A 251,763-nucleotide genomic window follows, 5' to 3' on the forward strand; every position below is an offset into this window, starting at 1 on the left:
TACCGGTCCGCGGACTGGTGGTTGGGGACCCCTGGTGTAAAGTTCTAGGCACATCTGAACCTCATGATTGTATAACCCTTGCCTGAGAGGAGAATAAAAGACTTCAGGGAATATGAACAAATTGCAAGCAGTGGAAGACTACAGGTGTTTTACATCAGGCAAAAATTAACTCACTCATTTTGGAAGTAGAAAGATTTAGCTGGTATTATAAGATATTTTACTTAAGAAAAAGATTTGTTGTATTAAGAAAAAAAGAGAATGTTTATCTTAGAGCCAACGGAAGAAGTACCTGAAGTGCAGTTCATTTTCTTGTTTGAAAAAAATATTACATTTTTGGAATGACAGATTTTCATAGTACTATGAATACATGTGTGTTTAATACATTATCAGTACTTTTGTATTCATCCAATTATGTTTCAATATGAGGTTGTGTTATTTGATGCCATACTTGCAAGAGAAGATGTGATCAAGTAGAACATCTAAGTCAGAGTTTTTCAAATGTGGCAACTTTTAAGGTGTATAGACTCCAGCTCCCAGAATTCCTTAGCTGAATGAATGAAAAAATCTTCCCTTTTCCACATTTTCCTAGATTTTTCCACTGTTGGCATTTTGTCTTATTATCCTTTGTACCCAAGGAATATGGCACATGGTTTGGAGAGATTAAAATAGTGGTATGGATGCCAATTATTGATGTTTCTATTGGTGATTTAGAAATGCATTTTGAGATTCACACCATTCATTGGGGGCAAAGATTTTGGTGCTTAAGGGAAGGGTGAGAAGAATATTCAAACAGCATTAAAAGCAAAAGTATTTCCAATGTGATTCTCTTTAATGATGTCACATTAATTATTTAGTGATATCTTTCCTGATTATTGTTGTTATAGATAGTCCTCAACTTAAGATCACAACTGAGCCCAAAATTTGCTGCTAATGGAAATGAATTTTGTTTGTTAACTGTTAAGTAAATTTTGCCCCATTTTATGATCTTTCTTGCCAAAGTTGTTAAGCGAATCACTGCAGTTGTTAAGTTAGTAACATGATTGTTAAATGAATCTCACTTCCCCATTGACTTTGCTTGTCAGAAGTTGCAAAAGTTAGTTAGATAAGCTACTCAGTACAAGAGCAGTGAATTTAACCATATCGCCTGGCTTAGCTAGCAGTGTTCTATGAAACTTAAAATCTAGTCCACTAAGGGCTAGGAGTCATTTCCTAGCTAATCAATACTTTGAAGAAACAAGAAAAAAGTGTGCAGTGTTGAAAACAGAAGAAACTTATGAAAACACACACCATCCAAATATCACCTGTCAAGCACAAGATATCTGGAAGCAATTCAAATGAACACAGATCTATTGCATGCTAACGCTATCTACAAGAATCTGAACCACTAATGCTCAAAGCATATTTGTTATGAACTAACAAAAAACCATTTAATAAAACTTATTAACATTATGTTAAGCAGGCTTGAAATCCTGCACTTTGGATTGGCCCACGAATAGCGAACTGGGATTGGTCATCACGGAGCAACCTGATTGGCTATTAGTTAACATCTTTTCATTGGGCAAAAGTTAAGCATGTGGACACAGGTCATTGGTTAACAGGTCAGTAGCTAGCTCTATAAAAGGGCTACTGCTGTCCAAGAGTTTGCTCTCTCTTGTTCTGATTCTTAATAAAGAGTTGAAGTTCACTAAGTCACTGACTCGTCTCAATTATTGCACCCATGCCCAGAATATAACACTGGCGACGATGATGGGATGCAAGAGACGATAGAGCTGATTGAACACTAAAGAGCGCCAAGCAGAGCACATGGCTGAACACGCACCAACGAAGGCAACATGGCCAGCGGTGCTATACCACCCGCTCCATTCGACCCGGCAAACGAAGACTGGGACTCATATATGGATTGGTTCCAAATGTTTTTGGAGACCAATAACTTAAAGGACACGACAACCAGCAAGAAACGAGCAATATTCCTGACCCATTGCGGGCCGGCCGTGTTTAAAATGGCAAAATCACTCGCAAAAACGGCTGAAGTAAAATCAATGGACTGGGACACCCCTCGCTCCCCTCCTAAAGGCCCACTATGCACCCGCGGTGCCCACACTTGTTCGAAGACATGAATTTTACCAGAGGAACCAACGGAAAAGCGAAAGTCTCGCAGACTACATCGCTGATCTCCGGAATTTGGGAGGCCTCTGTGGGTTTTCCAACCTCGAAGAAAGCTTTGCGAGACCGCATAGTTCTGGGATTAGATGACCAGACGGTGCAAAGCAAGATCATGGCCAAAGGGGACATCGATCTTGCCGATGCCATTGCAGACGCCTACTGCAGCAGAAGCAACCAGGAAGTCGGCTGCTCGGATGCGCCGCAACAACGCACCGCTCCGCCAACCGCAAATGACACTCGCCGCCCGAGAGGCACTCAACAACGGCGCATCATGAAGACCTGGAATCCCCATCAGAAAGTGATGAGGAAGAGGTCAACCGACTCCGGTCCGAACGAGACCAACAAACCCGACGATTCCCGTGACAATGCGCGGGTTGGGCAAACCACCCACGATCCGAGTGCAAATTCCTCGACGCACTCTGCCGTTCCTGTGGAAAAAGAGGCCACATTGCAAAGGTCTGCAGAAGCAAGCGAGGGTCCAGTCCCAAGCGCAGGGAGAATAATTGCAGCCAGTCTTCAGGATTCGAAACCGCGAATCGGAACCACCCGAACCACCAATGGAACAACCACTCCTACAGAAATAAAGCACCTGTCTCTTCCTCAAGACGGAAGAAGCACACCAAACCATTACCATCGGCCACGCTACATCCTTAGACACAAGGAAGATCCGAGTGAAGGTCGCCATCGAGAACCAACCTTGCGTGATGGAAGTCGACTGGGTCGTCCCTCTCAATGGTTTCCTGGAAAACTTTCAAGCAACTAATCCCGGCCATCCGTCGACAGGACCTCAGCCCCCAGAGGATCATACTCAAGGACTACCAGGGCAACAGAATCCCGGTCGTCGGTTCCAGCCAAGTCCAAGTCTCATTCAAGAACCGTATCGCATCACTACCACTGACTGTCGTTGATCGTGATCGACCTAGCTTATTGGGCCTACAATGGTTCACCCCGCTGGGGATCATGGTAGCCGGCATCCATCGAGCTGAGAGCAACGACTGGGAGGAGTCGTCAGTCCAAGAATTCCAGGACGTTTTCTCAGACGGACTAGGCAAGTACAAGGGGACCCCAATATCGCTTAACCTCAACCCTGAAGTAGCTCCCATTCGCTTAAGCCTCGTCGGGTGCCTTTGCACTAAAAACCAAAGATCGACGAGCAACTCGATAAACTAATAGCCCAGGGCGTTTTTAGAACCAACCGACCACGCCGTTGGGAAACCCCAATTGTAACCCCCATCAAACCAGATGGATCGTTAAGAATTTGTGGGGATTATTGGGCCACTTTGAACCACGCACTTCAGCAAAGTGCTTACCCGGTACCGGTGGTTCAACACCTCTCCACTCCCTGGGTGGTGGGAAGATATTCGCTAAATGGATTTGGCATAAGCGTACCAACAGTTGCCCGTTGATGCGGAAACTGCGGAAGCACAAACTATAGTTACGCATAGAGGCGCTTTTAAATGCAATAGACTCCAATTTGGAGTGAGTGTAGCTCCGGGAATTTTTCAAAGTTTAATGGAGAGACTCTTACAAGGCATAAAAGGGTCGTACCATATTTTGATGATGTATTAATCGCCGCCCCAAATAGAGACATCTTAGAAAAGCGTCTCAGAATGGTTCTAAAGAAATTTAAAGACGCCGGCCTGAAGGTTAAAAAAATAAATGTCAATTGTGCACCAAGAGGGTAGAGTTCCTGGGATACCTTCTCGATAGTCAAGGAATCCATCCCACTGATAACAAGCTAAAAGCGATTAAAAATGTCCCAACGCCCAAGAATAGAACAGACCTCCAAGCCTTTCTGGGGCTCATTAACTTCTACAACATTTTCTTGCCCCAGAAGGCGACTGTTGCAGAGCCCTTGCACAGACTTCTTGATAAAAGAGCTACCTGGGTCTGGGGACGTCGAGAGGAACGCGCTTCCAACAAGTGAAAGACTTGCTAACCTCCGACGCTGTTTTGATGCAGTACAACGAGACTTTACCTTTAACTATTACTATGACGCTTCACCGTTTGGAGTGGGAGCAATTTTAAGCCATGTACTCCCAAACGGAACGAGGCACCCATTATGCTTTTTTCTCACGAACATTATCGAAGGCCAAAAGGAACTATAGCCAACTCGATAAGGAGGCCCTTTGCTGTTGTGTCTGCTGTGAAACGTTTTCACGAGTACGTGTATGGACGAGCATTTACGATAGTTACAGATCACAAACCATTGCTTGGTATTATAGCGGGAGACAAGCCAACCCCTATATATTATCACCAAGAATGACTCGATGGTCTGAGTTCCTAGCTGCCTACAATTACGTGTTGCAACATCGCCCGGGGAAAGCCATTCCCCACGCTGATGCATTGAGTCGTTCTCCACTTCTGGAAGCCGTCGACAACCCAGCTCCGACCCTCACGACACTACAAATCGAGATGCTGCACTCGCCACCACTAACAGCGAGAGACATCGCGATCGAGACAAAACGGGATCCTGTCCTAGCACGAGTCCTCAGCTGGGTCGAACGAGGATGGCCAGCCGACCAAATCCACGACGATTTCGCACCATTTAAGAATCAGCAGACAGAGCTTTTCTCCCAGAGAGGTTGCGTTCTCTGGGGGGGTTGAGTAGTCGTCCCAGAGAGGCTACAACAGACTGTTTTGAAAGTATTACACGAGGGACATCCGGGCATCGTGCGCATGAAGGCACTCGCATGAAGCTATGGGCATTGATAAACAGATTGCAGCCTGGGTAACCATGTGCCAGAAGTGCCAGGACGTTAGCAACGCCCCACCTAAAGCGACACCAACCGAATGGGAAACCCCTCGAGGTCCGTGGTCCCGTATCCACGTTGATTTTGCGGGACCCACCAAAGGACACACATTTTTATTAACAGTTGACGCCTATTCAATCTGGCTGGAAATCCAAAAGATGAAGACAACCACTACAGACTCAGTCATTAATAAACTGAATAAATTATTCGCAACGCATGGGTTACCAGATGTTTTAGTTTCTGATAACGGGCCCCAGTTCACGGCCCTAGCTTTCGAACAGTATCTAGCGGACCGGGGCATCCGCCACGCGCTCACCACCGCCAGCGCACCCTGCGGCTAATGGAAGGGCGGAGCGAATGGTACAGTTCGTCAAGAAAACCCTACATAAAATGGACTATGGGGACATCGACGACAAGCTCAACCGAATACTCCTGCTCCAACACATCATCCCACACAGCATCACGAATAAAACGCCTGCCGAACTGCTAATGGAGCGGAGACTTCGCTCTCACCTCGACCGCCTCCATCCCTCTTATTCACCAGAAAAACCCTGTGGATCTAGCAGGAAGTGCCGCGAATTCAAGGTAGGCGACTTGGTGTTTGCTAAAAACTTTTCCGGCGACCCGTTATGGGTCCCTGCAACTATTACCCAACCCACCGGCCCCAGAACCTACCGCCTACAGACTAATGACGGGAGATTTTGGAAACGCCACATAGATCAACTCCGATCCAGAATGGCACCCACCTCCCGTGACTTCCATAATTCACAAACTAAGGGGGGAGGAGGCCGAAAACGGACTAGATGACGACATAATCATGGGGACCAAGCAACCTAACAAACGTAACGCGCAACCTGAAGAAGAATCAGGGAATGGGGTGTTGTCTCCGCCTAGAGATACCACGAGGGAGGCAAGCCCACGGGACCCGGGGGCGAGCCTAGGAGACTGGGATAACAACAACGAGAGCCGCGCGAGTCCCCCTGCAGAAACAGAACTAGCCGCACCAGAAATCCCTTAATAGCGTTCCACCGGAATCGGACTGCAGACAAAAACCGGTGGAACTGCGAAAATCAAACAGGCAGGTGAAACGACCTGCATATCTACACGAATATGTTACCGCACCCCTCAAACGGAACCTAGGGGGGAGGGGTGTTATGAACTAACAAAAAACCATTTAATAAAACTTATTAACATTATGTTAAGCAGGCTTGAAATCCTGCACTTTGGATTGGCCCACGAATAGCGAACTGGGATTGGTCATCACGGAGCAACCTGATTGGCTATTAGTTAACATCTTTTCATTGGGCAAAAGTTAAGCATGTGGACACAGGTCATTGGTTAACAGGTCAGTAGCTAGCTCTATAAAAGGGCTACTGCTGTCCAAGAGTTTGCTCTCTCTTGTTCTGATTCTTAATAAAGAGTTGAAGTTCACTAAGTCACTGACTCGTCTCAATTATTGCACCTATGCCCAGAATATAACAAAATTGGTGGTAGATAAGAGTCAACGGAATTCAAGGTGGACATGAGAACTGATAAAGTGCTTGACCCCTCTCTCGGACTCATTCTGGTGATCTCCTAAACCAGCAGTCCCCAATCTTTTTGGAGCAGGTGGGGTGGGGAGGAGAAGCATACAACCTAGAGCCCTCACAATTGCAGCTTACAATAGGGTTCTGCTCCTATGAGAATCTAATGCCTGATGAACTGAGGTGGAGCCAGGGGTGGGATTCTACCAGTTCACACCTATTTGCTAGAACCAGTTGTTAACTTTCTAAACAGTTCAGAGAATCAGTTGTTAAAATAGATTTCCTTTCCCTCCCCCATTTTACAGGCCCAATCCTGTAGGGAAGGCATTCCTTACATTCTGGTGTTGTAACTCCCTCTCCGTTAACCCTTATTACATTCTTGGCAGGACTAGACTTCCTGCATCCGGAGCTTCTCTGGAGTTTTTTCCCCCCCTTTGCTGGTACTTTGCTTGTGTGGAGCACAAAATGGACACATGTGTAGCCATTTCACTTGGAAATCTGACCGCTTGAGTTTCTTAAAGGGGAAGGGTTGTTTTAAGCTTTTTACATTGCTGTTGGGAGGAAATATTGCCCTGTTGGAGTTGGCACTTTGAAGAAATAATTGAATAATGAAGCAGAGCTTCCGGAAAGAAGCTTTTAATGACAAGGAACCAAGATGAGTGACATTCAGCAAGGGTTTCTTGGCTAGCTAGAAGATTGACATTCAAACGTGAGTTTACATACTCTTCTGAATTTTGGTCTAAAACTGGTTTTTGATGAAGTTTAATTCTGTGCTTGGTGAAGTTTACTCCTGTGTTTATTGATGGGATTATTTTCCCTATTCAGCTTTGTTTGGAAAGAAAAAGGTTAATCTCTGTTCCTGAAAAGAAACTGGGTTGAGAAATCTGGCTAATTCCTGTGTCTATTTGTTCTGATAACTGGTTTAACAAGTAACAGCTATTGTGATTTAATCATTTGTACTGTGTTTGAATTTTTTTCTCTGCCTCATGGTTTCTTTTTCTATCTGAGGAGGGGGTTCTTTCTTCACTGCTTTCGTGGTATCTAGCACTGTCCTTTTGGGGTGTACTTCCAAGAGGCAGGATGAAAGCTTGGCACTGATTTTTTTACTGCCTTTCTGGGGGCATGTGAACTTTCCTTAAATCTGGATGATTTCCTTAGGGTATCTTGTGAGGTGAGACCATCTGGTGTCTTTAAGTGGTGCAAATGGATCTAAGGATTGCTTCTCCTGGGTGCGCTCTTTCTGGAGAGCTTAAATGACCTCTCTGCTAAAAGGTTTCACTTTATGAGCAAGAGTTGGCTGCTGTTAGTTATCATTGCATTTTAACTATTTTAATTCCTCAAGGTGCTTTGGCACCCTGCCTGATTTGTAACTCCGGCTTGCAGGTATTTTTAATCTAATGATTGGTATTTAGGGCAGCTTTTTGCAAGCAAAGAAGATTTTTGTATTTTTGTGCAGGTAATCCTTGACTTACAACAGTTCATTTAGTGGCCATTCAAAGTTACAATGGCATTGAAAAAGTGACTTATGACTGTTTTTCACACTTACAACCATTTCAGCATCGCCACAGTCACGAGAGGCCAGGCGAGGAGAAGCGACCCTTGATGTGAGTGATATTGAGTTGGCCACGCCTAACCAGTTACATGACCACCAAGCCATGCCCACCAACTAAGCCATGCCCACAGAACCGATTGTTAAAAAATTTGAATCCCACCCCTGGGTGGAGCTGAACTCTGGGGAAAGGCTGCAAATACAGATGAAACTTCAATCGCTCACCTGCTGCTCACCTCCAGCTATGTGGCCCAGAGTTGGGGATTCCTGTCCCATACCACCCATGTATTGTCTCTACATAGGCCATAGGTTCTGTTGCCTGCTTGTCAATGGTAAGAGATCCATTAATAAACTGCAGGAGTTCACGAGACACAGGTAAGATTGGAGGAAGCAATATTGGCTTTCTCAAAATGGCTGTCCTTGATCTGGTTAGAATGTGTGTTGCCAGATTCAATAGTAGAACTACAAGGAATCATTTAACAACCATAACTAGGACCAGCACTTGGTTGGTCACTTGGTGGAAAAGTATATGATCATGATTTTACACATAGGTTTACTTCAGCTTTCCTTTCCCTCCACTCCCTCCTTTTAGGAATACTCACCATGGCATTGGAATAATTTAGCAAGAAAGAGATTAATATTTATATTTACATTCATTGTAAAGGATGGGAATACAACAAAATAATCAGGCACACAATAGGGAAAATACATAGAAAGAAATGACCAGCACTGGCTGTTTGCCTAGCATGCTTGCAGCTCCGAGCCCTGAGTTGCTTGAAAGGAGAACAATAGTGGAAGGTCCTAAAGTAATTAAAAGTCTTATCAATCACAAGCAGAGCCAGCTAGTTAAGATCACAGACATGAGCTTGCCCTTAGCATCTTTTGTGGGAGGTCTATGGGGAAAAAAAGCAGCTCAGGAAGAGATTACTTCTTTAAGCAATCTCTGCTGTGCCAAGATGGGGAAAAAGCAAAGCAAAGCAGGCACAGGACAACACATATTACTGCAACTGACCAATGTGAACACATGACTGAAAGATATGCAAAAATTGTGCATGGGCGTTGGTGGCCAAGTTATTTTTTCATTGTAATTTCAAATGGTACTGTTTAAGAGAATTGCTAAGTGAGGTCTACCTATATAACTGAATTAGTGGTTGATTGGATTAATTATAATATTTAATGACTGTTTTACTTTGCCTACATTTTGACCTATTAACTGAGAATGTTAAAGGCACTACTGAAGGTCTTTGTGATCTAGCTGATAACTATACTATTTTACGCCACCCAGAATCACTTCTCACGAAATGGGCAGCTTTATAAATTTGATAACTAAATACATAATAAACTGAGGGAGAACCTCTGCTGGCTTTCTGAATTGGTGAACACATTTTCAAATTTCTCACTAGGGCTCCATTGCTTTGGGCAACTGGATGGAAGTTCTTTTTTTTTTTTTTTTTACTGACCTATTTTCTGCTACTGTATTGCCTTCAGACTTGGAAAAAACCTGAGTCAATTTACAAATATACTGTATAATAATAACAATAGTAACATTCTTTACTTATATATTAGGATTAGAAATTAGTTTCTAATTTCTACCTTTGTTATCTAACCATTGGTAAAACAAATCCCAAGTTAAAAAGTATTCTGTGTCTTCTTTGTCCTTTATCTTTAACGTTAGCCTATCCATTTCCACACAATCTAGTATTTTTCTAATTATATTTTCTTCTGCAGAGTTTACTCATTTTTCCAATGTGATGCAAATATAATTTTTGCTGCTGTCAGAACATGTAATATTAAATATACATTTCCTTGATCTTGATGTTTCCAAAATAGACCAAAACCCAATGGAGGGGATTTCAGGTGACTTCAAAGACCAAATGGTGAGGGTTCACCAAATCTTTGTGTCCTCTGGATTTTATAGCAGAATCAGTGGGTTCTTATACTGAATCAATAGCACCCGGTTTATTTCCACAGGTGGTTGACTAGATTTCCCTCCTTTATCAAAGCTGATATTTTTGTTCTTAGATGATCTGATATTTCTGTAGTAACAATCTGCAAAAGGAGGGTCATCATCAGAGATTGGGGTCAGTTCTTCAACTATCAGGTTACTTATCTTTCTGGGACTTTTTTTTCTAGTCTGCACCAAAAAAATATTAGGTCCACCAAGGATGTTTATTAGAATTCATAACTCTTGTCATTCTTGTCCTTTGGTTGGATAAATAAATGCCACACAAGACTTCCAATGCTTGTCAATAAGGCTCTCTGCAGTAGCAGTGCAATTTCCCCCTTCAACATGTTTTCACTTAGAATTTCTGGTGGACCTCCTGGGAGATGCTCATGCACAGGTTACTCTCATTCAATGGACATTTGTTTTTAGAAGTGCTGCAGCAATTGGATATAATGACGTTGGTAATTAAATTTATCTCATGTGAATGGTAAGATGGCCCATGGCATAATTAAGTTTAACTTTAGAATTGAAGGAGGAAAGGGAAATGAAGAGTTGCTGACAGCTACAGAATCTTAAATTCTCAAAGTGACATTGATCAGAAGAGATGAATAGAAGTTAAACAACAAAGATAAAGTGCCAAGCATTTGACACATGGATCCCATGCCCGGGGGTGGGTTTCTACCGGTTCTGTCCACCTCTGTAGAACCGGTAGCTCTGAAGAACAGCAGACATAGAACCGGTTCTATGTCTGCTGATGTTTTTGCCCATCCGCCCACCCGGGTTCTTACCTGATCTTTATTTTCTGATTTTTCAACCTCAGCTGCCATGGGAGGCACAGCTGCAGTTAAAAAAAACAAGAAAAGAGGGCTGTTTCAAAGGCTGCTTTTTGGCACGCAGCATGCTAATGACGATTAACAGGCGCGCAGCTCACAGCGGGCAGGAAAGCTTGTAAATCCCGAACCGGTAGTTAACCCTGTCGTATCCCATCCCTGCCCATTCCTCTAAACTGCCATTACCCCCCAAAAGTGTGCCCAGCCCCATTTGGTCAATCACTGAACACTGAGATTACACTATCATTTTTATGTTAACCAAATCGATTTGAACTTTCTGAACAGTTTTATGCTTTGGGATTCTGAGGGTGAGTCTACCTTTTGGGGATCTCAAGGAATGTCCACTTTAGATTATATATGAGTATCAAATGGCTACATTTCTTTGCAAAGTTTTTAGAATAGCTTTTCATTCAGAGAGTGACCACCTACCATTATTTTCTTTCTAAACTCTGAAGAAATTGAGCAGAACCAACAGCAACGTTTTAATAAATTTCTTTTTATCGTGTGTATCTGTCAGCCTTACCAGGTAGACCATACAGAAAACCAAACCATATAAATGAATTATACTTTATTGTAAAGTTATATTAACAAAATATTGCAAGTACAATGCTTCCATTATTTTTTTTAAATAAATTTTATTGGTTTTTAAAAACAAACATAAACAAACAAAATATAAAAACATCAAGCTATCTTCCATAGGTGTACATGCAGTGTGCCGGTTGGTTTACAAATTGTTTTCTGCTTCCATTTCATAGTCTTCAATTACAATTACATTGCATATGATCTCATATTGTCAATCAAAAATTAAATACCTTAGTATCATTATTAATCAATCATTTGACTATACTTTTATTCATTCATGTTTTACAGGATAGTCATAATTTACTTAGTTTATTTTATAACAGTTCATATTATCATCCCAAATCTATCCTAAAATCATTTTGTAGATATAATAAGAAAAAAGTACATCTTTATATATTTATTATTTTCTAAAAGTCTACGTATTTCATTACTATATTTTATTGTCTAACCATTGATAGAAAAGATCCCAAATTTTATAAAATTGTTTATCCTCTTTTTCTCTAATTTCAAATGTCAATCTACTCATTTCAGCACATTCCAATATTTTCTTAATGATTTCCTCCTGTGATGGTATTTTCTCATTTTTCCAGTTTTTAGCAAATACAATCCTAGCCACTGTTAATACATTTACAATCAGGTATTTCAAGTCTTTACTATATATTTCAGGTAAAATTCCCAATAAAGATATCTCTGGTTTCAAGTCTATATGTTTTTTTGTCATTTTTTCTAACCACATGTGGATTTTAGTCCAGTATTTTTTAGCATCCGCACAAGTCCACCACATATGGTAATATGAGGCAGGTGTCTGATGACATTTCCAACATTTTTCGGATTTATTCTTGAACATTCTTGCTATTCTTGTCAGGGGAAAATGCCACCTGTAAAATTTCGCATTTCGCCAAATCTAACACTATCTGCTGTTTAAGTTTGATATAATTATTCTCTTTTAATGTACTACATCTTGCTGTCAAATATATCCCCAAGTACTTAATCTTATTCGTGACCTGAATTTTCAATAGGTCTGCCAGTTCTTCCTTTTGTCTTAATAGCATATTCTTTGTCAAGATCTTTGTCTTATCTTTATTTATTTTCAAATCAGCCACCTTTCCATATGTCTCTATCTTTTCTATCAATTTTGATGCTGTTTCTAAAGGGTCTTCTAAGATGAAAACCAGATCATCTGCAAATGCTTTCAGCTTAAATTCTTCCTTTTTGATTTTCATTCCTTTTATATTCTTTTCATCTCTAATATTTCTGTTTAGCACTTCCAAAGTTAACACAAACAACAAAGGTGATAGTGGGCACCCTTGTCTTGTTCCTTTTCTTATATTGATAGAGTCTGTCAGTTCTCCCTCTATCATTACCTTTGCCGTTTGCTTATAGTATATAGCTTCTATTGCTTGAATAAATTTTCAAGCAAAACCCATCTGTTCCAACAGTAATAACATGAATCGCCAATTCACATTATCAAATGCCTTCTGTGCATCTAGAAATATCAGAGCCATTTGTTTTTCAGGATGTGCCTCGTAGTATTCCAAGGTGTCCAAGATTACCTCATATTGTCTTTAATTTGTCTCTTTGGCAGAAATCCATTTTGATCAGGATGGATAAAATTATTTAAATATTTTTTAAGTCTTTCTGCCAATATTGAAGGAAAGATTTTATAATCTGCATTTAGTAGAGAAATGGGTCTATAGTTCTTAATTTGTAATGGGTCAGCCTCCTCTTTTGGAATAAGTGTAATATAGGCTTCTGACCATGATTTAGGTATCTTCTTTTTTAACATAACTTCATTCATAACTTCTAGCAATGGAAGATTCAACGATTCTTGTAATGTTTTATAAAATTCTGCCGGAAGTCCATCTGGGCCTGGTGCCTTTCCATTAGTTTGCTTCTTGAGTGCTTCAGTTAACTCTATCATCGTTATATTGCTTTCTAACATTTTTTCAGTCTCTTTAGGTATCTGAGGTAAATTAGCATTCTGTAAGTACTGTTTAACTCTTTCCTCATCAATATTCTCTTGCATATATAATTTCCCAGAGAAGTCTCGAATGATTTCCTTCTTCTCTTTGCTACCATGGCAAACTTGGCCTTGGTCATCTATTAATTGCAATATTTTCCTTGATTCTTTCTCCTTTCTCAGTTTGTATGCTAACCATCTACCTGGTTTGTTTGCGTCTTCAAAGTAGTTCTGTTTAGCACCTCTAATTTTCTGTGCTAATTCTTCTTTTTCTATTTGACCCATTTTGTGTTTAATTATATCCATTTTTAACTTGATGTCCTTTTTCTGTGGCATTTTCTGTAGCTCTTTTTCAAGTCTTTTATGCTCATCCTCTAGGGCAGGGGTGGGCAAACTACAGCCCGCGGGACACATCCGGCCCGTTGGTCATTTTAATACGGCCCGCCTCTGAAAAAAAATATTCCTCTCTGAAAAAAATTGGGGCCGGCCAAAGAGACCCGCGCCGCGCCAAAAAATTGCACACAACACGGAGCTGGGCAGCCGCTTCCCTGGTAGCGGGGCCAAGGCCACCGCCTGGGAACGCCCACTGCTTTCCTCGCCAGGGCTGGGCGGTGGCGTGTTGCCCTGCGCTGCATGGCCCCCGCCTGGCAGCGTGCTTCTCAGCTGGTCTCCTCCTCCTCGGCCATACAGAACAAACAGGCAGAGAAGGAGGAGACCAGCCGCTGGTTGGGGAAGCTTTCTGCGCCGAAAGAGGCAGCTACTAATCTCCGGCTTTGCTCCGCTTCTCCAATGGTCCGGCACCACCCTGTTCTTCTTGTGCTGCAAAGAGGCGAGGTATGATCTTCGGCTCCGCTCTGCTTCTCCAACATCCGGCGCCGCCCCTGTTCTGTGTCAGGCCCAGCAAGTCCGAGCAGCCGGGCGACAGAACAGGGCGGTGCCGGATGTTGGAGAAGCAGAGCGGAGCCGGAGAAGAAGCCTCCCCAACTGGCAGCACAAGAATCCTCCCCAACTGGCCAGGTGCTCTCCTCCTTCTCTGCCTCCTTCTCTGCCTCTCCCCTCTTGCTCCTCACAGTTGCCCTGAGCTGGTGCGGTTCTTTACTTGGCAGCCAGACGCCCGCAGCAGCTCGCAGCAGCAACAGGCAGTTCTGCCGGGCTCTGCTCAGGTGTCCAGCTGGGCTGTCAGGAGTTGTTACACACGGCGCAGCTCGCGCAGCTCCAGTCCCACGTTGCCTTGGGAAGGAAAGGCAAAACCAGGAGCCACTGAGCCTGAACCTCTGGTGCGCTTGCTGCCGTTGCAAAGCACCGCCGCGGCTCTTCCTTTTTGCCTTTCCCTTCCCGAGGCAACGTGGGACTGAGCCGCGTGGAGCCGTGCCGGCAGTAGCAACTCCTGACTCAGGGGCCTCCGAGGGGAGGGGAAGGAGGAGAAGAAGGGGGAAGGGGGCGATTCCCAAAAAATCATGTGCTGATCCGGCCCATCTGTCAAATTTTAAAGTGAATGCGGCCCCGAGCCAAAAAGTTTGCCCACCCCTGCTCTAGGGCCTTAGAGGCTAGTCTTTTCATAGTGTTCCTTTTCCTTGTATAGTCTATTATCAAGCCTCTAACATGTGCCTTCATTGTATCCCATACATTCTGAATTGATGTATCTTCTTTTTTGTTTTCTCTAAAGAAAAAAAGCCAATTCTTTCTCCATCCACTGTGTGTAGTCTTTTTCCTTTAAAATAGTATTATTTAACATCCATCTAGATCTTCTTTTTTGTCCTTTCCATTTAATTGTCATTGGATTGTGATCTGCCCAAGTACTTGTTTCAATATTTATTTCTTGAATGTTAGTTATTAATTCTGTTGACATCCATATCATATCTATTCTGGACCTTAATGGCTGAGTTGTCCATTTATATTAATTGTAATCAATTTTTTCTCTTCCATGGTTATATTTTATAGCTGGGTTTAGCAGCTCTTGTAGATCTTAGTTCATATTGTTCTTTGACTTCCACCTTTCCACCTACTGCACCTTCTTCTTTTTCAGTCGCCATTTGGCAGTCCTCTTGGAATGCAATTAGTGAGATCTCTTTTTCTGCCTCTTCCTTTTTCCCTCCAAAAAATTCTGTATAAAATAATTCCGCTTTCTCAATTGAGTCAATTCTATGTCTCTGTTCTTGCCATGTGAACATTAAACCTTCTGGAATCTGCCATCTATAATTCACCTCTTTTAAAGTAGCATTTTAGTCAGGAATCGGTATTCTCTTCTCATCTCTCTCACTCTTCTGGGTATTTGTTTCAAGACCACAATCTCCTTGTTTTTGTATTTCAATGTTTCTCTTTTGCCACTTGCAATATTTGCGCTTTAATGGCATTCTTTGTAAATCTAATGTGAACTTCTCTTGGTAAGCTATTTTTCATCGCATATCTTGTGAAAACTCGATAAACCTCATCTATTCCATCCATCATCTTCTCTTGAGTTATTTCCAAAGCTTCAGCCAGTATTTGTATCATTATCTCAGCTAAGTTTTGTCCTTTTTCTTCCTCTACGCTTTTGGAATCTAAGATAGAATTCTGATCTATCCATCTCCCATCTCAACATACCACTTTTATCTTGTTCAACCACCGTTAATCTATTATCAATATCTCCAATCTTCTTGTCTCTTTGTTTATCTTCTTCAATTTTTTGGAATCTCTCATCATACTTCAACATCATTTGTTGGATGTTCTCCACTTTTTCATCGGTTTTCCCTGTTCTTTGTTCAATGTTCTCTGTTCTTTGTTCAATGTTCTTTGTTCTTTGTTTGATGTTCTCTATTCTCTTTTCAATATTGTCTGATCTTGCTTGAATATTTTGAATTCCTTGCATAATCATCTGCAGAGTCACTTTTTCTTGTTCTTTTTCTTGCTTTAACATTGTCTGTATTGAACGTTGTCCTCCAGATGGTGGAGAGGAAGAAGTAGAAGTTGAAGAACCAGGAGCTGTAAATTTCCTACTCATTTTAAGCCATTCAAAATCTTCAGGTTCTTCTAAACCTTAATCCAATTGTAAAGTAACCAATTATAGTTCAAAATAAAAATAGTAGAAAAAAGAAATCCAATAATAATAATAAAGGAAAAGGAAAAAAAGGGAGGACAAAATTTCTTCAAGTTCTTGTGTACCTTAATCCAATCAATAGTTAGATGAAAAAAAGGCTTAAGAAAAAAAAAGGGGGGAAAAAAGGAAAAGGAAAAATTCTTCAGGTTCTTCAACACCTTAATCCAATAGAAAAGAGTGCATAAGAATAAACCAGAAAGGTAGATGAAAAAACAAAAATACAACAAAAGGGAAAAAAAGGCTTTTAAGGCTTTCCCTTTAAAATAAAAAGCAAACATAGAGATTGGACTTGCAAAGAAAAAAAGAAAAACAAAACAAGCTCCAACAAAGCCAAAAACCTATATAGTTATTACAAATATATATATAAAAAGAAATACAATAAAGCTGGTGAGGAGGGATAGCACAACTTAGAAAAAGTAAAAAAGGCACACTGCACTTTGTTTAATTATCCAAGGCTCTTATTATAGCTCTCTTCTCCAAAGACGTATCACCTTTCCCCCCCAAGTTTCAACACCAGACTCCAGCTGTTGATAGAAACCCAGAAGAGCACCTGCAATAATACTCTCCCATGCTCTTCCCTCTATCTTATCAAATAGCAATGTCCTTGAAAAAGAGTCTCACTTCTTTCTTTCTCAGCTTTGTCTGGTCACAGGGAAATAGAATATTTTCAAGCCTCTAGTTGGCAGTGTTACAAAGTTTTTTTGCTCTCACTTTCCCCCTCCTTTTCCGAGCAGGATATAATAAGAATTAATAAAAAAAAGAAAAAGATATTTTTTAAAAATGAAATAACTAAAGAGAGCCTCTAGCCTAAAATATCACAAAATCAAAAAGGAGAAGAAAAAAATAGATATAAACGAAAAAACCAGCCCAGTTTCAAAATACAAGATCATATATAGAAAATCCAGCAATGAGGAAAAAAAAACAAAAAACATTACTTTGACATTCTTGTTTAAAATCGCCGCTTAATCACTTCTGTCAAAACTTTTACAGATTCTTTCTTTTCCTTTGGGTGTCCTTTCAGATATTAGAATAAAAAAAAAAGTTCTCACCAAACCGGCACACTCTCTCTTTCTGTTCTCTTCCGTTTTGGAGCTGTTCCAACTTCAGCAGCTTTAATGGCTGACTCTTTGCCGCTGGCAAGAAGAGCTTCTCCTGGATCTACCAGGGACTTTGCAGTATCCCTGGGATCGACAGGATGCGCTCTTCACTTTCACGTCTCTTCAGGACGGTTTAGATCCGATAGGACCGTCCAGGAGCAAAGATATCGGCAGCAATCTCAGACCTCCAAGATCGCATGCTGTATCGTCGCAATGCCAGCTCCGCCCTCTCAATGCTTCCATTATTTCTTTTATAGCCCTGGAAACTAGATAGTGTCCTTTTTGAATCTCTTGCCCTGCCCACTATCTAGCTGGGGGCCTTGCTCTCTCTTATCTGATTCTATCTTAGATAGAATCTCATTGCTCTGTCTCACAAAGCATTGCATGATCTTGGACCAATATGGTCAGGTAGGCTGTCTACAATGGTTCTGCCCCACAAACTGTCCATTTAAAGCAGTCTCCACTTGCTGTAAATGACATTCTTAGTTTTGAAGTCAGAAAAGTCCAGAAGTGCAGCTCCCAGCCATACTTGTCCTAGATTGCTGTTGGGATAGAACTTCCTTCTTGTCAAATGCTGCATTTTCTTTATTTGGTGGATGAAATCAGCACCCAAAGAAAATGACTACCTACTTTGGCACTCCTCATTTCTTCCTTTCTCTTCAATCAAATAGAAGACAGATGCTTTGTCCAGAACCCTAAATGGATCATTTGCAAAGAATTTTGGGCACCAGGCCAACAAGAGACAGTGGTTGACTAACCTCACCCCATCCTAAAGTGAATGGGTCTATGAATTACTGGCAAGGAAGAAACCGGAATCTGTAATATCAGATGGAACATGGAAGGTATCCAGAAAGTGAATGTTTCATAATTCATTTCTGTCTGAGGTGCTGCACAAGGATAGAATGAGACATGGAATCACTTGCCATTTTTCCTAAGTACTATGATTTATCATCTACCTGTCAGAAAATAATAATTTGCAAGGCTGTTTAGATATCTTGTGGGATGGACTCATGAACACACACACACACACACACACACACACACACACACACACACACGGTTATGTTCTCAGTTCTGATTTATTATGAAATTCTACTGTCAAGGCAAGGCTGTGGTAGTGGCTTTTAAAATTCATTTTATATGCTTATATTTTAAAAGGCCCATAATTGTCATAATGGAGTGGAGCTACTTTAAATTCCTTCTTGCATAAAGCTTTGCTTGACTGAGTCCACATAAATTATCTCTGTGTCTGTCTGTCTGTCTATCTGTCATCTATCATCAATATCTTCAGGAAGGTACTTTACATGCCAACATCTGGAAAGAGAGTATCAGGTTCTAATTCACATATTGTGTTAAATTATAGCTTGTTTAACCATGATTTTAGTAATGAAATCACAAGTATCTGTGTTAACTTGACATACTATGACACATAATTTACACAACTACAGTGAGAAGGTCCATCAGTGCATTAAGCCAGAATCAAAGAAGCCATTTTTATGATGAATCAAGGCCAAAAAGAACAGTGTAGTATTCATGGAAAATGTATATAAGGATAGTAATATTTGTATAGACCAATTAAAATGCACACACAGATTGTATGCTGCTGGAAAATGCTCTTTCTTGGTTCTTGTTGACATTTTGGGATGAATTACTATAGTAATCGTCTAATTAAAGTTCCCTCTGGAAGACATGAGGGTCTAATCATGTATGCTTTCTCTTAGGTTATGTAAGATACCTTCTCTTCTGAGTTGAAAACAAACTTATTGATGTTCTTTTGGACAGCATCTATCTCCAAAACAGCTTATGTAGTTTTCACTACAGGAGAAAGAGAAGCTATACCTGAAATAACTTAGAAATCTGCAAATTGGCATTTCTCAAACTTTGGTGTTCAGGTGTTGCTAGCTGCAATTACTATTCAAAAGCCTCTAGTTTGAGAAGTCTACCTTTGTCTTCCTGAAACTTTCAGCCAACAAAGATAAAGTTGATGAATTTATAATCCAGAACCATATGGACCCATCATTTTAGGGTAGACTAAAGGAACTGATGGATGTAACTCATAGATATGATTCAAAAGGAGAAAATAGGCAAATTCATAGTAACTAAATAAAATTCATAATCAATTCATGGGTACAATATATGTTAAAAATCAACATTCAAATTACTAAGGATCCAGGAGGATTATATATTACTAAAACTGACTAGCACAACCACACCATGATTTTGGTGTATGCAATGATTTGCAGAAAGAGAAAGGTAAGGAAGTTCATTAGTCATTGCTGACCCACTAGGGGTTGGTGCTCATCTCTGTTTCAAGACTATTGAGCCAGTACTGTCCAAAGACATTTCTGCACTCATGTGGCCAGCATGACCTCATAAAGTGGTGTTACTTTCCACTGAGGTGGTACCTTTTTGTAGATAGATAAGGGGGTAAATAATTAACACTTATCTAAGCCTCTCCAAGGTTTGCCTGGGCAGCTGTCAATTTTATATAACAAACATAAATTTAAAAAGAGGCTTTAACATGAAAGAAGTTGGTTGTGATGGAAGATCAGCTTCCATTTGGGCCAAAAAAATCAAGACAGTGGTCATAGTCCAACTGAGGTTCTACTATTTTTCTTACATTTATCACGTGTGATTTTTGGAAGAGAAGGTTTTGAGACCCCACCTTTCATCTTACAGCTTCAACCCAACTGCTGTAGGCATGACCTCACCAACTAGGAGAAAAAATAACATGTTGTTCCCTCTAGATAGCAAGAGCCTTTATGACATGCTCCTGTTTAACCATTCTCTGATCTGGAGTACTGTATTTAGTTCCTTCCTTTCCCTCTGACTGCCCCAGTTTTTCGTCTTCTCCAGCAATTAGGAGAAACAATCTTACTAGGTTTGAGGGTCCTGCCAAAACTTTCTTGTACTTCTTTAGTGTTGCTGATACTGACCTCTCATGTGTAAGTGGTACCTTTGGGGTTAAAATAGCAATAGCAGCCACAGCTGAAAAATAAGAGTGATGTGTGGAATTTGGCAAGATGGCAGGATAAAAGGGTGATATGCACATGCATTGGTCTGGAGTGGAAATAACAAACTTTGACAACCAGAAGTTATAGTCAGAATGGAGAGTCATACCGGTCCACTTCCATTATCATAGAATTTAGAGAAGGCCAGGGCTGTCTTCAGTAGAATGGGCATCAGTAGACTGTCACTTTACAACCTAATACAGACTCCACTTGCAGCGTCTGGATGACGCAAAGTTAAGAAATAACCATTCTGTTACCCTATCCATTGCCTCATATTGTGCGGGACAGGTTGATGCAGGCAGATTTCTGGATCAGAGCCAAGGTGTGCTTACAACCAAGTAGCACTTTGCCAATTGAACCCGTGCGTGCAGAGAATTCAGTTTGAAGAAGATTCTGCAGCTGTCTCATATGCTAGAGTGGCTGTGGTCAATATTGCTTTATTTTCCTCTTTTTATTGTACTTGGCAGCAGCAGGAGCCTTTGAAAGAGAGGAAAGCAAACAGATGGTAAGCCCCAAAGATAGAAGGCTCTGAGTCACTGCTCCGCTAATGCTTCCGTTTATAACTTTCTCAATTACCCTCTTTTTTTTCAAGCTGTTTCAAAACAGCTGTAATGATTTCTATCCTTTTATCCTAAATGATGAAAATTAAGGTTGTGCACTCGCTTTAATAATATTGCTTTAATCTAGGTCCAGTTCCAAACCTGCACTTCTAGCCCCCTCCCAAAAAAATAACCACTCCAAACAACAGATTTACTTATTTAACTCCCAGCTGCACCAGCTGTTCACCAAGCTTTTTTGTTTTGTTATTCCTATATCAATTCCAAAAGCTCAAAGCAGTTTGTTGTAAGGAGAGCAAGAAAATCCCTTTAAACCAGAAAAGGGGAATGACATTTACGCCTTTCATGAAGTTTAAAGTAATGTCATATAATACTCTTAATTTTACTGTCATAAAGTAGGATAATGGGCTTATGGTTCTTTCTCCCTCTGGTGCCAAAATAACTCAGCTGGGATTGGGGTCCTGACCATGAAACAGAAGGATAAGCATTGTTTTTTTTTACTGCTCTGCAAAATGATTCATAACCCAAGTGTTGTACTTTGGTCCACAGAACTCTGCAGCAATTGGCATTCAATATACAATCATTTCCAGTATTTGGACTTACTTGTTGACTTGGTCAGTGATTACACTATGAGTAGGGTTGAGACATTGGCTGGCTTTACACAATGCATGAACCATAAAGAGGCCAACCACATTGTAATTTAATGCATTACATCCCATGCAGTTAGTTTGTGCTTCAATTTATTTAACGAATCCCCAAATTGAGTTGAGTAAGCCATTTTTAAAGCGAGAGTGGTTAGTGTGCTGTACAATTGTGTCTACATTACAGTTGACTTCTTGTGGAGATTACCACTAAAAAAATAAAGATGGAATATAAGATGACAATGATGACAGGGAGACAATAAATCTGTTAGGGTCAATGCTGTAGGGCCTAGCCTGGGAGGAGCAAAACCATACATGTAGCCTGCAAAAGGCTACAGATCTCGGTCAAATATTCTACCAATATTAGGCACCTATTGAAAAAGACATCTGGAGAGGAAGGTTATCCATTCAAGAAACACAACTGTTTTTAAAGAAGGGGGAAAATCTCTTATCTGTTTTCATAAAGTATAAGGTAATAAAAGAGCTAACCACAAATGAGGATTTTCAGGAGGGTGTTACAATAAAATATTATTATTTTTGTGTTTATCATTAAGAGCGCATGACTCACTAATGCTGGTAATTAGGCACTAACATGATAGCAGGGACAGATGGAAGAAATCATTTTTGTCTTCATGACTTTTGCTGAAAGATGGCATAACAGATGCAACTAGATCTTATGAGCTTTCAAACCAATAACGAAAGCTGGAGATAGACTTTAGAGAAACACAACAATCACATTTTACACTTTTATTTGGGTTCTGAATGACACTACAGATAAAGTACTTTAATCAAATACAGGAAGAACAGGTTGCTGTGGACTTCCCCCAGATAAAACAGACAGAGTTAATTTGAAAAAGAAAATCCTTGTTAGAATTGTTCATATGAAAACACCATTTGTAGATCTTGGACTTGAACACCAAAATTCTATCTAGACTAAATATAATTGGAGGCAATCCAAGCTAAAAGTCACCATCTCCACTTCCCCTATTCTGTCTCCCTTTGATTTTAACAGAAACTTTTGTGGTGACTTGGAATCTAGCTATTGAACTGCTCCATTATCTCAAAGTGCTCCTGCCAATGGTCAGCTCACTCCAGTAAAATGTATATGATTACCATCTGAAGAGAGATTGCATTAACAACAATGTTTGATAGGTATTCAAATGTCCTGATCTGTAAAGATGATCTGACTTCCATCTTCCAATACAACATAGAGTTGATTGGGAGGAAGCTCTTACGCATGGAGGCTCTGCATTGTTCATTGGTATCTGCATAGAGACCCACGTGGGAAAGCTGGTCTAGATCACATAGAAGAGCATTTAAACTCTTCAGCACATAAGCTCCAATGTCTAGAATTAAACACTATTTGTACGAATCAGCCAGAATGGAATCATGGTCTAAAGCAAATAAGCAATAGAGAAACTAGAAAGGATGAAATACTTACAATATCTAGATTCAATACTGCTACCAAACATGTATAAGAACAATTCATAATATATTGTACAAGCGTATACAGCAATATATGTCAATTAGCAACACTGTACAATATGAAATCTAAAGTGCGCAACCCTCAGCTTGAGGTGGAAAAAAACCCAGCAAGATCATTCAAAAGGCAGCACAACTACAGACACAGTTTTATCTCTTTTTCCCCCTATTTTGCAAGTTTACAATGAGTCACTAGTACGCAAAGTTATATATGTTCAATCAAATCATATTACATTGCATTTGTATCTTCAAGTATTTTGAGAGTGTAAAACAATATTGCTTTACAAACTCAGGTGGCCATGTTGCTTTTTAGCTAAAGCTAAAACCCAATGTTTAAACAGGGTTGTAACTGGAAATTGTTCCATGATATGAAACTGAGGAATGATAGATTTCATTTCCTCCAAGATAGCCTTCCCTGATACAATAGCCTCAAGATGTTCTCTCATGCAGCAGCATCCATCATCTCAAACCACTGGCCATAATGGCTAAGATTGATGGGGTTTGCAGTCCCAAACGTTTGGAGGGCAACACACCAAGGAAATCTGCTTGAAATATGGCTGATCTTGCATCCATAAAAACTAGATGGACCTTCATTTTGTTTCCTTGAAAGAGGTATATGAACTGTGGACAGAATATTGATTATCATAATCACATATTTATATTAAAATAGCACTCTGTTATATTTTGAAATTCCATAACACTATATAAGATAAGCTGATAGTAGTATTCCCATACAATTGTTAGGGACTAAGCCTAAAACCCAGTAGCATGGTTGAATCCATTTATAAATTTCATTAGAAATAATTCAGAGCAGATATTTTCTGCTTTATATTTAGTTGTTATGCTAGGCCAATTCTAGTTGTTAGGAACTGTCTAAGAGCTTAGGTGTGGAAAACCAGTTTCAAATAAATGGATTCAGTGTTTTGGACGCATTGTTCATAAGATCACATAGATCTTCCGGGACATTAGCAGCCAATCTCTGAAAGGAAATGTGGTCAGAGCAGCAGTTACAAATATCACATGGCAAGTAAAAGTTATTTCCAACTCTTATGCTGCCTTCAGAGATCAACAGCACCAGATGTCTTCTCAAGAAGTCCAACTGCCAATCCTTAGAATCTGCTGTGGGTCTTTGTTGTTGAACGTCTTACCAGTGGGACTGGCCTTTTTAAAACCTAAAATATTCATATTTTCTTCAGTAGCTCTGAGTACTGTAATATAATTAATTATTCTGAAGTGCACCCTTTTTTTTTTTTTTTTGAGAAGGCTCCAAATGCAACCCTAATTTTATACCTAGACAGCAGTCTGGAAAGATTAGCTAGGTCATATGGGAAAAATCACTAGAATAGCAGCATATTGTGATTTCACTATTTTCGGTTTGTTTTCTTATACGCAGACATCTCTTGAGGTTCTGCAGTACTAGACTCTGGAGATATACAAGATAAAAGGACATGTAAAACAAACATTTCTTTTTAAGAATTTATGTGGGTTTATGTCCCAAAAGAAGCATTGTTAAACATTTGATGCATTTCATCTAAGGAAAAATAAAATATTTCATTCTTATATTTATTATTTGTCCCTGCAGTTTTTAGAACCCATATAAAATAAAAAATCTATATTTTACAAAATAGGATCTTTTTTAATATATATATTTATATATTTATATATTTCTTTTGTAAAATTAGATGTATTTAAGTACATCTGAATGTTGCATGTAAATTAGAAATTCTGTTCTAACAGAGTAAAAAAAAGATAAAAGTTACTCAGTTTTAATTTGCATTTTTGCATTTTGTTTTTATGCTGCCCTACAATCTGTGGCCATTTGGGAACCATTGTTCTATTGGCTATTTTTAACAAAAGGAATTATTTTTTAATAATCACACTGATCTTTAGAGATGAGATTGTGAATATATATATGTATGCTTGATATGCAAAAATGCAGCCTCTTGTATACTATCTTCCTGGAAAAGAAGTTTTTGCAAACTCAGAGGGGAGAAGACAACTTTTTAAAAGGAGCAATGTTCTTGATTTTAAATTGTACTCTACTTTGACGCCACAATATAGAAAGAGAATCACTTTGGAACAAACTACAAATACATTCACCACAGTTTGTGACAACTTAATTGTCTACCTAGAGGTACTTCAGAAGGATATGGCAGATTATAAGATTATAAATCTTGCCCAAGGCGTTCTATTTCTTCAATCAGAAAATCAATGTCTTGGTGAGCTGCTGCTGGATTGGAGATAACCATGCGGAAAAAATTGACCTTGTCTCCCAGGGGCTGATAGCTGACCATCGTGGTTCCATACTCCATCATCCGAGCTTTAATTACTGGTGCCACCTTCAAAGATAAAACATGGAAAGCAAATCAATGCTGCACAGTCGCTTCCATCTGACTCTTCTAGGGATGCATTCTGGGAAGGTCTTTGGGGTGAATGTACAACACTATTCAACAGAATGAGAGCTCTTCAAATTCATTAAATCAGCTTTTTGAAGTGAATAAATTAATAGATGTTACCATATCATGGCAACCTACTTCTGGAAATTTACCAAGTCCAAAAGACCTCCTCCTGCAATAGTCTAAAATTTTAGTACAAAGGTTGGCACTCTTGTATAAACCTGGATATCACAATTCCATCACATGTTAATGGTCTCAAGATTTCCAACATTTCTGTGAGATTTCAGAAAATTTGGGTAAAATTTCACATCATGTGAAAAAACTTTCATGAAGTTTCAGCATTTTCATGTGAGATGTCGAAGTATTTTAACATACTTTCCAAGATTCACCAAGATCTCTGATCATCAAGTTACTAATCTCACCAAAACATGTGATTTTGCTTCAGTAATATCTACCGTGTTTCTCACAAAATAAGGCCGGGCCTTATTTTTTTTTGACCCCCGAAAAAACGGCTAAGCCGTCTTTTCGGGGATGACTTAATTTTCTCCCCCACCTAGAGCACCCCATGCGCACGTACCTCTCCACGAGGCCATTTCCATCAGCCAACAAAAGCTTCCCAAAGGCAGAGTCACCAACCGCTCAGGGCGAGCCATGGCTGCCCGTATCCCCTCACCATGAGGCAATGTCTTTCGGGTGATGGAAGCGCCCCAAGGGCAATCACCAGCCACTTCAATTGGCCAGTAGAAGCAGCCTCGAGGCGAGGGTTGTGTGCATGGGCACTCGCTCCAAGGCCGCTTCTACCGGCCAATTGAAGTGGCTGGTGACTGCCCTTGGGGAGCTTCCATCACCTGAAAGACACTGGCTTATGGTGAGGGGACATGGGTAGCCACGCCTCGCCCCAAAGCGGCTGGTGACTCTGCCTTCGGGGAGCTATCATCAGCCGATAGAAATGGCCTCGCGGCGAGGGGAGTGTGCGTGGGTGCTTGCCCCAAGGCCACTTCTACCAGCCAATCGAAGTGGCTCATGACTACCCTTGGGGAGCTTCCATCACTTGAAAGATACTGCCTCATGGCGAGGGGACACAGGCAGCCATGCCTCGCCCTGAAGTGGCTGGTGACTCTGCCTTTGGGGAGCTTTCGTTGGCCAATAGAAATGGCCTCATGGCAAGTTGTGTGTGCATGGGCCCCAAGGCTGCTTCTACCGGCCAATCAAAGCAGCTGATGACTCTGCCTTCAGGGAGCTTCTATCGGCTGATGTTCTATCGGTAGTAGATCGGAGTATTCTAGCCTAGGCTACCTGCAGGGCACTCCTAAAGGCAAGTTTTCTCCCCACCCCCCGCCCTTCCCCCCCATTTCTCTTCACCTCATGTAGTTCTAACAAACGATGTCAGAAATGGCGGGCAAATGTATGGTATAAATAGGCCTTAATTTGGGGGGCAGGGCTTAATTTCACCTCATGCCTAGAAATCAGGCTGGGCCTTCCTATTGGTGGAGGCCGTATTGTTGGAGAAACATGGTACATAAAGATAGGAAATCTTGTGCCTTCTAAAGAGGTTTAAGTCCCATTATCTCAGTTTGATTGAGGTTAGGTTAGGATTGAGGAATTTTAGGCCAAACTTCTGTACAATAAGTACCAGAATGCTAATCCTTTCAAGATGAATGTAACACTAATCTTCATTGTGAAGTTATAAATCTCTGTCTTCATTCTCCACTGCCTTTAATGGGCTGGGGAGTAATGGAAATATGATTTGTTTCATTTCATAATCAGGCCTACACTATCTTCCATAAACTATGCAAGTTAGTTAACTGGTAAGGGTTCCTTTTCTATTTAGAAGAGATTTGATAATTGTGAGAGATCACCCAGATACAGATGGATGTCCTAAGAAATTGCATAGCAGAAATAGACTTCATTCTGTTCTGTTCTGTTCTGTTCTGTACTCTCTTTTACCTTTGAAAGACGGTTCATTCTTTCTTCATTATCTTCTGTATTCCGTAAACTGGGAGGCACGTACCAGAAGCAAACATTTGTGTGTTGAGGCTAATGGAAGAACAATAATGGCAGTAAGCACTGTGTTTTCACTTTTTCCCAGGATTGCCTTCCCTATGATTGTGATCAGCTGAAGTGTTTTTCTTGTTTATTGATTTTGGTGCAGCACAGTAAGAATAACTAGCATTGTAATCAATGCACCTACTAATATTTTTTGCATCTTATGCTGGCAAATCATGTTTCATTCCAAATATCTGTTTTCTTAAGAAGGTGACATCCACACTCAAAACAATCTGGGTCATACTAATGGTTAATTTTATTATACATTAGAATTATCTGATTTGTTTTTACCTAAATGTTTGTAGTTCACTGCCCATTACATCAGATGCATATATTCCATTTCATAAAATTCTCTGTTGTGATCTTGTAGAAGACTTATTATGGCTATCCCCTTTGAAACAAAAGGACAGAGCTAGAGTACAAAAGTATTTATTTATACATGTTGTAATGATGGGCATGAAAGAAAGATTAAAATAATTAACTTTTTGATGGCATTTGATTTTTTGAAATGTAGTCTCTTTCTTTGAATTTCCACTGCCCTCCCTAGCCTACTGTGTACTGAGAAGTAATCATACATAGGGCCTGATTATCTTAGGGATCACCCATCTTCAATCACCCAGCATATTCTTTTCATGTATAAGTGTAGACATATGTAATGCAACCATGAACTTTAGCACTGATTCCTTGTAGCATGAAGATTGAGAAACATTCTCACAGTTGCCAAATACTTCTATAGTACCATATCTCCCATCTGATCCCATTTATATAATTTGTGCAGGATACAATTTCTTGTGAATAAGTTTTGAGATCTGTCAATAACTAAAAAGTAGTTAGAGTGCTAGACAAGAAATTGGAGAATTTTTAATTCATGCCACCACTAGGTCAAAGCTTTGAGATTGTCACACAGATGTCTTGCCTATATCTTGGAGTTATGAGGGTAAAACTGAAGGATGGAATACGATGTAAACTGTCTTGGATTTCTGAAGGCGTATTAATATGTCAATTAATAATAAACAAATATTAATATAGTGATGAAAAATCTGTAACAGCACAATTTTTGCACGATAATTTGGAAGATAATCCATTGGTACATTCTCAAAGATCATTGTACTTATATACTGTACAACACAGTACAATGGACAGCTAAAACTGTACTTGCTATTCAAAAGTACAATTGAAAACATACCTTTCCATCAAACACCATTTCATAGCCTTCTCTGTTCTTAATTTTGTTATATAGATACTCTGCAAGATCCAAGCATTTGTCAATATGTGCTTCAAATCCTATAGTGCCCTGCAGAAAAAAAGGAAAGAAAAAATAGCATGAGTGAGTAGAATAGCATGTTTGAAAATGGAGCAAGCAATTAAAAGTAAAGGGTGAGTAAGTTTGTACTTTCAGATCTGTAAGTTTGATGTAAATCTTTCTGGGTAAACTAGACAGGAAACATGACAAGATAAACTAAATCTACTTTATTATAAGGGTACATTAATAGAATCTTGTAAGTCTCAAAGTACAAAGGTGCTTTTCAGGAGGCAACTGGACTTTCTTGATTTTTCTTTGAAGACGTTTCACTTCTCATCCAAGAAGCTTCTTCAACTCTGACAGGATAGTGGGCAATGGAAGGATTTATATTCCTTGTGGACAGCTGGTTGTTTGCATCCTTTTAGAGGGCTGTTGAAGCACTTGATGGTTTATCTGTGTCCTCAGGGTCACTCCTGATTCCTGTAGTCTACATTTTTCCCTCTGGAAATCCATTCCTACTTCCACACCATTCAAAGGGTGTCCATCCCAAATTGTATAGCTAAAAGTCTGTAGTTGCCTCCTGAAAAAGCACCTTTGGGACAACCAGGACCTGGATGACTGAGAATCTCTACAGACTTCTGAAAGTACAAATTTCCCATGCTCCACTTTAACTGCTTGCTACATTGGAAGGGGGGGAGGCTTCCTTACTCTCTTTAAGAGACTGCAAAACACTTGTTTGAGTGTTCCCTAGGCAGCATCTCTTCTCCTCTTTCCTCAAGATCACCCATGCATTCCATTACAGGAGGTCACAAATGACAACTATGTGAGGTCCTTGCTTAACAACCCACAGTGACAGTAGCCTCACTTAACAACAGCTAGAAGTGCTAAAATTTCTGCATCTACATAGTGGGTCATTTGATATTGTGCTTTAGCATTATGCCATTTAAATGAGAACCACCATTACCTGTGTATGCAAAACCTACTTTGGACTAAGTGGACCAAAGACTACATTCTATTTGTATAAAAAAGTAAAGAGAAAATCACTGTGTCATTGGAAAGCAACAAGAATAATGCTCCATTAAAGCATTAATTTTTGTGATGCCCTAAAATTATTACATTATGGGGGAAATTAATTATACATATTAATACATGGTTTATTCTTTTGAGCTTAGTACTTATGACATGGGAATTGACAACTCAAAAACATAAATGAATATTGCTTCTCTTTCCTATTATTAAAAAAACTTGTCCTTCAACCTTTGAAAATACATTTATGGCCCCGTTACTCAGTAAATTGAAGATCAGAAATTACTTGTGACATATGGATGAATTGTATACAAATGTGGATTATGATTATACAAAATACAAGAATTAACCATTGCATAAAAATTTATATTGTACATATATTTATGAGAAGTCCTCATATACGTAATTTTTGTAGTGCTGTCCTCCCTCCCTGTTTATTGATGTCTTTTGGTTCTATTTCTCTTTTTTAATTAAGTTAATAAAAACAACATAAATAATAAATAAAGATGAAGTTCCCCAACAGGTAGTAACACCGGTTGAATCCCACCCCTGAATGGGATGCACAAGTGATTAATAGGTAAAATAAATAATATAGGAAAGTAAAGGAGTATATTTCACTTCACTGAGTGCTGGAAGGAGTGAACTCAGTGATTGGTAAGGTTACTTCTAGAACAAGGGTGTCAAACTCACGTTGTCATGGCAGTGTCACATGACGTCTCGGGACTTTCCCCCTCCTTTGTTAAACCATGCGTGAGCGTGGCCAGCACATGATGCATCCAGCCCGCAGGCCAGGAGTTTGACAGTCCTATTCTGCAACTATGAACACTGATTGACTTGTCATAGCTGAATTCAGTAACTGACCACCTCAGGCCAAACGAAAGGCTGGAGATACTTTTATCAGCACATTGATAACACCATGCAGATAGTGGATAGCAGGTTATGGTGGGTTTAATTTGTGTTGGGAATGATTTACGGATGCTAGAATTGACAGTGATGGAACTCTATCTATCTATCTATCTATCTATCTATCTATCTATCTATCTATCTATCTATCTATCTATCTATCTTTCTATTTATTGCTGTTTACAATAATGAACAATTTTTAGACAAATCATGCCAGAAAAATTTGTATCGTTATGCAGGAAGTATTTATTTGGCAACACCTTTTCAAATGGCCAAAGAGGTGGCCCTTTGAGGTTTCTTACAAATATGCCCCAGAAAAGAACAGGTTTTTAATTTGTTTCTCCACATCAATAATGTGCCCATTCTTAATTTCTGCCTGAAGTGGAAGCAGGTGTTTTCATCACAGTTTGTCACATCTAGTTTTAAGAATTTCTAAAACAAAATCCTTTCTGTTTCCCAAAAGCTTTTAGCTTGATTACATTAAAGCGTCATAATCACGGTATGCTGCCAGCTAGCAAGAACTGGATGACAAGCCATAATTGCATGACATCAAATGTTCTAAGCTTGAAAGTGACACCCACTTTCTGGGTGACTTCCTGGAGAAATGTAAACATATTTGTATCATTGTTTGTTGGTTACTTCCAGCTTTCTTCTCTTATCTGCTTCTTATAGAAACAGAGGTCTTATGTAAGAGATTGTTCAAGTTTACCTCCAAGCTGCAGTGCAGAAGGACTAAGAAGGGTTGCCTAGCAACCAACATGCAATTTCGACTTGTCCAAAGCACAATGGAGAGGGAAGCAAAATATTCCTTGCCCATTTTTTTTAAATCATGTGTTGATAGGATAAAGGGAGGAACCGGCAGAAGGGGAATGTCAGAACATAGGAATGGTTAAAACCTTTGCCAACTTCTTTCTCATTGCATCTATTTTAGAAGGTATACTAGAGTTGTTATGTTTTCTGCTTTAACATCACAGGAAACCATGACTTCCATTTTCTGCAGTTACAATTTGGGACTGCAAAAACAGGGTTGGGACTGCATGAGGACCCTGGGCTCAAAGTGTTCCTCATTACAGAAACACTCCCTTTCAATATCTAGGCAACGTTTCGATGAAGTCTCATTCATCATCTTCAGGCTTGTGTCTTCGGCTCTGTGCTTCACACACAAGCCTGAAGATGATGAATGAGACTTCATCAGCATGCCTAGGCTACTCAATTTTACGTGGGAGAAAACCCGAATAACCAAAGATCCACATACAAATACCCGTGAGAACCTCAGAAAACATAAATAAATATAAATATATATATAATGTTTTCAGCATGTTCCAAAGAAGTAGCATTATCATTGGTGTTTCAAGATTCCTCTATAGACCATTTCAAGGAAATTAGCAAATCTGGTCTTGTCTCTGAAGTTCAACATTTTTCCTTATTGCATTTTGAGATCCCTGATTTGGACTACTCTTATCCCCAGAAACTTCAACTAAATGCTTACCTTTGCTCTCCACATCAGCCATAGTTTGAAGACGTCAACATGGCGTCCACATTGCAATGCCTTGTCTCCAGTATCATAAGAGAGATCATAATGCTTATCTTGTTGGAAGAGGTAAGAAGCATGCATCTGATTGCAGCTTTGCATCAGCCCCTTAAAAAGAAACAATCACTCTGCATAGTTCTGATTTACTGCATCTTAAAGAACTACTTGTATTGGAAAAAGTATCAAAAAGAGCAGGCAAAATGATTGAGGAGCTGAAGAAACTCTCACAAGAAAAATTCTCACAGTGTTTGCAGGTTTACAAATAAGGGACTATGTCAAAAGTATATACAATTATTTTAAGAGATTTAAAAATGGAAATGGATAAGCAGGAAGATACTTTCGAAAGGCAGATAGGGCTTGGGCAGGCACTCTGGAGGCCTGGAAGCATAAGATGGTAGAGATGGGAAAAATAATTAGACCGAATAGTAAAGATGTAAATGAATGTTCAATACCACAGACAATACTGCTACCCTTCAAAAAGATCTTGACTATGTATCAGAATGGTCAAACAAATGGCAACTTCAAATCTCAACAAATAAATGCTCTGTTTTACATATCGGCAAAAAAAAAATCAGAAAATAAAATACAAGCTGAATAGTCAAGACCTTGTTGATGATCCAAGCTCTGTAAAGGACCTTGGAATACTCATCTCTAATGATCTAAGTGCTAGAGCCCACTGTAACTACATAACCAAAAAGGCATTAAGAGTTGTTAACCTAATCTTACATAGCTTTTTCTCTGGTAATATCACACTACTAACTAGAGCATACAAAACATGTGCTAGACCAATACTCGAATACAGCTCATCAGTCTGGAACCCACATTACGTATCTGATATTAGCACAGTTGAGAAAGTCCAGAAATATTTCACAAGAAGAGTTCTCCACCCCTCTACTCGTTGTAGAATACCTTATGCCACCAGACTTGAAATTCTAGACCTAGAAAACCTTGAATTACGCCATCTTCGGTCTGATCTAAATATGGTATATAAAATCATACATTGCAATGACTTACCTGTCAATGAATACTTCAGCTTCAATCATAACAACACAAGAGCAAACAATAGATACAAACTCAAGGTTAACCACACCAAACTTGATTGCAGGAAATACAACTTCAGCAACAGGGTGGTCAATGTCTGGAATACTCTACCTGACTCTGTGGTTTCTTCCTCAAACCCCCAAAACTTTAACCTTAGACTGTCTACTATTGACCTCACCCCTTTCCTAAGAGGTCTCTAGGGGGCTGCATAAGCACGCCAATGTGCCTACTGTCCCTGTCCTATTGTTTCTTTTATTTTTCTTATATGTACCCATTTCATGTATTCATAACTATGTTTTTACTTATACCTATAATCTTGTAAGCAATTGACAAATCAAAATAAATAAAAATAAATAAAAGATAGAGACAAAGATCCAAGAGAGGAGTATGAGAGGCAAGCCAAAAATAATTAAGAATTGAAGTATTAAAGCAGACAAGAGATGATGGATAGAAAGGAAATGCCTTTTAATATAATGGTGGTCTGACTAAAAGCTAGAATGGAGTAGAAATAAGAATATACATTTTATATAATAGAATAAAAGCAATAGCTAGATGGAAAAATTAGAGGTTGAAAAGAGGTATTATTATGTATGATTTAATAATATGGTGATTGGCATTAGAATGGTGCATTGAAACATTGAACAACTAAATAATGAAGGATTATATCTTAATACAAATGTGTATTAACACTAGGACTACATAAGTTTGACTAATGTAACAAATACTATTAACATTGTTATTGTTATTTGTATCAAAAGAGTGGTGCCCAGAGGCCACACTGTTCATGTATTGATGTTGATGTATATTTAAAAATAAAATAAAAAATATAAATAAAAAAGTGTATACTATTATGCAAAATCTGGAAAGAGGGATAATTTCTTAATACCAATACCTGAAACCAAGCATGTATGGCTTCTGGTCTAGGGAATCTAAGAAATCTTATTGCGTTCATAATTTATTTATGAGTTCCCACTGGAATCTATTGTGAAAATAGAATTTTGGATCTTTATCACTTCCATCCAAGTAGTATTCTTGTATTATACATTACATTCCAGTGTTGTCTAATCTAAATGGAGTGTGGATCAAAGTCACCTAATCGTTTTTGACCTAAAAGGATTTAAATTCAAAAAGGATTTAAACAGAAGATTGGGCAACTATTTGTCTGAGATGGAATAACGACTGCTCCCTTGGGAAGTGGGTTAGATTGGAAGACCTCAAAATCTCTTCCAGATCTATAATTCTATATACCTGGAAAGTTGTTATGAAGCTTATTTTAATTCTGGGTCAAAAACAGTGGTAGTATTCAATTTTTTCCCCTACCAGTTTTGTGGGCGTGACTTGGTGGGGGAGGGTCATGTGACTGAGTGGGTGTATCCAACTTGACACCACTAATGCCATGTCCACTCGGTCACATGATCCCCACCAAGCCATGCCCACAGTATCCAGTAGGAAAAAAATATATGAATTTCTACCTATCTATTTTCTGCCCGGACAGGCCTGGCCTAATCTGTCAAAGGCCTGGCCTAATTCTGCATGCCACCCACTCTCCCTTCATCAGTCACATATGTCACCCCATTTCCTCACTTTCAGAGGCCCCAGACCTTAATCTCCCCGTTTCCTCCCCCATGACTTACATTGTCCCATGCCCGTGACTTTACCTTCCTCCTGTGGCTGGCTGCCAGGTAAGGCAAGCCAGGGTTGAGCCATTGTTGTCACTGGGCTCCCTGCAAGTCCACATCTCACCCTTGTCATGAGATGCCTGCAGCCTCCTTTTTTTTTTTTTGGTGCGGTCGGACTCCAGCCGCACTGAAAAAAAGACGTGGCAGCTGTAGGCTTCTTTGCAACAAAAATGACTGAGCTCTGGCTTTGCTCTGCTTCTGCAATGTACCACCCAGAGATGGTATTCAGCAGGTTCTGACCAGTTCTGGAGAACCAGTAGCGGAAATTTTGAGTAGTTTGGAGAACTGGCAAACACCACCTCTGACTGGCGATTTTACAGTATCCTTCCCCTACCACGGCCACCAAGCCATGCCCACAGAACTGGTAGTAAAAAAAATTTGAATCCTACCACTGGTACCACCATGGCCGTGTTCTAGGTGCCAGTCATGTAGATCCACCCCATTGAGCCCGCTTGCCCAAGCTTGCCCCATTGAGAGGGACTTGCCCAAGCAGATCTGAATGGAGCAGTGCAGCGGACTCAATGGGGTGGACCTGCATGGCCAGTGCCTAGAACGTGGCGACAGCACATTGCAGAAATGGAGCAAAGCTGGAGGTTGGTAATTTTCACTGCAAGAAGCCTATAGCCTCCACGTCTTTTTGCCACTTCTTTGCTGACCAGAACTGAGCCGGGACTGGCAGCTGGAAGATTCTCCTGCCAGCAAAGAGGTGGCAGCTGGAGGCTTCTTGGCAGGGGGAAGGGAACACGAAGAGACTTGGTCGGGAGTCAGAAGGTAGCTCCTGCACCCTACCTGTCCCTTTTTGGTCCCTCCCTCCACATCAAAGTACCTTAAAGGAACAGGCTGCTTTCCGAACAACAGTGGAGCGAAGTGAAGGGAGGCAGAAAAATTCACCCAAGTCTTCTCCTCCTTCTCAGCCATACACAGAGTGTGTACAATGCATCTCACAGTGCTACAAGGACTTGCCCAGGCACCGTCTCCTCGCAGAAGATCCCGGCCTCACGTGTTCACATGTGAGGTCCCAGGACCTTCTGTTAGGAGACAGCGCGTGGGCTACCGGCTCAATTCCAGCTGGCAAAGAAGCTATTCTTCACACCAGGGTGCACTGTATTGCCAGCTGCATCAGAGTGGAGGTACTTGCCCAGGCAAGTCCCTCCGGCACAGCAGGTAATGGGATGCATGTGCATGGCCAGTGCAAAGAACAGGGCGGCGAAGGTGGTGGAGTGAAGCACTTTTTTTGGCATATTTGAAAAGTGGAGGCTGGTAGTTTTTGGTGCAAGAAGCTTCCAGTCAATTGGCTCGGTTCAGGCTGAAAAGAGGCATCAGATGGGAGGATTCTCGCATTGAAAAAAAGAGGCAGCGGCTGTAGGCGCCTTGTGAGTGCGGACTGGCGGAGAGCCCAGTGGCTCTCAGCCCTGGGTTTCCTTCCCTGGCAGCCAGCCATGGGAGGAAGGTCACGGACATGATGAAAGAGGCAGTCATAGGGGAGGAAGCGAGGAGATTAAGGGCCAGAGCCTCTGAAGGAGGAGAAAATGGGTGATGCATTGTGCTTAAGGGAGAGTGGGTGGCGAGCGGTGGCAGCTCCAGAGCAAAGGCGGAACTGGGAAATCCCTGATCCAGCCGAGGCAGCAAGCAACTCCAGAACCTCGGGGAATAGTGCATCCCTGGGACCCTGGCCCCTGACCCAAGGCGAAGGGTCAATGGGCAGCATGCATTGCTTACCTTTGGTGAGCTGAGCTGACCGGGCATCAGCAAGGCAACTGGCGAGGCAATTAGCTGGGTCACATGGAAAAGGCAACATGTATAGGGTGGGGATGGGCAAGGCGAGCATTGAGCAGCCAGAAGGGGCAAGCGAGTGGCGACCGGGCGACCGGGTTAGGAGTATGGCCAGCCAGAAGTCGCTACCGGTTTGGCAACCCAGCCCCAAATTGTTGCTACCAGTTCTCTCGAACTGGTGTGAATGGGCTGACTACCACCACTGGCTGAAAAGTGATTGAACTTTTTTTCTTTTTAAATTTCAGATATTATCTTAATTACATGAAGTTGGAAGTTATAACCCAGCCCTCTCCTAGGAAATGAAATACTTTAAGGTATACTAAAAAAAAGCAGAATATTTCTCCTAATAGAGAAGTAGAAACTCAGGCAGAAACTCGGCCACCTCCACACCTTTGTCAATGGGCCTCAATGGCATAACTAAAGATCTACCTCCTCCAGGTAGAGCCATAATAGAAATTGCTCAAAGCCCTTTCATTACATCATCATCCAGCAAGGCTCAACCAAGCCTGGGACTCAGGACAGCCTACAGAGTTGCTCCCGCATGGCCCCATGGGAGTTTGACAACCAATCAGAATACAAGCTCAAATTCAAATCCCAACAGAGGGCATAAAACCCAGGGACTCTCAGCATTTCTCGCCTTTTTTCTTCACCCAAGAGCTCCAAGGCATGTGATCAGGGGTAGGATTCAAATTTTTTAACAACTGGTTCTGTGAGCATGGCTTAGTTGGTGAGTGTGGCTTGGTGGTCATGTGACTGGCTGGGCATGGCCAACTCAACATCACTCACATCGACTCATGCATCTCCTCGCCTGGCCTCTCATGACTGTGGGGATGCTGCAAGTGTGAAAAATGGACATAAGTCACTTTTTTCAGTGCCATTGTAACTTTGAATGGTCACTCCACACAAGCAAAGTACCAGCAAAGGAGGGGAAAAAAAACTCCAGAGGTGTTCCTGAGAAAGGCACTCTACCTGCCAAGAACGTAATAACGGTTAACAGAGAGGCAATTTCTGTAAGCAATACCAGAATGTTTCCTTCCTGCTTTCCTTACAGGATTAGGCCAGTAATTTCTTCTAACAACCAATTCTCTGAACTGCTTAGAATGTTAACAACCGGTTCTAGCGAATAGGTGCGAACTGGTAGAACCCCACCCCTGCATGTGATCCTGACCACCATTAAACCATCTTTCCAAGCAGCCTCCATGTTCCCAGTGTCTTTTCCCCCACTTGGAACTGAACCCAGAATGACATTTCTTTCAACAATGAGTATATCACAATTATGAAGAAACACACATAAAAGGAAAAAAATTTGAAAGCAACAATGCATCGTTCAAAGTTTCAGAGGCTCACCTCTTCGCGTACAAGCAAGGCAGAACACTGCAGAGGAACCCCCATCATTTTGTGTGGATTCCATGTCACAGAATTTGCTCTGGAACAGAAACCAGACTTTAAAAGGAAGTGAAATGATCAAGGACGGCAACCTTAGAAGCTCAAATGGAAAAGCAAATATAAAATATAATAGCATTTTTCTAGGGTCAAAAGCAATAAGACTGAAAATAAACATTTAAAAAAACACCAAGAAAACAAATAGTAGATAACATAATTATGTGATTATGTCACCATCAGACCTCCGTTCAGCTTAATTGGATTTGCAGGCAATCACTTTTTTAGTACTTAACACAAAGATTAGGGATATCAAATATAGCATTGAAAATAAACCTCCCTGTTATCTGAAACCAGAATTTTAATATTTATGTATAGCATTTTAATTTTCCATACTATTTGCCTTTTGATTCATCTTTACACACATTTTGGAAGATAATTTTAATATTAGTTCATGAAACTGAAGTTGATAAAACAAGTACAATATTTCGATTGTAGGTTTCACAGATAAGTGGAGGGTATATTGCAGTTCCACAGCTGGATCATCAGTTTTATTTTTGTTTTGTTTTGATGAGGAAAGCATATCTGATGGCATTTTATATTTATGTTTCACATTAGTTCAGGAAGGTGGATAATATTAAGTCATTAGGATGAATCATAATGAACATATATATTATCTTAGCTTCAGTGAGAAGCTTAAAATGGAGTTAGAAGCTGAAATGCTGCATGGAACGCTATAATACTGATTTATGTGTTGCTTTCCATCATACATTATGGTTTCCTGCTATGTAAATAAATGCAGAGGGTCTCAACCTTGCATTTATCCCCTTTCCTTTAAAAAAAAATAGTTTAGAACTTTCTACTTCTGAGCTCCCCAATGTTTAAACCTGAAAGAAATATTTGGAGTTGTTAAATTATGGTTAACTAACATTACTGAGGATCTGAAAGTCCAGATTTCAAGGGTTTTAGTTTTTAGCTAGCATGACCAAAACCCACAACAAATGGAAATTGTGGGAATTAATGGTTATAAAGTTTGAGAATGCCTACCAGGAAAAAAAATTTTTTCTAGAGAATTATTTCAAACATGATTTAAATTGGCTTTGTTTATCGCCAGGTTGAAGTTTCCTGATATCAGTGCAATGTGTGAGAAGCATATCATCATATTATTATCAACCATACCTTTCAATGCCATTTAATTTCCATTTATGTTTTCTTGACATCAGTAGCCCACCACCCCAAGCTCCCTGGAAAAAGAAGATTACAATGATCAATTCCATTAAATAACCATTCAGATTTCTGAAAACATAAGACCCCCATATTTAAATACGTGAATCACTTATTATCAGCTTTTTACTTATTTGGAGAAAGCAGTTAAAACTTTGGAAATCGCCAAAGGTAGATTTTGATCAGTTTTCCAGTAACACCGCCTGTAATTTGGGAAGTAGCTTAAAGCAGCATTAATAAATCTTTCAGCACAAAGATCTTCCATGTATATATGTATATGTATCATGTTTTCCCCAAAATAAGACCCTATCTTATATATATTTTTTGCCACCAATTTTTTTTGCAAAGGTCTTATTTTTAGGGGGGGATGTTGTCCACTGATTCACCTCACTTGCACGCATCGCCTTCAGCCTCCTTTTCACTGTAAGAGGCCTTCAGGAACTTCTTCTGTGGTTGACAAGGTCAGCAAGGCTTTCCTGAAAACATCTGCAGCCGACAACAGATGTGGTATTCAGCAGGTTCTGACCAGTTCTGGAGACCCAGTAGCAGAAATGTTGAGTAGTTCGGAGAACCGGCAAATGCCACCTCTGACTGGAGATTTTACAGTATCCTTCCCCTGCCAGGCCCACCAAGCCACGCCCACAGAACCGGTAGTAAAAAAAATTGAATCCCACCATTGCTTCGGATTGCTCTGGAGCTCTGTCGTCAGCTGCAAAGCCCTCAAGAAAGCCTTGCCAGCTGCAGAAGAAGTGAGCTGGCCAACAAGGCAGGGATTGGGGGTGCGAGGCCTGGCTGCAACTGTCTGAAGGTAAGTAGTAGGATAGCTCTACCCCCCCATCCCTATCCTAGCTTAATTTTTTCCTGTGTACCATGGAGTAGATGGAGTCTTAATTAGGGCTTATTTTGGGGGGTAAGGCTTATAATGGGCACATGTAAAAAATCAAGCCAGGACTTACTTTTGGGGTAGGTCGTATTTTAGGGGAACATGATAAATGTATTGTATAGGTATTGTACATTATATATATTGTATTGTACATATATATGTATTGTATTGGTATATATACCCATATACAACATGCATATACATACATATACATACATATGCATGTGTGTGTGTGTGTGTGTGTATCTGTAATTAAGTACCATTGTGGATACAGATGGAGTTGTATTTTTTAAAAAGATAACTTTGTGGAGGATTGATTTATCTACCACTGTTAAGCATGAAATCTATATAAAATGCCAGAATACTAAGATAGTATATCTTTGCACATCAAATGGTTCACCATGTTTAGGTCTGCCCTCTTATCTTTGAGAAACAGAAATCCTTTCAATCTTCCAAAGATTCTATTAATAAGTTTATTTTCACGTGAAGCAACATAGCCCAGGCACTGTTAAATCCTCTGCATCTTCATTATCATTCCCGCCAGCAGACCCAGGACTGGATTTACAATCCGATGCTTGAAGATTTCATACTCACATCCACATGCATCCATATCTTATACTTCTTGCAAATATCAGCAATAGTTATAAGCGGATCAAAAGCTCCGTATACGGTAGTTCCTGCGGTAGCACTTACTAGAAAAGGAACAAATCCCTACAGGAATATATAAAAAAAACAACACCTCAGCAGAGATTAATTTCTTCTTCTCTGGCAAGGCATAAAGAGACCACTTTCTTTTATCAGGCAGCCAAGAGATTACACGGTACTTACTATTACAGTTACTTTATTTGCCATGTGATTGCTGTTTCTAACAGTAGGAGGCAGCAAACTGCCAAAACAATAGAAATGATTCAGTATTGTTTACCTAAACAACCTAATGGGGTACATAACAGAGCATCCAAAGTGGAATCTTAAACTCTCAGAGCAGAGAGGACCTAATTAAATGTCTCCAGCTTCCTTACATTTCATTTAAACGCTGTCAGGATTTCCTCTTTGGGGATCTTTATAATAACTCAGCTCTTACTGTGTGGACCTACAATAATTGCTGAAATAGCTGCACGGCATTCTAATTTTATCAGAATAATAGGATGTATCGTTCTGCACGATTGGTGGAAATAATATTTTGAGGATACTGATTTGCTGATAAAATGCTATAGATGAGGCATTGCCTTGGCAAATTTACCAGGGACTGATCAATGCTTGCTTAGTCACATGACTCTTCCTTTTAAAAAGGATAAAAGGAAATTCAATAAAATAGGTTGGATGTGATCAGACAGAAAAACTGCAGACCTTAAAAGGCAGACTAGGGACAAGATATGGCCAGTACTGTGATCAATGAGGAACATTGGGGTGCCAAGAGGGCCCCCTGGTTTGTCATAGAAATTCCAAAAGAGGAAAGAGCCTCTAACCTTTTTCAGGTCTCTCTCTCTCTCTCTCTCTCTCTCTCTCTCTCTGAATGAGTGAAAAATGTCAAAATAAGGCAGCCACAACCATGTGATTAAAATCTCACTCTCTTTTATGTGCATTGTGACACATCAAGTTTTGATTGCATAGTTTTGATTGTGGCTGTGATCTTGACAGTTTTTGACACAAAACACACACACACACACACACACACACACACACATGTGGGTGGATGGATGGACTGACCAGACTTTCCCCCACTTTTCCCTCAGTTACATTCCATTTACTCTAGCTTCATAATTTCCTGAGAATAATTCAAATGTTTGAGCATGATTTGGGGACATTTAGAACTGTCTAATAAAAGTGGTGCCTTCATATGAATTTTTGAAGGTACTTTGCGTTTTATTTGTTTCTAAGTTTTTACCTCACTTGGAAAGATCCAAGTCCAGCACCAAGACCCTACATTAGAGGAAGGAGATTTTAGAAATGAGGATGGGGCTTCGTTCTCCTCACATATCAGCTAGCATTTTCCCCTCTTTTAGATAATTTCTTCTCTTTCTCAAAATTCTACACAGTTGGACTTTTAAGTATCTTAGTTGGCTAAGTATCCATATGCATATAAAAGAGCTATGTTTAATTTATTATTTTTACCTAGCTAGTGACAGAGCCTTTTTTTTCAAGCAAAAGTAATCCAGAGAACCAGATCTATTATCCTTAAATGAGCATGATGAGACTTTTAATCTAGCATATTGGTGAAGACTGAGATATAGCATAAAAATATTATATAGCTGGAATATCTGAATGGCTTTAAATAGAAACCTTAGATAGAATTAACTTGCCTTTTGCTTGGCCTCAACAATTCGCCTTTCAAGATCAGATGGAATCATTTTCCCTCTGGAAATAACGAATATATAAATAAATATGATGGATATGGATATAATCATACTAACCACAAAGTCTTTTCAAATGTCTTATCCAAGATAAGCTGCTATTTATGAAAATTGTCTTTTGCTGCTTGCAAACTGTCAGAAGCATTAGCTTATCTGTCAGTTTGTAAAGCAATACAACTGGCATGTACACAACACAGTAAACCTAATTACAGAATTAAATAATTTCCCAACAATTCATGCAATGTGCTGAGGAATAATCTAAGATGGTTCATTTGCATAACACATGATGCCATACAAAATTAATCCAGGTTAATGCCAAGCAAATTTTGCATATTGTAGAAATGCACATACTGTTTTACCTGACATAATTAAACCTGTTTTGTAATGCATTGTGTTCATTCACTATTTTGTGTTTATTACTGAACTGCAAGTAGCTGATAGCTAGCTTTTAAGAAACATTTGTCTCTCATTCATGCAAGTATAAATTCTTTGTGTGTGGTGGGGTGTCTTTATATCTTACTAGTAGTGTTTGAGTGGAGGATATCAAAAATAGTATAAGGAACTCAGATTTATGAAATGAATTATTTTTTCCACTGTTAACTTGCCTCTTAAATTCTTAAAGTATATGAATCTAAAAGGTACTTGATAAACCCTGGCAATTTAAAAACTGGATTTAAAAAAAAAGTTTAGGCCACAATATATATAGCAGCTGAGATGATACAGTCATGGTTACCATGAAATAGGTTCATATTGACTGCTATAATCAGCTCCATGGGGGCAGGAAGGCAGAAATCAAGATTTTCATTGGAGCTAGACATTAAGATGAAGTATGCTATGCAGCTTCCAAGAACTCTACCACTGAGGGTGCACAAATGGAAATTTCAGCATAATGAACTCTCTGAGAAAACCATCATGGGTATCATGAGTCTTTCTCTACCAGAGGCCTGGGAGTTTGAGATTTATGTGCAGTATCTTAGCTGTATGAGCAATATAGCTTTTCCGAACAGAGAGCTCTGATGTTATTTCCGGGATATGTTGGAGCTTCTCTCCCATCTGAGGAGTTACAGCTCTAAGTGATTCTAACGGTATCCCCACCTTTTTTTTTTTTTTTTTTACAAAAGTCATACTTAAAAGTAACGACAGGTAGTCCTCAAGTTACAACAGTTCATTTAGTGACCGTTCAAAGTTACAATAGCACTGAAAAAAGTGACATGACCACATTTCAAAGTTATGACCTTTGTAGCATCCTCATGGTCATGTGATCAAAATTCAGGTGGTTGGCAACTGGTTCATAGTTGTGACAATTGCAGTGTCCCAAGGTCATGTGATCTCCTTTTGCGACCTTCTGACGAGCAAAGTCAATGAGAAAGTCAGATTCACTTAACAACTGGGCTACTAACTTACCAACTGCAGTGATTCACTTAACAATTATGTCAAGAAAGGTCGTAAATTGGGGCAAAATTCACTTAACTAATGTCTCATTTAACAACAAACCCAATTGTGGTCATAAGTTGAGGACTACCTATATTCAGAAGAGAAGAAGAAAAACACCATTTGGAGTCATTGCTGTTCTTCTTGATATCCATAGATTGATTGTATGCTTTGCTTACTATAATTTTGCAGTCATCCCATAACACAAGTTATCTGGGCATCTTATAAACAACACAATATAAGTAAGAAATACTGCCGAGTCTCAATAGAAATAAATTCATTAAATTGAGACAGTCAGACTAAAAGATTCAAAGATATGGTGTCAGAATCACCTCCTTAGCACCAGGAAATCTCTCTCTCTGGGAATTAAGATGCTATTATCAGGAAAAATACTTCTACATAGTAAGGATAGTTGGTCAGTTTATTTGCCCAGGGCACTGAAAACAATTCCCTGAAGATTTGGTAAGTGCAAAGAGGAGGCAATGGGGTTATTTTGTATTCAGGCTTTAACAATTACAGAAATCCATGAAGCTAAATCATAATCAGAGACTGTTTCATACAGAAACAGAATTAGCAACAATTTCTACCTTGACCACTTTCAATGGCCATAAAAAATGCAACAAGACAGTACATGGGTGTCAAACTTGATTTCATTGAGGGCCACATCAGGTTTGTGTTTGACCTTGGGGGGCTGGGGTGTTCAGGATGGCCAAGACATCACTCATTTTCAGCTGTGACAGCCTCATGCAACTCTCTTCCAGCAAAAACAGAACTCAGGAGGCTGCGTGTGGACCTCCCAAGCTCCATTTTCACTGGTAGAGGCACTGAGGGCTGGTCCTTCACTGTTTCCAGGTGAGCTATGGGCTGCCTCTTGCTCCTGGGCCTTGAGTTTGACACTCCTGCGATAGGAAATTACTTACCATATTACAATGATAAATAAATATGATGAGTGGTTAAATATTTCTAAGCCAACTTTCTGGGAAAATATTCATTCCAACAGAGCTTATTAAAAAAAAATCTGCTGTATTCAAAAACATTTCCTATTAAAATGTATCTATTGCACTCATAAATAAAATTATTAAAGGAAAAAATTTCTTGCCAAAAGGCAAACCATTATGAGGTTTTGGCAATTGCACATATCAATGCTGATATTTTGTGAAATCTTTCTGGATAAATTTGGTTCCTTTGGGTTGAGAATGTAGAGCAGCCTGAAAATGGGTGCTGACCTTTAATGAAATTAAAAGTTCTGCTTACCTTTCATCACATCTGATCAAAACCACACTGTCAGTACCAATTCCTAAAGCTGCTGCTCCTTTCTTCACTGAAAAATGACTCTGAAAAAGTATATTGATTATTTTGTACATGGAAGCAATGCACCAATATATTTCTCCTATGAAATAATGCTCTTGCATTTGTCTTCTTTGCCAACTCGTGAAATGTTTGGAGCAATTCTTTAAGGGTTTGTAAAAAAAATTCAAAATTCAGTCTCCCTTAGAAATTGACAAATGCATTATGAGAGAGGTGTTAGTGGGCTACCGTGTATTTCATCAGCAGCATAAAGTGTTGTCCTGAGTTACAAAGTAAGTCTAATCAAGTAGTGGTATTTTAAATGAATTTGCAGAAGATACGGTAAGTGCAAGTAGTTGTTGATACACAAACCTTTGAGCAGTGGGTAAGTTCAATCCTATTATTTTGTTTTTCTTTTTTTTTGCAATTCTCCCTTGTCCATGTTTATATTTATCTGAAACAACCCTATTGGGAGAAATTGGGGAAACTCATATTTACCTTGAAAAGTTTGTGATATATGCTCAAATTCCTGAAAATTGAGATGCTCACAATTAGAAAGCCTGTCCATCCTCTATTGTCTGATTGGCATGTAATGTTTTCTGAATGCAATTTTTTCTTGAAGACCTATAGCAGTCAAACATCTTAACAATCAATAGCGTTTTTTAAAAAAATAGCCTTGAGCCACATTTAAATTTTCTGGGTCTAAGAGACACTGCACAGTTCATTTTTTCATTTTTTCATTTTTTTAATGAGATTGGAGCTTTCTTCTTCTTTTCATTGTGTATTTCATCAGTATATTTTACAGTTTGTTTCACAGTTTTTATGCGTTTCCCAACCCAAAACCATACAGCCAACATTCATGTACCTGATTAGGAAATGGGGGCTGCAATTGTGGGTTTTAGTGATTGCAAGAATTTTGAAGGCAGATAACAATGTAAGGATGCAGTTCTGAATGCAGAGTGCCAGCCCCTAATCTAAATGGGGAAGAAATTTAAATCCCAAAGCTCAGAGTCACTTCAAGAGTGAGATTGGTAACATATAATTTGAATGAATTTATTTCATTTATGAATAAATCTGAGAGCACCTTGTCTTCATCTGTGAATCTCATAACTTTACTCTGATTTCATTCATACAATGTTCTAATTTGAGTAAAAAATAGAATTGATGTGGTCTGATGTCCAAACAAATAAATTATATAATGCCTTAATGCTGACCAGCAAACTATTCAACTCTAATATTACCATGTTTTCCCCCCAAACCTAGACAAAAACTGGATAGCACTGTTGTTTAGAAAATTACTCACTTGATGTAAAACAAAGAGTTTTGAATTCTAAGTATTTATATCAATTCAACTGTTACAATTGTCTTCATACTGGATTCCATAGAAATTATATTCAATTGACCTAATCAGCATTAGACATCTTGGACCCTTATGAAGTCCCTAAATCACCTTTTTCAAGAGCCTCAGATTATCTCTGGTCACTATTGTTGAAAACTGGTGGCATGGAAAGAGAATCATAGTGAAAACACAATCTAAGTTGTACAATAATTTTCTTTTTTTAAAAAGTTTAAAAATCCTGAAGCTCTCCCATCTGCAGAGTACAAGAAATGGCTCTAGAAAATTCTAGACTGGCCACTTTGCATAACTTCGTCTGTTGTAGGTTCCAGGAACCCAAAAGTGTGAATTTTTTTTAAATTCACACTTTTGCACACAACTATGCTTGATATAAGAACCTTTTTCAAAAGTAGACATTTTTCTCAGGGCTTAATCCAAATACAGGTGTCATAAATTACCACAGCTCCTGATCATCAAAAAATTACCACAGCTCCTGATCATCAAAACTTTGCCAAATGCTCATATAAAGGCAGGATTAATTTCCAATTCACATTCATCCACAAACATTGCTGTATACTGCATTTCAAAAAGAAAGAATAATTGGTATGAGATCCCCTGTGTGGAAAAGAGTAAACATACATCCAAAGGAAGAAAATATATTACAGAAAGAAAGCAATTACATATTAGCCAAAGGTAAGATGAACATAAAGGATTACAGAGGAACACCTACATGTTCTGAGGTGAAGGCAACCAGCCTTGGAATAGCTGCCATTCCTTTCTCTTTAACTTCTGGGAACATCTTGAAACGTGCAATCAACATAGCATACATGTTAGATATGGCACCACCTGGAGACCACAGTAACAAACTGTTACTTTTTTTAAATTCACACTTTTGCATACAAACTACGCTTGATATAAGAACCTTTTTCAAAAGTAGACATTTTTCCCAGGGCTTAATCCAAATACAGGTGTCATAAATTCTCACTCATTCAGTTTATATTCATTTGCTGAATTTTGAAGGCAGATAAACCATGTAAGGAAATAGAAGGAGACAAAAGCGATAAAAATACTGTATAACCACATTTTACTTTTTACTCTTGTTTGAATCCATTTTCTCAATGACCCTTTCACTATTAAAAATTGAACTTCTTAGGAAGAATTTAGAAGATTCAGTGCTATTTTTTAAAAGGTTCCTATCACCTTCCCTTAGTTTCTTATCTTGCTGTTCTAGATTTGAAGGAATAGAGAATTTTACCTAGGACAACTTATAGTACTACTTTTAGAATGTACATTCTTCACTGATCAAATAGGTTTTAAAAAAATATAATCTCAATAGAGGGAAGCTCAAGGTTGACTCATCCTTCCATCCTTCCAATGTGGGTAAAATGAGGACCCAGATTGTTGTGGGTAATAGGCTGACTCTGTAAATTGCTTAGAGAGGGCTGTAAAGAGCTGTGAAGTGCTGCTGCTATTGCTGTTTTGACTCTGGCAAGTAGATTTGGGTTCTGCTTAAAAAAATAGAATGAATTTTGCTTTCCTTACAACATAATTATTTTAAAGAGAGTTCTGTTAATTGAATATCTAATCCAACAGTCTCATTGAAATTAGCTTCATTCACTGAGATAAGTCATTAAATAATGGTTTGTAAATCGTAATTGGCTCACATTACATGTTAAGTAAAAAAAGTCATATCATGGCCTAGTGTAACTGTAATAGCTTTGATAAGTTACTTACATCATTAAAGAAACAAAATAAGGCATGCCTGTTCAAATTTCCTAAACGAGAACAACATGAGCTGCTGTAATATCCATAGAGCACTCCTATCTTCATTTACTAGACCTACAGAAGCCTGACCTCATTGTTAAATACTGTAATTTCTTATTTATTTCATACAAACGAGTGAATATTATGTACTACAGAACTAAGGAGTGGATATTTCATTTGATTGCATGTTCTCTATCATTTGATTCTTTATAAAGTGGCACAATTTGCTTGAAAGAACTTTCTGCAAGAATAGACAGTACAGTTTGTGTTCTCAAAGTCTCTGGATTGAAATAAATGTGCATCTTTTTTATAACCAGGAGAGAATATTAAGAGCAAAGATTGAACATGCTGCTTCTCATATTATGTTGCCTTGAAAGGTATTGTATATCATAAGCATGAAAGCACAAAGAAGCATCACTTACCAGGTGAAAAAATTCCATCACCAGCACCTCCTGGCCAACCAATTATTTCTCTCATTTTTCTTAATGTGACATATTCCAACAGTACAAACACAGGAGCAATTTCATAGGTGAACCTAGAACATAGCAATTTCTGCATCTTATTGATTAAGTAACAGTACTGACAGAATAACTCACTTCATAGAGCATAGAATATAGAATAATAGAGTTGGCATGGACTGGAAATCTTTTAGTTCAATCCCTGCTCAAACAGGAGGCTCTTATAATTTTGTTTGCTTCAGATTTATTGCTTAATTATTTTTTCCAATATTTTTTCCAGGTATTGATGTCAGGCTGATTGGTCTGTAATTTCCTGGATCTGTTCCCCTCTTCAATTTTTTAAAAGTTGGGAACCACATCAGCTCTTTTTCAGTCCTCGGGTAGTTTCCTCGTGCTCAAAGAACTTTGAAAGATATATTTCAATAGTTCTGAAATCATGTCTACCAGTTTTTTCAACATTCTGGGATGTAGTCTGTCAGAACCTGGTGATTTGAATCCATCTAGAGCTGACAGGTGTTCCCTTACTTTATTTTTGCATATTTGCATTCCTAACCTGTCATTTACAGTTCTGTTTTTGGTGGGTGGAGTTGTGTTTTCTTTTTACATGAAGACAGATGCAAAATATGAATTAAGTAGTTCTGCTTTTTCACTGTTGTCCATTATTTCTTAGCCATCTTTGCCCACTAGTGGACCAATTACATTTTTAACTTTTTTCTAGTTTTTTTTATATGTTGAAAGAAACTTTTTAAAATTGTTTTTGATATTTGTTCCAAGTCTTACTTTGTTCAAAACCTTAGCTTTCCTAAGTTCATCTTTGCAGGTTTGGGCTAAATGTTGGTATTCTGCCTTCGTCATATGTCCCTCTTTCCATTTTTTTCTCAGTTGGTCTGAAAGTTCTTTGTGCAACCATGTTGGGATTTTCTTGGTTTCCTTGTTTTTCTTTTTTTAATGGTATTTAACTGGATCATTTTTCAGTTTCCCAAACTTCTTGAGTTGATTTCCCCTTTCAGATTTTCATCCATGGGATCCTTCCAAAGCTCTTTCTGAGTTTGTTAAAAATCAGTTCTTTTAAAGTCTAAGAAATTGGTTTGACTGTTCTGTTGCTTGTGCCTTTTTTATATTGAATTCTAATATGACATGGTCAATCTCTCATAAAATTCCTGCAATTCCAACCCCCTCTATCATTTCTCATCTGTTGGTAAGAATAAGATCCAGTATAGCTGTTCCTCTAAATGGCTCCTCTATCTTTTGGGTGATGATGTTGTTGGTAGGTGGGTCAGGAATCTATTTGATCTCTCATTTGTTGCAGAGTTTGTCTCCCAGTTGATGTCAGAGTAGTTAAAATCCCCCAATGCTACTGTGGTATGTTTCCTATATAAGTTGGTTAAGTGATGCAAAAAGTTCATCTATTTCTGATGCCTTCCAGATATGCCTGAGACTACAGATCCGAAATACTACTGGCAAAACAAAAAAGAAGAAAATTCAACCTATCGCTGTCTGTGGAGCTTCTCAATCATTCAGGTCATGGTTGTCCGAAAGGTGCTTTTCCAAAAAGCAATTGGACTTTCTTGGGTTTTTCCCACCTTGAAAACATTTTCCTTTTCATCTAAGAAGCTACTTCAGAACTGAACTTTTTATTCTATCTTTTCTGGAGAGGTACAAATGGCTGTTTTCCCCATTTGCCTCCCTTAATTTTAACAATTTCATGTTCTTCATGCTTTCACTAACATATTATTTTCTGTTTATCTGTTTAGCTATGCACCTCTCAGTGTTTCTATAGAACCGTTTTTCATGCCATGTGCTACCTTTTTACTCTCTCTTTTTTTCTTTCTTAAAAAGAGGCATGCAAAATATAAATGCTAACCTATCTGCTGACATTGGTAAATATGAGAGTCAAGTCATTTTCTTGTCTCTAAAACTTGTGTACTATAAAATAAATGTATTAATATCCATGAATATGAAATTTTATCTGATTAATTATTATTCATTAATTATGAATGCAAGTATGTTTGTTATATTTTGTTCCTTATAACTGCTTTGTGAGCATTACCCCTGAATTAAAATAATCTTTAGACCAGTTCCTACCTGAATTTCATGCATGCAAAATGGACCAACTCTGGCAACGAGGATTTTTTTAATAGTTGCTAATTTAAAGAAACAAATATTTTGCATAGACAGTAAGATAGTGTACTTTATTTCTGAAAACAATCTAAGCTAATTTCTGAGTTAATGATGCTTAAAAGGATCTTATTAGTCAATTTACATACTTACATATTAGTGTTAGCTGTAGAAGTTAGCCAATCTGCAGCTAATCCAACCATATCCAATCCAGTTGAAAGCTGATTGAAATATCTGGGGTGCCCTGCAAAACATCTGAATAAGCTCCATTGAAAAATATAATTTGTTATTATATTTCTATCACATTCATATTTCCTGCTGTCCATTTTGGCCATAAAATCCCAACCTCATTGCATTTGTATGGAATTTATATGGCAAACAGCTTCAGTGAAAACTCTTTATTTTTAGCTTTTAGCAATGAGGATGAAAGTTCTGTATAAAGAGACTTTTGTTCAGGCATTATCAGCATTACCATTGCTCAAAATGCCTTCTTCTCTTAAAAGGACTAGATGGATCTTTTCCATTTCAGAAAAAGAGACAGATTGAAATTGACAGTTGAATTATATTACAGTATAATTACATGAAGAGCATCTTATATGAATTCAAGGGAACTTCTTTTAAAATTATTTATTTTCTCAAACTAGGTAAGAACAAAAAGATAAAGATAAACAGAGTTAGCATAGTAAAATAACACTAATATTTTTGTCTTCCCTTCCTCGCTTCCAAAATAAGAGAGAAAAGGAAAGGAGGAGAGGAGAGGATATGAAAAGAGAGGACACAGGAGTGAAGAAGAGAGGAAGAAAGGAGAAGGAAGGAGAGGGGAGAGAGGAGAGGAGAGAAGAAAAGAAGGGAAGGGAAGAGAAAAGAAGAGAAGAGAAAAGAGAAGAGAAGAGAAGAGAATGCAGGTAGGGAAACAGGCAGGCACAATGTGCCTGGAAATTTATCTAATAAACAACACAACTTCATAAAATTTGTACAAATTGTCCAAATTGTTCCTCGCTTCTATGTTGATAGACCATATATAGCAGCCATTCATTCCTACAAATCAGCATAAATGTGTTGTCCTTATATCAGAAAATAAAATACAAGCTGAATAGTCAAGATCTTGTTGATGACCCAAGCTCTGTAAAGGACCTTGGAATACTCACCTCTAATGATCTAAGTGCTAGAGCCCACTGCAACTACATAGCCAAAAAGGCATTAAGAGTTGTTAACCTAATCCTACATAGCTTTTTCTCTGGTAATATCACACTACTAACTAGAGCATACAAAACATATGCTAGACCAATACTCGAATACAGTTCATCAGTCTGGAACCCACATTACGTATCTGATATTAGCACAATTGAGAAAGTCCAGAAATATTTCACAAGAAGAGTTCTCCACTCCTCTACTCGTTGTAGAATACCTTATGCCACCAGACTTGAAATTCTAGAACTAGAAAACCTTGAATTACGCCTGTCTTCGGTCTGATTTAAGCATGGTATATAAAATCATACATTGCAATGTCCTACCTGTCAATGAATACTTCAGCTTCAACCATAACAACACAAGAGCACACAATAGATACAAACTCAAAGTTAACCGCACCAAACTTGATTGCAGGAAATACGACTTCAGCAATAGAGTGGTCAATGTCTGGAATACTCTACCCGACTCTGTAGTTTCTTCCCCAAACCCCAAAAACTTTAACCTTAGACTGTCTACTATTGACCTCACCCCTTTCCTAAGAGGGTCTGTAGGGGGCGTGCATAAAGCGCACCAACGTGCCTACCGTCCCTGTCCTATTGTTTCTCTTATTCTTCTTTTATTTTTCTTATATGTACCCATTTCATGTATTCACAACTATGTATACACTTATACTTATTATCTTGTAAACAATTGGCAAATCAAATAAATAAATAAATAAAATAAATAAATAAATATAATCATGACATTTGGCCATCCACATGCACCATTCTTGATAGTCTAATAAATACTGTAGAGAGAGCCATCAAAACATAAATGTTCTTAATGGAAAGTAAATTATCTTATTACAAGCCTAAGCCACAAAACAGGATGAATATATATATATATATATATATATATATATATATATATATATATATATATATATATATATATATATATATATATATATATATATATATATCTGATCAATACATTCAGAAGAAAGAGACTGCCTCCCTCTTGTTCTCCACTCATTCTACCTCTGTCCTCCACAAATAATTTTTCACAATCTTCCACTAGTTTTTGAAGAGGTCAACTCTAACATGTTTCCATTCAGATCATTGGCAGAATTTACAGATATCAGAAATAAATTTTCCACAGGTCGAAGTGTTTTTTTGAAAAAAATAAATCAGCAATACTTGAAATGTGTAAATAAACTCTTGCTGATCTTATTAAGGGAAGAACGGGACTAAATTTGACATCACCATTCTGTGTCTCCTTGCACCTTTTGACCCAGGGTAACTGTGAATTTTAGGAAATATAAGAATGAGTTTCTGCTTATTAGGAAAATAATTTTAAACAATGCACTAACCTTCTAAAAACAAATGGACCTAATTTATATCTAGATTTGGATAACTAATCTCTATTTGACTGGGAACTTTATAATTCACTTATTTTTTCCCCTGCTTAAATTAAAATACTCATGTAAGCCAACTGGTACCAACTTAGTGTCTTCCAGATATGTTGAACTGTTCCAAAATATTCAGCCAGCAACAGTAGGGGGATTCAAATATTTTTGGTTTGGTGGGTGTGGCTTGGTGGGCACTCTTTGCATGCATGCACATACTTTGCGTGCATGCATGCACCAAACACGCACTTTGCACAGGTGCAGAGATGTTCTAGCTCACCTCATGCAAGCCAGATTGCTTCAGCAGCTGCTGCATGGCACTCTGCTGTGCTGCGCAAAGCAGCTGTGCTTCAAATTCAGAGGATAAAGGTGAATATGGGAGCCTGGACAGGCAGGTGGGACCAACAGCAGAGCGGTGGAGAGAATCAGTTTGGTCTCCACTGTTCATCACCGCTGCTGGCTTGGTAGAACCGGGCTGAACCAATAGAATACCACCACTGGCCAGCAAGGTTGAAAGGAATTCTGGGAATGGAAGTCCACCATAGCTGGATGATTTCAGTTATGAAAAGATGCTCAAATTCTCACTGCTAGGAAAGGGTAAATGTCTGAATTATTTCTTTCTAGCCCTTTTCTGTAACAGTTTAACATATTTACATTAGTTCAAGTAGATCTAAAGTATAGAAGATTTGGAATTCTGTCCTGTAGGATTTTTTGCATAGTAGTTAATTCAGATCTGAACAGATAAAAATATTTCAACTGTATTCACAGTTGCAGTTGCAAGCAAATTACAACTAGGCTTAATTTGCTCAGCAAGTAAACAGTTCAGAAATTATAATTGCTAGATCCATACAATACAAAACCTAGTAGCTAGATAGCTTCTAGATATCAACAAAAAAGGAATGCTTTTGTTCCTTTTTTCATTTCTGGGTCAACTGAACTTTGCTGCCCAGATAAAATAGAGTAGCCCTTTTCTAAACCACAAAAAAGACATATTGCATATTAGCATATTCGGGTGACAGGAAGGGCATCCGTGTTAGCTCCATTCAGTTGCCCTGACTGTACCACGCAAGGGATTATGGGGTAATTAGAAGAAGAAGAAGAAGAAGAAGAAGAAGAAGAAGAAGAAGAAGAAGAAGAAGAAGAAGAAGAAGAAGAAGAAGAAGAAGAAGAAGAAGAAGAAGAAGAAGAAGAAGAAGAAGAAGAAGAAGAAGAAGAAGAAGAAGAAGAAGAAGAAGAAGAAGAAGAAGAAGAAGAAGAAGAAGAAGAAGAAGAAGAAGAAGAAGAAGAAGAAGAAGAAGAAGAAGAAGAAGAAGAAGAAGAAGAAGAAGAAGAAGAAGAAGAAGAAGAAGAAGAAGAAGAAGAAGACATATTAGCACATTCCTGAAAAGCAGCCTTTTGCCATCACTGGTTTTTTTAAGTACATCTAAAGCAAAACTGAAATAAATATTATTTTAATTGCCATTCCCCTTTACCTTTAAAATGAATCCAACCACCTTGTAGAAATCTTTATTTCTCCTGTTACCAATTACTGCTATATTTCAGAATTAGAAGGACCAGCCAGAATACTGAATATTCATGATTAATCATAACCCATGTGATAAACAACTAATGATGGTAAGGTAAAAGGAGGAAATGGAATGAAAGAGGTGAAGATATGAATTTCCCAGGCAGCTGAAGACTATATTACTTCTTCCTCGACAGAACGTAATGACAATAAATCATCAAATTTCCTGTTCATTGTGATTTTAAAAAAATCTGATAGAAGTTATCATCACTGGTGTGTTAAAAATGATACACGAGAAAAGAAAGCCCTATAGATTGATTAGTTCATTTATGTGGTTTATTCCACTGGCTTATATATTCTAACCAGTTTTGAGATTTTAGTAAATTTTGGGGTGGTATTCTTTCATACATAAAAGAAAAGTTTCCTGAAGTTGCTAGAATAGTTAAAACACATATACATGTGCTTAATCATGCAATACTTGTGTATTTAATCCTGTCTCAGATTCAGGACCAGGACATGAGAAGATTAACAGCTGCTTCACCAGCATTTGATTTTTGAAATAAGCCCCAGACAGCTCCTCTTTAAGATATATAACATCTCTATCTGCAAGGGAAGCAGGAGGTACATCAGGGCTATTAAAAATGGCATACAGAAACTGAAAAGAAAATTATCTCCCTTGAGCAGTCTTACATCAATCACATGCATATCATAAAGACTTCGGTACCAAAAGGGGTTTTGCTGTCATCTACAGAGTGACACACAAAAGCTGAACAGTGAGGTTGTGTGGGTGAAATTAAAGGAAGAGAAGAAGGTTAAAGCAGGCAGCAAAACCAATTACTCTTTTAGATAGGGAACCAGAGCCTTCTGTTAATTTAGTTTAAAATTATGGCGACTGCTTTGGAAAAGCAAAGTGTACGGTTTGACTTAAATTTGCTTGATTTTTATCCCTGTTTTTTTTAAAACACGTTTAGCCCATGTTTGTTCCAGGATGGTGCTGTGCTACCTGTACAGAATGATTCAATGAATAAAATAAAGCAAGAGGGAACAATTAGGCCAAGGACTTTTACTAGGTTAGTACAGGTAGTCCTTGAATTATGATACTGTTCATTGTTTAATGACTGTTCAGAGTTACAGTGCAACTGAAAAAAAGTGACCTAGGACCAGTTCTCATATTTATGACTGTTGCAGCACCCCTAAAGTCAAACATTCAATTTTCATATGCTTGGCAATTGGTGTGTATTTACAATGGTTTTCAGGATCCTAGGAATCATATGCAACCTACCCAAGGAGCTCAGACAAACAAAAACAGTGGGGGAAGTCAGATCCAAATAATGAGACGATTCACTTAATAATTGTAGTGATTCACTTAACAACTATGCCAAAAACATCATCAAATGGGGTATGACTCACTTAACTGCCTTGGTGAGCAACAGACATTTTAGGTTCAATTGTGGATGTAAGTCGATGATTATCTGTATGGCTCAAGGGGAATGTAAATCTAGGCTTTTCAATGTGCTAATGAAGGCCTAAGGAGGGAATATTTTTCCCCATTCCATTCATTTCATTCTATATTTCCTTGTAGATCACCTTCCAGAATCTGCAAGTGAATAAAATCTAATGTAGACGATGTCTATGCCCAGATACATTTTTGGTTTATACCTTCAATCTTCACATAGCTATTTTTTTTCAAACCTGGCTGCTGCAGAAGGCAGAGCAAAACCAAATTCAAACTAGTTGTGTATGCACATAGATTTCACCTAGAACACAAATTATTAGTTCCAAATTCCTAATATAATCCCATATGGCAGTGTCTCCAGTACCTACATTAGGGTTTGGATTCAATAAATCTGCAGTCCTACAGTCTAATTTTGCTACACTTAGCCATTGCTTGCCTTTATTGATTATTTATTGGTTTATTGGTACAAAATTCAATACAAAACACTGAATTGAGATTCAGTGTGTCCGAAAAGCACCAGCATGGGAAAAGCTAAATTAAAACTGTGCTAAATTACTAGAAGTGAGCCCTATGGCAAAACACATGACATGTGCACCTGCAATCTTAACAAATTACGTTCCTAACATATTTTTATTTGATGTTTAATATTTATATTATACACCCTTCTTTCCACCAAAAATGGTGTTCAGAGTGCACTGATCTTGAAACATTTCCAGCAACCCCATATAGGTGGATTAACTTAATCATGATGTTTTGCTTAAAGAGATCTTCCTCTACATTGAGGAAGAAGAGGAAAATAAATAATATTTTATCAGAGAGATTTGTGAATGAGATTCCATGTAGCCTCTAGATTCATTTCAGTATTTTACAGGGAACAGTATTTTGTCAAATAAAAAATTAAGCACAAGTGAATTATTAAGACTTGATAATATGAAAGCAGAGCTTTTCCCCCCTTAAAATCTCATGTCAATTCTCCACTGCCACACTTAGAACAAACTCACTTCCTTCTAGCACTGATGATGTTACCTAGTTTGTTAATGAAATGAAATGTCTGCAAGAAAACCACAAAGCTCATAGAATACCAAGGACCCACAGTTCATCTCTATTATCAGAACTATTCTGTCACTTAGACCAATTGTGTGGCTCATTCGTAGTGAGTCCTTTGCACTATGAGAGTATATATCCCAACTATGCCATGCTACCTTAATATTGCTCCTAGTGAATCCTCTCCTATCTCCACATCTCCCCAGCCACTGGCAGGAAATTTAAATAAATAAATTTAGTAAAAGGCTGAAGACTGACCTCTAATGAGCATTCTAGAAAATCAAGGTCAAGAAAACTAACCAAGAACAGAAGATACCACCATGTCAAATCCAGATTTCTGCTATAGAAATATGTGATACCTACAACTTGCAACTAATTATAGACTTCTGGTTACACACATTAAATGTATTTATTTATCACAGCAATGTAATATACCTGCCACCTCACAATTGTGATTCTTTGTATATTCCAGATCACAATGTTATATAATGTTATATTAAAAAGAGTAAATATATTATGTTAAGATGGCTGCATGCTGTAGAGCAATTTACCCCATCGTGGTACTGTGAAGTTTTGATGGATATTTTCCATAATTTGACTATTTTTTCTGAGAACTGCATCTCTAATCATAAACTTCTAGATAAGGAGTTAGATTCCCTTAAATGTAATTGGTGATTAGACTGTGGACAATTACAGGATGTAGTAAATTACAAATGTCTTTGGTGTGTTTGAATTAAGTGCTTCAAATTTCCATTGCTCCTTTCCCATCATTTGTCATTTGTAATAGATTTGCAGCCCAACCCAAAGAACAAGTTTATAGTCTGAACTTATAAATAGTTACAAATAATTGAATTATTTGCAAGAGGAAGAAATATAAAAGTGTTTAATATACAAATAAGATAATATTTAATTTTTTAAAAATCAATGTAATGGAATTCCAAAAAGTAGAAGAATTACATGTATGAGTTTATCCATTTTATGATGACTTCTTTTTGGTGGATGAAGACTGGTGCATTTGTCTATTAAATTTCATTCTGTTATTTTCAGCCTAGTTCTCTACTCCATCAGGGTCATTATTGAACTTGATTCTGTCTTTTAAAATTATTAACTGTTTCACCCCATTTTGAGCCATTCACAAAGTTGGTAAGCATTTTATTTATCTCATCATCAAAATCAGCTGTACTTAATCAATATTTATTTGCTCATTGAATTCCTAGGCTATTTCACTCCAGGATATCTCTGGATGGTTTCACAATGAAAAAAAAATAAACATGATGTCATATAAAAAATAATTGTCAAGATCAGGGGTGTCAAACTCACGTCATCATAGTGGCATCACGTGACTTACGTATCGAGACATAGGCATGAGCGTGGCCAGCACGTGATGCATCCGGTGAGTTTGACAGCCCTGGTCAAGATGGTATAAATCTAAATCATCCTATTACCCAAATTAGAGTAGTCCAAGCACATATTGGCTCAAAATCAGGTGAGGATTCAGATTGGTAACAAGGCAGGTAGGGTGTAGACAATCCATTCCATATTCAATTAGCTTGTTAACAGAAAAGTCTAAGGGTACTTTGTCAAATGTCTTGTGGAAGTCAAGAGATATTATGTCCACAGCATTCTTACAATCTACTGGGAAAAATACTGGTTGAAAAAATGAAATGGTTTGACATAGCTATGTGGTTTGACATAGCTTCTTGACAAATCCTTGCTGACATCTAATCATCACTGCATTATTTTCAAGATAATTACAGATGAAGCAATTTATCATTTGTTCTAAAGATAGACAACTAGCTCTAAAAAGGCCTGTAATTCTTTGCATCTTTCTTTTTCTCCTGAAGATAGGAATAATAACTGGGGTGTTCCAGCACTCCAGCCTTTTTATGGTTATGTTTATGCCAAACTTAAGCTAAAATGTACTCCTCCAACTAGCTCAATTTAAATGCCCAGTAAAACACAAAGAAGTCTCAGTCAAAATATAAATGTTAATTCTTGGAATCATTTGGGATAGTTAAGGAGCCATGGTAAATTGTCTATGAGTTCATTACTATAACAGTTTGTTAACAGAGAGTTTTGGAATGTTAATATTATCTTTTATTATTGTTGTTCCTGTTAACTGTTTTGTTATTAATATAATATACAGATGACAGATTAAAAATTTGCAAATAGAAATAGTAGGTTAATAGTTTAAAATTCGTTGGATCTGCCTTGCAAAGGATGGGAAAATAATATTGTTGTAATATAGTAATTAACATTTAATTAGATGAGACAATATGTATATATGTGTTAGTCATTTTTATGTGCTTTTTTTCCTTTTTAATGTCTTGTTTGTTTTGTTTTTTTCTTTCTGTGTGTGTGTTTTTAATTTTTTTTGGTGTTTTGTATTTTAACTTGTTTGAATAAAATTAAAATAAATTAAAAAATTATCCGATTCTTTATGAGGTGGAATATCAGCAGCTCATAACCCAAATAATAAATACAGTGGTCTCATAAATTAAATGTATTTTTATCTATCTATCTATCTATCTATCTATCTATCTATCTATCTATCTATCTATCTATCTATCTATCTATCTATCTACCTACCTACCTCTCTCCCTACCTACCTACCTATATATCATCTAATATTCTTGACATTTTCATAGATATTCACCTGCAGTGGCCACTGTTCCTTTTCCAGCCTTCATCCACAGATTGGATGAAGTAGCTTCTCAATCTATTTCCTAGGTTTTCCAAGTGTGAACTGATTGTAACTATTTTGCTAGGAGCATTTAGATCCACATTGAAGAGCAAGTCTGATGAATCTTGGAAATTCTTCGATGACATCCCTATTCTATGCTTCTAGGAGAAAGTAAACAAAGAAAATTTACAGAAGCCTGGCAGGTATACATTTGCGCCTATGAATATATGTTGATTTCTGACAACTGCCCAAACAAGTCTCTGCAGGTTTTGGGGGCAAGATTTCAGAAGTGGTTGCCATTGTCTGCTTTCTATGGCTAAGAGTGAATGATTGGCCCAAGGTCACCCAGATGCCTTTGTGCTTAAGGTGGGACTAGAACTCATGGTCTTCTGGTTTCCAGCCTGATGCCTTAATCTCTACACCAAACTGGCTAGGTCATTCCTTGTAGATAAGAGTCACCATTACACTTCTCTTTTTTCTTCTTCTTCTTCTCTATTCAGGATTCTTGGTCTTTCCATGGATCCTGTTATTTATGCAAGGTCCTGAAATACCCTTTAGACATAAATATTTATGTCTAAAGGGCATTTCTTTTCAAAAATATAGGCCTATAGGTCCAATAGATTTCCTCGCCGGGTAACTGTATACAATGAATTGCTGCCTAAATGGTCCAAGAGAAATAGTTCTTTCTCCTCTTTTGTATCTCTGTTTTCTGTATTTATTCCCATCCTATTGGTTCAGCAACAGCTGTGGATTTATTCATTGAGTGCAACATAGCAATTCAATCTCCTAAATGCTGGCTTTGATCCCATAGCACTTTAGTCTACAAACACACCACATTTTAGCCAGACAGGTTGTCAAAATCCAGAATTGTGGCTTGTTTGGAGTCATTGTATCCTGTGAACCAAGAAACCAGGGTCCAATTAACAATGTCTGAATAGAGGCACTATTTTTCTCTGAAGGAAATGTTAACTACTGGATTCCAAGGGGCAGCAGCAAAAAATGCATAGCGTCTCTATTATTTCACAAAGACCATTAAAAGCTCCCGTCTAGCTTTTAAGAAAAGCCAATTGCCATGCATGGGAGGTGGGAAGGTGCTAGCATTTAATGGAATCTTAATGTCTCCTACGAATTTTTTTTTAGGTGGAATATGAATTATCATTGTCTTTTGGGGGGAGATTTTAATGACTTCTTAGTCCAGTCTACAGACCTGAGCTTTCCTGCTTGTTCTCTATCCAAATTCTAACCAGGACTGATCCTGTTTTGCTTTTCAGAATCAGCCAAGGTGAACTAAGTATTATATCTTAGGTACAGCTAAATTATTTGGATTTAGACACAATTAGTTCAGGGGTTAGGGTTGCTCTCCAAAGGATTAGGGTGTAGTTTAATACCTTGGACAAGACTAGAATCTGAAGTGGCACACTTCTGCACTGTAGCCCTTTCCCCTGGGATTTTTCTCTTTCATGTTTCCTTCTGCTCAAAAAACATGTAATTTCCTCCCCAGTAAACAAGCAGGTGAAGGCATCCACAGTTCTGTTCTCTTCCTATAAAAGTATCTCAAGTTGAGATACATTTACAATCACCACACTATTGTTCTGAAATAGTAACGTTTGAGGCAGCAAATTCCATTAACAGCTACCATCTCCATGTGTTGCTAACAGTTCTGTGCAAAATATTGTATTTTTATGCCCCACCGTCTCTTTTCCGTTGGCCTTGGAAGCCAAACATTCCCACGTTCATGGCCACGTGACCATCACTGGTTGACACTCCAACACACGGAACGCTACGTTCCCATAGCAAACATGCTAAATCGTGGTTTTTAACCACGGCTCTCTTGATGAAGGACAATTGGTTGTGTAAGCATTGGCGCAATTAACTGAACTTGGATGAAGCACATTTGGTCTTTGGTCTCTAATTGGTAAGAATCATCGGGAGCAGAAAATCCGAACATTATTTCTTTTCCCCAAAAATCTTTCCCTAATTCCTCGACTTTTTCTCCTTCGTCCCCTCCATGTTTCCTTTCTTCAGCAAAATCCAAACTCGCCGCGTTACTATTTCCTTCTCTCGCCGCACCATTATTATTATTATTTTTTGGAAGCGCCGCGCAATAAGGCTGGAGACAACGGAAGAGCGAGCAGGGAAAGGAGAGCGAGCGGGCGGACAGGCAGGCAGGCTGGCTGGCGGAGTGTGAGCTTCCCTGTTGCGGGAGATGCAGCGACCAAAACCGGCCCCATACCCGGTTATTTAAAAAACAGTGCAGGTTTTTGCAGCCAAGTTCTGGTAGCCCCCAGCCCTCCCCCCTTCCGTGATCGGAGGCGACACAAAGCTATTGGTGTTCGAAGCGGTTTTTGCTGGTGACGCGAAACAGTTTCCGCGACAGGACGAGCAAATAAAACCAATCAAAATAAAACGAAAATGCTCAATGAGTGGCTTCGCACGAAACTCTGGCTGTGAACGACAAGGGCCTAAGTCGTATGACTTGCTGCGTCAAACCATGGAAGCCACACGATGGCTGGGATGAAGGTGGCTTCACGCAACGCTTTTTTCCAGAAAAACAAACTGTAAGAGATCCAACAATCATTGATTATTCTGAACCATATTTTAAAATCAGATACCGCAGAAACCCCATAGTTCATTTATGGATTAGTGTGTGAGAAATATCTAAAACACTGGATTAATTGCATAAACATGGTTAATTTAACTACAGGTATATACTGTTGCAATGCAGTTGCATATGTCTAATCTCCGTTTGTTGACTAACTCATATGCTAGCCCAGTTTCATTACTGTGGCAGAATAAAGCTTGGCAATTGGATTAGCAAATTTTATACCTGTGTATTTTTATGTGTCTCTACTAGTATCCGACATGATTTTCTGCTAAGTTTGTATTCTAGCCAAGTAAATGGGAAAAATCCTTGGGTTTCAAAAGATTTAACAAAATAACAGAGTTGGAAGGGACCTTGGAGGTCTTCTAGTCCAACCCCCTGCTCAAACAGGAAACCCTATGCCATTTCAAACAAATAGTCCAATCTCTTTTTAAAAACCTGCAGTATTGGAGCACATTTAAATAACAATGTGCCTTCCATTCCGCCTTTCTTAGTCCATCTCATTTGCCAGCCTGCTGCCCTTCACTTGCCCTGAATTTCAGTTCTCAGGACATGCAGCAGATTATTCTGAAATTTAGTAGTTCTGAAAGGTTGAAGGAAATTTAGCTGATTTTTGGGCACTGCACTCACCTGGAGTTCTCAACAATTGTCATGTTGTTTGGAACTGAAGTCCATCGCTGTGGAATATTCAGGGAGGAAACTGATACCCACCAACAGCAAAAGATCATATGTTACAGCAAACTGTGGGCCTGGATCAGTAACTAATTGTCATTTAAGAATTGTCTCCTAATCATCTAGTTGCATTTTCTTATGTGAGATGGAGTGTGTTAAAGGAAATAATACTGTACATTTTCTTTTCCTAGTAAGGAATAGTGCATAACAGGCTCCTCCTCCTCTGCTGAAAGTTGGATATGTGCATTTGTGTGAAATGCATTAGCTGTGTTATTCACATGAGAAATGAACAGCAACTACAACTCTGGAAAAAGATCTGATTTATGGATATTTTAATGCAGACAGATGGGTGTCAACTTATGTGTGTTTGTGGGTCTTTGCATGCATGGACATGCACACATCTCTCGGTGAAATATCTATTTGAATGAGTGATACTTGGAGACTTGGGTAGACATCCTTCTCAATACCACTTCAGCTCTTTTCTTCTGGTCATGTTCTTGCAAAACCTGTGCTGCAGGGAGGAAGATCTAACTTCAGGTGGCTTTCCTGCCCGTAGTATCCTTCTGGGGACAACTGGGGACATTTTCTTGGACCCTCCTGTGAGCTTGTTCATGGGTTCCAATTCTTATTCAGGCAACTATCCTGCCTTTGATTGGGATTAGCTGCTTTGAATGGGCTTCCCAGTTCCTTCTTCGGCCAGCTTTTTTAAAGTATTTTTTTGGAAAAGAAAGACCATTCCAGCAGATTGGAGGAACACATGGATGTTGATGGACTCATAATCATGGAAACTCTTGATGTGAGTTGCAGAATGTCCAGCTGCAGGAAGTATGGCCCACAATAAATCTATTGTTTATCTCAGCCTTCTTCCAGGGGAAGACTGGAGCGGGGCATGGTAATTCTGGAGTTCAGCACATCTGGAGAACATCAGGAGGCAGAAAGTGAAAAACCTATTTAAACTACAATCTCTCTCTCTCATTCGGTTAAAAATACCTGCCTGGTACATGGATAAATCCTGGTCTACAAACTGAAAAGAACTACCTTCGACTGAATCTTCCATGTGGGAAGCTGGAGACAAACAGAATATCTCTCCTTTCAGATTTTTCTTACCATCGTCTAACAAATCCTACCACGACTGCTAGGTTTTCTTGCAATGGCAGCCTTGGAATGTGACCACGTGAATTCCAATGCAGGTTTCTCCCAAACGACAGTAGATCTTTTAGTGCATTTCATAATCTGTCATTAAACTAAGCTTGATTTTTGTTTGGGTTTAAATCTTGGGGGAAAGCTGCAGGGGTGATTTCCAAGAGAGCGCAGAAGGATGCGGCTGTAGAAAGCTGTCCCCAATCCCCGAGTCTTTTTAAAGGGAAAGCAACGCCATGTTTTCGAGAACTGCCTGTAAGGAAGAATTAGGAAGAGGTCGTGTCCCCAAACAGGAGCATTTGGAAATGAAACGGATTCATTTGCAATCAGGGATGGATGGATGAATCCTAAATCAGTCCGTCGACCGAGTTGCACAACCAACCATGGTTCCCACATTCTGATCTGACAGGGATATCCTTAAAAATAACTGGTGTCTAACATACAGACATCGGGAGGCAAGAAGAGAAAGAAACCTGGCTAGCAACGGAATTCAGGACAGGGAAGCTTCGGCAACAAAGAAAGAGGGCGCCACATCAAGATCCAACCAAACGCCTAAATTTGGCGCCCCTTTTTCTCGATCTTCTTTCCCAAATTTGTGAACTGAGGCAGAAGAACCATGCACGGTAGCAAATAAAGAGAGACTGCTCTGCTCAGAGGCTTGGCTTCCGGAGAGACTTCCTTCCATTGGCATCTCGAGAAGCGGGCCATCAGCCGCGAAGGTGGTGCAAGAGCCGCCCCGCCCCGCCTTGGCTTACTCCCAAGAAAGGCGTCCAGCCGCCTTCATTTCTGGCAGGAAGAAAGCCAAGTGTCCCGAGAAAGCAGAAGAGGGAGAAGGAAGCGAGAAGAATAGTAACCTCTACAAAAATTAGTATCTGGACGAGGCTTCCTGCACCAGTTGGATGCCTCCGAGATGCGCTGGAATACCCTTGCCACTCAACCACACAGCCACAGGAGTTAGTGTGGTTTGGTGGTACTGGCTGGGGTTGAGGGAACTCATTGGGGGAATAAGTTCGCCCACAGAGTGCTATCCAGTATTAGCTATCGTTTGCTATGGAAATCACGGCATAACAAAAATAGAATATTGTACTATCGGGCGCAATCGAGGAACTCTCCCATTCAATTCATACCTCGTTTCTTGCCCTGTTGCTCTGCTCCCCGTTTTCTTTATTCTCCTGCTCGCCTGCGACCGTCCCTTTGTTCCCACCCACCCTCCATCCCAAAAGCAACCGCCTCACGCGTGATTTATAGCATCTTCGAGGGTCAACCAGCCATCGCTGTGGCGCTATAATGTCTGTCTTATTGATATATTGGCACAGCAATGGTCAGATGACACTATAAGACACCATAAATCATTAGAATGGCGTGGCCCTATACTGTTTCAATCCAGCCGTGGAGAAGCGCGCACTCTCTGCCGTACTCGTGCCAATTCCGTTTGGGTCGGATTTATCCAGCTAGAAAATATTTAAATTTCTTTTAAAAAGCGAAAGAAACAGGAACACGGAGCTCCGGTTAGCTGTGCCGGAGGAGGTATAAAGGAAAGAGTGGGTGAGGGTGAGGTTTGCTTTCCAAATGGTGCACTTTTTGAAGGTGAGGATGGGGGGAAGGGAGAGGAAGGTTCTATCCTCGGAATCAAACCTGCCCCCTCCTCTCACAAACGCGGCAAGCAATTGTTGTCCTTCAAGTGTCCGGCCTCCCACTGACCGTCACTGTCCTGAGTCCTATCCACTAGCCGCGACGGAATCGAATTAATTCCGCTCCCCCTCTTCCCTCGCCCTGCCCAGAAATTGCAGCTCTTTCCCTTAAAGGCCCAGCACGAAAAGGCTGCAGCGCCCAAGATGATCAATAGCGAAAATCGGCCCTATGTTGGTCGCGGTTGGCCGAGCCCGGCATACCTGTTTTGATGGCGTATTTCAGCGTCGTCCTGCAGGTCAACAGAATTTCCTCCAAGGTTTGGGGCTGATCCGCCAATTCCCAGTTATATTCCTGAAGCAGCTCGTTTGGGTAGTGGAAATCAATCACTTTAGTGGATCGGTCGAAATTCTTCACCATGTACTGGAGCAAAATGTCCACCACGTCTTGTAGGAAAGCCAAGGTGATCGCTTCCCCCTCCGAAGCAGGTAGAAGATCTGCAGAGAAGGAACAAACAGGATGCGACTCTTTTAGATTTATGCTTAGAATAAAAGCAGCCGAGGCAGACTGTATTTATTTTAAAGCCATTCCTTTATCCTATCATAATTTGCAGGTCCTTAATATATCTAAACGCTTTCTGTTTATATAAACATACAGTTCAAATCACTGACATGGGAGAGACGCACGATTATGAAATACACTTTCAGGTCATTGTCAACACAGAAATCAATATTTAAGAATTAATATTTTAAATATTTGACATGTTATTTAAAAAAAAAATCAAACAGTTCCGTTTGAAAAATGAGACACATACTGCCCATGCCATTACTCCCCCTCTTCCTCAATTTAGATTTATAAATGGCTTAAAATCGGTTTGGTCGCTGTTCTCTTCCAAGTGGTGCTGAATCAACCATCAATTTGACAACAGTTCTTAGAAAACGAACAATATTACGGGATGCCATTGACACTATTCGAACCATATATATATTGACACTATTCGAACCATATATATATATATTGCCATCTGGCAATATACGGTAGATTGTTTTCAAATAGATTTATTGAGCCAGAATGATTCATAAATATTCCCTTAGCAAGCACTTCCAAATTTAAAAGACTGATTCAAAATTTCTACATTTCTTCCTGCCTTCCCCATCCCACCCCACGCACTCCCTCTCCCTCCCTCCCTCCCTCCCTTCCTCCCTCCCTCTCCCCCACTTTCACACACAAACGTTGGCCTATTCTGTGTATTCCTTGGCCCTGGAGAGATGTGGTGGGATTTGAAATTAAACAATTTAGGAATAGCCCATAAAACAAAACAAAACAAAAATCACTGTAGGAATAGTTGTATTTAAATGGCTTGGAATCAACAGGAGCATTTTTGGCAGTATTTCTGGAGTTAATATGAGCGAATCTAGTCCTTGCGTAGGCAGATTTCAACTAGTTTTCCAACTTTGGAATCATTGCGATATGTATGTATACAAGAATGTATATAAAAATGGAGACGCGAAGGGAAAGGCTGGCATCTCTGCAAAATCGAAAAACAGATTTTTTTTTCTTCCTTTTTCTAGCAGCTGAATGAGAATACAGGAGCGTTTCGCGGAGCTGGTACCTGAACTCCTTTTTCAAGACTGGGTGATGCACGCCTCCTCACCTCGAGGAGAAGCGAGTGGCAGAATGCCCTTCGGTGTGGAACTACCCGACTTGTTCTACTCCCCCTTAAAGAGGACTAGAAACCCCCAAAGGCGAGAGTAGGGGGCTTCCAAAACGTCTGACTACTACCCACACTCCTTTTAAGACTCCGCCGCCAAGTCCTGGGCTGGCTGGAGGCCAATTACCTGAGGCGTGCAGGAAAGCATAGCTGAGCTCCCTTTCTGGCAAGCGCAAGGTTTTCCGCTGCAGGTACAAGCCCCCTTTCTGGCGGCCGAACCAGGGTCTGCCTTCGTCGCCCCCGTTTCCGTGGTCTTGTCGCCATCTCCGTAGAGCAGCGCTAACAAAGACACAAAGGGCGAAGCGTCAATGGCACCGCGGGGGCTGGAGCGAAACGCCCCCTCCCCCAATTCCAATGTCTACTCCCCCCTCCACGCCTCGAAGGATCTCCAAATTTCTCGGGAAAGCATCCTTGGGACTTTGGGGAGATTACTTCGAAATTATTATCACATCATTATTATTATTATTTTTAAAAAACGGTTCTTTCGGTGGTTTGGGGAGCCTCTTGGGGATAGATGCTTACCGCAGAGTTTGGTTGAAATGCCTCCGGTAAACTTCTGGGCAGCTTGGCACCAGGCTTTGGCTAAGGGCAGAAGGAGAACAAGATATTGGCATTAGATGGGTGGGTGGATTTCAGCGGATAATCTTACCACACAATAGACCGCGGTTTCATTCTTTATTTCTTTCTGTCAGCCTTATGAGTAGCGGAGTGAGAGTCCATCGGCTGCAACCCTCCCAGAGGCTTTTGCGTCCTAAGCAGCGTGCTTTAGGATAGAGCTGCGCGGGTTGCTTTCCGCCTTTCCTTTCTGAAAAAAAGATTTTAAGCTCAAGAAAGCGAGCCTCGTCCGCTCTTTCCGTGATTTTCCCTTAACATCTATAACTTTCTAAGGGGGCCTTTTGCAACCGGCCACAGCTTCCATCATCCCCAGCCAGTACCCTTGCCCATATCTCGCTAAGTGACCTTATTTGTAGCCAGCGGCTCAAGAAAAGCAGTATCGCGGCGCATCCAGGGTTGCCAGCCTCACCACCTGCACCCACCCAGCCCGCCCTTCTTTCCACTTCACTTTGCGTCGTTAGTGAGCTTTGGCGTGTCTCCTCGTCCCCGCCTGAAAGCCCGGAGCTCGCCCTCATTTCGATGTCCGGGCTGCCCTCCTTCACCGGGGCAAGGTCTCCCTAGCCAGCAGGTAAATGATTCTTCGGACTGAAGTGGGACCGACTGGGTTGTCGCGGTCTGAAGCTCTCTGCCCAGTCAGTTGAGGGAATCTTCTTTTGGGGCGAGAAGGGTCTCGAGGTTGGACGGGGAGATGCCAAAAGTCCTGGAAGACTTCCGCGAAGAGCAACTTCGCGCGGGCAGGTGGCTTCGGGTTGCCATCCGCTCTTCAGGCGATCTGACTATGTGCCCGAGAAAGGCGGGCCGGAGATTCTTACCTGTACCCGGGTTATCTGGATCGCCAGATCCCTCCTCAGTCCCGAAGGACCAAAAGCCAGCTCCCGGAGTTGCCATCTGAGGAGTCGCTGAGAAGCCGCTGAAGTGCCGCCGGAGCGCCTGGGCTGTGTGTGCGGGAGACAGAGACGCCGCCGCGAAAGGCGGGACGAGGCGGCCGGGGGTTGGTGGTGGTGCGGGAGAGACTGGGGGAGGGGAGGAAGGGAGGGCGCGGGAGAAACCGGGGCGAATGCGTTCTGGGAAGGGTTGCAATGAGGACGCGGGCCCGATTGAGCGCGACGTGGACGGCAGAGACACTCTGAGCGCGATTTCCTCTCTCGCAGAAGACCTGGGCGCGCCAGTCGGGCAGAGACACCCGTGCTGAGCGCTTTCCGCTCTACTGACCCGCCGCTGACTCGCCTTCAGAACGAGTGGCTGAGAGGAGGCGCGACGGCGGCGGGAGCTTTGCCTTCCAGCGACAGATAGCGAATCGCCACCTGCTGCTGTGAGCACGAGCAAGTCAGACTGGGGCCGCCTCAGGCTGCAGCAAAAAAAAAAAAAAAAAAGCAGAGGAGCACCAAAACCTGAGAGGCCCTTCAGGCGGTTTGGGGGGACGAGAGGAGAAGGCAGGATTGATAGGGTTGAAGGCAGGATCCGAGGGCTGCCTTGAAAGGGGAGGAGGATGCTTCCGATCACATCTGGATCCAGCCTTCAAGGGCTGTACCTAAGAGAGGGCGCCTCAGGGGGAGGTCAAGAATTCCTCGCACCCACGCAGGGCGGAGAACAGAGGGGACATATCACGCACGTCACCCAGAGCCAGCAGTGCGTGACTTGTCTTCGGAGTGGCAACGTTGATCAGGCTCAAAGCCACCGACAACGGCAACCCATAATGAAAAACAGATTTAGTAGGGACCACGATGGCTCCCTCATCCACCTCTCCCTCCTACCCACACTTCAGCTACTGCAGCACCTGCTTCTTCTTTGGGCACTGAAAACCCTGTCCTGATTCTGTAGACATTTTGTGCTCTTGATCTAAACAGTTGGCCCAACTATTCACTGGACAGAAACACACACAATCAATTTGGCCTAGGGAAAAAGTTAGAAGTTGATGGACACTTGTTGGCCATATCACTCACCAGAGATTTAAACAAGCACTTTTCCTTGTCCTAGCTAGTGATGCTATAGCTAACACTAGAATAGGACAAATCTCTCTCCATTGCCTGGTTTGCTTGTTCCTCTGTGTCAGAAGAAAGCTTCTGGCCAGCTGTTTCCTATTTTAAAACAAACCTTGGAAATTGCATTAAAAAACAGCTTTGTCGTGAAGTGTAAGCAAGGGTTGTGCAAATATTATTTCCTATTATTTGGGGGAATTTTCTTTTGACAACATCTGATAACCACCAGTGAGGAATCCTTGTACAACCTGGATCATAATTTTCATGTGTCATAGGACCAACTCAAGTTCTTAGCCACAGTTCAGACAATTTCTGCTTCCTTTGTTTCTAGCGAAGTAGCAGTGCGAGAAACATACATCCCCAGTTGATGGCAATCGGCTTGAAAAACAAATGCTACATAGCTGCTTTATCTCTCTCCTCTTCTGACACACACACCATTCTTATTTTGCCATCCCATTGATTGTGCCTGCTCCTGAACTCTTCAGCCCAATATATGTCTGGGAGAGGGGATGGGATGGGAAGAGGCCAAATCTTCACTACATGAAAACACTAGTTTTCCATCGTCTTTCTTTCTTTGCTGTGGATGGAATTGGTTGACACTGCTGTCTGTTTTTCTTTTTAAGATAAATTAGATCAAAAGATGCTCAAGATATTGAGCTAGAAGTCTAGGGCAGCTCCCCCCAACCCTGGTATCTTCCAGAACTGTTGAATTTCATCTCCCATTATCCTCTAGCACTGAAAAATGTGGAAACATATTGGAGGAGTGATAAATCTTGCCTGGAGTGTGCTTTATCTCTGGGGTATCTGCAGGCAGATAATAGCTTTCAATTAATTTGTTGATGTACATCAAAGATGCCCTGTTGGTGAACTGATTTCACAGTATTCTTAGAGAGGCAGTGAATACATTGTCTGTCGGATTTAAAATGTAGGGCTCAAGACAAAAATGTGTACTTGAACAGAGAAAATCAACATAAACGCTTCTCATACAGAGAGGGTATAATTTGGTGATACTTCTTGCCTCCACCGTACTGAAGAAATGGGGAATCGTTCCCTGTAGGAAAACTGATCTTGGTAGCTACTGTCTGCCATCTTCTTATTCTGTTCAAGTCCCTAGCTTGTGTCCATGGACCAGTAGCATGAACAAGGACCTCAGCTGTCTGGTTGAAAAACACATTTGTGAGTTAATGAACGGCAGAGACAAATTCATTAGTTCCTCTGTCAAGCTATGCTGCAGGCATTTACCACCAACTCTGGAAAGACTGGAAGTGAGGCATTCTAGACTACCCACCAACCCCACCATTCCTCCCCCCCCCCCACAATCGGGATTAATTGGAGTTAGTTTAATGCCATTTGAGGTCAGTACATTTTCTGCTCCTGTTCCAACTGGGTTTGAGCAATCGCAGTCATGCAAAAGGAGGGTTTTTCTTTCCAGCTGTGATCAGAATGAAAACTGAGACCCTCAGTTTTCAGTGTTAATAGGAGCCCCTCCCTCCCCCCAACTGACACAAACCCCCTCCCTCCCCAACTAACATACTTTTGTATAGGGATTGTTTCTTCTGTAGCTGGGATAAAATTCCCCATTTGAAATGTGATCATCTTCCCCTTTATAGTAAATGAAAAACAAAAGCCAAGCGCTGATTTCAAAGCATCCAATCAGAATAATCTCTCATTTTACTCTTAGTTTTGCATTTTAAGGCCCATCACTTATGGCAGTCTTAGCTGACTTTGGCTTGAAAATAAACTAAGTTAGATGAGATCTGGTTAGTATTTGGATGAGAAATTCTCAGGACATTCCAAGGCATAGGTTCAATGGAGAGAGTGAAAAAAAAGAAGGCAAATCTTTTTACATATTATTGCAAGCAAAATTACATGCTCAGAAATGGAATCCAATTCAAAAGTCTTGTCACTTCTAATTATCACTATTCTAGTAAGGAATTTTTTAAAAGTATGTCCCATATTAAGGATGTGGTCATCTTCAAATCGCCATGTAAAATTGCAGTTACTACAGAAACACTACGAGAAAGATATGTGAGCTTCAATGTCCAGAGTGGATGCTTGGGGCACAGATATGAGTATATTTCACAATGAAGAAAAACTGAGTAAGTCTGATTTGTAAAACTGAGTAAGCCTATCTGATATTAGGATGCCCTTCTTTTTTTCTCTCTGCAATGCTTGTTCCTCTTGGGGAAAGCAGATTTGAAGCTATGGAGCCAGCCTCTCTTCCTTTGTTTGTACATGGAACATGGAGGCCTTTGATGGGCATCTGTAACACAGACACAGCAGTCTTATTTATCTCAGGGCTAGTTCATGTCTCAGTTCATTGAAGCAGGAGTCGCTTGTCTTTTAAATTGGCTAGAGGGGAAAAGCTAGTCTCTCTTCACCAGGGCAGAACTGGCTTAGATTTCTTCCTGTGGATGAGCACGTAACAGCAAAATCACAATGAACTTCAAAGTCGTGCATCATGATATTGGATGTTTTGTTTTCATTGGCCCTGAAGTGTACCCTTCACTAGAATTAAATCCCAAAATAGTTTGGACTGAGGTGTAAGCTTTTTGTTCATTCATTTCAAAAATTCTATAGGTAATAGATGTAGTCTTCATCTCACCTAGTTTTATGCCCTGTAATATTGTAATAATATAGGCCATGAATACATCTTTCCAAAATACAGATTAGGAAGGGGATACACGCACACATCCATACATATAGACACACACTCACATGTGCATATGCACGCACACAGGCACACATACAAATTTCCAGTGCATTTCCTATGGATTTCCCAGTTCATTGTGCCTGTGTCTTCCCTTTTAACAGTCACTGCACTACTGAAAACCAAATCTATTTCTTATATAGATTGTAATTTCAGTTATTACAAAGAACTTGATGACATCATTGTAATTCCACAATTTCTCTTTTTAATAGCATATGTATATTCCATTTATAAAAATGGCATTACGTAAAATGCCTTTGTTACACCATAACCGTTCGAGCTTGCGGCTACAGGATAATCTGGTCAAAATATGAGAGAAAATAATTCTTCCTACTGTGCAGAGACCCTACAAGTCAATTTTGAACTACTCATGCAAAAAGCAAAACAAAAAAACCCAGAACACTATTTCCAAGGAAGCACATGAATTTCTTTTGCTCTAATACAACCAGGGCAAAACAAATGGTCTGTACTGTAATTTGCTATCACAGTAGAGGAAAACTAATTTTTTTTAAAAAAGAAAGGACCCCCTAATCACCAGATTTATAGGAAGAGGATACAAATCCCCCCCATAGTTCTCCCCTCTGAAATTATTGTTTCTCTATCCACAAAAGGACTTAACTGCTACTCTGATGTATAGCATTCTTTGCTTGAATACATTGCCTACCAAAATGATGAATGATGATGGTTAGTTGTCACAGATATATTGCTACATACAGAGATCAAGTTTTATATGTGTATATTATGTCCATATGTCTAAAGCTCATTTGAAAGTTGGTTCACAATAAAGTTGCTTCTTAAATTACCTGCATGGTCTCTACTATAATCCCTGGTCTTTTTAACATTCAAGGCTTATTTCTTTATCCATTTACATTAATTAAATTGACTTTAATTGAACCATAATATGTTAAGGGAAGGTTCAAAGATCCAGGCAGATTATAAACAATCTCACTATGTAGATAAAGCTATGCAAAACATGTAGGAAAACAAAATGAAAAATAATGTACTTCCTCCTACCTCCAAAAAGAACTCCAAAAAGAGTTTGAATATAGTATAAGAGAGCAATATTTTTCACATCTGTTTGCATATTTAAATAAATGTTATAACAAAGCCTCGCATCTCCCTTTAGAAAACAGCTAAGGCAGCATATTCATATCCTCAAATACACAGCTAATATATGCATGTGGGAGGTTTATTCAAAAGAAAAGGATATGGGAATTCCATACGTCCCCCCCAAAACAAAAACAAAAAAACAACAAGAAGAAAACAAGCAGAGATTATGCTGAAGAAGAGAAAACAATAGCAGCAGCTGCTAATATTGGTGGAGGAGGCGCCTGCGTTGAGAAGTCTTCCGGAGTAATTTTTGGTAGTCAAAAGGATAATCTTCATCTTCATTCTCTTTTGGGATCCCTGTGACCTTTGGCCTATGGATTTCATTACAGAAACATTTTAGAAATGGTAAATCAAAATATTTACTTCGGTACACACTGTTAATTGACTGCTTAAGTCTAACCTCAGGGAAAATAAAATTTCCAGCTGTTTCACTCTGACAAAATATTGCCTTTTGCAGCAAGTGGAAATGTGCTATATGTGAGGGAATGTCAAATAAAGATGGTGTTTTATTCAATTGGCATGAAGTAACCAATTAAAAGTGATTACATGGAAGTGTTGGGAAAAAAAATAGGAATGAACTACTTGAAAGCTGCTCTGTTGTCCATTTGTTTTCTTAGCTGAGTGTTGCTATCTTCAGTTTGAGAATTAGATGGCCATTGCTTTTTCATATTACAGATAATCTGTTTTAGGACAAGCAATTGGATCAAATGATCAGTTGAGTCTTTCCAATTCTGTAATGCTAACTCACCATCCGTGCTCACTGGGAAGGAGAGAGACAGACAAAGAAAGAACAGTAGCGTACAATAATGATGGAAAATTACACTTTGAAAAGTGGCTGTTGAATTTGTGAGCCAGGCTCTTGGGAAATGATGGCATTTAAGAATACATGAATGTTCTGGTGCAAAGCTGCTTATACATGTAAATCATTATCTGCTCTCATAATGATAGATAATGAGCATGCATGTATCAAAATCACAGTCAGTTGACCATAAATAAACCTACAGGTTTCTTGATTTTGCAATTCCTTAAGTTCACAGTGAAAAGCAGCATCTCAACATTGAGTCAGGAAATGGCTAGTACACAACTAGCATGTTCAGCAACTTGTATCTATTGGACAAATGTTATATAGGGTAGCTAGCACATATCAAAATGTGCCTATTTAAATCCATGAAGATTCTCAGTTATCCAGGTCATGATTGTCCCAAAGGAGCTTTATCAAGAGGCAACTGGACTTCCAGAAAAGTCCAGTTGCTTCTTGAAAAAGCACTTTTGGATGCTTTTTTGGTGCCTATTTAAATGGTCTGATTTCCTAGTTGTACTCTATGTAGTTGCACTTTGCATCAGTGTTACTCACAAATACCAGAATAAATGCCAGTTTTAATACTGCAAATGATGAAACCCATGACAATAGTGATACTGCTAACAAAGTTTTACATAGTTAATGAAATTCTAAAAGATTATTTGCAACCTGTGAGATTTCAACTAAGAGAAGTCCTGGAAACAAAAAAAAAAAACTAATTAAAAATAAGTGTGTGTGCAGGTATATGTGTATGTGTGTTGTGTGCATGTGAAAATAAAAAGTTTTGGATCTTGGACCTAAATCCCCTTTCATCAGATGAAAGATGAATTATCCACATTTGGTAGATGAGGATATACAGCAATTATAAGGTCCATTAATCTGCAAACTGCCAGCATCAACCATCTGACGAAAACAACCCTTATCCACAAAAACTTCAAAAATTATAAGTATGTAAATGAAAAATAAGTCTATTTCACTTGATGGCAAACACCCTGTCGTATGTATGTATGTATGTATGTATGTATGCAATATGCTGCCCATGTTACATTGGGTGTCTTGCAAAATAATGAAAAATGAAGAAGACAATACAAAATATTTAAATTTAGAAAGGTTAAATAGAAAGTAAAAGCCAAGAGGACAAGTATAGGGATGGGAATCTTCTCTCTATCCCATCAGCCATCCCCAATCTAGAACATCCCTATTCAGGCCCCAGGCCAGCAGGCAGATTTAATTTTAAAATTATATCAATATTTTAATTAAAGGAATAACATTTTGGATAATCCTGTTACATAATAACAAAATTCTTCCTTTATATAACCCTAGAAAACCAGATACTGTATAACTGAACATTTTTTCTTTGATGAGTTCAACTTTCTTATTCAAACAATCATGTAATATTCTGTATCAGCTTCTCTAATTTCTAAGTCAAACAATTTATTGCGAGGAATGTCACATTTTCTTATGAGGCTGCATTTATCTTCTGCCTTTCTGAACTTCAAATAAGAGAAAAAAGGTTTATTGGTTTCAAAGGCCTTTGAAAGGGCTAAAAGAGAGCATTAGAAAAACTGGCTATACATGTCAATATGACTTATGGCCATCCTGACTTGTGATTAAGCACTCTCATCCTTTCCCCATCTACTTGGAAGATGCAGCTTTATTCAAGAATTTCATACTGATTCTGCTGCACAGATGATGGATCTATGCACAATTAAAAACAGGATTCTGGTGAACTCAACAAGAGGGTGATCTAAATTTTGTAAATACAATTTTAGTTCGTCTGGATACGTGTTTTTGAATTATGTCATGGTGAGCTGCTGACCACCTTGGAGAACAGAATGTAAACTACTTAAAAAAATAAATCTATTTGCATTCTTAAATTAAGTTGGTTATAGCTTCTATTTCATCCAGAGATGGTATTCAGCAGGTTCTGATCAGTTCTGGAGAACCGGTAGCAGAAATTTTGAGTAATTCAGAGAACCGTCAAGTACCACCTCTGACTGGAGATTTTACAATATCCTTTCCCTGCCACGCCCACCAAGCCATGCCCACAGAACTGGTAGTAAAAAAAATTGTGAATCCCACCACTGATTTCATGGTGATCTGTATGACCCCAATCTAAGTTACTGGTTGTATTGGAAGATTTCTTAAATAGGAAAAGTTCAACATTCCTCTATTTAACTTGATAAATATTAAGATACTCATTTTTTTAGAAACTGCTCACCCTTCAGGACTCCTTAATGTTGCAGAGATAGGATCTTGCAAGATATTCTTTACTCTTGAGCTAGCATTTCTATCCTTTGAGACGAAATCAGTAGATGAAAATTCTTGGTAGTAGCGATCTTCTATGTTCAGTATCTTCCCCAGACTATCAAAATAAATATTATATATGTATACATATATCTATATATAAAAAAGCAAAATATCACTCACGCATCATCAAAAAATCTCCAGAACTGTAAAGTCTACAAACTTGAAATTTGGCATGTATGTTCCTCTTGGCTTCTAGGTGCTCACTAAGAAAGGATTTTTCGAAATGACCATCAAAGCATTAGTATTTCCTATATTATTATTAACACACTCTGATGCTAAAGAGTTCTACTCCCCCTCCCCACCTCAAAAGGAATCTGTCCCAAATGCAAAGCACAAGCAGAGGAGAGGAGTTTGAACCAGCAACCAGCTTTAGTACAGAACAGTTGAGCTAAGCCATGCCCAGTCTCCTTGCTGTCTCCTTCTTGCTCACATAGCAAATACTGTTTCACTTTCCAAACAGCCCTCAACTCTCTCACATACTGACAGGACGCTAGCCAGATTAATACCAATGAATGCTGGTAGGCAGAGACATAACGCCTCCCCCCCCCATTTTCCTCTTCAAAAACTAAGCCTGACCACATAGTTTCATTGCAAAGCATGGATATAGAGCTAGTATACTATATATATAATAATGTATGTACTACTATATATATTAATGAACTAGGCCAAAATGTATTATGTACCATCTTATCAGATAAAAAGATTGACCCCTATAGAAATGTTACCTCTTTGTTATGTAGTTTATCTGTAAAGTTACAAAACTGCAAAGGGCAAAAGGAAAGCAACTTCTAGTATAAAAGTAGGTAAATTGGTATCCCGGCTCAAATAATTTTAAAGGCAATGCTGATTCCCTTTTATATTTTGCATGTGAAGTATTCAGCTCAATTTTGTGTATATTTAAAATTTTCATCATCTTCCTTATGTTTTTATAAGCCAATATGGATGTTTAAGGCTGCAGTTTTAAAGCACAATCCAAACCACAACTAAAGGACTTTAGACATAATTATTTCTGAACACAGCCAATGGCAGCTAAAGTTTTGAGAAGTGGTTGGTATGAAGTTTACAGTTTTGGACTTTATTAGGGTAGGCAAGAAACCCTTGCAGGCAGTAGGACATATGAAGACTTCAGATGCCCTAAATCTTAGGAGCTCAGCACAAAACCTTTCAAGATCTCACAGATATGTTGAACTCTTGTCATTTACTGTTCTAGAATGCTGAAATTTTGCAGGGTTCCAGTGACAATATGAGAGAGATGTTGGAAGAGATTTCAACTGACTGTGGGAGGGGGGAAAAAACAGGGGAAAGGCATGCAAAATATCACACAAAATTGGCACTTGAGAAGCTGGTAAATGGTAACCCTTGACTGTACACAGAAAGCATTTTGTACCATAGAAGGATAGGCTTCTTATGTCACACCAAGCCTTACTATAAGTAAAAAAAAAAAAGGCCAGAGTTCTAAATTCCCCATTCAATACTGATAGCAAGTATGCACAAGTTAGTATTTCAAAGCTGTTCCATGCTATACGGTTCTACAATTACTGGGCAATTTTCTGAAATGCCATTTCTGCTGATATAATTTGAAGTGTATTAGGCCTGTCTTTATAAGCCCCTATTTAGAAGGATTTATGTATTCAACATCACTATGCACTGACACTGCAGTTTGGCAGGCAAAGCTTCCACTAAGCCTAGGCTGCAAGAGATTTAAATTTAGACTCCAGCATTTTGCCATATCACTAAGAAAGTGACATTATCAAGCTATGTCAGGCTGAGAAATAAATGAATAGCTTATATTGATCAATAAGAGCATATAAATAATCGCTGTGCATATGTTAAACACTTGGTGGAGGGCCATTTATGAAAGAGAGAACTTGATTTCAATAAGCAAGTGCCTGGATTAAGAATACTCCAGTTTATGGATGGTACATACTTAATAAGGGAACCTATTGTTGCAAAATTCAAGTTAAATACACAATTATTTAGATTAAACAAACAATACAATATATACAGCATTATATAATACAGGTAGTCCTTGATTTATGGTTGGTCACTTAGCAATGAATTTCTGACGGGCTAGAGCTCCTTGTGACCCAGAATCAAAGTTCAGACAACCGCTGTGATCATGTTATTGCAATTTGGGCATTTGGCAACTTGTTTACCTTTATGGCCATTTGCAGTGTCATGGAGTCATGTGACCACAATTTACAATGGTATTTTTTCCCGGAAGCCAAGATTTACTTCCTGTTTTCAGCAAAACAACAACAACAATAACAACAACCCCAATCCATTGCAGACAGTGGATTTGCTTAATAAGCAGGGCATTCATTTAATGACAATCACAAAAAAGGTTGCAATATTGGATGCAATCACATAGTGATCTGCTTAATAACTGACACAACTTACAACTGTAATTCCAAGTTTAATTATGATTGTAAGTTGAGGACCTGTAATACTGTTCCAGTTTACAAAGAAGTTCAACTTAAGGACAGATTTTGGGAAGATTATTAAACTGAGGACTAGCTGTAGTACTACTTACCTCTTATTTACAGTCCATGGCACTGGATTCTTTTTATTTGTTATAAGTCTGATAGAGTCTACTCAAAATGCAAAACATATACAGCTATTTGAAATAAACATAATAGGGTTCTTTCAGAGAATAATGAGATCTTCATCAAGAGGTGAATTGAAAGCAAGAGTACTTCTATGTAGCAAGCTGTACTTTGTATTACCTTGCTATTACTTGAATGCAACAACATAATGTAAAAAATGATGTCTAGGGGTATCAGGACCATAGACTAAATGAGTGTCAGAAAAAACAACAACCCCTATTTTCCCCCCAGTGTCATAACACTGATTCAAATTTCACTCTCATGCTCTATTATTTATTTTCAGGAGAAAAACTTGTATGGATGAAATCATAACATGAAAATTTACTTGCAATAAAATGGAAGTAAAATTTACTTGCAATAAATGAAAATTTAACTGCAATAAAATGGAAATGTAAAAACTTTCAGTATTTTGTTTGGATTTAGTGCATTCTCCAATTTATGGACAAGTGACACTAGGAAACTATAATGCATGAATAAACTACAGGTTTCAAAATTCAATAATAAATGTTCACGAATTAACAATGTTAACTTGCAGGTATTATGATTAATGAAATAGAGGAACCTTGATTTACTGGATATCAATACAATGGATACAACTACTATGGACCAAATTCTATAGTGATTTGAATAATTTGCATGATGATATTGCTTGGTGTCATTTGTTTTGCGACTGTTCAAAGTTAATGGGCGCTGAAAAAAGTGTTTTACAATCGGTCCTTGCACTTATAATTATTGCAGCATCCCCATGATCATGTGACCAAAATCCAAATACTTGACAACCAGCATGTATTTATGATGATTGCAACATCCTTTGGTCATGTGATCATCATTTACAACTTTCTCAGCTGACTTCTGACAAGCAAAGTGAAGTGAAACAATATTTACTTAGCAACTGTGTGATTCACTTAACAACTGCAATGATTTACTTAACAATTGTGGCAAAAAGGTAGTAAAATCGGATGCAACTCACTTAATTTTGCTTAGTAAAGGAAATTCTAGAGGATAAATAGAAGATTACCAGTTTTTATTTGAGATTGGTTGTATAACAACACTACTAAATAGATGTCAAGTTGGAACAATATACTACTCTTTTAACAGAAACTCCTACTGTTGAGTCTACACCCCTCAGTTGGTCTATATACCATTTTTTCTTAAATTTCACAAATTCCTGTTGTTACCTCACAATATTGCTTTATCTGCATCTTACTGAGAAGGCAATTACCTGTTATTCCTTGCTTTTTGCCTTTTATCTTGCATAGATGAGAATTTCTGAAAAAAATATTTTAAATGAACATCAATGTGATCAAACATTGTACATATTAAATAGTGTCAATTTACTGATCATTAATATCCATAGATAAGGCCTACTATAAACTTTATCCTTACCAGTTTATGGTTAATACTAATCTGGTTTGGTCTATCTTTGTATCAATCTATAAATTTCTAATAAATTTCTAAAAAGTCAGAGACTTTTTTTTAATTGTAAAGCTTTAGATTCATTTGAGGCTGACTCATTTTAGTCTCATCTAGTCGTGACCCACTCAAGGTGCTCATCTCTCTTAACTGAGGGAGGCTTCCTTGTCTGAGAGACATTTCCATCATGTGGCCAGTATGAAAATACAGAATGCAGTAACTTTCCCACCATAGTGGTACTTATTTATCTGTTCACCTTTGCTTGCTTTAGAATTGGGGTGAGTAATAGGAGCTCATCCTGTTGCACGGTGCTCAGGTCTTGAACCCAGGATGTTTCAAGCTGTCAAATTCAGCATCTTAACCACTGAGCCATCATGTCCCCTCCTCTCCCATTTACCATTTAGCCACTTTTATAAACAACTGTCTTCCACGGCTAATAATGATATTCCATGAGAACACTACAAAGAATTAATTCTGGCACGAAATTTAATTGATGAATTATACAGGCCCTTATCAATTCAAATTCTTTCTACAGTTTCTGGCTCCCAGTTCAATTTAATGCATATACCAAGGCAGCTTTATTTATTAGGCATTCCACCTATCGCTCTTTCATAACTAGAAATGAACAACCAAATTGAGCAAGTTAAAACTTCCAAGTACCTAGGCATGTATTTTCAGTCTTCAACCTCCTGGAATTTCAGTCTTGAAACCATATCAGAGATTTTAAAAGCTTCTATTGCATTAAACAGATAAGCAAGCCATAATGGGAATAATTACATGCACGTAGCATTTAAATTACTTAGAGCCAAAATAATAAGTCTTCTGTTTTAGAGTGCACAATATTGCATGTACCATAATATTGCCACAGTAGAAATAATTCAATTTAAATTTCTATCAGAATTCCTTATTCAATAAAAATGCATTTCTTCAGTTAGAGCTTGGTGTATTTCTGTTGAGGGCTATTTGAAATTCTGCCTGTTTAAGTACTAGCACAAATACACTGAGGTGAATCTTTGGCCCAGTTTGTACTGCTAGACAGACACATTTTCTCACAGAAGAACAAATGATACCTGATTTGTTTCACTGTGTGAAACCGTCACACAGGTGGCTCTCAGAAACATATGAAATGTGTAAAACAGAGAATGTTTTGATGCACCATGATGGAGCACTTTCTGTTGTTTTTTATTTTGAATGAAAGGTTTATTGATATTATCACTTCCAACATTATCTGGATGAATTGGACAATTAAGTAATAGAATTGATACCTCACACTTCTGCTACAATGAACTTACTGATTTGCTTATTATTCCCAAGTAGTTTTATCGTATCTCGCCTTTTTCCACAGAAGGATGGCATACCTAGATGTCCTGACCTTGATAGTGTTCACTGAGAGATTTGATAATATTCCACACTACTTTATATATACTTATGACACTGAAACTGAATCAGTTGCACATGCACTTCTGAATTTTCCAATTTATCATTCATGGAAGTTGGAGGTAACCTTCTCTGGAATCACAAATCATTTCAGCTGATCTGAATAGGCAACTGTGCATTTCCTATTAAATGAACAATATTTACAAATTCTATTTATGTGGTTAATTTTTTTAGTATAAAACTGCTGTCAGAACTTTTTGCATCTGAACTAAAATCAAATTATTTATTTTATTTTTTTATACTGCCTTTATTAATTTTATAAAACTCAAGGCAATGAATACTACTTTCTCCTCATCAAACTGTGAGGTGAGTTGGGCTGAGAGAAAATGGCTAGCCCAAAGTAATCCAGCTAGCACTCATGCCTAAGGCCAGACTAGAACTCACAGCCTCCTGATTTCTATGGAAGCACCTTAACTACTACACTTATGCTTAGTTTTTATTATAAACAGAACTTTTATGTTAGGATGTTTTGTACTTTAACAGTTTTATTTCAGCCTAACATCATACACACAAACAAACAACATAATAATTGCCTTCTCTTTTCTTCTTCTAACAGTTTCCCTCATGCGGACAATGCTGAAATGTATAGCCTTTATTTCTAATCTTGTACGTTTTGTCATTTAAAACTTCTATGAAATATGAAAATGTAGGACCCATATTTCCTCAGCTGAGGTGCTTCCTTCCCCGCAAAATGCTGAAGTCTATATTTCCTGCCCAATTTTAAACACTGTAATTCCAACACATTTCAAGGTTGCTTTATGGCTCATCTGTATTTCAGATTCAGAGAATCTATTTTTGTTTGCAGCTATGGTTTCTGCTATACAAGAAGGAAATGGATGGGATGTAGAATGTAATAGGTGTAGGAGTAGATATGGTAGATATCGTGATTACAGTATGACCCTGTAGAATAAATAGTTCTGATGTAATGCCAGTTAAGACCATTTAAAGCATTGAAAATAGGACTAAAACCTGAAAAATCTTTTAGTGATGACTGACAGTAACCTAAGGTATATAATACAATTTAGATGAAGGGATAGAAAGGTAATTCATGAAATCTGCAGATTCCAAGCTGACAGGAATAGCTAACACTCCAGAAAATAGGCTTAAAAAAGAAGGATCTTGACAGACTTGAACATTGGGCCCTATCTAACAAAATGAAATTCAGTGGTTAAAAAAAGTAAGGTTTTACACTTAGACATGAAAAACCAAATTCATAGGTAAAGAATAGCTAGTATCTGGTTTAATAGTAGGAACTGTGAGAGAGATCTTAAGAATCCTAGGAGACAATCACTTTAATATGAGCTAGCAGTATGCTACAGTCAAGAAAGCTAGTTCTAAGTTGCATCAACAGAGGGTCAAATTAAAAATCACGTTAAGTGTTATTACCACTCTATAGTGCTTTGGTAAGATAGTACATGGAATATTGCATTCAATTTTGGTCACCACAGTGTAAAAAAAAAAAAGTTGAAATTCTAGAGAGTGGACAGAAGATCAACAAAGATGATCAGAGCTGGAGGCTAAGACATAAAGAATGGTTGAAGGAATTGGATATATCTTAATTTAATGAAAAGGGGTGATAGGGCAGCGGTGTTCCAATATCTAAGGACTGCCATAAAGAAGAGGGGATCAACCTATTTTTCAAAGCACCCAAAGGCAGAACAAGATGCCTTCATATCTGTTTTATGGGATACCCTATCAATCAAATTATGGCCTGATGCATCCTTATTGGAAATTCCCTCTTAATGTAGAGCTATTTGGAAAGTTTAGTTTTCCAAACACCACTTAAGAGCAGGTGGAACAAGGCAGGGATCCTTAGAACTTTTGTCACAATTCAACATCTTTTTCTTTCTGGATGCGATTCCGCCTTGCTTCATGACTCAGCAGGGAAGAGAAATGCACTGCATAAATATGTGACATTATGTTGTCATAGATGTCAGAAAAAAAGACGGAGCGAAGAATGTTAAAGCAACAGCTGCTCCACGCCTCTTAGTAAAAATATCTAGAACCACACTCATTTCTGCAACTACTCTGTTATCATTTCGGTTGAATGGTAGCCACTGAGGCAGGCTGACTAAGCAAATGTATTTTGTCACCTGCTGCTAAGTAGGTCAATAGTTTGCATATGCCTCCAGCAAGCAGGCTTAATTGCTTTTAAGAGGGAACTGGGAAAACAGCTTCTTCAATTTCCTTTTGACATACTGGATTGCTATTCCCCAAAGTCCCTTTTTCTATTTTTAACTGCATAAGGTCAGATCTGGAAAGCAGCCATGAAACATGGGAATTAACTAAAAGATTACAATGTCATACATAGATGGGTGAGAAGATCCCTTCCTTTCAACTCTTTACACCACTTCTCTGCACTTGTCTGGGAAAAGATATCAATGTACAACATAGAAATTGCAATGTACAATGCAACATTTTATTCTGGGTTTATTTTATGGTGAATCCAGAAATGATTTCTAATAAAAAGCATTGATATCTTGTACTGATTTTAAGATTTTATTTTATCAAAACTAACCAGAAGACTTTTTAAGATCCTAAATAAAGTCAACCTGAATAAGCAAAGTTTGTTGTGAATTAAGGGCTTCCTGAAAGAAAGACTGAGCAACCTGAGATCATGGTATTATTGGCAGTTCCCAAAACTCTCCAGAATCAATTCAGAGGTTGTGCACCACCAGAAGCTGCCACAGAATTGAAATTTATAATGTAATGGAAGAAGGAAATGGCAAATAATCCTACTAAGTTTTATTTTATGAATTTTAATTATGTTTGAGTGATGACATCATTTTGGTTCCATCATTTGTAGTCTTCACCTGTATTTTTGGGAATGCATCCTTTGGCATGACACCAGCCATGACTAGTAGGACACAGACAGACACAGACAGACACAGACACAGACACAGACACACAGAAGGAAGATGGCACTCACAACCATATTTCACCTTTTAATCTGCAGTTCAGATTTCAATAATACAACTGTGGGCATCATTTTCAATTTTTTTAAATTCTACTTCTCCAACAGGATATTTCTGCTATCAATCAAAGGTCAGAAATATTAAGCATTTCTTTCCTAAAAACAGTGGCTTTTAACCACATCATTCAAATCTACTACTTACATGTAGAAGAGCATAAAAGGTGGAATCTTCAGGATCATCTAAAATCTTGGGTTTTGGAAATCGCCTTGGGCTTCTCTGAAAATGATCGCCATCCTCTCTTTTGAAACCAACTGCAAGAAAAGATCATTATGAGAAAATTGTTTTGAAACAGCAATATGTTTGAGACAAAAAACCATTTTGAGATGTAATAAGTATAGAAGAGTAAGCAGCCAGAAAGAGAAGTTAAACATGTCATCAGTTCAGAATCCTTGCATTTCCACAAGTGCTCCATGTTCAACGCCTCCTGAATTCTGTTGATCTTTACCTGGTGATACTGTAAAGTTGAACTTTAGTTGACCAGACTCTTCTGTATAGTTTTTGATAAATCTTCTATGCTGCAACCTTACAAATGTTCCTCCTGACAGTATAATTTATTAAACATGTTTGTATATTTACCAAACTTATACAGGTAGTCCTTGCTTAGCAACTATTTGTTCATGAATTATTCAAAGTTACCATGGTGCTTAAATGGGACATTTACAACTGGTCCTTGAGCTTGTGGCTGTCCCAGCTTCCATATGGAGTCCCAAGCAAAGTCAATGGAGAAGCTGGCCAGAAATCACACATGTGGTCATATGACATTATACTTAATAACCACTGGTGATTCACTTAACAACCACAAGAACTGACGCTGTAAGTTGGGCACTGTCTATGGAGATTCTCAGTCATCCACTTCATGATTGTTCCAAAGGTGCTTTAAAAAAGCCAACTGCACTTTCTTATTTTTCATGAAGTCTTTCACTTCTCATCAAGAAGTTTCTTCAGTTCCATTCTGGTAGTGAATGGAAACCTCTTTGCAGTCAGCCAGTTCTTAACACTCTTGGGGTTGCTGAAACTATCTGGGGGTTTATCTGTGTCATCAGAGTCACCTGAAGCAGAGTGGCCTGCACTGTGATTCAGGTGCAAAGAGAACAAATCATTTCTATTTCCCATCATATAGTTAGAACTGAAGAAGCTTCTTGGATGAGAAGTGGAATGTCTTCAAGAAACACCAAGGAAGTTCAGATTTTTAAAACACCCTTGGGATAAATTGGACACTCTCACATGATGTTTATTGCCATATTGCTTAGTGATGGAGTTGTTGGTCCTAACTGTGATCAATGAAGACTAATTGTAAATACCATTAAAAAGTACACAAGGTAATAAATTCATTTTGGAGACCGCTAATAGGTACTATATTCAAAAAATTAAAAAAAAAAATCACAAAGTAAGCATTAGGAAATAAATTCCTTTTTTTTGGTAAGCTGCCTAGTGTTTTGAAGCAACTTCAACACCTTTTTTAACCAAGCAAGGCTTATTTAATTTATACTATGCAATGGATGTCACCTAGCACCAAACATATTAAATATGTCTCCAGTATTAACTAGAGTAGTTGCTGATAAGTCTTTGAGACCATTCAAAATGTTGGTGTTGACTTTAAGAGGCTGAAATGGTAGGCTTTTGCAAATAATTTGATGAGGCACTTCGTTTCTAAATGGAAGAATATATACTTGTGCACATAAGCAGTATACACATTAATTGCTTTATTATTTAATTATAACATAGGCAATTATTGCTAGATTGCATTAAGATGAACATACTTTCAACCAGTGATGTTGTATAGACCAAATCTAGCTGTTGACTTTTTCCAGAATGGGGAAAAATAAACCCCATGTCCAGAAAGCATACATCTTGGCACATTTTAATTGTACCACTTGTTTCTGTATCAACTGTCCTCTAGCTTTTTTATTTTCCCAAATCATGTGATGATTTCAGCTCAAATATTAAAATTTATACAAAACACTTGTTTTAGACTCAGGTGCAATTATTTATACAACCAATTACCACATTACCACAGTAAGAGACTATCACGTTTACCGATCAGATCGTGAAATCCATAGAGGAGGTGGTGTTGCTATCTTCTATAAAAAGTCCTTACATCTCAAAACCATCCAAGTTACCCAAGAGCTTGCTCTTCCTGAGACCATTGTCTGTGAACTGTCCTTAAATATCACATTTCGATTCTTACTATGTTACAGATCCCTTGATTATAACATTGAACATGTAAACAAGCTAAATTCACTACTAACATGGGCAACATCCTGTCCACACACTTTTATCTTTCTTGGTGACTTCAATCTACCTCACATTAACTGGACCCTAAACGAATGTAAAACTGAACCCATACATGCAACCTTCTACAATGCTGTAACAAACCTGGGACTGGAACAACCAGTAACCAACAATACTGGACTTAACAACTGCCTCGATCTCATCTTATGCAATAGTTTGAATTCAATTTACGGAATACAAATTAAAGAACCCTTTTCCAACAGTGACCACAGCATGATTGACTTTTGTCTCAAAATACATCCACACAAAATCAACACAACAATGTGATCCCCAATTATAACTTCAAAAAAGGCAATTATGATTTTATAGACAATGATCTCTCATCCCTTGATTGGCAATTTCTATTCACTGGATGCAATACTGTTGAAGACCATTACAACATATTTTTACTTGAAGTCAAAAGAGTCATCAAACTATATGTACCAATAACAACTTCAAAAACCAGAAAAAACAGATTACCCATAACAATAAGGAAACTTCAATCCAAAAAGAGATCACTTTGGCGGAAAAACAAATCTGGTCACGTTGCCAACTTCAAAAGCCAACACAAAAATTTATGCCACCAGATAAAAACGGAATGCACCAATTATCACATTAAACAAGAGAAAAACCTTCTACGCACCAATTCCATCTGCGCTTTCTACAATTTTGTAAACAACAAACTAAAAGACTCAAGGTCCATCCCACCCATGAAAGGACCTAATGGTAAAGACTGCAATGATTACACCATTAAAGCCAATCTCTTTAACACATTCTTTGGCTCAGGATTTGTAAACAGCAATGGATCATGCCCAGTATTTCCTAGTCGAACCACAGACAACTACAATGATCTAATACATATCGATTTTACAGAAGACAATGTTGAAAAAGCACAACGCAATCTAAAACCATCTCTATCTATTGGACCAGATAGAATATGTGCCTACTTCTTAAAAAAGCTATCCACTGCCATAGCCGAACCTCTAAGCATAATCTTTGAAAAATCTTTCAGGACCAGCTCCTTGCCAAAACAATGGTCACAAGCCACGGTCATCCCCATCTTCAAAAAGGGAGACCCCAGCCTAATTGAAAATTACAGACCAATCTCTTTAAGCTGCGTCACCTGTAAAGTCATGGAATCAATTATTAACCAATCCATCATCCTCCACTTAGAAACAAACAACCTACTCTCTAATAAACAATTTGGTTTCAGAAAAAAACTATCCTACAATCTGCAACTCTTGCACTGCAAAAACATATGGACTACACAACTCGATCAGGGCAAAGCAATAGACACAATCTACATAGACTTCTGTAAAGCCTTTGATTCAGTGGTACACGACAAACTATTCCTAAGATTAAAACCTTATGGTATTTCTGGACACCTGCATAACTGGATAGAAGCATTCCTGTCAGACAACAAATGATCAAACTTGGGAGTGTCCTATCAAATTCTGTACCTGTCAACAGTGGTGTCCCCCAAGGCAGTGTTCTAGGACCAACTCTCTTCATACTCTACATAAATGACCTCTGTGATCATATTAAGAGCAACTCCATCCTCTTCGCTGATGTAAAGCTATTCAACACCACAGACAATACTGCTACCCTTCAAAAAGACCTCGACTATGTATCAGAATGATCAAACAAAAGGCAACTTCAAATCTCAACAAACAAATGCTCTGTCTTACAAATTGGCAAAAAAATAATAATCAGAAAATAAAATATAAGCTGAATAGTCAAGACCTTGTTGATGATCCAAACTCTGTCAAGGACCTTGGAGTACTCATCTCTAATGATCTAAGTGCTAGAGCCCACTGTAACTACATAGCCAAAAAGGCATTAAGAGTTGTTAACTTAATCTTACGTAGCTTTTTCTCTGGTAATATTATACTACTAACCAGAGCAGCGATCGCCAACCGGTGGGCCGTAGCTCACTGGTGGGCCGTGAGATAATTTTGGTGGGCTGCAGAGAAATCTCACCCCCAGAGCACCTCTCAAAAGCAATTAATCCAGGCTGCACAGAAAGACAAGGCTGCACCGCCCACATGGCCCGCGGGAACCCTCCCTGCCCACTCACTCCTTACCTGGTAAACTTGCCTGCTAAATTGCTATTTTTCCTTTTTCTGACCATCATCTGTTCTGCTGAGCTGGGAAATTTAGATTAGCTAGGAAGCAGGAAATGGTTGGATTTCTTGCTTTCTAGCTAAGCACAGCTGAACCTCCCTTAGAACTGAAGGTTTGCTTCCAAGCAAATTCAGTGCAGACTCACAGCAAGCAAATTTGATAGACTGAGCTAGCTGATGGCAGATAGATAGATCACTGAATGATTCTGTGAGCAACTCAATCTGCCTGCTTTGCCTGGTTTTGGGTAAAAGTTGCTCTTTTTTATAAAAAAAAAACAATATTTACATGCATGGTGTGCTGTGAGTTAATTTTGTGAGTTTGCTTGCTAGCAAATTTTATGTGACAGACTGAGCTAGCCAATGGCAGATAGATAGATCTCTGAATGAATCTGTGATTCTGTAAGCAACTCAATCTGCCTGTTTTGCCTGATTTTGGGTAAAAGTTGCTCTTTTTTTAAAAAAAATTCAATATTTATATACATATTTATAATATTTACATACAAACCATGCCCAGCCAGTCACATGACCACCAAGCCACACCCACAAATTAGGCCATGCCCAGAGAACTGATTAGTGGTCCCTGGGATCTAAAATTATGAGTTTGGTGGTCCCTGAGGTCCAAAAGGTTGGTGACCCCTGAACTAGAGCATACAAAACATTTGCTAGACCAATATTCGAAAACAGCTCATCAGTCTGGAAACCACATTATGTATCTGATATTAACACAGTTGAGAAAGTCCAGAAATATTTCACAAGAAGAGTTCTCCACTCCTCTACTCGTTGCAGAATACCTTATGCCACCAGATTCGAAATTCTAGACCTAGAAAATCTTGAACTACACCACCTTCAGTCCTATCTAAGTATAGTATATAAAATCAAACATTGCAATGTCCTACCTGTCAATGAATACTTCAGCTTCAACCATAACAATACAAGAGCAAACAATAGATACAAACTCAAGGTTAACCGCACCAAATTTGACTGCAGAAAATACGACTTCAGCAACAGAGTGATCAATGTCTGGAATACTCTACCTGACTTTGTGGTTTCTTCCCCAAACCCCCAAAACTTTGACCTTAGACTTTCTACTATTGACTTCACCCCTTTCCTAAGAGGTCTGTAGGGGCCGTGCATAAGTGCACCAATGTGCCTACCATCCCTGTCCTATTGTTTCTTTCATATTTCTTATATGCATCCATGTATTCATAACTATGTTTTTACTTATACCTATTATCTTTTAAGCAATTGACAAACCAAATAAAATAAATAAATAAATAAATTTCTAATGCTAACTAAACCTTTATGAATTTATAATAAGAAGCTGCAAGTGGTCCATTACTTGGGGTTTTTAAGAAGAGATTGGACAGCTACGTATCTGAAATAATAGTCTCCTGCTTGAGCAGGGAGTTGGACTAGAATAGAGGTCACCAACCTTTTGGACCTCAGGGACCACCAAACTCATAATTTTAAATCCCGTGGACCAGAGACCCTGGGAAAATCCCCCCAAAAGTGTGCAGGAAAATTCCCCACCTTGTTTTCCTACCAATTGATCATTCTTTATTTGGGATCGCAGGATACCATCTCCAGCTCCATTCTTGGAGGGGGAGGATAGAGAGAGACTTTTGGCTTCATGCAAAGAAAGCAGCAGAAACAGCAGAAGTCTTTCTTTCTCTCCCTCAAACTCTGCCAGAAATGAATCTTTGTGAGACTTGTCATGCCGGCGCAGCCTCTTGGAGCAGGATGCCTTGCAGGTTCCCAAAGATTCATTTCTGGTGGAGTTTGGGGGAGAGAAAGAAAGACTTTTGCTGTTTTCCTTGCATGCAGCCAAAAGCAGAAGAAGAAAGAAGCGGAAAGAAGCAGTCCAGTGGCCAGGCAAGGCATGTGGAGCACGTGGGGCAAGTTCCCCCCTCTGTCCTTTCCCCCCTCACCTCACTACCTCATTTTGTTCACAATGCAAGTGACGCAAGCCTTGTGTTTCCATGGGCCATATGAGAGGCGCAGCCTTGTGTTCCCGTACAGCCTGGATTAATTGCTTTGGGGGGGGTGCTTTGGGGTGACATTTCTCTGTGGACCACCAAAATTTTCTCGCAGCCCACCAGTAATCCCCAGTTGGCAACCACTGGACTAGAAGATTTCCAAGATCCCTTCCAACTCTGTTATTTTGTAATTCTATAATTATAAGTCTAAGCAATCATAGTTGAGTTGCTAGGAAGACTACTATATTTTTAAACAGTGAAAAAAATACAGCCCACTTCAATCTGATCCCAAGTTGTGATGAACTGCTGGACACATATATGCCATCTTCTTGGCAACAGAACAGTAAGATTTGCCCTGGATTTTTAAATTTTTTTTTGCAAATTTACATTGCCAAGTGCTGCTACTGTTGAGAAAGACTCTTCACTCTAAAGCAGGGGTGTCAAACTTGTGTCATCACCACATGACATATTGGGACTTTCCCCCCCTTCGCTAAACAGGGTGGGGGTGGGGCCAGCACATGACACATCTGGCCCATTTGACACCCCTGTTCTAAAGCAATGCTGGAACCCACAGACTCCATGCTTCCTCTCTCAAAAGTCCTCCCATTTTGTATGTCTGTTTCTGATGGCTAGTTAGTGATTTGGTGCTTCCTGATATTAACACCTGTCCCTAAGTGGAAACTTCTCATCATTACCACACTCTAAGCTAAATAGGCATGAGCGATCTGTCAGATGCTTTACTAGAAGTTTAAGAGATAAACATGAAAAAAATTGAAATAATTTTGATATGCCACCTTCTGGCTAAGCAGCATGCTGATATCTGCAGCTTCTTCCTTTCTTCCCACTCCACTGGGAAATAAATCAATCTCACAGGAAACAAATAAAATCTAGCTTTATTATTTAAAAAGAAACAAAATGCAAAATATAAACCCTCTCTACCCCCTTTTAACTGCAAGAATTAAAATGCAAATATTTAATGTAGAAATAGAGACTTGTACAACTGCACAGATCATAAGTGACAATCTTGCAAATTAATCCTCCAAAAAGCAAACATCAACAGAAAATACACTATTCCAGACAAACCACAAAGAGGCACTGGTCTGCTATGAATAAAGATTTCTCACTGCAACGTATTACAAAGAAGGTTTTAAAGAACAAAAGAATCTTAATGAACTTAGCCTACAAGATATGCTCTAAACCTAAAATCAAACACTCAGTTCTGTAACTTGTACAAAGAGAAAAAGAAAATGGGATTTGTCACAATACAAAAGAAAGTGGAAAAGGTTTAGTGCAGTTTCCTAGCTTTATGTACTGTATTTACCTATTTCCACAGACATAGGTTTGCTGAAGCACATAGAATAGAATAGAATAGAATAGAATAGAATAGAATAGAATAGAATAGAATACTTTATTGGCCAAGTGTGATTGGACACACAAGGAATTTGTCTTGGTGTAACTACTCTCAGTATACATAAAGAAAAGATACATTCGTTAAGAATCAAGAATCATAAGGTACAACACTTAATGATAGTCATAGGTACAATCAACAATCAAATCATACTAGGAAACAGTCAATATAAATCTTAAGGATACAAGCAACAAAGTTACAGTCCTACAATCACAAGTGGGAGGGGATGGGTGATAAGGAGTGATGAGAAGATTAACAGTAATAATAGTGCAGATTTTGTAAATAGTTGAACAGTGTTGAGGGAATTATTTGTTTAGCAGAGTGATGGCTTTCAGGAAAAAAACTGTCCTTGTGTCTGGTTGTTCTGTGTGCAGTGCTCTATAGCATCATTTTGAGGGAAGGAGTTGAAACAGTTTATGTCTGGGATGTGAGGGGTCTGTAAATATTTTCACAGCCCTCTTTTTGACTCGTGCAGTATACAGGTCCTCAATTGAAGGCAGGAAGGTAGTAATGGTTTTTTTCTGCAGTCCTAATTATCCTCTGAAGTCTGTGTCTGTCCTGTTGGGTTGCAGAACCAAAACATCGTTCTCTGCTTCAATTTTTTGCTCTTCTCCAGTACTAATGGAGTACTAATAGATTCTGCAACAAGAGACAAAGGAAGCCTGCTTCTCACCCAGAAATAATTCTTTTGTATGGATTTCTTTCTTTTAAAAACATGAATCTTTCCTCCATCCAAGACAGAAGGGGCTAGAAAATGTCTACATGAAGCAAACTCTTTCTTGGAGATATAGATTGAAAGTCTCAATTGTGCAGTTTGCTTACAACCTACTAATTTAAAAATGAATTGCTAATTACATGTAGTTCTCAGTTTATGATTATTGATTTAATAATGGTTTGGAATTACAACAGTCTTTAGTGCTTTACAGCCAATAAAGTGCCTCTAGTCACCCCAAAATGTTGCACACAACCTCCGTGGTGATGTCATTGCAATCTAGCTGTTTGGCAACCTATTCACACTTATGACTGATTGCTGAGTGCCCTGCAAATATGTGATCACCATTTTCAATCTTTTCTGCTGGCTTTCACAGAAAGTCAATGGGAAAGTCAATAGAAAATGTTGCAATTGTTAGTGCATGCCAAGAGGGCTCCTGGGGAGCTGAGCAGCTTTGGTGGGTTACAGAAACAAGCTCCATTCCTGCATCCCACAAAAAAAGTTGACAAAATACCCACCGAGGGAGTTTTATTCTGCACATGGAACTGCTTTGACAGGATGCAGAAATGGAACACAAATTCTGAAGATTCAAGCCCTGTTCTGCATTTCACTGAAAAAGTTCCCTTCCATGAGAGGTGGAGTGAGCTGAATTCCTTTAGTAGGCAGCTCCTTTAGTCAGCCCCCAAAAAGGATAGGGAGTCAAAATCCAAGCAGAGAGGCAGTGTGGTAGGGTAAGGAACATGGGATGACTCAAATGGTTAGAGGAGCCCCTGTGAGGCCTGGCACAGGCCAAGAGACAAGTGTTTCTTTATTCAGGGGCTGAAAAACCTAGGATTTCAGCAAGGAGGATTTTCAGCTCCTAAGCAGATCTCCCCCCGCCCCCAGCCTCTGCTCCTTACCTGGGAATTGGTCCACTTAATGGCCCATAAGATCATTTAACAACCACAGTTGGGAATATAGGATTGTAGTTCCGAAACAAAGCGGTCACATATCTTGTTTACCAATTGTGGTTATAAATTGAATATTACCTGCACACGGCATGGAAAAGTCTAGATATATCTTAGTTAAAATTTGTTATTTCTGCATTTGGAGAAATATCTTAATTTTTCTTTACACTCTTGATATTATTTGTGTTCAAGAGATACCTTACCTCTGGAGATTTGTGATAATAATACTTAAATTAATTAATTAAATGAATGACTATGGCCATTTTTGCAATTTTCCTTCTGCCTTTTGAAGAAATAAAGAAATAAGTCTTTCCTTTGGATGACAGTCAAAAAGATATTTGAAGATCACCACTGTCTTTTAATCCTTTAGGTTCAAAAGAATGATTTCTTTCAATGATTTCTCAAAGAATGTAGTTTCCAAATGATCTACCTGCTTGATCCAGCTCAAATATATTTAATCGCTCTACAGGAAGGCTTTGGTTACATGACTGTATGAATAGCCTGCAATTTACAGCTATTTATTGGGTTCTCCTTTGTTTGACCTAAGGAAGGAAATTTTCTCATCTGGGTTAGTTCATCATTCTTGTGTGTAAGGAAAATGCTATTCTACCACATTATGTCAGTTTTAATTAAGAAAACGACACAAACATTTATAATAAAAAATGATCAGCAATACATCAGTGTAACCTCAGCACAATTAGGTGCTAACTTTTTCTTCATTACATGTGATAAATAAAGGCTTGGAAAGGTCACTGATATATTGAAAGGCCAGAAGGAATAATGTTAATTTATAATACAGCTGAGTAATGCTTACATTTATTGTTTTAGTTTCTTATCTGGAATGTAGATGTCTCTAATTTAATGAATTGGCAATTATGTTTCCTTCTCAAGAACAAAGGTTATTTTCTAAACTAAGGTACTGCAGAGAATGACATTTTAATGCAATTAATTCCTTTTATTGTGCCGAAAGCAAATATAACCAAAACCTTCCATTTATTGTTTCTTATATGTGTATATATATATATGTGTGTGTGTGTGTGTGTGTGTGTGTGTGTGTGTGTGTAAGTCAGATAGAGTTTACATATTTACTAAATCAATGTTTCACCTTTTCTCTGGTGAAGTTGTTTATTTGTACATGTGAGCTATGACCAACTATTCTGTTGCGATCCTCAGGCCTAGGCTCCAAGTTGCCTTTACAGGTCATCCTGGAATTACAACTGTAACTGAGTTCGGAATTACAATTTTCTGATTATTTTTGTGGCAGTTATTAAGTGATGCCACAATTGTTAAGCAAATACCATGGTCATTAAGTGAACACAGAAGTTGTTAAGCAAATCAGTTTTCACCAATGAGTGTTTTTATACTGGAAACCCAGAAGAAAATGCCAGAAATGGCAAAAGACGTTGCAAATCATAGTCACATCATCATGGGCTATTGGAAACAGCCATAAAGGTAAGCTGATTGCCAAGTGCCCAAAATACAATAAGCTGTCATAACTTTGTAAAAGATCATAAGCAGCTTATTTATTTCATTTCATTTGTTTGCCTCCCATCTTGCTTCGAGGCAACTTTTGAAGTGTCTATCTTAACGTGGAGCAGTTGTTAAGCAACCAGTTGTAAGTCAAAGACTATCTGTACTTTATTACCTGTAAAGCAGTTCTTAAAGCAGAGGTCTCCAAACTTGGCAACTTTAAGACTTGGGAACTTCAACTTCCAGAACTCTCCAGCCAGGTTGAAGTCCACAAGTCTTAAAGTTGCAGGTTTGGGGACCCCTGTCTTAAAGCAAACCTAGCTTCAATTTAATCTCAGTTTGGGGAGTTAGATCTTGATCAAGTAATGATTTGATATTTTTGATATTTAGAATAGAATAGAATAACAGAGTTACAAGGGACCTTGGAGGTCTTCTAGTCCAACCCTCTGCTTAGGCAAGAAACCTTACACCATTTCAGACAAATGGTTATCCAATCTCTTCTTAAAAACTTCCAGTGTTGGAGCATTTACAACTTCTGAAGGCAAGTTGTTCTAACTCTCAGGAAATTTCTCCTTAGTTCTAAGTTGCTTCTCTCCTTGATTAGTTTCTACCCATTATTTCTTGTCCTGTCCTTAAGGTGCTTTGGAGAATAGCTTGACTCCCTCTTCTTTTTGGCAGCCCCTGAGATATTGGAGATATTACATGTGTTTATCCAAGCTCCAATTTTCCATATTCAGAAAAAAAGTTGTAAGCTCTTGTTTGTATCTAACTACAGTTGGATGGGTCAGAACTCTTAGTGATCTAGATATATTTCCAATATACAGTATATTAAACTAGAGGTATGCAAGCATTTCAAATTGAGTTTGAAACAGTCTGTTCCAATTATTTGAGAAGTATTGGAGTATCTCTCTGGCCAGCACTGTGTTGAGAAATTGAACTCCTCCAGATGTGCAAGGTTTATAATTTCCATTATGTCTCATAATGCCCCAGTTTTTGAAGATTATGGTTACTGTAGAAACAATGCCTGAGGAACATCTTACTGCTTACTCCTGGTGAACAATTACCGCTCTCTGAATCTTCTGTTTCCTTTCAGATGAGTATTTAAAAATGACTCACATTGCTTGCTACAATCTATGAGACTATCATTTATAAAGGGAAATATAAAACCAGAAGTTAACCAGAAGGGCCACTATGACCTATAAAAATGTATACTCTTGCTCTATTCATAATAAAAGGCAGGGAAATATCCCTGTTTGGATTCTCTCACTGCAGCTGTAGGATGGCAAACTAAACACATGAAATTGAAGGAAAGCTGTACAATTATCAGTTGTACTATTATAATAATTATGGTAGGTTAGCCAGTTTAAAGGGGGGGAAATCAGCAATCATTGCTGCTTACAGATTAATGATGCTTTTAGGAACTGAGACTACGGTGAATGTTTTTTTCCTCAATTGCACTGCTTTTAAAGGATATAAAAGATGATGTGTTGCTTTTATATTAATCTGCTACTAATATACCCATCTTTAATGTAATATTTTGGAGAAAACTGAGATGCTGGGGGGTAAATATTTTTCTTATCAGCAAAGGTTTACATTTATATGATCAATACTCCTTTTTAGAGGTAACAAAACCTGATCAGGCAGATACAACCCAATGAAAAGGGAGTTAGGAACATCCAGGTGCTGCCAGCTAATAAATAGAGAACAAATAATGCAAGTGGTCAGTGGAATTGTTTTCCTTTCCTGAAGTGACTACCCAGAATTAAAATTGAATTGTATGAAAGGGTCCTTATTGAGACAACTGTTATGATAACCAGCTATGTTTACCAAGACTATAAAAACACTTCAGAATGTGGGCTTTTTTTCAATTTAGGAAGAAGGACCAGTTACAGAAAAAGCACACCAGTGTTAAGACTTATAACAAAAAAGATGTTGGCATTCTTTGTCATCTTCCAAATTAAGCTCAAAAAGCCTTTTCCCAATGAAATGACTAGAAAATCTGAAAGCACACTCTAAACAAAGTAGAAGACTAAAGCCTCTTTTTCAACGAAAGAAGATTGTCAAGAAATCTAAAGATGAATTTTGACATGCTAAATATACAGCATTAACCTTTGGGTTAATTATCCTTCTCCGGACACATTAGGCAAAGACCCAGCTCTTTGGAAAAGTTTCAAATGATTAGAAAAGTAGAAAGAAAGAGAAGAGAACAACCAGGAGCAAGGTGGAGAGTCTCAGTGGTTACAGTGGCTATAAGAACTTAAAAAAAATCTGTTTAGGAAGAGATAGTCATGGAGAAAATCTACCTATCTACTTTATTGGAGCCAAAAATGACTTGATGGCACATAACCAGTCAATCAAGCAATCAAACAACCAATCAAGCAACCAAACTTTGGGAATCAGATGAGTTTAGAATATATTTGTTATTATTCACAATAATAACAAATAACTGATATGTTAATATTAATTATTTTGACTACAAATATAGCACATTTATAATACACTTCCCGTGGAGGATTGTGCTCTCATGCTGGTTGCAAAGATACTTAGCTTTGACTCTATGACTATAGCCATCTTGAACACTGACATTTGGGTGCCATTCATTTCCTTTCTCCGTCCCTTCCTCCCTCCCTCCATTAAAATAGTTTAGACACAAAGAACACATTCTTGCAATCTCGTTCTGTTTTCTTTCGTAATCTATAACTTATCTATTGTCTTCCTGTTCTTATGAATCTTACTAGATTCCTCCCCCCTCCCTAATCTATTTGTTCATACCCCGTGCTCAAAGTCTGGAAGAGATGACTCCACCAGACTGTCAATTATCTGGAAGCCTGCACTCACAAACAAAAAATTGCCACACCACAAACCAAGCAAACACCTGGGTACAAACAGACACCCCTCCGATACCTCCAGCCCAAACACAGCCCAGCCAGTCACCCAGATGAAACCTAGCTTCCTAATAAACGATAGCCGGCCATTCACCCGAAGCCAAGCCGCACTGAAAGCCTGCAATACATGAAACACCATATTGTCAGCCAATCAAGACAAAAAAAAATGCTACAAAATAGACAGAAGATATTAGAAACACCAATCAAGCAGAACACAGCAAACTCCAAGACCAATAAACACAGACCAAGACTCCCAACCAATCAGGATGAAGAAAAAACCATTCTAACAAAGCATGAGGCTAGCACCAAATTTAAAACAGAAACGGCTGCAAAAGCCTGACATACAGATGAACCCCAGTACGCAAACCTGATGATGGCAGATGAGATTCTGCCGAAATGTTGCTACAACTTTAAAAGCACAACTATAATGACATGGGAAAATACCTGAACAAAGCTGAATACCATACATATAAATACCCGCAAAAACTTAAGAAAACATATATGTATATGAATATGTATATGTATATGTGTTTATATATATATATATATGTGTGTGTGTGTGTGTGTGTGTGTGTGTGTGCGTGTGTGTATGAGTTTGTCTACGTTTGTCATTTCTCCCTAAGATGAATCTCTTTATGTCTTCAGCACATTGACAATCTTTATCTATTCTCAAGGCTAGGAAAACAAAGTTATCTATGAAGTTCATTTTTTGCTATCAGTTGTGAATTCACTAAGCATATATTTGATGTAATCTTCATTTTCTACATCCTTTTAACATTGATGCAAAAATATTAAGAGAAAATGCAAAGCTGCTGTGTTACATCTAAAATTATTTTTAGGATTTGTTAGTTATTCTAACACTTTTCTACCAAATGTAGTCATAGTGTTCTATCCCTTGAACGTTTTACTGTAAGTAGGAAGAGCATAGGAGAGGACAAAGCAGTGCAAATAAGCTTTTACTGTATCAAGAAAATGGTGATATCACACAGCATTGCAACCGTTGTACAATACAACCACGACTTGGAAGCGAAGTTGCCTAGAGATGCCTCATCATATGGCATTGATGTGGTTATGTCACACATCATGGAAGACAGCAGTGAATGCCTGATAGGTTTTGCATCACAGCTGCAGAGAAGAATTATAGAAATATAGACAGGGAAGTACTGAGCATGGCTTAACATGTCAGCCAGTATTTGTAAAGAAGAGAATTTCATTTCACTGCTCTCATCAGCTACTATTGTCAGTCTTAAATTCACCAAAAGGAATTCTGCTTACAGCAATTGCCTGGATAAAACATTGGGCTTTGTTGCTTGGTGGACATAAATACACAATAGAATTTAAAACGACACATAATCCTACAAATGCAGGTGGATTATCTTGTGTACCCATAAGGGGTAAATGAACTGTGAAATGCACATCTGATGGAGATTCCTTTGACATACTTCCTCTCACAGAAATTGAGAGTTGTTTCACAACTAAGATGACCAGTGAAAGAAAGACAGTGGATTGATCTCTAGACTACATAGCAACCAAGAATGGAAGTTATTTATGGAGTTTTATCAGTAACATGACAGTATACACTTGTGACAGTTTCTTTACATAAAGATTGAGAGTCACCATAACATCCAAGCTGAAATCCAAGCTGAAAGATTAAGCTCTGAAGGAACTACAAGTTGCATGTAACTCAATTTTGTTTGCTGGCCAGGAAAAATCATCAATGTGAACAGTGTATGTAGACAGTCCTCAATGTATGACCACAATTGAGCATGGAATTTTGGTCATAAATCATTGTGGTCATTAAGTGGCTCACCACAATTGTTAAGTGAATCAACCATATGTTTTCTCTGGAAAATGATAGCATACATTGTGGTCACATGACCATGAGAAATACAATGGAAATGTAATCATGTGACTTCAAGAGATGGTGGTGCAGCAGCAGTTGAAATTTCAAATATGGGTCATAAATAGCTTTTTTCTAAAGTCTGTCATAACTTCAAATGGTCTTTAAGATCATAAGTTGAGACTACCTGCAGTGAGTTGCTTAGGTGGCTAAAATGCTGAAAAGTGAATCACTTCAGCCATGGCTTCCTTGTCATGAAAAAAACACCCCTACTGACACTGCAATACTGTTTTTGGGTACAGATTGTTTTTTACTTATGGCAAGTATGCATTTGAAGTAGACAGAGTTATTTCCAGTGAATTCAGCAACAGGCACACAGGCACACACACAATATAGATAGCAATACCAATAACACTTACAATTATATACCACTTCACAGTGCTTTACAGCCCTCTCTCTAAGGGGTTTAGAGAGTCAGCGTATTGCTCCCAACAATCTGAGTCCTCATTTTACCAACCTTGGAAGCATGGAAGGCTGAGTCAACCTTGAGCCAGTCAGAATTGAACTCCTGGAGTGAACAGTGAGTTAGCCTGCAGTGCTGCATTTTAACCACTGTACCACCATGGCTCTATATATTGTGTGAACTGTTGTTTCAGAATAATTAGTGAATGGTAAACTGTAGCTGACCAATTTCAGCTACGCTATATCAACATCTTATCCCCAGTGACAGATGGATTGGCTGAAAGGCTTTGTTCAAAATCTCAGGAATACTTTTAAAATTATGTCTGGGGAAAACATATTGAACCAAAAATTTGCATTTTTTTCTATTTTGCATATTGCAGTACAATATACAAATCAAATAACAATGATCCTATGATACAGGCTGTATCTTATATTCAAGACTGGATTTTCTCAAGCTTCGTTTGAGAAGTAATCAGAGCAAACAATCAAAACAAACTATTTTGTCATGCTGAAACATGACACGAAACACAAAGAGCAGAGAGCTAGAGAAAGAACTTGCAACTACCATGGCAGACGATTCCTGAACATGGAGTATCAGTTAACACTAATATCTTACAACCAGTAATTGCTCAATTTTCCAGTACCATAACAGATATCACATTTGTATTTGTAAGCTCTTATAGCCATAGAATCTGCACCTTGATAAGAAGTGTGGTGTTTTAATGGCAATCCCCTTAACTGACCAAACTAAATGACTGTAAAAATAACAATAACAATTATTTTCAAATTCATCCAAATATGTCAGGATGATAGGCAAAAAAAGAGATGAAATAAAACATCATCTGACTGTATTTATTTGCAACATAGTAAAATTTTAAATTTTTGAACAGGGAGGTTAGAGATAGGGTTAATTAATCACAAACTGATCTGGATGCATTCTACAGTCTTCCTACTGCTGCCACTATTCTTACCACTTCTTCCCATAATACAACTGGCTCCATTTCTCAGTAAAAGGTAAAGGTTTCCCCTTTCCAGTCATGTCTGACTCAAAGGGAAGTGCTCATCTCTGTTTCTTAGCCGAGGATACCAGCATAGTCCAAAGACATTTTGGATGTAGTCATGTAGCCTGCATGACTATACACTTAAGCACAGGGAACGCTGTTACTTTCCCATCAAAGTTGTACCTATTTATCTATTCGCATTTGCATGCTTTCAACCTGCTAAGTGGGCAGAAGTTGGGGCCTGTTAACGGGAGCTCATCCTGTTGCATAGCACTCGGTTCTCGAACCTGGGCTGAGCCATCACACCCCTTCTTTCCCAGTATTCTCCCACTATTATTATCAGAAATATTCCTACCAACCTACCACCCCCCAATCTACAACTGAATGCTTTTAAAAACATACAAAATGGTATGTTTTATTCAATTTAGTATTGAATAGCACAGATGAGATTTAACTTAGAAAAAAAATGAACTAATACTCATACAAAAATCTAAGTGGCTAGATAGCACTCTTGCATTGGAATTATCTTCAAGGGAAAGCCATATACTTTACATGATAGGAAGTCAAATCAAAATACCAGTGCAGAGGACACTGTCTTTAGAATAGGTGTAGATAATTACAACAAAAACCAGCAGAAGAGGAGAGGGAAGGATCTTCAGGCCACAGAGAACAATTAAGCATTGGATGTCAATCCTCTCTAACCTCAAACTTGCATTTATAATAAGTAGAATTCAATCTAGAATAGGTTCTACATAGAGACCATCACTGCGTAAGGCCTCAACTTTTCCCAATAAAAGTTGCACATTTTATTAATTACAATAAAATATTCACAGTAAAGGAACTAGCAATATGGACAACCAGGAGTGGGATTCAACTTTTTTAACAGCTGGTTCTGTGGGTGTGGCTTAGTTGCTGGGCATGGCTTGGTGGTCATGTGACTGGCTGGGCATGGCCAACTCAACATCACTCACATCGAGGCACACATCTCCTCACCTGGCCTCTCATGACTGTGGGGATGCTACAACAGTTGTAAGTATGAAAAATGGTCATAAGTCACTTTTTTCAGTGCCATTGTAACTTTGAATGGTCACTCCACACAAGCAATGTACCAGCAAAGGAGGAAAAAAAATCTCCAGAGACATTCCTGAGACAAGAAGTCTAGTCCTGCCAAGAATGTAATAAGAGTTAATGGAAAGGCAGTTTCTGTAAGCAACACCAGAATGTTTCCTTCCTGCCTTCCTTACAGGGTTAGGCCAGTAATTTCTTCTAATAACCGGTTCTCCAAACTGCTTAGAATGTTAACAACTGGTTCTAGTGACTAGGTGCAAACCTGTAGAATCCTACCTCTGTGGAGAACCCAAATCCTTCAGTATGTTTTAGGATGACAGGTACGGTAAGACAAATATTATATAGAATTATACTATTAATTTTCTTTGCTACATTTTTGAAACAGAAAACATCAAATGCCAGTGCAAGAAATGACCAGATTAATCCACTGCTCTAATAAAAATGTCTAATATTTTATAAAACTATTAAGCCAAATCTTCTTTGGAAATATAAATGATTTTTGATGGATTATACTTTAAGAAAAGAGACACTGCTAAGACTGTGACTTTTTAGGTACAGTAGATAAAGAAAATCTTTCTAGAAGTTTTTTTGAAAAGATTTTTTTTTCATTTTTATCAGATCTTCAATTCAGTTATTCAGACATGATTAAGAACACAAAGAAAATTAAAAGGTAATCTAAAAGAAGGTTTAAAACTATGAAATAATAATGATTTTTTTTTTTTAAAAAAAGAACATTTCAGAAGAGTCTGGATGCATGTTGAAAAAACTAATTGTTCACTAGTACATTTATTCAGTGGAAAGTAAATTGCCCAGGAGTTCAATCAAAACACTTCTGGGATCACTGACAGTTGTTATAATATTTACATGTGTATTTTGAAGTACTAAACTTCAGCTGAAGTTTACTTTCTGATAATATACTGTAGTTATTTTTGGCTAGTCTTAAGCATGTTATTGACTTTGCAAACATCTATCATATGGTGCATGCCCACTCTACGGCAAACTGAGACCTGTAATGTACTTAGATGGATCTCAAGCTGGATAAGTGATTAGCTTAGTTGGCCTTGGATTCTCATGGATTTTACCATTCAGAATGTTATCAATACAAGTAATCCTTGATTTACTATCATTTGTAGTTATAGTGACGCTGAAAAAATGACTTATGACTGATTTTCACACTTATCGTCACAGCAATACCCTGGTTCCATAATCCAGAACTGAACCCTTGGCAACTGGCCATATATTTATGAAAGTAGCAATGTCCCAAGGTCATAGACTCACCTTTTGTGACCTTCTGACAAGCAAAGTCAATTGGGAAGCCAGATTTACTTAAGAGCCATGTTACTAATTTAACAACTGTAGTGGTTCACTTAACAACAGGTAATAAAATAAGGAAAAATTCACTTAACAATCCTTTGGCGTTTAATTGTGGTTGTAAGTCAAGGACTACCTGTATAAAATAATGATCTTCCCTTGGTCTCTTGAAAGACTACAGTTTCATGAATAAATAATAGTTTCATGTGGATAACAGTTGCAACTGAAGATGATTCCATTAAATTAATTTGTTTAATAATGAGATTGGTTATTACCAGACTGGTATACATATGAAGAAAGGTGACTGCCAGGATGGTAGTTTGTGGGGAGTTTCATGGAATTCAGCTGATGGGATAAAAGTATGTCATCCAGTTTCTTCTCCAGTGACAGATAGTTCTCTGATAACTTTGATATCTAGATGAGAAACACACACAAACATATACAGTATATATATAAAAAAACCAAACAAAGCACCCAAAAGGCAAATTAAAGAGGAAAAGTCATCCTGAGAAAGAGGATGAACCATTGCTTTTTATTATGGAGAATTCTACCCCTTCTATTATGGAAGATTTTCTTATACTGAACTATTACCAGTGTGCTGCTGGTTTGGACTGGTTCAAGCGAACCGGTAGTTTTGATGATCAGCCTACCTGCCCCATCCTATCCTGTCCTTTATTTCCTGCTTTCTAGCTCATCTCAATCAGCTGATTTCCACCCCCCACTGTTCTACTTACCGTTGCTGACTTGGAAGGTAAGCAACTGAGCTTCTAAATGCTCCATTTTCAGCTTTGCACGCAAGTGCCTTTAACTCACTGAACTGGTTGTTAAACCAGTTGCAGTCCACCCCTGACTACTACATTATTCCAATCAAAAGCTTGATCACTTTTTTCAGAATTTGATTTCAATGGATTCTGTTTTAATGCAGACTGAATTAACTGCTTTATATGAGAGAGAGTGGGGAGGGAGAGAGGGAGAGGGATAGAGAACATGTCTTTTCTACTGCTTAATCAGTCTTTCCTCAGCTTGGGTCCTTCAAATACTTTGGACTATAATTCTGATCATCCCCAGAAGGTATAATGGCTGCTATGGCCCAACCCTATCGAGAAAGGTTATTTTAAAATGTTTACCTGCTTGGAGAAAACAGCCAAGTTAGGTTTTTCCTCTTCTGGGCCACCTTTTAAAGCTAGGTCATCAGACACACTATCACCTTGATTTTCAAAGGATAACTTCTTTTTCTTTCTGAGCTGATCTCTTACTCGGTAACCTCGATAAATACTCTGAATGATTAGTGCTGCCTTCGCTTCATCCTCTGTGATTTGTTGGTCAGCTTCAATAGGTTTCTGAGAGCTTCGTGCAGATCCTTCCTGGCTTTCCTGAGGAAAAACATGAGCCTGTTTTTTGTCAGTTGGATCACTTTTTTCTTGAGAAGCTTGCTGGCTTGGGTGGGAAATGAATTGGTTTTCGTCTTCTTTAGGGAGATTTTCCCTTTTTCCTGGGCTTGTTGCCATTTCGTCTTCTTTATTCTTGAGAAGTGATTCCCTGAAATAGACGTAATATATTTAGCGAAGATTACAGGAGACAGCTAGTGTAACCTTACAAGACCACTCAGGCCTAGTTTATGCATTAAACTGTCAATATAATACCTTTTTTTTCCAAATGAAAAGAAGGCAAAACATTTCTTTGGAGTGATGTTTTTTTTGCATGCAGCACATAAGTTTATTTTGTAAAATAAAGGTATATACTGTCATGTTAAATAATAGGATTTATGGTCATTAGGAGAAAGGTACTGAAGACAGCACTTTTCTGTATATTATGCCATTAAATGGAAAACAAAATGGTGCTTCTATTTTTATCACCTCACTGACTGTCAAACCATCCAGTAACAAATTCCTATCCTGTGAAATGGCCTTCCGTATCTATTGCCGAGAAAGAAGCAATGAACATGGAGAGGCCATTTGAATCTACTCCAGTACTAGCTCTTTGTCCCAATTGCACAAAGGCTTCATTTGAGTCACAATTTGTGATTCTAGACCTCCAATATCTGTGTTGCTGGGAAGGGGAGAATGAGATAATTCTTAAATTAAGAAGAGCTCTGCTGGACCAGGCCAAGGATGATCCAATTCAGTGCAGTAACATTTGGTACTGTTGGCCGGATCTCCAGTATCGTTTTTCCTTTTGATGCTTGATTGCGATCAGCTGCCATAGTAACAGGAATGGAGGCATGGTATTTGGGTTTGGGAAGTGAGCTGGTGTGATGAAGGCCCATGTGAACTAAAAGGGAGGTTTGCACTCAAGTATTAATATGCTGCTGAATGGAGTTGTTTACGCCCAATCAAGGCCAATCGTCTTAGAACTCCAGGTGGGTGAAAATACCTTAAGATGTGCTCCACGACACTATACGGAATGTGGATTAGATATTCAGCCTGGGTTCCTGGGGGGAAGGATTTGGGGAAACTTTAAATATGTAATTTTTGTGCCTTTTGGATCAGATTTTACTTTTCTTTCACTGCTATCATTTCAAACTCAGTAAAAAAATACCTCTTTTCTACTTCAATGGAGTTGGTGGTTTTCTTTCTTGGGTTTTCTTTCTTGGGTTTTGAATGGAGGCAGGCCACTAATGCATCTGTTTTAGTAATCTGCATTCCAAACTGAGTACCAGCTAAAAAGGCTATTATTATTTTCTTTCTTGCATTTTTAAGTATCCTATATTTTCAGCATCTTTAGTCTATCCAAGAGCGATTTAAAAATGCATTTTCTTCCATTCCAAATGGAGCCCAGAATCCAAAATAAATTTCACATCTCATTTAATGAATAAAACATTAAAGAATACAGGTTGTGGGTTTTTTTTTTTTTTTGCACATGCACATGCATAGTTTTAACACATACACCTTTCCTTATGTTATCGTTTGAAAACAAAACTTAGTATGATGAAATCTCTTTAAGAAAGACTGCATGGAATGGTGATATTTGAAATGAAACAGAAGATTGTCGTTTATTGCAGAAGAGTTGGCATTTAACAGAATAATCATAAGTAAAATAAAATACTACCTTATTTTTTTGAGACTTGTTCTCTCCCTGTAGCCTCTGAAGTAAGACTGAATTGTTATTGCAGCGTTGTTTATTTCTTTAGCTCCCTTTTGGATCAAGAATCTTCTTGTAACTAATATAAATCATCGTAAGAATAAATTTAATTTATTGTGGTAAATCAGCATATTTAAACTAACTCTTCCTTAATCTGGCACTTTTCAGATTGGATTGGCGGACTGTTTTCATCTCTTTCTCCCAAACTTAGCCTGCTGGGTCTATAGCTGTAGATGATATGAATTGTTCTTCTCAGCTGCTGGAGAATGCCAGCTTGGGAAGCACTGGGTTAAACAATTAATGTGTTATGTGGTATGATTTTCATGATCTCTATCCAAGATAGTGAGAATTTCCTTTTTTTAAAGATACAGGTTTATGTTATTAGACACACAAGTCTTCCGTATTAATTGGATTCAATTGAATAGAATAGGGTAGGATAGAGTAGAGTAGGATAGAATAGAATAACAGACCTTGGAAGTCTTTTACTATAACTCCCTGCTTAGGCAGGAAACCCGATACCATTTCAGACAAATTGTTATCCAATCTCTTCTTAAAAACTTCCAGTGTTGGAGAATTCACAACTTCTGGAGGCAAGTTGTTCCACTGATTAATTGTTGTAACTGTCAGGAAATTTCTCCTTAGTTCTAAATTGCTTCTCTCCTTGATTAATTTCCACCCATTGCTTCTTGTCCTGCCCTCAGGTGCTTTGGAGAATAGCTTGACTCCCTCTTCTTTGTGGCAGCCTCTGAGATATTGAAACACTGCTCTCATGTCAGATAACAGATAATCAGAGTTGGAAGGGACCTTGTAGGTCATCTAGTCCAACCCCCGCCCAAGCAGGAGCCCCAAACACCATTTCTGACACCATTTCTGACAAATGGCAGTCCATTTGAAAGTCTCAAGTGATGGCGCTCCCACAACTTCTGAGGGCAAGCTGTTCCATTGGTTGATTGTTCTCACTGTCAGAAAGTTTCTCCTTATTTCCCGGTTAAATCTCTCCTTGTTCAGTTTCCATCCATTATTCCTTGTCTGGCCTACAGGTGCTTTAGAAAATAGCTTGACCCCCTTCCTCCCTGTGGCAGCCCCTCAAATATTGGAAGACCGCTATCATGTCTCCCCTGGTCCTTCTTTTCATTGGACTAGACATTTCCAAGTCTACCAAGATCCTTCTGTATCAATTTCATCACAATACTTGGTTGATGGATAAGCATCTTCCACCAAATTTCATAAAAGCAAGTTTGTTTAGGAATGTGTGATCATAAGTCACAGTTCTGCTGTTCAATGCCTTGCCTTCATTTTTTATAACCTAGCATTTATTTGCTTCAGTCACATCATGCCCCGCTCCTCTTTCCTGATTTCCCTTGTTCAAACTTTTCTTTTGGGTTCCTAAAATATCACCTCAATGCCCTGGTTTTGCTGTTATTCTTCCTTCTTTGAAGTCACTGGGCTCTAAATTCTCATGGGATTTAACTGTCTTTGCCTACTTCCCCTATCTGGAAAGTATTTTTTTCCTCCCCCAACCTGTCCCTCCTTCCCAGATAGAGTGAATGGGGAGGGATACTAAACAAGGGTGGAACGACAACTTTCGATTCAATATTCTATTTCTCACTGCCATTGGCTGATAGGATCACAGTTTCAGAAACAATTTCTGGTTACTGCAATAATTCTGCTCATATAGGCTGCCTATTGCTTCAGCAGGAAAGTCTATGAAAAGCTCCTATTTGAATTACAACTTTAACAAAAATAGTTCAAGTTCTAGATTCTGATTTCTAGCTCTGACATCTGGCTTTACTCCTGCGTCCTAGCTCAGGCTGAAAGACATTAAGCAGAAATAGAAGAAACAGTTTTTCCTTCTAATTCTATTTGATAGCTATGCATTCTGACTTTACAAACCTTGATGCTATAAATGGAAAGTCTTACCTGACTGGAGTTTGATAACCCACATAGCTGTTCCATATACACTCTTTGCCTCTGCAAATGCTTTGCGAGTGATATATCCCCTGTAAACTGAAGACAGAAGGTGAAAACCTCTAAAATAGACGTCTCCAATCTTGGCAACTTTAAGACTTGTGGACTTCAACTCCCAGAATTCCTCAGCCAGTTGGCTGAGAAATTCTGGGAATTGAAGTCCACAAGTCTTAAAGTTAAAAAAGTCCACAAGTCTTAAAGTTGCCAGGGTTGGGATCCCTGCTCTAAAGCAAGCTGTTGTATTTTCCTACACCTAGTTACCTAGTTATTCACATCTGCAAGGAGGAAAGGAGTGGATGAAAAATTATTATTTAGGACAAACTTTGATGACTTTGTGGCATACTTCATGGTTTGAAAGAGGGCAATGAAGACTATAGGGACTGGACCATGTAACAAAATAGGTGGACCTACACAGATGCAGTCAGTATAAATATTTTGTTTTGAAACTGGACTTCAAGATGAGGCTCTGCCTTTCATTTGTAAAATTGTGACACCTCCAAAGATAGAAAACAAGAAGACTGGCAAAAAAGCAAACAAGGAAAATGAGAAAAAAATATGGCTTAAGCACATTAAGTACATCTGAAATCATAAGTTCCCCACTCCTGTTTTAGGATGTCAAATACAATGACATTTTATGTAGTGATCCAGGCTCATGACAAGAAGACACAAGTTGATTCAACATAATGGGATAGCTTTCATTTAGGAACAAGAATGCATCTTTCCTCTCAAAATGGAAAATTCATACTTTAAAGGAGATCAAATTGAAAATGGATTTGGGGATCAAACTGCCATTTTTGAAAAGTTTAAATCCCAAACAAGATGCTCTATCTTTTCAGCTAAAGCCTTGCAGTTGCTTAATCAACAATCAGCTTAATTAATCTTTCTCACCTTACACTTTCAGGTTTTATGTATTTATTTGTTTATTTGACAACACTGTCAGAGAACTTCTCTAGTAATGATAATGCTCACAATATTAGACAATTTTCTGCTGGGAAATGAAGTGTATGAGTAGACTAGACTGTCTGCTGTAATGAAAAGCCATCAAGGCAAGAAACTTTTAAAAGATGAAATGGTCAAGCTGGAAATGGATTCTGACACTAAGATGAGAAAAGGAAGATGAGAACAAAGCAAAAAAGAAGGGAAACATGGGACTACATTACTGGCACTTGGTATTTCCTGAATGAAAAATAACTTTACAACAAAATAGTACAATTGACTTGCAGGGCTGCCGCGACGTGCAGTAAGTTCACATGGTGCAATAGGATTGTGTGTTTGTTAATAGGATTCACTGAGTTAGCGATTTTCTGTCTTCACTGTGAGTTGTATTGTGTTGGGGGGGGGGTCCACAAAGGGAGGCTCAGCTAATCTCATTGAATACATGTTGTACTCTGACAATAAAGGTTTGAATTGAATTGAATACTATTTTAGCGATTTGAAAATTAAGGGGGTGGAGAATATCTTCTCATATTTCCTTGACAAGAGATATAAATCAATCTTATTGGCAGGATCTGCCAACTTCCTGGCAATCTCCTACTTTGGTTACAGGTTGATTTTCCTCAGATATTCTCCAAGTCACCAATTCAAGACTCTATAGAGAAAGGGAAGGGCAACTACAGAAATAAAAATGTCATCAAGATAACAAAATTTGCATTATAACATCCCAATACAAGCTCTGTCCCTTCCATAGTTGTATGTGACATCATCATACAAATAAAAAATGGCAGAGTTTACTTTGTGATGCATGCTTGTGATGCCCATCACAAAGGGAAATCTTCATGTATGCAGACTTGAATTTTCAGATAAAAGTCAAGCTATCACTACAAAGTAGAATAACAGAACAAAATTATATTTAGTGAAAATTAAAGCAAAAGTAAAAATGGGTATTTTCTTTTGTTTTATACCTGACTGCCTTATTCTATGTAAATACGTATATATGTGATGCTAAAAATATTTTTATTACCTGATTGTATTTTAATTGAACTTGCTTGCCTTTTTTCCTTCAACCTTTTAAATCTGTTTGAATGAAGCCATTTTCTCACATAGGTTTGAATCAAAACAATCCTGTGTATTGTCTCCTTTCGCTTTATGTTTAGTTGATCTATATGGTAGTACTTTAGAAAAACCTGTTGTTAAAAAAGAGGATCACTATAAATTATAAAAAGGAAACCCACTTAATTCCATAGATAGCATTTCCAATGATGATTGCTCTCTAGCTAAGAGGAAGCCACCAAATATCTGCCTTAAAACAAAACCCAGCAGTATTGGAAGTCAGGGATGATTAGATATGAAAAATGTCCAGGGAACAGAAGTTCCAATTTTATGGTGGTAAAATGTCAAATAGCCTGTCAAATAGAGGCAATTCTGAATCTGGCACTGAATTCTAGATAAAATAATTTCACTTTTTAGATGATTGTAATGGTCCAACATGCAGAAACAATCTTTGCAATATATTCTAAGTATTTATGAAACAGTGAACAAAATAACCAGAATCCAAAGTCAGAAATATATTAGTTAATAATAACTATTAGACTAACTTCAAGCTAATGAGTTTGCATCCACCCCCATTCAAATCATGAGTCTCTAGCCACATCTCTCAAAGTTTAAAAAAAGATTTATTAAGACTGAAGTTAATAGTGAACCTGCTACTGGGGTGTAGCCAACTCTGAGACACAACTCTGAGGCACATCATTCATTTCACTCTTGACCCTGGTCTTCCCCCACCACCTGGATGTATATTTTCCAATGGGACACATCCATAGCCAAGAGTCATTAATAATGCTCTCCAGTAATAATCTTGCATGCCAGAAACTTTGGCCGCCTAGCAATTATCCATTAAAACATTTAAGGAATGCACTACTTCCTCCACTCCCTTTCTACTGGCAACTCTAAAAGACCAGAGAAATATTTTTGAGTTGACAGAGTTCACTATAACTTTTCATCAAATTATATTAAATAAGTGACAAAAAGGGAGGATAATTTTTTTAAAAACTGGTGGATGTAGCTATTGACGGCATGTGAGTCAGCCTGCATAACACTGTACTCTTGATTATCCTGCTTGTTTCAGCACTGCAGAAAATATTACAGGTGGTTAGTGGTAAAGCATGGAAATACTACCTTTGTTTTTCCAACCATCCATTTATTCAACTTGGCTTTTTCCAAGATGGCAGTACAAGTAGCAGAATTTATAGGAAGTTCATTGCTGGAATTGTAACAGAGGAAATAGTATCTACAAGAGAAAGAAAGATTCCAGGAAGGAAAGAAAGAAAAAGAGTGAGAAGAAAAATGTCCAACTCATGCATTTGTAGGAGATATTGTATTTACTGTTTATTAGATAAGCAGTAAACAACCTTTACAATACATACTTAGACATCAAGCTAAAAGGCTATTCAAATGCTGAGGAGCACTCAAGTGACAGAAACTGCAAACTAAGCATCACTGACTATGTTTCAATTTATCCACCCATTCCTACTGTACAGAAGGAACATATTTTCCTCCTGTCTAGCTCATTTTTCAGAGAGAAAATGGAATCAAGGTGGCCACTGTACATTTTTCCTGCCTTTGTTAAGTCTTGTCAGCTTTGATAGGTATAACATGAGTGACAACACTGTCTTTTGAAAAACTGTCTTAGTTTGTACAATGTAAGCAAATCTTTTTTTAAAATAAAAGTTTTATTTAAGTTTTCACAAAACATACAAATACAAATAAAATACACTGCTCAAAAAAATAAAGGGAACACAAAAATAAGACATCCTAGATCTGAATGAATGAAATATTCTTATTAAATACTTGGTTCATTACATAGTTGAATGTGCTGACAACAAAATCACACAAAAATTATCAATGGAAATCAAATTTAGCAACCATAGAGGTCTGGATTTGGAGTTACACTCAAAATCAAAGTGGAAAAAAACACTACAGGCTGATCCAACTTTGATGTAATGTCCTTAAAACAAGTCAAAATGAGGCTCAGTAGTGTGTGTGGCCTCCACGTGCCTGTATGACCTCCCTACAATGCCTGGGCATGATCCTGATGAGGTGGCGGATGGTCTCCTGAGGGATCTCCTCCCAACCTGGACTAAAGCATCCCCCAACTCCTGGACAGTCTGTGGTGCAACGTGGCATTGATGGATGGAGCAAGACATGATGTCCCAGATGTGCTCAATTGGATTCGGGTCTGGGAAACGGGCTGGCCAGTCCATAGCATCAATGCCTTCGTCTTGCAGGAACTGCTGACACACTCCAGCCACATGAGGTCTAGCATTGTCATGCATTAGAAGGAACCCAGGGCCAACCACACCAGCATATGGTCTCACAAGGGGTCTGAGAATCTCATCTCGGTACCTAATAGCAGTCAGGCTACCTCTGGCGAGCACATGGAGGGCTGTGTGGACCCCTAAAGAAATGCCACCGCACACCATTACTGACCCACTGCCAAACCGGTCATGCTGGAGGATGTTGCAGGCAGCAAAAGGTTCTCCATGGCATCTCCGGACCCTGTCACTTCTGTCACATGTGCTCAGTGTGAACCTGCTTTCATCTGTGAAGAGCACAGGGCGCCAGTGGCAAATTTGCCAATCTTGGTGTTCTCTGGCAAATGCCAAACGTCCTGCACAGTTTTGGGCTGTAAGCACAACCCCCACCTGTGGATGTCGGGCCCTCATACCACCCTCATGGAGTCTGTTTCTGACCATTTGAGCAGCCACATGCACATTTGTGGCTCGCTGGAGGTCATTTTGCAGGGCTCAGGCAGTGCTCCTCCTGTCCCTCCTTGCACAAAGGTGGAGGTAGCGGTCCTGATACTGATCCTACGGCCTCCTCCACGTCTCCTGATGTACTGGCCTGTCTCCTGGTAGCGCCTCCATGCTCTGGACACTATGCTGACAGACACAGCAAACCTTCTTGCCACAGCTCGCATTGATTTGCCATCCTGGATGAGCTACACGACTTGAGCCACTTGTGTGGGTTGTAGACTCTGTCTCATGCTACCTTTAGGGGGGCCACACAGTCCTCCATGTGCTCGCCAGAGGTAGCCTGACTGCCATTAGGTACCGAGATGAGATCCTCAGATCCCCCAGGAGTTGGGGGATGCTTTAGTCCAGGTTGGGAGGAGATCCCTCAGGAGACCATCCACCACCTCATCAGGAGCATGCCCGTGTTGTAGGAGGTCATACAGGTACGTGGAGGCCACACACACTACTGAGCCTCATTTTGACTTGTTTTAATGACATTACATCAAAGTTGGATCAGCCTGTAGTGTTTTTTTCTACTTTAATTTTGAGTGTAACTCCAAATCCAGACCTCCATGGGTTGCTTAATTTTGATTTCCATTGATAATTTTTGTGTGATTTTGTTGTCAGCACATTCAACCATGTAATGAACAAAGTATTTAATAAGAATATTTCATTCATTCAGATCTAGGATGTCTTATTTTTGTGTTCCCTTTATTTTTTTTGAGCAGTGTATATCTGTGTATATCTGTATAACAATAGTAAATGGAATAATTATTCTATTCAAGTACAGCTCTGCCATTAATATTAATAATAATCTTTTACGTTTCTATTTCTTTTAACAAACATTACCTAGTAATATCAGTTGTCTTTCACTTTAATCATCCATATTTCATATTTTACTTATTACTGTCTTTAAATAAAAAACCAAACAATAGTTATTAACAGTAGTCAATAAAGTTATTATTCTTATTCAAGTTCATCTTGTCAACTAATAAAAATCTTCCATGTTTCTTTTCAGTTTTTTTTAAACTTTCTTTTTAAATCATTGAGAGCCTTATTCTCTTTACAAACAAATATTCCACTATACATCAATAGAAATTTTTTCTATCACTTTAATCATCTAACATATTTTCTAACCCTTTTCTATTTCTAATATAACAATGCTATCCCATGCACCCTTGCAGAATCCTCTCCTTAAGTTAAATTTTAACCATTGTCTCTGTGTCTTTTAAATAGGTTTATACCTTTAATTCTTGTACGCTTTTCCTGTACCTCTATATCTTGTTTCTGTCCTTTGTAGCTTCTATTCCTTTCCCTCTTCCCTCTCTTCTTCTCCCTCCCCTTTTTATTCCCTTTTCTATCTGATTCTCCCTTCTGTGATACTCCCTTCTGCTTCTTCCTGATATTATGATTACTTTCCAAATTACTCTTTTTTTGGTTGTTGCTTCAGTGCTTAAGTTTTTAACTCCTTTCCCTTTTTTAGCCCATTTAAAATTGCTTGGTCATTAAAAATGGTTTCTTCGTTGTCCCGCTCTTCTTGTTCTGCCAGTGTTTCTTGTTGTTTTTCATAGTTCAAGATCTCCATTTCTAAAAATTGAAATACAAAGCCAAAAGATCCTCTTCATCCTCTTCCCTCTTGTGCTTCTTCTTTTTGTTCTTTAATTCTCATTTTTAACTCTTCAATGAGTGATGCCATTTTAAAAAATTTTAAACAACCCCCAATTGATTTTATTTTGTTTCATTAGGATCCTCCATCCAAAGTTCCAGGAATCATCCAATAATTCAAAACTTTTTCTTGCTTCTTTTCTCACTTTCTCTTTCCAGGGGCTTTGTTATCTTATAACAAGGTTTCAGCTACAATGTATCTTTTGCAAGCCTTGTTAAAATTCTACTATCGATTTTTTTTCAGTTCCAGGTGGTCTTCTCCATTTTCCAGATTCCACCCTCTTTTTTCCTTTTTTCCTCCACTGCTTTCTTTCTTTTTTTAAAGAAATGTTTTAAATTATCTAAGAATCTTTATCCCCTTGACACATTATTTTCAGCTAGAAATAGCCTATTAATGTCAAAGTGGATTAGTTCCAAGTCAATTAAAACTGTCACTGTGAGAGGAAAAAAAGCCAATTTTGTTTCCTTTCTCTTTCTCTTTTGCCGCTTAAAATCTTTTTAGGAATAGTATTAGTCTTTAAAATTCCAGGTACCTTAAATAGATGTTCTCCATTCAACCCGGTCAGTCAAACTTTCTCCTTTAAACTTCCTCCTGCACAATCTTATCTCGTTGGGTTCTTCTTTGAGGTGGCCATTCTGACCACTACTGCAACCGCCTTTGGGAAAGGGAGTAATGGCCAGCCGAAGAGGAGAGATGCGGCTCTCCTCAAACCCACTGATGGCTCCCCCTTCTTCACCACCTCTACGGGGTGGCTTCAGCCCCAAATCCGGGCAGCTCGGGGCACTCCAGAGGTGAGCACAGATTAAAACCGTGCACAATCACGATTTTGGTCTGTCACCGAAGAAGCCCAAACCAGAAGTCCACAATGTAAGCAAATGTTTAAAGGATTGAATATTATAGCACTTTTTTTTGTTCGTCTGTTTATCCATTTCTCCATCCCCCCCCACCTAACTAAATTACCATAAATTACCACAATCTAGTTCAACTCCCATTACTTACATAGGGCCACACCCCACTAGAGGGGCCCAATTAATTTGATCATATTGGGAGAAGTAACAAGTTGTCCTCCTGGGAATTTGGATACCAATGTCAAGTAGTATTTTCTTCGATAAAAGGAACTTTCCTCAGGAATGGCCTCTAGTTGGAGACTGCTTTGTCTCCAACATTATGTGCCTTTAGGAAGAGCGTGAAAATAGAACTTTTCCAGAGGGTTTTGGGAGGTTAGATTCCAGAAATTGTTTTGAGATTTTTAAAATTGTATTTCTAAGGCCTTTTTGGTCTGCATTATTATGTTTGATATGAGATCTAGTTTGGTCAAGTGGATAGGGTTTCTGGCAGTGATGGGTTTCAAAAAATTTTTCCTACTGGTTTGGTGTGAGTAAATGCTTTGTGTGCACATAGCTTTTGCAACTCATCTTCTGCTGCAAGCCTTGTGTGTAAAACAGCTGATGCGAGGCAATCGGCTGTGCCGTGCAAAGCAGCTGACGTTGAAAAGCAGGAAATAAAGGTCAGTATAGAGCCGGGGTGGGTGGGAGGGCCCAGCAGCTGATCATCGGAGCAAACCAGTTCACTCACAGATGACGCTTGGAGCTACCGGTTCAGCCAAACCGTAAAATACCACCACTGGTATCAGGTTAGAAACCTGGGGACTGTGAGTTCTAGTTCTGCTTTAGGCATGATAGCTGGCTGGATGATGTTGGACCAATAACTTTCTCTCAGTTCATGATGTCCCACTCAGGTGACAAGCTGCCTCTGGTGACAATTCCCGTTTCAACCAAAAATTGATCAACATTTGGTTGATCTGAAAAAAGCAGACACTGCATTTGCAGGAAAACACTAGGATTTTTTTTTTATTACTTTGATCCAGCTGTGGTCTTTTTTGATAATTGTTGCAGCTTTTATATCTGTAAATAAATAATTCCGATAATTTAATTGTACAAATTAAAAATGCAATTTTGCACGCTTGTTGTTCCCTCTTCTTCTGGCCTTTCTAAGTGAAAAAAGCTGAGATTCTTCTTACTTCAAAGAGACAAAAAAGCAGTGGCTGGTGATTGTATGTATGTATGTGTGTGTGTGTGTGTGTGTGTGTGTGTGTTTTGGTTAGAATGCAGTGGTTAGAATGCAGTACTGCAAGCTACTTCTACTGCAGCCAGCTGCCTGCAATTTGGCAGATCGAATCTTACCAGGTCTCAGTTGACTCAGCCTTCCATCCATTAGAAATGGGTAAAATGAGGACCCAGATTGTTGGGGGTAATAGGCTGACTCTGTAAACCGCTTAGAGAGGGCTGTAAAGCACTGTGAAGTGGTATATAAGTTTAAGTGGTATTGCTATTGCTATTATACTCTATCTATCTATCTATCTATCTATCTATCTATCTATCTATCTATCTATCTATCTATCTATCTATCTATCTATCTATCTATCTATCATTTATTTATTTAATATGCCACCTCTCCTGCTTTTAAGGCAATACTGGCATTCTCTTGGCAGAAACACAAGCAGATAGAAAAACCAATAACACGGAAGGAAGGAGGAGCAGACAACCTTGTTTTACAAAGGACTTACCGCTTTATGAAGTTTGCAAAAAGAATACGATGAGAATAACCCTGTTGCCGAATCCGAGCTGTTTCCAAAATTCCAGTGTATCGCAACTGAATCAATACTTTTTCTTTGTCATATTTGTTTGCCTGTCGATGGTTGTTTGGTTTAATACAACGAACAAAATGAGGCTGGCCAACCTCCAGTTTGTACAACAAATCCATCAATGAGTTCTGAATGGAAATGATGGAAATAAAACATTTGGGATTCTTTTACAGACTCCATTTGCAAAAACTGATAAAGCTTCTATTGGCAAGAATAACTTAAAGAATAACTACAGATGATCATAAGTAAGAAAGAATTAGCTGCAATAACTGAGAGAGCAGCTATAAATACTCTCTTGTTTTCACAAATATTTTAAACAATTCAAAATTGAGTGAAGAAAATGTCAGGAAGAAGTAAACGTTTGGGGCCAATGAACATAGTTAGAACTATCATCAAGCTCCCATTTATAAAACATCAGTTGACCACAGAGCAAATAACTCTGTGTTTATGATTGATTTCCACCATAACCTTTAACTTGGATGATTCTTCTGGAAGATTTTTACTATCCCATCTTCTCTGAGATACCCTTTTGTTAGGATGCTTAGGAACCTTATAAGGGGAAGAGTCAAGATAGAAACACATTAACACATTACTTCCCTTATTTCAGAATGAAGTTGAGAGAAATACATGTAAATACAGATAATCCTTGACTTAGTTCATTTAGTGACCGTTCAAAGTTACAAAGGCACTGAAAAAAGTGACTTATGACTGTTTTTTACACTTATGACCATTGCAGCATCTCCATGATCACATGATCAAAATTCAGATGCTTGGAAAGTGGTTCGTATTTATGATGGTTGCAGTGTCACAGGATCTCCTTTTGTGATTTTCTGACAAAGTCAATGGGGAATCCAGATTCACTTAATGACTATGTTAACAACTTAACACTAAGCAATCATGTTACTAATTTAACAAATGCAATGATTCACTTAACAACGGCGGCAAGAAAAGTCGTAAAATAGGGCAAACTCGCTTAACAAATGTTTCACTTAGCAACATAAATTTTGCCCTCAATTGTGGTTGTAACTCGAAGGCTACCTATAAAAATAATGGCAGAGTTCTTTGCTTTGGAATATACCTATTTCCTACTTCACTTTAAAAAAATTAAAATAATATTTTAATGTCAGATGGAATATGGAGTCTGACAAGCACCAAGAATAGTGCTTGTAGACACGGCCCTAGTCCATGACCTCCAGACTGCTTATCCCTGCTCTTTGCTTGATCAATCAGCTGCCATGAAACAGCAGGAGAAAATAGCTGGCAAAACACTAAGTGAATTCATCCTATATATTTAATGAAGCACTATTTCAAAAATAAAATTAGCCTTACATCAAAGTGTAGAACTTGAACATGAAATTAAAACAATTAACCTATTTGGAATGAGATGGATGACTCACCTTTCTTTGAATACACAAACAACTACTAAATTAAGTATTTAAATTTCTGTCACATCTATGTTTTCACTATTGACAAGAGATGATTTCTTTATGTCAAATGTAAACTTTCATTACAGGATTAAACTGCAATGTATAATCCTAGGTTCTTTAGGCCAAGTTTACTTAAAGAGAAACCTAGAGACTGAATTGTAGAATAGACAACAGGAGAAAAGGATTTTAAATTTGGTTGTCTATGACCTCTTGCCTATTCAGTACAATGTATTCAGACTTTTCTGGTGCTTAAAACTGTATGTAGATCATAAAATTGTTTATCTTAACTTCTTGATTGCATACTCTTATGCTTACACTCATGTAGATCATGGTGACCTCTGATGCTAGGCAAATTTGTTGCAGCTCATGTCTTAAGCTAATACATTGCATGTAGGGGCTCTAGCACACTCTCTTCCTATTATGTACCCCTAATGAGCAGAGAGAGATGTAATTGCCTCTTGGCAATTAATGGTGGTTGTGGCATAAAATGGTATTCAGACAGGTGTTCTACAGTGACTCAATGCAAATTCTTATTCAAAATAGAGAAGCTAATTGTGCAAGCACCAGGTCGCCTCAAAAGAAAATGTAATACTCTTGTAAGTGCATTATTCAAATGTAAATTTTAAAAGCATATTAATATGCTCCTTGAATGTATAATTACAATTTCAGTCGGCATCACAAACCATAATTGACATAATAATCAAACCCAACCAGAGAGTGATAAAAATCTTTGCAGGGACACATACAAGCAATATCATGAATATGAATATAATATGGAACACAACAAAATTATAGTGTATTTTTCTCTGAGTTAAACCTATGAAGATAAAGACTCCTTTGAATTGAACTTGACTTCTGATGATTAAAGAATCCTATAGTTTTCTTTGAAATAATAATGGAAGTTGTTTGGAAGTTACCTGTTGAGATATTTGTTTGATTTCCAAGTCTATATTATCTTATACCCTTGGGATTTACTTGGAATTTCCAATCCAAGCCTACCCAGGTCCCATCCAATTTATCTTCTTTAGTTCAGCCAAGAAGATTCTATGCACATTTCTCAAGAATGCCTGTCAAACTCATGTTGTCATGGCTGTGTCACATGATATATTGGGACTTTTCCCGCCTTCATTAAACCGGGTGTGGACATGGCCACCATGTGATATATTCGGCCCATGGGACAGGAGTTTGACAGCCCTGGCATATATTCTGAGAGGTTCATATATCACAAATATTATTCTTTGAGTCATATCAAGTTAAAATTAGAACCAATTGCTCAAGTGTTCTCTTCTTAAAATTGACTTGAGATAACTAAGTAGTTAATAGGTTCATCTGTACCATCAGGAAAAATGTAGAAATTGTTTCACGTAACAGATTGGAACAGGCAGTGAATTTTGGCCAAGTCTCATCCATAGTCTTCTGCAGAGCCACTTAGATCATGTTTCTATACCATCCAGGTAATCTGACTTGAGCTAATACCACAGTTTGATCATAGGCCATTCATTCTTCCATTGTCAATAAGCTGATTTGTTTGTGCATGCATGCAACATGCCAATTATGTTAGATGGACAGAATCCCCACAAATTCAGGTTAACAGAAAATTAGCAGATTTAATAGCTATTTCAATAATAATGAATTGAAATATTGCCCCCCTCCCATTTTCTATATTAAGAATAATATTCTTTATATATTAAAATAATATTCCAAAACATTAATATTAAACTTCTCCTTGCCCAGCATTTGGCTGTTCTTTGCTCATTTCAGGTGGCTAAAGATAGTGAGATTTAGCTAGTATTGAGAGTGGAGATTAGTATCAGAGTATCCTAAGGCTGAAGGCAGGTTGAGAAGTTTAAAAATCTTCTCAAAAAGTGGAAATAGCAAAGAACCTCCACATTGATGCAGAGAAAACTAATAGGCATATCCATCAAGTTATCAAGTCAAGACTGCCTAGTGGGAGAATTGACTTTAATCACATAATTAGAGAAAGTAGGGTTGATAGTTTCATGAATAACATGCATTAAAATAGAAAATAAGCAATGTCTTACTCGGAAATAAGAAGCAACTGTCTGTGTTTTTGTATTGGTTGTTTCTCTTGGATGCATGGAATGTTCCTGCTGATTCTGTATGAACAAGAAAGAAAAATGACACTGCTTATCAGTACAACAGTCAAAAGTGATTGAACCTGCCCAACAAAATGATCTTTTAAAAAACTCAGTTAAAAATGGTACATACCCATTTTAAGTTGTAGGTGCTGTTATTTCAGAAACATAGAATAATTTATCATACTGTGTATCTGGGAAAGCGAACACTTTGATACAAGTGTTTGTCACAAATATGAAAAAAAAATAAATAGCATGCCTATTGTTATCTTATTTATCAAAACCTCAGACAGCTAATGATCATATTAATTACAATAGTGTACAATACAATAAAGTTGGGTGCAATTCTATAATTAAAATCCTTGTATTTTCTCTTTTTCAATACATTTGCTAGCAAGTTAGATTCTGTGAATTTAGTGGCACACGCTCACCAGTAAAGATACCTATGGATGAGCATTAAAGAAAATAACAATTGAGAATTAATTTAGTTTTCCCTCAACTCAGTATAAAATCATAGCAGAAAGAAGATGTTCAATACAGAAGGAAAATGAATTGTACATTTCGAAGATACTCTGCTAAACAAAAAAAGAAATTACCTGAGTTGAGGAAGAAGACAGCCCCCCCATTAAAGATTAACAATTCATCTACTCTAAATCTGATTTAGATAGCTATCCAGGGACTCCTTTACTTTTATTTGGATGACTTGATTCTGCGGTCTCCACTTCTGATAATTTATTGCATGCTTCCTCAGTGCCAAATTACCTGAGAGAGAGAGAGAAGATATCAGAAATTGGTAAAAAGGGTCACTTCCTGGATTAGGCAGGGAACAAACATAATTGGCCATTGCATTTATAAAAAAAAGTTCTTCATGAAAATACCTTTTTATTATTTCAGTATTTGCCTCCTTCACAATTTTTTTAGGTTCATGGAATAGCCCCCTACCTAAAAGATGGTATCAATGACCTGTTATCTTTCAAAAGATCTTTTAGAAAATAAGCATATCAGTAAGAATGATTTCCAGACCCTTATTGTTCATACTTTTGGGATCCTTTTTAGATGACAAAAAGAAAACCGTGATGTATTTTTGTTGTTTTCTAGTTCATCTTTTGTCATTCTGATGCTTGTTTGAATTTTATTATAGGCTTTACATTACTTGGCTTTCAGGGTGCTGACTTCCAAAAATACTGCAGCTGGAAAGGTAACTAAACATTTCTCACAAATAAAAATAACATCTTGTGAACAATGGAAGATATAAGCTGGCCTTCAAAAGTACATAAGTTATCCAGAAATTCCTTATTTTCCTTTTACTTAAGGGAAAAAACCAGATTCTCTGAAGATTATGAGAAGATGGAACATTTAGTTTGAATTTGTTCTTTTAATATTATTGTATAAATCAAATTTTTGAAGATCCTCCCCAATTTGTTTTCTGTGGAACTTCCAAAGCCTTACATACATGGCTAAGATGGCTTACCCTGATTAAAAAGTACTGTACAATTTTCAAATGGCTTAGTGTGACATACAATAAATGATGAACCAGTCTTAGACTTCATGAATGGTTCAGGAAACAGTGTATGGAAGCAAGCCATGGGGAAAATGAGAAAAGTATTTTATAGAGCTGGTGTCACCTTTCTGAGCTGTGAGACAGAAGAAGCTCATTCTCTTAAGAACTAAGGACACATTCCATTGGGCAAGAAATGTGTACAACTGCAACCCTTAAAAAAGACACACAAAAGACAGTGTTCAGAACTGTTTCTAACATCTGTGCTTGGCCCTCAAGGATCAACTCAATTTCTCTCTCTTCTTCCAGTTTCTCAGAGAACAAGATCTCTAAGATTACAGTTGGATAATGAGGGAAAACTGCTCTTTCCCCAAATGCGCGTTTTCTGATTACCAAAAGTTGTATTGCCAAATATGCCATTAATATACACTGCTCAAAAAAATAAAGGGAACACAAAAATAAGACATCCTAGACAACAAAATCACACAAAAATTATCAATGGAAATCAAATTTAGCAACCCATGGAGGTCTGGATTTGGAGTTACACTCAAAATTCAAGTGGAAAAAAACACTACAGGCTGATCCAACTTTGATGTAATATCCTTAAAACAAGTGAAAATGAGGCTCAGTAGTGTGTGTGGCCTTCATGTGCCTATATGACCTCCCTACAATGCCTGGGCATGCTCCTGATGAGGTGGCGGATGGTCTCCTGAGGGATCTCCTCCCACAGCTGGACTAAAGCATCCTCCAACTCCTGGACAGTCTGTGGTGCAACGTGGCTTGGTGGATGGAGCAAGACATGATGTCCCAGATGTGCTCAATTGGATTCAGGTCTGGGGAATGGGCGGGCCAATCCATAGCATCAATGCCTTCATCTTGCAGGAACTGCTGACACACTCCAGCCACATGAGGTCTAGCATTGTCTTGCATTAGGAGGAACCCAGGGCCAACCACACCAGCATATGGTCTCACAAGGGGTCTGAGGATCTCATCTCGGTACTTAATGGCAGTCAGGCTACCTCTGGCGAGCACATGGAGGGCTGTGTGGACCCCTAAAGAAATGCCACCGCACACCATTACTGACCCACTGCCAAACCGGTCATGCTGGAGGATGTTGCAGGCAGCAGAACGTTCTCCACGGCATCTCCAGACCCTGTCACATCTGTCACATGTGCTCAGTGTGAACCTGCTTTCATCTGTGAAGAGCATAGGGTGCCAGTGGCGAATTTGCCAATCTTGGTGTTCTCTGGCAAATGCCAAACGTCCTGCAAGGTGTTGGGCTGTAAGCACAACCCCCACCTGTGGATATCAGGCCCTCATACCACCCTCATGGAGTCTGTTTCTGACCGTTTGAGCAGCCACATGCACATTTGTGGCTCACTGGAGGTCATTTTGCAGGGCTCTGGCAGTGCTCCTCCTGTCTCTCCTTGCACAAAGGTGGAGGTAGCGGTCCTGATGCTGGGTTGTTGCCCTCCTACGGCCTCCTCCACGTCTCCTGATGTACTGGCCTGTCTCCTGATAGCACCTCCATGCTCTGGACACTACGCTGACAGACACAGCAAACCTTCTTGCCACAGCTTGCATTGACATGCCATCCTGGATGAGCTGCACTACCTGAGCCACTTGTGTGGGTTGTAGACTCCATCTCATGCTACCACTAGAGTGAAAGTACTGCCAGCATTCAAAAGTGACCAAACCATCAACCAGAAAGCATAGGAACTGAGAAGTGGTCTGTGGTCACCACCTGCAGAACCACTCCTTTATTGGGGATGTCTTGCTAACTGCCTATGCTGACCACCTGTTGTCTATTCCATTTGCACAACAGCATGTGAAATTGATTGTCAATCAGTGTTGCTACCTAAATGGACAGTTTGATTTCACAGAAGTGTGATTGACTTGGAGTTACATTGTGTTGTTTAAGTGTTCCCTTTATTTTTTTGAGCAGTGCATATCATTTGGGATAAGAAACTGAAGAAGCAAATGAAAAGCATATTGGTTTTCTTTTAAAAATACTAAAAAGTAAAAAGCAAATAAAGCAACCATGCCCATTTAAATATCCTTATTTGAAAATGCTAGTTCTGCTGCTGAAAGTGATGATGGTACTTGCACAACCTCATCTAGTACACCAATTGTTCTCTTTTCTTAGGTTGGTGGGCCCTTCAGATACTCATTCATGCCTGGACATCTCACAACTGCCCTTGAAGATAATCTGAAAACTTTAAATATAATAGAATGTAGTGGCATGGCCAGTGATTGACATATCTTGGTGTGCTTTGTGAGTTGCACTGGTTGCATTTTGCTTCGAGGAGTGACTTGATGTGCTGGTACTACCAATAAAACCCTACATGGCATAGGGCCTGTTATGTTTGGAGGCGTGGGCGCAAGAACGGAGACGAGGCATCAGTAGTGACTCAACTCTTTATTAAGTGACTTCAGAACAGAGTGAACAGAGCGAAACCCTTGGACAGCAGCAGCCCTTTTATAGGGCTGGTTGCTGTCCCATTAACCAATGAACTACGTTTAATACCTTTGGTTTCTGTCCAATGGGAACGGCCCGTTCTAAGCCAATCAGGATGCCCGGAATAGACCAATCCTGACTTGCTCTGATGGGCCAATCAGGAGAGCAGGATTTCGAGCCTGCTTTCCTAGCTAGTTTTGTTAACTTTTAATACAGCGTATTTTATTAGTTCATAACACCCCTTCCCCCCAGGTTCCGTTTACACGGAGTGGTGATGTATTCTCGAAAGTATGCAGGTTTTTTAACCTGCCTGGTCGACTTTCGTTGCTCCATCAGTTTCTGCTCGCGGTTTGGCTCCGGTTGAGCACTTCCCGCAATGTCCGGTAGCAACGCTTCCGTTTCTCCTGGAGACGATTCGGCGGTGTTATTTTCGCTCTCCTCATTGTAGTCAGCCAGGTTCCTGGGGTTAGTTCCGGGGTCTCGTGGGCCTGCTTCCATCATGGATTCGAGCCGCGGTGAGGCAAGTCCCCTCCTTGATTCTTCTTCCAATGGCGCGTTTCTTGGCTGTTGTGTTTCTATAATGGCGTTGTCGTCCATTTCGTCCTTGGACCCATCTGTATCGGTATTTCCTCCCCCCCTAGTCAGAGTTCCCGGGGAGTTAAGTAAGCCGGGTTGCAATCTGGAACGCAACTGATCTATATGCCGTTTCCAGGATTTGCCATCTGTAGTTTGCAAACGGTAAGATCTGGGTCCGGTGAGGTAGGTTATGGTTGCTGGGACCCACAATGGGTCGCCGGAAAAGTTTTTGGCATAGACCAAATCGCCTACCTGGAATTCGCGGCATTTTCCGCTGGAGCCGAAAGGTGTCTCCGGCGTGTAGGCAGGGTGCAATCGGTCGAGGTGGGAGTGAAGTTTCCGCCCCATTAATAGTTCAGCTGGGGTTTTGTTGGTAACACTGTGTGGGGTTATATGTTGAAGCAAGAGGATTCTGTTTAGTTTTTCATCGATGTCCCCTGGATCCATTTTGTGCAGCGTTTTTTTAACAAATTGAACCATTCGCTCGGCTCTTCCGTTGGCGGCAGGATGAGCCGGCGAGGTTAGCGCATGGCGGATGCCCCGGTCCGCAAGATATTGTTCGAATGGTAAGGCGGTGAATTGGGGCCGGTTATCCGAAACTAGAACGTCCGGTAAGCCATGTGTTGCGAATAGTTTATTGAGTTTTTTTGTAACTGCTTCTGTGGTGGTGCTCTTCATTCTGGTGACTTCGAGCCAGTTGGAATAAGCATCGACTGTTAGCAGAAAGGTGTGTCCCTTGGTGGGTCCCGCGAAATCGATGTGTATACGGGACCACGGACCTCGAGGTTTCTCCCACTCGGTTGGAGTTGCCTTCGGTGGGGCAGTGCTGACTTCTTGGCATTTGGGGCAAGATTTAACCCAGGCTTCGATCTGTTTATCAATGCCCGGCCACCACGCGTAACTTCGCTTAGCGCCTTCATACGCACGATGCCAGGGTGTCCGTCGTGCAATAACTCCAATATGGTTCGTTGTAGCCTCTCTGGGATGACGACTCTGTCTCCCCATAGAATACAACCCTGTTGAGAGAACAATTCAGTCTGACGGCTTTTGAACGGTGCGAAATTGTTGTGGGTTTCGTCGACCGGCCATCCTCGTTCGACCCAGCTGAGGACACATGCGAGGATAGGATCTCGTTTGGTTTCGGCGGCGATGTCTCTCGCGGTTAATGGTGGTGAGTGCAGTGCTTCTATCTGGAGCATTGTGAGGGACGGAGCTGGGTCGACGACGGTTTCCGGAAGTGGGGAACGACTCAAGGCGTCAGCGTGGGGAATGGCTTTCCCCGGGCGGTGTTGTAATTGATAATTGTATGCCGCTAGAAATTCTGACCAGTGTGTCATTCTTGGCGACAGTATATAGGGCGGTGGCTTGTCCCCCGCTATAATGCCGAGCAATGGCTTGTGGTCCGTAATTATGGTAAATGATCGTCCATAAACATATTCATGAAAACGTTTAATAGTGGCGACAATAGCAAGAGCCTCCTTATCGAGTTGGCTATAGTTCCTTTCGGTTTTAGATAATGTGCAGGGAAAAAAGGCAACAGGTGCTTCTTTGCCATTAGGTAGAACATGGCTTAAGATGGCTCCCACCCCGAATGGCGAGGCGTCACACGTGACGGTTAACGGCAAAGTCTCGTTAAACTGCATTAAGACAGCGTCGGAGGTCAAGAGATCTTTCACCTGCTGGAACGCTTTCTCTTCCCGTTGTCCCCAGACCCAGGAAGCCTTCTTGTCTAACAAACGATGTAATGGTTCAGCTACCGTCACCTTCTGAGGCAAGAAGATATTATAAAAATTAATGAGTCCTAGGAAGGCTTGTAGGTCCGTTTTATTCCTAGGTCTGGGGGCGTTTTTGATGGCCGTTATTTTTTTTTCGGGTTGGGTGGATCCCCTTTTTATCGAGGAGGTACCCTAGAAACTCAACCCTCTCAGTACAGAGTTGACATTTGTCTTGTTTTACTTTAAGCCCTGCGTCTTTAAATTTTTGGAGGACCGCTCTGAGTCGGTGTTCCAACACTTCTCTATTTGGAGCAGCTATTAAAACATCATCGAAATAAGGCACGACCCCTTTTATGCCTTGTAGTAAACGCTCCATTAGGCTTTGGAAAATGCCTGGGCTACACTCACTCCGAACTGGAGCCGATTGCATTTAAACGCACCACGGTGTGTAATGATAGTTGGGCCTCAGCAGTCTCTGCGTCTACGGGTAGCTGTTTGTGCTTGTGCTAAGTCCAATTTTGCAAAGATTTTTCCGCCACCCAGAGAATGTAGAAGGTGTTGAACTACCGGTACGGGATAAGCGCTTTGTTGGAGCACGTGGTTTAGAGTGGCTCAGTAATCCCCACAAATTCTTATTGATCCATCTGGCTTAATGGGTGTTACTATCGGGGTTTCCCAACGGGCGTGATCGATTGGTTCTAAAACCCCTTGGGCTATCAATTTGTCCAATTGTTCATCGATTTTAGGTTTAAGGGCAAAAGGCACTCGACGGGGTTTAAGGCGTATGGGCACAACCTTGGGGCTGAGATTAAACGATATGGGGGCCCCCTTGTACTTGCCTAGTTGCGCCGTGAATACGTCCTGGAACTCCTGGACAAGGGCTGTTTCCCAGTCACCGCTCCCGGTCTGGTGTATGCTGGCTAGTTCAATCCCCAATGGAGCAAACTACTGTAGACCCAGCAAACTGGGTCGGTCCCGATCGACAATGGTAAGAGGCAGTGTAGCGGTGCGGTCTTTAAATGAGACTTGGACGTTACGGGACCCGGCAATGGGAATTCGGTTTCCCTGATAGTCTCTTAATATGATTCTCTGGGTGCTGAGGTCTTGACGACGGATGTCGGGGATCAGTTGTTTGCAAGTCTTCCATGAGACCATGGATAAGGACGACCCAGAGTCTACTTCCATGATGCAAGGGTGATTTTCGATGGCGACCTTCACTTGGATCTTCTTTGCATCCAAAGATGAAGTGTGGCCGATGGTTATGGTTTGGTGCGTCTCCTCTCATCTAGTCGACGCCGGAGGTGCTCGGTTTCTGTAGTGATAGTGGTTCCATTGGTGGTTCGGGCGATCCCGGCTCACGGGCGGGCTGCCCGTGGCTTGGTGGCCGTTGTTTTCTCTACGGATTGGACTTGACCCCCGCTTGCTCCTGCATACTTTAGCAATATGGCCCCTCTTCCCACAGGAGCGGCAGAGTGCATTGAGGAATTTGCATTCTGCTCGTGGGTGATTTGCCCCACAACCAGCGCATTGACGTGAAGGCTTTCGGCTTCGCTGATCTCGCTGGTCGCGTTCAGAACGGAGTCGGTTGAGCTCTTCTTCATCACTGTCTGATGGAGACTCGAGGTCTTCATGGTGCGCCATTGTAGCATGCCTCTCTGAAAGAGGTGAGGCATCCTGGGCGAGTTGGTGGAGCGGTGCGTTGGTGCGGCGCATTCGAGCGGCCGACTTCCTGGTTGCCTCTGCTGCAGTAGCATCAGCGATGGCATCTGCAAGATCAATGTCCCCTTTGGCTATGATCTTGCTTTGAGCACCATGGTCATCTAATCCCAGAACTATTTGGTCTCTCATGGCTTCCTTGAGGTTTGAAAAACCACAGAGACCCCCCAGGTTCCGGAGATCGGCGATGAAGTCTCCAACACTCTCGCCCTTCTATTGGTTTCTTTGGTAAAATTCGTGCCTCCGGATGAGAGTAGGCACGCGGGTGTGTAGTGGGCCCGCAGTATCGGAGCGAGGTTATCCCAATCCATCGTCTTCACCTCTGCAGGTTTTGCAAGTGCCTTTGCCATTTTAAAAACGGCAGGCCCGCAATGGATCAGGAAGACCGCTCGTTTCTTGCCAGGCGAAGCGTCCTTCAGGTTATTGGTCTCCAGAAACATCTGGAACCGATCTATGTACTGAGTCCCAGTCTTTGTTAGCCGGGTCAAATGGGCGGGTGGTATAGCGCCACTGGCCATCTTGCCTTTGTTGACGCTCTTTAAGCCACGTGCTCTGTTCGGTGCACAGCGAGTGCTTAGTCGGCTCTATTGTCTCCGTATCCCATCCTCGTCGCCAGTGTTATGTTTGGGCGTGGGGCGCAAGAACGGAGACGAGGCATCAGTAGTGACTCAACTCTTTATTAAGTGACTTCAGAACAGAGTGAACAGAGCGAAACCCTTGGACAGCAGCAGCCCTTTTATAGGGCTGGTTGCTGTCCCATTAACCAATGAACTACGTTTAATATCTTTGGTTTCTGTCCAATGGGAACAGCCCGTTCTAAGCCAATCAGGATGCCCGGAATGGACCAATCCCGACTTGCTCTGATGGGCCAATCAGGAGAGCAGGATTTCGAGCCTGCTTTCCTAGCTAGCTTTTGTTAACTTTTAATACGGCGTATTTTATTAGTTCATAACAGGGCCCTAATACTTTGATTACATAAGAGACTTTCTATCTCACATAACATCTGCCCAACTGATTAGATGACCATCCACATCACAAAAAATTGGGCCGCCCCAGATGCATCTAAGAAACATCCAGGAGAGGAGGTTGACAGGAATTTTTCTCTATTTCAATCTAGCTGCTTTACATTTCAAGCCCATTTCTCAGCATTACAGCCAATTTCTGTCACAATACATGGCTACATAAGAACCTGGACAATGACCTGTCACCTTATTTTCTGTATATTATGCAGAAATAAATCTTTTGACTTCATTTAATCCCTATCATGGAAAATAATTCATCTGCTTAGAGCAGCATAGCGAGATTGCAATTAAAATCAGAGGAGAAGGACCAGTCAAAGAAATGGCAATCTTGATTGGTTATGTTCAGGGAAGCATGCTTAGTGCCTGCAGATTAATGGCAAAATATTTGATTTATTTCCCTTGGGTAATTTTATTCATCAGATTTGTATCCCACCTTTTCTGCAAGAGTTCAAAGTGGAGTATATTGTAAAGTCATACAGCCTTCAAATTTATCCCATAACAGTATCATATGCAGTAGGCGGGACTGACAGATAATTACTATGCTATATTCACCCAATCCTCATCCTTTAACAAAGGTGCTTTTTCAAGAGGCAACTGGACATCCTTGTTTTTATTTGAAAATGTTTCACTTCTCATTCAAAAGCTGAAGAAGTTTCTTGGATGAGAAACAAAACATCTTCAAAGAAAAATCAGAAAGTCCAGTTGCCACTTGAAAAAGCACCTTTGGAACAGCCATGACCTGGATGACTTAGAATCTCCACAGATCTCATTCAACAACTTCAATTGGGACTGGAATTCTCATCATTAAGCAAAAAGTTTGTTACCTGAATTATGTATCATTAATTATTGGAATTCTGGTAACCTTGAATGAATAATTAGTCCAGGACTGTACTGTTGTTTCATCACAATTTCATGCTTCTCTTACTCTGCCATGCTCATCTCTGCTTCAAGTTCCCCCTTGCCTACCTACCCCCCTCCCGATCTCTGTCATTTGGTCCCCTTGCATTCCACTGTCTACCACTGTGTCTTCCTCCTGCTGCTACTGAAGTTTGCCAAGGGAGTTGCTGGTCCTTTGTGAGACCTCCAGGTGGCCTCCCTGAAGCTTCCATGCAGAGGAGAGGAGGATATAGATGGGTGGGAGTCAGAGGTGGTATTCAACAGGTTCTGACCAGTTCTGAAGAGCTGATAGTGGAAATTTTGACTACTGTAGTTCGGAAAACCGGCAAATACTACCTCTGACTGGAGAATTTACAGTATCCTTCCCCTGCCATGCCCACCAAGCCACATCCACAGAACCGGTAGTAAAAAAGTTTGAATCACACCACTAGTGGGAGTTACTTGAAGTGGTAACCCACCATCTTACAAACACACTATGTTTGTAAATGTGGACAAACTGCCCAACACCTGAATTTTGATTACAAGTTACCTTGGGGCCACTGCAACATCTATTAACTTTGAGAACTGGTTGTAGCTATCATTCATTCAGTGCTTTCGTAACTTGAAACAGTTGCTGAACAAATGGTTGTTAACTGAGGACTACCTATTCATTTTTGCTTGCATTCATTGATGGTGCACTAGCAGAATGTCCTTCAGAGAAGAATCTGGTCTGTGAATAAATGGCCTTAGGTTCAATCCTATCAATTCTAAATAGGACTTTTTTTTAATGAGGCACCTCCCACCCAATCCTGAAACATAGGCCTGAAATACTGGAAAATTAGAAACAGTGTGAACTACCCTTTCTCAATCTGATGCCTTTCAATTATGTCAAATAATGATGAAGTACTGGTCTAATACATCTGTAGGACATTGGATCAGGATAGGATGCTGTAGACAATACTGAATCAAACACAACCATGGCCAATTCAGCCTCTTCTGAATTTTTTTAAATCCTTTGAAAGTTGCAAGGATGTAATGACAGCTATAAAAGGGTAATGCATCAGTTTGATTCATATAGAAAGTGTTCCTAAGGGCAGGACATTGGAAAATCATAGCTAGGGAACAAGATCCTGGATAAAGTACCAATTACATGGCCTTCACTGGTATTCCTGTATGGTGGTTATCATGGTTGATAGCTCCTTTTATGTAATCCCATGAAGAAGCCACAAAATGGACAGATAGCAAAGAATACTGGGCCTGGCAAATGCAAGGTATGATTTATTACCTGTTTTGGATTGGGTTGCTAGAAGCCGAATCAAGTGATTCTGAGAGGATCGCAGGAGTAGTACAATATCAGCTGGCAACGTATCTCTGTTTTTGGCTAAGAACCCATTTACATTATAAAGAACCTGAATGAAAATACAAAAAGTCACGAACAGTTAGTTATTCAATGCTATTTTTTCTTCTTCTTCAACTGCTTCTTCTGTTCTTGAATTAGAAAAAAAAAGAAAGTTCTTAGGAGATAAAGTAGACTGAATCTGCCAAAAATCAATAAATCATAAAAAAATCATAAAAAATAAAGGTGATATTCAGCTAGCATATGAATAGACTGATTCACTTTGGAAGGCCATGGAGGAAATGTGTGATTACTGTACATGTCTGCCATTCATCTGAGTAGGCCATTACAGGCGTGCTAGTCAAAAACACTAGTACATACAGTATATAAAGATACTGTAAATGTGTAAGGATAGTAGGCCAGCAGAAGAGCATGTGTATATGGCAAAAGGCCCTCTATACAGTACCCATGGCAACAAGTATGTCTTAAGGCTCTTCCTCAAGACTTAGAGATAGTTGTGCTTTGAGAGTGTGCCTATTCACAGGGAAGATTTACAATTTGGTTCTTCCTCATGGACAGTGAACTGAGGCTACTGGAAGGTGAAAAGTAACCAGTATTAATAGTGGTCTTTGTTTGAAGAAGATGTACAAAAAGACATCCATTCTAATGAAATTACAAGCACACAGGTCAGTATTGTTGATCTACACATTCCAGTGCCACTTTCCCCAAACAGTTCTCAAATTATACCGAATTTCAATTGAAACGCAAATCCAAATCATCTAGAGCAGGGGTGGGCAAACTACGGCCCGCGGGCCACATCCAGCCCGTTGGTCTGTCCAATCCGGCCCGCCCCTGAAAAAAAATTGCTGGGCGTATTGCCCTGTGCCGCGTGGCCCCCAAAGCTGCAAAACAGTGCGGAGCGCTCTCGGGTAGGAAAGAACAGAACTTTGCAAAGGCCTTGGCTGGGAGTTCGAAATCACCTTCGAGTGCGACCTCTCCGAAGGTGAGTCCCTGCCGATCCTCCTTTTTTTCCCGGGGCTTCCAGGCTTAAACTTTGCAAAGGCAAAGTTTGCAGGCTGGAGCGTCTTCCCGCCAAGGAGTGGGAAGGGTTCCGCCCGGCGGGTGGGCGGGCTGCTTAAACTTTGCTCAGGCGGCACTTTAAAAGCCTGCTCCCAGCACTCGAGCAACTTCCCAGCAACTTTCGGCTTCCTTTTTCTCGCGGGCGCTCGTGCCTGGCCCCGAGCCGTGCGGCGGAGGGGAAACCCAGAGCGCCGCCGGGTCGCTCCTCCAAACAGCCCGCCCGCCCGCTGGGGAACCCTTCCCGCTCCTCGGCGGGAAGACGCTCCCGCCTGCAAACTTTGCCTGTGCAAAGTTTAAGCCTCAAGCCCCGGAAACCCGAGCAACTTCACAGCAACTTGCGGCTTCCTTTTTCCTCGCGGGTGCTCGCGCCTGGCCCCAAGCCGCGCGGGCGGAGGGGAAGCCCAGCGGGCGGGCGGGCTGCTTGGAGGAGGCTCGGGCTTCCTCCGCCAGGCGCGAGCGCCTGCGAGTTAAAAGGAAGCCGAAAGTTGCTGGGAAGTTGCTCGGGTTTCCGGGCTTCCAGGCTTAAACTTTGCAAAGGCAACGTTTGCAGGCTGGAGCGTGTTCCCGCCGAGGAGCAGGAAGGGTTCCGCTCGGTGGGCGGGCGGGCTGCTTAAACTTTGCTCGGGCGGCACTTTAATAGCCTGCTCCCAGCACCCGAGCAACTTCCCAGCAACTTTCGGCTTCCTTTTAACACGTGGGCGCAGCAGAGGGGAAGCCCGGCGGGCGGGCGGGCTGCTTGGAGTAGGCGACCCGGCGGTGCTCCGGCAGCAGCAACAGGCAGTTCCACCCGGCTCCGCTCAGGTGTCGGCTGGGGCTGTCAGGAGTTGCTACGCCGGTGCAGCTCGCGGCTCCAGTCCCGCGTTGCCTTGGGAAGGAAAAGGCAAAACCAGGAGCCCGCTGCTCCGTTGCAAAGCACTCTTCCTTTTTGCCTTTCCCTTCCCGAGGCAACGGGACTGGAGCCGCCGAAGAGCGCGCGCCGGCGGTAGCAACTCCTGACTCAGGGGCCTCCGAGGGGAGGAAGGAGGAGAAGAGGGGGGAAGGGGGCGATTCCCAAAATCTTGTGCTGACCCGGCCCGTCTGTCAAATTTTAAAAGTCAATGCGCCCCCAGCCAAAAAGTTTGCCCACCCCTGATCTAGAGAATACTAGATCAAACAGACTGTTTAGCTTTAACATGGGCTGTTCAGATTGGCAAGTGTCCCTTATGCCAATACAGCAAGAGCAGGATCACTATTCATACAAGAAGTAGCTTTAAGGCCTACGTGACCCATGAAGTTGAATATATCATGAAGTCTTGAGCACATAAAGGCAGCCACAGTTTTGTATGAAATGGACCTCAGGCTCCAGGCATATGTGGCAATGCTGTTAAAAGAGCTGGTTTTTTAAAACTTTATAATCTATAATTTCTTTTTAGTGACTGCACTACTTATAAATGCTCTAGAGAAGAAAGAGTGTTTCATGTGTGTTCTATGATCCTGGAGGAAGATTTTCTTTCTTTCTTTCTTTCTTTCTTTCTTTCTTTCTTTCTTTCTTTCTTTCTTTCTTTCTTTCTTTCTTTCTTTCTTTCTTTCTTTCTTTCTTTCTTTCTTTCCTTCCTTCCTTCCTTCCTTCCTTCCTTCCTTCCTTTCTTTCTTCTTTCTTTTCTTCCTTCCTTCCTCCTTCCTTCTTTTTTCCTCTTCTCTCTCTCTTACATATACACAGAGAGAGAGGTGGGGGGAGGGAGGGAGAAAGAGAGAGAGATAAGATATAAATGTGTGCATGGAGTAAATATTTGTAATCGTTCAAGGTGTAACATGCTGCTTAGAGTTTTGTAATATATTGAGACAAATTAGCCATTCCTGTTATAAAATAATTGTATTAATAGAGAAGAATTATTCAGTCTTTTTACCTGCCCTGCATAATGATTAATGCCAAATGTCAAATCAAATCTCTTTGGTCTCCAGAAATATTTGGATTTCAAATTGTCTTCAAACTTTTCTGTAAAGATAAACACTGCTCTTATAACATCACCAATATTACCTTAGCATTTGTATCACTCATGTAAATATGCATTTAGAAATTTTAAAAATATTTTGGTGATATGAAGGAAAATTACTCTGGAAAGGATGCTCTGAACTTCCTTCTGCTCTGGGTTAAGTAGAGGAAGACTTTATGGTTCTGCCTGATATTTCTAGTGAATAGCTTCTTGAAGCAAAAAATCTTAGCTATACAGATACCATTAGCAGTGTGAACATTTTCACCCTGAAGGCATAAATGAAAACACTTCAGTTGAGAAATCTGTGTAAAAATGGGTAAATCTATCAACTTCAGCTTTGCTCAGTTTGATGCTTTTTCAACCATGAATTTATTTTGTCTGCCTTTTTAAAAGAAGTCTTTGTGTAAGTTTAGACGTGTAGTTTCACAGATATTTCTATTAAAATGTATCTCATTCTCAGTTTTTGCTAATATATTTATTTCTTTAAGCAATTATGACTTTTTGTTAAAATTTTCCCAACCTACATACTTGAGTATGTATCTGTTTTCCAATCACACATTTTTGTAGGCATTTTGGATATGACTCTGGCATTGTCAAATGCAGATTCTAAAGTGTCAGAAGTCAGAGTAACAGATTCAAAAGGGACTTTTGGGGGGGGGGGTCTTCTAGTCCAACCCCCTGCTCAAACAGGAGACCCTATACCATTTCTGACAAATGGATCTCCAGTCTTTTCTTAAAAGCCTCCAGTGCTAGAGCACCTGAAGGCAAGCCATTTCGTGGTTAATTGTTCTCACTATTAGAAAATTTCTCCTCAGTTCTAGATTGCTTATCTCCTCAATTAATTTCCATCTATTGTTTGTCTTGCTTTCTGGTGCTTTGGAAAATAGGTTGATTCTTTCTTCTTTGTGGCATCCCCTCAAATATTGGAATCATATCATATCACCCCTACTCCTTCTTTTCACTAGACTAGACAAACCTAATTCCTGCAGCCGTTTTTGATATATTTTAGTCTCCAGTCCCCTATTCCTTGTTGTCCTTTTCTCCATTCTTTCCAGAGTCTCTACATCGTTTTTATAGCATGGTGACTAAACCTGGATGTAGTATACCAAGTGTGGTCTTACTAAAGCATTATAAAGTGATAATAGTACTTCTATATTATCTTGATTCTATCCCTCTGTTAATGCAACCTAGGATTGCATTGGTTTTTTGGCTGCTGCCGCATACTGCTAGCTCATATTTAAGTGATTGTTCATTAGGACTCCAAGATCCTTCCTGATTACTACTTGTTTCACCTAATCTACATTTGGTTTTTCTTACCTAAGTGTAAAACCTCATTTTCTTTACATTGATTTTCATTTTGTTAGATGGGCCCAGTGTTCAAGTTTGTTGAGATACATCTGGATCTTGAGCGTCTTTTCTGGGATGTAGACTAAGTGTGAATTAGGTAATTTTAAAGTAATCTGTGAAACAATCCTATTTCTTTTTCAACACTAAAAAAGGCCAATATATCTTTATGTACAAGCTATCAACAGCTTACCAACAAGTGTCTGATCAGTGGCTTGAGGAAAACTACTTTCTTCATCAAGAAGGGACAGTAATCCCATTGGCTTTTGTAGGAATATATCTAACAATGGTTTGTTGTCTTCATACTCAATAATCTGTGCATCAATGCCTTCATTCAGGTATTCATTCTATAAGAAATAATAAAAAATGTTTTTCTGAAATATTTTGTAGATATTGTAAATATTTTTCCGTGTAGGTGAACAATAGGAAAAACAAATGTATTTAATAAAAGATTTAAGAACTATGGTCTGAACCTAAGCTTCCAATCAAGCAATAAAATCATTCTGTCTATTTACTTGACCACCAATCCATGGGAACAGGCAGCCAACAGTAGCCATACTTTCCCTACTAAAAGTTAAATTTATATAATTGATTTAACCTTCATCATAATAATTCTCTTAATACTACTCCAAATGTTCTTAGAGGATCATGAAAAAAATGCCAGGAATCGAATCAAATAATAATAAAACCCAGTAATAACTAAACAAGCTGGTATTAATATTTTCATCCCTCTAACCAATATTTCCTTTTAGCACTGGTATGGTTAGACCAGTCATTATTATAAAGCTGTAAGGAATCTAATTTTGTTCATATTTAAATGGCAACATTATAAAAGATGAACTGAAAAGTTATGTGGACATGGGGTATTAAATCTTTATTCGCATCAGTTGACTTGAACAAGTTCCTCATTTGGAATGAACTTGAAATCTGATAGAAGAGAGTAGTACACAAACCAACTAAAGCCCCCAAACAAACCTAAGATATAGCAGCCCAAGAGGAAAAAAAGCAGTAGTCATATATAAACATACATTGTAAAGGCAGCCATTATGTAGAACAGATAGGCAGGAGACTAACAAAGTACATCTAGAATCATCAACTAGCAGTCAGAGACTCAGTTAAAACTTCCACATCTCAAGCTTACTCAGAATCCAATTCAGTGATGGATTTTAATGACACTTGTTTCTGTAGGATAGAGGAGAGCTAAATTTGGTTTGTATGACAAACAAGTATTGCATTATAAGTGCTATGTCTCTGGCACTTGGCATGTTCCATTCAAAAATAAAAACTGTTGCCCAACCCTTTCCAAGGAACTGAGGGAAAACTCATTAAAAATAATGTTACTGTAGAATAATCCTGCTGGATCAGGCCAAGGCCAAATTTTCGTTCAGAATTTTGTTTCTTATACCAGATATCTTTGAGATGCTTCCAAGCAGGAGATGTGATATTTCCTTCTGCCACAGTTGTTTCCCTATAATTGGTATCTAGAGACATCCTGCCCCCAACACAGAGGTAATTGATTTCATTGTACGAAGTGCAATGACAATAAACTAAACTAATTCCATAGATCAGTTATGTACTCTGTGAAGAAGGTACTTGAAATCCAATAGAAAAGAGTAGCATACAAACCAAGTAAAGCCTTCCAAAATATCTTAAGTAAACCTAAGACTTGGGCAAGGCTGACAAAGCATATCAAGAATAATTCCAATCTGTTGAGACTGGCATAGGAAACAATTAAGTCTGGTGCCAAACATCAAATTGACAAATTGTCCTGAAACTTGGAGACATAAACTTTATATTCCTGTTTTCTGCCCTCACGACTTTTTCACTCCCCAGTTTCAACCAGTCATGTGCTTGCTTCTACTTATTCTTTTTGAGCTGCTCTTCGGAAGACCTCAAGAGTGTAGGCCTCAGACCTTATTCTTACCAAAACCTCACTAGAAATGTTAGAGAAAAGAATGAAGCAAAGACATCTACTGGAAAAACAAAATAGTAGTCCATGATTCATGCTATTTGTGCTTTCTGAGATAGAAGTAAGTCAGTCTAGGAGTCCTGATCCCTGCACATCAAGCCACATTCCTGGCATGGCACAGCAGAAGGAATTTGCAGAAAGTTTGCATGTAATAATATGCTCATGGAGCAAGACCTCAATGACAAATTGGTAATATCTTCATGAATTCAGATAATATCTTTTTGAAAGCAGCACTAGTTTGCCTCTCATTTCAATCTATGGAGCACTAAGAGGAATTACAAAGCTGTCATTGAAATTACAAGGTAAAAACACTCAACTTAAAGGCCGAAAATGCATTGCAACATTTTTTCCTACACTATGAACAAAGCAGCTTCATCATCTGGGATTTCTGTAACATTTGTTCTTTCTCTCCAATGAAGAACACATTCCAAAGCAAATATCCCAAATACTGTTTTAATCAGCTGAATGTTCTTCTTTCATTCCTTCCCTAAACTCCACAAGTCTGTTTATTCATTTTCAATAATTGTACTGTTTTGTTTTACCCCCATCTTAAAAATCAAATACATTCTACTGTTATTTTAAATTATCCATCTTTCAAATTAACATGGGATACTTCCTACATGAAATAAAACTGCTAATTCCTACTCCCAATTGGATTCATTGTTAATATGCTTGCTGGCAAATTAATAACATAGTCATTTTTATATAAAGAATTGCTCACTGTGCTGTCCATTTTTATTTTTATTTTTGCTCTTGAACCATAAATTATACTGTATGCCTTATTCCACATCAAAACAAAATTGCATTTGCACCAAACCTATTATCACTTCATTCTGTTGCCTGGATACTCTAAATGAGAAGCTTAATGCATTTTCAGACGGACATTTAACTTGTGGAAAATAACCAAACAATTGTGCACAGAACACACACACACAAACACACACCCTTCTTCCAATTCTTCTTTATTTTTCTTCTCAAGGAAGCCAAGGTTACCTTTGCTAGTTAAAAATGTATGAATTCAGAAAGTATCAAGTTTCTTTCTTTGCCTTCTTACACCATACCAGGGGTCAGCAACCTGCGGCTCTGGAGCCACATGTGGCTCTTTCATCTCTCTGCTGTGGCTCCCTCTCGCTGGTTGGCTCCACAATTGATAGGGCTTTCAGTTAGGACAGGTAGAAGAAAAAGGATGTCGTGCTAGAAGGAGACTCTATGGTGAGGGGAACCGGACTTCCGGTCGGCTCCAGAATTGAGTGGAGGGCTTTTGGTTAGGATCTTTGTGGTTCTTTGAGTGTTTAAGATTGCTGACCTCTGCATTACATCAATGGCCCAATTGCTCGTAAATGAGAAACAGTCTGGGCTCCTCAAATACTGAACATACCACTTTTTCTACATTCAGAGCCATATGTTGCTGAACATGTTATAACCTGAGCATGGTTATGGCCCGGGTATTGTTAGTCCCCCTTCTCTTTATTTGCTGCATAAATGGCAGACTGGGAGCTTCACTGTCACTGATTAGTTCCTCAATAGTAAATGAAAATTATTTATCTCTACATTTTGCTGAGACCTCTTCTTTATACACTTTTAAAAAGGAGCACTACTCTCCTACCCTTTCATTTAGTTTTTGGCAAATATTTCTGCTTTGGTTTTTTTTTTTTTTTCTATTTTGAAACTGAAAAGTTTTTGTTTTAACGCTCATCTGGCTTACGAGAATCATACCTCAATCTTCATTTGGATATGGCAAACCTCCAGTGGACAATCAACTAAAATTTTCCTCTGCAGCATGAACTGTGTTTTCAAGTCCTTCAATAGCTCCTAGAACATCACAAATGGAGGAAAGTATATTTGCATGCATATCTACGTAATTATGCCTACCTGTTCCCATGCAAAGATATTTTGATTGAAGTAAAATTGAATCTGTTCATTAGCAACATTGATACAGAGCTGCTCAAAAGAATTTCTTTTGAAGTTTTCAAAACCGAAGATATCAAGAATTCCAATGTTTAGTCCTTTGTCGCTTCCACTGAAAATACACAAGCTTTGTATTACATTTCATTCTCATTTAGTTATTTCATTTCAACTTCACAGAAAGCTGTTTAAAATACTTGGGAATTATGCTAGGCAGAAACTGGTAGAGTCTAATGTCCAGAGTTCTGGAATGGCTGTTCATCCAATGCTAAATATCCCAACTGCAAGAATTAGTTTCTGAAAACAAAGGGGCCACAGAAACAATTGTTCTGTTGTCAGTGCTCTCGGACAAAGCATGTATGTCACATAAGTATTTGTATATCATGTGAAAAACTTGTATTATTTGCCATTTTTGTTTTGGGTTTTATTTATTTAAACAAAATAAATAGAAAAGAAAGCAGAAGGAAAGAAACAAACATTAAGAATATGCATATACTTAACATTTTTATATAAATACACTGAAACTTTTGAAAGGCTCTGAATGGAAGAAAATTACCCTGCCTGTCCCCTTTATCAGATAGAAGACATTCCATAGTGATCTTCAATTCATAAAGTCATCTCAATTCACAGAGGGGTGGAGGGAATCTTACCTTAAACCTGTAGTTGGTTTAAGCAGGACATTAATATGATTGACTATCCAACTAAAGAGCCACCCATACAATGCTTTAGCTGTAGCATCTCTCACATCAATAGCTTTTTCCATTGTGTTGGGTTGTATAATTGTTTCCCCTCGGGTAACCACACAATGAGAGGTTAGGGCTTCTTGCAACTTATTTGCTTGGATAAATAACAAGGAAGCAGCTAGAAATAAAATAACTGGTGTTATTTCCATATTTCCAAAGGTCTGTTCAGAAAGTTCAGGTCTGTTACTTAGTTTTGAATAAGTACCTCTCCTAAGGCACTCTTCAGTAATCTCAAGGTCTGAACATTACTTCTGCTTCCTATTCTTATTCAATATTATAAGGAAGGGAGTTTTTGAAATGAAAGGAAGAAAATTGCCCCACAGAAAGTATAAAGAAATATGAATCAATAATAAACAGAGTAAAATTACCCAGTAAGTTAACAAATTAGTTCCCTGGAATACTAATTTTATATAGCCAAAAGGCACTCGCCACCCCACATAAGAAAAGTCTCAGCAAGACCCTAAGTTCTGCAGAAATAGAAAAATATTTTAACCAAATGAAGACTGAATATGTCCTTCTTGATATAACCTTTCGTCTCTTTTTGGCCTGTCTTCCCTTATTTTTAATACTTCTTTTTCCCTAAGCAGAAAATTGTAATGAAAGAATTGCACTAGTTACTAAAATGTCTGGAGTAATTGCCTGCTACTTTCAGCCCTGGGTTTACATCAAACCTACATCAAATCTTTTATGGTTTGACAATGGAAATGCTATGCAAGCTTTTCATTAGGATTTGAAGGTTTCTATTAAGTATGTGGAAATTTACCTTATACACCTGAGAATATAATGAACAGGACAGACTCCATGTTTGTTCTTAATCTGAACTTTTAGAGATCAGGACATTTATATAACTTGTTATTCTGCTAATGCTTAGTAAGATTGAAAAATATTATGTCCTTGGCTTGGTTTGAAATGCATAAAGGGTCACCTTGACATTTTAAGAATTATTAATGATCTTTTGTGTAATCTTTTAAGTAGAAAACAGGAAATCTGATGATAACGGTGAAGAGAAGAAGGTTGGGTGATTTCCAAGGATGCATGGGAGGAGCTATGAAAAACACCCAGAACTTTCTTATGAGATTCTCTGTAATTTCTATGTGTGCAAAACAGAAAGTGTTATGTAATCTTTTAAATGTGATAATCCTATATAAGGTTGTATTTACTGGAAGGGGTGTCTCCTTTCTCTCAAACTGCAGTCTGGGAGATTGGGAGTTGATATTGCAATATCTAATAAAGCCTGTTATGGATTCTGATTATCACAGTCTGTTGTTTTATTTTTATCTTATTCTCACAAGTATACATGACACTATAGACTTTTCCCTTTTTTTCTAAATGGCTACACTAATGTTATTAGACATAATATCTCAATGGAAAACATTGAAGTTGAATGTCATCAGGGGAAACTTCATTACACTTGTAGGCATCCACAAGTTAATATGGCGAAACCAGTCTCCAGTTTGTTGACAAGGTCAATAAGACTGGACTCAGGTCTTGAAGAATTTTATCAATAGTATTCTGCCATGTTCAGATTGCTTCGGATTTCATAATGAACAAGACAACTGAATAAAGCTGTAATCCTATACGTCAGATATAAATAACTGGCATTCTCCAAAAGCTTTTGCTTCAAATGCTGCAATCTCTGAACACTGAACATTTTGACAAAGATCATAAGAGTTAAAGATGAAAATATTTTGAGGTTCAAAATTATCTATACTTGATATACAGACTTCCCTGAAAGTAAGCCCTACTGAACACTAAGAAACAGATTGCTAATCTATTTTAAAAATAAGAATAACTCACAATTCTCCAGAGGCATTGGATTGGAAATTATGCTCTTGTCAATCATGTACTCGGTTACCTCTGATGAAAATTCAATGTTACCCACATTTAAAATGGCAGCAAGTACACAATATACACACTCTAGTTCCTGAAAAATAAGTGTATAAAAGCATACCAATTCAGTCTTAAAACAGACAGAAGAGGGAACAGTCAGTTAATATTGATTTTGCGCTTAATGAAAAATCAAAATTCTCTAATAGCTGCATCTCTTTCACTTCACCTTAATCTTAACCATAAGGATGTCATTGGAACATAAAAAATGTAGGGTTATCCAAGTAAACCTTCAAAGTTAAACTTATTAGGAGGCTTTTTGACAGATCTCTCTTCTACTCCGCCCTGTAGTTTGGTCTGCAATTCTCACCTTGGCTTCTTCTGAATATTTTGAATTACAATGTAATTCTGAAACTTCCATCACTCATGCTTATAATAATACACCTCATTTAGTTGATTTGTCTGAAATAAGCCCACAGAATAAAATTTACTTCAGTCTCTTTCTCTCTCTCTTATTCTGTAATTGGATTTTTATTTACTGAAAGCTAGTTCTTGACGCTGCAACAGTAAATGACAAGTAGAGGAGAAAGCGATTTGTTTTTTAAATTATATATAACTTCAAAGCATAAAAATGTGTTTGGTTATACTTTAACTTATCATGGGAATCCAATGCATAATGTATGCCTTTTTTTTTTTGCACTGGTCAATATACAGTAGGCATTCAAATAAAGTAGCCATTTAGCCATTATATTTATTTTATAAATTATTGTAGGATTGACTGAGATTATTATGCCAATACTGGTCATTTTACAGTAGCATATATATATACTGCTCAAAAAAATAAAGGGAACACAAAAATAAGACATCCTAAATCTGAATGAATGAAATATTCTTATTAAATACTTTGTTCATTACATAGTTGAATGTGCTGACTACAAAATCACACAAAAATTATCAATGGAAATCAAATTTAGGAACCCAGGGAGGTCTGGATTTGGAGTTACACTCAAAATTAAAGTGAAAAAAAAAACACTACAGGCTGATCCAACTTTGATGTAATGTCCTTAAAACAAGTCAAAATGAGGCTCAGTAGTGTGTGTGGCCTCCATGTGCCTGTATGACTTCCCTACAATGCCTGGGCATGCTCCTGATGAGGTGGCGGATGGTCTCCTGAGAGATCTCCTCCCACACCTGGACTAAAGCATCCTCCAACTCCTGGACAGTCTATGGTGCAACGTGGCATTGGTGGATGGAGCGAGAGATGATGTCCCAGATGTGCTCAATTGGATTCAGGTCTGGGGAACAGGCGGGCCAGTCCATAGCATCAATGCCTTCGTCTTGCAGGAACTGCTGACACACTCCAGCCACATGAGGTCTTACATTAGGAGGAACCCAGGGCCAACCGCACCAGCATATGGTCTCACAAGGGGTCTGAGGATCTCATCTCGGTACCTAATGGCAGTCAGGCTACCTCTGGAGAGCACATGGAGGGCTGTGCAGCCCCCTAAAGAAATGCCACCCCACACCATTACTGACCCACTGCCAAACCGATCATGCTGGAGGATGTTGCAGGCAGCAGAACATTCTCCACGGCATCTCCAGACCCTGTCACATCTGTCACATGTGCTCAGTGTGAACCTGCTTTCATCTGTGAAGAGCACAGGGCACCACTGGTGAATTTGCCAATCTTGGTGTTCTCTGGCAAATGCCAAACGTCCTGCACAGTTTTGGGCTGTAAGCGTAACCCCCACCTGTGGACGTTGGGCCCTCATATCACCCTCATGGAGTCTGTTTCTGACCGTTTGAGCAGCCACATGCACATTTATGGCCCTCTGGAGGTCATTTTGCAGGGCTCTAGCAGTGCTCCTCCTGTCCCTCCTTGCATAAAGGCGGAGGTAGCGGTCCTGATGCTGGGTTGTTGCCCTCCTATGGCCTCCTCCACATCTCCTGATGTACTGGCCGGTCTCCTGGTAGCGCCTCCATGCTCTGGACACCACGCTGACAGACACAGCAAACCTTCTTGCCACAGCTCGCATTGGTGTGCGTCCTAGTTGAGCTGCACTACCTGAGCCACTTGTGTGGGTTGTAGACTCCATCTCATGCTACCACTAGAGTGAAAGCACCGCCAGCATTCAGAAGTGACCAAATCATCAGCCAGAAACTGAGGAACTGAGAAGTGGTCTATGGTCACCACCTGCAGAACCACTCCTTTATTAGGGATGTCTTGCTAACTGCCTATGCTTTCTACCTGTTGTCTATTCCATTTGCACAACAGCATGTGAAATTGATTGTCAATCAGCATTGCTACCTAAGTGGACAGCTTGATTTCATAGAAGTGTGACTGACTTGGAGGTACATTGTGTTGTTTCAGTGTTCCCTTTATTTATTTTTTTGAGCAGTGTATATATTGCAGCTGACATCTTGGAGCTAGTCCGCTATTACATTAAATATGGCTCAATCTAATTTGTATGGCATGCATGCCATTTATTTCCAGCAGCACTCTCCCTGCTCCCCCTCCACTTTTAATTGGTTTTGCCACATAACTTTTAGTCTGATTTTATGATACAAAGTGACATCTGGCCTTTAAATGTATTTATTAATGAATACACTGCTTCCCTGTGAAAAACAAAATGTTTTTTTTCAAGTCAGATTATTTTGTCTATGTTGTAACCCATATTGGGTGTTTTCTAAATACAGCAGAAATTTGGATTTAATAGTTATATTTTTGCAGATGTCACTTTTCTGGTACTGGGCATTTCTGTTTATTTTCATCTAATTAAAGATGGCCTATCAATGGAGACATAATATTTGCAAATATCTTAAAATTCAAAAGGAGGGTAAGTTAACAAGCCAATCTTTTGTAAATGGGAAAATGAAAACAGAACCTGAAAATAAGGCATATTCATCCCACCTTCTTATTTCTTTAAAACTAATGTGAATTGATGCCAAAACAATATGATTAGAACTACAGTATTAAAATTATAATTCAAAACTCTTGGGACAACTAATTGATAAATAAAAGTGAGCTTAAACACTAAGATATGATTAAGAATCTGAAAAGATACTTATTGGTTTTTTGAGATTCTGTATTGCACCTAATAGATTTCAACAGTGTTAAATATAATTAGATCAAAAAAGTCAAGTAGAATTGATTTTACATGTGCTTACAACTCTAGGATTTATTTATTTAGGTCCCACTTTCATGTTTTGGAGACCTAAATTAATAATAATAATAATAATAATAATAATAATAATAATAATAATAATAATAATAATAATAATAATAATAATAATAATAATAATAATAATAATAATAATAATAACCTATATTGTCAGAGTACAACATGTGTACAATGAGATTAGCTGAGCCTCCCTTCGTATACTCTTCCCAACACAACTCATTGTGAGGACAGAAATCCCTAACCCAGTCCCAATCTTATCACACTATGTGACCTTGTTGCACAACGTGCCGGCCTTGCAAGTCTTTCATACTATGTTGACATGAAGTTATTTTCCGTTCAGAAGTCTGATAACCCACGGGTAGAAACGGTTCTTCAGCCTGTTGGTGTGACTGGCTATGCTTCTATATCTCCTACCCGATGGAAGGAGAGTAAATAAGTGCTGACTGGGATGTGAGTCATCCCACAGAATTTTCCTCACTCTTCTAAGGCAGCAAGTCCTAACAGTGTCATCTAGTGGTATCAGGGAACAGCCCACAATGTTTTGTGCTGTGCTCACCACCCTCTGTAATGTCTTTCTATCTGTGGCTGTCAAGCCAACATACCACACCATAATGCAATATGTAAGGATGCTTTCTAAGACTCACCCTCTTCATTACCTTTCTATTCAGGAGCTTGCTTGACCTGGAAAGAGCTAGTGATCAAGTACCTTTAACTATCATGCTTGCAATAGTTATTGCCCAGTTGTTCATTTTTTTCTGTCTTGGTTTAATGGTGGATAAGTGAGTAAGAGATCACAAAAAGAAATACATGAACACAGACTTCCCTATCTATTCAATTACTCTTAACTCTTAGGATAACCTTTGTTCACTAGCCATGTGTCAATATCTATCTCCTAAGCATAGATGGTCTTAGAAAACTATACAGGTTCCAACATCCTTGAAAAAGCATAATCAGAGAAGGTTCCTATCAGTAACCCCAGAATATTTCCGAGATCAATATGAAAAATTCTACAATCTTCTTCCTTCTTGATATACTGGGGTTGAAATTTATAGAATTCAAAATAACTCAGCCAAATAACTCATGCCAAAAAATGGATACAAGGCCTGGAATTCAGCAATATCAATACTCTGGTCTAGTGATTAAGGCACTAGGCTAGAAACCAGAAACCGTGAGTTCTAGTCCCATCTTAGGCAAGAAAACCAACTAGGTGACTCTTTCTCAACAGATTTGTTGTTTGAGGGAAATAGGAGGAGGGAAGAATATTGTGTGGGTTTGCCACCTTGAGTTATTGATAAAAAAATAATAAAGGCATGATAGGTAAAAATTTCCTGTCCAATAGTTTCTGCCTGTAGGGGCAGCATTCCTCTCCATTTCTTAGCCGAGCCAGCTAGTATTGTCCAAAGATGCTTCCATAGTTATGTGGCCAGCATGACTAAAAGCCGAACTGTATGGAATGCTTACACTTTCTCTCCAAAGTGGTACCAATTTATCTACTCGCATTTGCATGCTTTCAAACTACTAGGGCAAGAGCTGGGTGAGTAATGGCAGCTCACTCCTCTCAGGTCTTGAGCCTGGTTTTTCGGCTTTCCAGTTGACATGTTAGGCATCTTTAACTGCTGAGCCACCACGCCCCTAAAGGCAGGATATAAATACATAAATGGTTGCTCTTTAATATGTATTATTTGTTTGGATTTTATTTGACCTTTCCTTTACAAGATATAGGCAGCAAACAAATGACTTACTCCTCCATTTCCCCCCGTGAATCTGCTTGCACATAGATTGTCCTACACCTACGGTCATCCAGGCAGCATCCATGCCAACTGTTGAACTAAAAACTGAATGGTTTAGTCCTGCTCCAGCAATGGAACCTTCCCACCCTACTGGATCTTAAATTCACACACTTTATAGTTCTTGCAGCTCTTCTCTTTTCATGGGCTTACATGAGGGAACAAATGCAATGATAGACATAATGACCTAAACTTTGCTCTTTTTCTATTTAAGAGGTAGTGTGGAGCTTGCGTTCTGATATTAGGTTACATGTTTTGCCATTTTAATGAAATGTCAGTTTGCTGCAAAGGTCCCAATAGTATAAATTATTCATGTGGTTATTATAATGTTTAACTTTTAAAAATCACAAATAATTAAATATTTGAGGAGTCCTTAGCACTTTGTTGTTTTCATGCAGATATTTCATTACCTAAACAAAGTAGTAACATCATCAGTAGTAACTGATGTAGTAACCTCCTAGAAAGGAGTAGGATTTGCTCTCAGTTTATATTCTAGTGGCTTGTCTGGGCTGTTTGGTAAGAGAGGTCTTGGAGCTTCTATGGTTGGGCTGTTTACTATTAGCTTGTTTAGTAGTTCCTTAATTGGGGTATTGTTTACTTCTTCATTGTTGGCTTGATATTAATCTTGGAGTTAATCTATGCACATCTAGGTTGCTGATGGGGTGGTGTTTTGGTCTTTGCTCCCTTTTTGGTTTGTTGATTGTCTCTTTTACACAGTATGTAGATATTGTTTATATCTATGTGTCTATTGAAGGCTAATTTGTCAGAATGCCAGCTTTATTTCCAGCCAATTAAATATTTTATGTTAAATAATCCAATTAAATATTTCCAGCCAATTACCTACCTCCATTGTAAAGCCAATCACTTTGAAGCACTGCTCAATCGATGCAAACTTGGATTTATACAAAGTATTGTTTAGGACCTCTTGCACTGGTGTCAGAAGTTCATTTTGTAGATAACTAATTAAATGGTGTGGAAAAAAGTGAAAATGTTCACACGGAAAATCAAAACAAGGCATGTTGGTTTTTTTTTAGTTTAAATTAACTTGAAAACATTTATTTTAGAATTTTGGGAACTAGAGCAAGAAATACAAAGGGTTTTTGTTTTGTTTTTTACCTTGGAAGTTCATTTTCTGGCAATTTATAATGATCTAATCTTTTCTTTTCTGCCAATCCAGCATAGATGTAATAGAAAATATGAAAATTGTTCTCCCCACTGAAACAAAGCAAGCAAACAAATTACGAAAATAAAACCTAAGAATTCCTACTTTATCTGTTTGTTCCTCTTTTGAAATTCATGCTGCATTTTAAATATTTAATTTTATTCTTTTGAAACATTAACATTTATTGTCAAAGCCATTACATACTTTAGGAAGGGATTAAAGCAAAGTGCTTACACACTGATAAAATATAAAAACAGACCTGAATTGGAAGCAGATTAAAGTTGAGAAAAATAATCTCTTGCTTTATAGATCTGTTAAATTTGTAACACTATTTATATGTTTTAATGATCTTCTTTAGCATAATATTTAACCAAAAAAAATGTGATCAGGCAGTTTAGGGTGAATGATTGATTACAGTTGCCTGCTATTTAAGCCCATCCCACATTTACCAATTCACCCATGATTGCACTTAGATAGAGTGTATACAACTTATATTTATTAATTATATAAAATATAAGACATGAATACATAAGTTCATGTATTATATTAATGCAAGTCATGTCAAAGGTTTTATGCAAATGCTGTATCTAATCCCACCCCACGTCCATACCATTTGAATTCATCTCTATCACATAATGCTTTTATTCGAACCAAAACTTTATTCTAAACATTCCTGCTTTCCTTTTGGGTAAAATGCTTCTTTCCTTTCACTTACCCAGCTTGACATATGACTCTAGACTTTTCTAGAAGATATTCTGAAATTTGAGCGCTTACAACAGTTCCTTTAGAAGTGAATTTCATTTCCAGATATTTCCCAAATCTGCTAGAATTATCATTAATAATAGTGGCTGCATTTCCAAAGGCTTCCAACAGATTGTTGACTTGGATAATTTTTCCTTGAAGAGTCTTGTTATTAGCCTAAGTAAACATAAAAAATGGAAACCATTTAAAAACTCATCTTCTCAGGTTATGTACAAAATACATATTTTACCAATAGAAGGGACGATTTGTAGTCAGAGTTGAATTGTGGGGTCCTTAGTGCTCTCTGAGCTTGATTGTTTTCTTTCAGGTGTTTACCCAAAGTAGGTAACATCTTTAGTACTAGAAGATAACGTGGTTTGTTTTTTTCTAATATAAGGAAATTTTGGGGAAAATTTTATTTAAATACCATTAGAACTTCTCAAATAACTGGTATGTGACAAGTTAGATAATTTTTGGCACACATTTTAATTCCCTGATAGGAACACATTTATCTGAACCCAATATTACTTTTGACAGATACCCTATATAAGAATTCCTAATTTCCCAGCCTACTAAAGAATAGAGATCATTTGGCATAGAAACTATTTGAGATATAAACTGAACTCCCATCCCCTTAAGTTTTTAAAATCTGTCTTACCTTTCCAAGGATTGTCAACTGTTGAACTAGCAGATGAGAACTTTGAGTCTTCCCAGCTCCACTTTCTCCAGAAATGACAATACACTAAAATTAAGAATCAGGAATATTTTTGTTATTATTAATGTTCTATGCAATCAAAAATTAATTTAGGGAGTTAGGGATCTAATTTAGCTCCATTTTTTTTTTAAAGTTTGCCTTGGAAGGGGATTGGGCATAGATTGCATGATGTGTATGCCAGCATTTCTCAATCTTGGCATCTTTAAGAATTTCTACATATCTTAAAGTTGCCAAGATTGAGAAACACTTTTTCCAATATTCTTTTTCTGCTTTGGATTTAATTGCTACACATTTCTATTTGGAATTATTAGCATTACCTGATCTGACCCATAGGTGACCATTGATTGATATGCAGTATTAGCCATAGCAAAAATATGTGGAGGGTTGCAAGTCTGTTTAGCCCCCATGTACAATCTGGAATGCTGATGGAAAGAAAAGATAAATATTATGTGTTCTATTGCATTGTGCCACATAAAACAATCCTGATACATCAAAATACTATTACAATGAGAAATATTTGCTACAATATGTCACATTTTTAAGAGCCTGGCAAACCTGACTCTTGGGATAAAACATTTCTCAATTTAATTTCTCAATTGCTCATTTCCCTGGCTTTTTGAGCATACCCAGTTATGGGTGGCAATGAGTATCAACACTAGTACTTTAACTAATCTGAAACATTAATTTGTTTACTTATAACACTCAGATTTTCTGTTTTATTTTCTCTATTTCCTCTTCAACTATTTCATAACGATGAATAGGAAATAACACCTTTGCATACTTGGCACCTCTTTTTAATTCAGTTATTGCTTCTAACAAACAAAGCAAACACCCCAAGGAAATTTCTATGGACATGGAAACAAGCCATAACCTCTGCAAGGTAGAGTAAGCAAAAATAATTTCTCTTTAAGAATGCTCAGTGCTCAAATTCTGACCTTTCCAAAATCCCTTCAAACCAATTAATCTAATCTTTCCCCACCTTTGTAGAATAAAGATCTAAGTTCCGAAAAGGGTTGACTGCAATGAGGATATCTCCCACGTAAGTATAGATCTGACTTCGGTTGTAGTTCTTCTCGAGTTGCTCTGATATTGTATTCTATTTGAAATTGAGAGAAAGAGGAAGGAAAAAACCCTAGTTATGTTTTTTTTTTAAAGGAGTATCTATACTGAAAAGAGATAAGATTAAGATATATTAGATTTCTTTAGCAATAGCAACAGAACTTAAGACTTATATATCGCTTCACAGTGCTTTTACAGCCCCTCTAAGCGGTTTACAGAGTCAACATATTGCCCCCAACAATCTGAGTCCTCATTTTACCAATCTTGGAAGGATGGAAAGCTGAGTTAACCTTGAGCCGGTGTGATTTGAACTGCTAGATTGCTGGCATTCAACAGTCAGCATAAGTAGCCTACAGTACTGCACTCTACCCATTGCGCCACCATTGCTCTTTAGAACATACCAACATTCTTAATTTTGAATTCTACCTGCATGATAACCTTTTGGATCCATAAGTCTTCATCATCAGCAACCCATCAGTAGAACAAAATGTCACGCACTGACTCTGGGAGATTTCAAATAGCCAAGCTTCTGATCTAGCAATGAGATATAATTCCTTACTTATCCAGATTCTCTGCTGTGGCAGTGGCTATCCAAAATCTTTGTTCTTTCTTAACTTATTATTTGGAAGTATTTAATTTGAGATATCGAGGATTGAATCTTATGAGACATTTAGCATATAAATCTATGGATGATTCAAGTTGGACTACTATTCTTTAAGGACTCATATCTTATACTGCAATATGAAGTCAGAGTTTGATCTTAGTGTAACTTACACCACTATGAGATTTTTATGGCTCCAAATCTCATAAAAAGTTGCTTTTATCTCTTCTATCCTTTCTAGCGGGCAATTTTTAATCTCAGGGCTGTAATGACATCATAGATGCAGGAAATGTTCATCATATTTTTGTGTACCCAATTCAAAGCTCCTTCGTTACCTCTGAGAATGTTGGACTTCTACAAAAATTTTTTTAATATCCTTTAATCAACTGGATCCTGGCTTTAGAATGTGATTTATATAGTTGATTCAAAGCAGTATTATCAAACTTGAGACAGAGGGAGAAAACAAAACTTGGGACTGTGGACTGTGTTCATAATATCTAGCTGTAGTGATGAATAGATATATTAATTTTATTTATGTCAATTTCTCATTTTTATCAATCTGTCAAATTCTGCCTCTTGAACTTTCTGTTGTTTTTTAAATTCATAGTAATATATGAATTTTAATGTGCATGATTCCAAAAATAGTTTTGGTTGCAATGCTCTCTGATATAAACTGTATACTGATTTCATGAATACATGCATTTTTAAATAATGTACCGTTGTACATTTGAAGAAATACAACATATTATTATACTGTATATTTCTTAATAGACAAAGTTTGATAAAGTGTGGAAGTCACTTGTTTTGTTTTGTATATTGCAGGAGTGTAAAACTCGATTTCATTGAGGGCCACATCAGGGTTGTGTTTGACCTCAGGGGATGAAGTGGGCGTGGCCAGGGTGGGCGTGGCCAGGTCAACATCACTCATGTCGGGGTGATGCCTGTGGTGTCACGGGCCACTCATGCCTGTGGTGGCCTGAACACTCTGCTAGCAAAAACAGAGTTCAGAAGGGCTTCCCAAGGCCCTCGTGAGCTCTATTTCGGCTGCAACGGCCTCTTGAAACCCTCTGCTAGCGAAAACAGAGCTTGCAAGAGCTGTGTATGGCCCTCCTGAATTCTGTTTTCGCTGGCAGAGGCACAGTGGGATGGTCCTTCGCTATTTCCAGGATGGCCTCGTGGGCCAGATCTAAGCACCCTGCGGGCCAGATGTGGGCCTTGAGTTTGACACCCCTGATATGTTGGTTCTAAGATTTAACGTCTCTTCCTCAATGCTGTCTAGCCTTAACCCAAGTACAGAAAAGACAGATAGGCTTGAAACAAAGACATACTGTACAAAGAAGCCAAAGGTGATTATTTATTTAAAGCTTGCATATTAATGCAATTTAAAACATTCCTAACAAAATAAAAATATCTTACCTCATCTAATATTTCTAAGTTTGCCAGATCATCCACTTCCTCCTGATTAGCATTTGGAGACCTAGGCAAATTCTCTTTTTTAGAATGAATACGTTCAACTCTGTAAGAAAACAAATATGGATAGAATGTATTCAAGAGCATGAACAAAATACTTTGAATATTATTTTGACTGAGCTGCTTAGGACTGCAAAAGTAAACAAATACTCTGATAAACATAGATTTAAATATCCACATTCCTTATAAAGATATTACTTTCATATAGACATGAAATTATTTTTAGGGTTTTTTTTTTTTACATTTCAAGTGGCCCCATTTCAAGGAGGTGAATTAAGAGTTCAACCCCCACTTAGTTTAGTTAATCAAATTTTCTGTGGCCATAGCAGTTATATTTTATTTACTGTTATGGGAAGAATGTAGTGAGATGAGCAATTTATTTTTTTTACTGTAACCGATTGTTATAGAAATCACCTATGACTCTTCTTGTAGTTTATAGAGATAAACACTGATATGGCCTGAGGCTACAAGGATTTAATACTTTTTTCCTGAGTGACGTTAGGATTATGCCAAACCAAGCTGCTAGCCAAACAGAGCATTTTTTCTGCAACACTGCCCGCCCCCCAAGTTAGCAATGGAGACACTGGTCATTATGGTCCACTGAACATATGTTATTATTCAAAATTGTACATTATGTTCCCATACAAAAACCCAGACATTTCTGAATCACTGCTGATCATGCATGACTAGCAAGTTTAGCTGTAGAACATTTCTGAAGGATTTTCTTCCTTCAGAAATCTTACAACAATGTGCAAAAACCTACTGCGTTATACTCAACAATGAATGTACAGCTAATGTTGCTGACATTTGAAAACCAGTATTAACACAGTATTTACTTAGCCACTTCCAATCAACCCTGACTGCTCTTTAGAAGGCCAGATCCTAAAGATGAAACTCAAATACTTTGGATACCTAATGAGAAGGAAGGACTCACTGGAGAAGAGCCTAATGCTGGGAACGATTGAGGGCAAAGAAAGAAGGGAACAACAGAGAATGAGGTGGCTGGATGGAATCATTGAAGCAGTAGGTATGAGCTTAAATGGACTCCAGAAGATGGTAGAGGACAGGAAGGCCTGGAGGAATGTTGTTTGTTGGGTTGCGATGGGTTGGACATGACTTCACAACTAACAACAACAATCCTCCAGCATAACCAGTTAGGCAAAGTTGATTAAAACAGACTAATGTGATTCTCAAGGTTCAACCTGACTGAATTCTGATGAGAATGAAATATAATTCTTTTAGTATATTATAAGCATTTGCTCTCCATTTTATGACTTATTCTCATACATGACATTTAATTTAGACAATTAAGACAATTTAATTAAGACAATCAGGAATTTCAAGGCCTGTAAGTTAGTCTGGGAAGCTAAACAACAACAAAAATATTGTAAGAAGGCAAAGAAAACTCAGCTCCACATTGTTTATACACTGATTTGCATCCTGCCTTTCCCTGAGTTCAAGGCAGCATGGATAATGCTCCTGCTGTTTTTGCCCATAAGAGCATTTTTATGAGAGGTTGGGCCAAGAGATAGTGAGTGGTACAAAATTGCCCAGAGAACTTCTGTGGCTAAGAATACATCAAACTCTTGGTTTTCCCCTTCCTAGGCAGACATCTCAACCACTAATTTTGCTTAGGATTTTGAGATTAAGCAAGATTGCCTACATGTCATCAATGAGTTAGGCATTAAACATAATCCTTGAATATTAAAATATCTTTTGGGAACCACCGGCAATATTAATGCAAGGTGGAATCTTCCTAAAGATCTGCAAATGCTTCGTGTCTTGTGCATGGTTCGAAGAAGAACGATGTTTGCATTAAGCTGAAGGCATTTCGAAGAGGGCAAGCATTATTTGGCATTTAAGGAGATCTGAAATGTTGAAGCAACTGCTTGCCCAAGCAGTATGCGGATTCTGCCAACAGGGTGACTTTGACCAAGTCAAGCATATGCGACACAAATGACAGCTGCATGAGCCGACAGCTAAACTGTCCCCTTTCTGTTATTTTTCTTCAACCAAGGACATAGACCTTGAATCAGCCTGTCATTTCCCATGTCTGATGTTAACCACTGCATATAGCACCTTATTTTCACCACGAACATGCAGCAATGTGTTGCCAGGGTGATATCACATTCAGCCTACAGGGTTGAGCAGCTGCTGAATTAAGGGAAAATGAGAAATCCAAGGAACAAGAGGATTACTCTTATTTTTCCTGCTATGTATATTATCTGGATTTCTTTTTAGAACATCAGGGGTTTCTGTTCAAATATATTCATTTAATTTATAAATAATTCATTTACAAAAATGTGTATGCTGCCTGCTCACTGAATTTTAGGTAGCCTAAAGAAACTTAACCTAATTTTAGGGTAAATTTAGATATTTCAGCTGTTTTTATTGTTCTTGGGGCAGTCCAAGGGAAGAAAATAACAAAAGTCAAAACAATGTCTACACATCTGCACCATCATCAAAGCCTTGCCTTTTTTTTTTTTTAACATATGTCGGGTGCATGAGAAATGTTTTTTTTTTTTTAAAAGTGGCATTATGCTTTGAATGCATAGTCACTACCTACCACTTTAGTTTTTTGGGACCCCTATTCCCACCTCAGGATCTGCCTGCTTTTTTCTAGAGAAAGAATTCCTCTAGGGGAAGGTAGTTAGTGAATTTCAAGCCATGCCAGTAAATTTCTCAAAACCCAAAAGCTTCTCATTCGACATTATCATCATATTCATACGCCCAATCAACCAAATCTTTGACAGTTTCTGTTTCAATTTGCACAATTACTATTGTCAAGTTTTAGGAAAAGTCTTTGTTCCAGTATTTCCAAAGCGTGACAGTCAACCACTTTGAGGATGAACTGACAGCAGGAGCCAAACTATTTATTGTTCCAGCTCGTTTTCTATTCATTCCCAGCCACCTACCTCCTCCTATCTTACTCAAAGCAAAAGGAGGTCACTTTCAGCCCAAGTGTCAAAATGAACAAAAGGGATTTTTGATGGCTCCTAAAATAGCATGGAAAAAGCCCAGTCCTTGGTAAATATTTGTCCTGTGTACAGAAATTAAAATTATTTATCTGATAGGAAAAAAAAAATCCTAGGGCAACTGAACAACCACTATTTATGTTCTAAAATAATTCATATGCATGAGTAGAAAAATAAATCTTGGAGGTTATGATGGAGGTATTATAAAATTGGGTCATTACACAGAGAAATCAAGAGGAACTTATAGGTGTTAAGTAGGTCAATCACCCCCAATCTGACACTTGATTGCAACTTCAAGGATTTCTAGCTAACATGGAACATGTTATAGTCCAGTGGTTCCCAAAGTGGGTGGTACTGCTCCCTGGGGGGCGGTGGGATGCCTTAGGGGGGTGGTAAGAGGCAAGGGGGCCGGCAGGGGGGCGTTTGAGGTGCCGGCCCCGCAGGCTCACGGACTGCCGGCCACGCAGCCCATTGACTGTTTCATCGCTTCGTAGCCGGCGCCTCGAATGTAGAACCCGCACACGGTGAGCCTTGCCAAGCCTGGGTGTGGGGTGTGGGGGTGGGAGTGGAAAGAGGGCGCCTTAAGCTTGCCTTAAGCTCTCCGGTGGAAGTGGCAGAGGTGCGCCAGAAGGCCCGAAAGCAAAACCCTCCCAAGGCGCCCAGTTAAAAGGGTGGGTGGTCCAGCATTAGGGCCCCCTTCCCCGGAGAACAAGGGAGCGCGCAGCGCCCACCCGGCCTCCACCTCTCCAGCCAGCCGGGCTTGCGCGCAGGATGTGGGTGGTGCAGCTACAGCTCTCCAAGACGCGTGGCTCGATTCGGTTCAGCTCTACGTGGCCGTCCTGGACCTAGAACCTAGCCTCCCTTTGCAGCCCGGTTCTTCCGACTAAGCCCTGCGCTTGCTTGCTTAGTTTCCAAGTGATCATTCCCTCCGCCTCCGCTGGTCTGGGCTGCTTCCACACGCCTTCCTCGTCCTGCATAAAGATGGTCGGAACGTTTCACTAAAGTTGGGAGTCTCTGAGCGTGTGCAGAGTACCTTCCCTTGCTTGGCCCGATGGCATTGCAAAATTGGATGCCAAAGGGGGCTGGAGAAGGGGCAGAGGGGCAGCTGCATTAAGGAGCAGAAAGATCTTAGCCATGGTTTATTCATTGACTAACCTGGAATCAAACAGCATGCTAAACTCTAAACCAGAATGGCTGGGTTGATATATCCAGCCCGTGTTTCTCAACCTTGGCAACTTGTGTGGACTTCAATTCCCACTCTGGCTTTGCTCTACTTTCTCAAAGAGCCACCGCTGTCGCATTCTTTCTTTCTGTCTGTCCGTCCATCCATCCATCCATACATCCATCCATCCATACATACATACATACATCCAAAAGGACTGCCTGTCTGCCTGCCTGCCTTTCTGTCTACCTACCTACCTACCTACCTACCTACCTACCTACCTACCAATATAGATCGATCTATCTATCTATCTATCTATCTGTCTATCTATCTATCCATCCATCCATCCATCCATCCATCCATCCATCCATCCATCCATCCATCCATCCATCCATCCATCCAAAATGTCTGTCTGTCTGCCTGCCTTCCTGCCTACCCACCTACCTGCCTGACTGCCTACCTGTCTTTCTACCTACCTACCTACCTAGCCCCGCACATTGGGAAAGTAGAGCAAAGCTGGTCTGGGAGGGAGGGAGGGGGGGAGGGAGAGAGAGAGAGAGAGAGAGAGAGAGAGAGAGAGAGAGAGAGAGATGATGCATCTGATTGAAATGAGGCCTAATTTAGACTGAGGCCCTTTTCCACATTGAAGCATCTTTGGCTTCTATTAAAGGTTTTGTGAACAAAACATGGTCAAGACTATCAGGAAACTCTCACATTTTGTTGAGGCTTTAAACAGGATCCATTGGACCAGATCTCCACCCTAAAAATTACTTTTCCCCGATGTATTACAGTGCCAATTCCAAAGAAGGCAAAACCAACATGTACTGGTAAATTACAAGAACACACATACACACACACACACACACACACACACACACACACACACACACACAAACTCTCTTCTAACCCTGCTGGAGCAGGTGATTGGACTAGAATAGATACCTCATTATCTTTCTCCTCCCTCCCTCCTTCTTTATTTCTTTTTCTTTCTGTCCCTTTTCTCTTTCTTTCCTTTCTTCTCTCTCTCTCTTCTTTCTCTCTCTCTTCTTTCTCTCTCTTTCCCTCTTTCAGGCTCATCCCATTGACTTGACTTGCTTGGGCAGGTCCCTCCAGTGCAGTGGGCTCAGTGGGGTGGACCTGTGGGGCCGGCACCTAGAATGCGGCAGTGTCGGCATGTTTGAAAAGTAGAGCAAAGCCAGAGGTCAGTAATTTTTGCTGCAAAGAATCACAAAAGCTTCTGGGTTGTGCACAAGAAGGGACACACATGTCAAATGCAATTCAGCAGCATAAAATAATGAGATACAAATAAAACAAATCAACAAGAATCGGCAAAGCATCTCTGATTAGACTTTATTCACTGCTAGAATCTAATCAGAGATGCTTTGCCAATTCTAGTGCAATGACCTGCTCCAGCAGGGTTAGAAGGGAGTGTGTCACGAGTATGTCTGTGCATGGCTGTCAAAACTCCAAAAAGGGGTCAAGTATCTCTTGGGTGGCTAGTCATAAATTAGAACACTTGCTAAACAACCAGCCATTAAGTGAGGACCACGCCCACCCAGTCACATGACCACCAAATCACACCTACCCTGTCATGTGACCAGCAAGCCATGCCCAGCCAGCAAGCCACGCCAGCCAGTCACATGACCAGCAAGCCCAGTCAGGTGACCAGCAAGACACACCCTCAAATTAGGCCAGGCCCACAGAAATTTGAATCCCACCCCTGGGTGGGGGGCACTGAGGATAAGTTTGTAGCACCAAGGGGGCGGTGGACTGAAAAAGTTTGGGAACCACTGTTATAGTCCATCGTCTATATTGGCCTGCTCTATAGTACAATCTACTATAGAGCAGGCCAAATTAAGGACAACTGATACAAAAAAAAAAATATTGATTCAATTTTTGGTCAAGGACTCCTATTGTGCTTCTTGATGGGAAGTAGGAATTCATTCTGTTGCCCTCACTTTGGAGCAAAATGTTCTATATTTTCCTCATCACTTGTTATGACATTCTGAATGAACCAAAGTAAAGACACCTATTTCAGTCCCCTTCTTGAAGATACATACTTATAAATGCTCTCCAACTATTCTAAATGAGCAAACCTGAACCTGCTCCCATTTTCCTGACCTTCTGAAAACTTGGCTCCACAATTTGGTTTAGGGCCCCAGTAGGGGAGTGCTACCCTGGAGGTGGTTGATGGATTAATAACAGATCCCACCTCACTCCCTGTACAACTTGTTTCTACCCTCCTTATATTTCTGCATATTACCAAGAATGGAGAACCAACTGGTAGCCTAGGGAGATGCACTTAAATATTTTTGAAGGGCAGCAACGGTGGAATCCATTCTCCTCCGCCCCCCATTTGAACGGTGGGTTTTTGTGTTCATTTTTATAACACTGAAAAAATATTAGGACTTATATTACAATTTTGATGTAATATAAAATTGTGCTACAAATCTGTGGCAAAGATATTGAACAACAGAACAAGAATTGGTAGGGACCTTGGAGGTCTTCTATTCTAATCCCTATGCCATTTCAGACAAATGGTTGTCCAATCTCTTCTTAAAGGGGTCTTGGTCACAAATTTCCATTTTATTGCATACAAACCTTCTAAATAATAAATGAAATTGTTTCACCAAACTTCTGAGTTCCTCCTAGAATTAAAACAACAATTTCAGGTAACTATAACAATTATTAAGCATTATTAGGTTGCCAGTCTTCTGAGTTGCAAAGAGTTTGTAGTCTACATATCTTGTTGACTTATTTTATTGAAGACCTAGTCTAACCAAGATGCTTAAATAACTTCCAGTGCTCTTGTAATTTCTAAAGATCACCTTGTTAATCATGGCCCAATGTTGTAGGGCTGATTAATCTGTGGGTGTGACAAATCTCTGTAATAAAAACTAACTGGATCAGCTATACAAACCACAAACATTACTGCAATTCTTCCTGACTGGCAAACACAACTGGACAGATACAGCAACAGAAGACAGGCTAATCTGCCAGGCAGCGCTTGATGAAATAACCTCTTTCCTTGAGTGTCACTTTTAGTCACTTAATTGCTATGCACTGGAGCATTTTAGGATAGCCCAAGCTGTCTTTCTATGGGCCTACTGGAGGAAAAGAAGGAGAAATAATGTTCTGAAAAGATAGAAGCCCTTTAGGGGACTACACTAAGGGTATTCAAAAACTGAGCTTGCTGTGTGTTATCTGATGAAAATAACTAAAGAATTTCCTAGAGATGTTGATGGTGCAAAAGCTAGTGGAATAGTAAAGTGCAGATGTCTCGATGGATTACAGCAACAACCACTACAAACACAAATTAGTGTAATCATTTCCCAAATATTGGTGTCCATACTGCAGTTCTATGTTACAGTGATAAACAAGATAGTGGACAACAGAAAGTCTACTTCCACAGGATTGTGATGAGGAAAATGCAAATCTTGAGTATTTGTAGCTTTCAAACTAGCCTTCCAGAAATTCGGCATCTAATGGTATCATACCCCTCTGACCAGGAATTCTTACCCAAACTGATGTAATTTGTGACAGCAGTGGAAAATTCATCCATTTTTAAATGTATTTCACCTAAAGTGGAACCTACACTGTTTTCCGATGTTTTACTTGAGGGACATTTTCATTATTGTACCTAAGAAAACTTGTATTTTCCTGAGTTAATTAATTTTCTTAATTAATTTTCTTTCTATTTCTTAAACAACTGCAAGCCAAGGAAGTAGAATATCACATTTAATCACCAATAAATTATTGTGCTGTATGCTGAAAAAAATATGAACTTGCACAAAGACTACTATCAAAAATCTTTTTAACAGATCAGTTATAATATTGAACATTTTGTTTGAACAGTAGTTGTTTGGGAAAACATTTAACTCCATTGTTTGCATTAATTCATAGATTGACTTCTTGGCTATAAGCTTTAAGCCTGTCTATTAATGTCATTCATTAGATTTGCCCTTTGTTATGGCCTGACATAGGATACCTTTAATTCTGACAAGATTGAGCTTTAAGAAGGGAAGGAGATACTTCAAAATGCTGAAAATTCTGTAAAATGTGTTTACATTTCTACACACTATCTCCTTATCAGATTAATGATATAAAAAAGGGCAAAATTAATTCCTAAATCTCAATGGGAGATTGCAAACAAAAACAATATTAAACTGTCATAAAACCAATATTAATAATAAATGGGGCTGATTTTAGAAGGATTTCTCTATTCAAGTCATTTGACAGAGAAAAAGGTGGCATCAACAATTGATGGTGTTAAAGAAATGTCTTTTAAATTCTATCTTCCTTTTTAAAAAGGATAATCTGTTATTTCTTGCCTTGAAACAGAGGAGACCCATCAATACTCATCAACAACTAAATTTCAAATTCAGCACATTATTTTGATGAAGTTGTTTTAGAAAACTGACATTGAAGCAAAATATTTCTTGCAATTTCATCCTCATGAGGCACAGGATATCTTGCTAAATGTCCTTTAAAATCATGCAAGCTACAGTAATTCAATAATATTTTCTTCATTTGCTAAATGAGAACTTGAGTATATTACATATTACTCATGCTAAGAGTTTTTTCTGACATTATACCTACGACAAGAAAGCAATCCCAACATCTGACTATTAAACTAAATAATACATGTATATTTTTTTCAAGCAAAAGGATTATTGTAAAGGGACTCATCACACATTGAGGAGCACTATGAATGTACTCTAGAGTCAGTTTGGTCTACTGGTTAAGGTGCCAGGCTGGAAAGTGGAAGACTATGAGTTCAGGTCCTTCCCACCCATAAAATGCAGCTGGGTGACTCTGGATCAGTCATTCCTTGAGCCCAATTCATCTCTCGGGATTGTTGTTGTAGGAAAAATAGGACGAGGAAGATACCACTCACATGCATATAACTTTACTGAAGTCTGGTAATTCCATCAGGAGGGGGAGGGGAGGATTAATTAATTAATAGACACATCAACCTACTTATGAAACCCTCAGAATTCAAATCAATTGCACAGTCAACCAGCAACCAACCCACAAATCCCCCAACAACCAGCTCTTCATTTCCCAGTGACCCTCACCTGTTATGACCTCCCCATCATAAGCCCTACTGACCACACAAAGTCCTTATCAGCAGAAGAATGCTGACATCAACATTCCTTAAATTTTGCTGAAGAATCTGGTAAAGAAATGTTTGGAAACCAGCTCACAAACTCAGCTGACTAACCTCCACTCTCATTCTACACCTGAGCTAGATATTTGCTGCTATCGGAGTAAGGTATGTTGAATATATTCACTGCCTGGAGTTATTTGTACAAATGATAAAAGCGGGATACAAATAAATAAAAAAACAACCTAAAGATATGGCCAAATTCATGGATAAATTCATAGGATTAAACAAAACCAATTCCTGACTTAGCACATTTTTCTATTGATAAGACACCAATTTATGTTATGCATGTTGAAATATTAGGTTTCTGTAAATTGTGAATGTAAATGGTGGTGTTAACAAAAGTCTCACACCACCTTTTCTCAGTACAGTAGAAGCTACATTTTGGATTATAAGCTTTATTTCTTTATGACCTTTCTCACATTCTTCTATGGGTTTGGCGATATGGGGTTTGCTAGAAAATATAGAAACTGCTGAAATGTTCAGATCAAGTTTAGAGAAGAAGAAAAAGTCTGATTATCCTTGCTAAAAAGGGGGTGCGAATTTGAAGCTGAATGTATATGTAAAGCAGAACACTAGAAGACATTACCAAAGAAAACAATATAATTATTAAACAGTTCAAAGATGGATGTGATGGTCTTATTTTGAATGAGAAAGTGTTTTCCTAAATGTAAATTAAGTGAATAGAGTTTTTGATCTTTAATTTTTTTTAAATTCTCATATTCAGAAAAACTTCTGTCTGTACCATACAGATCTCCAGATCTCCTCAATGAAATAGCAAAGAGCAGATTACAAAGAAAAAATATTTCCTCCTTCTGTTTAAAAACTGAATATGACCACTTTTTTGGGAGGGATCATAGAGATCAAGAATCAATTATGTCAGATGGGAAAAAATACGTAGTCAACATTTAGTCAGAGGAACAAGGAGAATTCTATTGGACAGCTAGAAGAAAATTGGCTGCATCTTTCTTTTTGTAGACCTTAAAGATCTTTGATTGCACATCTTTACACATCTTTGATCTTTAAGGGATGAATTAGAATTTAAGGGCATTCCAGCAAGATTGTTCACATATTTGGGCAAGCTGGCTCCAAAATCTCATATCTTTATTCAGATTCACCAATACTGCAAGTTTAGGCCAAAACAATGGTGGTGTACATGATGATGGAAGGGATCAGGACTGCATCACAAACATTTTATTTGATTATTTATTTATTAAATACATTTATCTGGCTGTCCAATGCAAAAGTAACTCTAAGGGGCAGAGTGGGGCTTGAGTTTTCCTCTATTTCTGGATTTCATGGGGTAGGAAGAGTTTAGAAATATTTTTAGTTTTTATAACAGCTGTTTTAGGTTTTATATCCTAATTTTGTTTGTCTTCTCTTAAAATGATAGAAAACATATTTTGGGATTATTTTTTTTATCCCTAAGGCAAATTTTGGATAATATCTCACCTCCATTATTCATTTTATGGAAATATTAGCTAGTTAAAGCTTACTTGTCAAAATTAAATTAAATGATCTTAAAATGTATTTTGCTACATACAGGGAAAAATTACCTTGCTTTTTCAGGATCACCCATCTTCTGGTGATTATTAATAGACTCCATCAGTTGTATTTGCTGGATATATTCTTTGTCTTCCACCTGCTTCACAAAATTGTGCTGCGGTTGGTCAATCACTCCGGGGTGCTTTTCATAATCTTTGGTTAAACACCTGAATTTGGCTAAAAGAACAATTTCTAGGAAATATTTTGAAGTAGGACAAGATGATATCAGGACAAGAAGGGGTGCTTGATTCCACCTAGGTATAGGACTAGAATATGGAATTTTTCCCCATAACTTAGCTTTATTGTCAATCTGACATATTTTACATATACAAGGTTACATTTGAAAAAGCAATGAAAGGATTTGGGAAAGAACCACAATGTGCTGAAGTCCTACTACTGTCTTCTCGCTGAATATTTTAATAGAATCATCAGCCTTTCTGAATTCATTTCTGCTTGTTCTCAGAGTAACTTCGAAATCAGGTTGTAAGTACTGTTTGAAGGCTCCGTTATAATTCTGAATGGGTCACTAAAGATCAATTGTAAGCCAAGGACTACCTAATTGCTTTAGAAATTAGGCTATATCTCTGCCTACTTACAATGTTGCATGTACTACCATGTTTCTCATATAATAAGGCCGGGTCTTATTTTTTTTTGAGCCCCGAAAAAATGGCTAGGCTGTCTTTTCGTGGGTGACTTAATTCCCCCCCTTGCATCTTTGGGCGTGCGGGCAGCGACAGCTTGGATGTTGACCTCGGCGTTGGTGAGGCTCTTAGTATCGGGGTCAACGCAGGCAGCAGCATATCTGGGTGTACAACAAAAGTACTTCCTAACGGCAAGCCCCCCCACCATTCCCCCCATTTCGCATGTTTTAATATAGGCCTTAATTTGGGGGGAAGGGGCTTAATTTCATTTCATGCCTATAAAACATGCTAGGACTTCCTATTGGGGGAGGCCATATTGTTGGAGAAACAGGGTATTATATGGCCAATAAGCATTATTTGCTCCTTCAAATAGACTGAGACCTTACAATGTCTATGTGAGGTTTCCATCAGCAGGAAGATTGGCATGGAGTTCGTTAATTCTTCTGAAAATCTGATGTATAAGAACAGGAGTCCCTTTGGAATCACCTGGGTGATTACTTTGAGAAGGAGGATTTAAATCTCTCCACATTATTTTCTATCAGTGCAGAAGGCTACTTAAGATTAAAGCCACAGGATCAAGGGAGGTACAGGGTATGGGTACATAATCTAGACATCTTGAAAAAGCTAAGCAGATCTGGAATAGGTCATTTCATCAGACTGAAGGACTGATGGATCCCACTTATATTAGCATGATAAAAGAAAGATTGAATAGAAATATATGAAATACCTATTGACCTAAAATCATTGTTGTGCATACCCTGTAGGGAAAATCCTTTATTAACAAGGATAATAGGCAGGTGTTATAGCAAGCAAAAATATTACCAAAACATTTTCAATGATGTGTTTATGTACAATTTATATATTGCTTTTTAAAAATGATCTATCATTCACTTACTGATAAAATCATTGAATTCAACTGACCATATTGCCTGCTGCCATAATGCTGGAGATGAATTCTTGTAGAAGATGGCACTAAAACAAGTTAACATGTTAACACAATAGGCTGAAGCTAGCCCTCCGTTAAAATGTGAGTAGTCAAACTGAGTAATGAATTTGCAAGACTAATTACAAATTGATTTCCTCTTATTTATAAGGAGCTCTTGTAGAAAAGTAGAATTCAGCACTCATTGCCTTAAGGTTACAAAGCTAACAATATACTATACCATAAATATGATTGGTGACTTATTTATTTGTGTATCATTTAAGCTCTCTGTAATCCTAAAAGCTACCAGATTAATAGTTCTTTGTATTCTATCAGATTGAGAGAAAAATATATTTACTTATAATCAAGTTGAAGACCATATTCTAAAACAGTATTTTAAACCTCAACATTAAAATGTGTGGACTTCAACTCCCAGAATTTCCTGGCTAGAAATCTGATTGGGGAATTTTGGGAGTTGAAGTCCATATCTCTTAAAATTGCTGAGGTTGAGAAATACTACCCTAATCTATTGACTAATATGGAATTTTTGATAATCTAATAATCTGGATTTTTCCAGTACTAGTTGAAATAACAAGAAATATGTTATTAATATATATTTGGGATTCACAAATAAAAGATTAGGCAAGTCTCTACTTCAAAAGGTTTATATCCTTTACAATCTCATTTAACAGAATTACAGAATAGGAAGGGAATTTTGTTGGTCTTCTAACCCAACCCCTTGCTCAGGCAGGAAAACCTATACCATTTTAGAAAATAATTGTCCAATCACTTCTTGAAAACTTCCAGTGTTGGAGTATCCACAACTCTGGAGGCAAACTGTTCCACTGATTAATTGTTCCAAATTAATTGTTCTTAGTTCTAGGTTGATTCTCTACTTGATTAGTGACTGCTTCTTGTTCTACCCTCAGTTGCTTTGGAGAATAAATTGACCCTCTCTTCTTTGTGACAGCCCCTTAGATATTGGAAGACTACTCTCATGTCACGCTTTTCCTTTTCATTAATCTAGACATTAATCCAATTTACCATTTACATCCTTACACCATTGTCCCCCAGCTGGTGCTATCCTGAAGGGCCTTTCTGCCATGCCTCCCATCCTCATTGTACCCCTTGAGGGAACATCTGGCCCTACCCTCTTAACCTTCGGACAGAACCGCAATGCCTGGTTCTGGCATTTGGTCTGGAACCCTGATGATGATGTCCCATGCTGGAATTGGTTAATGGACTTAGAAGAACATCCCACCTGACTCTGGTGTCTTTTGGTTTTTAATGTATTTAATCTCTGTTTATTTTAATATTTAATGTTTTAATGTCTTAAGATTTTGTACCTGTTTTCAAATAAATAAATGAAAGGTATCTGAAAGCAGATAGACTCTGCCCTCATCTACCTGCAGTGAAGTTGAAAAGGAAGAAAAGAAAAAAAATGAAGGCCAATACAACTTCAGATGCTTATATCAAAATATAATGGGGAAAGGTTTATTTCCTACAGACACATCTGAAAGTAGCATTCTATAAGTCCTATTTTTTGCTACAGTAATGTAAAAGTGATTTATTTAATTACAAGTCAATAGGAACACATTACTGAATTATAACATTCCTCTAACACCACCAATACATGTATAATTTAGACAAAGTGATTTTCAAATTATAAAATGTTAATTATGAAACACTGCATCCTAGAATTAGAGTATACCTATTTAAACCTTGAGCTCTTCAGAGAAAAGATACTGTTATTTCCAGATGTCTTGTGTTGTGGAAAAGCACAACCACAGATTATGAAAGCATAGATTCAGTTTTTCCCATCTTAAACTATCAAATGTTGTTTTTGTCGGATAACAAATCCTGTTAACCTTATCATGCCAGCTGATGACGGAGACTGTAATCAACAAAAGGAAGTCTATCCTTGACTCAGGGCTTTTCATTTATGTCCACTTTAACGCAGGATTCCATGAATTTCCAGTTAGTGGGGTAATGAGCTGTGACATTCTTAAGAACTGTGCATTTGGTTGAGAAAATATTTTCTCTGACTTTTTCTTTCAGTGCTATTACAACTGTCAAAAAACCCAAAACATAGATCAGTTTCATTAAGTCCTTACCTTTGTATTCGGAAACAAATTCTCATGGGATGCAAATCAGCCAAAGGTGGGTTTCCATCACCTATACAGTTTTAATCCCCAGAGCCGATTCTTCAGATCAAGCATCATAAGCAGTATCTTGCTATTGCTTGCATGCAAGCACCTGTTGAGATAAAGTAGATGAATAAACAAATAAGAACTTGTTAGAAGTCCCTTTGGGAAAGGTCTAAAAATGCTCAAGTCCTCCATTTATTTGCTTCAACTTTATCTGCATTCCTCAAACTAATCTTAAAGTATCCAATGCCTTGAGATATTTTAGACATCAGTCCTAAATTCCCAATAATTTGGTGGCTATTCTGGTGGAAACCATGTGAGATAAATTTCAAGAAATTTTGAATTTATCAGATTGAGAAAGACTAAATGGCTAAAAAATGTATCCATCAGTTTTGCATATTCTCAAATGATATAAATCTCAACAAAAGAACTCAGTCAAAATATATGATAGCTACAATGTGCAATAATGTGCAATAAAATGTGTGCATAAAATACATATTATAGGTTAAAACATTTCAAAAATAATCTTTAAAGTAGATATTTTGTGACAAGATATGTTTGTATGTAACATGTAAATATTTATGTTTACATGCGCAAGACTGATCCAGAAATATAACAAATATATGAATAAACACAAATGAAACTGATACTGATTCAGAAAGAGATCTGACAATCCATTCTATCTTCAATCATGCTGTTTGTTTTTTAAAAATTTAAAACTTTTACAGACATCTATGAAGATTTTTATGCCATTACCTAAAAGATAGAAACAATTCTGAAATGCTAAGTATTGAAAACATTTAATTTTTCTTAGTGCCTGAGAATAACATTTGATAATTTTGCTGAAAATGGCTGCTATGAAACCACAGAACCACTTATCATAGGTCTATATTGCATTGATATCAGATGGCAGAGGGAAAACTTCTTTTGTCTCCATGTATTGCAAAAGAGCATCTAAAGACCACTTAAATCCTTTTCTTCAAGACCAGGTGCATACATTTCAAGATTCAATGTAGGCTTTGATATCAAGTCTATTCACACACCAGCTATGGGCAATAATTGAAAAAGCTCTTAGTAAGGCACTTCACATATGAATTATCACTTAAAGAGACTCTTTATCACATTATAAAAAGGGACTCAGCCAGTTATATAGCTGAAAATAAGATAAATCGGTAAGTGAGTTGATGAACTGTTAAATTGTCAATTCCTCATCTTAAACGGTAGCAGTACATCTTGAGACCCACAGAAGGGCCTAAGAAAATATTCTTTCTTGCTAACATTGACACATATTCTGGGCAGGTGATGATGCACAAAGCATTTCTAGAGCATCACATTTTTGTAGATGGTTTGTAGCCATCCATCCCATAATGATAGCCATTAATTGAATCCCACAAAAGATGTTGAGACTCTAGAAAGAGTGCAGAGAAGAGCAACCAAGATGATTAGGGGACTGAAGGCTAAAACATATGATGGAACTGGGCATGGCTAGTCTAGTGAAGAGAAGAGAAGGACCAGGGGAGACATGATAGCAGTGTTCCAATATTTGAGGGGCTGCCACAGAGAGGAGGGGATCAAGCTATTTTTGAAAGCACCTGAAGGCCAGCCAAAGAATAATGAATGGAAACTGAGCATGGAGATAGTCAACCTGGAAATAAGGAGAAATTTTCTGACAGTGAGAGCAATCAATCAATTGATCAGCTTGCCTTCAGAAGTTGTGGGAGCTTCATCACTGGAAGTTTTCAAGAAGAGACTAGACTGCCATCTGTCAGAAACAGTGTAGGGTCTGCTTGGGTAGTGGGTTGGACTAGATGACCTACAAGGTATCTTCCAACTCTATTAAACTGTATCTGTAAAGCATTTCTTCTAATAGCATCAATAGAAGAGAATAACTGTAGCTCATGTGGAGCGCTTAATGCTCTCTGGTCTTGGCTGTTTGTTTGCGGATGTTAGTTATGTAGTTGAATAATGAAACATCTGCAAGCAAACAATCAAGATTAGAGAGCACCAAGGACTCTACAAATTGTAGTAGCATTTGCAGTTTTCTGCCAGATATCTCACACTGTATGATGGCAAACTTTTCTTACCATTTTGCATTTTTTCCTCTGCCAATGACTTGAAAGGGGTTAATATTTAGTTGTAAATTAGGTTTTTAGAAGCAATCCAACTGCAAGGTTTTCAGATGGATGATTACAGTTATTATCACATCCTTTTCTTAGCAGCAAGAAATCTCAGCAAGGATCTGAAAGAATCAAACTAGCTTTTTATGTGAATCATAGTATATATATATATTTATTTTCTGTAAGGAACTCAGCAGAGTTTTTTTTTATTAAAAGACACAATAGCAGTGTCAGGAGGAGGGAAAATCTCACCTTCAACTATTAAATGTTCATTTCATGGCAATTTTGAAAAATATTAGAAATCAATTCCTTTTTTAAAAAGTGCTACTGACAGTTTTTAAAGAAAAGCATATGACACTCACCAAGACTCCTCTTAAGGGGGAACTGCTGTTATAACAATTACAACCCAAATTCTACTAGGATGACAGATTGAAAATTAGGATGTAACAGAAAGTTTATTTATATAAAATGCACAGCCTGGAACTTTCAACTGCATTAATGGTTTTCAAGGAATACTTATCACACTGATATATTTGCAGAGTACATTCTTCTCTATCTACAAAGATGCAGAAAACTTTGAGACATGCTACCGACTGTCCACCCAGGTGACACTGGCTAATATTTTACCAATTTCAATTTTTAACTTTGCTCTTCCACTAATAAAATAGTATTTTAAAAATGACAAAAGTATTGCAAGAAAACTAAGCAAAAAGACATCTTACATGTTTACAATACACAGATTTGTAAATACATGCTGCAATATACTTTAACTACCTTCTGGCAACTGACAAAATATGAAGGCCAGTTTATTTTCAGAGAATCTGCCGTACCAATTTATTAATATGGAATCACAATAAGTTTTGACAGCCAATTAGATTAGAAATCAAGCTTGTGAGTTCTAGTTCTGCTTTAGACACAAAGACAGCTGGGTGACCAGTCACTCTCTCTTAGCCCAAGGAAGGAGGCAATGGCAAACCACCTTAAAAAAAATACCTTGCCAAGAAAAATGAAGGGACTAGACCAGGTAGCCTAGTCAAAAAGTGACTTGAAGGCACCCCCTTCCCAAAACAAAATCTCCAATAAGTTTTATAGGGATTCACAAGGTTTACTTGGAACCCAAGTATAAAAACATATTTACTAAATTCTCATTCATCAAAAAGATGTGGTGTGTGTGGAAATTGGATTTTTTTCATTTTTGTGGTCTATTTCTGTCAGAAATGGGTGGTCAAGTGATCATAAGGTAATTTGCCTGTTATTATCTAGATCCGGGGTCCCCAAACTTGGCAACTTTAAGACTTGTGGACTTCAATTGCCAGCTGGAGAATTCTGGGAGTTGAAGTCCACAAGTCTTAAAGTTGCCAAGTTTGGGGACCCCGGATCTAGGATGACAGCTGCAAAATCCTTATTTATTACACTGTTTCTATATCCAGACTCCACAAATATCCCCAGCACTTTAAATATATTATTCAGTGATAAAAGCCATAATACTGAAAACCCACCTCCCCCATTCAACAGTTGAACTATGTCTTAATAACTATATCAAAGTCATTAATGCAGGCTCTGCAGAGAAGCACCCAGTCTTATGTGCTAGAGAGAAACTTCAATCACACAACAAGATGCAGATTTGGGCCATCCTATCAAAGAAAAGGGCAAGGGCTGAAATTCTGTATTATGTTCCACTGTCAGATTTGATTATCATAAATTGCTTTACAGGGAAAACGGCAAGCGTAAAACCAACGCTGATTTGCAGAAGAGGCTCAGTCTGAAATCACATCCTGCTCCTTTAATAAAAAATACCTGAAATAATGGAAATATATAAAAATTTGTTTATGTTCAGAACTATGTATGTTTTATATTTTAATTGCAGGATATGGATTTCCTTAAGGCTGTTTTTCAAAATTATGATTATTAACCTTTTCCTTGAGGTAGCAGGCTGGCTTTTGAAATCTGCACCATTAGCTGAACGAAATCTCCTAAGGCACTTGCTTTTTACCAAAGGATCACAATGTCATGTCATACTTGGCAATGTTCTCTTTCTGCACCTCATTAGTCAGTCAAGCATGAAGCCAGAGTTGCAAATGTTCTAACAGCTTTTCTTGGGGTGGGAGAGCAGAAGAGGTTGGTACATAATTTTGGAATTATTTTTCCTACCAAGGAACTACAAGAAGCCCTTGCTTATGACCACAAATGGGGCCATAAATTCCTAGATATCTTGATCATTAAGTGAGACATCACGCAAGCATGATAGACTTACAACCTCACTTCCACCATGGTTGTGAAGTGAGACACCACATGACTGTGGTTTATAATTCTACAGCCAGTGTATCCATTGACTCTGCTTGCTGAAAGCCAGTTGCGAAGTGTGCAAATGGCAATAATATGATCGTGAGACATGGTAGACATCATAAGTTGAAGGTTCAGTTGTGAAATTACCTCTTTAGCGCTGTCAAAAGTTTGAATGGTTTCTAAACAGAGCAGCCACTAACTGAGGACTACATGTATATATTAACTATCTGTAAGGCATTAACCCTTTGGTTCCTTCTGATGAGCAGATCTAGAGTTTCCGGATTATCCTCAGCTGATATCAAAGGGGCACAATGGCTCAGTGATCAAAGATGTTGAGCTTGTCAGCTGAAAAGCTGACAGGCTGGACTTGGGACTTGAACTCCGCACAATGGGGTGACCTCCTCTTACCTGCCCCACCTGCTACCCACCTAGGGGTTTGAAGGCATGAAAATACGCCTGGATAAATAGGTATCATTTCAGTGCAATGCCTTGGTGGCGCAGCCATCTGCCTGCAATTTGTCAGATGGAATCTCATCAGGCTCAAAGTTGATTCAGCTTTCCATCCTTCCAAGGTGGTAAAATGAGGACCCAAATTGTTGGGGGCAATAGGCTGACTCTGTAAACTGCTTAGAGAGGGCTATAAAGCACTATAAAATGGTATATAAGTCTAAGTGTTATTGCTATTCTATGTGCCGCAGCAGATAGTTATGCTGGTCATATGACCACGGAAATGTCTTCGGGCAACATTGGTTCCCTTGTCTAAGAAACTGAGATAAGCACCTCCCCCTAGAGTTGCGTATGGCTGGACAGGGGAAACCTTAATCTCTTTTTTTACAGCTATTATCATTAAAAGCAATACTGACTGGTAACTAAACAAAGTATAGGCTAACACATCTGAAGGGCATTTAATTTGGAAAAGCCTTGTCCAGGGATAAAAAGGACAATTAAATTTTACAAAGATAAAACATTTTTAGTCCATTACATGAATAGAACCAAATCCAAACATTTGTGTAAGTGGGCTAAACTACTTTTACATGAAGCTTCAAAAAAACAATTTGCATAGAAAATCATTTACTAACACATGTTAACACAATCAGACTATTAATTCATAAGCAACTATTAATTCATTTTCTGACTCAATCTGAATATTGAACTGTGTGATGTAGAGAAACATTTCTTCATTTTAAGTTATTTCAGATGAAATCTTTTACAGAATGATCTCATAAAATTGTGAAGCAATATTCTGAATTCTATTGCTGCTTCCAGATAGACAATATTTTGAAAACATCTTGTTCAAAACATCTTCTATTGTAGAAATATCCGATATAATAAATGGACTATCATTTAATAAGAGTGCTAAACACCATACCAGACAGAAGCTATTTTCCCCATATTTTGCAGGATATAATAATATAACTTGCTTAAGAGCTTGAAGTGTAAAGTAAGATTGAAGGAGCCATGTTTAATTTGTCGTTACTTTGCTGATCTATGAAGAAATATCTGCCGTTATGAAAATGCCATGATTATCCCTAAGTGTTGTATCTTATGATTCTTAATGAATATATTTGTTTCCTTTATGTACACTGAGAGCATACGCACCAAAGACAAATTCCTTTTCTGTCCAATCATACTTGGCCAGTAAAGAATTCTATTCTATTCTAAATAATTTTATATAAGGGAAAAGATACATATTATAGAGGATTTGGCAATATACAACATGAGGTAACAGTATAAGAGAAGAGATAAAGGAAATCAAAAAAATTGAATCTCTTCTTTCTTTGTAGTGTGTTTTGTTTTAACATGTGAATCTTTTTCATTTCACAAACTGATTGGGATGAAGCAGTTTTATCTTCCATTTTGCTTGTTTTTCATAAATGTGGCAGTCACCTAAATCTCATGCAAAAGTTTGCATATATTACATCTAATTTGGCTTTAGGTTCCACAAGTTCCTTAAATAAATTATTTCAGTTCAGTAAATTCAGTATGCTTCAATACTTGTGTCATGCCAATGTCAAAATTTCTAGATAAAAAACCAATTATCTCGCCTTTCTTTTTCAGAAATGACTCACTGCTGAGTTTAAGCCTCTGGTTTAGTCATGCTGCTTGACACTACAATAAAACTGTCCATTTTTGTTTGGGTAGCTAATTTTTTAGCTTAAGGGTGTACATAAAGTAGACCAGGATGTACAGGGATGTACATCCTGTAAAATTTCCAATAGCTCACAAATGCTTTTTTACCATCAATAATTATGTAATAAAATAATTGAGAAGATAACAAAATATCAAGACTTGCAAATAGAAATCGAATGACTGAGGCAAAAGAAAGCAAAGGTTGTACCAATAGTAAGAAGTGTCTGGTGCAATCCCCGCTCTGCCCCTAAAGAAGCACCACTTGAACATCATTGGCATAGACAAATTCATCATTAGTCAATTGCTAAAAGCAGCTTTACATTCTGCAACAATAGCTGCAACATCAACAATAATTCATATTTGCCAATCCCAGGTCCTTGATAGCACTTGATAGATGGACAAAAATGCCAAATTCAGACTGAATATCTGGCTGACTGTACATTGAACCATAAAAACAATAGCAACAATAAAAAACAACAATAATTATAACAACAACAATAACAATAATGATAACAACAACAACAATAACAATGACAACAACAACAATATACTGTTAGGCAGCTGAAAAGAAGAAGGAATAAGGAATCTGGGCTGGTTTTTGTAAATGTGTGAAAGGACTACAAATTCCATTCAGATACCGAAAATCAAGTCCTAGATTGAAATGCATTTCAAAATGCCTTGTTCTCATTTGATGCTCTCCTACTTTGCGGAGGATTCACTTATGAGTTCCTAGAATTTTAGGGTGGACAAAGCAAAGTAAATGTTTGCAAAACAAACATTTCATATGCTTGGACTTTGGCTTGTAACAGCTCACTGTCTAACTTTGATAATTTGTCTAACTTTAATGCTTGTAGGTAATTCTTAGTCTTATCTTGCGCCTTTAATGTCAAATTTTCATTTAACTAATTAAATCATTGACTTGATTTACAACTAGGAACCACCACACTTCTTCAAATGCTTAGGTGCTTTCTTCCTTCTCTGGCTATAAAAACCAAAGTAAACTTAAGATCAGTAAAATTAGATACTGGGCAAATCTGGAATGACAAATTAAGTTACTTCTACTTTAGTACATATATAAGCAAGTAAGAGACAGTGCATGATCATGCAAAGGAAGAACAACCATAGATCAAGGGCGTCAAACTCAAGGCCTGTGGGCCAGATCTGGCCCGCAGGGTACTTAGATTTGAAAACACCCTGGCCCCCCTGGAAACAGCAAAGGACCAGCTCGCGGTGCCTCGGCCCAGCCCAGGCTGACCGGGTGCTGATCTACAACTAGGTGGTAGCTGGAGGAGGTCACGGCAGCTGAAAACTTTGTTTGGCACCCCTGAACTAGATTAAATAAAGACTGAACATGAGCTTTTACAAGTAATCCTTGACTTACACCCATAACTGAGCCCAGTATTATGATCATAAATTGTGCTAGTTGTTAAGCGGGTCACCTTATGCTGCACCTGACTCTACCTTTTGTGCAATGGCCATAAAGTGAAACCAGTTTCTGCAATGGGATTTTTTTTGCCAGAAACCTGAAGTAAACACTGGTTTTGGGCAAAAAAAAAAAAAAAGCATGATAAATCATGATCATGTGATTAGCAATGAGTTATTTGTTTCTCATACATTATTTTATAGCTTATGAAGCATATTATGAGATAGAAAATAAAATTAAATGGATCAAGTTGAATTAATTATTTAATTAAAATGCTCAAATTATTTGTGACTATTGTTTTCTATATGCTACATCCTATGCATTAAACATTGACACAATTCAAATAATCATAATAAACCCTTCATAACTCAAACTGGGTGAATAAAAATGAAGTTAAGGGAGTGACTAAGTAAGTATGGAATTCGAAACTATGGAAAACTGTGAGGAGACAATAATACATAAATACTGTAAGACTCTAACATAAAAGATCAGAAAAGGTTGGCATAAAGGCAGAGGTCTTTACTCCTGCCCTTCCCCTTCAAAAATGTATATCTAATTTTGAACATACAGATTTAAGTATACATAGCAAGAATATTTGTAAATATCAGAAAACTGCTCTATTTGATTTAGATAATCACAAGTCATCAGATGTGGATCAGAATGAATGAGAACCTTATTAAATAATTTTTTAAAATTAGTGTGCCTCTCTGCCTATCAATGAAAATTGTGGTTATGAGAAAATTGAATAAAATGTAAAAAATATTATCCCTTAAGAGGAATCTTGAGAAATTTCAAACACATGTATATGCTGTTTCTGTGTAAGGGCAGATTTTTAAAAATGAGTTACACTAAAGCTCCTGTTTGAGGAATGTAAACCAACAATTATTACAGAGGTGCCTCTAAATCTACAAAAGGATATGTGCAGTGGTGTACAGATTTGTATTTACATGTTTTATAGTCGATGTATATGATTAAAATGGAATCAACTTTGCTCCCTTATATTTTGTGATTCAGTTGCCTGAATATTTGTAGAACTATTCTTTTATTTAAAAATATTGCAACAAATCAGAATAACGGTTTCATAAAATTAATAATAAATGAAAATACAGGTAATTATCAACTTACAACCATAATTGACATCATTTGTGGTGGTCAGTTAGTGAAGGCCACAGTCATTAAGTGAACCCCTTGTTCACTATGGGCCAGTTTTGCTGAAAATTGGCAAAATATCATAAATCATAGTCACATGACTGAAGGATGCTGCAAATGATCAAAAATGTAGGTTGGTTCCTGAGCACACGACATGCAGTCATGCGACTGGGAGAGATGACCATTGTAACTTTGGAATCAGGTTGTATCTTTTCGGTAGTCCATTGTAACTCTGAACAATCATGAAGCAACTGCTATTAAGTTGAAGACTTCCTGTAACTCTACCAACAACCTCTATCTGTGATATTTTATTTGGTGCAGTGAACCAGTCATGTTTATAATGTATTATAGCAATGTGTTCTACAGCAGTTGTCTTTAAAGAACAGCTGGAACTGCAACTGATACAAAATGTACCATCCCATTTTTCAGCAAGTGAGAGCCAGCAGAATCATACAATACAATGTCTGTGCTGGTTTATGAGTACAATTTAAAGTGCAATATCGTCATAGCTTGGCGTCCTGCTAATTTCAGAATTGTCTGTTTCAACTGAAATGGATAGTGTATGGACTGACATTAGAATGAAAAGTGCCTTCCCATCTCCATGTGAGATTTAGGGAGAAGAGATTAGGAAACTTTATTTTTCAATATTTTGAATAAGTTGCGTGACGACAAGACCCACACGTGCAAAAGTCAAGCTAGCTACCATTATTTTCTTCTGCCTATAGTACAGAATCTGTCTGGAAACCTATATTTGGAAATGATTAGAAAAGGCTCCAAGGAACATAGGGGGATCAGTCCTAGCCCTTTAGTGGTTGCACACTGACTCCAGGCTAACTGTGTGCTTGATCTCTCCTCCCCACCTGACTGGGTGCTATCCAACTATAAATTTCCCTAAGGAATAGTTTTTCCATGGAGACCCAAATGGTGTCTCCTCAGTGGCTTGAGAAGATGATAACAATGGAATCATTCTGACAAGGGGATGATCTTTTAAGGGAGAGACTATATCCCACTTTAAGGGAGAGACTGTATTCTTAAGGGAAAGTCAGGTTATTTTAGATTGTGGTTTTTATTGCTCTATGATATATTTAAATGTCCGAGAATCCCTGAAGAATCTGCAGATATAATTATTGAAATGGTGAGAGCATAATATGTTTTTTGTAGTTGTCAATTAAAATGCATCAAATTCTATAATTTTTTAAATGTTACATAATAAAATATCACTACCTTTCTTTCCTAAACTAAATTATTCCTAATAAATGAGAGCATTAATCATTTAGAAAAACAAAAAAGAAATGTCGAGCACAAAACTCATAGTTTAATTCAAGCAGGGTTTCAAAAGTTCAGTTGTAAAATCCTGATACCCACTATTAGTCAGTTTAATCAATCCTAGAATCACTGGATTAGACAATAATGCCCTTGTTTGTTTCAAAGTGTAACTTCTATTCTCAAGCAGACAGTATATTTATTGTAATTTCTGTCAGCTTGAGGGATGCATTGGGCTTGTGTGGCCGGTTATACGCCTGAGGGATAAAAGTAAAATGAGTGCTATACTTTTCTGTATGGATTAAGAGATCTGTTTTGCTTCCCAACCTACCAAAATGCCATGTATGAATTCAGAAAGGAAATTGGGTGAGAAGAGAGAAAAAGGATGTGGCAGGCTTTATATTTTTTTAACCGTGCCTGACTTAACCTGTTAGGTAAACAGAGAAAGCTAGTTTATTCAATAAAGTATGAATACCTAGAATGATGTAACCAGTCACTTTTGACACAACAGATAATCTTAGGTTATGACAGGTATTGGGACTATTGCCATTGCTAAGTGATACAATCATAAACTGTGACATCTAGCACTGATGGTATTATGCAATTTCAGTAATGAAATGTTTGCAGGAAAACAGCCAAGCTCAGAGAGCATCAAGAATCCCTTGTTTTAATTACAAATATCTCCTTTATTGAAACTATGACATCACATAACTGCACTACTTAGCAATCGTAGTTCTGGCAGTCCCAGTTCAGGTTGTTAAATGAGCACTACATGGATTGTTAAGTGAAACTTCATGTGACCATGACTTCCATTTTTCTGCCAGCTTCCCCACTGATTTTGCTTGTGGGAAAATATTGTGGGAAATTTGCTTGTCAGGAAATATTGGAAATCACAAACACAACTGCATGGCTGCTGTGACAGCTGGAACTCCAAGCTGTAAGTACCCCCTCATTAAGTGCCATTGCAAATTTGAAGGCTTCCTGAACAAGTGGTCAAAACCTTAGCTATGGTTTTCATAATAATAATAATAATTTAAATGCTGGCTGACTACCAGTGACTTTCGGCAGGCAACATTAACATGTTTGAAAACAAAGAACAATACAAAAATCATAGAAACAACACAAGATATATGTCAGACAAAAGATTTGGAAAGAGGATGCATTTTCTCCTTCTGCAGAAATTGTTTCAATTTATCACCAGGTAAAGAAGCGGTAGTCATATCCACTGCTGTTTAGAAAAACATCTGTGCGTAACCAGCAAGAGAAGAAAGGTCTAGCATGTTATGAATGCACCTTTAAAAAAACCGAGTGGAGATAGCTAAAAATCTGAGAACACGGTTTTGCCAAATGCGGATGCCATTAATTATTATGATTTTGATGATCACAAAGGTACAAGTATGATTGGGAAAAGAATGTGATATCCTAGAAAAGAAAATATACCATGTATGGAGTCTATACATACACTATATACTTTCTTTTCTAGGCTATCATATCCCAGTCATACTAGCATCTTTGTGAGTCTATACATATATGGACTCTTCTACAAACATATACAGAAAAATCATATATTGCAAAACAGGTTCATTCAACAGATCAGAAAAACATTGTATTCAGCAGACCAGAAATATTTTCTATCACCAGAAGAAAATGAGAAATTTGAATATATTAAAACAAGTATTATTTTGTTTGGGACAATATTTTAAATAATCTCATTAAAATTACTAATATGCAATCTACCACTCCCTCAATTTGTAGGTAGCATGATAGACAAATGGTTAAAATACACTAATTTAAGTCCCTAAATTTACTGCTGTTCACACTGTAATTTTTTAAAAAGAAAATAATGACACTTCTAGATATAAAGAACCACAACTTACCAAAATCCAGCACTTAACTCCTTCAGTGGTTAGGATAATATTATTTGCTTTAATGTCACTGTGAATAATCTTGTTTTCAGGCAAATGCTGGCATCCCTGAAAAAAAGAGTTTCTCTTAACCAGTTAACTTGTTATCTACAACAGATAGCATGGACAAAATATTAGTAAGCTTATTTACTCCTAAACTTATTTTGGAGAGGATATTTCCAATTAGTTCAGCTTTCTATTCTTCTTAGAATACAGAATATCTGATCTTCCAACTGTAGCTGATATACATCCCTTCAATAATTTCTTGAAAGTACATGTTTCCCACATACACCACGCCTTAGTATTTATTACTATTATGTAAAGAATAGTTATACATTCAAAATTTAAATATCATTAATCTATTAAAAATTATAACTAAGTTCCCCAAACAAAAGAACCTCCAATCTTACAGTGACTCTACAATCTATTATAGGTAGTTTTAAGAGAAGAATGAAGAAGCTATCTATAAAGGTTCCAGTCTCAGCTTTTGTAAAAATAATAGGTACAAGCAAACCTTGGATTAGAATGGACAGCTGTTTCAGTATGGAGTGTGATTTACTTACAAAGCCCATGGGCACTGCAATTACTGATGTAACAAATATTATTGAGTTGGCTTTGTTGCGAGAAATTTTACTTAGGTGAAAAAAGGATTGATAAAATCATGGGGACATACATCTCTGTATATAAAATTACATAATTCCTCACCTAAATAAAAGAAAAAAGAAAAAGTGCTCTATCCAATTAGAGATATATGTAACCTTGTTAAATATGCTTAATACCCATAAACCAGTAACAGCAGTTTGTCAGGGAAAGGAGAAATTAAGTCACCTAGTTGTTTTTCTAGTACACACCAGGACAACAGATATGCAGTTCTGGGTATAGGTTGGAAACACCTTACATGCTATTTCCAGCCCAAAGACAGCTTCCATTCACATATAATTCACAGCAACTACATTAAGAGGAAAAAGTAAACAATACTTACAATTTAATACCTAGTTTAAGAAACTTCGATCATGTTAAATGAATACATGCCAGTAGATGTACTATTTGAACAAGTTTTTCTACTTGTCATTAGAGCATTATGTACAAAATAAACAATGGTATATTCATTCATTTTTCCCCTCCTCAAAAACACTTTCAAAAAATCAGTCCCAGACCTGTGTGACTATAGTAAAAAAAAATTGGGAAAAATATTTCTAAATCCCTCAACTATTTTCAATTGCTCAGCAGTAATGATCAGACATATCACTACGAATAAAGAATAAATATTCAATAAGTATTTACATCAATAAGACAGCTGAAAAAGCCACTTAAAATTACTCAGCTCTCTTAAGAGGAGACAATGTTTAGCACAATAGGACATAACCCCAGACTTAAATTTAGTCCTCATAGACAGGAAGGATGTGTAGACTGTAGAGAGGATGGCAGAAAAGATTATGTCACTTCCTTCTATTCAGGACATGGCACATAAACACTGTTTGTCTGCAGAATTGTAAGAGATGCCACATATCCTCTCCATGAGGATGAGGAAGAAACGTTGTGGTATCTGAAACAGAACAACTAGATACTGTAATAGCTTTGTTCTCTTATAGCAACCTTGTTAAAATCTCAAGAGTCTTTTTTCCACTATGTATTCAAAATGCACTGTGACTAATACAGTGTGTGTGTGTGTGTGTGTGTGTGTGTGTGTGTGTGTGTGTGTAATCATAACTGAGCTCAGAATTTTCGTGGTTAAGTCACATGCATGTCTCTTGACTTCACTATACAATTGCTTTTACAATGGTCATAAAGCAAATCATCACAAGTAAATCATATTAGCTGTTAAGTGAAGCCATTTTCCCAAAGAGGTATTTAAATGGTGGAAACTAGCAAAACAACAGCATAAATTAGAATCAAAGATGAAAAGATGCGCTATACCCAATTGTAAATATGAGCCAGTGCCAAGTGCCCGAAATGCAATCATGTGACAGAGGAGGAGAGCCCGGTAGTCATAACTTCAAGGAAAGGTCATAAGTACATTTTTTCCCTCTTCTGTTATAACTTTAAATAGTAGTTAAGTGACCAGTCATTAAACAAAGAATATCTGTAATCACAAGGCAAATTGTTTGGCTATAGGGAATATTTTCCATGGACCAGAAGACAGTATTTTAAACTGGGACATTAAGAAATCCCAAGAAATGTGCTTGAAATGTTTCTTTCTGTTAAGGCAAAAAGCTGGTGTAAAATTTCTTTTCACAGTGACTACAGAGGTTATTTTGAAGGCTAAGATTAAATTTCTTTACCATCATTTATTTTCAAAAATGTCTTTGACTATAGATAGGGCCCTAGACAAGACTTAGGGATATTTTGGGGGGCATAAGCAACAATGTCTTTGGAGGGGGGGGGGAATGTGGCAGTGACTTAGAGTCAGTATCCACTCTAGAAAGGGGTAAAAGAAGTTTGCTTTTGGGTAAACAAATGTTTTCTACTGGTCACATCCATCAAAAGGACGCATTTGAGATCACAGAAACTTCAGGCACCATTTTGTGAATTGGATGCATTTGTTCATTCAGCAAAGTCATTGCTAAGTGAAACTGCAAATGTTTTTATGGTCTAGCTTTCCTTTGTTTTTCACACCTGTGAAGGTCCTAAATTCAATGATAGGTTGCAAAGTTACTTTTTCATTGCCATTCTATCTGCATAGTATTACTAAACAAAGCAGTCACAACATGAGAACTATCTGTATCACAGTATGTTCTCAAAATGTAAAATTTACCAACAGGTCTATCTCAGAGTCAAAACACACAATGTCCAAACTTAGAACTCAGTAGTTATGCAAAAAGTTTACATCCTCTTCCAAAAACTTGTTTAATATCTATATGGGTTACTTATTTTTACAGAGTGCTAGACAACCACTATTCTGCTAATAGTTTACTTTATTCCATTGGGAAAAATATATCTTCCACATTCTTTATATGTGATGTCAATGGAAGGGTGGAAGAAGATTTTCTACGCTCCATCTCTATGAGTTTAACATAGTCACAATAAGGCAAGAAGAAATTGGAGTGCCAGGAATGTTGAGGGCAACAGAGATAAGGAGGAATAGTAATAATAGTAATTCTTACTTCCCATATCAATAAACCAAATATGGCTCCCTATCTATTTGGATTAAATTATCCCTAGACTTATTAATTTTATCATGATATCACAGAAATATATGTTTGCTTATGTTCCATATTGGCTTATACCACTATTTATCACCAAAAATCCATTACTGTTTTTACTGTTAGACAAACTGGTCAAACGCTATTCAAAAGACAAGAGAGACCTACATTTGATATCAAAAATTACAACATCTAAAACCAGTGAGTAGAGATTTCAGTGCCCCAAGGTGTTAGATCGCGGGAAGAGAGACTTGAGACCAGTGTGACTTTCAGCTCTTTATTTAGTTCTTAAAATCTGAGTTAACCGTGGGGCCGTGGCAGCCTCTTTTATTGACAGCTGCTCGCGGCTAGCGGCCAATGACGGCTCCTTGAATCTCCCGCCATCTAGACGGACCAATCGTAGGGTGGCAATTACGGTCCAATCAGAATAGGGTAAACGGGCCAATCAGTAAGCTGAATCAGTGGACCAATCAGATTACAGGATTACAAGTATGTTAATATAGAACACAAGGCATACTCAATTATTGGGAATAAAAATGTTAAAGCTTGATTTCACTAAGAAACTGCTGAGACAGAATTCATCTGATTTAATCTCATTTCCTACAGATTAAGCAGAGCCTAGAGTTTCTTACTTCCATTCACAAGGAAGAATGTGTCACATCTAACTATTGCTTTGTTTGTGGTTACTATTGGCAATCATCTCTCATCTCTCCTTTCATTATTCTCCATTAGCCTTCTTTCTTGTCTGCCCCATAATGTATTTCTTCCTTATCAGTTGAAATATTAAATCACACAAGAAAGACTGCCATAACTCTTAAAATGCCACTTTGCTGCAAAAATTAAACTGGCTATCCTTCAGGAAATTGGAGAAACTGGAGGCTTGCAGAGTTTGGTATTTGGGTAGGCTTGAAAAAAATCCAGGTCACCTACAGTATAAACCAAGTTCAGAAATATTTCCCCTTCTGATTTCACATAATCTTAATTTTAAATGTTACATTCAATAAATGACATCCAATTGTCAGCTTTAAAGACTTGTTTCTTTTTCCCCATCTCTGCATTATCAATTATCATTATGCGAGAACTACCTATATTCCAGATGTATTATGAGTTCCATTCCTAGAAATCTTTCAAACTATGGAAAATTTCAGAATGGCTGGAACCGTATCAGAAGATTTTGATAGGGTTTGAACTCTTTTTCAACATGACATCACTATCCAGGTTATGTATTAAACATATTTTCTGTGAGCCAAGGCACTCATCTTAGAACAGCTGCTAAAGGTTAAGAATTTTTTCCAGTCCTGGGAAACCTTCTTTCTTAAGGTATGTTGAATGAAAAAGAATGGCTGAAAAGTTGAATATGATAGAAACACTTAAGTGCAGCTGAATGCATATTCTAACTCCAGCTATAGCCTTCCAAAGTAAAGCAAGCTCCAGATACGCTGTTCTTGAAATGAAAAGAATGTATCCTGATTAAATGCATACCAGGATGCATTTACAGGGCAATTTTAGACACCAAGTGTACAAATCAAACTATAATGACCACTACTCACATATCATTTGATAAGAAGACATTAAAATTCACTTATTACAAAAAAAGTATAATTAAATCGATCATTTAGAAAAATGTCCAATAAAAAATGCATTTGTGGGAGAACTTGCTTTCAGATTTCAGTAAAAATTTCATAAACTCATGCAGAAATCAGGCAGAAGAAATACAAAGTTGGAAAATTGAGAAAGTAGGCAAAATCACACTTAATTGTTGTGCTTGTTCTCATTCAGAAGAAAAAAAAATATTCACAGTAATATGCCTATTAATCCATACCTGGAACATTCAGCACATTACCGAATGATAATATATTAAGAGCCTCTGCAATCACATCTGAGAGTAGTATAGTTGTTATGGAGAACCCATACTTAATGTTCCATCTGGCTTTTCTTTCCCACATAATGATAGAAGGAAATTATCTTTTGTTCTGTACTCTACCATAGACAATAATTTATGCCCTCAGTCTGCTCAAGCAAGGTACTTGATTATATAATTTCCCATAGAAAATCACCTTTTACCAGTACTTGGCTTTCTAAAGCCTACTGACATCACAAAATCTTTAATTTTGCAAAGAGCAAAGGGCATTATTCTAAAGAGCAGGATTACTTTAATTGGAAGGTAAAGAAAATATATTATTTTTCCAATTATTAGAAATGTCTAATTTAAAAGGCTGATTTAGAGCTGTAATGGGTTAAAGTTAATAGAACTGGATTAAAAGGAGCAATTATTAAAGGACTGCATGGAAAGTACCCTCAAAATATAGGAAAACATATAATTGATTTCAACATTTATTTCTAATACAGAGTTCCTTTTCAAAGACAATATATTTTGAAGGATAATTAGAACTCATGGCCAAAATAAAGCAACTTCATTTTTACTTCTATTGAAATCTGGACAATAATGCCATAGTGAACCGACAGTGAAGTAGTTTCAAATAACCTGCTTTTGTCTACATTGTCATTTACTTGTTTTTCTCACTGGTGATAGCATTACAGATTAATGCAAGGAAGGACATCTAGAAGAAAAACAAATGTATTTAGACAAAAATGAAATGAAAACACTGGCAAGCTTCTAGAGAAAAAGTTATTATACCTTTATTTTAAATAAAAGTATTCTAAAATAAATGTCCATTGTGGGTTCAGTCTGAAAGAGCATAGTCCTTAGGAAAAGAATCAAGTTTTATTGAAACCAAGAAAAAGGAATCTGAACAATGGAAAAGGGAAAATGTTTATAGAAGTTGAGGCCACAAGGTGGACATTCTAGGTAATCTGATTTGGAGCAGAATAGGTAATTAGCTCGGTTACTGCTATTTGGTACTCAGATGTACTAAGTAACACATCAATTTTTTTAAAAAAACCCTGAAAATGTATGTTTTCTTATGCTACTGTTTGATTTTACTTACTCACTATAAGGATCATCATAAACTCAGCATGCAATATGAAAATAATATAAATTAAGAATTTCTCTTTCAAATAATACCTCTTACCCTTTATTTCTACATATAACCATGTGAATAGTTTTCAGTTGCAAGTTAATTAAAGCTGTTAAGGGAAGTCCATGTCCTAGACTGGTTTTCATGCAATCAGCAGCACAACTTTTTCTAATGATTTTTTGACAATAAAACCTTGGAAAGCAGAGGTAATATAGATATTTCCTTTCCAAAACCTTCTCAATATGGGTGGAATTCTATCTGCCAGACTAGATAAGAAGTGATTTTGAGAAGCAAAATTCAGTATTTCTGAAGCCCTCAAGATTTTGCAAACGATAAAGAGTAAAGTATACTAGGAGTATTATAATTTCTGAAGAATTCTTTAAGATCATTAACAAGCTAAATATCTAAGGTAATATGTAACAAATGTGTACAGAGCCAGAAGGTAACACTTATCATGTAACACTTAACATATCCTATCACCTATAGGTAGGAAGAAAAAAAATCTGGAAAACAGAAAAAATACCATCCAAAGAGATGTTGATACAAAAATACTAGGCTGTGCTGAGATGGATAAACTTACAGCAGAACTAAAAGGCAAGGAAGAATCAGAATATTATGCGGTTTGGGATAGATGGTATAAATGGATAGAACATAAGAATAATGATTAATGTATAGGAATAAATGTAAATATATGTATTATTGATAACACAATATTGTTAACAATGTAAATAGAGACATGTAAATTTTTTAAAATAAATAAATAAAAAGAATATAAAGTAATGTACTAGTGAAGAGATTGAAAATAAAACCCCAACTAAAACCAGTACATTCTTATATAAATAAATTCTACAAATAAAATATAGACATTAACCATTTCATATTAATATTTAAATGGTTATATATTATACATATTATTATTTTTACTCTCAACCACTTTACTCTACAACCTTGAGTTCTAGAAATTTACAATAGTTGAATTGTTTTGAATTGCTTTGTGAGACCTGAAGAGAATTTTCATCCAGACAAATATTGATATTCCTACACCAAAGACTATTCAAACCTAGTCTGCTGTTAATTCTTCATGGAAGAGTTGTTTTGCTTATTTCAATAAAACAAAGCTCAGAACTGATAAAGGGCAAACCTAGTGAGAAAACTGCAGTGAAATGTAAATATTTACATATTTCTCCCGAGGAATGAAATGTAAATGAAATGCAAGTGTATGATGTTAACTTTGTAAAGATCAAAGTCAAATAATATAATTTATTAACATTTCAAAGGTTTAAATGAACAAACACTCTGTCTACTGGATCACAATAAGCCTCTGGGATTATTATTCTTTTGGATTAGCACTGTACAGTTTGCATTATTAATTAAATTCTAATGCTTTTGCAAGAAAGAATTTAGAAACTAGCATTTCAACTACTGAATACTGAATAAATCTTTATATATCATTCCTTTATTACTAATATTCAGAAGTATGTCATTTTATTTAAAATGGTATCCCTTACACAAAAGAGTATGTAGAGATCAAAACCTATGGTTCAACATAATTTACGACAGTTCCCCAACCTTTCTGGCTTCATGGAGTGGTGTTGGGGGAGAGGATAGTTCCACATGAGCAGTGGGCAAGCAGGCGTGAACACACAGCTCTATTTGCATAAGTGGTGGTCACACATGCATACCGTACATGCAAATGGAGCATGTACTCATGCACTCATCTGCTGCTTGCACAAACACCATTTCTGCGGCCTGGTTCCAAACGACGCAATTCTCTCTTTGGTTAATTTTCATCCATTGTTTCTTGTCCTGCCCTCTGGTGCTTTGGAGAATAATTTGACCCCTTCTTCTTTGTGGTAGCCCCTCAAATAAAAAAGTTTGTAAATTCTTAATAGGTGGAGCTACAATTTAAAGAAGGTGGAGCTCTGAATATGTGTCCTTGTGTGTCTGAACAGAAAATATATGTCTGAAGAGAAACGAGCAGGAGAAAAACAGGGCATGTGGAGGCTGAAAACGGGGCGCGTGGAGCCAGCAATAGGCTATGGCAATCTCTGAAGCCTGAAACAGCTGTTCGTTGGGAGCCCAATCCAACCAACAATCAGCTGTTTGTGCTAATCAGGCTGTGCTGAAGCTGACCCGACTGTTTGCTGTTTGCTGCAAGGAGGCAAACTGCTGAGAGGCAGAGGCATATATTTTTCTTGTTTTTCTCCCCAAATGCTAGGTGCGTCTTATGCTCTGAAAAATACAGTAATCATTTTGTCAAAGAATGATATAAGATTTGTTTGGCATGATCTGTTTTTGATGAACCCATGTTGGCTTCTGGTTACAACCTTGTTTGCCTCTAAATGTTCCCAGATCTTTGATTGATTAACTTTTCCAGGATCTTCCCACATATTGATCAGGCCTTTAGAAATTGGTCTTTAGTTACCTGGATCTGTTTTTTCCCCTTTTTTGAAGATGGGAACCACATCAGCTTTTTTCCAGTTCTCTGGTAGTTTCCCAATGCTCCAGGATCTTTGGAAGATATGGTTCAATGGTTCCAAAATTACGTCTGCCAGCTCCTTCAGAACTCTGGGATATAATCCATCAGGACCTGGTGATTTGAATCCGTCTAGACTAGACCATTTTCTTGCCTATTTTAATTTATCTGTCTTTTACAGTTCTGTTTTTAGTAGGTTGGGCTATTTTTTTTTCTTTTTGCGTGAAGACAGATGACAAGAAAGAATTAAGCAGCTCTGCTTTCTCCCTGCTGCCCATCACTTCCTTGCCATTTTTTCCCATTAATGGACTGTTTCCTTAATTTTTTTCTTGTTGTTTTATATATTGAAAGTTTTAAAATTATTTTTAACATTTGTTGCAATCTTAGTTCATTCTGAGCCTTAGCTTTCCTAACTTCATTTTGAAGATTCGGACTATATGCTGGTATTCTGCTTTAGTTATGTGTCCCTCTTTCCATTTTTTTAATACATCCTTTTTGTCTTTCAGATTATGAGAGTGTTCTTTGTGCAACCATGTTGGTTTCTTATTTTTCTTTTTCAGTGGTACGCTGAGTTTTTATAATTATACTTTGAGTTTCCCAAGCTTCTTGAGTTGTTTTTGCCTTTATGATTTCCATCCATGGAATCTTTCCTAAGCTCTCTCTAGTTTGTTGAAATGAGCTCTTTTAAAGTCTAAGGCACTAGCTTGATTTTGTTCTATTTGCTTGTGTCTGCTTTTTATTGAATTCCAATATAAAAGGGTTGCTTTCCCGCAAAATTCCTGCAATTTCAACCCCTTCTATAATTTCGTCTCTGTTAGTAAGAATTAAGTCCAATATTAAGACCCTTTAAGTCTCTCCTCTACCTTTAAGATGATTAAGTTGTCAGTTAGAAACCTGTTTGATCTCCCACTTGATGCAGAATTTGTTTCCCAGTTGATGTCAGGGTACTTAAAGTCCCCCATTACTATTTTTTTAAAATCAAGTTTTTTATTTTATATTACTTGTATATATCAATGCGTGAACAGTGTGATACCTGGGTATCATACATTTAGTACAGATAAACATAATGTTGTAACTCATGGTTATTACATTTCATTTTCATTGTTGCATGTTATTTAAACATATCTAATACTGCCATTTAATTTCTAAACCTCCCTCTTGTTATTGCATAGATTTTGTTATATTAAAATATGTGTATTGTTGTTCCCCTCTTATTTCTAATTCTATTCTTTCTTATGTTTCCCACTGATTCATTTAAGCATGCATAACATTTCTTTTTGCCATTATTTATTATCCCTTATCTTGTATTTGATATTTTAAAAATTACTCATTTTTCCACCCTGGTCTCAATATCCCAAATGTCCAACACTACTAATCGATCCAAATATTAACACTATTTAATCAATCCCGGGTTTACATCTCCCATTCCCCACAATTTCTAATCCTTAAAAGTTTAAAATTCACAATATATTTTAATACACTGTTATTATTAATAATATCATTAAATTCCCTAATCCTAAATTTCCACCTTCTACCCTTAATATATTTTTTAATAGAATAAATTCTATTTTTCTATTAGTATATATGCTACTGTTTTCCCTGTTTATGTTTTCTACTTTTCCATTTTACCAATGTCTCCCATTACTATTGTGGTGTGTTTCTATATATATTAACTAACTGGTTAGCAAAAAGTTCTATTTCTTCTGCTTGGTTGGATGTCCTGGACACCTATGGCAAAGCCATTCATTTTCATTTCTATTTTGTTCCAACAGTATGCCAATTCCATATTTACAGATGGCTTGTGGTTGGAAAGGGCTCTATAATCCAATATTTGCCACCGTCACTGCATAAAACTGCAGACTCACAGAACAAGAGAAGAAATATGGGGGTATATGTGGAATATCAGGGGTGACGCAGACAATTTTTTTCTGTACTTTGTATAGGAGGCAGCCAACTTCATGGAGATGAAAGCTACCAATCAATTTATGCTATACAGAAAATGAGAACAAAGTTATGTTCATAATCTGAAAAAAAGGCAAGAACAAGTTATTTTCCCAATTCTGCCACCACCAAGATTGTTTTTGCCAAGAATGTTTGCCAAGAATGCAACTTCAGGATTCAGTACAATGAAAACAACAAGTATTTAATATAGCAACCTAAAGTTATGTTTTCACAACCAAAGGATCAATTATTCATTCCAGAAGGCACTGAGAGAATATTTATGAGACTTCTCCTTAACCCTATGAGAGACCCTAGGTTGATGCCTTAGTCATAATTCTATCTCAAAACTGTAAATAAATGTAGATTGCATCAAACTGTATTTCTCTCTCTCTCTCTCTCTTTTGACCAACAAAGATTTCCTGCACACTATGTGTGATACTGAGATAGAAAAGATAATGCTCTAATATGGATTTTGGAATCAACGACCTTGGATAGCCTCTTCACCTGTCAAGTCTTCCTAGCCTTGGATTTCCAAAGGAACATAGAATTGTTTAAAGCCTTTTGTGTTTGTTTGTTTGCTTATTCCAATGGCTCCCTCTGCAGCTACTCACAGTTTCTTCAGCTTAAATAAAAGGAAACAAGTAATTTCCGCAAACAGATGCATTTGAACAAAACAAAGGAATAGCATTCATGGTGATCAAATTACTGGAGATTTAGAGATGACACAACAAAATTAGAAGAAGCAATGAAAAGTGTTAAAAAATAGAATTAAAGGAGGCTGTTTATAAAACTTAAGGAGGTTTTATAGAAAGCTAAGCCTTGGATGCTAAATTTTGACCTATGGGATTATATACCTGTATGATTGTTCCACATACATGAGGAATCTATGCAATAAAATAAGAAAACAAGGATATTTTTCTAATCATTTTAATCTACCATTCAATACTATTAGCTCCATGTTCAGTCTTTGTTCCTATGGTCATGTGTCCCCCTGTAAATTTTGGCCACACCTCTTTAAAATTTATGGTCTATAATTTTTAACTAGGATCTAATTAAATAGATAGCAGAGTTATCCTATTAATTATATCTTCAATTATTTAGCTTTCATCTTGTTCTTACCCATTTCTTTGTGCTGGGCCCACCTATTTTAGGAAGTGAAACCCTCAGCATGTTATTCAAAGATCATTGCAGTCATAATCCCCCCAAATAGAGTATATGCCTGTTTTAATGGATGTGGGCTGCAATGGATGTGCTCCCAATTCACGTATTTTAGAACACACACAAACTGTACATTAGAGTATTAGTCATATCCAGGTACAGATGCTATGGGATATAAACTACTTTGACTTGTGAATACCACTATTTATTATGACCGGATTATATACATCAACGTTTCTCAACTACTTCATAGCTGGAAATCTTGTCCCTCTTTGCTGCAAATAAGTGTTATTTTGTTATTATTTCTTTTTGTAATTATTTCATTATTTTGTGTGAAAACATAGGTCTATGTACCAAGCATTCTTCTATCAGACAAAAGAACTGGAGCCTTCCAAATGAGTGAAATTCCATCCATAGATTCACATATCATAAGGCTAATTCATAAGGAGCTTGGTCAGAGATTATTAATAAGTTTAAATTAGTTATTCACTTCAAGGAAACTTATATGAACAGGATCCAAGATCTTGAGTGCTGCCTTGCTTTTTCTTATTGAACTCCTTGGAAACTTGCTATATGTTCCTTTGCTAATTGTTTTAATTATCTGCCAAGTATACCATGCTGACTGTATCAAAAGTAAGCCACGCAACCCAATACTCAGCTTTTACCCTCAACCACAACCCTACCTCAACCGATCCACCATCACACAACACTAGGCACGCACGCCCCCAACTACCTCAATTCCAACTACTGCCGGCCTCAAATGCAAACTACTCAATGCAAGAAGCCTCGTGAATAAAATACCTGAATTTCTCATCCTCCTAAATATGGCTAACTTCGACATTATATTTGTCTGTGAAACATGGCTCAACGCATCTCTCCCTGACTCCATTACCACAGTAAGAGACTATCATGTTTACCGATCAGATCGTGAAAATCGTCGAGGAGGTGGTGTTGCTATATTCTATAAAAAATCCTTACATCTAAAAAATATCCAAGTTACCCAGGAGCTTGCCCTTCCTGAGACCATCATCTGTGAACTATCCTTAAATATCACATTTTGATTCTTACTATGTTACAGAGCACCTGATTATGACATTGAACATGTAAACAAGCTAAATTCACTACTAACATGGGCAACATCCTGCCCACACACTTTTATTTTTCTTGGTGACTTCAATCTACCTCATATTAACTGGACCCTAAATGAATGTACAACTGAACCCATACATGCAACCTACTACAATGCTGTTACAAATCTGGGACTGGAACAACTAGTAACCAACAATACTTGACTTAACAACTGCCTCAATCTCATCTCCTGCAATAGTTTGAATTTAATTTATGGAATACAAACTTTTCTAACAGTGACCACAATATGATTGACTTTTGTCTCAACATACGTCCACACAAAAATCACTACAATGATGTAATCCCCAATTGTAACTTCAAAAAAGGCAACTATGATCTTATAGACAACGATCTCTCATCCCTTGATTGGCAATCTCTATTCACTGGATGCAATACTGTTGAAGACCATTACAACATATTTTTACTTGAAGTCAAAAGAGTCATCAAACTATATGTTCCAACAACAACTCCCAAAACAAAACAAAAAAGCAGATTACCCATATCAATAAGGAAACTTCAATCCAAAAAGAGATCACTCTGGCGGAAAAACAAATCTGGTCACGTTGCCAATTTCAAAAACCGATACAAAAATTTATGCCACCAGATAAAGACCAAATGCACCAATTATCACATTAAACAAGAGGAAAACCTTCTAAGCACCAATTCCACCCGTGCTTTTTACAATTTTGTAAACAACAAACTAAAAGACTCAAGGTCCATCCCTCCCTTGATAGGACCTGATGGTAAAGACTGCAACGACGACACCATTAAATCCAACATCTTTAACACATTCTTCGGCTCAGTATTTGTAAACAGCAATGGATCATGCCCTGTATTTCCTAGCCGTACCACAGATAACAACAATGATCTAATACATATCGATTTCACAGAAGACAATGTTGAAAAATCACTACGCAATTTAAAACCATCTCTATCTATTGGACCGGATGGAATATGTGCCTACTTCTTAAGAAAGCTATCCACTGCCATAGCCAAACCTCTAAGCATAATCTTTGAAAAATCTTTCAGAACCAGCTCCTTGCCTAACCTATGGTCACAAGCCACAGTCATCCCCATCTTCAAAAAGGGAGACCCAAGCCTAGTTGAAAATTACAGACCAATCTCCTTATGCTGCGTCACCTGTAAAGTCATGGAATCAATTATTAACCAATCCATCATCCTCCACTTAGAGACAAACAACCTACTCTCCAATAAACAATTTGGTTTCAGAAAAAAACTATCCTGTAATCTGCAACTCTTACACTGCAAAAACATATGGACGACACAACTCGACCAGGGCAAAGCAATAGACGCAATCTACATAGACTTCTGTAAAGCCTTTGATTCAGTGGTACACGACAAACTACTCCTAAAAATAAAATCCTATGGTATCTCTGGACAACTGAATAACTGGATAGAAGCATTCCTGTCAAACAGACAACAAATGGTCAAAATCGGGAGCGTCCTATCAAATCCAGTACCTGTCAATAGTGGTGTCCCCCAGGGCAGTGTTCTAGGACCAACTCTCTTCATACTCTACATAAATGACCTCTGCGATCATATTAAGAGCAATTGCGTTCTTTTCGCTGATGATGTAAAGCTGTTCAATACCACAGACAATACTGCTACCCTTCAAAAGATCTCGACTATGTATCTGAATGGTCAAACAAATGGCAACTTCAAATCTCAACAAATAAATGCTCTGTCTTACATATTGGCAAAAAAATCAGAAAATAAAATACAAGCTGAATAGTCAAGAACTTGTTGATGACCCAAGCTCTGTAAAGGACCTTGGAATACTCACCTCTAATGATCTAAGTGCTAGAGCCCACTGCAACTACATAGCCAAAAAGGCATTAAGAGTTGTTAACCTAATCCTACGTAGCTTTTTCTCTGGTAATATCACACTACTAACCAGAGCATACAAAACATTTGCTAGACCAATACTCGAATACAGTTCATCAGTCTGGAACCCTCATTACGTATCTGATATTAGCACAATTGAGAAAGTCCAGAAATATTTCACAAGGAGAGTTCTCCACTCTTCTACTCGTTGTAGAATACCTTATGCCACCAGACTTGAAATTCTAGAACTAGAAAACCTTGAATTACGCCGTCTTCGGTCTGACTTAAGCATGGTATATAAAATCATACATTGCAATGTCCTACCTGTCAATGAATACTTCAGCTTCAACCATAACAACACAAGAGCACACAATAGATACAAACTCAAAGTAAACCGCACCAAACTTGATTGCAGGAAATACGACTTCAGCAACAGAGTGGTCAACGTCTGGAATACTCTACCCGACTCTGTAGTCTCTTCCCCAAACCCCAAAAACTTTAACCTTAGACTGTCTACTATTGACCTCACCCCCTTCCTAAGAGGTCTGTAGGGGGCGTGCATAAGCGCACCAACGTGCCTACCGTCCCTGTCCTATTGTTTCTCTTATTCTTTTATTTTTCTTATATGTACCCATTTCATGTATTCACAACTATGTATACGCTTATACTTATTATCTTGTAAACAATTGGCAAATCAAATAAATAAAATAAAATAAAATAAATAAAGTATTTGAAAGATTGGGAAAGCTGTCAGATACAATGCCTCTTGTATCTGTTAAGGGAAGCATCTTAAGCAATGAATTCTGAAAATAAAATGAAAATGTTAGGATTGAGATAACATTAACAACAGCATAGTTCTTTAAAAGATTTTTACCTTGCCTTTTTTTCATGTGCAGTTCAAGGTGTACACAACTGTATTTCTTCTTCCTCTTCTTTTCCCTACAAGAACCTCCGGCCCAATGTCACCCAGCTATATTCATGCTTAAATTGGGATGTTTCAGATTTAACAGATTTAACAGATAATCAGAATTGGAAGGGACCTTGTAGGTCATCTAGTCCAACCCCCGCCCAAGCGGGAGACCCTACACCATTTCTGAAAAATGGCAGTCCAATCTCTTCTTGAAAGTCTCAAGTGATGGTGCTCCCACAACTTCCGAGGGCAAGCTGTTCCATTGGTTGATTGTTCTCACTGTCAGAAAGTTTCCCCTTATTTCCAGGTTAAATCTCTCCTTGTTCAGTTTCCATCCATTATTCCTTGTCCTACAGGCACTTTAGAAAATAGCTTGACCCTTTCCTCTCTGTGGCAACCACCTAAATATTGGAAGACCGCTATCATGTCTCCCCTGGTCCTTCTTTTTACTAGACTAGCCAAGCCCAGTTCCTGCAACCGTTCGTTGTATGTTTTCGCCTCCAGTCCCCTAATCATCCTGGTTGCTCTTCTCTGTACTTTTTCTAGAGTCTCAACATCTTTTTTATAATGGGGTGAACAAAACTGGGTGCAGTACTCTAGGTGTGGTCTTACTAAGGCTTTATAGAGTGGTATTAGTACTTCCCTTGATCTTGATTCTATCCCACTGTTAATACAATTTAGGATTGCATTAGCTTTTTTGGCTGCTGCTGCACACTGCTGGCTCATATTTAGCTGGTTGTCCACTAAGACTCCAAGATTCTTCTCCCAGTTACTGCTATTGAGCCTGGTTTCACCCAGTCTATATGTGTACTTTTGGTTTTTCTTGCCTAAGTATAGGACTTTACTTTTCTCTATATTTCCTAGGCCAGCACCTCAACCACTGCACCAAATTGGCTTTCATAACTGGGCAAGGTTGGTTTCAGGATCTAGTGACCAAACCTCAGCAATCAGAAACCAGCTCAGTCAAAGTCTAAACAAAAGTCTAGACACCTGGCTATAAAGATAGAAGCCCAGTCAGTCCTCACTTAGTTTTATTGTAATTTGCATAGCAGGTCACTTGGCTTCTGAAGATGCCATCTACAGTTGCTGGTGAAATACCTGTCAACCCTGAAGCTGGTCTGGCTGAAGCCATCTTGGGGCTTCAGTGCTGCCACACTAGAGCTGAAGGATAGGGAGCGGGGAACAGGGGTGTCAAACTCAATTTGAGGGCCGCATCAGGGCTGTGGTTTACCTCGTGGGGGTCGGATGAGCATGGCCGATTGGGTAGGTGTGGCCAACTGTGTGGGCATGGCCAGCTTGACACTACTCCCCAAACTGCTGGCATGTTTCCTCTTTGCACTGGGAAAACTGGGTAGAAGCCATGCTGGTCCAATATTTCCTCTTTTCATGCGGTAGATTGGGCAGGAGAGATATGGGCCGCCCCCTTATATTTTCCAGGGCCAGATCTGACCACATCGTGAGCCTGATCCAGCACTCTGACATTGTGTTTGACACAATGGTCTAGAATGTCTGTTCTATCGCCAGAACAAAGTAGACTCAAGACCGGAGTTGAGTTCAGCTCTTTATTTAACTCTCAGTAACTTCAACTAAACTCGAGCTGCGGCAGCCTCTTTTATAGCGGCTGCTCGCGGCTCGCAACCAATGGCATCATTTTAAACCTCCCGCCGTTTAGGCGGCCAATCATAATCCATTGTTAACCACCAATCGCTAGGCGGTAGTGATTGTCCAATCAGAACATAGTATTACGAGTATGCAAATGTCTATATACAACAATGTCAATATTCTATTTCTATCTTTCTTCTTTTCTCTCTGTTTAATATTTGCAATGTCGTTAAAAAGCAATTTGGTCTAATATTTCCTCAAGTGCATTTGTTTGAACTGGTGCTGACAAAACATTACTGACTAAAGAAACTGGGTAACCTATAACTTAAGAACTAAATGCTTTATCAATTACTGAATTGAAGGTAAAAATTAAGGTAACACAATTCAGAAAGCATGGCCCCTCAGATAAAGCCCCTAAATTAAATAATTTTACGTAGTGAAACAATCTGTATGACATTATGAATACATTGTTAACCATTACATAAATCACAGCTGGCTTGATTCAGACACCATACTAATACTAAGCTGTAGTTTCCAGTCCAGAACTAGTCAGATCACATCTTGGTTTAAGATATGTGAATGTGGCTTTTTAATCTTATAGAAGTCACGTTAGATTATTTGAACAATTTCATTAGAGGCCACCAAAGGCACAATATATTTACTAGAATGTTTCAGATAATATTAGCATGACCAATGATTTTAAGCAACTATCATTAATGTAACAAGGAAAGTTGAGATAATGATAACTGTGAGATATACACTTTTCTTTTAACTATACTGAGGCATTTTAATGGCAAAATGCACACCAAACAAAATTGAAAACTAATTTTGTATAAATTGTGTCAGACAATAATCCCATTCAATTGATTTCCATTAATTCCATAGATTACAAAATACAGTAAATGATTATTTGGAGAAATAAGACCACTGAGATATGAGTGATATGACTCCAAAAACAAGTCAGTCACTGGGCAAGTGATATATGTCCAGTTCAAATAGTATTGCAAGCTATATAAAAGAAAAAGATGATAGGTGATTAAATTACAAGATTTTTATCATTGGGCTATTAAAATAAGTTTTTTTTTAAAAAGTTACAGCCTATTCAGAATTCTAAAATCCACCTTAAAAAGATATTCTACTCAATCAATCCTTTAAAAACTAGCATCATTTGAGGACCCAAATTGTTGGGGGCAATATGCTGACTCTGTAAACTGCTTAGAGAGGAATGTAAAGCACTATAAAGCAGTATAGAAGTCTAAGTGCTATTGCTATTGCTATCAATCTTAACTTCAATATAAGATTTGCTGTTGATTTTAAACATTTGCTTCATATCTCTTTCTGTCACAATCTCTCCAAATTAGTTCTGAGTTATGTATGCTCAATTTGAAATTATTTCCTATTTACTACATGATTGCAAGTTATGGTTACACATCATTTACTAGGGAACAGGTATCAATCCAGCAAGATTATCTGAACAAATCTGCATCAGAGGCTTGCTGCACAAATTCTATAAAAACCGAACAATGTTATTTAAAAATGGATACCTTGCAAATGTACCTTGCAAACATGCGGCATGCAGATTTCTCTCTCAGAAGGCCTAACTGGAGAAATAACGTTTATCACCTTTCCCTCTTCCCACTCACCTACCCATAATCCTGTATGAAAACCTGTGATTTAAACAAGTTTTGTTCAGTCAGCAACAGGTTATTTGTCGCATTTCCCCTCTTCTACAGAGGTTATCTTAGCACACATTATCTTATCTGTTTTTATCTGCTGGCCCTGCGCAACATCCTAAGACCCGCTGTTTTAATACACCTGCCCAGTGTTGGGATTCAATTTTTTTTTTACTACCGGTTCTGTGGGAGTGGCTTGGTGGGCGTAGCAGGGGAAGTATACTGCAGAATCTCCATTTCCTCCCCACCCCACCAACCTGTTTTCCAGCTCCTCCTGTGCAGGGCAACAAAAGAAGACCCAGCTGATAAGCTGGGACTTGGGAGGCAGAGAATAGATGGGGTGGGGCTAGTCAGAGGTGGTATTTGCTGGTTCTCCGAACTACTCAAAATTTCTGCTACCGGTTCTCCAGATCTGGTCAGAACCTGCTGAATACCACCTGTACACCTCTGCCCCCTTTTTATTGCTCTGTCTACGCACTCCAACCCTACCCTTATTTCCTATATGGGAATTGAGAGCGGGAGGCTTATTTCACAAGAACTACGTGCCATTTTTCCCTCACCCTCTTGCAGGCAGATGGAATTGGATAAACTCTGGCAATCTAAGACAGTTCCCTTGGGCCACAAGTGAATGCTTGACACGTTTTGCAGAATCAGTCAGTCCCTAATGACCTTGTGATGGGCCAGTGTTGCACAGGAATGCTTGTACAGATAAGCCGAGTAAAGTTCCGATTCCCCAGAGGCTGTTTCGCCCGCATTCAATGGAAAAAAAAAGGGGGCTTGGAGCCTATTTCCAGACGCCGCATTTTAAGCTTCCAGGCATCATCCAGACGGCAGCCTTTCTTCTCGCTCCCAGTCTTGTTATTCAAGCATGCAACGGATGTGCGCCTCGGCGATTTGGGGGAAATGGAGTAGCCCCTTAAGATTGCCCCTTAAGGCAACCACACCAAGTGTGAAGAAACCTGGAAGAAACACCAGGGAGTTTTGATTTAGCGGCTGCTCAGCTTTTCCCTTGTGCTTCGCCTGCCAGCCATGAAAGCCTTCAGTGAAATCAGGCATGTTTCCATTGAAGCTCATTTGTTTTATCAGGTTGACTCAGTCTTCCATCCTTCCGTGGTCGGTAAAATAAAGGACCCAGATTACTAGGGGCAATATGCTGAGTATATAAGCTTAGAGAGGGCTGTAAAGCACTGTCACGTGCTATATAAGTCTAAGTGCTATTGCTATCAACCAAATACCTATGAAACTGAAGCCAGAGAAAATGTAGTATTTCCATTCCTTTACCGACTCATCCTTAGAGCAACTCCTAGGATCCATTAAATTTCTTGGTGGTAATCAGGAGTTTGATTCCCAGGTTTGCTATCACTATCTGGGGGTGGAATCCCATGGTGCTAAATGCTCCATGCACAGACCATAGGTAAGACCTGTGAGGGGGCTGAGGAGAAGGTGACCAGTGCCGACCTGCCCTCCAACTACAAGCCACAAAGGGCAATGAGCACACAGTGGCCAATGGATTTGTGCCTCTTGGCTCACCTCACATAATCCTGCAGGATGAGCTTCCTTCCCACCACCCCACCCACAGAGATCCCTGGATTCCCACCCCACCCCAACCCCACCCAACCCCACAGGCACCACCCACGCGAATGACATCAAGCGGGCAATGGCTCCTGGCCATACCCAGTCAGTCGTGACCATCCTTGCCATGCACCTTGCCCTTGCCATGCCCTGTGGCCCATGGAGGACAGCCACAATTCTGATCTCTCTCTCAATAAAATTCAGTTTGACACCCCTGCTATATGCTGTGGTACGCTATGCAATGCCATGCTATATGCTATGCTACTCTATCTATATGCTATGCTACACTACATTATGCCATGCTGTATACTCTGCTATGCTACACTATGCCATGCTATACACTATGCTATGTTATGCTATGCCATGCTATATGAGGTGCTATGATATACTATATACTATGTTATGCTGTGCTATGCTATGCCATGCTGTATGCTCTGCTACAATATCCTGTATGCTATGCTATGCCATGCTGTATGCTCTGCTACGATATACTATATACTGTGCTATGCTGTGCTATGCTATGCCATGCTGTATGCTCTGCTACAATATCCTGTATGCTATGCTATGCCATGCTATATGCGGTGCTACGATATACTATATACTATGCTGTGCTGTGCTATGCTGTGCCATGCTGTATGGTCTGCTACAATATCCTGTATGCTATGTGGTATGCCATGCTATATGCGGTGCTACGATATACTATATACTATGCTGTGCTGTGCTATGCTGTGCCATGCTGTATGGTCTGCTACAATATCCTGTATGCTATGCTATGCCATGCTATATGAGGTGCTATGATATACTATATACTATGTTATGCTGTGCTATGCTATGCCATGCTGTATGCTCTGCTACAATATCCTGTATGCTATGCTATGCCATGCTATATGCGGTGCTACGATATACTATATACTGTGCTATGCTGTGCTATGCTATGCCATGCTGTATGCTCTGCTACAATATCCTGTATGCTATGCTATGCCATGCTATATGCGGTGCTACGATATACTATATACTATGCTGTGCTGTGCTATGCTGTGCCATGCTGTATGGTCTGCTACAATATCCTGTAAGCTATGCTATGGTATGCTACGTTATGCCATGCTACATGCTGTGCTATGCTATGCTATGCCATGCTATATGTTGTGCTCCGCTCCGCTATGCCATGCTATATGCTATGCTATGCAATGCTACATTATAAAATGGTACGTATCATTCTTAGTGAACAACCTGATCTAGTGCCTAAATTGTTGCAGGAGGTTAGGATTCCAGATGTACACCTTTTAACAGATTGGCATGATGCAGGCTGTAATCACTTTACATGTGCTCATAATCTGGTCTGTTTGGTCCCATTTTGATATTACACTATTATTCTTTTTAAAATACCAGTAGAAGGTGGCTTAAAATTGCCTTCTTATATGTTCCCTTCTTCCTGGCAATCAGTGGCTGCCTTCAACAGCAATATTTTAACAAATGACTGTTGCAAAATGCCTCTGGTTGTAAGAAAGCAACTCTTTCTTTCCATGCAATGTTCCTGAATAATATAAACCGTATTTTTCAGACTATAATATGCATTTCCCTCCCAAAAAATGTGGGTGGAAATGTCTGTGCATCTTATAGAGCAAATATTGTGGTGCGGGGATTGGGGGAGTTGGTGCGGTGCCAATCAGCTGTTCTAGGCAGCAGGGATCGCCACAGCTTATTGCCGCCTACTGCCGCCTCCCATTTGTGGCGAATGGTGGCGAACGGGCTATGGTGAATGGACTGCAGTGGCAGTGAACGGGCCACAGCAAATGGGCTGCGGCAATGGGACCCAGCAGCAAATGGGCTGCAACTGCAGCAAACGGGCCATGATGAATGGGCGGTGGGGGCAGAGGGATTTTTTTTCTTGTTTTCTTCCTCTAAAGCTAATGTGCGTCTTATGGTCCAGAGCGTCTTATAGTCCAAAAAATATGGTATATTGGCTGTGTCAGTCACTCCTAAAATCACCTTGTTTTCAGCTTCTATTGTTTTTAGGTCTATTAATAAATAGTGTGTATGTGCGTGGGAGAATCAAAGCATTTCTTGTACATATTCCTATAATGTAAACTGTTGATTAGTTCATGAAAATAAAATCAAGATGAATTCAATTAGGGTTTTTTTTTAATTTAATCATTAGATATATTTATATGTATCCATGCTTCAAGTAGCATACATGGCAATCTTTCAATTTTTTTTTTAACTATATCAATTACCCACTGAGAAGTTTATGGGCAAATGTGTTTGGTCTAAAATCACCCAATGAATTTTCAACCTGAGTTTCTTCGATCCTAGACCCATGCCTTAACCATTACATTACTTGCATCTATGCTTGTTAAACATCCTAGAGCAGTGATTCATAACTGGTGAATTAATATTAATAGTTGTTTGGATACCTAGCCCTGAATATTCAGCTTGGTTTTCCATGGTTTTTCGTCTTGCCTTTTGGTGCTTTGGAAAATAGTTTGACTCCCCTCGTCTTTGCGGGAATCCCTCAAATATCAAAACACTGCTATCCCAACTCCCCTAGTCCTTCTTATCATTAGACTAGGCATACCGAATTCCTGTAATTGTTCTTCATATGTATTAACCTCCAGTTCCCTAATCATGCTCTTTTTTGCACTCTTTCTAGAGTGTGGCATAATAGTCATATTAACTATTGTCAGAAACCTGTAATTGAATTATATTAATAGTGATATGGAATAATATCCATGGTTCCCCCCCCCCCCAAAAAAAAATCAAGAAGTTGATTGTGGCAGTGCAATCAAAGCCTTCCATCTTTTTGTGTGTTTATCTCAATGTCACACACATTTACAAAGGAACATTACTTCCTTGCATAGTTGCAACCACTCATTTTGACTGTTTGGATCCTCTCCTCCTTCCAGCAGAGGTATAAAGCTTGGTTTATGACTTATTTTTCAAAAACTGACAAAATTGCTTTGCATTTAATGAAACCATGTTACACATTGGCACAACTGAAAAGGATTAATGACAACAAATTAAATTGAATTTTCTGCATGCAAACCTATCCTCAACGAAAGCTATTCAAGTTAATATTTATTTCTGCTGATTGGTTCATGTCCCTCAAGGCCAATAGAGTCCCTTGGCTTTGTCACATGAGGATAAATGACACTGCCCTTAAATAATTGGTATTCCCGCAGCCATTTAAAGACCTATTATTTTGTTAATCCACAGGGGATTTCTGCACGTGTGGCAGATCATGATTGTTAAGAGGAACCGGTTGTCCATAAATCTCCCAGGCATTCAAAGATAAGCACTTACACTATGTTCTTTGCTTCTCTAAATGACTGGAGAAACCCAGACCATATAATATGGGAAATGTCATTAATACAAACTCAAATTTCTTTCCTGCAGATAAATAGAATATTTCTAAAAAGAATATGCAGAATTTCAAATTGATAATTTATAGCCTGGAAACAAAAAAGATTGATGAGTGGAAAATATGTAATAAATACTAATTTGTAATAGATTACTTTGGGGAATTCCCTTATTTAATTTTTTTTTAAATGCAGCTTCCTTGTTCCATGTAGCCTTAAAATCAACTCTGAAAATTTAGTGCATTGAAAAATAGGAAAGTAGAGTCTTAGATTTCTGTAACAAGCAGAAATTTGCTGCTTGAAATACACAGATCTGGTGATGCTTAAAATGAGAAATCATGATTAAGACTATACTTCTCATTGGTATTCCAAGAGACTAGTATTTCTGGTATATCGGTTTATTTCTTGCTTCACTGACTTACAAATGGTAAGAAGTAACAGGGATCATCATAGTGTTAGATTGAGAGAAGGACCCTAATCTCTTCACAGCTAGCAAGCAAAGGGCTAAAGAGCACTGTTTATCTAAAACTCCAGAGTGAGAGTTGAAAACACATATGATGGATGATAATGGGAAAGCTGGAAAGTTAAAGAAAAGCAGCATGTTATTGGAGTTTAAATGTTTTGCATCATTCTTGGGAGAGTGAACACTTTATTTTTGGCAACTGGAAAAATAATCACAAGAAGAACCCTGCTTCATGACCAGGATTACAGTTATCTAAGTGATTTTACCAATTGGGAGGAAAAATAAATTATGCATGCAGAATGATCCATGTGTTCAGCTGCATAGAATAAACAGAATACTTTTTATTGCAGCAGTGCTATGGATCAGCCATCTTCTGCTAGGTCATTTTAAAACTGCAACCTGCTTTAGACAAAATTCAAATTCTTCTCAGCTATCACACCAAGAATATTTTGATGAAGCCCAGAAAGAAGCAACCTTTTGATAGCTCCTTGATGTTTATTTTTGGGGGTTGGTGGATGAGGGGAATTATCAGTCATCCTTCCTCAAACTAGTATTTTTCAGAAATATTAGCAGTGCATACAGACCTAACATTTACAGGTTACCGTCATAGCACTTCTAGTAAGTGCCAGATAGGCTAATCAATAATATTTCTTAATATTACTATCTGATTAGCCAGATAGGTTAATCAATAATATTACATTTGGCCTAGATAATTATAAACAAAAGATTCACCTTGACTTTCTGAGAATGTAACAAAAAAAATCAAACGTTTTAAAGAAAATATATAGATGCCAGAGAAACAGGAAAATATTTGATCTTGTTGAACTTTACCACAGTATGAAAAATGGGAAAATAAAATAACAAATCTGTCCATCACTCATCATTGACAAAGGATAGAAAAGCTCAAGAGAAAGTACAAAAGGTTCACAAGAATTACTTGCTGTTTCTTTTCTGATGTGACCAAGTCATGCTATTAAATACATTTATGTAAAAGAAATATCACAATAACAATCTAAAGATTGTGTGTTATGGAACTGGGAAGAATAAGTACTCTATTGAATTTAAAAATGGATTTGATTTAATCAAATCTAATTTAATTAATTTTTAATTAAATTTAATCTATACTCTTTATGTGCATGACTGCATTCTCACTCATGCTAGTAATACTATTGCTAAATTTGCAGATGATACAACAGTGGTGGGACTCTGGGGGAGATAAGTCTTCCTACCAAGATGAGGTGGAGCGGTTGCTTTTGTGGTGTGGAGACAATAACTTGGTCCTCAACATCAATAAGACCAAGGAGCTTATAGTAGACTATAGAAGGAACAGATCAGACATCCAGCCTTTGCTTATCAATGGAGACCAAGTGGAGCAAGTGCCAGTTTTAACTTTCTGGGTGTTACCATAAAAGAGGACCTGACCTGGGGTGCTCACATTGCAGTCAAAAGGGCCCAGCAGAGATTATACTACCTGAAAAACTGCTGGTGATCTTCTACTGCTCTGCTATAGAGAGCATTTTAACTTACTGCACCTCTGTATGGTTTGCCAATTGCACAGGGGCAGATAGGAAAGCACTCCAGAGGGTTAACATTGTCCAGAAGATCATTGGTTGCCTTCTCCCATCTTTGGAAAAGATTTATAGCTCCCACTGCCTTAAGAAAGTTCAAAACATTCTCAAAGATCCATCTCATCCTGGCCATCCTTTTTTTGAACTATTACCATCTGGCAGACAGTACAGAATAATAAAAACAAGGACAAATAGGTTAAAAAAAACCAGCTTTTATCCCAGGGCAGTATCTCTTTTGAATTCTGCTGTGTAATGCAGTGTTGTTGCGGTGTCATGGGTTTTCAGTTCAAAGTGTGAAGAGTGAAGGATGTGTGTTTGTGTTCATTTTCATAGTCATGGTCATGATGTGCAGTGAAAATGATTTTGTTGTATGAGGTGCAATGACAATAAAGTAAACTAACTAACAACAGGATGCCATTAAATTATCCCTGCATTTAATTCTTTGTACAGGAGCCATAGGGAATTGTTGTGGCCCCGATTCCCGAGCCTATGCTGTCAGAGGAAGAGGACCTGGAAGATGAGGAGGAGGAACTGGGAATGCCTTCCTCCCCAGGACCTTCCTCCCTGGTAATGCCTCAGGTTACATCAGACAACCGAGAGGAACAGCCTGAGATTAATCAGGAGGAAGGCATATCAGAGCAGCCCCTGACAGGGAGTAAAGAGGAAGAGTGTTGGCTCGATCCTAAGCAGCGTTGTAGGGAGAAACGTGAGCAGCAACGTAGGAGGCGTGGGAGGGTCAGAGAGTGAGCTGAGTCATTGAGCCACACCCCACAGGGGATAAAAGTGGGTGTGTTTTCTCCTGAAACTTTGTACGGGACAAAGTTTAACCTTACTTCAGATTTTCTTTGTGGACTGCCTTGTGATTTTCTGTAAGTAAAATTTTATTTGCTATCAGTTCGGACTTGGCAGACAGGACATGTTGGAATGCCAAGAATATTATCAGTTCCAAAGAATTAACTCTGTGAAGTCCGAGCCAGCTTGCCTGCCTGTGTTTGTGTGAGTTTGTACTCTTTCATCTTTTCGGAAAGAGGAAAGGCGAGACAGAACAGGGAATGTGGAATTCCATGCAATTGTATTTCCATGCTAGTCCTAAAAAGGAGCACTTTTACTCTACAACAGGGGTGCCAAACTGGTGGCCTACAGGCTGGATGCATCACATGCAGGCCACGCCCACCCCTGCTTCATGATTGGGAAAAACTTCATGAAATGTCACATGACAGCAACGTGACGTGCCAAGTTTGATACACTACAATAAATACTGTACTACAGGAAAAACAGGAAGCTGAAGAAGGAAAGACCAATTACCCCAACTCTGTCTTCAAGCAAAGGGTTACCTTCCCACCAAAGTGGTAACTATCTGTTCACATTTGCATGCTTTCAAACTGCTAAGTTGGCAGGAGCTGGGGTGAGGGCAGGAGCTCACCCCGTTGTGTGGTGCTCGGATATCGAACCTGGGCTGCCACCTTTCCAGCTGAAAGCCCAGTGTTTTAACCACTGAGCCACTGCACCACCCTGCAAATATATGTACCTATACCATAGTCACAGCAAAGATATTATGTCAATTGATTACAGGAGGAATATTTAGCAGGAAAAAACATTTGAGGCATAACATTTTAACATTAATGAAGGCAAAAATAGAACAAGAACCAAAATACGCAATTGGGCCATTTACTCTCATTGATGAATCTTTAGAGAATTAAAACAAGCAACACTCCGAATGCCCATTAAGCCTTCTTTCAGTCATCTACAAGGTTTTCACCAAGATAATAGCAAAAAGAATAGTGATAACATTCAATGATGCACTGCCAAAAGAGCAGGCAGAGTTCAGAAGCGGCTACAGCACAATGGATCACATCCAGGTTGTTCAGCAAGTCATTGAAAAGGACAACGAGTACACCATGCCTCTGTTCATGGCATTCATTGACTACAGAAGGCATTTGACTCAGTATTCCAGCAAGCAATAATCAAGGCATTACTCAACCAAGGCATAAACACGACTTACATAAACTTACTACAATCAGTATATGAAAAAACAATGGCAACAATTTGCCTTAATGATCTTAAAGTGGAAATCAACATAAAATGAGGTGTATGACAAGGTACAATATCACCCATCCTTTTCTCAGCCTGCCTTGAAGAAGTATTTCACAAACTAGACTGGCAAAAGATGGAATAAAAATCAGTGGTGCCTTAAGATTTGCAAGTAATGATGTTCTCTTCTTACAAGACCCAGAAGCGCTACAAAGGCACAAGAGTTTCACAAAGCAAAACTTTAGTTATAACATATAACATAGAGAAATGGCAAAACTTATGGGGAATGGAACAATAGATTAACAATGGCAACTTCTTATAAAGAAAATCTATATAAAATGTTTTATAGATGGCATTTATCACCTACTAGGTTAGCTAAAATGTTTAAAAATATGTCTAGCAAATGTTGGAAATGTAATCAAAAGATGGGCAGATTTTATCATATGTGGTGGACTTGTGCTAAAACAAAAAAACATTGCCCAAAGATACCCAGATGGCTAGAAAAGATTATAGGGAATCATGTAGATTTTAAACCTGAACTGTTTTATTAGGTATAATATCAGAAAAATTAGATAAGAAAAGTATGTATTTAATATTACATGTTGTAACAGCAGTGAGGATTATATTCATACAATATTAGAAAAATGAAGAAATATCACTAGATGAGGAGATAATTAAGAAGATACTAGACTGCATAAATGAATAGATTGACATTGAACATGAAATTTCAAACATGAAGTCTATTTTACCAGTGGTTGGGAAAAAGGGGTGGAGATTAAGAATATAATCATAATTGTTAAGCAAATTAATTACCCAGATAACACGATATTTATTATTAAGAAATTAAAAAATGATTAATATTTGTGAGGGAAAGTTTCACAAAGCAAGAAAACCATCTGGGTTAAAAATAAACCTGAAAAGAGCCAGGTTATGTTTAATAAATTTACCAAAGAAAGAAAAAAAATTATAGCTAGAGAAGAATGGACATGGTAGACTACTACATATACTACTACTACTACTACTACTACTACTACTACTACTACTACATATACTACTACTGGGCCAATGGATCTCAATGGAAGGTGATAGAGTAAAAGAAATTGAATGGCATGTTAAATGTAGTTGGCAGACATTGGGCAAACAAAGCATAATTTTCAAGAACAACTGTGATGACCCATAGTCTCTCAAAATAACCCCAAACCCAAAACATATATTAAAGTAATAAGCACACGGGAACAAGGTGCCTGCGGGAGCAGAGGCCTGGAGGAGCACTGCACCAACAGCTACATTGGAAGCATCTGTTTCTATCACAAATGGCTGGCCCGGATCAGGGTGTTTGAGGATAGGCTCAGAAGCAAAGGCGACTTTCAACGCCTCGAAAGCTGCCTGCTCCTCAGAACCCCAATGGAATTTCTCCCCCTACTTGAGCAGATTAGAAAGGGGAACAGTCAAGGCAGCAAAGCGGGAAATAAATGTGCGGTAGTAGTTTGCAAACCCAACAGTTGTTGCACATCCTTAAGCTACTGTGGAGGTCCCCACTCCTGCAACAATTGATTTTTTTTCCGGGTCCATTTCCACCCCAGCAGGTGAAATACAATATCCCAAGAAGTCAATCTTGGTTTGTGCAAACTGACACTTCTCACGTTTAGCAAAGAGGTGGTTATCACGCAAACATTGCAACACCAGCCGCACATGCTGCCAATGTTCCTTCAGGGAGTCTGAGTAAATTAAAACATCATCTAAATAAATGACCACAAATTGATCCAACAAATCACAGAAAACATCATGCATGAAATGCATGAACACAGCTGGGGCATTTGTTAATTCAAAAGACATCACAGTATACTCAAAATGCCTGTACCTCGTCCGGAAAGCTGTTTTCCACTCATCCCCTGCATGAATGCAAACCAGATTGTAGGTCCCACGCAAGTCCAACTTCATAAATATCTTAGCTTGACGAAGCCGCTCAATCAGTTCAGGGATGAGGGGAAGCGGATACCAATTCCTCACTGTGATTGCATTCAACTTGCAGTAATTACAACACAAACATAGCTTCCCTGATTTCTTTTTCACAAAAAGCACCGGTGCAGCCAATTGGGAGGTAGAAGGCCGGATAAACACTTTCCAGAGGTTCTTGTCAATAAAATCCCACAACGCGGCCAACTCCAGTTCTGACAGGGAATATATCCGACCCACCAGCAATTTTGCATCAGGTAAAAAGTCGATTGGACAGTCATACACCCAATGCAGAAGCAACTGATCCACCTCCTTCTCCCCAAACACATCAGCAAAGTCCACAGGTAGATCCAGGTCCACGGGTGTAGCCACACTCCCTGCACAGGAGCGCAAGCAATGGTTGGCACACTTCCTATCAAGGAACTGCACAGCTTCAGACGACCAGACAATCTGTGGATCATGGGCCTGTAACCACTCCAAACCTAGCACCACCAGAAAGTGAGGCACTGCGGCAACATAAAACATGGTTTCCTCCACACGCTGCCCAATACGCATGCAAAGGGGTTTGGTAGCAGCAACCACAGGTTCCGAACGAAGGGGCCAACCATCAATCGTCTCCACCATTACTGGTGGGGATACCTGTTGCTGAGGAATGAACCACTGCTTGACAAAATGAGCATCCATGAAATTGGCTGTGGCCCCTGAATCGACTAAAGCTGGGATCTCCACCGCTCCCATACCAGGCATGAACACACTTGCTGGCAGCACAAGATGCTTCACCAATAGTGACTGTGGTGGAGATGTCGAAGATGTCAAAGGTGGCGAGGGTGTCAAGGTTGGTGAAGATGGTGGGACTATGGACTTTACACCCTGACCTGCAGACTCCCGTAGGCCGAGTGATGCTCATTTCCCACCATCGCAGGTATCGCTTCTGTGGATGTCTTAACAGGACACTTGGCCGCATAGTGGCATAAACCATCACAATGACGTCAATTCTTTTCTACTTGAGTCAGGCAAGGGCAGCCAGCCCCCAACTGCATGGGTTCCTTCAAAGGCACTTCCACCAAGGGTGCCATCTTGCTGGAAACAGATACGGTCTCTGTCTGTCGTCGCACCCGTCGCTGCTAGCATCGATACAAAGACACAAATGCATGAGTTCCTGAAGGGTTTGAGGGCATTCAGTGCACGCCAACTCATCCAGGAGCTCTGACGACAAACCCTCCTGGAACTGGTCTAATAGTGCTGCCTCATTCCATTGTACATCCTGAGCAACCACCTGAAAACTAGCAATATAATCCATGAGTGAGCCACGCCCCTGTTTCAAATCTTTCAAACATCTGTTTGCTGTTTGGCTTCGAACAGAGTCCTCAAACATGGCCTGAAACTGATGGCAAAACTCGGCGTAATTGTCCAACATCTGGTTGGGCTGGGTTAGCAGAGGCATTGCCCAACGTGCTGCAGAGCCTGACAACAAACTAATCAAAAACCCCACCTTATCCCAGTCAGTGGGAAAGTCCTCAGGCCGAAGGCCCATGTAAAGGTGGCACTGCCCAAAAAAATGCTGGAAATTGGGTCAGCGAACCATCAAATTTATCTGCCACTGCCACTGGGCATTTTTGGCATGGCCAAAAAGCTTGCATTTGTGCCACCTGTGCAGTCAAAAGAACCACTTGCTGGGTTAACTGGGCAATCTCTGCTCTGAGCAGAGCAAAAACCAAAAATAAGTTGAAGGGGTGGCAGGAGTCAAAATGTGATGACCTATAGTCTCTCAAAATAACCCCAAACCCAAAACATATATTAAAGTCTGGTAAGACCTTCAACTTAACTTCACTGTTTTATTTGACACAGTTTAAAGTCACAAAAGTAACTAATGAGGCAAACAGAAAACCAAAACAAACTGCATTGATGAGAGTTCTGAAGCAAGCCAAGATAACTAATCATAAACTCCAGGAAAATAACCGAGAAAAGTCCATGGGAAGAACGGCAACAAAGATAAACCTCTTTCAAGTTGAACACTAAAATTGACTCCTGCAAATTCTAACTGCGCAGTTGCAAACTTATATGCATAGCTCCCACCTGCAAGCCACGAGGAGGATCATGGTAATCTCCTCTTGAGTAGGCCTCACTTTTCCCTGATCCTCTCCTACCTGTGTGACCTAGGATGGATAGGGGATGGGCCTGGATCCTCTTCTGACTGCTCAGCTGGCCTCTGCCCTTCCCCAGCCCCCTCCACCACCTCTGGAGCCACACTCCCACTCCCTGTTGGCTGTTCCTCCTCTTCCTCAGAGTCAGTCTCCACCAGGGGCATGACAACAACATTCCCCTATGCCTGAAGAGAAAGTTTTCGATTGGTAGAGCAGGTGTACCTGCTCTAACATAAGCCAGTGAAATAATGACACTAATGTCACAATTGATACAAAAGTTAAGAATGGCACAAAGAGCCATAGAAAGCTACATGCTCAGCATTACAAGACAAAGTAGACCTGCACATGGATTAGAAAATAAAAAAAAGTATACAAAACAAGTATACAACAAGTATCAAGAGAGTAAAAGAATTGGAATAGAAATGGGCTGGTCACATAGCAAGAAGAACTGATGGCAGGTGGACCAAGACACTATCCTACTTGATAAAAAACATCCATAAAAGAGACCTAAAACAAGTTGAATCAACATCAAGTATTGTAGGCCCAATTGACAAACGAAAGCTCAGGACCATATTGGTTGGAAACATGCGGACGACGCCTTCATCCTGTAGTGGATAGAGTGATCTATTACAACTTCCCATCCTTTCACAAGTGGATAACTATAAACAAAGAGCATAAAGCAGCAAGTTTGCATGCTTTATTTTAGACAATGCCACAGTTAATTTTTTTTTAAATGTGCAAGAAGGAGTCTTTGGAATTGTAATTGTCAGCTAGTCATCATTTAATAGATGGTTGTTAATTACAGGTACTTTCAATGAAAGTGAATTATTTCAATAGTTAATCCTCTCTTTGTTCTACTCTCCACACAAACACAATGCAAATGATGATAACATATTGTAATCTGGTGGTTTGTAATGAGGCTGCATTATTACAACCTATAAATATGTTTTAGTATTTTTCCAGTTGAGCATCATGAAAGATGCTTCCATAACAGGTGGAAGATGTATCTATGGTAGCAATGTCTGATTCTTTCCACAGAGTATCACAGGCCAAGAAAAAGAGCCAGCATGTATTGTATCCACATTACAAATAAGGTGGTGATAGATTATGTTATCCTTAGGTGCTAACCAGTTTCCTTTGTTGATCTTTACCCTACACAAACAGCATGCCACCATGTTGATTTTCTACAATACCTTTACATAATGTTACATTTTTGTTCATTGTAAGGAAATAAAATGGAAGCATTCTATAAGAGATCTGGGATATGCCATTGGAATGGTATGTTAAATGTGGTTGGTTGGCCTTCACCAAACTAAGCATAATTTTCAAGAACAACCTTCCCCTACCCCTGAAGAGAAATGTTTGGGTGTTATAAGCCTTCTGTAAATATTGTTTCCTGGCATACACGAAAATTAAAATACAGAGCTGCCCATCACTGAAGCACATTGGATAAAGATAAGCTTGACACTCTCCACTGTCAATCGATGAGTATCTTTGCATCCTGCTCTGATAATAATTTATCTTCAAATCATTTTTTTATTGTTTTGCAAAAAGCACTTGCTATAAACTCAATGCATCAAGCACAATCAGAAAGCAGTGACAGCTAAATCATTTTTGTGAAACCCTCCACTAGCATTTTTTGCAAGTAACTTTCCCTTAACTTTCCAATAATGACCTCTAGCCCACTCATTCTCAACTTTGGCAACTTTCATAGGTGTGGGAAAATGCAAAGTCATAACTTGCTTCTAGAGAATGTACAATCTTAGAGGCGAGCTATGACTGGAAAGACTAAAATTCCTAAAAAAAAAATAATTTCCTTGTATTGGGTCAGAAGGAGCAACAGTTAGAAATACTCTTCAACATTAATGAAGTTGGCCAGTTGTTATTCCTGATCCTTAAAGTCCAAATAAGTCAGCAGGTTTTAAGCAGCAAATATTCTATGCCCTTTAAAACAGGTTTTGGCAATTCATGTTTCTTGATTTTATCAAACCTTGAGGTTTTTACAGTTAAATTTAATTCACTAATAAATATGGTAGTCCTTGAGTTAGCACCACAATTGTAATGTGAATTTCCATTGCTCAGCAAGGCAGTTGTTAAGGGATGCCTGATTTTATGACCCCTTTTGTCATGGTTGTTAAGCAAATCACTCCAAGTGAATCACGTGGTCATTAAGAAAATCCAGCTTCCCCCATTGACTTTGCTTCTCAGAAGCCTGCTAGGAAGTTCACAAAGGGTGATTGTGTAATCCGAGTTCACTGCAACTGTCGTATATACATGCCAGTTGTCAAATATCCAAATTTTGATCACATCACTGTGGGGATGGTGTTATACTCATAAGGTAAAGTTTGGTCATAAGTCATTTTTTCAGTGCCACTGTAACTTTGAACAGTCGCTGAGCAATTGATTGCTAGTCAAGGATCACCTGTACTTTATAGGGTTATAAGAAGTACCATTTTTAATTACCATTGCCTGTGGATGAGGTCTTACATTCCTTTTCTACAGCTTTCATCTACTATTAGTACAAATCAACAGCATGGTGTCCCATGATTTTCAGAAGGAGTAAATACATTAAAAACAGTGCTGAAATATCCTTACCATATTTAAAAATCAACAGGAAAAGTTCAAGCTACCTTGAAAATCTACTCAGTTTGTATTATTGTCTAGTCTACTATGGTTCTCACTTTCCCCAAAATGTTAAATATGGCTTTCAGCTACCAAAAAATTGTCCATCCTATCCTAAAATAACCACTCAGTTTTAAAGCATAGTAGCTGATTCTACAAGAGACAGCATCTGGATGACTTTAGCTAACTCTGTCCAGAGACATAGAGATTTAGACCTGATTAATTCTTGGACAGAGACCACCAGAACATTGCAGGGCTATGGGATAAAATTAGAAAGTTGATAAAATACCTTTAGAAAAGGAAATTATAAATCCCTTTGGTACTGTTGACAAAAAGCAACATGCCATACACCAGAGGTATCAAATTCAAGGCCCAGGGGGCACATTCGGCCCACAGGGTGCTTAGATATACTGCAATGTCCTACTTGTCAATGAATACTTCAGCTTCAACCACAACAATACAAGAGCACACAATAGATACAAACTCAAGGTAAACCGTACCAAACTTGATTGCAGGAAATACGACTTCAGCAACAGAGTGGTAAATGTCTGGAATACTCTACCTGACTCTGTGGTTTCTTCCCCAAACCCCAAAAATTTTAACATTATACTATCTACTATTGACCTCACCCCTTCCGTAAGAGGTCTGTAGGGGATGTGCATAAGTATACCAATGTGCCTATTGTCCCTGTCCTATTGTTTCTTTTTTTTCTTATTCATATCCATTTCATGTATTCATAACCATGTTTATACTTATACCTGTTATCTAATAATCGCTTGACAAAATAAAATAAATAAATAAAATAAATAAATGAGTGATGTTGAGCTGGCCACATTCGCCCTGCCTCCCCAAGGACAAACACAACCCTGAAGCAGCCCTCAATGAAATCGAGTTTGACACCCCCACATATGCATAGTAATGTTAAAAGTTGAGCTTTTCTGTAGAAATTTTATACATAATTTACAAATAAAGAGGGTAAACTTTTCCTATGAAAGCAAGATATTTTTTGTGCTACAGAATTACATATGTGATTGACAGTAAGTATTTGTTACCATGGCAATCATTTTATCTCTTTGCAGATTATAACAATTATGAAAATGGGCTGGAAAGCACCTAATAGAACAATATGGTTAGAAATGATAGTTCATATTCAGTTACTATGCACACTCAAAACTATTCCTTTTCTGTGAAATATTAGGAGAAATAGGGGCAGACACACAGGGCAAAATACTTGCAAAAATACAGCAGGAATACCATTTAAAATCTCCAGATACAGCTACCACTAATTCAGGAAATTAAGAATTTTGAATATGACTTGTATGTGTAAGCCTTCATGCCAATTTATGGCTCCTGGCAACTGCCTGGATTAATTCTCACAGTTTCTTGGCAAAAATTTTCAGAAGTGATTTTCCACTGACTCCTTCTAGGGCCGAGAGAGATTAACTGACCCAAGATCGCCTAGGCTGAGAGAGAAGTCACTGGCTTTGTGCCTAAAGTGGAACTAGAATTCATAGTCTCCCAGTTGCTAGCCTAATGCCTTAACAACTATATCAACTGGCTATAAATAGGATTTAGAATGTGCAAAATAGTCTGAGAGGGGAAAAGCTAGTTGGCTTTTGTCCATTGGTGCTACATACATGGCTTTTGTGCTACTACATACATGGCTTTTGTGCTACATTCCTTTATTATTGTACTTGTGAATTTGTTTACTTTGTTTTTATTTGTTTGTTTGTCAAACATGTACAAGATAACAAGTATAATTCTGAACATAAACAAGAAAGGGAGTAAATACAGATAAATGGGGACAGTAAGACAGGGACAGTAGGTACACTGGTGCGCTTATGCATGCCCCCTTTAAGGACCTGTTAGGAATGGGGTGAGGTGCACAGTAGACAATTTGAGGTTGAAGCTGTGAGGGGTTGAGGCTGTAACAACAGAGTCAGGGGCATTCCAGGCATTGACTACTCTGTTGCTGAAGTCATATTTTCTGCAATCAAGTTTGGAGTATTTTACCTAGAGTTTGCATCGGTTGTTTGCCCATGTATTGTTGTGATTGAGGCTGAAGAAGTTGTTGACAGGTAAGACATTGTAACAGACAATTTTGTGTACTATGCTTAGATCATATCACAGGTGATGCAGTTCTAGATTATACAGGCCCAACATTTCGAGCCTGGAGGCATAGGGAATTCTATTGGGAGTGGAAAAATGGAGTACTTTTCTCGATAAATACCTCTGAACCCGCTCAATTGTGTTAATGTCCGATATACAGTGCGGGTTCCAGGCGGATGAGCTGTATTTGAGAATTGGTCTGGCAAAGTTTTTGTATGCCCTAGTTAACAATTCAATGTTGCTGGAGAAGAAGCTTCGCAAAATAAGGTTAACAACTCTTAAAAGCCTTTTTGGCAATGCTGTTACAGTGAGCTCTGGGGCTTAGATCATTCAAGATAAGTACTCCTAGGTCCTTGACAGAGTGAGGGTCGTCTACAAGATCATTTCCTCCTAACTTGTATTTGGTGTTCTGATTTGGGTTTTTTTTTGTGGCCAATGTGTAGGATGGAGCATTTGTTAGTTGAAATCTGGAGTTGCCAATTGCGCAACCATTCTGACACATAGTCAAGGTCTCTTTGTAGGGCAGCAGCAGTGTCAGTGTTAAATAATTTTATGTCATCAGCAAAGAGGACACAGCTGCTTTTAATGTTGTCACATTTAATTTCACTTGTCTGGCGCATAGATGAAGGGTCCATTTATGGTAGTATCTGCACTGAGCTTACAACTCAAAAACAAATTCCTTGAGAAGTTAGGAATCTGATTCGCATGGGATCAGATGATACCTAAATTTTCTTTGTTCATGAATCCAGTCAAAGATGCTTATAGTCAGCCATGGTTCACGAGTGCAATCATCTGTAGGCATGTGCCACCCACCTCCAGTTGAGTTTTAATGCGTAATCAGTGGATTGTTTGCAAAGTTCTCTCCCTCCCTCTCCCTCATATTTGCACTATAATTACCAGCAAACTGAATTAGTAAGAGGACATGCTTGACATTTGTAGCCCATAGGTTGAATCCGTATTGCATAAGCAGTCCCTACACTATGCACACATTGTTCCTGTTTATTTGATCTCACTTCTGTTTTAGAATATTCCACACATATCTTTAGGTATGTATATTGTTTCAAGAAAACCACATAGGTGAATCCATAAAGTCACCAGGAATGAAATGCAGCTTAAGGGCCATTTAATTTAGTGAAACTTGGTAATAAGCAGAATGGGTATTAGAGTTATTTCATTTTAAGTCTGGGAAGTAATGGGTATAGATATAAATAATTTTGTGTTTTTCAACTACCAGTAATTATAGACTACTCGAGAGTAATAATAGTTTTAATTTTCATTCCGCCTTCTTCATAATTTCATAGTATAGTTCTTTCAAAGTTGAGTGGCCTTCTAAAATTACGCAGATAGGCTGGAATGATCCCCAGCCCTGCATGTATAATATGGACATCTGCTGGGAAGGAGCATTTGCACATGCAGCAGGATGCAAAAGTGTTATGGCTCAGGATTCAGACACTGAATGTAAAGAAGCAGCTTCAGCAGAAACTGTGGCATGCCAGCTTCTGGAGACACAAAGCCATGAATCATCTGAAACTCATTGAACACAAGCAATACCTGAACAGCTGAAGTAGTCAGATGAAGATGATGTAAACTTTCCCAGAGAGTAGAGCAGAAAGCAAAGCTGTCATGGCTCTCTCAGAGCCTGAATCCGTGGAGGAGGACAAGCCATAGCTGTGGCCAACAAAGGTTGAGGTGGGGGGCTCATTGGCTTCGGAGGAATGTGAGAAGGAGCAGAACAAGGCAGCCCCAGGTCCCTTGGGCTTGGGATGACTTGCTAGCAGGGAGGAAGGAGGGGCAGGACAGCAGAGAGAGGGGAAGAGAGAGCAGGCATTGGAGACGAGAAGTTACGGAGCTCGGGCAATGAGCAGGGATTGCCCTCTCCTGATCTCCAAGCATGGAAAATGGAGAGGAGGCAGGGACAGTGCAGGCCAATCCGATGACTCAGGAAGAAAGCACCCTGCCTCTCTTCACAAGGCATGTGAATATCTAAGGAAGGGATTAATAAATGTGTGTGTGTGTGTGTGTGTGTGTGTTCAGATATTTGAGCTAATCCCACATGTGCATTTAACTTGCCATCATACTCTAGAGAAAGGATTATGTGATAGGGAATGGGTAGAACTGCTAATAGATTGGATACCCACGTGTATTTTCAAAAACAAGTTGTAATTCTGTTATGTGAATCATGATGCATTATTAGAATTTCTGGTGTGTGTGGGGAGAGATCTAGATCAAGACAAATAGATAAAGATACAGGCAAGATATTTTAAAAGCTACTAATGTCTGAAACATCAGCATCTTGTTTCCCATGGAGACAGCTACCTCCATCCCCCATTTGTCTAAATTATCTTGGCAATATGACAGAGTGATTGCTCACTAATGGTCAGTAACAGTTTCCTTTGTCATTTTCCCAGTCATTACCTCTTCTGAATGAACTCGAGAATAAGCTTCTAAGACATCGTGACAAGAATATTAACCACAGTCTTTTTACAAGCAAGACAAGTGCAATTAAACTGGTGTACCTAGATATCAGAGGAGGTTTTTTTTTGCCATTTTCGTTTATGAAAAATAATAGTCTTTCATTATAGAGTCTGATAAATGGAGAAATACTTCACTCATAAAGCAATGTTTATTTTTTTTCACAGCTGTCTCAATTTCCTGCTAACATATACAGTAGCTCTACAGTCTCTGTTGCCACTATTTATTGGAACTTACAGCATAGATGGCTGCATGTCTTTTCTTTATTTGATCTGGATATTTGTCCATATGCCCTTTTCATAGGCTATGCAGACTCACTGATTATACACTGCCAGACTGAATCTAATTTTCCCTGCTGAGTGTTTGAAAAGCCCAGGGTTGAAGCTGGCACATAAAAAGTCTCATAAACTAAGGCAATTTTCAGAACTGCAGGTCTGGCATATATTTATAAAGTCACATTATTTCAGTCTTTTTTAAAACTAAAGATAAATATTCATTTTTGAATATTGTTTAAAAAGATATATTCTATCAAAGCATTCTTAGTGGGGGAGGGGGAACTACAAACAACCATTACAATAAGTCTGTAAATAAATAGAAAATAGACATTTCAACATGGAGTTGTTGGAGCACAAGTGATCACAAATTATTTGTCAAAATTGTATAGATAATTTAAAAAACCCTCCAGAGGAAAGAATTTCTAAAGCAAACTTTCTTACATTAACTTGAATAAGAATTCAGAGTGGAAAAAAAACTCTCAGGAGAATTTAAACTATTTTAATCAGAGAAAATCATGGAAATATATAAGGTGAAATGCCAGTTTTAGCATAACTTCTAATGCAGTCAGGTCAATTCACCTGAATAGAATCAGAAATAGGAAGCTCTTTAAGTGGGGAATGGCTGAGAATCCACAATGTGACTGTTGTGCATCAGAACAAATAATACCACACATAGGTCGAGAACGTCTCTTCAGGAAATTTCAAGGCACCTGTCACGATCTCTTTCATCCACATCAGAAACCGTTAGATAGGTAGTTTCCTTAGCTATCAAACTATAAACTATTGTGATTCTGTGGCTTCATGGGTTTACTCTAACTTAATATTTTATCTTGTCTGTTGTATTGTCTACACACTTTGCATCTATGTATTTGTGGATGCTTTATTTGAACATGTTTGTATGTATAATGTAGTTTATTAGTGTTGCACATCAATGGTTACATGACGTTTGTAGACACCATGTGCTAAATAAATAAATAATAATGAAGAAATAGCTGTATTCATATTATCCTTTTCTGCTGATAGCAAGGAAAACGAGTAATCAAATCATAGCAATTTCTATAATCCAGAGCAGGTGGTAACATTTACCATTTTTGTTGGCCTGAAAGTAATAGTGCTGACATGTATATATCACTTGAGACAATTTTAAAATGTTCTAGATAAGCATGTTATCTGCACAGGGCTTTCTGATACATTCATTGGCTTTCACACTGGCATAGTCTTTGTGAGCTCAAGAGTTTCTCTTTTAGCTCAGTTGGTTTGTCATTTGAGATGCTTAAGTTCCATGGGGCTTTGGGGCAGATTGTGCCAGCAACTTTCCTCTCCTCTGTTCTCTCTGGCTCCATGCTCTTCTCATTCCCCTTGGCTGCTTCTTAGTGCTATTGTGCCTTTGTAATAGACTCTGGGCCTTTTGGCAGCCAAACTGCTAACTTTCCCTTGTGCCAGAATTGGAGAGAGTAAATATCCCCTGCTGTCCTGTTGCAGAACATCCAGATATGCAAACTCTACTTATGGTGTAAAGCCCGTTTCTGGAAAATAGCTGAGAGAAGAAGAGATTTCAAAATTGAGAAATTATCTTTTTGTGGCTAAGTTTCCTAAAGCACTAGTAAAAAAATAATACCAGCTTACTAAAAACAAGAAACCAAAGATAAATAATACCGGAGTGCTTTTTCGAGATGTCTTTCACATTTCACCCAAGTTCAAACATTTCAGAAGGAAACATAAACATTGCCAGAAATGGACAGTCATACATCAAGAGGTTCTGCTAAAAAACAAAAGCTTTTTGCTGATACTGTTTATTCCATCCCATATATAAAATAATTGACGTTTTCTGTGCACACATAGATAAAATAACGAGAGACATATATCTAAATAGATTCCGGGGAGAGGAAGATGTAAAACACCCAAAGGTGACATCACAAATGACCCTTAGGTTATCTTGTCAACTACTCTAATGCTGAACATTTACAGTATTGTTACGGACTAAGCAAACGCACTGTTTTAAAATCCTAATAGTTTTACTTCTACGGCAGGTTCGTAATCCTGCACTTCTGATTGGCCCGTGAGCAGCGGATCCTGATTGGTCAATTCTGGCCGATCTGATTGGCTGTTAACGGGCGCCGCTGATTGGTCGTCCCAGTGCGGTAAACTCAAAAAGCATTGGCTGTTGTGACAGCAGCCAGCCCTATAAAAGGGCTGCTGCTGCCCAAGTATTTTGCTCTGTTCTGAAGTCACTAATAAAGAGTTGAGTCACTACCTGATGCCTCGTCTCCGTTCCTTGCACCCACGCTCCAGACATAACACTGGCAACGAGGGTGGGATGCAGAGATATTTAGAGCTGACTGAACACTCAACGAACCTTACAGAGCACGTGGCTGAGAGTGCACCGAAAGAAGCGGCAAAATGACCAGCAGCGCCATACCACCCGCTCCATTTGACCCGGCAAACGAAGACTGGGACTCGTATATGGACAGGTTTCAGATGTTCCTGGAAATCAACAAACTGAAGGATGCTTCGCCTGGCAAGAAACGAGCTGTATTCCTGACCCATTGCGGGCCGGCCGTTTTCAAAATGGCAAAGGCGCTTGCAAAACCAGCAGAAGTCAAGACTATGGACTGGGATAACCTTGCCCCAATCCTCCGGGTCCATTATGCCCCAGCGGTACCAACGCTCATCCGAAGACACGAGTTTTACCAGAGGGACCAACAGGAAGGCGAGAGTGTTGGAGACTTCATCGCTGACCTTAGGAACCTAGGTGGACTCTGTGGCTTCACCAACCTCGAAGAAGCCATGAGAGATCGGATTGCCTTGGGTCTCAAAGACCCCACAAACCAGAGCAAGATAATGGCGAAGGGAGACATCGCCCTTGCAGATGTCATCGCCGATGCTACTGCAGCAGAAGCAACCAGGAAGTCAGCCGCTCGAATGCGCCGAGCAAACGCACCGCACCGCCAACTCGCCAGCGATGCTACATTGTTTTCCGAGAGGCATGCATCAACCACTCACCATGAGGACCTCGAATCCTCATCAGAAAGCGAGGAAGAAGAGGTCAACAGACTCAGGTCAGAACGCGACCAGTGGGACCAGAGGAATTGGAAATCCCCGTACCAATTCTCCGGGTGCGGGGGTAGCCACCCGCGATCTGACTGCAAATTCCTAGACGCACTCTGCCGTTCCTGTGGAAAGAGGGGCCACATTGCGAAGGTTTGCAGAAGCAAGCGAGGACCCAGCCCAACCAGGAGAGAAAACAATTTCCGACAGACCGCCGGCACCCCACCAGCAAATCGGGACCGCCAAGGCACTCAATGGAACCTACACTACAGAAACCGAGCACCTGTCACTTCATCCAGACGTGAAGAAGCGCATCAGACTATCATCATTGGCCACGCATCGTCCATTGATGCAAGAAAAATCCGAGTGAGGGTCAGTATCGAGAATCGTCCATGCATTATGGAAGTCGACTCTGGATCATCCCTATCCATGGTTTCATGGAAAACCTTCAGGCAGCTGATCCCTGACATCCGCCGCCAGGACCTCAGCACTCAAAATATCATATTAAAAGACTACCAGGGAAACCGAATCCCAGTTGCCGGATCCAGCAACGTCCGCGTAACATTCAAAGACCACACCACAACCCTACCTCTGACCATCATCGATCGAGATCGACCCAGCCTTCTGGGTTTGCAGTGGTTTGCACCATTAGGAATTGAGCTAGCTGGCATCAACCAGACTGGAAGCGATGACTGGGAAGCAGCCCTCATCCAGGAATTCCAGGACGTGTTCAGCGAGAAGCTAGGCAAGTACAAGGGATCTCCCATATCATTTAACCTCAGCCCCGAAGTTGCGCCCATTCGCCTTAAGCCTCGTCGAGTGCCCTTTGCACTCAAGCCAAAGATTGATGAACAATTGGACAAATTAATAGCCCAAGGCATGTTGGAACCGATTGACCACGCTCGATGGGAGACCCCAATTGTGACCCCCATAAAACCAGATGGATCGTTGAGAATTTGTGGGGATTACGGGCCACCCTCAATCACGCGCTCCAGCAGAGCGCTTACCCTGTACCTGTGGTCTAACACCTTTTTCATTCCCTGGGAGGTGGAAAAATATTTGCAAAATTGGATCTAGCTCAGGCGTACCAGCAGTTGCCCGTAGACGCCCAGACTGCCGAAGCCCAGACTATAGTTACGCATAGAGGGGCCTTCAAATGTAATAGACTTCAGCTTGGAGTAAGTGTAGCACCTGGCATTTTCCAGAGTTTGATGGAGAGATTACTGCAAGGCATAAAAGGGGTCGTGCCATACTTCGATGATGTTTTAATAGCTGCCCCTACGAGAAGCCTGTTAGAAAAATGACTCAGACTGGTTCAACAGAAATTTAAAGATGCTGGCCTGAAGGTCAAGAAGGACAAGTGCCAACTCTGTACGGAGAAGGTTGAATTCCTGGGCTACCTTCTTGACAAACAGGGAATTCACCCAACTGAAAAAAAACTATCCGCAATAAAAAACGCCCCAAGACCTAGGAATAAAACAGACCTCCAAGCCTTCCTAGGACTCATTAACTTTTATAACATCTTCTTGCCCCAGAAGGCGACTGTTGCTGAACCCCTGCATAGGCTCCTCGACAAGAAGGCTTCCTGGGTCTGGGGACAACGGGAAGAGCGTGCCTTTCAGCAAGTCAAGGACCTTTAACTTCAGATGCTGTATTGATACAATACAACGAGACTTTACCTTTAACCATCACCTGCGATGCCTCACCGTTTGGGGTAGGAGCAATCCTGAGCCACATCCTACCGAACGGTACTGAGGCACCAATTGCATTTTTTTCAAAGACCTTGTCAAAAAGTGAGAGGAACTATAGCCAACTTGATAAAGAGGCCCAAGCTATTGTAGCAGCGATCAAACGATTCCACGAGTATGTATATGGAAGACCCTTTTCCATAATCACCGATCACAAACCGTTACTTGGCATCTTAGCGGGAGACAAACCAACGCCCCACATCTTATCGCCTAGAATGATGCGTTGGTCGGAGTTTCTAGCCGCATACGATTACCAATTGCTACACCGCCCGGGAAAAGCCATTCCCCATGCTGACGCCTTAAGCCGCTCACCGCTACCGAAGTCATAGACGATCCAGCTCCAACTCTGACTACGCTTCAAATCGAAACCCTTCCTTCTCCACCACTGACTGCACGAGATATCGACTCAGAGACAAGAAAGGATCCTTGTTTGGCACGAGTCCTCAGCTGGGTAGAAAGAGGTTGGCCTGACAACAAACCCAACGACACCTTCAAACCTTTCAAAAACCGCCAGACAGAACTCTTCTCACAAAAAGGATGCATATTGTGGGGAGACAGAGTCATCATTCCAGAGTGGCTACAGCACAAAGTCCTGAAACTATTGCATGATGGACATCCTGGCATCGTGCGAATGAAGGCACTAGCGAGGAACTACGCTTGGTGGCCAGGTATAGATAAGCAAATAGAAACTTGGATGGCCACTTGCAGCAAGTGTCAGGAAACTCACTCAGCTCCGCCAAGGGCCCCGCCAACGAAATGGGAAACACCCCAGGGTCCCTGGTCCCGCATCCACATCGATTTTGCGGGACCTACCAAGGGGCATACATTTCTCATAACTGTGGATGCCTATTCCAATTGGCTAGAGGTCCACAAAATGAAGAGCACCACAGAAGTAGTCGTCAAAAAACTAAATAAAGTATTTGCTACGCATGGGTTGCCAGACGTCCTGGTCTCAGATAATGGACCGCAATTCACTGCTCTTGCATTTGAACAGTACCTCGCAGACCGGGGAATACGCTACGCTTTAACTTCGCCTGCTCACCCTGCAGCCAATGGGAGAGCTGAGAAAATGGTCCAATTCGTAAAGAAAACCTTACACAAGATGGAGAGAGGAGACATCGACGAGAAAGTGACCAGGATGCTCCTCCTCCAACACATTACCCCACACAGCATCACAAACAAAACCCCAGCCGAACTCCTGATGGGACGGAAACTTCGCTCACATCTTGACCGCCTACATCCCACCTACACGCCGGAACAACCCCTGGGGTCCAGCAGCAGGTATCGCACATTCAGGGTAGGCGACTCAGTTTTTGCGAAAAACTTCTCGGGTGACCCATTGTGGGTCCCCGCTACGATAACTCAAATTACGGGGCCCCGTTCCTACCGTTTACAAACTGCTGATGGGAAAATGTGGAAGTGCCACATTGACCAACTTCACTCCAGACTAGCTCCTACCCCCATCACAAGTTCCGAACCTCAAACCTGGGGGGGGAGGGAAAGCGAGGGGGCCGAAAAAGAGCTAGCATACGACACGGGACTTGAAAACCGAGAGTCAACGCAACCAACCCTGAGATATTCACCTTCCAAAGGAGGGCTGGACCAGATGATTGCCTCACCACAAAGCAGCCCTGCGATAGCAACTAATCCAGGAAATTCAGGAGCCAGTCTTGACGGGAGCAGGAATGACAGCCCCGAGGCGCCCAGCGTAACAGTTGACCCAGCCGGGCCGTTGAGCTCAGTGAACAGCCCAGCGGAACCAGAGTCTGGGCAAGGACTGTTGGAGCAACGCAGATCAGGCAGACAGGTGAAACGACCTGCATATTTAAAAGAGTACATCACCCCACCCCTCAGACGGAACCTAGGGGGGAGGGGTGTTACGGACTAAGCAAACGCACTGTTTTAAAATCCTAATAGTTTTACTTCTATGGCAGGTTCGTAATCCTGCACTTCTGATTGGCCCGCGAGCAGTGGATCCTGATTGGTCAATTCTGGCCGATCTGATTGGCTGTTAATGGGCGCCGCTGATTGGTCGTCCCAGCACGGTAAACTCAAAAAGCATTGGCTGTTGTGACAGCAGCCAGCCCTATAAAAGGGCTGCTGCTGCCCAAGTATTTTGCTCTGTTCTGAAGTCACTAATAAAGAGTTGAGTCACTACCTGATGCCTCATCTCCGTTCCTTGCGCCCACGCTCCAGACATAACAAGTATATTGTTAAAAGTTATCCATTGAGCTTCTTTTGTGCAAGCTACACTGAGCTTTAGCCAATCATGGAGAATCATCATCTCTTTGACATGAAATAGTTTGTTTTTTTTCTTAAAAGAAAACCCCATATCTCTAACTTTTTATACAGGTTAGAACTAACCACTTTGGATATCCCACTTCAGGATGAGATCTTTTTGCGTTTTCCAGAAGTAAAAATACAACAGGGTCCTTTAGATGTTTAAGATTAACAATTTATTTTTTCCGATAAACTTCCATGTATCCATGACATCTTGTCTGATTACATCATAAAGATTTTTGTTGCATCTATTGTTCACATTGTGAAAGAGGAGAGAACAGATGAGGAAAAAGTGCTTCCAGATGCAATAGAATAGAATAGAATAGAATAGAATAGAATAGAATAGAATAGAATAGAATAGAATAGAATAGAATAGAATAGAATAGAATAGAATAACAGAGTTGGAAGGGACCTTGGAGGTCTTCTAGCCAACCCCCTGCTTAGGCAGGAAATCCTACACTACTTCAAACAAATGGTTACTCAAACTCTTCTTAAAAAATAATTTCTTGCTGTTAGAAACCTCACCTAAAATGATGACATTATAGTTTTGGAGCTAAAAGTTTATGTAGAGGTATACTTTCATGTACATTTTTCTTGTCTACTCAAATTTATATGAAATACCATATATTGATTGATTTTATTTATTTGTATTGTCGCCCATTTTATAAATGTGATCCTGGGCAACTAAAAAAAAGTAATATTAACAAAAGGCAGAAATTTACAATTTGTTGGGTGGGGGAAGGTAAACTAAAAACCGCAACAACTAATAATATACTCCTGAAAGACCAACTAAACTTGCAGGTTCTATTGAGGTCTTTAGTGCTTTATAAAAGACTGGTAGAATTGGGGACAATCAAATCATGGGGGATGGGGTGTTGTATGATGTCCTGAAGAGCAGAAAACCTATCTTTCTGAGGCCAGTTGTACAAATATGGTGAGGTAAATGTCCTAGAAGGAACAGGGATGGCATTTACCGTGGAGATTGATGGTCAATGTTAGACCACAGCCAGTGAAATCACTCCAGACAAAGGAGAAATTTTGAGATTGCCCACATGTATTTCAGACAGCTGTTCCTTGTGAGTAAATTACAGGAACTGAGGTTTTTATAGTCAGCTTATGAGTCAAGCTGGTAAAAGTTGAGGGATTCCATCTAAGCTCACATAAAACTCTACTGAGCCTCATATCTTAATTACTTATTTTTGGTTTTTTACTACTTTTCAAATAAGAACTTTTGGAATGTCAGGTTTTTATTGCATTCACTGGCCGAGTCTCTTTCTCTTAGTGAAAGATATTTTAAATATGAGTTTAAGGACCGATTAAAGAAGGCATTTTTGTTGGTCCACAGATTAAATACACTATTAATGAAAAGCGGTTTGAAAATCTGTTAGTGGGCCCAGAGAAAAATCACTTGGAAAGCAGGGTGAATCAACAAAGACCTAAAGCCCACCGTCACTCTGACTTGCCTATTTTTCTCCATCTAGACGCCTATAACTTCCAGACACCATGACAAAACCCCATGGGATCTCTCAGTTGGCCTGGGATGAGATGATAACCTCGCCCTATGCTGACACCCAGTAGATTCATATAGATCAGTGGTCCCCAACCTTTTTTGTACCAGGGACCAGTTTCAAGCAGAAACACTTTTTCAAGGACCGGCGGCGGAGGGGGGGAGATTCTATTTTCCATTCCCAAAACTTTATGTTTACCCTACAACTAGCATTAAAGACACCTGACTGCAGTCTCTCTAGTTCTAGGTCTTGCCCAGCTGTGTAGCTACAAAATTTCATGCAGATGTTTCTCTTATCTCTGTTTGGTGAAAACAGGAATTGAATGAGGAGCATTTAGTCAGTGTGTTTTCCCTAGGAAGCTCCTGTAGTCCTTGTTTAGGGATCATTCAGAGCTACAATGGACCTCTAACATCCAGCCCAGGAAGAAACTGCTTCAAAGAAGCCGGGGAGGGTGGCTTTTCCTGTCGCCGCAGCTCCTCCGAAGCGCCCGTTCACCCCACCCCACCCCCGCCCGCCCGTGCGCGTTCAATCCAGTGCTCCGTTCTGCCTGCCTGCCTGCCTGCGTTTCTGGTTGATTCGGAGCAGCTTCGGCCTGATAAAAAGAGGCGAATAGTTATTATTCTCAGCCGAAGCTGCTCCGAATCAACCAGAAACGAAGGCAGGCAGGCAGGCAGAACGAGCACTGGATTGAACCGCACGCGGGCGGGTGGGGTGGGGGTGAACGGGCGCTCGGAGGAGCTGCGGCGACAGGAAAAGCCACCCCCGCTTCTTTGAAGCAGTTTCTTCCTGGGCTGGTGGAGGAGCGAGAGAGCGACTGAGAGAGGAACGAGGCGGGAGGAAACCGAAGCCGCTGAGCCAGAGAGCAGGACAGGCTTTGGTTGCTTCCTCCCTCCCCTTCTTTCATTTGTGTCCTTGATCCCTGATCCCAGCAGCATTCACCGAAGGCGAAGAAAGCCGCCATTTTTAAATTTTTTTTTCTTTGCGGTACCGGTCCGCAGCCTGGTGGTTGGGGAACCCTGATATAGATGATAAATATGAGTGGAAGAGCACCTGTGAGAGACCCCACAGAGAAGGGGCCATAGGCTAGATCTCTTGTCTCCATCAACATGGAATATATATTTCTGGCTTGAAGATTAGACTATGGTCAGTTTATCCCTGTGATGTCAATTACAAATGTATCCCCCATATTTTTCTGCCTGCCTTTTGATCAGGCCCTTACCAGGGAAACATCTTCCATCTTTTCCACTATTCTGAAGAAATGTCCTTAGCTTCTGACATTTTTAATAGAGCAAATAGCTTGTACTACTTTTATAAAAGTGTAAAGGTCAGTCAGCCCATGAAGAGGAAGTGAACATAAAATAAATTGTATTAACTGTTTGCTGGTAAGAGAAGTTGATAACATTTAGAGTGTAAACATCTACAACATTATTTGCTAAGCCAAAAGAACTTTCAACAAACTTGATAGGTTTACTAGATAAGTAGCCTTTACTAGACCAACTAGCCTTGGTCATTTTATTTTTAGTACAGAGAAGTGTTTCAGTATATAGTCACAAGCCAACTTTATGCTCAAGACAGGACTAGAATTCACAGTCTCTTAGTTTCTAGCTGGATGCCTTAATTATTATAATAAATCTAGTACAAAGTTTGAATTTAGCTAAAATAATGTTGCTGGTAGTGACATTTATACACATTTATTTGCTATATTTATTGTACTTTCTTCATATCAGTCTTCAACAGAGAAAACAGAGAAATCAATGTTATAATAATTATTTGACCTATCAAAAGATGGGAAAAACTATTGAAAAGCCATTTTCAAATTGATAAATTTGAGGGCTGTTCTAAGAAATTATTGTTTAAATATTTTAAGTTATATTTTGCCCTACAGTTTACTTCACTACACTAATTATATTTGCCCTTGAAACATATTTCTTGTACTTATGATAGTTATCAAAAACGCACATGATATTTGAGATATTGTGATGTTAGTCAGAGCACAAATACTAGTGGTTATGGCCATGGGGTAATTTTAATTTAGGAACTAAATGCCAATAACCAATCCTGTAGAGAAATTTGATAGAATGGTTTTTGGGCCTTAGGCCTAGCTTATCATCAGTTGCCATGGAGACATATTCTGTTTATTAGATAATATAATGCTAGCTTTGTTCATTTTATTTTTAGTGCAGAAATGTGTGGGCTTCCAGTTTTGATTTGGATCACTGGAGGTCACAGTATTTTCAAATCCTGTTTTGCGATGGTAAAAAGAAAACTGGGAAAAGAATGTCTTTAAGAAAACCTTTGCATTTTGGACTTCCGGTTTGCAAGGTTTCGGCGGCGGCAGGGATTCGCGATACTGCGTGATCCCTGCTGCGTTCGCCGCCAAGGTTCCCCCAAACTGTTTGGATCTGGGGGATATAGCTGCCCCGTAGAGGCAGCTGAAGACAGGGGATCCGGACAGGGGCTTGGGGTGTCGCAGACTCCCTCCCCAGCCGGCAAAACCCCTTTCCCAAGGCGGAGGAACGGTGGTCAGCAATGGCCGCCACGAAGAAATCTGCAGCCGGACAAGCAGGTGCAGGAGGGAGAAAGTTGGAAGAATTATGAAAGCTGCTTTCAACCGGGACAAGGCAAGAGAAAGTGACCTGGAATCTTGAAGGCTGCTAAGTATACATTGTTTCTAGTGAGAGTTACAAGCTGCGAATATCCTAAAAGGAAAGTTTTTTTTTTTTCATTTCACTCTCCTTCCTAACGTGACAGTGGATGGAAAAAATCTTTTTGGCTGTGAGTGGGAAGGGAGAGGAAAAAAAATTGGAGCAAAATTTGAAAATAAGGAGAAGATTGCCTAGAACTTTAAAGAGTTACTAAACATCAATAAGGCTTCTAAAAGATATATTTTAAAGGGAACTTTGTGATTAAACTTTAACCCCAGAAAGAGAAAGTGAAGAAGGAGAAGGTATTTAAAAGAAACAGCTTGTTTGGATTGTTTGGTGATTTTGGAACTTCTGAGAATTATTTCTGATTAAAAGCACTTGGGTGGTTGTTTGGAAAAACTTTTTCTCTACACAATGGGATCACTTGTGGATGGACTGAAACTTGTATACCAAAAATATGAAAAAGAAAAGCAAGAAGGGAAAGATGTCCTTGGCACTCTTTTTCAATTTTTAGAAATGGCGGTTTATACTTATGTAAAGCTGAATGAGCAACAGGATGATGGGGACAAAGAAGAAGCCATCTTTGATGAACAAATAACTTTGGTCGGAGAAGGAAAAAAGAAAGAGAAAAAGGAAAAGAAGACTTTAAGATCTGGAAAAACAACCCAAAAAGAGAAGAATAAGGTGAAAAGGGGACATTATGTTAGGAAACAACAGAAAGGGGGAAAACAGAATAAAAGGGAGGTGGAGAGACAAGGGGATAAAGAGGACAAGGAGAAGAAGAAGCAAGGGAGAAAGGAAGGGATGAGAAGCCTTAATGGTGGGGAGCAAGATTTGAAGAAGCAAAAGTTTTTTAGAGATAATGGATAAATTTTATTGAAAAAGGGATTCTAGAAAGGTACATAAGATTGCATGTCTATATTTGTATTTAGAAATAACCATAAAAAATTGGAAATAATATGTAATTTAAAATGTGATAAAATACTTAGTATAACCTAGTGAAATTTTTGTTAAGAAAAAGGGAGTACTGTAATGAAATATGATTTAAGATATGTGATGGGGGGGGAAATAATTTTGGAAAGCATAAGTGTTCCCACAAAGGCATGATATTTAATTGAAATGAGTAAAATGTTTAAGATATAAATGATGGTTAATATTAATGATTAGACTATGTTATCCTAGTGAAACTTTTTGTGAAATGAGAGATTTGAAGTAGAAGAAGGAGGAACATCGTAATGAAATAATGAGCTATAATATGTGATGTGGGGGGGGGGAATAACTATGGAAAATAGGTGCTCCCATAAAAGTATGTGATTTAACTGAAAAGTAATGTGTTAAATGTTTAAGATATAAATGAATATCAATATTAATGAATAGATTTGTATTGGTTTTGATAATATAGTATAATTTTAGAATGTACCAGACAGAATCCCAATGTAAGTTATGTGTTTTATATTAAGTATTATAAATATAGGGGAAAGAGATAAAGGCATCATACTCCATTTAGTATATAGGAGAAGTTTTTTTTTTCAAAGAAGAAAGATAAATGGATAGCTGGAAATAGAACAGACAAAGAATAATAAATATTATGATTCGAATTGAGAGGAGATAAATAAAATAAAATTGAGAAAATTTAAAAGAGAGAAGTTATATAGAAAATTGAAAATGTTAATAAGATATGAAATGGTATGTAAAATGAATATGAATTTGAATTTGTGTCTGTACCAAGAGTTTTAACCCGGGACCAAGCAACTTTCAGAAAAGAGATTTTTTTATGTTTTTATGTTTTGTGTTTTTGTGTATCCATGTTTTGTATGTCTTTAAAAATTAATAAAATTTGTTCAAAAAAAAAAAGAAAGAAAAAGAAAACCTTTGCATTTTCACTAGCCAGTCAGTTTCCTAGTAATTTCCCTCAACCAAGATGAAAAAGTCCCAGAAGTTCTCCCCTATAATCAAGTGTCCACATCCTCAGATAAAATAAACTGATGTTTATCCATCAAAACCAAATCAGTGGTAGCTTCATTCAGTGTCTTTTACCAACAGGAGTATATTTTATCTTCATCAGGTTAAATATTTTTTATTCTGGGTATGTTCCATATGTGGCTGAGGGTACCATCCAAGCAATCTTATTCCAAAAGTAAATAGATGCAGCCAACAGAAGAATGAAAAGTTCCTTAAATTGATTTACATAGAGTGACATTTAATTTCATTAAATTAAAGTTAAATTCCATTATTTTTAAACATTGAATTTGTTGAGTTACAATGTCAACCAGTCATATTAAAATGTACTTTAATAATAACTTTTGAAGGCTTGTGGGAGACTTCTGGCTTCTATTTAAATGGAGCAGCATGAAGAGTACATAGAAAACAGTTTGAAAGATGTAATATGAATGACTACAATTTGCAAATTTTATCTCCTGAAATGAACATTATTAAAATGTTCACGCTGACCCATAGAAAATCTAACTGCTACCAAACAATGCTCTTTTAATTGTGTGTAGCAGTTGCATAATGCAATGTTATGCTTCTTGAGGGTCATTTTAAAACTAATATTTGGGCACTATTCAATAATACCAATGAAAGAAGTATTATCTCACTCTGCTGTTCAGCAGCCAATATTGTGTTTTGTCTTTGTAACATTATGGAGCAAGGCAATGAAATGAGCTGCATTTGACCTTGTTAGCCAATCTTGGTTTCAAAGATTCCCATATATCCATTATTTCACATATAAATCATTCTCTAAAGTAGCAGTAACACTTTTACCCTCTTTCTCTATTATACAGTTATCTCCCCTAAAGGTTACTACATAACCAAGATTAACTAAAGCCCTCACTGATAGCAAATTAAATTTTAGTTTAGGTACATATAACATAGTTAAATGTTCGTTTATACAAGAACAATATGCAGTACCTTCACCAGATGCATTAATCTTCCATCCATTTGCCAATGATACATGTTGTTTACTTGTGGACATCTTTACAAACCTGTTTCTATCTTTAGTAATGCATTGTGATGCTCCACTATCAACAACCCACAAATCATGGTTTACAGTTGAATTGCTAGACATAGCTAAACTAATATTCTTCTTGGCCTTCTGGTGTTTACCAGTATTCTGTTGTTTTCCTTTCTTACAGAATTTAGCTATATGTCCCCTAGCCCCACAAGTGAAACATTTCCTAACAGTATAGACAGTTGAAGACAAATCCTCTTCTTGTGGTTGTTCCTTCCTCAGTTGTTCTCTATTCAGCCGTCTTCTTGCTTCTTCTAACAATCTTCCAGTTATGTCAGTCAATGTCAGTTTATCTCTGGGCAGGACTTCCAGTGAAGATAGATAATCATCATAACTTTCATCCACTGAGGAAAGAATAATGTAAACTTGATGCAGCTCTGAAAATATCAGTTCCTTTCATGTAGCTCTTGAAAAGTTCTTTTCATGAAGTTCAAATGAGCTAACATATCTCCACCTTTCAGAAGACGTGCTCTAAACAGTTTACATGTAAGATGTATGTGCGTACCTACACTGTCACGAACATAAATCCTCTTCAAATTCTCCCAACACCTAACAGCAGACTCTTCTCCATGAATATGGACTAGCTGCTGGTTACTCAGTGTTAGTCCAATTATACAAAGAGCTCATTCATTGTTCTGTTTAAAGTCAGCAAGCTTCTTGGCATCGTCCTCATTAGCTGGATCCCAAGCGTTTACATCCAGTGGGTCTTGAACTACATTCCATAAACCTTCTCTACGCAGAAGTAGACTGCACTTCATTGACCAGGAAACATAGTTTGTTCCATCCAACCGGGTTATCAGTGATAGACTTGTTGAAGTGACTTGTGCCATCTTTATCAGGATAGTAAACCACAATTAAACCGTAAACAGCTGTCTGTATACAGTACTGTGTATTCACACTAACTCTCAGTTATCTGAGCCTGGAATGGCCTGGGCCCATAACCAGTGTTGAGGTAATTCCCCATTAGGAGAATGAGCACATACAGTGAGACGTATTGAGAGAAGTGTTTGAATAATACACACACAGCACACAGATACACTGTACAGTAAATGTAGGTTTTTACTTCCAGAAACTTTTAAGCAAAATTCAAAATAAGCAGTCCAAAGTCATTCACAGGTAAAATCAGTCAGTTTTCAGTCCAGGGATAATCCAATAACAAAGTCCAGTATCATAAACAGTACAGTAACAGACTTACATCAAATCCATGAATAACAGTCAATTAGAAGAAAAATGGAGGAACGGCAAAACTCTCCAACAGAAGGAAAAAGAGACTCACTGAGACACACTCTCTTTTGAGACTAAGACTCTCTTCTGAGACCCAGGTTTCTGGCTCCATCGTATGACCGTTTGAGAAACCACACCCAATTACAGTTTTGCATTTTCTTAAAGATACAGTATTAAAATGTCTATCCTGGTTTATATATTTCCAACCCAAATAGCTGTTAGGTGACTTATATTCCTAACACTGCTCATGGCCACAGAAGAATGAGGTGTATTCAGAGGTGGTATTCAGCAGTTTCTGACCAGTTCTGGAGAACCGGTAGCAGAAATTTTGAGTAGTTCAGAGAACTGGCAAATACCACCTCTGACTAGAGATTTTACAATATCCTTCCCCTGCGATGCCCACCATATCCTTCCCCGCGATGCCCACAGAACTGGTAGTAAAAAAAATTGAATCCCACCACTGGGTGTATTCTCATGCAGCTTCTAGAACTTCTGAAAATCACACAAGAATAGAGTATCCTTTCATGTGGTTTTCAGAGGCTGCAAAAGTCACAGAAGAGCATTCTTTGAAGCCATTTTAAGAGCAATGGCCTTGTATGATCCAGACCTGCCTTGGGTAGGCCTTAGCTTTGTCAAAGAGAAAGAGAGCATTGACTCAAGGTAAATGACATGCAGCAGATTCTGGGGATCTCACACATAACTGGACTGTATTTTTTTAAAAAATAAATGAACATGTAAAGAATCGTTTCTCTTTTGTTTGGGGGAAGTTAAGAGGTGACATGCCAACAGCATGAAGTTAGACTTTTTCTGAATTTTTGACATGCCGAGCCCAAAAGATTCACTACCATTGCCCAAGGTGAACAAAAAGCTCCTATTCTCATAGACTGAAGGCAATTTTTTTCCTCCCGAGAAGGACTATTTTCCAGATGATCTTGGATAGCTTATGCATTAGTGGGGACCCTTCCTGGTTCAACTTGTGCCACTGTTACGCACCTATAAATAGTCAGCCGGGCTATTTTGGGATGGGGTTTATTTTGAGGGAGTGCTAGACCCATGTTCAGAAATAGCTTGATTGACTGGCTCAGATGCAGAAAAGGGATTGTGAAAAGCATCAGAAACCAGTGCCTCAACACCATGAAAAGTAGTAGAATAATTGAGAATAACACAGTGCTGGTAGTGTAGCCATAATGTGTATTATAGAAGACCATGGCTCTTTTCTAAATATAAACACGAAACATTTTGCAGTAAGAAGCAGTGAATAATCTATATATATTTCGATAGAATCATAACTCACAGATTACAGGATGTACCTATTTTATTTTTTATATATTTATATTTTATAATTTTATTTATTTACAGGCAGTCCTCGACTTATGACTACAACTGAGCTCAACATTTTTGCTAAGTAAATCAGTTGTTAAATGAATTTTGCCTCATTTTACAACCTTTCTTGCCACAGTTGTTAGGTGAATCACTGCAGTTTTTTTAAAAAAATTTATTGGTTTTTAAAAACAAACATAAACAAACAAAACATAAAAACATCAAGCCATCTTCCATATGTGTACATACAGTGTGCCAGTTGGTTTACAAATTGCTTTGTGCTTCCATTTCGTAGTCTTCAACCACAATTACGTTGCATATAATCTCATATTCTCAATCAAAAATTAAATACCTTAGTATTATTATTAATCAATCATTTGACTATCCTTTTATTCATTCATGTTTTACAAGATAACCATAATTTACTTAATTTACATAATTTATTTCCTCCTGTGATGGTATTGTCTCATTTTTCCGGTTTTTAGCAAATACAATCCTAGCCGCTATTAATACATTTACAATCAGATATTTCAACTCTTTAGTATATATTTCAGGTAAAATTCCCAATAAAAATATTTCTGGTTTCAAGTCTATATGTTTTTTGTCATCTTTTCCAACCACATGTAGATTTTAGTCCAGTATTTTTTAGCATCCGCACAAGTCCATCACAAATGGTAATATGAGCCAGGTGTCTGATGACATTTCCAACATTTTTCGGATTTATTCTTGAACATTTTTGCTATTCTTGTCAGGGGGAAATGCCACCTGTAAAACATCTTATACAAATTTTCTTTATATGCTGTTGACATTGTCATTTTATAATTTTGAGACCACAATTTTTGCCATTTCTAGAGTCTAAATCGATCTCATATCCAAAATTCTTCCCCCAAGCAATCATAGTTTCTTTAACTTGTTCTTCTTCTAATTTAATTTCTAATAAATATCCATACAGTTTTAAAATTACCTTTTCATCAATACCTGTCAAAATCTTATCTAAATCAGTCAATTTATCATAGAAACCTTCCATTTTAGAATCTTTATCATACCTTGAATGCATTTGTGCATATGAAAACCAATTCATCTTTATACCTTGTTCCTCTAGTTTTTGTATAGATTTGAGTTCACCCTTTTCATTCAATATTTCACCATATCTAACTGTTTGTTCTTTTCTGTATATTATAGGATAAGAAAATGCTTCAATAGTCCATAACCAGACTGGAATTTTCAGATAACATTGTCTTTTAATCTTCTCCCAGTTTAACCACAGAGACTCCCGTATATAATGTCTTCTAAAATACCCCTGTGTTTTAGTTCCTTTATACCATAAAAAAGCATGCCACCCCAACAACAAATCATGTCCTTTTAATGTCAACAATCTAGTATTTCTTATTGTTATCCATTCCTTAACCCACATCAGATTTGTAGCTTGATAGTACAACTCCCAATTAGGCAAACCAAATCCTCCTCTAATTCTAGCATCTTGCAAAAGTTTTAACTTTATTCTCGCTTTCTTACCTTGTCATATATATTTCAACACAATTTTATTTAGATCTTCAAAGTAATCTTTTCCAAGCCTAATTGGAATTGTTTGAAACAAATATAAAATTCTGGGTAATATATTCATCTTGATTGTTGAAATTCTCCCTATTAGTGACAGTTGTAAATTTTCCCATTTCGCCAAATCTAGCGCTATCTGCTGTTTAAGTTTGATATAATTATTCTCTTTTAATGTACTACATCTTGCTGTCAAATATATCCCCAAGGGTTTGCCCAACTCAGTTTTGCTAATGTGAAAAAGACAATTTCCACAAGTTTTTGATAACAGTCTTAAGAAATAGTTGGATTCCCTCATTGTACAGTTTTCCACAGTGTTATGGTTCAAAGACCACAATTGCTTCCTGGAAGACTGCCTGGAAGAAATTCTGGGAAAGTGATTTGTCTTTTCCTTTACCACCACAACAGTAGGGCTGCACTGATTCATAGAATAAGCCCTATCATAAAACAATGCATTGAAAAATGCTCCATTACTTTTTCAGAGGTTTCAATCATTTCAGTCAGCTTCCTATTACAACAGGGTTGTTTGAGGGATTTCCAAATTGTGGAATATTTTAGGATATTTGCTTATGAAGATTTGTTTCACTTTTTGCACTCTTAGGATTTCACATCTTCACATTTCCTTAAAAATGAATGATATGGTTTTGACTGAATACACAACTGTACTTTCTTCAGAAAGGAAGATAATTGTTAGAAAATAATTCCAACCACATGTAAATGATGGGAAATGTATCCAGTTTTATTGACCAATATTGGATCACGTTACAGTGTGGTTGCCGTTATATATTTTTTCCTATTAACTTAATCTCTACTCCCAACATAACCACCATCCCCAAAAGACATAATATACTCAAAGTTATTTTTTAAAAAAATATTATTTTCTGTTGCAATACTTCTCTCGTGCATGGTAGAATATTAGAGTAACTTTTCACAGTCAGGCCCAGTCATCTCTAAAACCAGAGTTCCGGTTCTCTTAGGTAAGGAAGATCAAGGACAGATATAACATAAATTCTTGGAATGCATTTAATTGTTAACAAAGCAGTTGAATTCCTGTCAGTTTCTCTTTACTCCATCTTACAATAAATCAAATCAAAGAAGATTATTTTGTATTTCTTTCTCACATTTTACTCAGGACTGAATAATCTTTTCTAAACTTCCTCCAATTTCTTTAATGGTTTTCTTATTCCTTCCAATTTCCAGGGGCCTCTCTCTTTATCTCTTGTTTAGAAATATCTGCTCTTAACCCAGAGGTAGTTGGATAATAGTGGTTGATGGACCTGTTACCGGTCCTCCATGAACTTCTCCAGCTGTCTTCTAAAGTCATTCAAGTTAATAACCATCTAAGGAATTCCACAGATTAATTGTAGGCAGGAGTGGGATACGACAGGGTTAACTACTGGTTCGGCATTTACGAGCTTCCCTGCACGCTGAGAGACGCACGCCTGTAAATCGTCATCAGCATGCTGCGTGCAGAGAAGCAGCCTTTGAAACAGTCCTCTTTTCCTGCATTTTAACTGCAGCTGTGCCTCTTTTGGCAGCTGAAGTTGAAAAATCAGGAAATAAAGATCAGGTAAGAGCCCAGGTGGTCAGGTGGGCAAAAACATCAGCAGACATAGAACTGGTTCTATGTCTGCTGCTCTTCAGAGCTACTGGTTCTACAGAGGTGGACCCACCCCTGATTGTAGGCTATATGAAGCCCTTCCCAGTCAACTTCACTGGGTGATTCATAGTCCTAATGATTTTTTTAAGAAAGGGAAAAACTTTTTCCTGTTCACTTTCTCAAAGCTATGTATAATTTTACACCTCAATTATGTCTCCAGATGGGTATCTTTTTTCAAAGCTAAAGACTCTCAGACTTTCTCTCCTTTGTACTCTAATGGAAATTATTGAGTCCCCTGATTATTTGGGTTACTCTGGAAACTCAAATTGTGTGCAGTGTTCCAGATCACATACCACTAGGTGCCACTATTGCACCTTGGAATAAGCAGTGTTTTTTTTTTAAGCAGTTACACATTTTTAGAACCTATTTTGCTATTCTACCACATTCATGTTGGGCAATTCTGTAGAGTGAAAGAGGCCACCCATATAATTTGTTGTTTAGAGATATGCTCCCATTAGTTATTACTACCACAATTCCTGGTTTAGTTCTATCAAGACTGGATATTTCTGATTACATTTTTTTCTTTTTCTTTTCTTTTTTTAAAATTACAAACCCTCTACTTCCACACCATGAATAATTGTAGGTTTGACAAATGTTGGCACATGTTTTAATACTACCCCTGTCATGATTACTAGCAAATATGCTCCCCAGTACAAATAGAAATGGAGTTTTGGGAATCAGTAGAAAAATGAGATGCATCATCTTTTTAATGATATGATTAGTTATTACTACGCCTCCTCATAGCTGCCTCCCATAGATCTTCCTTAAAAAGAAAAAAATAGATTGAAAAACAGCTATGATATTAAATTTGTGGAATTTTTGCCTCAAAGCCAACATCTGTTGTGAAGGTGTATGTTATCAAACCTTTGTCTATGGAGATTCTCAAACCTCCATATCATGATTATCCCAAAGATGCTTCTTTCCAAAAGGCAACTGGGTTTTCTTGTTTGTTTTCCTTTGAAAACATTCTCATCCAAGAAGCAAAATTCCACTTGCCTTTTGAAAAAAAAAGCCCTTTTGCCTCATCATATCTTGTATCTTTCTTTACATGGAAGAAAGGGAATTCTGTACACCATGGGATAGGGCAAGGCTGTGGAGAGGAAAAGAGAAGAGGCCTCTAATGGAGGCATGGTGGGCTAAAAGATATTACAGGCCATACTTGTTTCATGGAGAGAAAGTGCCTTTGCTTCGCCATTAAAATAAAAGTAAAAATGTACACTACAAAATAAGCATTCTTAAGAAAGGAAAGAGAATAGTAGTAGAGCAACAGGTCTACTTCCAAGAAAATCAAAAGCTTTTTAAAGATTATCTATGATAGTTCTTGTCGTGTCTGTCGCAGGGAAGGAGACTCGGGAGCCAGTGACTTAGTTCAGCTCTTTATTAAGTCCCGAGATCGGCTCGGGCTACAGAAGAAAAGCGGTGGCTTTTATTCTCTGGCTGCGGCGGCGCGCCAATGGCACCTTTGAATCTCCGCGATTAGTTTCCACCAATCGCGGGGATTTGCGGCGGGCCAATCAGTGCGGCTCGCTCAGCCAATCAGGTTGCCGTGTGTTCTGACCAATCACAACGCGGCGCTTGCAAGTATGTTAATGGATCGTACAGAACACCCCTCCCCTCTTGGTATGGTCCCACGTAACGTAGTCCCGTAAGTAGGCGGGGCTCCGCACTTGCCTACTTGATCTGCGCAGGTTAGTTGCTGGTTGGCCTTCGGCCGGTTTGGTCGGGTTCTGTGTCGCTCTCTGCCTCGTTGATGGAACAGCCTGGAAGTGTGAGCTGGGCCTTTTGTTGCAGCTCCCTCCCGGTCTACCCGGGTTGGTCGAGCTGCTGTTGTCGCTGCTCCCGCTCGGTCTTTCCGGGCTGGTTGAGCTGGCCTGGCTGCTTCTCCCTGGTGAGGCTTCGAGCTGGGTGTCTGTTTCTGTCTCGGTTGGTAAGTATTCCTGGTTTCTTTCTGGTTGGGGTTGGTTCCCGGGGCCTTCCCTCCCCTCTTGGTTTGTGCTGGGGAGGTTCCCTTCTCTTTCTGTGTGTCTGTCTGTGCTTGTTTGCGTGTTGGTTGTGTTTCCCGTGGTTGTTCTTGATCTTATTTGATCGATGTGTCGTTTTCATTCTTGTCCGTCGGTTGTTTGTAGCCGGTACGAGCGGGGACCTGTTGCTTGGGTTATCGTCGCCGGTATCCAGAGGGGGTCCCCTCTCAGGTTTTTTGCATATACTGCTTTGCCTGGTGTAAATGTTCAGTACCTGCTTGATGAATCGGTTTTTCGGGGTTGTATGTGGGGTGAAACCTATCCAGGGGGGACCTTAGTTTCCTCCCCATTAGGAGTTCTGCGGGGCTTTTGTTGGTCGTTGTGTTTGGGGTTATGTGCTGGATGAAAAGAAGTTTATTTATTTTTTCCTGCATGTTTCCAGTCTTGATTTTTTGAATTGTTTTTTTCGTGAATTGGACCATTCGTTCCGCCCTACCATTCGCCGCCGGATGAGCCGGTGCTGTCAGGGCGTGCCGTATTCCCTGTTCCGCTAGGAATTTCTCGAATTCCAGAGCGGTGAACTGTGGTCCGTTATCTGACACGATCACGTCTGGGAGGCTGTGGGTTGAGAATAGTCTGTTGAGTTCTCGGATGACGGCCTCGGTGGTGGTAGTTTTCATGTCGCTTACCTCCAGCCAATTGGAGTAAGCATCTACCGTTATGAGGAATGTGTGTCCTTTTGTGGGTCTGGCGAAATCTATGTGTATCCTGGACCATGGTCCCCTGGGGGTTTCCCACTCCCGGATTGGGGTGGCGGGTGGGCATGGTCTGGATTCCTGGCATTGCTTGCAGCTAGCCACCCAGGCGTCAATTTGCTTGTCCATCCCTGGCCACCAAGAATAGCTTCTGGCCAGGGCTTTTGACCTGACGATTCCCGGGTGCCCCTCGTGCAACAAGTCCAAGAACCTTTTTTGTAATTTTTCTGGGATTACCACCCTGTCCCCCCATAATATACAACCCTTCTGCATGGAAAGTTCCAATTGTTTGTTTTTAAAAGTCCTGAATGTCTCATCGACGTCCTTTTCCGGCCAGCCCTTCTCCGCCCATTGTAATACCCGCACCAGACGTTTGTCTTTATTGGTTTCGTGGACAATGTCTGATGCGGTTAGGGGGAGGTTGGGTATGGCCTCGATGCTCAAGGTGGATGTTGTGGGTTCTGGGTCGGCGTCCAGGTCGGGTAGCGGTGTGCGGCTCAAGGCGTCTGCGTGTGTGATTGTTTTGCCGGGTCGGTGGATCAGCCGGTAACTGTAGGCGGCGAGGAACTCAGACCACCTTGTCATTCTTGGGGATAGAATGTTCGGGGTGGCCTTGTTCCCTGCCAGGATGCCCAACAACGGCTTGTGGTCCGTGATGATGGTGAATGTCCTGCCGTGGAGGTACTCGTGGAATCTTTTGACGGCGGCGATGATTGCCAGGGCTTCCTTGTCGAGTTGGCTATAGTTCCTTTCTGGCTTCGACAAGGTTCTTGAGTAAAAGGCGATGGGTGCTTCGTTTCTGTTTGGGAGTGTGTGGCTGAGGATCGCCCGATCCCGAACGGTGATGCGTCGCACGTGCCTGTCAGCGGGAGGGTCTCGTTGTATTGAATGAGGACGGCATCCGATGTGAGTAGGTCCTTGGTTTGGTTGAAAGCAGTTTCCTCTCATTTCCCCCAGGTCCAGGTGGCTGTTTTATCGAGCAGCCTATGCAACGGTTCCGCTGTGGTCGCCTTTTGGGGTAGGAAAACATTGTAGAAATTAATCAGCCCAAGAAATGCCTGCAGTTCTGTTTTGTTCCTTGGTCTGGGGGCTTCTTTGATGGCTCTGATTTTTTTCTTGATTGGGTGAATGCCGTGCCGGTCTAGGAGATATCCTAGGAACTCGGCCCTCTCTGTATGCAGCTGGCATTTTTCTTTTTTGATTTTAAGCCCGGCCTCTTTGAATTTTGTTAGTACCTCCATCAGGCGACCCTCCAGTTCTGTTTGGTTGGCTGCTGACACCAGTACGTCGTCAAAGTAGGGCACCACCCCCTTGATTCCTTGTAGGAGTCTTTCCATGAGGCTCTGGAAAATTCCTGGGGCTACGCTGACTCCAAACTGGAGTCTCTTACAGAGGAAAGCCCCCCAGTGGGTTACTATGGTCTGCGCCTCGGCAGTTTCTGCGTCGACCGGTAACTGTTGGTAAGCTTGTGCCAGGTCGAGCTTCGCAAAAACCTTGCCTCCCCCCAGTGAGTGTAGGAGGTGTTGCACTACTGGGACGGGATAGGCGCTTTGTTGTAAGGCGCAATTTAGGGTGGCCTTATAGTCCCCACAGATTCTCACCGACCCATCGGGCTTGACTGGGGTGACTATGGGGGTCTCCCACCGGGCGTGATCAGTTGGCTCTAGGACCCCCTGTTTGTTGAGCTTGTCTATCTGCTCATCGATCTTAGGCCGAAAACCCGCTGTGTTTAAAACCCGCTGTGGTTTTAAACGTATCGGGGGAACACTGGGGTCTAGACTGAAGGAAATAGGGGGCCCTCAGTACTTGCCTAGGGTGCCGTCGAACACTTCCTGGAAGTCCCTTGCGAGTTGCTTTTCCCAGTCTGCCTCTGCGATTTGGTCGATGCCCGTCACTTCGATTCTGAGTGGCGCGAACCACTGTAGTTCCAAAAGGCTGGGGTGGTCTCGGTCCACGACCGCCAAGGGAAGCTTTGCTGTGCGCCCTTTGAATGTCACTTTGAAGTGTCCTGTTCTGACTACCGGGATGCGGTTTCCTTGGTAGTCTTTAAGGATTAACTTCTGGCTTTCCAGCCCCCTCTTGTGGATTCCGGGCACCAGGCGCTTGATTTCCCACCATGCAACCATGGAGAGGTAGGACCCGGAGTCCACCTCCATTTTGCGTGACTTGCCCTCGATGCCCACTTCCACGTATACCTTCCGGGCATCTGCGCTTGATGAATGGCCGATGACGACTGTTTGGTGGGTCTCCTCTCTCCTCCGGTCCTCGCCATTCCATCGGCCCCGTCCGTCCCGGTTCCAACGACTCTCGGCTTGTCGGTCCCTGGGCCTGGGGGGGTGCCATCTCGTCTCCGGCCGCTGTTGTCTCGTCGTCGGGGGCTGTAGGCTTTCTTGAGGCGGCAGACTTGGGCGATGTGGCCTCTCTTATCACAGTGCCGGCAGATCGCGTCGAAACACCGGCACTCCAATCGAGGGTGGTCGCCTCGCACCTGGCACATTGGGGCCCCGACTTATGACTCCGTCGATCACGCCAGTCCCGTTCTGTTTGGAGTCGATGGATGTCCTCCTCTTCATCCGTGGGGTCGGAGGCGGAGTCAAGGTCGCCATGGTGGGTGGTGGTTTCCCGGTGGCTTGCTTCTGGACGTGTCTCGGTTGTCATGCTCGCCTCGGAGGTCATGGCTCGGTCCCCGGTGTCCTGTCTCCGCATTCGAGCCACCGATTTCTGGGTTGCCTCGACGGCGGTGGCTTCGGCAAGGGCGTCGGTGAGGGAGATGTCTCCTCTTGCCATCAGCCGGCTTTGTAGGACCGGGTCTTTGAGCCCGAGGACGATGGGGTCTCGTAGTGCCTCGTCCATGAAACCACACAGGCCTCCTAGATTCCGTAGGTCTGCCACGAAGTCGCTGATGCTCTCACCCGACTTCTGGTCCCTCCGGTAGAAGTCGTGCTGCCTGATGAGGGTGGGCACGGCGGGACATAGTGGCCTCGGAGCAACGGTTCAAGGTCAGCCCAGTCCATCGCCTTCACGTCCTCGGGTCTCGCAAGGGCTTTTGCCATTTTAAATACTGCGGGCCCGCAGTGTGTCAGGAAAACAGCCCTTTTTTTCTGCCCGTTTGTGTCCTTGAGGTTGCTACTCTCTAGGAACATCAGGAACTGATCAATGTACGATTCCCAGTCCTCAGTAGCTTGGTTAAAGGGGGCGGGCGGTGCGAGGCTGGCCATCTCGTCGGTCTCGTTCCCTCAGGACCACGTGCTCGGTGGGGGATCAGTTGCGGAATCCCACCTTCGTTGCCAGTGTCATGTCCGTCACAGGGAAGGAGACTCGGGAGCCAGTGACTTAGTTCAGCTCTTTATTAAGTCCCGAGATCGGCTCGGGCTATAGAAGAAAAGCGGCGGCTTTTATTCTCTGGCTGCGGCGGCCGCGGCCAATGGCACCCCTTTGAATCTCCCGCGATTAGTTTCCACCAATCGCGGGGGATTCACGGCGGGCCAATCAGTGCGGCTCGCTCAGCCAATCAGGTTGCCGTGCGTTCTGACCAATCACAACGCGGCGCTTGCAAGTATGTTAATGGATCGTACAGAACAGTTCTGTCAACCTTACAACATTGAGAAGCAAAGAACTGTTTGGCACCAAGTGACTTTGGTCTGGAGGAGAGGAAAATAAAAAGTTTATTCAGTTTAACTCCATGGAAAAGGGAAATGAAATAAATTGCTTGTACATGCATCTATCCATATCCTTATTTCTTTGTTATTCTTTCTTTCTTTTGTATGCCAAAAATAGTATTTTCTGTGAGGGAAAGTCCAAAGCCATCAAGTCATTTTTCCCCTTGAAAGTCCTGTTATTCAGTTGAAATTCAAAACAGAATAGGCAAGAGTTCCTGTCAATTTGGGAATGGGATGCTCATAACCAAAACAAAAAAAAATTTCAAAGAAAAATAATCAGCTTTATTCCAGTTTCAAACACACAGAAAGTTAAGCCAGAAATAACTGACTTAGCTCATAAACACAGCTGATATACTGGATCACAGAAATCCAAAGCTGATTTTGAACTAGTTTGGTTCATTAGTAGAAATGATCAATAATTACAGTCATTTCTAGAAAGACTGGAATGCCTTCTGCTTGTGACATAAGTAATATCTATACAGATAAAATCCTTCCTTCCTTTCCTGTCCTTTATTTATATTTATTTTGAATGTCACACACTCTAAGTCATTAGCCTCTCCCTGCGTTCCCTCTTATTTTTTTAGCATCTTTTAAAATTTCTAACTAATTAATATTTTGACTTGCTATATACAGCATCCACAGGTGTGGAATGACTGACACAGCTCTGATAGACTCCATCTGGTTACAGCTGATAATATAATCCTAAAGGCTGATGGGTAAGCCTTTACAGGCTTAAAAGGCAGCAGAGTCATCTATTTGCAGGAGTTAGGGATGGGAGAGAAAAAAAAATTGGAAACTAATATTATGAATCAGCAGGAAAAACTGGGCAAAGAGAATGCCTGTATAGGCAGAATGGGAAATCATTCTAAAATCACTTTCTTCCCATGTGAATGATGAGTCACCTAATATATTTTTTCTCTAACAAAAATACAAAGGGTTGGAGTGCAGAGGATTCATTGAATAAGACAATATAATTTTTGCATAATATAAAGACAACTTCCTTCCATTACTTATTGCTTTGTCTTTCAAATATTTTTTATACCATTGAATTCTTTAAGAATCTTAGCATTGTCAGCAGAGTGATAACTTAAGCATAATCACAAAATCTATAGGAAATATAGGTAAATAATGCCTGGCTCCGAATCTCATAAAGATTTGAGTAGCTTCCTACATATATAAATAACAGATATGGATTAAAAATTATCTCTCCCAGCCCAGCTGGAAGCTTTCTTTTGAAGGCACCGAGGCTTTATTATGTCTATGAAGCTGTAGACAAAGAAGTATTGTTTTTAAAAATGTATACTTGTATGTTTTTTAAAAAAAACACTGCTTGTACAAATGTATGATGGGAAAGTAAATATGTGAAGACTATCTGCCAGGATAGATAAGGATTTCCCCCCTGAATTAGCAGAATAGGTGGAGCTGAAATTAGGATGCAAATGCAAGTGATTTTGCAGTCATAATATCCAGCTATTTTGAGAGTTCACTGAAAAGATGAAATGTTTTTCTATTCACAGTATTGCTTCATGAATAGAATTAACCTACAGTAGATCATCTCATGAGCAAATCTGATTGGATGGGTAGCAAGGTGATGTTATCACTGTGATTCTTGGTTGGTTGGAATTTCTCACAATGTGCTTGTTCACAAAAATAAATTTTAGCAAGAGGCAATTATTCTGGTAACCATTCCCTACACTGCTATCTCAATTTAATCTTCCCATCCTAACCAAATTAGTGACAAGATAATATATTCCTGATTTGCTGACTTTTAGGATTATCATTAGATTGTAGAAGATCTGATTGGAAAATTCCAGTGAAACTTTTACTTAAACCATTTTTGTGATAAAGAACCACTGCAGTTTCTGAAGTAGTGGTGTTACAAAGATGCATGTGAATATGCTCATAATTACTCAGACAACTACATGGTGACCCAGTTGAAGATTCAGTATAGAAGTATAGCATATTATCATACCTTTGTATACCTTCAGAGGTAGCCCAATGAAGAACATATTACAGTAGTGTAGGCACAAAGTAAAAAGGCCATGAATAGCCATAAGATCCAGGAATTTGCTGTCCAGATTAAGGGCCATATCACCCAAGGATATTTAACTCCATTTGCAACCAAATATGCTTTTTTCTGGACTTGATTGGCTTCTGAATCTATATTTTATCTGTCTTGCTACCATTCAGTCTTGGATTATTTCTCTCCCTCTAGGCACCAAATCAGTACCTCCTCCTCTGTATCTTCTGTTCAGTGCTTAATTTCTCCTCACTCACAAATACTAACTGGAGCCAGTCATTTATGAAGAAAGACACTGCAAAACTATTTCTCACCTACTACCTTTGCTGCCAGTTCAACCAAGTTTGATGACATTGAAAACAGTTGAGAATTATAATAGGACAAAAAGAGTTATACTGGTCAATCCTAATTCTGCCAGTGGTCATTGTTAAGAGTGACCAATACAGTTATAATCTATACCCAGTTCTGAAACTTATTCCAAAAGAACCAGTTTATATGCTTGTTAAACAGAATGAACAGGGTTATGAATGAATTCTTGACTAAAATGTATGTAAATGTATTAAATAACATTTATCAAGTACATACTTTCTCTTTTTTCTTCTTTTCTTATTGGTTTTTAACTACTAACTCTAATGTATGGTAATGTTTAATTTTCATCACTAATGTTCACTAACAGAACATTTTATTTTAAAAATGATTTAAAATGTTTTGCTTATTATGTTTGAAGGGTAAAAATAGTGCACAACAAAGCTGAAAACATCAACATTCAGTACGTGAATGAATTGATTTTACAATTATTATTATTTTCCTTTCCATGTTAATTTTCAATCCAGATAGAGCCATCTTGTGGAACAACAAATATTGCAATTGAGAAAAACTTTTCTACAGACCCTGTATTTCATTTTTCCCTATTGGAAATGAATTGGCTACATTGCATAACAATGTATGAAGCTAATAATAATAATAATAATAATAATAATAATAATAATAATAATAATAATAATAATAATAATAATAATAATAATAATAATAATAATAATAATAATAATAGTAATAAAAAAATCTTGAAGGAACGGGAATCCTTTTAGGTTCTTACAAAAATTTTATTTCAGGAAGTGTAGTGTGAAAACTGTTTTTGGCTTTGCTAGTTTCAAAATTTGAACATAAACTGCTTACTGAAGTGTAAAGCAGAGCTAATAAATATTTACAAGAAGGAATATGGAAGAATGAAATGAAAAATATCCTGTAACCAGCAAACATGCAGC

At 38.9% G+C, this 251,763-nt stretch overlaps 2 protein-coding genes across 4 annotated transcripts; both read right to left on the reverse strand.

Annotated features, from left to right (window-relative positions):
• Positions 1–22,419: 22,419 nt before the first annotated feature.
• On the reverse strand, positions 22,420–68,639 carry GAD2 (glutamate decarboxylase 2). 2 transcript variants are annotated; one of them, XM_026672112.2, is made up of 15 exons: positions 68,581–68,639; positions 68,186–68,337; positions 66,611–66,844; positions 51,193–51,283; positions 48,886–48,998; positions 47,430–47,545; positions 45,331–45,410; positions 42,595–42,649; positions 40,889–41,005; positions 39,367–39,431; positions 38,155–38,233; positions 32,273–32,422; positions 28,798–28,905; positions 27,513–27,602; positions 22,420–25,508 (listed from the first exon to the last, which is right to left on the reverse strand). In XM_026672112.2, exons 3-15 carry the CDS (start codon positions 66,765–66,767, stop codon positions 25,335–25,337), a joined length of 1,395 nt encoding a protein of 464 aa, XP_026527897.2. In that variant the 5' UTR covers positions 66,768–66,844; positions 68,186–68,337; positions 68,581–68,639; the 3' UTR covers positions 22,420–25,334. The 2 variants fall into 2 exon arrangements, with proteins under 2 accessions (XP_026527897.2, XP_087803765.1); XM_087947639.1 differs by lacking the exons at positions 68,186–68,337; positions 68,581–68,639 and having other exon boundaries at positions 22,420–24,592; positions 25,298–25,508.
• A 4,621-nt stretch (positions 68,640–73,260) lies between these two features.
• MYO3A (myosin IIIA) lies at positions 73,261–170,500 on the reverse strand. 2 transcript variants are annotated; one of them, XM_087948379.1, is made up of 28 exons: positions 170,380–170,500; positions 166,714–166,879; positions 155,800–155,899; positions 153,703–153,819; positions 153,041–153,145; positions 152,667–152,750; positions 151,983–152,185; positions 151,222–151,320; positions 150,950–151,064; positions 145,107–145,233; positions 143,217–143,427; positions 142,534–142,681; positions 138,886–139,039; positions 137,262–137,350; positions 134,245–134,368; positions 123,787–123,860; positions 123,045–123,119; positions 119,498–119,703; positions 113,650–113,761; positions 112,496–112,658; positions 110,488–110,574; positions 108,535–108,646; positions 106,614–107,025; positions 105,762–105,900; positions 86,154–86,263; positions 81,410–81,456; positions 77,493–77,636; positions 73,261–74,783 (listed from the first exon to the last, which is right to left on the reverse strand). In XM_087948379.1, the coding sequence occupies exons 2-28, from the start codon at positions 166,761–166,763 to the stop codon at positions 74,672–74,674; spliced, it is 3,519 nt and encodes a 1,172-aa protein (XP_087804505.1). In that variant the 5' UTR covers positions 166,764–166,879; positions 170,380–170,500; the 3' UTR covers positions 73,261–74,671. The 2 variants fall into 2 exon arrangements, with proteins under 2 accessions (XP_087804505.1, XP_087804506.1); XM_087948380.1 differs by lacking the exons at positions 155,800–155,899; positions 170,380–170,500 and having other exon boundaries at positions 73,262–74,783; positions 166,714–166,799.
• Positions 170,501–251,763: the final 81,263 nt, after the last annotated feature.

This window comes from Notechis scutatus, chromosome Z (genome assembly GCF_049901735.1).
Source record: "Notechis scutatus isolate UNSWTSFEM ecotype Mainland chromosome Z, rNotScu1.2, whole genome shotgun sequence".
Taxonomy (NCBI): Eukaryota; Metazoa; Chordata; class Lepidosauria; order Squamata; family Elapidae; genus Notechis; species Notechis scutatus.

Bases quoted from the DNA above. Each gene is read 5' to 3' on its own strand.
- GAD2 (XM_026672112.2), bottom strand. From the start codon at position 66,767: ATGGTGAAGAATTTCGACCGATCCACTAAAGTGATTGATTTCCACTAC. The intron at 48,999-51,192 runs GTAAGTATGTAA...GCTATGTTCTAG, and splicing joins TCTACAGCTAACACTAATAT to GTTCACCTATGAAATTGCTC. The intron at 47,546-48,885 runs GTAAGTGATGCT...TGTGGTCTCCAG, and splicing joins TGATGGAATTTTTTCACCTG to GTGGTGCCATATCTAACATG.
- MYO3A (XM_087948379.1), bottom strand. From the start codon at position 166,763: ATGGAGTCTATTAATAATCACCAGAAGATGGGTGATCCTGAAAAAGCA. The intron at 151,321-151,982 runs GTAAGTGAAAGG...GCTTTGTTTCAG, and splicing joins AGAGTCATATGTCAAGCTGG to TGGGGAGAACAATTTTCATA. The intron at 74,784-77,492 runs GTGAGCAGTTTC...TGAAATCCATAG, and splicing joins ACATTAAGGAGTCCTGAAGG to GCCAAAGGTCACAGGGATCC.